General features: G+C 40.9%; 1 protein-coding gene across 4 annotated transcripts; it reads right to left on the reverse strand.

Annotated features, from left to right (window-relative positions):
• Positions 1-21927: 21927 nt before the first annotated feature.
• Positions 21928-157427, reverse strand: Tbl1xr1 (TBL1X receptor 1). Of its 4 annotated transcripts, none has more exons than XM_041659430.1 (16): positions 157144-157423; positions 84160-84226; positions 56082-56184; positions 47824-47969; positions 46277-46499; positions 45599-45731; positions 45073-45214; positions 44596-44659; positions 44412-44509; positions 43350-43410; positions 38482-38603; positions 38268-38342; positions 35995-36122; positions 35236-35401; positions 27197-27298; positions 21928-26537 (listed from the first exon to the last, which is right to left on the reverse strand). In XM_041659430.1, the coding sequence occupies exons 3-16, from the start codon at positions 56137-56139 to the stop codon at positions 26511-26513; spliced, it is 1545 nt and encodes a 514-aa protein (XP_041515364.1). In that variant the 5' UTR covers positions 56140-56184; positions 84160-84226; positions 157144-157423; the 3' UTR covers positions 21928-26510. The 4 variants fall into 4 exon arrangements, with proteins under 4 accessions (XP_041515364.1, XP_041515365.1, XP_041515366.1 ...); XM_041659431.1 differs by lacking the exon at positions 157144-157423 and adding an exon at positions 156663-156681; XM_041659432.1 differs by lacking the exon at positions 84160-84226 and having other exon boundaries at positions 157144-157424.
• Between the last annotated feature and the right edge of the window lie 130931 nt (positions 157428-288358).

Raw genomic sequence — 288358 nt, forward strand, 5'->3', positions numbered from 1 at the left:
AGGTACAGGCTGATGTTAAGGAGAAATTCATTACTATGGAAGAAGGAACAGCTGAATTGGATTGTAAGTTCCAGCAGTCCCTTTCTGTAGGAACTGAAACATTAACTGAGAGAATCAAAACTGCTGAATGTGACAATCAAATTTTGTCTAAAGCTTATGACAGATTGGCGGAAAGATTGTCAATACAAGAAGGCACGGTTTATGCCATATAAATTATGTCCAAAGATGACAAGTTATCTCTAATGGACAAATTTCATACTTTAGAATCCTCAATAAAAGCTTTGGAACATAATTCTGGACAGGAGATTCAGACATTGCAAAAAGCAATGATAAATAGAATTTAAAAGATTGAGGAATTTCTAAATTCTGATGAAGAAGAGCAAAGGGTAGAAAGGCAAATTTTAACTACATCTGTGGATAAATCCCTCAGGGACAATTTCCACAAAGTTCTACCTACAGCTCTACATGCCTTTCCAGTAATAACAACAGAAAAGGTGATTGGTTCCAGAAACCCTAGGGTCATCAAGGATGATACATGGGAGCCTGTCCATATGAATTATCACAAAGAAATTAAACAGGCTGTCATGACTTTTGGGATGCACGCCTCTTTTGTTAAAGAGATGCTAAAATCTTGGGCCACAACAAGCAGAGCAAGCCCTTCAGACTGGCTCCAGCTGACCTCTGCGGTCCTTGAGAGCGGACCGCAATTGAAATGGAAATGCTTATTCAGGCAAGAGGCTAGACTTTTAGAACAGCAGGAAAAGGCAAAGGGAAGTGACATTTCCCTAGATAAAATTCTAGGTGAAGGGCTCTTTTCTGACCCTCAGGAACAAGCTAATTTGGATGAAAACACACTCTCCATGTGTACTACAGCAGCCTTAAGGGCTTGGGACAGGGTACAAGACCCAGGACAGAGAATGGAATCATTTGTCAGAGTTAAACAGGGTCAGAGAGAACCCTTTACTGACTTTTTACAAAGACTAACTAGGGCTGTACAAATAGGGATATCTGACCCAGAAGCAAGACGTATAATGATTGAGTGTTTGGCTTATGAAAATGGAAATGTGGAATGCAAAAAGATCTTGGGGCCTTTAAAGTTCAGATCAGCGCCCTTGGAAGAATGGGTCTTGCATACACTGAATGTTGATGCATTTGACTGAAGCATGGGTAGAAGAAGCAATTTCCAATGGTAAAAGGAGACACCAGAATACCAAATGTTTTAATTGTGGCAAAATGGGTCATATTAAAAGGAATTGTAAACAATGGGTTTTCAGAAATAATAATAATGCATCTTCTAGAAATAACAGAAATAAAAGGACTCAGCCTTCAGGTTTATATAGAAGATGTGGAAAAGGCAGACATTGGACGAATGAATGCAGGTCTACAAGAGATAGACAAGGCAACCTGATACAGACGGGAAACATGAGAGGGGGGGCCTCACAGGTTCCCATGGCAAACATGGTTCAGTCATTTCCAGTTTATGCAGAGAACATGCCTCGTCAAGACAATTAGGATGCCACATGCCTACTGTTACAAGCAATAGTGATCAGAAAGATGAGTTACGTGTGTTTTGGCAAACTTCTATAAATGATCAAAGACCTAAGCTGAGAGTGTGTGTAAATGGCATTTTTATTACTGGCCTGCTGGACACAGGTGCTGATGTAAATATCATTACCCCAGAATCTTGGCATCCATATTGGCCTCTTCAGAATGTAAATGTTCAGCTCCTGGGAATTGGAACCCTATCTTGAGTAAGGCAGAGCACGAGATGGGTTGAATGTATAGGGCCAGAGGGACAAATAGGAAAACTAAGGCCATATGTAGCCAATATTACAATGAATTTATGGGGTCGTGACCTATTACAACAATGGAATACCCAAATTAACATTCCTGCTACTTCTAGAGCCTATATTTCTGAGAATAATATTAAAAGATATTACAAACGGAGAAAACCGGCCATTCAGGCTGTGCAAGAACAAGCAATTGATGTCCCTTCATAGATACCAACAGCCTTGCCTCTAAAATGGTTGACTAAGAAACCAATATGGACAAAGCAATGGCCTTTAGCTGAGGAAAAGTTACAGGCTTTAGAACAGCTGATACAAGAACAACTAGATGCTGGACATATAGAGGAATCTACCAGCCCTTGGAATTCTCCTGTATTTGTGGTTAAGAAAAAATCAAGTAAATGGAGAATGGTGACAGATCTCAAGGCCATCAACAAGGTTATTCAACCTATGGGCCCTCTGAAATCTGGAATTCCTTTGCCCTCTTTATTACCAAAAGGATGACCTCTCATAGTTATTGATTTAAAGGATTGTTTTTTTCACTATACCTTTGCAAAAAGAAGATAGAGAAAAATTTGCCTTCACAGTGCCTACTTATAACAATTCTCAACCTTCGAGGAGGTACCATTGGGCTGTCCTCCCCCAGGGTATGTTAAATAGCCCCTCCCTGTGCCAATATTTTGTGAACCAACCTTTACAAAAAATGCGCAAGAAATTTCCCAAATCTATAGTATACTATTACATGGACGACATTTTGTTATCCGATTCAAGCATGGATAGCTTGCACTTGATAATGGTATGTTAGTTATGTTAGGCCTTAGCCAAAGTTGGTTGACTCAACACTGCAAACAAGACTTTGGGTGATTGCCCAGGTAGTCAGTTGTCTCTGTCATTTGTTACACATTTTGGATATCTCTCATTTGTTAAGTAATATTTATTCCCTTCTCAGATCTTTGATGGAATTGAAGATTATTTAATTGTAGTTACTCTCTACATTATTTAGACTCCTTGAGATAGAATGTCTAGCAAAACTTTTGTTCTCAATATTGTTTGTTATATTTATCATTTGTTATTATTGTTTATAGTTATATTTGGTTTAGTTCTGTCTTATTTAGACAAAAGGGGGAGATGTAGGGTTAAGCCAGCCCCTTTAGGGGGCAGGTTTGCCTCGGGCGAATGCATACGTATAAATTGGGCGCGCGGGAGGCGGCTCGTCCCTTTTTCCTGCCTCCTGTGAAACGGCTGTATGGGAACCTCGGTTCTGTAAGTTTATTTAAACATTAAAGCTGTATATATTCTTTAATATCAGCCTTGCATTTATTTACGCTGATACATTATATTTATTCACAAAGAAATTTTCAACCAACTAGGAAGACTCTAGTGATTTTCAGTTACATAAAAAGCACCTGAAAAAAGTTTGTGGATATCAAACATTTTGGGAAAAGAATGAATGTTGATCCCTCTATAGTCAGATTTTTAAAAAAGGTCAGCTCAGACCTCTCCTATTCAACACTATATTAGAAGTCTTAAGTTAGAGCAGTAAGTGTATATATAATATAAAATGTTTGCATATATATGTAAACAGACCCTCTGCCATGTACAACACAATGCCACCATAAACAGGGACTCTGTATCATTAAATTGTTAGGGAAAGGCAAGCTGAAACCACCCTTTACACCTAACACACCATACACACACCATACACCCAACAACACCTTCTATGGAGAAAAGAAACTTTAGAAATTATAAATGCTGATGAAGATGTGGAGTGATAATGATTCTCCATTGAATTTGATGAGAATTACATTTTATAAAGTGGTACAGCTATTTTGCCAGTCAACTTTTGTTTCTTATATAGTTAGTCTTCTTTATACCACACCCACTCCTGTGCACTGACCTGTGATCTTCAAATTTCTGACACAAAAACTTGTGCATGAATGCTGATACAAGATTGGTTCAAAATTTCCAAATACAGGAAAAAAGCAAAATGTCCAATAGCAGACAAAGAAAGTCAAGCTGTGGATGAAATAAAGCACCAACTGACCGAGCATGGGTGGTGAGCCATAGCTTCTCTTTAAAAACTGGACGAGACAGTACATGTAAACAGCTCTACTCCCCATGCTCTCGTGTGTGTATAAAATGTTTCAGTTATGTGACACCTGGAAACTGAAAACTGTGTTGAAAACACATCATCAATAGAGGATTGAAAGAAGAGCAGAATTAACGCCAATGTCTGCACATAGGAATTTTCTCAATAGTTTGCATTTCTCTATGGTGTTTTGGTGGTTGATACATAAATGATTCTGTCAAGAGCCATAGAGTTGAGCAACCTTGGAGTGGTATTTATGACATGCATGCTTAGAAGTGATTCTATATTGATGTCTGGACACAGGCAGACTTATTGGAGACTCCAGTGCACATTCACAGACTAATGTACTGTGAATACTATGCTAACTTTGAAATTTTTCCAACGATGTTCTAGGAGATAATCATACACTATGTTTCTAAGAGTTTTAATTATCAGCCATCCTTCTGGTGACCTTCTCTTCCTATCAATGCCTCTCATTCATCACCCAATCATCTATTTTCCAGGCCCAGAGGTAGGATCCAGGGAACCAGAGAGAAGTAGAAGGTCTTTGTACTCTAGTGGCTTGGTGACAAGTATTTCTCATCTTAGGAATGAGGAACCATTCTATAAACAGCTAAGGAAGGAAACCGAAGGCACCTAATTCATAATAAAGACAGAGAAGTAAGCAATGAGCAGGTAGGTGACTAGTCATAGCCTAAAGTTTGACTTTATCTGACAACATATTGTTATATATTCAGCTACATGCACACACACGCGCACACACACACACACACACACACACACACACACCACACACACAGCACAGCACAAAAAGACATCAAAGCAGGACAGGGTTTTGCTAGGATGAAGGGGTCATCAGGAATGATCGGGAAGAGAGAATGATGGAGCAAATATGATCAGAATACATCCTATACCCATGTATGAAATTGACAAAATAAGGCAGAAGGGACTGGGCCGGGTTTTTTGTTTGCTTAAGATTATCTATGTGTATGTATTTGTTACTTGCTTATCTTTGTGTACATGTGGATCTTCTGGATTGCCCCAGTCCCTGGGGGATGGAGTTAACTCACCTAGCATGTGCCTGATTTAGACAAGAGGTTAGGAAGGGGAGGGGAGAATTTGCATGCAAATGAGGGGAAGGCAGAAGCAACTTTAGGAATAAAGGGAAAGGTAAACTATCCAGGAAGTTAGTGGTTTGCTAAGAATAGCTAAACTGAAAGTTACCAGCAGGCCACCCCCAGTCCCTGTCATGTAGCCTCCACCCCAGCTCAGCACACAACTCTCCCTATTGCTTTCTAAAGGGGCCCTCTTTGTGTTAGCCTGGTTTCTGATTTGCTCCAGAACCTCCTACTTCATATACTGGTGCCCTTGCTCCATCAGGCAGGCCACAGATGGTTCCCCCAGAGACAGAGGAGTCTTCACAGACAGCAGCAACAGCTCACAAGTATGAGCCACACCTGTGCCAGGTATATTCTAACTAGAAGCCCCCATTCCCTATATGTGGAATATTGTCATGTAAAATGTGACTGCTGAACTCTCCACACCCAGGGGCTGTGCTGGTCTGCATCACTACTGAGTCAAACACTTTCCCAAGTGTGGAGAGCACTACAGAAGAAAAAAATAAAAACCTTAAGTGGTGCAAAATAGTGCCATTAAAAACTGATAGTGACTCATTGTGGCTAGACCTGTGGCAAGAATCATGAAAAGGGACTCAATTACATGCTTCACTTTTATCATTATTTTTAGATAAAAGGAAATCAGACTGGGAACTGGACAGGATTTAGTATGGTCTGGGAAAGATTTGTAGGTGATCATTTACTTTAAAAAAATTACCAAATTTCAATGCCACAGGATCTTCTGGAGTCTAGATACTAAATATCAATCTATTGAGAGTAAAGGCTACACTGGCCTCACACATCATCATGGAACATGGGCTTCACTGGCCTCACACATCAATGTGGAAGATGAGCATGAGTCTTTAGTGAGCTCCTATAAGAATTCTGCAGATTTAACAATCTCAGCACACCTGGAGAACAGATGTGAGATAAGACTATTGCTCACTCTGCATCCATCCCACTGGTGTAGGCATAAGAAGGAATGAATACCACTTCTCACATTGGGACTCCTGGACTTACACAGATAAGTGAAGTCTAAGAGAAGAAAATGTGACCTGAATAGGATATATAGTATCAAGTTATATATCACATAAGTTATCTATAACATAAGACTCAGACAGACCACTGGGCAAGGAACAGAATTTGCCATCCCAAAATAAACATGAATTCCATGGGACAGATGCAAAAGTAGAGTTTAGGAATAAAGCCAATTTCCAAATAAGCAATGAACTCAGCATATTTGGACAAACTGTATATGAGCTGTCATTAAGAATACAGGGGACGACTTGATTCTCAGCACAAGGGGGTAAGACTCTCATATGCCAACCTAGCATCTTCCACCAACATGGCTTTCCTACATACTGAACACTGTTTTAAAATACATAGTCCTTACAATCAGATGCAGTAGTCACTCCCAGACAACAGAATAACGCAAGCAGAAACAGTATGTTGATCAGACAATCCAGTTCATCTGAGCTTATCTTTCATGACAACCCTTTGAAACAGTTTATCCACTGAATGCTCTCATTAGTTAGCTGTGACAAGATTCTTTTGGGGAACCTTTTCCTTTTTCCTTGTACCCCATCAGTGGTCTCAAGAATTGCCACTATTCTTTAGGTATTTAGGATAGGCATGGATAGGGACATCTCTATTTTGATTTGTGTCTTTAAAGTATTCCTATGTGCACAGTTTACATGGGAGATATTTTATCGTAACAGATTTATTAGGTTCTTGTTTGTCAGATACTAGGATATCATAGTCAAGTTGCTAGTTTCAAAGTAGCCTTCTGAGAGCTGAACTGAGTAGCAAAAGGCACAAAGGCAGCTGAGATGATCTGAAACATACAGTTTATTTCTTTGGAAATCAGGGATTATGAGGAACATGAGATTGATAGGCAAAGGATCCCAAAAACCCCCAAGTTCTTGCTCTCAGCAGTTAACTGCTCCATTCAGCTCACCTTTGTGAGAATTGGGATAAACACTTGATTCCTTTGCCATTTGTAGTTAAGAAAGCCAGGAGAACTGTTTAATAGAAATGCTGAAAAGTGTAAGTGTACTGTGGGTCAGTGTCTGTGGTGAGAAAGACTGCCTCCACCCATAGACCCAGTGTTTAAACATTTGCTGCCCGGATGGTCCAACTGTTTGGGAACAATTAGGAGGTGTGGCCTGGAAGTGTGTCACTGGAAGTGGACTTTGAGATGTTAAAAGTCTACATCATTCTGGTGTCCACACACATGGATCAGACACAAGTTCTCAGCTACTGTTCCAGTGCCCTGCCTGACTGCAGCCACGCTCCCCACCATGATCCATCACATGATTTCTTTTATAAGTTGCCTTCATTATGGCATCTTTTCACAGCAATAGAAAAGTAGCCAAGACAGCAACCCAAGACAGGCTCACGCCACTCTTCAGTCCAAGGACTCAGACCCTCAGTCTCTTTGGGATCATTTTCTTTTGCACAGAACCACAAATCAGGCTGCATTATTTGAATCTGCCACCAGTCGGCTCAGTTTTCATTAACAGAAATTTTAGGTAGGTAGTTTTAATTCTTTCCTCTTATATGACATGGCAAACTATCACCCCTGAAGTCTCACTTCAAAAGAACACAGTCTTTTTTTTGACTGGATCATGACTGCATTTTCAGTGCCAACAGGAAATGATGAAGAAAGGAAGACCACTTACTGGGGGAGGGGAAAATGAGTTCAAAATTCCTTTAAAAAGAATTTTCACAGAAAATAATCTTAAATGTTTGCTAGAACAGCATATGAACCAGGAGCCTGACTTCCAAAAGATCTGCAAAGGTGTCCAGAGTCGAGGCAAAGGCCAAAAATTTAGGACATGGAAATAGAATTATAAGACTGAGCCCAACTTGGACTATATAGTAAGATTCCATCCCCAAAAGGAAACATCATGGAACTTAGATTTTACACACATACACACACACACACACACACACACACACACACACACACACCATATACTTTCAACAAAATCTTAATTGTATTTTTAGCATTCAATGATGAAATGACTTAATAAAAGACCAGGTATTTGGACTGTCATCCTGGCCTCTCACTCTCCAGTGTCTGCATGGACTGGATGGAAATACCTGTCCCAGGGGTTCCTCTTCTACAAATTTATAAACAGTTCCCTTTGAAAATGAAGTACAGTAATTGACCTTCATGGACTCTCTGAAGTGACTCAAAGCCAACCTATGCACCAAATCAAACTGATAAATCTATTCTGAGTTTTGATCCTACTGCATGTGCTGGCTTTGTGGGAGCCTAGCCGGTTTGGATGCTCACCTTCCTAGACCTGGATGGAGGGGGGGAGGACCTTGGACTGCCCACAGGGCAGGGAACCCTGACTGCTCTTTGGACTGGAGAAGGAGGAGGAGGGGAGTGGGGTGTGGGGAGTGCAGGGGGGAGGGAGGCAGGGAGGAGGCAGAAATTTTTAATAAAAAAATTTTTAATAAAAAAAATCTATTCTAACCATGGGTTCTCTCTGTATGTGTACCAGTTTGTAAGTAAAGTTAATAAAGGAGGTTTCTAGGCGGTGGCTGAGTTTCTATGTGTAGAAACATGGCTAGAGAAAGTCAGAGGGGCAGGTTGTGGACCAGGGAGGTGACTCAGCATGTAAAACTGCAGGCTGCACATGGCAGCACCTACAAACAGTGGCTGTGTCTGTACTCCCAGCTCTCCTATGAGGAAATAGGAGACAGATATGATGAGAAAAGGCTGAAGCTCAGGGTCCAGCTAGCTTTGTGTGTGTAGGACAGTGACAGAAACAATGGAGACAACCCATCTCAAAACAAAAACAACAAAAAACCAAGGTGGAGGAAAATCAACTTGCCCTTTGACCTTCACACACATATTCAAGCACTTGTACTCATATATAAAATAAATGAACTTATTTTAAAATGCCTTCATGGTGTGCTGTACACAAACAAGTACTGTTCTCTAAGTACAGACAACAAGATTAATCTTCATGGTCAATCTATGAAACAACTAACTACCTCTAGCACGGTTTCATCGGGGAGGAAACATGTCCAACAGCCATGAAGGTCAAGCTGAGCAGATACTAAGTCATACTACATCTACAGGCTGGAGAAACAACACTAACATCCCCAAGCATGTAAGCATGCAGTGATGCTTTGAAGAACACATCTAACTGCTAACAACTCATTAGTGAGAAACTGATTACAACTTAGGTGCACATCAGTTGTTATACTTTTTGTTGATTTTCTTCACATATATGAGCTACAATCAACTCCATGTCAATGAGAACCTCACTCCCGTTACCTCCTGCACAAACACGTTCACAAAAGCACACTTACTGTTACACCATACTTTATTATGTCAGTGGTGAGCCAAGCACTTTCTTTTTTATAAGAATTCTAATGCACATTCCAGGAATACTCTATTCTTTATTGATTTTATGGAGTGATATATTTTTCTCCACTCCCCTCCCAATTTCTTTCCTCTCCTTTTTCCCTTTCCCATGGTCCACATGCTTCCAATTTACTCATGAGATCTTATTTTTTTCTACTTCTCATGTAGATTAGATGCATGTATGTCTCCCTTAGGATCCTCTTTGTTGTCTGTGTCCTCTGGGATTGTGAATTGTATGATGGTTTTTATTTGTTTTATGTCTAAAAGTCATTTATGAGTGAGTACATATGATATTTGCCTTTCTGGGTATGGGTTACCTCACTCAATATGTTTTCTAAATTCATCCATTTGCCCACAAATTTCAAGATATCATTATTATTTTCTGCTGTGTAGTACTCCATTGTGTATATGTACCATATTTTCCTTATCCATTCTTCAGTACAGGGGCATTTAGGTTGTTTCTAGCTTCCGGCTATGACAATGTTGCTATGAACATAGTTGAGCATATGTCCTTGTGGTATTGTAAGACTTTAAGACAATCCTGAAGCCATTTTTGACAATTCTGAATCCTCTCAGCCTCTGTGCCATAGTGCTTCCCCTCCTCCCCTGGGAACCAAGGAACTAACAGCCTCACATGCACATACTCAGTTCCTGAACAATTACCCATATACGTATGTTTTGATTCAGTCCCCTGGGAAATGGGGTCAAAATGACCTCTTACCTCATCTGATCTGACAACAGCTCTCCAGTCAATTTTTGGTAATAGCCCTTTCAAATAAGCCAATCAGAATAGTCAAAGAACAACCCCCCTTGCTTCTGTGGCCCCTTTAAAAGTAGATTATACCAGCTATTCGAGGTCTCTTGGCTTCCCGAATGCTGAGGGACCCTGTCATGAAAGAATTAATAAAATCCTCATGCTTTTGCATCGGCTGTGGTATATGAGATGGTCTCTGGGGGTGACTCCTCCTCAGTGTTTGGACACTAGAGTCCAACATTTGGTTCCCTGACCGAGAAACAAGTCGCTCCCAGACACACTCTAAACCCAGTTGGAGGTATAAAGAAACGAGCTCATTTATATATCTGTCTGTTTGTGTATTATGTTTCTGTTTCTGTGTAATTGTAGATCAGTAATTTGAGAATTGTACTTGTGCAGGGTCTGTATTGAAACGGGGCTAAGGGAGAAGGCAGACGTGTCCTGAGATCCCTTGCCCTAGCCCTGAAAGATGCTTCATGGGCATTTATGGGAGGGAGGGGTGACCAGGTCACCCTAATCTCCAGGGGAGATATGATCCTCCATCTGCATTTTTGGATCTACTGCGGCTTCTGATTTTGAGTCTATGTCTGTCTTTTTGTTCTTGTGTATTTTCAGTTCTACATCAGAATGGTGATGAGAGCACAAGCTTCTGGTTTTGAGTTTATATCTGTCTCTTTGTATTTTTGTTTTTGTATGTCAGTTTGTCTTTGTTAAAATCCACCTGCAGGAATTCAGAATCTGGCACCGGCCCTCTGGCCATCATCAGTTCCCCTGATTCTGAAAGCAGCCCCGCTGCTGGAAGAGGTGATGGCTGCCCATTCCCAAGCCTTTTGTCTTCTCTCTTTCCTGTACAGGAATGAAAGAAACCCAGAATCCAGGCACCTCTGGTTCTTCCTGATATCCAGCCGAGCATGGCATACTTCTCCCTCCTCCACCCCCGGAGGAAGCACTTCGTTCCAGAGGAGCCCTGCTGGTCGGGCCCTAGCCCTGAAAACTTCAGTACTCAGCATCTACGCTGGAACAGGGGAAGGATGAGAGTAACTTCCCAAACATTTCCCCTAGCCCTGTTCTGTGTACGAAACACCCCGTCTCAGCTTGGACTATGTCCCAGGAGCTGACAGCAGGCCAACCCAATCACCGAATGAGATAGAGGATGGGACACCTTTCCTTTGACTTGACCTGAATGGGACTTCAATACTCCAGCTGGTAGGGAGCAGCTCCGTCTTTATTGCCAATTGGTGTGTCTAAAAAAGGGGGGGGGGGCTGCAAAGCACCCCACTAATTTGCTAATTTGGCTAAGGTAAGAGCAATAGTACAAAGGTCTGATAGTCCTCCTACAGGATTTTTAGAAAGACTATTGGAGGGGTACAGGATGTAAACCCCTTTTGATCCCACAGCAGCAGATCGCCAAGCCAATGTAATGATGTCTTTTATAGGCCAGTCAGCATCAGACAACAAGTGACAGAGAATGGAGGGACTGCAGAGATGCTCCCTCCAAGACTTAGTAAAGGAAAAAAAATTAGACAGATAGGGAGGCAACAGAAGATGACAGCTGCAGAGACTGCACACATCAGACAGAGCAGCCCCTGAGTGGCCAAATGCGGACTTCAGTGAGGAGGAGTGGCCCTATAGGACTTTGGGCTCGAGACACTTCCCAAAGCAGCTGCTGAGCAGAAGCGGGTCGGAGAACGGCGCTGAGTACAGCCGGCTACTGAAGTGGCACTCTGCCCACCTGAGAGGCCTACGCAGCAACCACAGTGACAGTACTGAAATTCCCCCCCCCCCTTGCTTACGCTGTGCACCCAGGTGTCCGATTCTGGGGTGTACAGGGAAAAGGGGGAGGGATTCCCCCTTGCTATGTCTAAAGCATTTGACTGTGGACACAAGGACTGCTGATTATTCCTGAGTGTCCCATACTTTTATTACAAAAAGACCTGTTGGAGACTTTGACTTCCCCTACTGTTCTCTAGGGCTGTAAAGAATAGCAGGCTACTCTCTGCCTTCGCCATGTCCACCTTGCTGAGAAAGGCTTTGCAGCCACTACCAGCTGAATCCTCCTTCCTGCTGCCTTGGTCACAGCCCAAGCCTGGGAACTCTGCTTACAGCCGCCTGTCCTGGGAGGTAGCGACTGACTGAAGCGAGGAAGGGCTGGGAGATGCCGGAGCCCAATTCCAAACAGCCTTCCAGAGCTGCTTGCAAGTTTCACAGAGAACAACTGCCCCCAGCTCCCAGACCACAGCTATGGGAAGCTTGGGGTTCAGCAATGCAAAGGAGAGCCAGTTTTGGTGGCGCATGCTGGTAAGAAGGCAGGGCAGCAATGATGAATGACCTGAGCAGCTTACTTAAAGGGACATCGGCCGGATGGCAGAAAAGCTTTCTTTTACCAGGACTAAGAAGATCAAAGAAAAAAATCTTCTTGAGGTTTGGCCTGCCCAAGGTAATAGAGGTTAATGGTGAAACTGCCTTATTGCCCAGAAAAGTCAGGGCATAGGTAAGACTAGGGAAAATTACATTGTGCATACAGACCCCAGAGTTCAGGACAGGTAAAAAGAATAAATAAAGACCATTACCAAATTAGCCTTTAAAATCTGGCACTAGAGACTGGGTACAGCTCCTTCCCCTAGTCCTGTTCTGTGTGTGAAACACCCAGTCTCAGCTTGGACTAACCCCCTATAAGATCCAATATGGGGGACCCCCTCTTAGTTTCCTAAGGCCCCTCATGACCCATTTGCCCACAAACCCGATCTGCAGGCGCAGTTGAAGGTTCTCCAGATCTCTGAGCCCAGGCATAGAGACCCCTGGCCACCCTGACACCCGAAAATCTCACATTCGTTCCAAAATTGACACCTGGGGTATATCCGGAGGGACATGAGAAAAGCTACAGCACCCCACAGCAAGAACAGCAGCTGCCTGCTCATACCTGCAATCCACACCTCCTCAAGCCCTTGCTTTGATACCCCTGCCCTCACCCTTGATGCCTGTCAACTAGTAGCAGGGTTAGCCTCCTGGGATATCCAAGATACATATCCCCCACAGCTGCCCCTGGAGGCTGACAAAAGAATAGATATGGAGAAACTGGACAACCATGCCTTGTTTCTGACTTCAGTGGGATCACTTTGAGTTTCTCTCAATTTAGTTTGATGTTAGCTTGACGCACGTTGCCTTTATTATGTTCAGATATGTTCCTTGTAACCCTGTTCTGTCCAAGACCTTTATCATGAAGGGATGTTGTATTTTTTCGAAGGCTTTTTCAGCATCTAGTAAGATAATCATGTTTGTTTTCTTTTTTTTTTTTACAGTTTGTTTATATGGTAGAGTATATCGATAGATTTTTGTATGTTGAACCATCACTCCATCTCTGGTATGAAGCCAACTTGATCACAGTGGATGATTTTTCTGATGGGTTCTTGGATTTGGTTTGCCAATATTTTATTGAGTCTTTTTGCATCAATGTTCATGAGTGAGATAGGTTTGTAATTCTTTCTTAGTAATGTCTTTGTGTAGTCTGGATATCAGGGTAATTGTAGCTTTGTAAAACGATTTTGGCAATATTCCTTCTGTTTCTATTTTGTGGAACAATTTGAGGTGTATTGCTAATTAGTTCTTCTTTGAAAATCTTGTAGAATTCTGTGCTGAAACCAAGTGGATCTGGGCTCTATTTTTGGTTAGGAGACTTGATGACTGTTTCTACTTCTTTAGCAATTTTAGATCTATTTGTTTGTCTGGTCTTGATTCAATTTTGGCAAGTGATATTTATCCAGAAATTTGTCCATGTCTTTTAATTTTTCTAATTTTGTGGAGTACAGGTTTTTGAAGTATGACCTCTCTCTGATTCTCTGTATTTTCTTTGTGTCTGATGTTATGTCTCACTTTTCATTTCTGATTTTGTTAAAATGGATATTCTCTCTCTGCCTTTTGGTTAGTTTGGATAAAGCCTTGTATAATTTGTTGATTTTCTCATAGAAACAACTCTTTTATTGATTCTTTGAATTATTTGTATTTTGTTGATTTTAGTTCTCAATTTGATTATTTCCTGCCATCTAGTCTTCCTGAGTGAGTTTGCTTCTCTTTGTTCTAGAGTGTTCAGGTATTTTGTTAACTTACTAGTCTGGGATTTTCCCAGCTTCTTTATGTAGGCATTTAGTGCTATGAAATTACCTCTTCACACTGTTTAAATGTGCCCCATACATTTGGGTAAGTTGTGTAGTCATTTTCATTGAATTTTAGAGTCTTTAATTTTCTTTCTTTATATTTTCCATAATCCATTGAAAATTCAGGTAAGCATTGTTTAATTTCCATCTATTTGTGCATTTTCTGAAATTAGTGTTGCTGTTAAATTCTAATTATAAGCCATGGTGATTCGATAAGATACTTGGGGTTATCCCATTTTTTATTAATATTTATTGAGTTCTACATTTTTCTCTGCTCCCCTCCCTGTCTCTCCCCTTTCCCCTTCAACCCTCCCCCAAGGTCCCCATGCTCCCAATTTACCCAGGAGATCTTGTCTTTTCTACTTCCTACTTCCCATGTAGATTAGATCTATGTAAGTCTCTCTTAGTGTCCACATTGTTGTCTAAGTTCTCTGGTATTATGGTTTGTAAGCTGGCTTTCTTTGCTTTATGTTTAAAAACCACCTACATGAGTACATGTGATAATTGTCTTTCTGTGTCTGAGTTATCTCACTCAAAATAATGTTTTCTAGCTCTATCCATTTTCCTGCAAAATTCAAGATGTCATTATTATTTTCTACTGTGTAGTACTCCATTGTGCAAATGTACCACATTTTTCTTATCCATTCTTTGATCAAGGGGCATTTAGGTTGTTTTCAGGTTCTGGCTATGACAAACAAAGCTACTATGAACATAGTTGAGCACATGTCCTTGCAGCACGATTGAACATCCTTTGGATATACCCATAGGTGGTATTACTGGGTCTTGAAGAAGGTTGTCTCCTAATTTTCTGAGAAATCACCACATGACATCTAAAGGGGTTGTACCAGCTTGCATTCCCACCAGCAAGGCAGAAGTGTTTCCTTTTCCCCACAACCTCTCTGGCATAAATTGTCATCAGTGTTTTTGATTTTGGCCATTCTTACATTTGTAAGATGGAATCTCAGAGTTATGTTGATTTGCATTTCTCTGATGACTAAGGATGTTGAACATTTCCTTAAGTGCCTTTCAGCCATTTTAGATTCCTCTGTTGAGAGTCTTCTGTTTAGGTCTATACTCCATTTTTTATTGGATTATGTGATCTTTTGGTGACCAATTTCTTGGTTTTTTTTGTATATTTTGGAGATCAGACCTCTGTCTGATGTGGGGTAAGTAATAGAAAACACTATCCTGAGCGAGGTAACCCAGACCCAAAAAGATGAATATGAACCTTCATCTGGCATTGGATGGAGATAGAGACAAGAGACCCACATTGGAGCACCGGACTGAGCTCCCAAGGTCCAAATGAGAAGCAGAAGGAGGGAGAACATGAGCAAGGAAGTCAGGACCGCAAGGGGTGCACCCACCCACTGAGACGGCAGGGCTGATCTATTGGGAGCTCACCAAGGCCAGCTGGACTGGGACTGATGAAGCATGTGATCAAACTGGACTCACTGAACATGGCTGACAATGAGGGCTGATTGAGAAGCCAAGGACAATGGCACTGGGTTTTGATCCTACTGCATGTACTGGCTTTGTGGGTGCCTAGTCTATTTGGATGCTCACCTTCCTAGACCTGGATAGTGGGGGAGGACCTCGGACTTCCCACAGGGCAAGGAACCCTGACTGCTCTTTGGACTGGAGAGAGAGAAGGAGGGGGAGGAGGGAGAGGGAGGGAATAGGAAGAGGTGGAAATTTTTAATATAAAAAAAAAGACCTTAACTGAGGAAAAAAAAATCTTTTCCCATTTTGTAGGCTGACGTTTTGTCTTGTAGACCATGCCCTTTGCTTTACAGAAGCTTTTCAGTTTTAGAAGGTCCCATTTATTGTTTCTCTCAATGTCTGTACAGCTGGTGTTATATTTAGGAAGTGGTTCTCTGTGCCAATGCATTCAACTGTACTTCCCACTTTCTGTTCTAAAAGGTTCAGTGTGGCTGGCTTTATGTTGAGGTCTTTGATCCATTTGGATTTGAATTTTGTGCATGGTGATAGATATGGGTCCATTTTCATTCTTATACATGTTGATATCCAGATATGCCAGCACCACTTGTTAAATATGCTTTCTTTTTTCCATTTGATATTTTTGCTTTTTTATCAAAGATCAGGTTTTTAAAGATGTGTGGATTGATATCTGGGTCTTGTATTTGGTTCCATAGGTCCTCCTGTCTGTTCTTATGCCGATACCAGACTGTTTTCAGTACTGTAGTAGAGTTTTCAGTTCTGTAGTAGAGTTTGAAGTCAGGGACTGTGATGCCTCCAGAAGTTATTTTATTGCACAGGATTGTTTTGGCTATCCTGGGATTTTTGCTTTTCCAAATGGAGTACCATGGTTTCTATGTCTTTGAAGAATTTTGCTGGGATTTTGATGGGCATTGTGTTGAATCTGTAGATTGTTCTTGGTAAGATTGCCATTTTTACTATGTTCATTCTGCCTACCCTAGAGCATGAGAGATCTTTCCACTTTCTGGTGTCTTCTTCAATTTCTTTCTTCACTTATTTGGTCAGAGTTACTCAAAAGATATTTTATGCTATTTGTGGCTATTGTGAAGGGTGTTGATTCTCTGATTTCTTCCCCAGCCCTTTTATCATCTGTGTACTGGAGGGCTACTGATCTTTTTTGAGTTAATCTTGTATCCTGCTACATTGCTGAAAGTGTTTATTAGTTGTAGAAGTTCCTTGGTAGAATTTTTGGGATCAATTATGTAAACTATCATATCATTAGCAAACAAGTGAGTTTGACTTCTTTTTCAATTTGTATCCCCTTCATATCCCTTTGGTGTATTATTGCTCTAGCTAGGACCTCAAGAACTATATTGAATAGATATGGAGAGAGTGGACAACCTTGTCTTGTTTATGATTTCAGTGGAATCGCTGGGAGTTTCTCTCCATTTAGTTTGATGTTGGCTTGCTGCATATTGCCTTATGTTTAGGTACGTTCCTTGTATTCTTGCTCTAAGCCCTTTATCATGAAGGTATGTTGTATTTTGTCAAATGCTCTTTTGGCATCTAATGATATGATCATGTGGTTTTTATTTTTCAGCTTGTTTATATGGTGTATTACGTTGACAGATTTTTGTATGTTGACCCATCCCTGCATCGTACAAATGTGTCAACGAAATCCACCATTTTTTTTTTTTTTTTTGGTGAGGTTAGCTTTGTTGTCTAGTACACGTTCCATTTTTGAGAAGTTACCATGAGGTGCTGAGAAGGTATGTTCTTTTGTTTGGATAGGATGTTCTATAGATATCTGTTAAGTGGTTTGAGCAATATCATGTTAGTTCCCTTATTTCTCTGTTAATTTTCTATCTGACAGACCTGTCCAGTGGTAAGAATGAGGTGTTGAAATCTCCCACTATTAGTTTGTGGGGTTTAACATATGATTTAAGTTTTAGTAGTGTTTCTTTTACACATGAGGGTGCCCTTGTATTTGGGGCATAAATGTTGGGTATTGGGATTTCCTCTTGATGGATTTTTCCTGTGACTAATATGAAATATCCATGTCTCTATTGATTGAATTTAGTTTGAAGTCTATTTTGTTAAGAGATTAAGATAGCTACAGCAGCTTGTTTCTTAGGTCCATTTGCTTAAAAAATTCCCAACCCTCTACTCTGAGGCAATGTCTATCTTTGAGGTTGAAGTGAGTTTAGTGTATGCAGCAGAAGGATGGATTCTGTTTTCGTATCCAATCTGTTAGCCTGTGTCTTTTTATTGGTGAGTTGAGTCCATTTATATTCAGGGATAATATAACCAGTGATTGGTGGTTCCTGTCATTTTAGTTTTTGTTGATGATATTTTGTGTGTTTCTCCCTTCTTTGGGATTTGCTGTTGTGTGATCCTCTATTGTCTATGCTTTTATGGATGTAGCTAACCTTCTTGGGTTGGAATTTTTCTTCTGGTACTTTGTGCAAGACTGAGTTTGTGGCTAGGTATTGGTTAAATCGAGTTCTGTCACGGAATACCTTGTTTTGTTCATCTATTGTGACTCAAAGTTTTGCTGGGTATAGAAGTCTGGGCTGGCATCCGTGGTCTCTTAATGTCTGCATAACGTTTGACCAGGACCTTTTGGCTTTGTTTCCATTGAGAAGTTAGATGTAATTCTGATAGATCTGCCTTTATATGTTATTTAGCCCTTTTTCTTTGCACCTCATAATATTCATTCTGTACACTTAAATGTTTTGATTATTATGTGGTAAATGGACTCCTCCTTTTATCCAGTCTATTTGGTATTCTGTATCTTCATATGCATATTGTTCTTTATGTTGGAAAAGTTTTCTTCCAATTTTGTTGTATATATTTTCTGTGCTTTTGGAGTTGGACTTCTTCTATACCTATTATTCTTAAGTTTTGTCTTTTCATGCTGTCCCATATTTCCTGGATATTGTGTTAAGCTTTTGTTAATATTTTCATTGACCACTGAGTCTATTTCCTCTATTGTATCTTCAGAACTTGAGATTCTCTCTTCCATCTCTTATACTCTGCTGTTTATACTTGCATTTGTGGTTCCTGATCATTTTCTTATAATTTCCTTTTCCAGAATTCCGTTTTATTGTCTCTACTTTGGCTTTCGAGTCTTCAATCATTTCCTTCATCTGTTTGCTTTTTCTTGTTTTTTTTTTTTTTTAAAGTGATTCATTGATTCCTCCAATTTTTTGTCTTTTCCTTCATTTCTTTGAGGAATTTTTTTCATCTCCTCTTTAAGGGCCTCAAACATTCTCCTAAAGCTAATTAGGTAATTTTCTGTCTTCATCTATACTTGGGTGTTTAAGTCTTGCTGTTGTAGGGCCACTAGTTTTTGTTGGTGTCATGTTGCTTTGAGTGGTGTTGAGTATTTTCTTACCTTATCTACCCATCTTTTCCTCTGACTGGTGTTTTTTTGGGGCTTTGTCTCTGGTGATCAATCTTCCAGGTGCAAGTGGATCCAAGGGTCAGATGGTTGCTCCTCATGGTATAGTCAGGGCCATGGTCCCAATTAACATGAAGGTCACTCTGTTCCTGCAGGTCGCTCAGTGCTCCTGGGGGGTCTTTTGGGCCTGCTCCTGCAGAGGTCCTGTTTCAGGTTACTCCCTTAAAGTTGCTGCCAGGTGCCTGCCTGCTCCAGTGAAGATGGGAGGTCACTGATTTATGCCCAGTCCTGCAGAGGTCTCTAGCTCAGACTTGCTACTTCAGCAGTGGCTCCCATGTACCTGTTCCTTGGAGGTCATTGCCTTTGGTCTGTCCCATTGGAGGCCACTAGCTCAAGCCTGCTTCTATGGAGGTTGCTGCCCTGGGCCTGCTCTGGTGAAGGTCTCTGGCTTGGGTCTGCTCACTCAGCAGTCACTCCTTTGTACCTGCTCCTGCATTGGGCCTTCTCCGGCAAATGTTGCTGGCTCAGGCCTGCTGTTTTGGACCTGCTGGCCTGGATTTCTCCTGAACATTTTGCAACTAAGCAGGAAGGATTTCAGAATGTATGGGCCGAGCTTAATAACAGTGCATAGATGTAATCCCGATACTTGCTTCAAGGTCCAGGCCAGCTAAGGAGGCCAAGAGAGGTCCTATCTGGATGATGATGACAGGCTTCACCTCTTCCGTTCTTTGATCCAAAAAGCCCAGGTATACTATTTTCTTAGGTTAAAATTAATTACCTGTTACTATTCACTCTTCATGCATGTTACTCCACATTGAAATATTTCTGCCAACACAGTCAGAAATATCAAGACTAATACTACACAGTATTTTTCTTTCTTTGGGATGGAGGGGAATCTCATGTAGGCTAGGCTGGCCTCAAACTGGGCATGCGACCTTGAACCCGAACTTCTTGACCCCACCTCCCACATGCTAGGATGACAGATATGTAGGTACTTAGCTCATAGGCATGATCAGGTAAACTACATTGGCTCTGATAATCTTGGGGTTTCGCTGTATCATCCCCACTTATCATGCAGGGGCTTGTGCTTTCTTCCTCCCCCTGTAAGTCTCCTAAAATGACCAAGGTTGTATGTAAAATAGGTGATGCAAAAGTCAAGTTTCTGGCAATGCACAGGTGTTTTACTTTCCTGAATTATGTAGACTGTCAAGCTGGTGTCTCCAGGTCTGGGATCCCAGAGCAGTGCCACCCAAACTGTGCTTGTCCTGGCCAGCAGAGTGGCATCTTGTAGGGTAGTCCAATCTGACACTGTATCAGTATGTTATTTTAAAGTAAATAATTGTTTTCCAGTGCTAATTCCAACCCATTGGTCCTAGTTTTTAAAAGAATTTCCCTTCCCTCTGGCTCATATAAACCCAACAACCAAGAAACATTAGTAATTGTCAGCTGGACTTTACTAAACACTTTGTGTTTAATATATTTTAAATTATAAAGAAATTACAAGGAACTCCTAAAAAATTTAATACAAAAATATTACAAGTTAGGACAATTAAGCATTGGTAGATGACATTTAAAGAAGCATGCAGGAAAAGGTAGCATAGGATAAACATTTTCACTGTTAACAGAGCCTGCGTGCAGCAGAGAAAAGCACCACAAAACCAAGTGTCCATAATGGCTTTTCTTCTACTGTAGTTTTCAAGTGAATATATAGGAAAAAATAAAACCCAGTAAACTTTAACCTAGTCAGCTACATATTATAGTAGGTAAGAAACCTAATTCATGATAAAGTATGAGAACTAGGAAATAAAAAGCAACCCCCCCCCCCCTTGCAATGCTGGGCTCAATGAATTTCTGCTTAACTTCAGGCTCATACAGACTCTAATCCTTGGCAGCCCAATGCTTTCTGGAAAAGTATAAAAACAGAATGCTATTAACAACCTATGCCATGCAATATAAGTTAACTGCTTGAAAACTAAAGGTTGTTAGCTCTAGTAACTGCAGTGACAGCAAGACAAGGCTGTATCTGCCTGTTCCTATCGAGGAGCTAAAGAAAGGTGGAGGGCATGGAGAAGGCAACTTGACTAAAAAAATGAAGAACATGTCCGATGGTTCTATTCTGAAAAAGTCTCTGGTAACTACAAAAGTGTTGAGAGTAACGGAGGCTGGAAAGGGTGCCTTGAGACTTTCATCATAGATTATGTTTGCAGTAATATAAGCAATTAGCTAACCACTGCAGTGCGCTTTGTTTATGTGGAGGGAGGAGCTCCTGCCCTGAAAGCCTTCAGTGGCACATGTGGTGTGTCTTGTGTCACTGCATATGAAGCTAACAGTGAACCCGAGTCTTCATTCATGAGAGAAATCCTTTAAATAAAGTATCACATTTTCAAAATCACTTAGGAGTCATCATGATCTTTTAGTTATTACATGCTATTATTTAACAAATATAGAAAATAATCCCTCCATTTTAAAAAATCTTATCCCCTGCAAGAAGTAATAAAATAGCAAAAACTTTAATTTCATCTATGGGCTTCTTTAAAGTATACATCTTGGAAACAATGTTTATGAAAACAGTGATTCCCATGGCAGTTATACTCACTGGAGACAGTGAGAGCTAGGACTGAGAGGTTGTAATAGGGAAGACTCTTGGAGCAAAATCATTTACTCTACACTGATTAGTGGGAGATAAAAGCAATTGAAATGTAAACAGGAAATTGTAAACAAACACCATCCCTCTCTTTACTTGACTAAATAGTCTTTACAAACCACATGGGGATCAAAGGTTTTATATATGTACACAGCCAACATAATATCAAAATATATTTTATTCTGGACCTCTTTCAGATCTGATTCAAATTACAGTTGTCAAAGCAATACAACGCAAAGGAGAAAACTGCAACAACAACACACACACAAAAAATGTGCCTGGAAAGGGTCAAAGGGTCATTAGGGACAAATCACTGTGATGTGGAACCAAAATACATCGTAAGTGTCATTGACATGGTCCAGGAGAGACAGGCGTCTGCATCAGTCTTCCTTGCACAATCATCATGAAAACTGAACAATAAAGTTCTTTAACATATACAAAAACTGTCCCGAGCTGGTTTATACTTTTACAACAGCTTTACAGTTAACTGGGGAACTAAAGAAAGGATGCAGACATCACCACCCAGTGCTATGGTATGCTCACAGAATTAGACCCAATGGATTTGCCAAACCCAAATGAAAACATTATACATAACAATAATGTCCAAGTCAGGAGAGAAATCACTTCTGTATTTAAGGATGGCAGAGATACACAAAGAAGTCTGCCTGCTTGTAATGAGATGAAAAAGTACACCAGATATGACATGCACAGCATTTCCTCCAACTTACCCAGAAATTCCAAAGAAAACATGAAATAGCCTGCTAGGTTTTTTTTTTTTAAACAAACAAACAAACAAAAGCCTGGTTCTTCAGCCTGCTTCAACACTGTCACAGAAGGGCAGAAATAAAGAATGCTATGGACACCTCAAAACTCATATAGAAGACACAAAATTCGAAATAAGTGGATTAAAAAAATGTGAGCACTCCACTCCTTTTTTTTCCCTCTCTTCTACATTCAACTAGAATCATGTATTAAAAACTGATATTAAACATGACAGACACTTCAGAGCTATTACTAGAAGGAGGAGCTCAACATTCCCTCCTTGCTGGTATCAGAGAAAAGGAGGGAACCAAAATCAAACGAAAAATCACTCCCAGGGTCTCTGCAGGCTGGCTGCTAGCCCCCAAATGCTGGCTTTTGCTGGTGTGCCACAATGTTGGTCCACGCAGGCAGAATTTCTACAGCAACTATGCAAGTACCACTCTTAGCTCAAGGGAATGAAGCTTTGGGGAAATATGCAACGTGCTCACAAAAACATAAATGGTCTTTAAAAGAGCAAGACAGCACTGTCTGAGATGGTTTTCCTATGCATCTGGTAAAACCTGTCATGTCTGCTAGCAGAAGCCTGGTCATTTGCGACTCCTTTCAACACTACAATGCCCAATCCTCTGTGGGCCTCTGATCCTCATTCATATTTTACAGTACTCTTTTTAACAAAAATCATTCTACATTAACAGATAGCTCCTTAAAAATAGTACTCTCTCATTAAATCTGATTTGACAGAAAGAATCCTAAGGAAAAAAAGGAGTGCTTTATAAGTGAAAAGTACAAATCTTTGGCCTGTCTCTTGACATTTTTATGTCAAAAAGCAAAAAACCTTCATGTGATTCAATCTATTGATTACTTTTTGCACCATAATTTGTTTTTTTATACCACAAAAGGAGGCACTTTCAGTACTGCAAAAGGTGTTTAATCCTAAAAACATACTCACCTAGAGAATAATTCATGAAAACAGAATTTGCTACACTCTAAGACCTATTCCAGTTACCACTCCTAAAGTCATCTGAAAGTCAATACTACCTGATCATGGAAAAAGGAAATGGGGCAAATCTACATCTCCAGCATGGAGAGCAGAGATTCCTTCATGCCTTCTAAGGGTGGCAGCTGCTCCCTCTATTCGATGGTAATCAAAGAGTATTCATTTAAGTCTCCTTGCTCTCTTTTCCTTATGATTAAGTTCCTTACCGTAGAACAAAAAACAGTGATTTAAATGAACACCATAGAAAGAATACTGGACTCTGGGGATCTTCAGAAAAAGACAGGAGGGAAAGTAAGAACCCCAAGACAGAACTTCACATGCTGTGAAACATGGTCTCCCATGATCATCTGGAGAGACATGGTGCAGCATCTGTGGAGCAGCATTGTGGCACGCCAGCAGCCTACAGAGACAGCAGCAGCAAAGCACACGGTCCTATGCTCACCAAGTACCACCAGCCTAAAGATGGACATACCTTCAGACAAGTCTGTCCGGAAAGATCCAAGACCCAAGACTTGGAGACAGAAAGCTCTGCACTGATGCTCTGTTAGACATCCTGTCATAGTTAGGTGCTGAAGTAAAATAGCCAAAGAAGGAGGAAAAGAAACCAAACCAACAAACACCCAACAGGAAGCAAGACAACATCATAAAATTCAGCTCTCATTCTGGCAGCTGTATTGCAGGAATTTGTGACTGTCTTTGAATCAGCTGGGAAGAATGTCAATGACTGTATGCAAATGAATAAAATGTCATATCAAAATACAAAGCACTATCAGCAACCACCTCTGACTTCCGCTTAGATTCAGTGCAACTGAGAAATGCACCGCTGAAGGAAACACAGCGCAGGCATGCTCAAACGTTTGTATCTATTCCTGGGAGCACATTTAAAAATTATTGCACACATTTTTTTATTTTTATTATTTTTTTAAACAACAACAGAGGCCAACAGATGTGACCCTCTCAGTATAAGCAGAATCACAAGTGCCAGATACTCAGCATTGTAGATTTTCTACAGAGCCCCAGAGCAGTGAGCTCTACATATCTCAGTGGATCCAACCCTGGCACAAACCATAAATGACTGCCTCTCTGGGTGTAAATTTTAAAAATATTACTACAGTATCCTAGACCCCACTAAGAACAATGGGGAGATATAACAATGTATAGTAAAATTTAAGTGTATTCACCCTCTTTACCAAAAGCAAATGCCACCCTACCTTAGTGAAGACAAGACTTGCGTCAATCAATGCTGTTTTGCAAAGAACACATATACTGAGCATCGAGGCTGCAGGGCCGGGTTCGAGACGCTTACCAAAACACAGGGTGGGACTCAGCAGTCAAAGGCCTCAAAAGAACTAGTGACGCAAATAGTGTTATAAATTTTCTAAGCAATTTTTTAATAAAAAATTTAAAGATATAAATTTGACAACTGTTCTCTTCAGAAGCGACACACCTGGGATTCTCCTGTTAATAAGCACCTTCGCAAACATGGCCTCTAGTGAGTATTTGTAGGTATATTGTACTTTCAGCTGAGCATAAGAAGAGATCTGATTGGATGCCTATATCTTTAAAAAATACTTGATATGAACAGAGTAGAAGACATGATATAGTAGTGATTACTGGAAAACAGCAGCTTAGATCTACGTTGCTTGACAAAGTGCAGCCTTGAAGCCACAGATGCAGGCAGAGTGGCATGGCAGCCACAGTCCTCCCTGAACTCTCAGTCACCGCTACTCAGAAACCTGTAAGCAAGCCTTTAAAAGTTGTTCTTAAAACTAAGGTAGCAAACATTTTGCCAAGTGATGGCAGTGTTATATGCCATAATCTTGCTTTGTAAAAAAGAAAAATAACATGAGAGATTTTTAATACTGGAATCTGGTTACATTACATATTTAAGCTTCTATACAGAATGATGGACACTTTGAGAAGCTAATCCTTATCCAGAAATATTTTAAGAAATAAGTAAAACAGACAAATGGTTAAAAAAAGAAAAAAAAGGAAAAAAAGCCCCATCCTAGGTTGCTCGTTCTCATAATAGTGCACATTCTGACCATAATTTAGTTATGGCTGCAAAACATCAGAAGATTATTATTTTTTTTTTAAAAAAGTGTCTCTTCTTTATGGTATTTAAAAAAAAATTGTGCCCTTCTAGTCTTTAATTGGCAGAAATACGTCCCCAAGAAAAAACTATTTTACTTAAGCTATTATTTCTCTCTCACACACATACACACGCACACACATAAAACAAAAACAAAACCCCAAAAGAAAGATAACATAATACCTTTTGCTGATGTGTCTTAGAGAGTAACATGACAGGCGTCGTGTGGTTTCCTTTAATTCCAACTCCTTCACAATATGCATCAACTGAATATATGCTCTGGGAGCCATAAAATGTACCAAACATCTACCTTTCCAAAGAATGCAGTAAAATATTTTTAAGATTTTTTTTTGTTTTTTAAAAGGTAAGGAAAAATAAAAGCAAGAAAATGATTCACTCCCTTACTTCATGCATCCATAATCTAAACCAAAACAAACTTGAAAGGAAGAACGAACTACCGCCGCGAGTTTTTAAGTCCTTGTTCTCTGTACATAAAAACTGCACTACTGAAAGGAAAAGAATAGAATCCATGGTGTCAGCTGATTTAAGAGAGAAACAAGGCTGTTATTAATATCCAAAACTGGTACATGTGTGGTTTGCTCTTATAACGCATATTCCATCTCTTCTGCTTTTCATATCCAAACTTCTAAATGCTACTTAGGGGCACAGCAGGTTAGATCCCAGCACTTGGTGAGCAGAATTCACAAGCTGGGAAGAGACTCATCTTCAGGGTACAGCTGTGTTCATATATACTGCATGTATATATTTCTCTTAGATTTGGCTGTAGTGGACTGGCCATGGTTCAAGTGGGACTATAGCAGGATGTAGGTCAGGGATAGTCTTGTGGCTATGTACACATTCATAGTCGGTCCATGGCTTCCAACTAGTAACGCTATTTCCGAAGGTCTAAGACACAAACCTGTAAGAGATTACAACAGTCAGCCAGAAGTTTGCCTTACATTTCAAGCTTAACTTGTATATGGATCACAGTGTAATTTATAATGTTTCTAAGCTTAATATTCATAAAGTAAAAACAACAAATCACAGAAAAAGACTTAAGTGAAGGGCCCAAGATCACTAAGCTGAGCAATGAATCCCCACAAGCTACAGCAACTGAAGAAATGCTGTCATAATTTTTAGAAGTTAATCTTTATAGTTAGTAAAAAGGAGATGGGAGACATACAAAGTACTGATCCTAACTCTCAAATCTTAATAAAGGGCATCAACATTAAGAAAGCCATCTTATTGATAGCCCTGGAACTCTGTAGCTTGTTTTACAACAGCAGAGGCTGCACTACCGTTTTTTCAAAAAACAACCTACTAGGAGCATCCTAAAGGTCTCAGTGTCAAATATGTCCATGAAGAAATCAGTTTCAACTCCACAACCTTAACACTTCCTCTACTGACAAAGTCACCTTAAGTTTTACTTTATTCAAAGGTAATAGATACATCCAGCACATGTCCAGCACAGGGAGTGGTGGTGGGATGATGCCAATACCTTCATTAACATTTTTTATTTTGCTAAGACTGTGTATTCAACATGCCCTCTGCTCTCTAAGAATGTATGAGTATACTCACTGAACCATCTGATGCACTGGCTCCAACTTTGTCTCCTGCTGCATTCCAGCAAACTTCAAAAATCCCACCAGTTCCCCTGTAACTGTGAACTAGAGCACCTGTCTGAAAATACGAAAAACAGAACACTAAGAATCATCATAGAAATGAAAATAGGGAGGTGAGATTATAATGCGTGAGAGGGAATCATGAGACTCTACCCCCTACACACACACACACACACACACACACCCCGATGGTTGCTGAGGGAAGAAGACCCATTTTCTTTAGTGGTGTAGCTGTTGCCAGTGCTCCTACAAGTAACTCCATTTAGATTCACAGTCTTCTCCAATCCCCAAATGCCACTAGAGGAGGAAGATTAACTAGGCAAAAGACAGGGGCTCTGATAAAAATATTATATGATGTGCAGTATACATAATGGAACCTATTGTGTATAACTACCATATAATAATTTTAAAAAGGAAAAGAGGGAAAAGAGAAAAACAAAGAGTGGGGAGCAGGGGAAGAGAAACCCATTTAGGAGGCTAGTATCGTAGAATTATTATTGTAATTCATATAAACCTAGATAAAGTAATTTAAAAAGCAGTATATGGGCTCAAGATAAACTGTCAAGGAAAATAGAACTTGTGAATAGTTGGGGTCTGAGAATGAGTCAAAAATATAAAAATATATTATGATGCATTATTTTTAACAATCAAGAGGCAGGACTTCATTTCAAATAAAAATATAGACAGGTTCTGAAACTCCAGAAATGTGCTATGGTAATCCCTTCACAGATGTGGTCAGACTATCCTCAAGTGATTGATGGTGACCATTCCCCTCTAGGATCTTGAGCCTCTTTGAACAGCTACAGGTGGGACAGTCAATGCAGGGTATAAAGAGTGCCTGCTACTGAGAGACATATGCATTTTGTCAATAACAAAACAACATCGCAAAGGTCAAGTTTAAAAAAAAAAACAAGAGGCCGGGCGGTGGTGGCGCACGCCTTTAATCCCAGCACTTGGGAGGCAGAGGCAGGCGGATCTCTGTGAGTTCGAGACCAGCCTGGTCTACAAGAGCTAGTTCCAGGACAGGCTCCAAAACCACAGAGAAACCCTGTCTCGAAAAACCAAAAAAAAAAAAAAAAAAAAAAAAAAAAAATAAAGAAAAAAAAAAAAACAAGAAAGACACTGTGTTCATGCTGTTATGGCATGCTCTTTGAGTAGTGTGAGTGTGTCAGGGATAGTCCAAGGTAGGTAAAGGAAGAAAAGATGCACATATCCTTCTTGAAGGATGCTATAGAAGTTCCTTAAGTGTGTCCAGGAATGTTAACAATCCCATTCTCTTAGCTGAATTCTAAGAATAGCTATTTTATTCCTTTAATGAAAACAAAAGTTCAGTTGCTACTTAATACCTAAAATCAGACCAGAACTGTACTTTCCTGTGAAGCCGCAGTTCAGAGGGCAGAGGCTGTACAGTGCAGCTAAAAACTACCAAGGTCTGACAGAGCACGAGTGACTCCTGAGGGTTTTCTTCACAACAAAACCCTCACACACCTTGCCCACCACTATCCTGGCACACAGGCCTCAACACCTTGGTCTTGACTTCCTCTCCAAATTTAGCTCAACATCATATACAAACCACAAATGTTATGACTGAACTTTCAGAAATTTCTCTTTCCTAAAGTTTTCATAGTTCAAGACCAATGACAAATGAGTACAGCAGCCTTAAGTATCTGTGCTTACTGAGAAAACAAAGAGGACGGAGGCAGGATGGACACTGACTAAGTGTAAGAGCAGACCCTGCAGACCACAGACCTATGGCATATGGATAAATGCGGGGCTAAAAGAAATGGCCGCCCACCTGCCCAAGCTACCTATATTAAGAACATCTACCAATCTATCTTTAAGTTGAGGCAGGACGGTAATAAGTCCAAACACGACCAAAGGCAGATCTGTGATGGTGAGGATTAGTGGGTCACATTTATCTTATCTGTATGCTGGAACAAGACGCTCACGGGACAAACTATAACCAACAGCAGAGTCTGCACCCACCACCAGATGTCATCTGTCATTTCACACTCAGGTTTAAAAAGGTAAACAGTGAACTGCACAAAAGCAGACAGCTGGTCAGATAACCTTAAATAAGTTACATTTCACTGAAATTATTTTGGCACAATGGATTACAACTGGAAAAATCTTCCAAACATTAAGCAAACACCAAAAAGAAAACGTATTTAAAAAAACAGCATTCATACAAATGTAAAAATCACAAAGCACATCAGAGCAATCATAAAAATTTAGAAACCCTGTCTCGAAAAACCAAAAAAAAAAAAAATTTTTTTTTTACTGAAGAAATAAGCCAGAAAAATGGATATAACGCATTCATGTGTAATGAATTCAAAGTAATACATAGACTTAATGTAGTTAAACAAATTCAGAAATACATCTAATTTAGGAAATGCTGAAGACTAAAGTGCCAAGAACAGAGACACTGCCATAGAGAGTAGTTAGGCCTGCACTGTGGATTCAGCTATTTACAAGGACACAAAAGAGAATTGGGGGCTAGAGGTGCAGCTCACTGTAAAGGGTGCTCACCTGGGACCCTAGGGACCTAGCTCAGTCTTCTGGACTATGAGGCAAGGAGCAAGCAGCCAACCATGTTCATGGTTGACAGATTTGGTATACATAGTAAAAACAGGAAACAATGAATGAGTCCAAGACAACTGCCTATCCACATGAAAAGATGACTTTCTTTCTGGACCTCACACCATACAGACTACAACAGGGACCACTAACAAAATCAAGCTTAAACATTGTAGGGAAAAAAAAGAGACCCCAGTAACATACACACACACACACACACACACACACACACACACACACACACACATCTGAACACTCATTTGAAAGAGCGATACAGCAAGTTCTCCATGAAGTAGGGGGAAAGGAAGACTACCACAATGATACCCAGGATGGAAGAGACCCAGAACATACAAGGACCAAGTAGCCAACAATCAAAAAATGATGTAGGCGGGTCTGCATCTAAATGTTGTTTCATTGGTTAATTAATAAAGAAAACTGCTTGGCCTGATAGGTCAGAACATATGTAGGCAGGGAAGACAGAAAAGAATGCTGGGAGGAAGAAGGCAGTGAGACACAGGTGCTATAGCTCTCTTCTCCAAGATGGACACAGATTTAAGATCCTTCCTGGTAAGACACCACCTCGTGGTGCTACACTCATTAATAGAAATGGGTTAATCAATATGTGAGAGTTAACCCATAAGAGGCTAGAGTTAATGGGCCAGGCAGTGTTTAAAAGAATACAATTTGTGTGTTGTTATTTTGGTGTAAAGCTAGCCGTGCGGGAGCTGGGCAGGAGTGCAGCTCCTTGCACTCCTCACTACAAAAAAAGAACAGCAGAGCTGTATTGTTTCTACTCTAAACAGAACATGAAACTGAATGTTTAAATAAATATGATTACATTTACCAAATCACAAAAATGTTTAGTGAACTGAGAATTCAGGATACAGAAGATACGAAGTACAAAATGGTATGAATTCTTCATGAACCCAGAGTTTCCTTTCTGAGTATACAAAATCAAACATGCACACACATAGATATGCAAAAATACTTTAACATATTGCCCACATACGCATTAGAAAAAGTTTGATTCATTTGCATGTCAATAACAAAATGAACCAAACCACTGTTTTAGACCTCAATGAACTCCTATAATCATAAACCAAAAACTGTTAGTGCAAATCACAAGTTTTAAAAGATATGTAGTATATCATACGATTTATGTACAGTTTTACCACACAGAATATACATTTACTATGGTATTGGCTGACAACTCTTCATGACTGGTGCTGACAGGCATTAAATACTTTAGCTGTGTCAATAAAACAATTTGGTTGAAATCCTTTTGAGAACTAAAAGAAAGATATATACAACAAACACAGCAAAATATCCTTATAAAGTAAATCTGGAGATTTATGTTAATCATATTCATATTTATGTTCACTCCCAGGCATGCATCATTGTTCAGTTTTTAGAAGTTGAACTGTATTCACCAGTACTCTCTTAGGAACACAAAAGTAAAATTTGGAAATGGTGGTTTTAAACAGGTATTTCATAATAACAAAATTTGTTTGGTATATATTTATAAAGAAACATAAAAGAATCGAGATAAGACATTATATATGTGTGTGTGTATGCATAATGTATTTATGAATATATAGAGCTGACTTTGGAGTTGGCCACTGGCTCTGTCCTTCTCTAAATCCAAGCATGTTGTTAAAATAAAAATTCAGAGTTTCTGTCTTATGTCAGGAGCATGATGAGAAAGAAAAAGTAATTTAGAAAAAAATTTACTTTTCTTCCTACCTATTTTTGTCTCTATCGTACCTTTCATTGAATATATACATCTGTATAGGTCTATATAAATAATGTTTAAATTTTCCACAATGAAAAATAAATTTTCCTGCACAACAACTCCACCTGGTTGATAAGATGTCATGATGCTGATAATGCTTCTACAAGACCTGTTTTGAGTACCAGCTGCTCAAGATAGTTCCTTCCAACTTGGTTACCTGAAACGGTGCATTTTTTCTTTTTACAACGTTCTGGCCAGACCTCCAAATAGGAAGAGCAGAAAAACCCTACCAAATATTCAGAGACTATTTGCAATTATACCAGACAGTATCTTGAAACTTAACCATCATTTTACTTTCACAGGATCCCATAGAAAGAACATTGTCCCCATGACAGCTGGAAGTAATTCTAGAAGACAACGTCCCCTCTCCCAACAAACCTCTCCCAACAAAGTTTGTCCTCAGGGTCAGGGACATCATTTAGGTGTTGATTATAATTGGTATAGGGTTGGGGGTTGGGAAAAAAATTATGTCAGCTCAAGGATTTCTTTGGGAAAAAAAGGAGGAGATTATTGGGATAATAGATTAGTATGAGCTTACTCACACTAATAATAATAATAGTAGTAGTAAGTAATAGAGTGAATACTTGTGAGTTATTATTTATAGGCAATTACATTGGTATAGATTCTTGTATACTGATACAAAGTTAAATTACACTGAATACTGTATGCATGCATGCTTCTACCTCTGCTTAAAACATTTTTATATACTGATATATATTTATCATATTGCAATGTACATTTCTACCTCTGATCAAGGATACTTATACATTGTTTGCAGTCTGAGGTCATTGTCCTCACTTGTTGCATATTTGTTTATTGTATAATATCCTAATATGAAGTCTTAGTCTTTAAGTTATATAGGTATTAAGAATTATAGACCAAAAGTCATCTTTGTTTGTCATATTTAAATTAAACTAATCAGGTTCTTTAAATAGAGATTATACTCTGCATATATAGGTAATCTTCAACCACTTCAAAGAGCTGTAGGATATGGCATTTAAATAACTTAGGGCTCGGTTGAAGTGAGACAGGATAGGTCCTGGCAGCATTTCCTGCTTACTCAAGTAATATTATTTCCCTTCTCAGATCTTCGATGGGGTTGAAGACTAGATAATTGTAGTTACTTTCCTCTTATGACTTGGCCAAGTTATTTATTTATACAAGACTTAAACTATAGTTAGGATAGGATAATTATTGAATATATTTGTTCTTATTGTATATAATTTTGTATTAGGCTTAGAACGCTCTTATTTAAACAAAAGGGGGAGGTGCTGTAGGAAGTCTTACAGCCAGCAGTGGTTATCCTCCCACTGGGGCGTGGCCTCTTATGATGTATAAGCCAATGGAGAACATGCATCGACTCTCTTTCCAGTTGCTGGATTCAGTTTCTGTTCTCGGTTCAAGCAGAGGATTCTGATTTGTGAGTTTACCCCTAAATAAATAACCATCTATTTCTCAATTCTGAGCTAGTGTGGGATTTCTTTTAAGCGTCCTTCCACAACATTATCTAGTAAGATATTAAGATATGATACATTTTTCTTTGTTTTTTGATTTTATGGTTTGTTTGAGACAGGTTTTCTCTTTTTAAAAGCCCTGGCTGCCCTGGAACTAGCTCTTGTAGACCAGGCTGGCCTCAAACTCACAGAGATCCACCCACAACTGCCTCCCGAGTACTGGTATTAAAAGTGTATGCCACCACCATCTGGCAAGATAGAATATTTTTATTTTAAATCCAGGAACATGCTTCTAATCCCAGCACTTGGAAGGGGAGGCAAGATAAGTTCAAGACCAGGCTGACTACAAAGTGAGACCTCTCAAAAAACAAAAACCACCAATGATCCAGTTGAAAAAGGAAAGAGCATGATCTAAAAGAAACCTCCCCTACAGGGGAATTAACTCCAAGCACTGATAGAGGAGATTACTTGAAATAATTCTGTACAGCAAAACAAATATTCAGCAGAGTAGAGACAGAAAATTGAAACGGGAAAAAATTTGTGCCAACTATACTTCAGTTAGAAAAATATAGAAGAAAATATTTTAAAGTGAAACACTGAATAAGCGACTCATCCTGTCGGCGAACTGACACGGCCAACAAATGTTCCCTAAGTTTTCAACATCCTTGCATCAGAGAAAGGTACGTTGAAACCACTTTAAACTCCCAGCTTCCCTAGTCAGAAAGGCTGTCATGAAGCAGACAAGGGTCAAAGTGCTGGCAGGTGTGCAAACCAGTCCAGTACCTACAGAAACCAGAGCACAAAGACAGAACCACATGCAGGTGTAGCATAAGTACACACCTGTAGGAATTCCTCAACACACCAGAGACACATGCACAGCCATGTTTACTGCTGTACTATTCAAGATGAGCAAGAAATGAAACCAGCCTAGGTGTTTATCAACAGAGAAAAGGAATGCATATTTATGAATGAAATTTTATGTAGACTTAAAGAAAAAATAAAACCATGATATTTTACGGGAAAACAGTCAAAATGGCAATTATTGCTAAGCAAAATATGCCAGACTCAGAAAGATAAATATAACATGTTTCCTTTCAAGGGGATCCTAGATTTTAGTTTTTACTTATGTGGGTGGAGTACTCATTATCATCTAGTGACATCATAAACAGGGGATTATGAGAAGGGATCAAAGAGGTCTTAATGTGAATGGGAGGGGTCAGGTAATAAAACCCATGTGATGTGAAGATGGAATGGGAGGCTGTGGGGTGGGTGGAGGATCAGAGAAGGGACTGGGAAACAGTTCAACAAGGACAAAGTATATAGAAAGTGCCATAATAAAGTCCTTAGTTCCAATGCTAGTTTTCAAAGTAAAATTAAAAAGAATTTTTAAAAATGCTCAGAGAAGTCAGCCTACACCCTCAGGTGTGTACGGAGACACTCAGCCCTATTCCCCCACTGAAATGCCATGCTCTGTCTGGAAGTCGGACCTCTGCTGAGTATGACCCAGAAATCTCATGGTGCTTTGTGCAATGAGCAACTCAGTAAGGATGAAAGAAGCTGCTAAGAACAGTTACTTTAGGGCATGAGGGCAGAGATGGCCAGAGCTCCTCAGTGTAGACCTTCCTAAGCCACAGGATGTAGAACTTAATGAAAACTACTCAAATGTGATGGTTTGTAGTACGTAATTTGTGACGTTAACTATGGTGGAAATCTATCAAAAGAGTCGCCAATAATATATTAGTATGCCAGACACCAACAAAGACCTGGGAAACACAGAAGACACAGTGTATGGGGCACAAAAGCTCACTCACTGGCTTCTATTTGAAAGGAGGCTCTTTACAGTACCATCCCTGAAAAGGCAGCAGGGTGTTAAATCTGGTTCAGTCATGCAATCTTGTCTTTTAACCTCAACAAATGTCAACTACAACGCTTCTTATTTCATATCCACTATGTTGCTCAAAAATAAAATAACAAGAGATCTAATTCTAAATTCTGATTTGACAAAAAAAAATGCAGTCTTCAATCACTGTTGATTGAAGAAGTACACTGTTGATTTTAAAAAGGCTTTTAAAACTAAGCAGTAAATTGATGTCAAATGAGGAATAACCAAAATATAAGTAAGTAGGTAAATGCTTCTAACTCATAAGTGTGGTTGACAGTACTGGGACGTACCTGTGTGTTCCAGATGTGTACACATTTGTCAAAAGAACCACTTGCCAGATACCTGCCATCAGGGCTGAAAGCCACACTGTACACAGGCTCTTGGTGTTTTGTCAAAGTATGGATACAAATGCCTCGGTCTACGTCCCATAACCTAACTGTAGAATCAAAGGATGCACTGAAAGTGAAAGGGAAAATAATTTTATAAGTAACTAAATATTCTCTTAGCCTTGTCCCCAGCTTCCCACATTCTGCCCATCAGATTATACTGTTAAAATCCAAGTATTGTAGAAACTGGAAAACAAACAAGAAAAAGCTGAAGGCCCAGCTCCTGCCCAATCACTGTATTCCCAACAGTCCTAGTTATTGGTCCTTGGTTCTGAATATCAAATGACTGTATTTTGGGATTCATCTCTCTCTTGAATTAAAAAAAAAAAAGCTACCGACACAACAATTTTATTATTATCCTATGCCCCAATGATCTGTATGTCTCAATATAGAGCCCAAGTTGATTACTATGCTAGGCATATTGGCCTAAGTGTTGGATTACAAGGATAAGACAAGCCTACTTATGGGGTTTTATTTAAGAGATTTAAAAAAGAAAGAAAAATGGCATTAAGGCCTGAAATACTAATAATGCTAAAAATCCCACGTTTAAAGGTTTCCATTGAAATATATTCCTCTCAAGATATACTCCGTGTTTTCTGCCATATTTTCCCAAAATTTTTATTCTTGAGCGACTCAATAGGAAAAGTGAAACAGACACATTACCTTGCTAACATTAGATTGGCATTTGGATTATTTGTCCCTGGTCCTGTTGGACTCCATTTAATAGTATAAATTTCTTTATTATGTGCTTGCAAATCATGGACACAGTTATCTTGCTTCATACTCCAAATCTACCAAGAGAAAAAAATTGGTAATTTTTCCATATAACAGATACATTGAAAAGTATTACCTTTCCAGTACAAAATGAGTCATCAAGGGAATGATTACAAACAAACTTAAAAGTAGTTGAAATGTATTTAACATTACTCCATAAGTTGTATTAAATTCTTCACAAATACTCCTTATTGTAAAACTTTGAAGGCTGAATTAATTAACTGCAGTTTTTCTAAGATTGTTTTGAATAGCCATAAGATGCACAAATCTTAACATTTAAGAAAGTCCTCGGACGAGGGTTATAGTAACTCTGGTGGAGCACTTGTGTGAGTAGTTAAGTACTGTGTGAGGCCCTGGGTTCAGTCCCAAAACCACATACATACACACAACCAAAAACAACTGGAATTCACATTCTGGAAATGCAGTAAACAGCTAGAGAATACCACAGTGCTTTGTAGCTTAGATAAACAGTCATAGGGAAGCAATCAGATCTCACAGTTCTACAGTTCTCTTTGGTCTTTTCAACAGCACTGGCAAGGCTGACATACCCCTTACAACCCTATTTACATTTCCTATCTACTTTGGCCATTGTCTTGATCTAGATTCTGTTCTTGAGGTTTACCACCCTATCACCTACTCCTCCGTTACACACCACCCATTCTATTTCTGCTCTGGAATCCGCTGTGGCCCAAATGTTTTTGTAAGGTTAAGAAAAGATCCAATCTAGAACTTGAGGTATCTAATTACAGGCTTTTTAACTTGCAGCTCAATTCATGGCTTGAGCTTCTCTGGATATTGGCTTTCCTTCATAGTAGAAGTTCTAATGCATGAGCATGAGAAGAAAACTTGGAGACAGACAATTAAGCTATTGTGGTGGTATAGGCTCATACCCAGTGCTTGGTAAGATGTAAGACTCTCGAATTCAAGACCAGTATGGGCTACATACTGAGAGTCTGACTCAAAATAAAGATCAGCCCAGTGCTGCGATGCTTTCTTAGTACACCCAAGTCCTCCATTTGATCCTCAAGATGAAGGGAGGGAAAAAAACACTTAGCTTGTACACAGTAAAAGAAGTGATTTTCTCTGCATGACTATCCTATTTTTAATGGTTGTCACTATAGTCAATGATACTCTAAGGCTAAAAATAAAATGTTTCAGGAGATCTGTGTGGCATGAGGAGGCACCAACATTCACTCTGGAGATTAGCACTAAGCTAGTCTTTACCTCACAATTATGTTTTCACGACCTGCGGTACAAAAGGTATTAAGTTTCGCTTTTAGTCACATCACACTGTGTTCTCTGATGGTTAATGCTCTGTCTCAACTTGATTGGGTCATGGAGAAATCAGGTATTTGGCTAAGTATTATTTGCCCAGTTGGTGAGACTATTTGGGAAGGATTAGGAAGTGTGACCCTGTTGGATGATGTGTATCACTAGGGGTGGGCTATTTAATTTAAAAAATGCACACCATTCCCATTTAGTTCTGGGTGTAATGGTTGTTGATATAAGCCACTGCCATGCCTAACTGCCTGCTCCATGCTCCATGCCATAACAGTCAAGGACTCACCATCTGAAACTGTAAAGCCCAACAAACTCTTCTATAAGTTGCTTTCTTCATGGTGTCTTAGCACAGCAATAGAAAGTAACTAAGACATTGGCTTTCCTCCGTATCCAGTTTGAAGACAGCAGTGAATACAAAGTCCCAGCCGCCATGATATATAGTTTTCATAAGTCTCTGATAGATTAATGTATGTCCCTATTACCTTCTTACCAATGAGAACAGGAACAAACACAGCAGCATGGTGCACCTATACAGTCATTCTTTCAATAGAATTTACTATATTCAAGTATATAACTATTTCAGGGGGAAAATTAGCAATTAAAAAGCTTTGATTTAGGTTTTACATATCAAAATGACATTTTCAAAAGTCTTAAGCCAGATATGGTAGTATTCAGGAGGCAGACTCTTGAGTTTAAGATACGCTTAGTCTATATAACTGAGTTCCAGGACAACCAGAGCTACACAGTGAGACCTTGACTCAAAAAAAAAAAAAAAAAAAAAAAACGAAACAAACAAACAAAAAAAATCCAAAAACTCCTTAAAATGCCCAGCCACATATCATGAAACACCTTCACCCTAAAGTACCCACTACCTGAATTACCTTCAAGGTCATGTCATCTGAACACGAGGCCAGGAGATTGCCAGTTGGGTCCCATTTGATAGCGTTTACTTCATTCTAAAAACAGTAGTAAATATTTATATTTTCATTTTATAGAACAGGTTGTTATTTGATATTTAATATGCATACTCAAGAATGATTCTGAAATATTATTTGCTAAAAATAACCATTTTACACGAGGGAACAGACTTCTTACCGTGTGTCCCTGGAATGTTTTGACAGGTCTGTCTTGTCCCAATTTGCAGACATGAATGCACATATCTGTGCTACAAGACGCGAAGGTGTTGTTGCTCTGCCAGTCGACATCCAGTGCTGGGGCTGAAAAGGGGCAGAGGTTAGGCTTGCATTGTGCACATGACTGTCATGTAGGAGGAGAGCTCTGAATCATGGCTAGACATTAAGAGTTCTAGGCAGTAAATATTTTTTTACACTTTTTTATATATTTATTTTTTTTCATTTTTAATGTATACTGGTGTTTTGCCTGCATGCATGTTTGTGTGAAGATGTTGGATACCCTAGAAGCAGAGTTATAAATGATTGTGAACTGTCATATTTGGGAATTGAACACAGGTCTTCTGGAAGATCAGCCAATGCTCTTAACTGCTGTGCAATCTCTTAGTCCCTACTTCACATTTTTTATGATACAAAGAAAAAATTTAAAAAGATAAAGCTATCTAAGTATCAAAAATACCAGTAACTTTCAGGAATATGATCATGGTGCCCAATAATTCACACTGTGCACTGGAGCACTAAGTCTTGGCTTCTCATTTGTATAACAATAAGTCAAGCCTGTGCACGTGCAATGGACGGAAGCTTTGTTTCTACCACTATTGTTACCCTGGGGTAACACCCACTTCTAAATGTCACTTAGTATTTGGAGATGGTGCCAGGACCAAGAAGACGCTGCTTTTTGGAAGAATGCTATAGATTATATAGCTCAGAGAAACGATGCACCAGAGCCATTCCCACTGTTAACTGTTCTACCCAAGCAAGGACACAGCAGATAATTAGCAAATATGTTTTCTTTTAAAAAAATTCTTGCAAAATTCCCTTCTAAGAAAAATCAAGTGAATCTTAAAACTGTTAAATTTAAAATCACTAAGTTCCAAAATTGACTAGGATTTAGTATGCAGCCTAATTTCAGCTCAGAAACGATTACAGATTTCTTTTCTTTCCCCTATAGCAAGCAGCAATAGCTCTGTTATTAGTTTCACAGATCAAGGCAAGTGTAGCAGTAACTGGTTTAATTGTGAACACACAGGAACACTGTCTTCACACACTAGGCGGCTGTGCTGAAGGAGTTTTCACAGGGGAAATAACAGGACATTTAGACTTAGCCTCAGTTATGATACAATTCCTATGGTCTGCCAAACTAGAATAAAATACTTTCTGAACCTTGCTAGTCTGTCAACCCCACTTAGAGACAAGAAGAAACAGAAAGGTGAAGGATATTTCTCCATTTTCATTTCACAGAAATTTCCTAATCCCATCTCTTACTTCATTTTCACACTTGGCTAAATGTGACTTCCAGGGGCTGAAACCTGCACCATCCAGCGACTGTGGCCACCCTGGTCAGCAGCATGTGATTGCTGGCATGCCAGCAGTCCTGTTCTCTTCAGTCTGCCCTCAGGTTCACTCTCACAAGTTACCCTCCAGTTCCTGTGCTCCCTAGTGCTGCAAGTGTTTCACAGAGAAGAAGAGGGGGTCAGGAGCCCAAGGCTAGTAGGAGACACACTGCTGTTGCTCCTTGCTCAGCCTGGGTTTCTCATGGCCCCTGCCTGCTGTTACTGGGTAGCCTCTTCTCAGTGGTTCAGATTCCCACTGGACTGGTAGCACCTTCCACCACTGCTCTGCAGTCTCTTTCCTGCAGTTGCTCCTCTCTGGGTGACCTCACTGTTCCTAATGGTCTCTCTTTCCGATACTGCTACAATGACTTCCTTCTGCTGCAGTTCCTGTCTTGGATCCAAGTATAGACTATCTTCCTGCCAAAAGCTTGATTCAGCAAATACTTCAATATTAACTTGAAATATTATTCTGTAAAAAGCTATTTAAATTTACTTCTTTTATAAAAAATAATTCTAAGATTAAGAAGTAGGAAATAATGTAGGAAGAAGAGGCTGGAATTTTTAATGACTTTTAGAAAATAGATAATTATACAAAAAAAAGTACAAAGAAGGGTAAATATCTGACACGACCTATGAGAGCCTGAGTGGGCTTCAGACATGAGAGAAGGCCAACAAATATTAATCTGCACTAAGACAGACATACTTTGGTTCAGGGAAAAAAACAAACTGTATTGTAGCACGATTAATAAAAACCCAGAGATAGAAATTGGAGCTCAACCTGAAGGTCAAAAAAGCAAAACAGCCAGCCACTGGCTCTTCTACCTCAGTCTGAAATGGGGATGCTATTGTAGTAATATTTCATTTGTGTTTTAATAAATAAAGCTTGCCTGAAGTTCTGAGAATAAAATAGCCACACTGATCAGTTTTACAGATAAAGCAGTGGTGAACACCTTTAATCCCAGTAGTCACACTAGTTGCCATAGAAACTGGGCAGTAGTGGTGAACACCTTTAATCCCAGCACTAGAGAGGAATATAAGACGGGAGGAGACAGCTCTCACACATAATCATTCTGAGATTCCTGGAGGCAGAATGGCCATTTTGGACTGAGGGGCTGGTTGCTTTGATTTTTTTGACCTTTAGGTTAAACTCCAATTTCTGTCTCTGGGTTTTTATTAATCATGCTACACTAATAACTAAGAAATTCAGCTAGGAATGTTAAATTGAGTGCTGTGATGCAAGTGCCTGCATGTGCCTAGCTCTGAAACCCCCCAGACCCAGACTACCCGGAGACACTAGGGAATAGGCATTCCTAAAATGGGCCAAGAAAGAGTAAGTTCCTAATCCAAAACAAACCCATGGGAAAGTCTATTATTATGGCCATATTTTATAGAATGTAGAGGAAGCTAAGAAAAGTTAAGTAATTTTCCTGGAATACTTTTATTCTACAGTTTTACAAGTTTTTTTTTTTTTTTTTTTTGGTTTTTCGAGACAGGGTTTCTCTGTGGTTTTGGAGCCTGTCCTGGAACTAGCTCTGTAGACCAGGCTGGTCTCGAACTCACAGAGATCCACCTGCCTCTCCCTCCCAAGTGCTGGGATTAAAGGAGTGCGCCACCACCGCCCGGCCAGTTTTACAAGTTTTAAAGTTAAAACGAAACATTCTCTCTTCAATTTTAATTAATTTTTGTTAATCCAAATGATTGCAAAATTTTTGTAAAGAATAAACCTATGGAAAAAAAGGCACATTTATTTTTTACTAGTATTTTTAAAATTCGTTCTTTGACAACTCACTGGCATTTTTATTGGCCTTACTAAGATATAATTCACTTATTTTGAATATATCAGGCAATGGTGCTCAGAGTTTTTCAATATTTTTAAAATTTATGACCAAATGTGATTGCTGAAGAATGACATCACAGAGGCAGGAGAAAAGCCTGATGCTAATGAATATACCTATATCTTCAGTGTAATGATTTCCATAGTGTTTACATTTGTAAAAATTGCAAGGCAAATACTTCCAGTTCATTATATGTCAGCTATTTCTCACCAGAACTTTGTTAACGTATAAACTTTATATTTTGAAAACCTTCAGTTCCTCCATCATCCCTCTTCATCCCGGCCCTTCTCAGGTTCCTGCTCCCTTATGTTTTGATTCCTGTCTAAAGGGCATTATATAGCCCAGGATCTCATTACTCCCATGTGCACATGCATACACGAGGCAGAAACAAATGGACAGAGGCTTAATTCTACCCCTTAAGTTAGCTTAGGTTGGGAGTCTGAGAGGATATACTGGGGAACACCTCAAATGGGTAGAATTCATTACACTGTGGCTAAGCATGCACACTCCCCGACCCCAACTTTGTATCACTCCCAGGAAGTACGAGAAAATGAGACTCCCCAGAGAAGAGGGGAAGGACTAGAACCCAGGTGAAACAGAAGCAGAATAGGTAAACAGGGGGTGTTGTATAAACATATATTTGTGTGGTAAGCTGATGGAATGTTTGGTGCTTAACACCATGTCTGCAAACCACTCTACTCAGATCATACTGAAGTCATTTTGCTTCCAGTTGGTTTGTTTGGTCACAGCTGCAATTTTAGCTCTTTGTAAGAGCAGCCACCTGCTCAGCTTCCAGTGTAGAACCTCAGAGCACAAATCTCCAAGCAGCAACTGTTATCAGGTAATGGTGAACTCCTGCTCTGACTGGCCTCATGCAATCTTGCTGAAGTCAACACTACTCAGCTACTGAAATCAAGAAATTCACTAAGAATCGAAACAAATAGGTACACACCTATAACCCAGAACTCTGGAGGCCGAAGAAAGAAGAGTATTTGAAGCCAGCCTGGAATATACAGCAAAATTCTGTTCCTCCCTCACTTCTCAAATAACAAACTAGTCAGTGAGAACAGGCACAGGGGTTCCAAGATGAAGGAACTGATGGCAGTGAGCTGCCTGCTCAGACTGCACCATGCAGGAAGAAGCCTGCAAAAGTCACTGAGAAAGCCTATGTTTCAGTGCACAAACACAGAACATGTGCCCTAGACAGAGCTGAATTTATCGCCACATAAGCCGTTTTTCCTATCCTCACAATAAACAACTATCAAGAACCCTCATTTACGGGCAGTGGTGGCACATGCCTTTAATCTGAGCACTCAGGAGGCAGAGAGAGGCAGGCGGATCTCTGGGAGCTTGAGGCTACCCTGGTCTACAGAGCTAGTTTCAGAGCAGGCTCCAAAGCTACAGAGAAACCCTGCCTAGAAAAATCAATCAATAATCAATAAGTAAATAGACATAAAAAGAACCCTCATTTATATACAGTGAAAATGAGGCTCATAAGGTGAAGTGACTGAGAGCTGATCAAGTGAGGAATGTACACTCTCAACTCTACAGCACTCGGGACTCCTGAGGACTGGTACCAAGAGTGCTGGCTGACACGCAGTCCTGAATGGATTCCATTGAGGCCAACACTTCAGCTTCCTTCCCCGTGTACTGTCAAGATTTACCTGAATGGAAAGGGAACTGCTGCTTGGCTTCACCAGTGTGTGCATCCCAAATAATGGTAGTCTGAGAATAAAGGGGGAAAAAAAAACCTTAGTTTCTCTGATGTTAAAGAGTGCAAATGCAAGAACAGATACCCAGCTCTATTAAAGCAGAAGGTAACTTTAGAGTGAACTTCACTTCAATATTTTTATTCCTCACAGCACACGGCGATCTGCACCCAGGTCAGGGGAAATGATCATGATGCGGTTTAACTTTCTGTGATTTTTCATCAACTTACTGCCAATAACAATTATTGTTTATCAACAAACTATCTGATACTATGCTAGGCTGCTTAATAGATTTACAGCTTTGAACTTATTACAAACTTATTAGGTTACAGTGAAACGACCTAGTTCGAAATACTGCAACATTTCTCCTTCTTCAAAGCTCACATGTACAAAAAAGAAAAAAATGGCTGCTTACATTTTTGATACCACTTAAGGAAGGTCCTGAAGCTGCCAGTGAGAGAGACAAGTACTGGCTCTTCTTCTCCCTCCCCTAATTCCTTTGTTAAAATCACTCACTAGAACTGAGTCTCAGGCAGTTTATGTCCCCACCCACAACACCATCCAATTGATAATAACTGAATCAAAAAAAAATCTTAAACCTTGGCTTATTGAGGGAAGTGTGGTAGAGAGGGACTGAAAAAGAGAGAAGCCAGTGCCAACCAGTCTCTGTCACTTCCTGGAGCCAGGGAGGAAGTGTTTCAATAAGCACAGGAGGACACAGATGGTCCACTGAGTCTCCCCAAATCTATGGTCACCACTGAGATAAACTGGAAAAGTACAAAGAGCTTAATGATGACATTTCATTAGGTTCAAATCCCAGCAAAAATGAAGAGTGATCATTATCAACAAACGATATCGTGAATAGATTTAAGAAAACAAGCAGATGAGAAATTATTTCTATTACTGCCATAAATTCATACTGGAAAAAACAGAAGTCTATTTAAGTGATCATCAAGAAAGAAAGAAAAATTACTTTCAAATAGTGTCCTTACAGAGCTTAGCTAAATGTTCATTTACCTTATCTACACCAGCACTTAGGATGAAATTTCCTTTCTTATTCCATTTTAATGCAAATATAGGGCCTTTATGCTGCCCCAAGGTGCTGGCAAGATTACCTAAAGTTTAAAAAAAAAAAAAAAACCTTTAAAATTACTTCAAACTTTGTAACTTAGAACATCAATACATTTAGAAAAATACGTACCATCTTTAGTCCATATTCTGGCAAATCCATCGTATGACCCAGTTGCTAGAAGTGTACCTTCACTCTGTCATAGGATACATGTTGTTCATTACACAATTAAGGCCAATTAATTACTACGAACATGTCCCAGGCACACTAGACCCTTATTTATGTGTAAGTGCCAACATAGGCCAGCAAAACACCCTTCCCTGATGAAGCCAGTGTTCATCTGGTAGTAACTGCTGTGGAGCAGGACTGACAAGATCCCACTACAGAACACTTCACAGACCGTGAATGAGAATGGTGGCGGGTAGTAGACTAGAAGGACAGCAAAATGATACCGCAAAAATGCTTTTTTAAGAAGTAACAAGTAAAATCTTCCAAAATATCTTTAATTGTGATTAGGACTTTGGGAACACGGAGACAAGTTGACCATATACTATCAAATCATCAGATGCCGTCATTCACAGGCTATTTAGGCAAGCAGAGAGCACTCACATTCCAATCTAGAGAAGTGACATCCTTGTTGCTAGGAACATCCTGTCCTCCTTCCCGGATGCAATGTCGAAGGACCAGCTGTGTGGGACCACTCGTGCTGTTTTCACTGAGATTCCATATTCTTGCTGTGGAGTCTCCAGACCTTCAAAGTCCAAAAATATGTTTAAGGTCTCATGATAATCTCATGCATTCCAGAATTCAAGCCACACATTTATCATCTGAATAAGAAGCAGACTACCAGGCATAAGCATTTCTAATATTTTATTTTATTCTATCAAGTAATCCTATCAAGTAATCCTAAACTTACTTCACAAAGAAATACTACTTTCTAAGGCAACATGACCATAAGCAAGCAACAAGTGTCTGGAAAGTGCAGTCCATTCAGTAACATAGCCTTAAATGGTAGTGTAGAGCTGGGTATGGTGAAGCAGGCCTATTAATCCCAGGACTCGAGGGTCAACAGTTCAAAGCTATTCTAAAACCAAACAAAACACCCAACATCTAGAAGCTCTTTTGAAAAACTTACCCTGATGCCAGGAGATCACTAACAGGGTTCCAGGCACAGATGAAAACTTCAGATTCATGGCCCCGTAGCACAACTGCTTTATTGGGAGGGATTTCAACATCCCCATCTACCTCCATCATATCAGTATGATTATCTGCATCATGAGAAGCAAAGTCTGTCAGAGGGAATCACATTTCTGCGAAGTATGAGTGTGCTAGTTTTAACCAAGGCAGTGTCTATGTACACAGAAGTGGATATGGAGGTGGCCAGGGCGAAGGAGTGAAAGGGGAGCGAGCCTTGGCAAGGCTGAAATGATAATGTGGCTGAATTAAAGTCTATCACAATACTATTCTGAGTTTCTGCCAGCAGGGGTTGCTGATATCGTTCATATAACATGAGAGTCATCTTTACTCCTCAATGTCAGAATCTTACTGTATGTTTAACAGAGAATATTACAGACTTTATTTAGAATAAGATGCAGATTCAAAATTCATTTAAGAGTAAAAGGGGTTCAGAAACATCTAAAAAGGAAATTACAGTGAATTTAGCCTTTTGAATCCTCAGGTATAAAATCTGAGCTGTTTTGTGTGACGTAAGTTGGGGATAGAAGTAAACACCAGATATCACTTCAGCTCTAAGGATGGGACATTCTTGTATGGCACAGTATTTTCTGAGAGTGTCTAAACATTCTTAGCTCACTTGTGATGGTGTGTGCTCCATTCTCCTCCCCATTTGCTGTATTCTCTCCATTTTTTGCAGATCCTTGTTGGTTAGTGGCTGCGGCAGCAGCTGCAGCAGCGGCTGCATGTTGTTGTGCAAGTTTGTCTCTATAGGCTTGTTGTCTTGTTTGGACAACATCGGGCATGACAGCATCGATCAGGGACAGAGACTCTATAGGTCGACCATCAAATAAGGTGCCATCCTGAGGGTGGAAAACCAAGAAAGAAAAATAAGATGTAGCTTTGAGAGTGACATGCACTCCACTAACAGGGCTTCATTCTGAGGAAAACCTGGTAATTTTCTCAACTTAAACAGCAAGGGAAGGAAGAAGAATGATACTGCCAAGAGGCAGACACAAACAGCCATCTACTCTTCATTCAGGTCCTGCTAAACTTCACACAAAGATAACTGTAATACAAGAAGCCATTCGTAAAAGCTTAACCAAATGATGAAATGCAAATACATAAAATTCAGGTAAAGAAGGCTGCTAGTAAAAAACATCAACCAGTAAGACTAGGTCATACAACCGAGCAACATCTCCATCAGTACTCTGAATTCACGCCATGGCATAAGTAAGTGCACCTATACTGAACCGAGACAGATCTTTTTCTTGCTCGTTTTCTTTAAACATTACAGGGTAACAATCACATCACATGATCTAGATGTGTGTGATATACAAACTTGCCATTTGGTATGTCTATAGCACCTGCGGCAAAGTGGGAGGTACTATCCTTGAGGGTACCAACAGGCACTGGGGTTGTTAACAGCTAAACTCCTTCCACTTACTTTGGGGTTTAGGGTGGTGGGGGAAGGACGTTTTCAGCTCTCAAGTAAAAAATAAGGGGAATTCTTTAACATGTTCTAAGTCCTGAACGTTAAACTTTCTAGCTAGAGCAAAATTCTGTAGACTTCCAGGGAAGAACAGGCAGTGTGTCCTTTGAAGACTGTAAGATCCCTGTCACAGAACCTCATGTTCCCAGCATCCAAACACAGTCCAAAGTGAATGAGTTTGGCTGTGTCATACAAAGCTGATTTACAGAATCAGGAAGCAGATAAGATTATCTTAGGCACCAGTAGCATGCCAACACCTGAAAGAAACACACTACTTACACATGACCTCAGACATACAGTTATGAGCATCAAGAGTTGGCATCAATTACAAGTAATTGGCTTCCATGAGGGTATATAAAACTAAAAACGTTTTTTCAACTAGCTGACACCAATTTGTTCCCAGTACTATACAGTAAAATTCCTTATGTGTTAAAAATTATTTCTTCGTGCTTAAAGCACTCGTGTGCACGCTTGCGCACACACACAGCTCCCATCACTGCCCCCCTTCACAAAAGGAATAATCTAGAGACCTTGGCCACTGGGTAGAAGCCCACAAATACAGCTGCAGCAACATAATGGGTACATTGAGAGTACCTCAATCTGTCTGAAGCCATTAACATCAAGGTTAGATACTGAATAAACAAACACATTTAAGAATCAGAATCAGTGTATGAAATGAAACTCATCTGTCTTACCTCATTTATGCTAACTTCTGCCTCTACATACTGTAGGCCTTTCTGGATGATAGAGATCAATGCGGCAGGTGGGACAAGGGCACCATTTATATTGGACTGACTTATATGGCTCTCTATACCAAAGGTAAATGCGGAATGAGAAAATCCTAAAAGCAAAAGAAAAGATGTGAGAATTTGCTTTTCTAGTAACTTCATATTAAATTACAAATGTAACAAACTCTGTAAACTTTCATAATCACATATCATCACTTGAAACTAAATGGACAGCCAAAGTAAAATATATGATTTTAAACAAAACTCAATGTACTGTTAAGTTAATGAAATCTACTGGCTTACATGGCTTTAGTTTTTCTAAACAAAAGGAATACAGCTTTCCTCAAGAAAATGCAACACATGCAAACACCGAAAACCCTTGATAAACAACACACCTCAACTGCCTTTATAAGACAAACTGAAATCAAGATATATGTAGCAGGTCTTCTGTGGTTATATTTGAAATTTTAGAGACAAACTGTCAAAAACCGTCAATGTTTTGTGGCTTTTAAAAAAGACTTAGCTAATAAAAATATAAGCTATAAAACAATAAAAACAAAGCGAAATTATAAGAGACTTGGGCTGAAGATGTGGTTCAGTTAGCAATGCTCGCACAGTATGCTTCACATCAAGTCCTGGGCTCCAACCAACTGTGCAGTGGTGCACACTTGAACTGCCAGCAGGCACAAGACAGAGGCAGGGAGATCAGAGTTCAAGGTCATCTTTGGCTACATAATGAGCTAGAGACAAACCTGGGCTATATGGGACAGTTTCCAAAAGAAATAAAAAGTCAAACACTTAAATTTTTATTTTATTTTAAAACACCATTATTTTTATATATCTACTGACTGTTTTAAAAAAAATACTAATTTACCATTTAGTAACAACTCATCAAAACCAGTGCTTTTAAGAAAAGAGCTACGAAATGAAAATTCAGTCTAAGTCTCCTTTAACAATTAGTCCCAGCACCCAGGAAACATAGACAGAGGTACATTACAGAACATATTCCAGGATACCCAGGGGCTCGCTGCACTAAAAGGCCATTCAAAACATTAAATAATTTAAAAAAATACTTAAAACATGAAACTGACACAGCCAATATCTTTATATTAGTCTCATATTTTGGTGAAAATCTAGTACAGTGAGCAAAGTGAAATTCCAGTAATGCAGAGTGGTTGTTCTCTGTGAAATCCCATTGCAGCTTACCAAGTCTTAATGCTGTGCACTTCCTAACAGCAAAGCTCTCACTCCTGCCAGGCATTCCTATCCTATGGTCCACACTGGGGGAGGGGCATGGTTTTAACCTCATCTGAGGTCATGAAGATGGCTGAGGCAAACGTGGCTGTGAGATAAGGGAGGAAGACACTTTTCTCAAGTATGCTTCAAGAATCCCAAGTTCCTAAATCAGGTAAGTAGGTTCCAGATCACTAGCAGAAGAGGGCAAGACTAAGTCCAGGAGGTATTAGGAGAGATGCCTGGAGATGAGGCAATGAAGTTGGAGACTGGAGATTTCTGTGTATATAACATGGCAGTCCCCAAATAAGTTCTTCAACAAACCAAAAATGGGGTGGGGACAGCCACCTGGGAAGACTTTGAAATAGAAGATGCCATTATGGAAAGTACATTAGATCTTTATTACATTATATTATGAACTCAGGCTGGGAAACAGTCACAGGACACAGTAAAGAATCAAATCCATTCTGCATCCTAATTCTTTTGAAAAGTCAAAATATGTCATCAAGATTACACTTGAGAGAGTCCTCATCACTGCTCAGCTGTTCCTCGGGGGCTGAGTAAAGGGACAGCACATTATGAAACACCAGGGCACCTTACTAGTTTTACTGCCAGAACTGCAAGGTGGTTATATGCATTTGAGATCATAAACTGAGTAAAACTTGTTTTCTCTACATCCTCGTTGAATACAACATTACTGAGAACTACCAGATTCTAGGCCCTATCCAACTTCCTTCCAGTAGCAGACACAACTGTGGTTTTTTTTATAGGTTGTATCATTTTTATATTATAAGTAAGAAGATCAAGACAGTATACATAAAAACTCAATGGTAAAGTTAAATTTACAGCTGACTTCCTATCCTGGATTGCAGATTTTAGTACACAATATTTAAGTGGAGTATGAATAGCATTTGTTTCTCCAGTTCTGGAGAAAGGCTCATGGACATCTCCAGCCACCGCAAATGTGCTCCAAATGATCTCAAGAAGGGGACAACTCAGAGCAAGTATTGGGTGGCTCTCTTCTCCACCCTGCTACTCCCAGGGAAGGCCCATGGGTGCACATCTGATTAGACATTCATTGGAATGGCGTCTCTAGTTCTACTCATTTCCTAGCACCACGAGGTCAGTACACTAAAAACTCCCACTTCTCCTTCAGCTTTTCATGTTCAACCATCAAATCAAACTATCCTTCCTGTACATTCTTGAGACTCTTTCTGCACCTGTCCTAGGACCTCACCCTCTTCTTGGGCTGCCCCTGCCCTAAACCTGCTCTTCTCTCCTTCCTCCAACTAGCTAAATAATCATCTTCAAACTGTCAGCATCACTTCATAACCCCTCTTAGTAATCTCCTTGGCCATCACAATAAAGACTTGCATAGCACAGACAACTATTTCTCCGCAGCTCCATCTCCCCTATGCCACTGAGAAGCCCCACTCACAGTGCACACATTAAGTCTACAAAACAACATCCAACATCCCCACCATGCTCCATTACCCCTGATGGTCTTCTTCTCCTTTATCTATTAGTTTCTCCTGCGCTTTACAAATTATACAAACCAAACCGCCTACACAGACTACTCCATGTAGACACTGAGAAAAGTTTAAACACAGTAATCCTTTAAATCTGGGAACTAGTAAGTTACCTATTTAATCAACTGTTAAATCAGAATGCTACTCCACCATTTTGGCATATGTAAAAATCTGTCATTCCAGAAAAGCCATAGTCTTTGTTAAAAGACAACTAAAGCTTGAACCAGGTTTATGCTCCCCTTAAATTCCTACTCATTTGATGAAAATGTTCTTTTTCAGGGACAACCTTAGATTTATGCAGGAGCAAATGAATTTGCTTAAATCTGCAAACTGGTGAAATCTGGCTTATTAAAATCAGCAGCCTTTCTTTTTACAGGCAAAAGTGAGTCTGACAGAAGCAGCACCCCATGATGTATGCTAAGGTAACAAAAAGTAGGAGGCAGAGGAGCTTCTCAAGAGGGCTGAGGTAGAAACCAAGAAGTCAAATGTCAAAGTTTGTCATAGGAACAAACAGTGGCAGGGTGTGTATGTGTGTACCTCAATTACATAGGCAATCATACAGCTACTGTTTTTCTACACTGCTTGGCTAAGCAAGTGCCTTCTAGGGACAAGTTGGGCTTTAAGAGGGGACTGAGCTCTCCAGAGCCTGGCAACTCTACTTTGCAAGTATAAAAGATGAGTTTTTGAAAAAAGGGAAAAAATGGTTCTTGAATATATTTATGGTATAGTGCACATGGATAAGCAAGCAAACTACCTTTTCCCCTTTTAAGGCAAAGCTTAAATGAACACAGCAGTGTCCTAGGAGGGAGGTGAAGCTGATTCTGACTACTCAAGGTCCTATTTAAACTCTATGCCAGTACTGCTCAGAAATTGTATCCTGTTCATATTACCCATACCCCTTTAGCTGTGCCTTCTAGACCCACCTTTTGGAAAGGACAGTGTCGCGGTTTCAACAGAGAATGTTCAACTCTGCATAGCTACAGAGATCACTCACGCACAAGATGGGCAGTTTTGTGCCCTAAATTTTGCTTTTAAAAATTAAGTTCAGGGCTGAGAAGCTTGATGCTAGAACGTTTTTACAGAAGGGCCTAGCTTGTGTAAGACCACGCCCTTAAATAGACAAAACAAGCCCACTAACTAGTTTAGAGTTTATAAGACTATATTAGAGTCTCTGAACTATTTAGCCAGGACCACAACATTGAATCTGGGAGTCATTCATGCCTCAGCCCGACACCTTGCTTTTCATAATGCTCACTCTTGTAAAGACTCTTGGATGTCTGTATACATGACGTTGGCCATGTGTGGTTTTTTTCCCTTCAAAAGATACACATGTGTACATGTGTGTGCATGTTGAGAGAGGGGGAGAGGGAGAGAAAGAAAAAGAGGGGGGAGGGAAGGAGAGAGGAGGGAGGAGGGAGGGAAGAAGGGAGGGAGAGAATTTTTAAAGTATGTCCTTATGACCATCACACAAATATTTTCCAAAGAACTATGCAAAGACATAAAGCCACAAATGATACATGCTTCTTTATACTTGTGTCACACTGTGTCAAAAGTAACAATAAAACACAAAGAAGAAGAAAAATGGTAAGATTAAGAATGAGCAAGTACTCTGGCAACTTTTCCATATAAAATGGTCATTTCACTTATAAAATAAGAAAAACTGATTTGAAAGTATAAAAGTCCTTTAATTAGGTTAACGCTAATTTTTATTTTATTATACGCTTTATTATAAAGAAACACAAATGCTAACCTACACTTCTGTAGCTAGTCATCTTCTCATTAAAAAAAAAAAGACAAAAAAAAAAAAAAACACGGGGAAAACTGAGGCTGGACACAGCCTGGGTTTCCTGTCCTATTCTCAAACACAGAGGTGAATTATTGATTGCCAGTTTAACCTGAGAAGTGAGGTTTGATTGGGGTAATGAAGGTTCATATCTAGTCACCTGTACATGAGTCAAAGGAAACTGCACTGTCGCTTGGTTTCTGACATTTGGTTAACAGAAAACTACCCGAGAAGAGAAATGAGTGACTTGTGACTAGGGTACACTCAATGCTAAACACCTTCTCCCTGTACTGTGCTTGAGTTAACACAGGGTTTGGAGAGCTGATCTTGTAACTGAAACACAGGCCCAGGACTTCAAGTCTGAAATGGCCACATGTGCTACTGACTGCGGATTCTGGGACATCTGCATTCCTGTAATGAGACTGTCTCTTGGGGATGAGATCCACACTTAAACAAATTCACTTATGGTATACAGCACCTGTTTCAGAAAATCTAGAGGTATTCTTTGTAATATTATAGCTGGTGTGGCCTGTATTTTAACTGAGACCTATTAACATGAGGTCAGATGAGGAATTTTCTACTTGCCCTAAAATAGTTATTACTTGATAGTGGATTTTGAAGCACTCTGGATTTCAGATTTTTGGATTACAGGGGCCCACTTTCTATATCACTTGGATAAGCACTGTATCACAAAGTGCTATGGCCCATACCTAGGAGGTGACAAAAGTGAGAGGTGAAGTACAAGAGTGGTGGCACAGAGACTCTCAGTTCTATGACTTTCCAACATCATAACCTAGTGACTTAATAGCTTTAGTAGTAGTAAGTGCATTTTGATTTTTGCAGTTTCTACTTAGTCAATCCTAAGATTCATCCATTTCACGCTTTTAAGTGCTAAGTTCACTATGTTGCAGAGCTCCTGAATATGTCAAATCTGTGGAGTTCTCCAATCAGACATGCAAAGAGAACAAAATGAAATTTTATCTTGCCCCTCCCCCCAATCCATGACAGTATTTCTCTGCGTAGCCCTGGCTGTCCTAGAACTCACTCTGAAGACCAGGTTGGCTTCAAACTCCTGAGTGCTGGGTTTAACGGTGTGTGCTATCACTACCCAGCTGAAATTTTATCTTCTTAGACAAAGTAGATAGAAGAACAAATACCAGAAAGGTCACAAGAAATTACCAGGGAAAATATTTAACATTCCCACCCAACAAATAAAACTGAATGTAGGTGGAGTGGTAGGAAATATCCAAACCAGGTTAGCTTTAGTCAACATTGTGCCTGGCTTAAACGCCATGACTTGTCATGGACCACTGGGTGGCTAATGCATAGGGCGGTCAGGGAAGTCAACAGGGTAAACAAATCCACACCCGAGGCAAACACTAACTAGAGGAGGAACACTGATTCAAGTCAACCCTTACTTAAATGTAACAAATACTTCACATTTTTAAAGTTATCTCAAAAGGAAGAAGAAATTACTTCCTAATAGGTATATGCTGTACTGGTTTAGCATCCTAAAAACGCTGAATGGTGGGGACCCCAGCAACTTTCTTATCACAAACTTAACTGAGACAAAATTGAGAAGTATGAAGTAAAAATACTTAATAAAAGTCCAATGATAAAAAACACTTTTGTCTTCATCTTGACAAGTCAGGGACAGCCAATTTGAAACGGCAGGCCCAACTGAATATTTAAAGCTATCACAATGCCATTTCTTTCAACAAGCAACCCACCTCTGAATTTAGTCATCTGGAAGCAAATCATGTTTTCTAGTGTTAATAGTATAAAACATTTTAAGACTAAAAATAGCTTCATTTCTTCTAGATATGAATGTCACAGTCTAGTTAACATTAAAAACGGTATTCGGGGGAACAGATGTTACAAGTTCTTACTGAAAAATGTCACTACTTGTTGTGGGACAATGGTCTGTACCGTCACTTGTATTTTAATAAAACGCTGATTGGCCTGTAGCCAGGCAGGAAGTATAGGTGGGGCAACGAGAACAGGAGAATTCTGGAAAGAGGAAAGAGTCTGCAGTCGTCACCTAGATGCAGGGTCGCAGATGCCTCGCTGATGAAGGTACCACGCCATGTGGCTAATGCAGACAAGAATAATGAGGTAATTTAAGATGTAAGAATTAATTAATAAGAAGCCTGAGCTACTAAGCCAACCAGTTTATAATTAATGTAGACATCTGGGTATTTCTTTGGGACTGAACGGCTGCGGGACCAGGCGGGACAGAAACCCCTGTCAATAACTTCTAAGCCAATTATTTATCAAAACAGAAGCATAGCTTCCTAAGGCTTTTCTTGCCTGAGAGCCAGAACGAGACACTTTAGTCCAGTCATTTCACACACGAGTTCTCTAAGATTATCTGTCATGGTCTCCTTTCTCTCCATCTCCTGGGCTTACTTACTTCATAGGGGATACAATAAGGAGTAAGAAGGCTTTTTGTTGTGTGTATTATTAGATATTTCAAGAGAAAAAGTTATGACTCAAACAACATATCATATTGTTTAAATATTTGACTGACTGCTATGAGCACCCCTAAAGTCAATGGTGCAATACAACTGAATGACCACAATCATATAATGCTAGATGGCAGAACCAAGGTTGAACTCTCTAGACAAAAGTTAAGTGCCCAGTTTTACAGTCAATGAAGTTTGTTGTGGCTGGGATTCTAGGTTCCAATGGTTTGACCTAAACAGTTGCCTTTCCAATACACCAAATGAGACTTTTATAACAAATCCCCATTCATCAGTCCCTCACACTGTTTTCTGTCTGCTTATCCAAAGGTTTCAAAACTTTGGCTTGACAGACAGTCATATTCAAGAGTAGAAACCCTTCCCATGGCATAGTGTTATATAACTAGCAAACATTTTTCACAGCCTTCGCTTCAAACAGTCATGAGGGCCAATATTTTGTCACTTGATTCATCATCTTAAACAGTCTCTGGAAATCTCCTTCTCAGTTTAAACAAATCCCAAGCTTCTTAATAGGTTATTCTCTATGGGGTGGTTACTCTGAGCTCTTTCCCTCCCTGCTCTTTTTCATCAGACATCATATTCTCAGCTACTCAGAAAGGAAGAGTGGTAATTTCTTTACCTACTCCAGCAACATTTTCACTCATAGTTTTGATTCTACCTTATGATTAGATATCTTTATGTAGAGAACTTGGATCATTTCAACATTAATTATAAACCACATTCAATGATCTATATTAATAACTATACCAATACATCAATCAGAATTCAGGTCAAAATATATTTAATAAATTGAGATTAATACTTAAGAAAATATTCTAAAAATATTAATTTAGCTTAAGATTCTAACAATAAGTAGGAAAATTAACTGTGCATATGCAATATATATTACCAAGCAGATGGTATCTGAGTTTTTCTAAACATATGCCATGCCACTTCATAACACCTTAGTTATTAAAAATGATCTCTGAACATCAAAAAGCAAACTGCTAGTTATATTTGCCTGAGATGATCCCAACATATTTGAAAGAGTCAGAGAGTTAAACCATGCAGCAAACACAGCTTTAAACGGGAAGTCCAGACATCAAGAAGCAAACAAAGCTCAACAATTTGGACTGGTACAAATTTCAAATGCATAAAAAAAGTTATTTTGAGAATAGTAAAAGAATTTGAGGCCTATTACTTTACAGAAGTACTCACCTGACTCTTGCAAGTACCTATATACCAAGAAGTTGACCTCATCACTGCTTATACTCATCTTTATTCCCACTTAAACCATGAGGTCACAACACAGGATATAACCCTAAAAATAAAACAAAGTTAATTATTTTCTCAGTAAAGTTTTATTAAAACAAAATGTAAACATTTAATTTTATTAAACGATGTTAAACAAGGTTCTTCATTGCCTTGCAATATTAACATAGTTATTTCCACTGACAGTAAAAGGATTTACACAATCAAAGCGTAACTAGTGTTATTTCTATAAGATAACATCCTGTCAAGAAAAAAAAGATTCACAAAGGCCTACAACATTACATGTAATATAAAATTTACTCTTTTTAAGTCTCCTTAACTAGAAAAAAAAAAGAAAAGAAAGAAAGATTTAAGATTCAAGATAATCAGGCACTGAACACAGGCACAGTTTTATAGCAGTCAGCAAGGAGGCGCTTGGCTGTTTCCTCTGACTCTGTCATGTCTACACATCTAGCAGACTTGCTCTCTACACCCCAGAACCTCTTAACATGATACTCGAGTCTTAAGATCTGGGTATGTGTAAAAGCAGGAAACTGGAACACAGTTCTTCTTAGAATACCACATTCTCTTACTAGGTAGGGTTGAGTAGGGCAAGAAGGACACTATGACATGACTTAAGTATATATAATCATAAATCTATTCTCACAATTTAAGAAGTGGTCAGAAAACTTCTCATAAGAGCCAATCAATAAGCAGTTGAGGTTCTGTCAGCCATACAGTCTGTCACAACTACTTGGTGTTACCATGCGGTGCAAAAACAGTAAATACAAATGAACAAAGCTGTGTTCCAATAAAACTTTATTTGTGGATACTGAAGCTTATATTTTACAATAACTGTGTTAAATTATATTAGTCTTCTTCCCCACCCCCAAGAACACTTTTAAAAGTGAAAGCAAAACAAAAAGAACAAAACAAAACCTCTCTTTGAGAGAGGTGGTTGGATAGATTTGACCCATTGTGTACTAATCTGATTCAAAAATCTATACTGGCACTTACACAGAATAAAGACACATCAAACACGTGGGCTTGTGCTAACTGTCCTGTTACATTGTGGCTCTTGTGTATACATGGCCCTTGCCTATCACACTGGGTAGATGTGGATGCGGGAAGGGACCTTCTTACAGATATGTTCCAGAATCAACTGCACCATGACCATCCTGATTCATAGAGAGAAGTGCCAATGTTCTCCTTGGTTGAGGAGAACTAAATTTCCACTTCCTTGTGGTACTGTGTGTGGATTAGATGTGCTAACAAAAGCAATACTGAAAAGGCTGAGGCACTCACGTAGAAGTGAACTTGCTGAAGGCTACCTGAACTACAAGCAAGCCTCGGAGCTCTGACAAACACAACAAGGTTATGGCCACACCCTACAACTTTCCTGGTTTGTGGGAGAAAAATCACTTTTTTTTTTTTTTTTTGCGATCACTCATTGCAACTTGGATAACACTAAGTGCACACAAATTAAGCAGCGTGCCTAAGGAAGTAAAGGATGTGAAATACGGGTGCTTCACAGGAGCCATGGATGGCACAGTGTGGAAGATCTAGTTCTTGAATTCCACTCTTGAGTACAGCTAATTACCTTTGTGACCATGGCATACATACTTCTTCCCATTAGTTTGGAATAGTAAGAAAAATGAAAGGGGGGGGGGATTTCCATTTACAGAGGACTTGCTAGACAATAGGTAAAGAACCTGGTTAAATACACATTGATTTTCCTTTTCAGTATTATCTTCCTCACTTCAATGTGGCAAGATTCACATATAAGAGAACTATTCCTATGGACAAGGCAATGTACTCAAAACACTTAAATACTATTTTCTTTTTTTTTTTTTTTTTTTTTTTTTTGGTTTTTTGAGACAGGGTTTCTCTGTAGCTTTGGTGCCTGTCCTGGAACTAGCTCTTGTAGACCAGGCTGGCCTCGAACTCACAGAGATCCGCCTGCCTCTGCCTCCCGAGTGCTAGGATTAAAGGTGTGCGCCACCACCGCCCGGCTTTAAATACTAATTTCTGATGACTACTAGAAGTGCAAGACACAGTGAGACCAGTGGGAGAAGCTTAGCACTAGGTCTCTCTGCTAAATCCAAGTCTTTACCCATGTCACCAACCTATACGAACAGTGGAAGCTGTCACAGTTTACACACAACACTATCTTAACAAATGGCATCATATCCTCAAAGGCAACCAGAACATGTCATACACAGGCAATAAAATCCCTCCTGAACAAGACCTCAGAAATACACAACAGCATCTTCTACTAGCACAATCCTGACTGGGGAGTGAACTCTCAAAGGCATCATTCATCTGTGGCCATGTTGCTCACTAGGGCCACATAAAGTGCTCTGTCAAGCTGACTTTGTGAAACCAAGATATGCTGTGATAACAGCACCTCTTTAACATGGTGGAGTCATTATACCTTTCAACTCCAAACACCAAATAGTGTAACTAGGAACAATAGTCTGTGTACAAGCACACAGGAAGTGATCCACCTTGGATGTAACTCTAATGGAGACATGGTCTTTTAAGGTCTCTAAGTTCACATAAAGATATGTGGGTCTTACTTGGCTGGTTCCCTTCTAAGAGACACACTAGGGATACATGGGCAAAGAAGAGCCTCAGAAGATACTGACTATAATGGTGCCTTGGCCTTAGATTACCCAGAATCCCGAGAAAAGGTTTCTTTTGGCGATTCAGTTAGTGGTATTAGCTCCAGCTAATGTAAAATTACTATTTGGTTTTGTTGTCTAGGGGGGAAGGCTTAGTTGTGGTACCCTCACTGGTAACCATCTCATGAGCTCAAGTGAACTTGTATGTCAAGTCATTGGCACTACAGGGATGCGCCACCACATGTGGCTTTACACTGCAAAGTCTGAAACTTTGCGCAATCATTCTTTGATACCTATAGATTTAATATAGGAATAAACAGAGCTTACATCTGCCCTTCAGAACGAGACTCCATCTTTGAACATACCATGTCCTTTAGGATCACTCAAGAGGAACAGATAAACTCAGTACATTAGCACCTAGTATCTCCTGCCAACCAATACCCAACTCCCCCCTCAATAAAACAACAATGAACACTGGAACAGCACTGAAAGTCCTCTACTCTCAATTTCCCACTTCATTAAAAATAATGAAAACCTCACCAATAGTTAAAGTAATGCCAATTTGTGGACATAAAGTACTTGGAAGGAAGGAAAGCTTTAAGACAATTTGTACATCTTCTAAAACATACTTTCAAAGACAAGTAATTTCTAGTGTTTTAAGACTAAATAATATCCTGCTTATGAAAGCCCATTTGTAAACTGTAAATCAAATAAAACATGAAGATCTTAATGGGATTAGACAATCTCAGAAAAAAAAAAAGCCCTGAATGAAATGTATGCTTCGGTTGTTTGATAACTAATCAAAAATAAATTTAAACCCCAGTCTAACAAAATCAAATCAATTCTTTTTCCGCCTTTTTTTTTTTTGACACAGAGTCTATGTGGCCCTGGATGGCCTGAAACTAACTCACTCAGAGATTCTCCTGCCTCTGCCTCCCAAATCCTGGGATTAAAGGTGTGACCCATCATGCTTGGCCAAATCAGTTAACTTCTTAAAGCATCACTAGCTAATAGTACATTTCCCTTTTCATGTGTATCAACACTGACTTGTGCCGGCAGTCTACCTAATCAAAACAACTCCCCAAGTTGGGAAGACAGCTCAGTAGTCAAAAGTACTTGCCACAGAAGCAGGAGGAGCACAGCCCAGATCCCCAGAGCCCATGTGAAAAGCTGGATACTGTAGCGTGAGTTCCTAAGCCAGCATTCACAGTGTGAGATGTAAAGCAGAGACAGGAGCATCTCAGGCGCTGGCAGCAAACAGCAACATCGGTGGGGAGGATTCATCTTCCACATGCACACTATGGCACACTGTGCCTAATACACACAAGAGCATGTAAGAGCCATCTGGGGTATTTTAAGAAAAGAAGAAACCTGACCCCTAAATTAAGGATAAATGCTATTTAAACTGTATTTTCAATTGTAAAACTCCTCCTATGAAATACACAGTAAAATGAAAAAAAAAATCATTAAAAGAAAAGTCACTGGATCTACATCTCGTATTTTTCACAAGGCATATTTAATACTTTAAATATAATGCCCCAGTACAGATAAAGTACACTTGGCAAGATGTTCACTTAAACAAAAGGGTACTTTCTTTTTGTATTTATACTTAAATTTGTGGGTTTTTTTTTTAAACAAGATAGTCACCACTGTTTGATACTAGAGAACACTACACTGAACTCCCAAATTAGCCATTTCAAAGGGTTTTAGGAATGTATCTAGAAAAACTTACAACCAGAATTTACAAGCCAACTGCATCAATTAACAATAACTATTCTCCTATTGAGAAGGCCTGTGGTAAACTACTTCAAAGTTCAGATGTCGTAACTTCCAAAACATAAAGAAAGACTCTTTACAGAAGTATCTAAAATCTCTTTGAAACAAAGAATATACAGGAACACATTAACTAGGTGCTGAATAGCAGAGTAAACTCTAGTTCAGACACATACATGGGGAGCACTGAAGGGTGAGATCCAGTAGACAGTGAGCAGGTCACAAAATACAACTACAGGATTCAAAGTAAACAAACCACTTTTTTGCTGAGAAAGAATGCGAGAAACTCCAGTAGGGGAAGCAAACTAGGATTAGCATAGAAAGCTCATGGGCACAGAAAAATAGTACAACCACCACAAATGAAACCAATCCAATATATTGCTGCAGCTTCAGTCCTGTAAGAAAGACTGAACACAGGCCACACTCTCTAAAGACTGATCAATCAGCAGAAGAGCTGAGCACTGTGTTCTTAACTCACAAACTTCAGGAAGAGTAGAGAAAACCATGCTTTGGCCAAACCAAGATTATGATGATGTTTTTGAATCCATTTCCAGAATAAGGAGGTTAGCAAGCAAAACTAAGACTAATGAACCTTCAGTAAGTTGAGAAAAGTGTTCACACACTGTTGTCCTTAGAATCTGTGGAAGAGAAAGAGTGAAGATCTGTGCCTACCTGGTTAGCAAACAGTGGTAGATGGGGACTAAGTGTCCAGTGAAGTGCAAAGAGAAGACTAGTATAAAGAAGGAACCAGCATCAGCCCTAACAGACAATGGGAGCCTGTTCAGGTCAAATGAAGAGTGCTTCAGCTACATTTGGTGTTTAGTAAGAGATATACAGATCTTGGAAAGTGGGGAAAAGCAATAAAGGTGACCACACTTCCTCCAAGGTTTTCTGCTCTGAAAACAAGCAGGCAAACACACAAAACAAAAATCTACTCCATAATCCCCAGAAGTCATTTACTGTAGAATCCTGTCAGGGATGTTATACAATCTCTACCTGCAACGAGAGGCAAGTATCCTGTTGGAAGATGTGCCCTCCCCACTTCACAGCAAATGTTTCAATGTTACAGCTATTCGAGGTACTGACAGCGTCAAGTAAGGCATAATAAATACACAGAGTATACATGGCAAAATGGGATCAACTTCTAAAATTCAGTGCAGTATTGAATCTTAGGATGAGGTCTACAGAATTTTACAGCACCCCGAGGGCAAACTTCCTTTCAGACAATGCTACCTTTTCTCACAGAGTTCACATCTGCACAGACATTCCCTCGCAATGATGACCTTCCCATCTCACAGGTAGAAACACATGTTATGAATTTTCTATCATTATGCATGACAACAAAACCAAACAAAAAGATCTCCCTGGAGAATTAATTGCATTCATATTTTACCAATAGTGTGATCTATACCAAGTTCATGTAAGCCTCTGCTTCCGGGGCTGACCTGGCCGCACCCTTATTAGTTAGTTCACACTTAAAAACACAGAAGAATGGCTTTACAATGGGCATCTCACAGGTGTCTTTACAGATGAATAAGGTAAACTCATGCTTTCAAGAAAATACTAAATTTATTTTTTATTTAAATAGAAAAATGGAAAATGGCGTAAGAAGGTCAAAGCCTTTCTTTTTTGTTTAAACAGAAAAGGGGGAAATGGTGTTGGAGGGTCTTCTTTTTATCTGTTGCTTTCATTGGTTGAATAAAGAAAACTGCCTTGGACTTTTGATAGGGCAGCCTTAGATGGGTGGGGTAGACAGAACAGAATGCTGGAAAGAAGGGAAATGTGACAGACACCATGATTCTCTTGCCAGAGACTCTTGCCGGTAAGCCACAATCGTGTGGAGATACACAGATTTAATAGAAATGGGTTAATCAAGATGTAAGAGTTAGCCAAGAAGAAGCTAGATATAATGGGCCAGGCCGTAATCCAATACATTTTCCATGTGGTTATTTCGGGATAAAGCTAACTGGGCAGCGGGACGCAGCCCCTCCTCATTAGTACAGAGTGGCACTCCACGTAAACCTGAGAGGGCTTACAAAGGAATTCTAGACACAGTAAAAACATAGTTTAACACAGCTATTTGCTGTTTGCTAGCGTTTTTTCCAGACTCAGCAGCTGTACCAAAAAAAAAAAAAAAAAAAAAAAGCCACGCCATTTTAAAGCGAGGATTCCGGGGCCCTGGCGCCGGTGCAAACTCCGGCTATGGAGCATTTCTGGGCCCACTTGGGGTTGGGAACAAAGTAGCTGAGATCATGCCCATGGCTCTGCTCTTCCTGCCTGGGTAGGCGGTGGGATCAGGTCTACTAGAAAGTGGCAGTTTTGAAATACCAGTTTCTGGGCTGTGCCACCATCGTGACCTCTGGCTCCTGCGGGAGACAGAGCTTTTGAATGGGGTTTGTGATTAAAGTGATATGGCTTGCTTGATGGCAATGTGGACTGCTGTGTGCCTGGAACTGTGCACGGCTCAGGGGCACCAAATGGCTCTGAGGCAGGAGCGGCTCCACCATGCTTAACTGTGCTGATCTCTGGCAGGAACTATCATAATTATCATAATAACAGCGCAGTTAAGGTTTAGACTGGGCAGTAAACAGGCAGTACCCTATTATCTCTACACGAAGCAACTTAAGTTTTTAAGAAGTGCTTAGCATTTTAAGAAGTGCTCCTGGATAGTAAATTACAGATTCACAATAGGCCAGGCTGCGCAGTGCTCTGCATGGCACATTTGGCTGTAACTCAGATAAAAAGAGTTTATGTGCTGCATGCTCAGTCTCAGAGTTAAAGTGCTGAGTGCGGCTCCTACCTGGTGGCCCCAGAGCTAGCAGAAATGGTACGTCCACCATTTCGAAATTGGAGAGAGGTTGAGTCAACATCCAGAGCAGCTGCAAACTAGCTGCTTAGCATTTTAAAAGCTCTTCAAGACAGCAGAGAATTGAAGACAATGCAATAGGACAGATTCAGGCATAAAAGACCTCTAAATGGGTCATAGTGTTAGAGAGACACACGTAGGCTTGGGAGAGAGAAGAAAAAGAATATAGAGAATAAAGTTAATGCTTAAAAAAAGGGTAAAGTCTTTAAAGAGAGAGAATATAGATAACTAATGGGTTAAAAGAAATAAAGGAAAATAAGTCATGTAAAAATGGACAATTCACAGAGAGCCTGGATTCTGTGCATTATTGTGTTTTGTTTGAATTTTTTGACTGCGAAGGAGCTGAATACAGAGAGACATTTCATTGTGTGCTCTGCTAAGCTGATCCAACATGTATATTATAAAGCTATCTTGACTTCAGAATTTGGTCTAAGGATATGATGCTTTGGAAAGAGGTTCTTTTGTTTTCACAGAGGATGAGACCCTATGGATTGCTTCTACCCCAATATGGTATTATAGACCACACCCTCCTAAAAGGTTGCCATAAACACCCTTTAAAAATTACTTTGCTCAACTGTTGACTCAGAGAAACCTAGCAAACAGGATGCACCATGAAAGACCTGATTAACAGCACCCCCATTCAGCACGAAACAGTTTGGAGAGAAATAACTGTGCCCATATTTCCAAATATTGTTTATAAATGTTCTTTTACATTTAAAGGGGGATATGATATAGATATGAATAATTTGCATTGATATGGATTTTGCTTTAGTGATATAAATTTAAGGTCAATCTTGTTATATGTGTATATATATATGTATATATATACATATATATATTTACATATATATATGAAATATATATATATACACATATATATATATTTCTGATCTTGATTAAGGTATTCTGATTTTGTAGTTCATTTTAAAAATGTAATGTATAATTAGGAAATATAGGTTGTTAATGGATAATCATCAATAATAATCAAGCTTGTAGTCATGTTAGTTAGATTTTCTAGATATGTAGAGATATATTTCAGTTAGATAGGCATTCTTCATATCTTTCAAAGACTACAGAATACGGCCTTTAAAATGTTTTAAAAACTTAGGGCTTTTCATGACAATGAGACACATCTGTTCCTAGCAGCACCAATCTACTTGAAGAGGAAGATAGGCATCGAAGAGGCTACGCATGGAGTTGGTTAGCCATTTGGGCAAGAAACTGCTCTTGCCTGGACTGTTGCATTAATTGGACACAAAGAAAGCACAGAGAGAGGACTGCTGAACTTGACTAAAGGTGAGATGGTCTTTCGGGGTTCCTGACCAAGAGTCTGCGAGACATTCTGCAGGATACAGAAGAAAGTGACTGAACTATCTTTGAAATTACCTGTTTCATGGAAAAGTCTGCTGGATACTATGGGCCTGTAGGCCAAAGATGGATGCCCCAACGGTATAGAAAAACTCTGGGTGACTGTCCAGGCAGCGAGATGTCTCTGTCATTTCTAGAGTTTTGGAAGTTGCTTACTTCTTGTTTACTTAGGTAATATTATATCCTTCTGGAGTCTTTGATGGAGTTAAAGAATAGATAGCTATTGTTATAAAAGATTAAATAGATCTAAATATTGTAACTGTAATTCTTGCTTAATAACTGTTTTGTTATATGTAATTTTACTATGTTAAAGTGAAAGCCTTTCTTGTTTGTTAAAAAAACAGAAAAGGGGGAAATGGTGTAGGAGGTCTTTCTTTCTACGTGTTGCTTTCATTGTTTGAATAAAGAAAACCACCTTGGCCTTTTTGATAGGGCAGGCCTTAGGTGGGTGGAGAAGACAGAACAGAATGCTAGGAGAAAGAAGGCAGGCAGAGATAGCCGTCATGGAGCCAGCCGCCAGGTCAGACATGCTGAATCTTTCCCAGTAAGTCATGACCTCGTGGTGACATACAGATTATTAGAAATGAGTTGAATCAAGATGTGAGAGTTAGCCAATGAGAGGCTAGACATAATGGGCCAGGCAGTGTTTAAATTAATATAATTTGTGTGTTGTTATTTCGGGGTATAAGCTAGCCGGGCGGCGGGACACAGCCTGTCGCTCCTCCATACTACATGCTGGCAAAGATTAAACTTAAGCTTAAAATTAAAAGTTTTGAAATTTTGTTAACACTGTCCTAAGTTCGCTAATACCCCAACGCCTAATCTTAGTGAAGACCGTAGTAAATTAATGGCTCTGATATTTTGATACCATATCACAGGCTTGTGAAAGGTTTTCCCAACTTAATCAAATGACCAGTATAAAATTTACAAAATTATGAGAAATAGAGGTATGTTAAAAAGTTTGAGAAAGAGCCAGGTGTGGTGGTATACATGATCAATCCAGCACTGAAAAGCAGAGGCAGTGGATCTGTGAATATGAGGCTATCCTGGTCTAGACCGCTCTAGGGAGGCCAAGGCTGCATAGTGAGACCCTGTCTTGGGGTGGAGAGTGTGGAGGCTTGAGAAAAGCTGATATATTTTAACATGAAAGGGGGCAGAACACAGCCATTCAGAGCACTCTTCCAGAGAACCCAGCCTTAGACAGCGGAGGAGCTCCAGAGGATCAGATATGCTGGCCTCTTCAGGAACTACTCCCTCTCAACATACACGAATAATTAAAAATAACAAAAAAATCAGAACATATACATTTCCCTGATATAATTTCAGAGCCAGTGTCACAGTGAACCCTGACAAAGAACTGTTCATCTGCTGAGACTGAATTTAGTAATAAAGAAGAAGATCAAGTTGATTCTAAAAATAAATTCTGGTTTCAATTTGGAAACTTTCCAGCTCTCTGCACAGCCAGGGCTCCCCATGTTTCAACTGCAGCAGTAATTCTTCACACCCAAATCCAGAGCAGATGTGAATGCGCAGCTGTGCATCAAGCCAGAGATTAAAGGATTTGCAAAAACATAAAACAATTGCCGATCTAAATACTTTTCTTGGAAAACACTTTTATTTCACAAAACACATGATTTGTGTTACTATGTTACACATGGAGTTTTATTAAAATGAGAATTATATTTTTACACTTTTAGCATCTGATATAGTAAATACCAATACAACATATAACCCACATCAAATAAAAAATAAAAATCAGGAGTCCTCTGAGGTTACTAAATTAAGGCTATAACAGAACTGTGGACGCCTGAGGACTGCTGGTATAAAACTCCACTCCTTCCTAGCAATAGCAGTTATCATCTCTTTGTCAAAGTCAGTTTTCTGGGGAGAAGGGAAACTACCTCACTATCTCACATTAAGTCACAAGAATTATTCAGATTTTAACCTGACCTAAATCTTTCATTTATGCTCATGTGAGAATACGCATTAGCTATCCCCCCAAATGTATTTAATAAAACAGATACTAACTTAAAAACCATAAATCAGTAAGCAAAAGATCTTGTTTTAATTAAATATATGGCATTTAATCAGAAGTAAAAATAATTTTTTCTGAGGCCACACCTCTCTCTGTGTATGGAGCCCCCTACAGATATAACAATTGTTACATTGAAAATACTGAAAATGAGTGTTTAAAGTCATTATGCATTCCACAAATTTTACTGAGTTCCACATTATATACTTGTCATTGTCCTATACTAATACAGAGACTCATTACCATTAAAAATAAATCGGGAGGTGAGAGAGACGGCTCAGCAATCAAAAGCACTTGTTACTCTTATAGGGAATCAGGATTCAATTTCAAGTAACCATTTGGCAACTTACAAACATCTATAATGGCAGTCCAAGGAGATCTGGCAACCTCCTCAGGGATCAGACAAGCACATGGTGCACTACAAGCACTCATGCAAAACACTCATACATGTAAAATAAAAATAAATAAATCTGAGGTCAGTTGTCCTGGCACACGCCTTGAATCCCAGCAATCAGCTAGCAGAGAGAGGCCAACTCTATGAGTTCAAGAGCAGCTTGGTCTACATAGTGAGTTCCAGGACAGCCAGGGCTATGTAGAGACCCTGTCGCCAAATAAATAGATTAGGTACACAGACAGACAGACAGACAGACAATTAAAAAAAATAGTAACAGAGAAAACAACGATGAAAATATGAACAAATCACAATGACATGTTCATGATAATGCCACTATTATCCTATGTGCTATCTAAAAAGAATCAGTCAAAGGAAGGGCATACATTAGAAAACAGAAGAGATAGACCTTGGAACCACATTCTAGACTGCATTGCCCATTCTGTGACAGCTCCTACTCTGACAGTGGGCTGGGTGGGGAAGCACAGCTTCTCTGCTGCAGGGGTTCAGTTACCCAGACCCATTAGGAACCTCTTTCTCAACTTAAAGTTGAACTCTCTCTCATATGCTTTTCTTCCCAAAGGGATGATAGTCAAGGCTAAAGTACTGTAGCCTTGCATGCGCGCGCGCGCACACACACACACACACACACATTTTATCCATACACATGCAGGTGGAAGGAGGGAAGCAGAACAAGACCTGGGCACTGCAGATTCACATGTACCACACACACCTGATAGTGGCACAGAAATAAACGGAAAGGTACCAGCTGAGCAACAATTTTTAAATTCTTTTCAGCCAGTTTCACAAATTACTGGTGATACAACCTCTATATGTATCATTATATACTATTAAAAACATCGACAGAGGTCAAGATAACAGAGGCATAGGTGTCTAACAAGGTCTAAAACAGAGAGTAGCTCTTAAAACTTAAGTTAACCCATTTATATTAATCTAATTTCTGCCACATGGCTCGTTACCTCTCTTCCGTACAATATACACAACTTCAACTCTGGCTGGCAAATTCCCCATGCCTCAGATCACTCCCTGAGTTCCTATGCCTGCCCAGAAGTCCTGCCTATCCTATTCTGCTTAATTACTGGCTACTCAGCTCTTTATTAAGCAAATCAGAAGGAGCCTTAATTGTGTGAGGTAAAGGACTGACATATCTTCACACAGTGTGATTAAACGTCCTCCAACATTATTTACCTTAAAAATTGCTCAGTCTCTATTTCACTGGAAACATGTCTCAGAACTAGGAAAGTAAAAAGTTAATAGACACAGAGGTGATGGAATTAATGGGGAACAAATCTCATTAATTGAAAACCGTATTTTAATAGCAATATTTTATAATAATGGTAGTTTTTGAACTTTGCCAAATTTTTTCATCTTTATAGAAAATAGTAATATTTGCTCTTTCATTCTCAGTCTCACACAAATATATGTGTGTATGTGCATGTATTATGTATGTATGTATATGCTTATATGTGTGTATGTGCATGCATTATGTATGTATGTATGTTTATATGTGTATGTGCATGCATTATGTATGCATGTATATGCTTATATGTATGTGCATGCATTATGTATGTATGTATATGCTTATATATGTGTATGTGATTGCATTATGTATGTATGTATATGTTTATATGTGTATGTGATTGCATTATGTATGTATGTATATGCTTATATATGTGTATTGCATGCATTATGTATGTATATGCTTATATGTGTGTATTGCATGCATTATGTATGTACGTATATGCTTATATGTGTGTATGTGCATGCATTATGTATGTATGTATGTGCTTATATATGTGTATGTGCATGCTTTATGTATGTATGTATATGCTTATATATATGTGTATGTGCATGCATTATGTATGTATGTATGTATGTATGTATGTATATGTTTCTACCATGGTAGCTTTCCTAAGAGTGAGACTAAGACTGGACATCACAGCAATGTTATTTTTGTAGCACTGTGCCTATCAGTCACAGCTGTATAAAGGAACCACACAAATCCAAACTAGTTATTTGCATTAATGCACTTGAACTTCTATCTAAAATGCAGACTGTGTGTAACACACGGACATGGACATGTTCATGTATGTGTACACATGTATGTGGGCATGCAAGCAGCAGTCAAAGGTTAAAGGCTGGAGTCTTCTTTAATTGTTTTCCAGCTTTTTAAGGTATAGTTTCTCACTAGGCCTGAAAGCTCAACAATTTAGCTGGAATGGTTGGCCAGTGAGACCCAGGATCTTGCCAGTCTCACCTCATACTGAGTCACAGATGTGTACCTGTGATCAGCTTTAGGAGCCTTCGGGAACTCAAGCCCATGCCCTCACGCTGGTACAGCAGACACTCTACTGACTCTCTGCTGGCTCTCTAAAATGTAGCCTATATTTAAGTAAAGTCTTGTTATCTCTACTTTGATAATAATTTCAGCATAAAATTCTTAAACTATTTAAAAGTGGTAATTTGTCAAGTGAGACACTAAGCAGAAAATGAAAAGCACTTTAAAAAGCTGCTCGTGCTTTCTAACCTCGGTGGAACCTAAGCACGTGGTTGCCCATCCACTCCAAACGTGTGTTTCAGACAAGGCTTTAGACTTTCTACTGTCACTCTGAAGTACAGCAAGTGGCACCCCCACCTGCCAAGGAGTCTACAATTGCTAGTTGACTGAAAGAGTAAATGACAGCACAGCATGCACACACTTGATTTCTGTCTCATATAGTAGTCTAGTTTATAAGGAAAGCAAGGTAAAGATTAAAAACGTCAACACAGCACTGCGCAGAGCAACAGCTGAGTTCATGGGCATCATACACAGTCTGGACACGAGAGCAAAGACATCTCATTATCATGGTAGGTAAGACAATCCAAGATTTCAAATAACCCAAAGCTTACAAAATTTTCATTTCTACAATCTTCCACTTAATATTCTCAGACTGTAAGTGACCAACTTCAGTTACTTCTCGATAAAACAAAGCCAGATAAAAGGGAATAACTAAACACTTAGGCAAGTATATTCTGTCTTCTCTGTTCTACTGCTATTTACAGTTCTGTATTTTTCTATATCCCAAGTAGTTCAGAGCTAAGAGCATGACAGAAGAATGTTACCAATGAATCATCTGAGCTATTAGTAAATTGATCCCAATTGTGATGTCTGAATAAAACCATCACTAACAAAGGAATCTGACTTATACACCTCCCGCTACCAGATTTCAGTTTTTATAACATTCTATAAAAATTTCACATAAGCAAAAAAAAAAAAATTCACAAAGTTACTGATTAGACTAACATTTCCTTGTATTTATTACCAAAAACATGATAGCCATGTGCAAGCCTACACTCAAAATGAAGCTTTAAGGTGAATTCTGTGGCTCAACTGACAGGTATTCACGGTGTTCATGTTCTCATGGTTGTCCAGAAACTGCAGGTGCCTGCACTTACGAGAGGTTTTCTGCGAAGGAGCACTATTCACTTTCCCTAATGGAAACCTTCTACAACTATCAAACATACTGTGATTCCACAAATGACATACCTTTATATTTTCTATCCTTAGTATTTTGACTTAGTTACTCTCAATTTTAAAAGTCAAGACACAGGGACTGCTGGCACACATCCACAGCTCCAATACCTACAAGGCTGAGGAAGGAGGATTACTACAAATCTTGAGCCCAGCCTAGGCTAGAGATGAGTTCCACCTCAGTCTAGCCTGAACGACATAGCAAAACTCCACCTCAAAGTTATTTCTTGCTCAGGTCAAAGATAAAAAATAGAGGCCAAACTAAATCAGTAAATACTGTCAATAGAAACTGGAAAATATGAGAAAATTCCTAGACCTGATAGTTGCAGATATGGTTCCTGTAACTTTGTATAAACCTACAAAAATTCACCCAAAGATGTGCACATGAACACTAAACAACAATCAAGACAGAGAGGGCCTTTTAGAATCCTGAGGACCAATGTAACTGGAGGTTTCTCTCCAGAACGCCATTTCTGAAATAACCACTCTGAGGCTTAATATTAATTACAAATTGTCTGGCCTATTAGCTCAGGCTTACTATTAACTAGCCCTTATAAACTTAACCCATTTGTATTATTCTATATTTGACCACGAGGCTCGTGGCTTGTTATCTCATATCTTGCTTTCCACGTGGCTGCTGACATCTCCTCCAACTCTGCCTTCTTTATTCTGTATCTTTGCTTGGATTTCTTGCTTGGCTCTATTCTGCATGTTATTGGTCAAATCAGCTTCTTTATTAACCAAAAGGTAACATTATTGGTCAAATCAGCTTCTTTATTAACCAAAAGGTAATAAAACACATGCACAGCATACAGAGATACATCCCACATCAGACCAACATAGCCAGGAGGCTCCAAAGACTGGTGGACACACTCACTGACAGCAGCTAGGACTGGTCCTAGATTCTAAGCTTAAGCATCTTTATCACCTATTGTAATTTTTGAAATTAAAAACAAAATTTAAATTAATACTGTCCAGAGATGATGGGACTCCAATAACAGATGCTAAGGCTGAGAAGAGGCCATGAGGATTTTGTCAGAGAACTAGGCAGAAAGGAGTCAGTCTCAAAGGCATGAATAGCAGAGAGCAAATGGAAATTTCCAGACTGAAAAAAGAAAAAAAAATCATAGACAATATAATGTGCAGAAAAAGAACAACAAGAATAACAAATTTTTCTAGTAAGAAATTACAACAGAGTAAGAAAAATGTATTAAAGAACATTTAAAAAGTAAAAAAAGTAAGTTACATTAAAAAAGTAAGAAAACAGTTTTAAAAGAGACGTTTTCTAAAATAACATTCTTTTAACTCTTGGTAACAGTGGGTCAGATTCAGAGACCTCTTTGTGTATACTGTCACCTCTGGCTTGCCCTCCCCCGATCCCGCAGCTCCACTCCATGATCACCAGGAACTCTGCAAACTTTGTGACTAACCTCCAAAAATTTTTCTGGGAGAGAACGAGGGAGCCCCACCCTCCTTCCCAGAGGCAGTTAATAGCTGCTAAGAGATGGAGCTCGGGGAAGGAGGCATTTTATTTGTAGACACCGGTAAAGTTATCCATGCTTCTGTAAAAAAGTTCCTGACCCATGGACCTATAAAAATCCTAATTAAACATATGTGGCACTACCTCACTGGAGGGGGAGGGGAGGGAAGGAGGGAGCATGAAAATACAGGGGATCAGAGGAAAGATGAGAGGTCTGGGAGAAGGTAATGGAAATCAAAATACATTACAGAGATGAAAATGCCTTACTGAAACCTATGTATAATTAATAATGTATAATTATTACCTAATGTATAATTAATGCAATTAAAATGAAGACTGAAGACAATTTAATAAGCAGTAAACACCACGTCTGCTCTGTCCCTCTCTTCAGGCCAGCACTAGAGCAGGCTCTTTGGTGCTCTTTATGGTTTCACGGTTGGAAGGGAGTTGCTAGACCATGTTTATGTGGCTCTCTCTGCCTGAGAAGACTTGGAACACCACCACTCCAAAAAATAGATAAGACAGGATGAAACCACTTGCATAAGTTCAATGTTTTCTTAAAGCCACATGAAAAATTTTAAGAGCAGAATCTGTTCTAACATCACGTCCTTGGCGTCATTATTGTTACACAGAAGACCATCACCCCACTCGTATTCTCCTTAGCCACACTTCTTTTACAAATCACAGCCATCAACGACTGAAAACAGCTAGTGGGAGTTTTAAATTGTTTTCATTATATTATAGCTATGGTTGTTCTGGTTTCATTATTACTGTCATTAGTCAAGATCCTGTTGAGCATAATTCATAAATTAAATTTTATTATGGGTGTGTACATGCAGAAAAACTTAATATACACAGGGCATGTGCAACCCATGCTCAGAAGTCCATGAAAGAACACACCCCATTTCCAGGTTTTTAAGTTACTTAACATTTTTAAAGTAAATAATTTCCTTTAAAAAACAAAAATAAGGTTATCTGCCACTTTACTGAACCGCATAATCCCTAACAACAAATGTGTTCTTATAACGGCTGTTAAGTGTAGTCTCAACCCTCCTGAAGGAAACTTCTTTGTAACAAATGGAGATCATGACAGAAAATCACAACCAATCAAAATGAAGAACTGTAGAAGTCCATTCCCTGGCACCTCAGGAGCACAGCTGGACCTAAGGCTCAAGGACTACCGAGGAAGACAGAGCCAGAGGAATGAACACGGTTTGCGGACACAGAGTTTACTTAGTAATGTCAGCATTTACACCCATGAAGTCTCGCCAGCATGACTGCCTGAACATGAGCTGAAAAAGGACAATAGAAATGGGCAGGCCAATGTGGTCAGGGGCAAGTATAGGAGGCCTCAGGCACACACACACACACCCTAAGGAATGCTCAGTAGAAGAAACAGTCCATGAGAAAGCATACCAACTGGTTATCTAATACCAAATGGCCAGCACTGAAAACATACATACAGTAATAAATAAAAAGACCAAGCAGGTTGTATTTATGCATTTAGGAAAACACACATGTGAGCACACGTGTGCGCACGCACACACACACACACACACATTTTTGCAACAACAAATAATAATAAAAGAGGCCATGAATGTGAAAGACAGCAAAGAGTATATGTTATGGCTTGAAGGGAGGAAAGGAAGGGAAGAAATAATGTAATTATAAACTCTAAATAAAAAAATAATTAAAAATAAAATAAATAAGGTTGTCAACACAGTGTGCATTTTTTCTCTCCAGCATACACAGTGACTATCCATTATCAAGTGTGCAACTGCTGCAGACCCCACAGCCCAATCCGAGCAGGCCTACAGTGGAAGAGGGCGTCAACAAGCTTCAGTGAGCTTCTGCCTAACTCTATGATGGTAGCAGTAACATTGGTATATGTACTGTCACACGACTGAACACGAATAAAACAAAAACCTAGTTTTGAAATAACCTCTATCCCTAAGAAGTGACTAGAGCTCAGCTTTTTCAATAGTTGATAAATACCACGTGTATTGCTGTAAAACAGATGTGCAAACAAGTACTAGCTGAATCCATCACCCAGGAGGAAGAGGTCAGGTAGGATGACACAGTGAGACTCTGTCTTAAACATCATCAACAATAAAAAAAAAAAAAAACAGAAAAAAAACCCACGCATATTTCTTTCTAGAACACTTGGGAAGGCAGAGGCAGAAGGATCAGGAATCTAAGGCTACATAGTGAGCTTGAGAGTAAAGTTGGATAACATGAAACCCTGTCTCCAAAAACTTAAAACTAAAGCATGACTTCAACTAACCAAAAATCAAACTGACCAGCTGAATTAATTAAAGTCAACCTTCTTTTCTCTAAGAAACATGCCACATAGCTAAAGACACTCACAGACTGAGAGCTAATGAATGGGAACAATCGATCAAAAGAACAAACCTGAAAACCGGCTGCAGAGCTCTTCCCACAACTGAAAAAGTTGGTTTGTCCAAAATTAGCCAGAGAGAAGGAAGGCTACTCATGCTTAATAAAGGGAACATTTCCTCAAGATGTAGCTCTAAATGCACATCCACCAAACATTATGGCTCCTAATCTCATCATAAAAACACCACCGAACAGAAAAGGTCAGACAGGTCCTGATATAAGATGGGGGATTTCATTTCCCAAATTCATCTTAGATGGGAGAAATCAAACTGAAAACCAGCAAAGAAAACAAGTAGCTAAACTATAGTACAAAGTGGGCCCAACTACCACTTACAGCATAGCGCATCCAACAGAAACAAAACACACATTCTCCTCGCCAGCCAAGGAAAACTTGTAAAAGTGACCACATTCCAGATCACAAAAAGAATTACCAAATGCAAAAGAATCAAAATAACCTCTCTTATCCACCAGATCAACATACAATAAAATTAGAAATCAACTGAAAGTTGAAGCTACTACAGGAATACATAGCACCTGAAAAATATGCTCTTAGATGACCAATGAAAACCTCAGAAAAGAAAAAAGTTCCTAGAACATCATAATCTGAGATATCTGGTGTACAGATACGGCAGTTCTAAGAGGAAAGCGTATAGCTCTGAGTGCATACATTAAAAACATACAAACAAAAACCCCAAAAGATCACAAATAATCTAATAATGCACCCCAATATCCTGGAAAAACAAGAGTAATCCAAATGCAAAAGCAGCAGATGGTAAAAGTTTAAGGAAGGAATTAGTAAAACTGAGACTAAAAAACCAATCAGTCTAAGTCAGAATATCAAACCAATAATAAACAAACCTACCTGGCTAGGAGAAGACTCAAATTAATAAAATTAGTGTGAAAGGGGAGGTTGCTACAGACTTCCAGTTTAATTAAGTCAGTCATTAGGAATTATAAATAAAAATTGATACCCTAAAAAAAATCTACACAGAATCAATATATTCCTAGGCCATGCATGACCTACCAGAATTCAGAAGATAAAAACAGTTTGATAATGCCATTGAAGTAGTAATTTAAGTTTCTCAACAAAGAATAGTCCACATTCAGATGGATTAACTGGCAAATTCTACCAGGATTTAACTTTTTTATACTTATTTTCTTAGGGGAAGAAGAGGTTGTCACATCTCACATATGAAAGTCAGACACTTGGAGTACTTTTCTCCTTCCTACCATGTAGGCTCCTCAAACTCATTCTACTACAATATTACATTAATATCCACACTGGATAAGGACACAAAGAGAGCAAGCTAAAGACAATTTAACTGATGAACACACATGTAAAAACTCATGAGTCTCTTACAAATCAAATTGAAGAATATATTAAGATCACACCCATGACCAAATTGATTTTATCACAGAGATGCAAGGTTGATTCAACCTACAGAACTGTAAGTGTAACTCAGCACGTAAGGAGATTTAAGGACAGTGCCCTTCATAATAAAAAGCCCAGAAGCGGAAGGAACATACCTCAGCAAAACAAAGGTTAGATGCGACAAACCTATGGTCAACTAACTATGGAGAAAAGGCTGTTTCCTCTAAAATTTGGACTGAGACACAGGACCCTATTCTCTCGATTCTTATTCGCCATGGTGCTGGAGTCTTACCTAGAGAACTAAGGCAAGAAAAAGAAACAAAGAGACACAGACACAAACTACTTGAGATTTTACCTAGACTGTTTTTTTAGGATGATCAAGTCCTGGTGGACAGTACCTGGACACATCATCCAACTTTTCTGAGCAGCTGGGCAATTCAGCACAAAGCATGGTGGTGTGGTGACAGGGGCAGGGGTCTTCTTTGCCACAGCTCTGTCAGGAAATGCTGAGCAGAACTGGCCTGCCTTCCTCACAGTCTACCTGCACATCAACAAAGGATGGCTGATACGTCTCCCTCCCTAATGCTACTCTTCAAAAGATACCCAGAGTTTTCTTTCTTTGGTAGCCTATCTACCTGCCCAACAGAACTTTCTGGATATATTTGAAAACAAAAGGCTTTGATTAAAGGCTATAATTCTATTCCTATATTTAAGCCTAATAGAACCACCTTCATGGTTCTGCTTATAGGCATCTTAACAAGAAGCACAGTGACAGTCTCATTTGATTAAAAGATGCATTCCAAAACGTCCACTGTGTACACACACACACACACACACACACACACACACACACACACGTATACCTATGTAAAAGTTTACTTACTTATGTATATGGGTGGTCTGAATGCCAAAAGTGTGCCCAGAATCCAAGGAGGCCAGAAGAGGTTTGAGATCTGCTGGGACTGCTATGAGTCACCTTGTGGATACTGGGAACTGAACCCAGGTCCTCTGGAAGAGTAGCAAGGGCTCTTAATTGCTTAACTACCTACCTCTCTCGCCCCTATAGCTACATTTTTAAAACTAGACAGATAATATGTATACTTTATGTTGTCTGTTTTCTTTTCTAAGCACTTATAGGAAAAGATAAAGGCAAGACTATAACATACCATGCTTAATTAAAAAAAAAGAATCAAAATTTTAAATTCTATATACTAGAAGCAAAGCAAATGTACCCTACCAAATGCCAAGTCAGGGCATGGCACTCACACAAGGATTTCCCGAATAATTTAACAAAGTGTGGGTGTCACATCTGTCATCCAGGACTTAGAACCCAGGAAGATCCTCATCAGTGTCAGGTCAAGGCCACCAACAAAAGCCTCCGAATAAGATAATCACCCCCTCACATACAAACAATTTTAAAACATAACACTAAACATAATGGTAAACCAGTGGGGCATAGGGAAGAGAAAAATAAACAAAGCACTCAACTGTTTCCAGATCACAGAGGAGCACTGTGCATACGAAGGACCAGGAGAGCCAGTGTGGCACACTGTAACCTCAGCATTTAGAAGCCTAAGAAAGGAAAACTGAATTGAAGGTCAGCCTGGGCTACATACATATATACAGAGACTGTATCAAAGAACCCAATTCTATTTTTAATATTTAATTACATCATTTTATTATATAACTATTTTATTATTCACTATTAAATAAAATTAAAATGATGAATAAAATATGGTTGTCAACAATTATGTTATATAGTTATATTTATTAATAAGTAACAAATATGGCAATTATATAGTGAACATTAGCTATAATTAATATGATAACTAATATATAACATTGGTGACTTTTTCCCTTATGGTGTGTTTATTTTTAAATATCTTGTAATTTATTAATATATTATATGTATAAGTACAAAAAAATCAGGTTTATCTAAACAGATTTTTCCATCATGAAAATACCAGCAATGGATTTGTATTTTAGAAATAAAATGCTAAATTTGTACCAGAAATACCATATCTTGCTTCCCATAGCCAGAATCAGCCTGCATCATGAGACAAATACTGTGGTCTGAGTGGACTTTTGTCCTTCAAACAATCAGGATTTCCTAGAAACCGTGGTGACTTGAGAAGCAGGAACAGAGCATGGACTCAATCCATGCCTACTACAGTCATTTTCAAAGACTGGACAGTCAACTTGAAAAGGCGCCTTTCTCCAAGAAAATCTCACATCAATAACCTACTACAGTCACTTTCAAAGACTGGACAGTCAACTTGAAAAGGTGCCTTTCTCCAAGAAAATCTCACATCAATAAGAATAAAACCACAAAGCAATAAATATGTCAAATGTTCAAATCCACAAGCTCACAATAACACTTAAACAAATCCTACCTTCTAGGAACATGGAAAGCAAGTCAGTATTTGAAAACCAGTGAGGAAAAGAAAGAATCCAAGCCTATTTGCTTCTTTCCTGTATAAGCCTAGGACACTGAGTGTTTGCTTTAAGGAAACACTATGAGCTGGAACATAATGCTTGTGCACACCAATGGAATAACGAATTTTGAGTCTAGACCATGGTCACCAATGATTAGCCTCAACTATTGGATGCTTCTTTGGGGATGTACTAATAAAGTTTATAGATAATTCTGCTTCCCTAACCTTCCAGATAATAAGAGCTGGCAGCAAAATTAGATTACTATCCATAAACCTAGCTGTTGATTTATATAAAATATAAGGAAAAAAATTTCCCTAAAGAGATACAATTAAAAAACCACAGGGTCAGGGAAACTTTACAGACAGATAGGAAATGATAATTAAGTAAACTGTACACTTGTAGTAAACTAGGCATCTTTTTGCTCTTCTATGAAAACATACTTAAGAGAAGCTGAAGGAATTCAAATGCTATTAAAAATTGTAACATCTCACATCTATTAGATAACTAACACCTGGAGCACAGTATGAAATTCTCAAAAAAGTAAAACTAAAATACCTGATCCAAAGGCCTGTTCTAAAATTCCAAAAAGAACTTAAAAGTCTGAAATCAGGATCTCATAAAACTCTAGCAAGGAAAGAACCAAAGGAGAAGCAATCCAACTGTCCATAAAGCAAAGCAAATAAGCAGAGAAAGAAAATAGATTATGTGCATAAAATGGTGTGCAAATTGGCCGCTGAATTGGTAATGCATGCCTTTAATACCAGCACTCAGGAGGCAGCGGAAGGTTGGTGGATCTCAGTGAGTTCAAGGACAGCCTGGTTTGCACAGTTTGCACCCCTACACACACACACACACACACACACACACACACACACACACGGAGGGAGGCAGACAGACAAGGAAATAGTGTCATCAGCTACAATTTGGAGACCAGAAAAGGACAATCAGAAAGAGACAAGTATTGCCAGGATGCTGCTTCCAAAAGGACCCTAAAGTATTCAAATCCAGAGAAAAGAGAAATAAAAGAGCTATAGGTTTGATGAACTGTTAGGAACAATCAGTCATTGCTGATACTTGCATCAACAATAGTGAAGACAGCAACTGTTTTGTGGTTTCAAGTATAAATAGAAAGTATAGTTATATTACTTCTCACACCAAAAGACAATAATTAGGGGGCAGGGCACAGCAGGGAACAATTGGTCAGAGGGAAAATCTCATAGGCCATGGCTATGAGAGGGAACTATGAGCTTTCTAACTCATGTTTGAAACTCTTTTTTAAAAGTGAAAATAAGCATATAACCTGATAGCCAATGAGTCCTAATAATTTGATGAGAATTCCACAAAGAAAATAAAACAACATGCACAGGAAAACACTGTTGGCCCTGGTCCATTTTAAGAAGCTAGGCAACTTAAACTCAATGTATGCACAAGGAAGGCAGCAAAGGGATCTATCTACCAATCCCCACAAGGCTTCTAGCAATCAGCAGTGCATAAGTGGTGGAAGATAGGAATTAACAGTCTCTTCCTTACATGGTTTGCACACATCTTTTATACAACGAACCTTTCCTACAGCTTGTGCTATGCAGCCACAAAGTTTAAGTGAGTTCCTCCAGCCAGTAGAAGGCCTTAGCCCTCCTTTTTGGGTATTAAGTAAAAAATAAAAATAAAAAAAATAAAAAAACAAGCAAAAAATTACTTGTACACATGCATCCTGATGGCGAAATGACAAATGGTCAGGAAAGACTGTGGATCACTGGACAGAGGTGTAGATGTCAGATTATACAGGCTATATTCCTACATTGTATGGCAGTCAAAATCCTGGGCAACCTGGCGCAGTGGTCGCCTAGCCTTTTGATAGTGAGACAAACTGATGCCATCCAAAGCAAGTGGTCAGGATATGCTAATGTCGTTCTGCTCCTTCTACTGTAATTTAGGAGGTCACCTGGGGAAGAGGTGTTTTTCAGTCTACATGACAAAATGGGCATAGATAGGAAGATGTGACCAAAGTCATCCCCCTTTCACCTAGGAAACAGAATGCTAATGAACTTCCCCTTCAGTTTACATTTTGATATAAAAGCTGTTTGGAGAATAAACATTGGTGGTTTTTCAGAATATGAATTCAGGATTTCATGACGGCTCCCTGAAAACTCCTTCCCAATACAGTCACGTGAGTTGTGTTTTCATTTCCACACCTCCACTCTGGTACCAGAAATGGTGCTTGTCGGGGCTGTTCCCCTACAAGGAGAGAGGGATGAAGGGAGGCTCCATAGAACAGGACAATCAAGCTTAACTATTATTCAGAGCAGTGCTGAAAATTCAGTGAAAGTTTATGTTGTGGTTTGAAAGAGATTGGCACTATTAGGAGGTATGGCCTTGTTGGAGGAAGTGTGTCACTGTGGGGGTGGGCTTTGAGGTCTCCTTTGCTCAAGCTTCCTTTAATTGACTTCCTATTGCCTGCAAGATATAGGACTTTCAGCTATTCCTCCAGCACCACATCTGCCTGCATGCCACCATGCTCCCCACCATGACGATAATGTACTGAACCTCTGAAACTGTAAGATCTCTCAACTAAATATTTTTCTTAAAAGAGCTGCTGCAGTCATGGTATCTCTTCATAGCAATAAAATGCTAACTAAGACAAAAGTTGGACAGGGGTATTGCTGTGATAGGCCTGACATTGTTCTCCTTTGGAGTAATATGGACTTTGGTTCTTTGGATTAGGAAAGCAACTGTGATTTGATGAATTGTAGGGGACTCTTTAAAGAGGTTTCAGAGAAGAGTTTTAGTATGTGGCCGAGAGATCATTCTTGTGATGCTTTGGTGAGGAAAGTGGCTGCCTTCGTCCTTGTCCAAAGAGTCTGCCTGAGGCTACAGAGAAGAGTTCTGATTAATTCTGTTGGTAGAAGTAAAGACTATGTCGTGTGGCTTTTAGGGTAACTCTAATGAAGATTTATAATGAAAAGGAGCAAGTTGAGCAGGGCAAATTACAAAATGTAAACTTTAAGGAGAAAATGAGCATCAGGAAGTGGAACAGAGTTAAATCCTGCCTTCAACAATATAAATAGATTAAGAAGTGGAATAAAGAGAGTGGTAACTTCATGGCAAGATCCCACCCAGCTAAATTTCCAACTTGTGAAAATGAATTAAAGAAAACTTTAGAGCTGGTGTGTGGTGGTGCATGTCTTTAATTCCAGCACTGTAAGGCAGAGGCTGGGGATCTGGGTCTGGTGCTAGCCTGAGCTGCAGAGCAAGGTTCAGGACAGCCAAGACTGAAAGGTGTTGAAGGTGTCCATGTTCCAGTCCCAGTAAGCAGCAGAACTTGGCAGCTTTGGCCACATGGTTTTGGAGTCAGGAATAAAGCTGCTGAGGCCAGGCATGTGTTAGGGGAGTTCCTGACTGGAGGTCACTGCATGCAGCTATGAAGTTGAAGCCTGGATTGTCTTGGAGAACCCAAGAGGTTAGATATGCTAGAGTTTGTGGGATACCTGCTGAGGGGAGCTGCTAACAGGAAGTGGAACCAGTCCAGAGAAAGAAGTGAGTTACAGTCAACATAGCTGAACAGAGCCGGCGATCTGAAGAGCATTTTGACATGAAACATGGAGGTGTGGAGTTTGAAATTTGCCCAGCACTTTCCAATTTTGCTTTGGTTCAGTATTTCCTCAATATGTTCCTTCCCTATGCTTTCAAATGTGCTATTAAATGTTGGAAGCATGTGATCTGCTTTTTGACTTTGATTTTTTTACAGGAGGATTACAGTTAAGAGATCACCATGTGTCTGAGAAGAGACTTTGTTCTTTGAAACAAGTTTGAAACTGTTTTAGACTATGCACATTCTTGTTCTTGGACTGAATGCATTTTTTGCATTATGATAGTGCTTATAAGACTTTGGGGGTAGGGAGAAAAACCTAACTAAGACAGTTTATTTCTCGAATTTTGTATTTACTATAAAAATAACTATTTATCATGGTTGATGTAGGTAAAAAAAAAAAAACCAGCAAGTCATAATGTGAGTAGGATAAACTACTGTGCTCCATGACATGGTCAGCATAATAACTACAGCGTTTGAGGAAACCACATTCTGAACCATCTCTAAACACATGACACACTTGATGCACGTACATGGCTTCAGAGCCCTGAGAGACTCCATGTCCTCTGTAACCCTGGATCTCTAGCACTAAGGTACACAAACAACTAACCGCAAGTTTATAGTTTGCAATGACATAAAAAATAATCATTTTGGAGGTTTTCAGCAAAATTAGCAAACGTTTGAAATGATCCAATTTAACATAGCCTATGAACTGTTTCAAGCATAAAAGCAGTGATATGGTATGCATGTTGGCGCAGGGGAGGAGGGCCTTTTTAAGTTAAGATGCCAAAAACCAGAAAACTAGTCTTGAATGAGAACTTCAAATAAAACAAACAGGTCTCTTCAAAGCAAAAGCTAGCACTCCAGAGAGCAGAGGGGACAGAGGGAGGGCAGGAAGGAAAGGGTCAGATTCTTCCAAATCTAGAAGGATGATGAAGTAACCTGGAAGGTAAGGGCACTTGCCATACTTCAGGATACCACACAGAAAACTGGTTCTCTGGTCACTGTGTAGAGGAAAATGTTTAGAAGGTGCTAGTAACTGACGGTAAATGACGGCTGGTGGGGGTCAGGGGGCACCTTTCTCTTCAGAAATGGAGCTCCTGGTAAGCTGTCCCTGTTCCAACAAATAACCCTACACCCATTCACCAAGATTAACCATGATTAAACCCATGCTTAATATGGTACCACACGTCTTCAATCCCAGAACTCAGGAGGCAGAAGTAGAGACAGGCCGAGCATTAATTAAGTCTAAGGTATCGATTATCGAATTTTTATCTACCATCAAATTTTCACAAGTCACCAAACTCTGCTAAAAGTCAGAGAGCCCTGGTACAGGTACATTCACAGTGTAGTTGTGTCGTCATTATTACATGACAGCCGAGATTTATAATCCAAAATGAAAGACTTCTAAACTTTTCTAAAGAGGTAAAAATGTTTCTCCCTAAAGTTATCAACTAAATAAACATGTAAAATCTTATATATTTAACTGCATACTTAGTAATATCAGGATAAGCAAAATGACCTAAAACTCACCAAAATGATGGACACAAATAAAAGAACTGTTACCAGCAATATCAAACTTTTAGCCCCCCCCCCCCCAAAAAAGCTAGTCACAAAATGTAGGTAATTTCATAAAAGATCATATTCATGTCACCTTTTCATACTGATGTGGTGGTACATCATAATAAATGATGAGAATGTTCCTCAAGAGCTCATACATTTAGTTGCTGAAACAGTTGAGAAGGACTAGAAGGTGTGGCCCTGTTGTATCACTGGGAGTGGACTATGAGGTTTCAAAAGCCCACATCATAACCAGTTAGCTCTCTCTGCCTTGCGGTTATTGATTCAACATATAAGCTCTTGGCCACTGTCCCATGCTTGCCTGCCTGTTGCTGTGCTCCCTGCCTTGATAGTCATGAACTCTAAACCTGTGAAACTATAAGACCCCATAAATGCCTTCTTTTTGATAATTTGTCTTGGTCATAGTATCTCAAGACAGCAATAAAAAGGTAACACACTTGATAACCATCAAAATTATAGAAAAATTATAATCTTCAAAGTAGGGGTACCTTTTGCTAAAATGCTAAACTCTTCTGAGATTCTTGAGAAATTTTTATTTCTCAAAAGTCTCTTCAAAACAGCTACAAATCTCTGACCTGGGAGAGAAGGAAAGGGGGAAGCATCTTACCATTGGCAGTGCATTGATGTGGGAATGTACAACTGGATATCTGACCACCAAACACAAGTTGCTGAGGCTAAGAAAAAGGAAAACAAATTCAATTTAAGATTCCCCACAGCAAATTTTGCATGTTCAAAATCCTCACTTACAGGCTTTTGCATCCCAGCAGTGAGACTCTCCCCAGGGTAGCTGTGTCACAAATCCGAGCTGCCTACGTTCCTGGGAGGCTAGTGCAGTTAGCATCCATGGAAGGTCGTGCATAACCCTATTCAGCTCAATCCCAGAGTGTACAACTGAATTAGGGTGCTACGGTGTGTTCATCAATCATGACCCTGAGCCATGAAAATCATGTGAATTTGCATTCTATATATTTTCATTCATGGAAAACATATTTAACTGGTTATCACAATGTGGCAGGCATTAATCTCAGACTTCACACAAAAGGGCTCTACCTCTCTACTTTTCTCAATGAGTGAAGCACAGGACATCATACCGACAGAACTTCTGCAACATGCAAGTTATGTTTCATATGCCACATCTAAGAAGTGACACTCAGAAAGGACATGGATCAGTGCAAAGTGGATTAGCAGGCTGATGCCACCAGGAGGAGGGGTAGCTACAGTGGCATGCTTACATTCCTATAGCAGAAATTCTAATTTAAGCATGTCAATAATTAAGATCACCAATATCCTGAATAACCATAAAATTCAAGTCCCTTTAGAATTGTTCCTCTGGTTTTACTTCTCACTGAGCACCTAGGTATCCTGGCACATGACCACACTTAGTAGAGACCCAGAAATTCAAGTTAACATTAGACATCACATATGTATAGAAGGTCATGTCAACATACATCACTCCACTGGCCTCCAGTTCTTTAAGTAATGCTATGAAAACAAACCTAGGATTTTTCTCTCATTTTTTTAATTATTATTTTTAAAAACAATCTTATTTTACGTACCAATCCCAGTTCCCCTTACTACCCTTCCTCACACTCCCCCACCTCCTCTCCACTCCTCTCTCCATCTATTCCTCAGAGAGAGCAAGGTCTCCCATAAGGTGACAACAAAGTCTGTCACATCACTTGAGGCAGGACCAAGGCACTGCCCACTATATCTAGACTGAGCAAATAGTCAGTTCATGCACTAGGGATAAATACTAGTTCCACTGCTATGGCCCCACAAACTACCCAAGCTGCACAACTGTCACCCACATTCAGAGGGCCGCTTTTGGTCTTACACAGGTTCCCCAGCTATCAGGCCAGAGTCAGTGAGCTCCCATCTACTCATCAGTTGTTTCTGTGTGTTGATAATATCACTCCTCCCTCTCTATGACTGGACTCCAGTTTAGTCCAGTGTTTTAGTGAGAGATACCGGTTTCGGGTATGAGGAGCTAGGACACATTGTGAAACACTCTATAAACAGAACTACTGAATCCCAACAAAACCTAGATACCATCAAACTCTTAGGGTTTCTCAAAATGGACATCATTTTCTTTATAGTAAGTATAAAAATTTTTAAAGGATCTTTAAAAAAATTTTTTTTTATGTATGTGACCATCTATGTGTGCGTGCTATGTATTTGTGTAAGTGCCTGCAGGGACCAGAAGAGGGCACTGGATTCCCTGGAGCTAAAGTTCCAGGCAGTGTGGGTGATGGGAAGGGAAAGGCTCTTAGCTGCTGAGCTAAGTCACTTGCCCAGCTTTTATTAATTCTGAGCTATCTATTAGCACATTTTCCCCCAACCCTTTACTCTGAGGCAATGTCTGTCTTTGAGGTTGAGGTTTCTTTTTTTTTTTTTAACTATTGATTTTTATTGAGCTCTACATTTTTCTCTGCTCCCCTCCCTGTCTCTCCCCTCCCCTTCAACCCTCCCCCCAAATCCCCATGTTCCCAATTTATTCAGGAGATCTTGTCTTTTTATACTTCCCATGTAGATTAGATCCATGTATGTCTCTCTTAGAGTCCTTATTGTTGTCTAGGTTCTCTGGGATTGTAGTTTGTAGGCTGGTTTTCTTTGCTTTATGTTTAAAGACCACCTATGAGTAAGTACATGTGATAATTGTCTTTCTGTGTCTGGTTACCTCACTCAAAATGATGTTTTCTAGCTCCGTCCATTTGCCTGCAAAATTCAAGCTGTTATTTTTTTCTGCTGTGTAGTACTCCATTGTGTAAATGTACCACATTTTCCTTATCCATTCTTCAGTTGAGGGGCATTTAGGTTGTTTCCAGGTTCTGGCTATGACAAACACAGCTGCTATGAACATAGTTGAGCACATGTCTTTGTGGCACGGTTGAGCATCTTTTGGATATATACACAAAAGTAGTATTGCTGGGTCTTGAGGAAGTTTGTTTCCTAATTTTCTGAGAAATTGTCACACTGACATCGAAAAAGGCTGCACCAGAATGTACTCCAACTAGCAATGCAGAAGTGTTCCCTTTTCCCCACCTCTCCAGTATAAGTTGTCACAGTGTTTTTGATCTTGGCCATTCTTACAGGTGTAACGGAATCTCAGAGTTGTTTTGATTTTCATTTCTCCAGTGACTAAGGATGTTGAACATGTCCCTAAGTGTCTTTCAGCCATTTTAGAGTCCTCTGTTGAGAGTTTTCTGTTTAGGTCTGTACTTGATTTTTTTTATTGGATTATTTGCTCGTCTGATGACCAATCTCTTGAGTTCTTTGCTATAGGAGGGTCTTCTGTCTATGTGTTACTTTCACTGGTTAAATAAAGAAGTTGCCTTGGCCTTTTGATAGGTCAGCCCTTAGATGGGTGGAGTAGACAGAACAGAATGCTGGGAGAAAGAAAGCAGAGTCAGGCAGAGGCCATGAAGCTCCGGCCTGAGATGGACATAGGTTAGAATCTTCCTGGTAAGCCACAACCTCGTGGTGATACACAGATTACTAAATATGGGTTAATCAAGATGTGAGAGTTAGCCAAAAGAAGCTAGAACTAATGGGCCTGGCAGTGTTTAAAAGAATACAGTTTCTGTGTTATTATTTCCTGGGCTAAGCTAGCTGTGCTCAGGGAGCTGGGCGGGATGAAAAGCAGGCCTGCTTGCCTCACCACTACATTTTGCACATTTTGGAGAACAGACCTCTGTCTGTTGTGGAATTGGTGAAGATCTTTTCCCATTCTGTAGGTTGCCATTATGTCTTGTTGACTGTGTCCTTTGCTTTACAGAAACTTTTCAGTTTCAGGAGGTCCCATTTATTAATAGTTTCTCTCAGTGCCTGTAGCACAATGTTCTTATCAGGGGGGAAAAAACAGCTTTGCTTTGCCATACATGCTTTCTATTTATTTATATACAATTAATATATAACATTTTACTAAATTATGTATATTTCAAAATACACAGAAGTAAAAGAGATAAGGTAAGCTGCAAACAAATTTTCTGTTGCTTTAACATTGTGACCTTTTTATATGCCTTTTTAAACAATGGCCTTTTTTGTCATCATTAAGAAATATTTAAGTCAGGCATTGGTGAGTACATGCCTAGAATCTTAGCACTCAGGAAGCAGATGTAGGCGGAATCTCTGTGAGTTTGTGGCCAGCGTGGTCTTCAGAATGAGTTCTAGGACAGCCAGAGTTATGTGATGTGACCCTGTTTCAATTTAAAAAACAAAACAACTTAAGGTAAAGCTTTCTCTAAGACTAAGAGTAGTACCAAAAGGAATGAGTCTGTATCAAGCCTTCCTTGAATATCTTTAATTTCAAACAACTAAACTGATTAGATCTAGCAAGTGGGTGTTCACCTTAGTTTCTATCAGTTTTCTACCACCCTGCCCTGTTCTTGTTTTAATAAGCAATTTCTTTGTAAAAATGTTCTTGTAAAAGTGAGCTAAAAAGTAGATACTATAATCCAAACAAATGAAGTCACAGTAATCCTGAAATCCATGGGGATTCTGGAAAATGGAATGATGAATAGGAGAGTCATGTATTCTCCCCCCTCACACACACCCCAGTCAGTACAGTCGTCTATATTATAGAAGACTCTTCCAGTAGACCAGAGCCCTTCATCAAGTATCAGAAACAAATGTCTTGTCACCTAAAATGAGCATCAATAAACTACAACAATTTCCACCCACAGACACCTCATAATTCATGTACCTAGCCACACATATGAACCTGGGGAAATACTGAATCAGCTCATCCCAGTTAGTTTCCATTGCAGGGCTCTTTTCCTTTCTTCAAGTCAGGGTAAATTTTCCTCACTATCCCCCATAGACGTATTTAATAGAAGTTCTACTAATTATCTCTCCTCAATACCCTTTACTTTTGTATTTAACTTGCCCTCATACTATAGCTCTTTCAGGTATATCACTTAAATGGTTAAGTAAATATCTGGTTCTACAGCATCAAGGATGAGTGAGTACACAGTAGGGTGAGCGACATGGCTATGAGTAGACAATCTGAAATAAACGCAGGAATTTTAGAAACACGCGGAGGCCCACACTACTTTCCAGTTCAACTGTTTTCTGAGAAGTCAATACATTTACCTGTAGCTTTCTAGTTGCTATGCAGCACATTTGAAAAGCACATTACAGGAAAGGAAAATCTAACTTTTTAAGACACAGACACATACAAACTTGCAGGAAAATTACAAACACTGTTGGTGTACTTAAATCAAAGGACAATGAAATTAAACCAAGACAAATCAAGTTGTAAAGAAACTGTGTCCTGTGTCCTGTGTCCTGTACACCTGCCTTTTCATTTCTGTCTGTTTTCTGAAGAACGGTTTTACTCTGCAGCACAGGACGGCCTCTAATGGCCAGGTCTGTGCACTATGGCCTGTTTTACAACTGTGATTCTGATGTCAGCTTCTCCTCCTGCTTAGCCATCAGTCCTCGCAGTCTGTAACCGACAGGACACTGACATTCTAGTACTGGAATGTCCTCTGCAAAGATTCAGCCCACATCAGGCTGGGGGAGGGGGAGCTCTCTGAGCACATCTTTCCACCGCTGTCCATCTAGCAGGCACCACATAGCGTCCCAGCAGTTCCTGCAGACCAGGGCCTATTTGCTCAGCTTGCTGTTCCTCTAAAAAACGAAGACTAGCACCTGGAAAATTTGTAGTTCTTGGAACCAAATGTTCAGATAGTACCTAATGGGTGCCCCTGAATAAGAGAACTGAAACAGACTGACCACAGGAAGAGGAGAGGAAGTAGCTGGCTGCTATTCTGTTGAAAAGAGCCTTTTCACACCACTTCCAGGAGGTGGCAGGGATAGACTGACCTGCCACTAACAAAAAACTAAAGTGTACCTCATGAATATTATCACAAAGCTAACTTTTGTGGACTGCTAAATTTAAGTTCATTCAGTCTCCAAACAAAATATTTTGCTTTTTAAACAATTGACAACATTTTGCCTAAACTGAATAGAGCATCAATCTTAGAAAAGGCCCTTTAACACATAATTATGCTTTTTACATGTTAAAAAAAAATCTGCAAAATGACTGGTTTCTGACAAAAATTCACTGGACATCATGGACCCCTTTGAAAAGCAGTGGAAAATATTGCTTCTTCCCCAGGAAAAGTGCAAACACAACAAACATTTACTTTAAAGTGAGTAACACAACCTAAAGTCCAGTCTCCTGTGACAACTGCAAGAAAATGTATCTGTGTACTTAAAGAAACAAAGAACAATGAATTTCCATTTTGTGTGGATAATTTGGAAGTAACATTTACAATCGAGGAAAAATAAAATCTCATCAGAGCTGACTATATTAATTAAGATTTCTATTAAATGGGTGTAGCTAGCATACACAGCTGGGGTTCAATTCCAAACCATAAAAGAAAAGGGGAAGATTTTATTAAATGAATTCACAGAGGAAGGTGTCACAGATATCCCAGTGAAGTCCTTAGTGTATGATTTGCAGAATGATAAATGGACTAACTCCAAACTGGGTGACTTTTAAATGCAGCTATGTATGTAAATCACAGTTTCAATTGGCCTCTCTTCATTTCTTGATTTTACAAAAAGAAAAAAAAAATGATCCTTTTCCTTCCTCAGCATGACAACCCTACAGTGTGCAGAAGAAAGTCTTTGAAACACTGTACTCTGCGCCTAAATCAATAGTCATGCACCTGTGCTTGCCAGACACCAGAGGATGAGGTGGGGTAGCTCCCCCTGCAGGGAGTCTTGATGAAGCAGCCTGGGCTTAGCTGCAGTAAGGAGGATCTCCAGGAGCACCTGCTTGCCTTCCCCTTCTCATTGTTTTTCAATTTACTTGGGAAAACTGAAGTCAAAGAGTTGTATATCATGACCTTAAATTTTCTAAAACTAGACAATCTCCAGACCATATATCCACATTAAGACACCTAACTCCCCAGTTACTACTTTCTCACGCGTGCATAATGCAGTTGAACCTTATGTTAAACATAAAAATAAACCACTTAAGTTCGCTTAAACTACAGCAAAGTTCCTAAATTAAAGTGTAGTCTACTCTGAGTCAAATTTGCTATAAACCACATCCTAGCTTTTGGAAGGTAGAGAAGCAGGAGGAGTCCAAGGCTGGCCTGAGTTACATGAGACCCTGTCAGAAACAAACAAAATTAACAAGGCCAAACTCTTTTCATGTTTAGGTTTTGTAAGTTTTAGGTTTCAGCCAGGAATGCTAGCACATACCCATTACCCCAACATTTAGTTTAAGGCCATCCTCAGCTACATAACGGAGTTTGAGACCAGCCTGAACTACTCAGATCACATCTAAAAAAAAAAAAAAAAAACAGAAAAAGTTCACTAACTGTCAATAATGGAGAATTTCAACAAACTTTTAGCTGTTACTAAAAAAAGGTCATGAAAATTCATGAAAAAATGTCCATTACTTTTTAAAATGTGTGAGCACATCATTACTGTTCAGTACAACAAATTGTTCCTCTCCTCTCAAATTAGAGATACAGTTCACAATGCCTAAGAAATTCTACAGATCTGATACAGTTTTCTTGGTGACACAAAGTTAGTATGGACTGTGCCTTACAAACAGACAGTAGTTTATGGGATGAAGAGCCAGAAGGGAAAGCTACAGAAACTGCAAAGGTACCTAAAGGTTGACAGGAACAAAGATAACTCTGATGCCTAAAATCCTACTGGTACACTGGCTTGGGAAGCAGAAGAGCTGACAACTTCCCTAGGTCCTACTAGATCACACTCTTTGCAATTGTTGGATAGCTGAATCATGCATAGCATTCATCATGACTCTAAAAAGATAGATAGACTACAATAGCACAACACAGGTGAGCAACTTAGAGGAGAAAAGACAGGAGCGCATCCACGGATGCTCTGCGACTGATAGTTACTATGGAAACACCTCTCCAGAGAGTAAAGCTATACCACCCTGGGTCCTCCCTAGGTAATGTCTCTAGGGTAGCAGTTCTCAGCCTGTGAGTTGCGACTCCTTTGGGAGCTGAATATCACAGGAGCTAAAATAGTTATGACTTAGCAACAAAACAATTTTATGGTTGGTGTCACCAGGACATGAGGAACTGCATCAAAGCACTGCAGCTTGAGGAATGTTAAAAACCACTGCTCCAGAGTAAGACATGCACATCACTTGAGCTTCAAACTGCAGGAGTGGTGAACTACTGGCTGGAGCAGTTTCTTGTTATTCTAATTATTATACTGCTGGAGGTGGAGCAGAGGGATAGTCTTTAAGTATTACAGTGCTGAGAACCTTGGGCTGGTGTTAACTCCAGCTGCACACTGAAAAATCACACCAGGAATGTTAATGTTCACAAAATGGGTTATTTCTGTTTCAAGCACTCTAATTTCTTTCTCTGAAATATCTGTTGAAATGTTCCATTTCCTACACATTATAAAGCTGCAATTCCTAAGAGAGACATTATAACATAAAGACCTATCTTGCTAGCACTATATTATGGAGAATATCACAGATGTTATCAAATGCTAATAAGAAACACAAATCAGAGCATTTTCTCAAATTGTTCAAAATACATTCAATTTTAAATTTTATTATTGTGTATATGTGTATGTTCAAGGGCACATGCCCTTGTACGTATGTAGAGGTAATTTTAAAAAATAACTCTTAGGTGTAGGTTCTCTCTCTTGCAGTGTGAGCTCCCAGGACTCAACTTAGTTCGTCAGGAATCCCATTTACTACCTGAGTCATTTACATAGTACTTAAAGAGTTCCAATTATTTTCCCAAGACATGTGATACCAGAAAATGTTCATTCCAAAAAACAAACGTGCAACTGCATAAGCCCTAATACAGTTTAGACAGTAAAGTTTTTAAACAGCTACAGATTTTGCAGCAATTACAGACAGACAATTATACCTGTCATCGCTATTTTAAAAATATTTCACTGGCAAAATTAAAACTGTAAGCAAGCCCCCTCGATTAAATGTTTTCTTTTATAAGGGTTGCCGCAGTAGTGAAATCTCTTCCCAGCAACAGAAACCCTAACTAAGACAGGCACCCTGGTTCTTCTTCCACTCTGGCTCTAGAACGCCAGCATCTGATGCTGCAGCTAGGTTCCATGTACTGACTCACCTACAGACATCACACAGAGAGCCACTGAAAGCTTCCCAAAAGGAAAGCATGCACAAGAGGGGCTCACAGAAGCCACATCTCCTCCATTCTGCCACACTGCCCAGAATGTTTTTTAATTAACAAGAAATGTTAGGTGGAGGACGAAAATGACTCATCTAGTGAAGGAACCTGCTGCCAAGGCTGACAATCTCAATTTGGTCCCTAGACCCACTGCAAATGGAAGGAGAACTGGCTCCTGCGAGTTGCCCCCTCAACACACACAGACACCTAAAAATTCAACAACAAAAAAACTCTATAAATAGCACAGAAAAATTATTTCAATGAGAAAATGGAAGAAAATTTAGCATAGTCTTTTTAGCTCAATACTATTTGTTTTATGCATTTAAGGACTAATGCAAAAAGACTGTTGTTCTTCCAAGGGTGACAAAAGGAGTACTCTAAACTGCGGGGTTTTTTTTTTTCCATTTAAATTCCAGGCAATTATTACAATATCTCTGCATCAGGTAAAGAACCAAGGTCACTGAAGCTGAGCGAAGTTCCCAGATCAAGATTACACAGTTGGTAGGCAGCAGGAGGTTTGATCTTCCACTCCAACCCACCCTCCCCTAGATCTGTCTTAGGGTTCTTTTCACAGGCTTGGTTCCCCAAAAGATTTAAAGTATCACTTTACTGAGGGAAGAAGAGGTGTGTTCTTATTGTCCCCAAGTGGAGTTGAAGAAGAAGAAGCCATGGGACTGACTCACATACAAGCACCACATTCAGCCTTTCACCATCCAACCTGCCCAGCCTTCCGAATGGTTCTGAGCTTCTATTTTATACAGCACTTCATTCTGAAATACTGCTGCCTTAATTTAAATATCATTGCCTTAATTTTGTTTAAAAACAAAAACAAAAGAACTGACAACATAGAAATCAGGGACTTCATATCAAAGTTTGGTTTAATTTGCACAATCTGAATTTCTAAAGAAATTAGAATTTTAAAACACATAATCCTTTCAAGTTTACCAGTAAGATTTGAAAAGCACTATTCATATTCAACTATGTGGCTACTTACTGCCTAGTATACCATCCAATTTAATGTCTACCAATATATTTGAAAGGTGCCTTGAATTATAACTGTCTTTGCTGTTACTATACAGACTTCTGTTACCACATTGGAACATGGTATTTGGGGTAATGTCCATCTTTGTTCTGGGGGGTCACATTCTGTTGTAATATGAGTGGTGGGGCTGCGTCCCCAGCACCCCGGCTGTCTGGCTAGCTTATACCCCGAAATAACAACACACAAATTGTATTTATTTAAACACTGCTTGGCCCATTATATCTATCCTCTTCTCGGCTAACTCTTGCACCTGGACTAGCCCATTTCTAATAATCTGTGTAGCATCAGTCTTACCGGGAAAGATTCTAGCCTACGTCCATCCTGGGTCGGAGCTTCATCGCGTGTGCCTGCCCGGGAGCGGGGAACATGGCGTCTCTCTGAGTTCACTTCCTCTTCTTCCCAGCATTCTGTTCTGTTTACTCCTCCCACCTATGTTTTAACCTATCAGGGCCAAGCAGTTTCTTTATTGCTTAACCAATGAAATCAACAGATTGATATATGACACTCCCATATCACACATTAACTCATATTTGTCCCCTAGAGTAGTCAATTCCCAACCAACACAACCACACTAAGGATCAAAAACTGAAGACTGCTTCTCAACTTGCTTCAAAGTGTCATTACTTGTAGCAAATGGGCTATCTTTCCCCTCAGTTATTTCCCACAGCATCTCACACTCACCCCAGACTCACCCCAGCTGTAAAGAGAGCTTTCCTTCCCCTGCCTCCGACAGCTAAGCAAGCCCCAGTCACCTTGCTACTACTTCAGGTGCTTCTTGTGTCTCCATCTGAACATGTTGCCATCCCTTGTCTCCTCCACTCAAGGTGTAACCTGACAGATGCTACTTCAGAACCTGAGAGAACATACTCTCCTGAATCCTCCCATGAAGGAAGGGTTAGCAGTTTACACAGTGTCATCTCCTCGGAGGGAGGGAGGGAGGGAGGGAGGGAGGGAGGGAGGGAGGGAGGGAGGGAATGGTGATAACTTTTTAACTCACAAGAAACATCAGAAGATTAAGATAAACGCTACAAATGCAAACAGTATCTGAAACTTAGAAAGCTACAATTGTGTTTTTGTTGTAAAGGTAAGGAATGATGAGATACTATATCACCTGAACTTACACTATCATAACAGGCCTCCATATCTTAAAAGCACCATATTGTACAAGGTTCATGCTACAAACATACATATAACCATTATTCTTCAAAGGCATTTCCCCTGTTTTGCTCTTGTGGTTCTAGTAATTGTTACTTCAGGTCAGAGTAGAAGATTGTTAAGCCACTGCAGAGCTCAAAGGAGTAACAACCACAGCCTCAGGACACTGCAGGCAAGGCCCCGCTGCTCCCCTGGAGCTCTGTTAATTTATTTTTAGAGCCAGGCTCTCTAACCAACTGAGTTTCACTGCTGCTCATTTTTGTTTTTTTAAAAGTTGGGGGAGGGTACTAAATATGAGGTCAGAGGACGACTTACAGCAGTTTGGGCGTTCTACTGTGTGGGTTCTAGGGACCCGTCTGAGCCATTGTGCCAGGGCATCTTGAGGGCATGAGCAATCTGTGCAGGTCCCCAAGATCAGAGAGCTGAACTCCCTGTCAGTCATTATAAGCTGCTCAATTTGGGTGCCAAGAGCAGCAAGTATTCTTAAAGACTGAGCCATCTCTCCAGCCCCTCTGTTCCCCATAGTTAAAGTGAATGGCCAGAAAGGTCACTTCAGGAAATCAGGCAGCTGGGGGAGGAGGGGGTGTCTTCCTTCGCCATGAACTACTGGTCCCAAAGTCCCAGAAAGACAGACTAGAGAGACAGACATTCTTGCTAGACAAAATGATGCAGCTCAGGGGCTTACTGTCTGTCAGATTCCCTGGTGGCCATCGTGACACGCAGTCCACACGAAGACATAACATCCCTGGCCCACTTCCTGCTCCTCTTCTGTGTATGTCTGGGTAGCTCAACTTTTTCTATCTTTGTGTCAATGCCAGGCTGTTTCACCTGTAAAGCTCTTAAGATACCAAGTTAAAAACAAGTGCCCCTTACAATGATAATAAACCAGCATTCCTTTTCAGACTCTTCTAGTCACTTTTTAAACTTTAGTTTCAACTTGTTTGTGCGCACATAGACATGGATGGGGTGGGGGTTTGCTCCTTCCACCCTGGGCTGTGGTACAGAACTCAAGTCATTAGGCTCACATAAGAAGCCTGAGTACTTGTTGAACCACATCACTAGACAAGTCAGTCATTTCCCACTAATTACTAGGAAATCAACAGAAAAATCTGTTTTTCTCTCACAAGGCAGAACGAACTTCAAAGCTCTCTATGATAAAACAGGCTTGCAGTCCGCTCCACCTGGTCTGTGTAAATGTAAAGACTGGTGTATTACCTACTTTCAGAGATGTGCTTAACACATGGACACCATGTCCTCATTCTAGACTCTGAATGTGATGAAAAATTGGTTGAACCTCCCTTTCTAGAACCACTAAAATGATGGTAACACACCAACCCCACACACTAATGTGAATGTATATGTTATTAAAAACAAAAGAGGACTTCGTTCATAAACACAGGTATAAGCATTCTGAAAATCTCAATATAAAAAGAAAGATGGGTCACTCCCATGGCCCCAAAATTAAATCTTACAGCTTAAAGTTAGCCAAACAACACATGGAGACTTCTTTTAAAAAATAAACAATGAGCCTTTTAAGAAATGGTTATTGGGCTGGGCAGTGGTGGCGCACGCCTTTAATCCCAGGACTCAGGAGGCAGAGGCAGGCGATCTCTGTGAGTTCAAGACCAGCATGGTCTACAAGAACTAGTTCCTAGACAGGCTGAGCAATCACCAGAAGTCTCATTTGCAATGGTGAAACAACCAACCTTAGCTAAGGCTAGTGTAACAGACCATTTTCATATTTTTCAAAACTATCCTACCTTGTCTTGGCAAGATTTGACAGTCTTTTCCCTTGTGTCCTGTTTATCCATTCCAGATAATATGTACTTTGTCAGTGGTTGAGGCATGGGCAGTTCCTTGCCCAAAGGCCAATTGTGCCAAGAAGAAAAACTCCGAGTGGAGTGGTTTTGGTGCTCAACATTCTCTGGGAAATAGATCAGTGCTGCCAGGAGCAACCATATCTCATATCAACAGAACCCTAAGTTATTTAACTGTCATGTTCTACAGACCCTTGAAGTGGTTGATGATCACCTATCTAGACAGAATACAATCTCTATGAATCTAAAGAACCTAGCTAATCTGACAGTATATATAACAAACATGAACAACTATTGACCTATAGTATTGAATACCTCTATAATACCTGTATAACTTAAAGACGAATATTTCATATCAGAATATTAAATAATATGTAAACAAATGTGCAGCAAATGAGGACATGAGAACAATGACCTCAAAATGTAAACAATGTAGAAGTATCTTGAACAAAGGTAAGAATATATAATGCAATATGAAAATATATCTTAAAGGTTGTATCAATATACAAAATGTCCTAAACAAAGGTAGAAACATGCATGTATATAATCTGACAGAATAACTTTGCATAGGTGTACAAATATTGTAAACAGAAACAAAAAATAGGCTCGCAGAATTAGAAAGGTTGAGAAACACTGCTCTAGAGAACTTTGACGAACACATTTACAAATGCATGGGTAGGATAAATGGTTAGCAAAGGGAGTGCAGTGACCCAGCAGCTTCAAGTCCTATAGAAGTGATACTGGTACCCTATATTTGTTTCTTAATCACTATAGGACAGATTATTCAGACTACTCTGAACTGCCAAGGGTACTTGCTGTGCTATGCTGTGCCATTGGTTTAAATATGGTTAGGCAACAACACAGGCTACCCACTGTGCAGCTCATTTAATACTCATCTCCAAGGCCGCTTCCCATTGCTCCAGAACCAATATCATACTTAGGTATCTGAGTCTTTGGGTACTAAAAACCAACCACAGGGCACAGAAACAACATGAGCAAAGACTTTAGCATCTGGACTGCATCTAAAATTCAGCCTGAGTCATTTTCTTCAAAGGTCATTTACTAGTGCTGCCATTATCATTACCTCTTCCTTTCACAAGCTTTAGGATCTGTTATAACAAATATCTCAAATAAGAGAACAAGGATGCAGCTTCTCAAACAGAAAGCCCCTTGGAACTCCTAAGTCAACAGTTTACAAACCATCTCCCCACAACAGTATACACATGATCAATATAGGGCCAGAGACATCTCGTCAACCTTTATGAAATGCCTAACGGGCTAGTTCCCATTTCACCAACCCTAAGTTCCATGCATCATCATCATCATCATCATCATAATAATAATAATATCCCTGTGCATAGCACAGAACAGACAGCCTCAATGTGTTGTTACCTGTTGCAGAACAGAATGTTTGTTTAACTATGTAAAGACGTGTAGCTATTTTACGTTGCTTGTCTAAGGCACCTGAATGGTCTAATATAAAGCTGAACAATAGGCAGGGCTGGCAGGCAGAGAGAAAACTGGAGCCAATCACAAAGCAAGCAAAAAAGCAGGATGGACAGGATGTAAATGAAGTAAGGAAGCCTCTGGGCAGAGATTTCAAAGTGGGGTTAAGTTACTCTAACTTCAAAAAAAAAAAAAAAACCATCTAACTAGAAACAAGCCTAAGCTAAGGCCGAGCATTCATAATTAAATCTCCACATCAGGATCTGGGGTCTGGCAGTCCCTAAGAAAGCCTAATACATTGGGTGTCCAATATTGGGCATGTATTTCTACATAGAGCCTGAGAAAACTGGAGGAGGGAGGGAGGGAGGGAGGGAGGAAAAACCAACAAGGCTTCCTAGTATCTTGATGCTCATTTCATAGAGTACTGCCACAAAGTAAGCATTTGAGCATCCGGCATGTTAAATAGAAAAAACAAGCTAAGAAAAAACGCCTGCCACAATGCAGGCACTAACTCCTAGACCCAGGGCATAGGGCAGTTACTATAGCTCCAGGTTGGCAGTTCTTGGCCAGCCCCACAGTGTATGTATAAAGCTCAGCTCTCAGAAACCAGAGGAGGACAGAGCCAGCAGCCAGTGCAAAGCCCTACAGAGAGTTCAAAGTTTGGCTCACTCAGTCAGAGGACGCAACAGGTGCATAGTAAAAAAGGTTGACTGGAAACGAAGGGTGGGGGTTGGAGGTGGACCGCCGACACCACACCAACCTCTAAACGGGTTATTTTCAAAAGTATGTAGGTGCATAAGAAAATGGGTATACAGAATCATAGAAAAATAGTTTAAAAATAATAAAATCTTCAAAGAAAGAGAAAGGTATTAAAAAGGGAAAAGCCATGTAAAAACAGGAAATACACACGGAGTCTGTACCCTCTAAGTTGCTGTGATGACTGAAGTTTTTGAATGCTTATGAGTGAATGTCAGCTGCTAAGAGATAATGGATTATAAATTCAAAAGGTGCTGAATTAAAGCCTATATACTTTAGTGATACCTTAACTTTAAAATGGAATTCAGAAAATGTATCGTATTAGGGGAGAGGTTATGCTTTCGCTTCCACAAGAAACAAAAGGTTGTGGAATCCTTCATGGTTAACAGAGATGAGGTCTGATCAGGAGAGAACCCTTGAAAATCCTGGCTGTAGACATAAAGAAATAAACAAAGAAAAATTACAAGACAATTTACATACACACTGATACCTCTGAACGGGAAGAGTTCTGAGACTGGACAACAAATACTACAACTGTTTTCCCGAGATTTGATCATTATCTCAATTTTCTCAGAATCCTCTAAAGATACTTTCATCTCCAAACAACAGGAAGCAGTCTAGAGAACACTATGTCTGCATTCTCAAGAGGTTGGGTGAATGGTTTCTGATCATTTGTTGGGTTATGGATGTTTGTCAGCCTTTAGCGGGGGATAAAGAAATATAGGATAAAAAGAAAACTATTGACATCAAGTATTTTGTATTGATAGAATTTTTGAAAAGTTACTTGTTATATGTGTGTTTCTAATCTTGTTTGTGGTGCTGTGTTTATGCAGCTCATTTAAAATTATAATGTATAGGGGCTGTTCTAACACCCACCCCCACCAATCAGACGCTGTAAGTCCTACTCCATCCCCAAACCCATCCATTTCCCATGAATGACCTCAAAGGAACTCTGATGCACAGACTTCAACTGCACAGAGCAGACCAAGAGATGGGTGATCAGCCACCCAGCTGAACACCCAAGTCTCTAGGCCCTGGGTACCCAGGCAAAACCACAGGTCCCTACCCTACCAGCCTCAGCTGCACTAGCCAGCTAGCAGGCAACCCTCCTGCAGGAAGGCTACTCCAACAAACCCCCTATCAATCAGTCCCACTCTACCCTCACACTCACCCATCCCTGGAGATTTCAGTGGCTCCAGGAGACACAGACAACAACTGCAACAAATGGCCCAAAAGAGGATCCCTGAGACAAAGACACCGGCTTTAAGAATTGAACCAAGAGGCAGACACTGCCGGCACCAATTGCAAGAAGAGATGGGTATGTGCCAATGCAAGAATTTATTCCACAACATAAAAAGTAACACGGTTAACACAAGAACCCAGTGGTCAAACAACAGGAAGACCTAATCATCCTAACCCAGAAGCAGCAGAAAAAAAGAAAAACAACCTTAAATATAACTTTATGAAGAATGATAGAGACCCTTAAAGGGAAATGAAAAAAATCCCTTTAAAAAAAGAGAAGACAAACAAAAAATTGGAAGAAATCAATAAATCTCTTAAAGAAAACCAAGAAAAAACAATCGAACAGGTAAAACAAAGTTCAAACAGTATAAGACTTGAAAACTGAAATAGAGGCAATAAAGAAAACACAAAACTAAGAAATTCTGGAAATGGAAAATCTAGGTAAACAAAGAGGAACTATAGATGGAATCATAACCAACAAAATACAAGAGATGGAAAACAGAATCTCAGTCATTGAGGATACAATAGAAGAAATAGATTTATAGGTCAAAGAAAATATTAAATCCAACAAATTCTTAGCACAAAATCTCCAAAAATCTGCGACACCATGAAAACACCAAACCTAGGAATAATAGGGGATAAAAGAACTAGCTCAAAAGCACATAAAACATATTCAACAAAATTATAGAAGAAAACTTTCCCAACCCAAAGGATATGCCTATGAAGGTATACGAAACCTACAGAACACCAAATAGACTGAACAACAACAAAAAATTCCCTCGCCATAATAAAAACACTAAACATACAGAATATATAAAGAATATTAAGAGCTGCAAAGGAAAAACGTCAAGTAACATATAAAGACAAACCTATCAGAGTTACACCCAACTTCTTAATGGAAACCCTGAAAGCCAGAAGATCCTAGACAGATGTGCTACAGACACTACGAGACCACGGAACCAAGCCCAGACTACTATATCCAGCAAAGCTTTCAATCACCATCAATGGAGAAAACAAGATATTCCATAGCAAAATCAGATTTAAACAATACCTATCTACAAACCTAGTCTTACAGGAAGTACTAGAAGAAAAAACTACAGCCAAAGGAAGTTAGCTGCACCCACGAAAACACAGGCAACAGATAACCTTATACCAACAAACCCTAAGAAGGGAAACACACAAACATTACCACCGAAAAATAACAGAAATTAACAATCACTGGTCATTAATATCTCTTAATATCAATGGACTCCATTCAACTATAAGAATATATAGGCACACTTTCTATTACTTATATCCATATATGCGTTCATAAGAAGTATGTAGGGTCACATGTGCTGAGTTCAAATCACTTGTGGGAGTTAGTTCTTCCTTCTAACATGTGTGTCTCAGTTGTCAGGCCAGGGGTTCAGAGGCTTTCCCCCACTAAGCCATGTTGCCAGGCACAGAAATTATATGTATGTATGTATGTATGTATGTATAATCACATACATAATACGTGAGCTTATTAACTAAATACCTATCACATAAAATGACAATGCACGACAATAACTTGTGTGCTTGCATTTCTTCCATACCTAAGCAGAGTTGTGACCTCATTTGAGCATGGTAGCTATCAAAAAGAGTAACTTGAAATCTCTAATGTAAACCTGTACCATTACGAAAAAGACAAGGTGGACGACAGTCTTTAACATGAGCACTCCAACCTTGGAGAACAGATTCTTCTGTTTTCCCAAAGAATTTTTGGTTTGTTCTTTTGTTTGTTTAGTTGCTTTTGGTTTTGGTTTTTCAGGACAGGGTTTCTCTGTGTACTTTTGGAGCCTGTCCTGGAACTAGCTCTTGTAGACCAGGCTTGCCTTGAACTCACAGAGATCTGCCTGCCTCTGCCTCTCTAGTGCTGGGGTTAAAGGTGTGCCACCACTGCCTGGCTACCAGCAGAGAGTTTCTAAAGTGGTCTTTTATTGGCTTGCTCCAAACAAGCATTGCTTACCTTCGGAATTAGGAATGCATGCTGAATATTACAATCATGTTTTCAAAAACAACTTTTGTTGGTGATACAGTCTAGTGCTCTTGATAGGGTTCGCTTCCTCTGCTAGTTAAAGGACTAAAAGACAAGAAAAATCTGAAGCTCAACAGGCACCAGCAGAGATGTCTCTAGCACCACAGACAGAAGCTGCAGTTGAGTTTCTTCCCTTCCAATTATTCTCCAGAACTCAGTCCAAAATTTAAATTCATGCATCCTTCAAATACTGGCTCCATTAAGAAGTGTACTTACTACTTTAGCAAGATACACACATTAATGAGGGAAATGATCTGTATTATCTGGTAATTAACATAAACTACATGGCCCAGAAAATCAAGTAGCACCTTTCATCCATGGCTCTGAATCTGGCACTCTTTAGCACCTGAAAAACAAAACTCTCCCAACTGGTGTGTGAGAACTGCAGGGAAAGCAGGGCTGTTGTAATCAAATGTCTTAATTTGGGTTTTTACTGCTGTAAAGAAACAACTACTATGACCACAGCAACTTGTAAAAACATCTAATTGGGGCTGGCTTACAGCTCAGATATTGAGTACACTGTTGTCATTGTGGGAAGCAAGGTAACAGGCAGACTGCTGGAGAAGGAGCTGAGAGCTCTCCATCCAGATGGGCAGGTAGCAAGAAGAGAGAGACACTGGGCCTGGCTAGAGCATCTGAAATCTTAAAGCCCATTCCCAGTGATACACTTCCTCCAACAAGGCAACACCTACTACTTCAACGATGCTACACCTCCAAATAGTGCCGCTACCTATAAGACTAAGGGGGCCATTTTCATTCAAACCACCACATCCATCGATCTTTATATCTGATGCATCTTTTGATTTTATAAGTGGTTTACAGTGTTTGTACTGAAACTGCAAAATCCATAAAAACAGGAGCTAACAAAGAGGCATCCATATTCAGAGACCTAAAATCACAAGTCCCAGAGATATGGAGCTTGAAGGTAAGAAAATGAAGAAAAATCCTCAGCCCCCATGCTAAAAGATGCAGAAATGGAGGATAATCCAATTTTTCAATTGATGTGAAGTTAAAATCATGGAGTGTTTAGAAAGCTAGCATGCTAATAAGAAAACATACTAAAAGTCTGCCTGTACTTAGATCAGCATACCAAAATGCACCACAGCCAGAGTTGCTCAGTGCTATGAACATGTTCATTAAGGGTACAGCCAGGTACAGCCAACAGGGCTACAAAGACTAAAATATACACTTGTGATGGTGTAAGATTAAAATAAACACTAAGCCTATCTCAAGACATCTAGGAATACAGATAAAAATTTCACTACTGGCTGAAATAACAGGAGGTGATTCTCCTGAGCTAAGAAGATTCAAAGTCAGCAAAGAAGCATTCAAACACCCAAATGTCATGACAGTGGCCTTCCAACCCTAGTCAAGTTCAGTCATGTACTTGCCTTAACTCTGGTATACCTGAACAAAATCTCTGATTTAAAATACTGATAACTATCAGTGTGCCCATACTGAAGCCACGGGTTGAAATCCAACATCTCTCAAGTAGGTTTTCAGGTATGAATAAACAGTTATTTGATCAATGGCTCCCAGCATCAAGGGTTTAATGAGGAAGCTGCAAAGGGCAAGCCATTCTTTTCAACAGTGGTCACAGCTGAAAACCCAAGAGCAGATCACCCATCACAAGTACGCAGAAAGGCTTAGTCAATTGTTAATCTCCCCAGTCTCATTACTGAGGTCAAGCAATTAACACCAACAACTAAACCTTCCAAAGCCAATAGCATTTTAAAATAAAAACAGCTTATTCCTCTTGGAAGGTGGGTATTCTTTAACACAAATTCAATTAACAAGACTGCAAAACATTGTGAGAGGGAAGCCACAGAGCAGAAGCATATGCAACACCTACTATGTATGGCTTAGTCTGTAAATGGCGGCACTGGGGGAGCGAAGTTCTGACTAACTCCAGCTACAATCCAGAGGAAAAATATCTAAAGAGCACAATCTATAAATGGGTCTTTGAGGTGGTTTGAATGACAACGGCCCCCTTAGGCTCATAGGGAGTGGCACTATTTGGAGGTGTAGCATCGTTGAAGTAGGAAGTGTGTCACTGGGAATGGGCTTTTAGGTTTCAGATGCTCAATCCAGGCAGTTGTCTCATTCTCTCCTCCTGCTGCCTTCTGATCAAAATGCAGAACTCTCGGCTCCTTCTCCAGCACCATGTCTGTCTGCTTGCTACCATGTTTCCGGAACTGTAAACCTGCCACAATTATTTTTTTTCCCTTTATGTAAGAGCTGCCATGGTCCTGGTGTCTCTTGACAACAATAGACATCTTTCAAAACACAATCTTTCAAAAACAAAACAAAGGAAAATCTTAATTAGTATAACTTAACAAATTAAATGTTAATTTATTTAACATTTATCACGAAAAATAACATTTTACTTTTTTATGCCCTTGGACAGAAGCTAAGACCTCCAACATGCTGGGCCACTGATATAATTCTGTCTATCTCTCACTTTCATTCTGAGACAGGGCCCCACGAAGTTACCGAGGATGGCCTCGGGAACTCTGTGTAGTTCAGGATGCACTTGAACTTGTGATTCTCCTACATCAGTCTATAAGCAGCATGAATTACAGGCTGCAACATGAGGTCTGACTATTTTTTTACCTTCTTAATCACAAGTACATTATTGTTTTAATTGAAGTCTTTAAAAGTGCACAGGTTCTCCACTGCACATACCCACAACAATGCAAAATAAAAGTTTTCTGTTTAAGAAATTCCAGACTTTGCTCAAAATGAGAATCTAGAATAATCTATGACAAAGGAAAATACCTAAAACTCAACAAAAATAAAAAAAAAAAGATTTTAACCAATCAAAGACTGCTACACAAAGCTTTTCCTGTGCGGCTCAACAGCAGAATGAGGGCCAAACTGTGGAAAGCCTTGAGTTCAATCTCCAGCAAAGCCAAAACCAAACAAGAACAAAGGAGGAGGAAAGAGACTATTCAAAACCTATCACTTCGAGTTAATGTGTGTGTGTGTGCACGTGCGCACACACATTCATAATCCACACACACATGATCCCAAGCTTATTTTGAAAAATACAGTACCCTGAAGTTGAAGCCTTACTACTAAAATTCAGATTTTCTAACTACTAAGCCTGAAAGCTGGGCATCTGCACTCAGCCCACTCAACCAGTATCATCAAAAGAACAATAGGGCTGCAGAGATGGCTCAGGATGGAAAGTACTTGCCATGCAAGCATCATCAGAACCTGTGCTTATTTGGATTTCATAGAAACCCTGTTTTTTTTTTTTTTTAAAAAAAAGTGGGTTTTGGTGGTGCATGCCTACAGTCCCAGAAAAGGTAGAAGGTAGATCCCAGGGACTGCTGGCCAGCAAGGTCCCCATGGTCCTTTGTAGTAGCTGGGAAACAAGATTACTCTGCTCAGGGAGGAGGAACAGGCTCTGACATGAACCTTCAAGATGACACACAACAAAGCTAATCAAACGCTGTGTCCTCCCACAGTTCAGTCACTTGAAGCAAAATGTCTCACTTTCCTTGCTCTCATTTCACTATGTGGCACAGTTTATGAGAGGAGGAGCCTTGCGGGGGAAAGCTCAACAAATGTGGGTGTCACCTAGAAGGGAAATGGAAACCCTAACATAAAGCCTAGAGAGTAAGCCAGCGAGCAATCCAGGGCTCAGTCTACGGGCTAGTACACAATCCTCTAGCTGACTGCAAGTTACTAGACAGCTATAATCAGCTATCTCTTCTCTGGGAATCACCTATTAACTTCTAATTGGAGGCTCAGGAGCTACTCAAACAAGCTTACCTCTCCTGAAACTCCAGGAAAGCCTGTCTTTCTTTCAGTCTCTCAGCCCTAAATGTAAATATGTTAGCCTCGGTTTTGAAGTTTCAATATAACAACTACAGAAACCTACTTTCTGAAAGAATAAAACTTCAGACCCCAATGTGTTTCAGTCTGTTTCCTTTTCAACTAACTGCTACGAAGCAACAGGTCCTTATTTACAGCAGGTTTTCCTCAAAGTTTACTGCGGGCAATGAGATGAAGGAAAGCTCAAGATCCTTTAAGTGTGGTTAAGTTATGTAAGGTACCAGAAAAATTGTGAAAACGAGCTAGAGGCAGTGAGAAGGTGCTAGCTGGTGCCTGTACCCCAGTCCTGGGGAATCTGAGGTATGAATAAGCAGCACTTCAAGCCAGCCTGAGCTGAAAATCAAGATATGGTCTCAAAGGACAACTATGTCCATGAGAGCCTGTGGTAAACAACACTGTGGCACAAGCCAACTTCATATGCATAAAGAATCTTGCATAAAAAACATCACAATCTGAGCTGGAGGTAAAAAAAAATGAATAAACAACAAACAAACAAATAAAGATCAGCAGGGCATGTCTTTATGACCTGGAATGAGTAAGCGTTTTCTTAAATAGGGTTAAACCCAACAACAAATGGGAAAAAACTGGCATCCCAAGTTCTCAACTCTCTAGTTTAATAAGCATGAGAAGGCAACCCAGGAAGAAGACAGCAGTGAATCCCTCCATAGGGATTTTGTGTCTATAATATATGAAGAAGTTCTACAACTTATTAAGAAAGAAGCAACTTTAAAACACAAGCAGGTTCTCCACAGTGCACACAGAGGATCAGCACGCACAGAAAGGAATGCTCAGTGCCACTTACCAGAGACTCTATGACCCCAAATGCCCAGCAGCAGAAACACTGAAGAACATGAAGGAGTATGGGCGATCGAAACCCAGCTCCATGCAGCTGGTGGCTGTGGATCCCAGCACGCCAGTAGTGGACCCCATGCTGGCAGCTCATCCTTACAATATTGACTGTGTAACAGACAGATGTCATGCTTTTGCAAAAATGAAAATACGCACCAAGATATGTGTCCTGTACATACACAATATCTATTACTACAAGAACTTATTTTAAATTCTAGGTGAGGTCATGAATGAATGATATTACCCATCTTTACTCCCAGTATTCGGGAGACAGAGGCCAAGAGGATGTCTGTGAGTCAGTCTGGTATACACATAGAATAATAGACCAGACAATAAGACCAAGGCTACACAGTGAGACTGTATCTCAAAAATAAATAAAATTTAAAAAAAATAAATAAATTCTAAGTGTGAAGGAAAAAGTATACATCATGTGCGAGAGAGAAATGCTGGCAATTTTGTCTTCATGATAATTAAAATAGCTTCTTAAAGTAATCCAATTCTTAGACTTTCAAGTTTAAAAGTGAAGAACTTATCCTTCAGGGTGGTGAGACAGCTCAGCAGGTGCTCACATCTAGACTGATGACCTGGTTCTGACCCCTGGAGCCCATATGGTAGAAAAGGAGAACCCACTTCCTTGAGTTAACCCTCATTGGAGCAATGCTGCAGCATTCATGTGTACATAACATATAATATACACACAGAGTATACAAACAATATACACATATACAGTATACACACACATACATACAGTATACAGACACATATACACACCAAAAATAGTTTTAAATTTTTTAATGATCTTTTTCAAAATTATTCTTCAGAGTGACAAGATTTTATACTTGCATAATGAGCTTGAAAAGAATGATTTTAACAAGAGTATGAAGCAGCTGACAGTTATACTGGCCTGATGAAACTGGTAAACCAGAAAGCATATTTTAAAAGACTATCTGGGCTGGGAATGCCTGCTCCTCTAAAGAGGCCGAAGACCTGCTGAAGCACAGCTGGTTCCTACCAACAGCATTTCCAACACATTACCAGGACCACCCTCAGGGCTGCCCACTAACACATGAGAAATTGCTGCTTTATTCACAGTAATGTCCTGATCCCAGGAAGGTGCAAGATCAGCTCTTTGCAGTATTTTTGTGTTAGCAGAAAGCTCTTTATTTCTTTAAACGTCTCTTCTAAGAAACATGTCAACCTTTTGTAATACAATAGAAATTTAATCAAAAACAGAGGCAATTATTTGTTTCTAACACCAGAGGCTTATACTGTTTTTCTCAATGCTGTCTTCTTCACCTGACTTGTTACTATTGACACACCCAAGAGATGCCTTGGATCCGTCCTCCATGATTCCCACAGCTAGAAATAACGCTGCTACTCCTATGAGCTTCACAAAACTTCCCACCTTTAAGCACTTTAAGATCTTGAGAACAATCTCCTTTATACGCTTTGGAATTCCACCTCACCTACTGAACGGAATCTATGCAAACCAGTACTTTAAGAACCTCACGACACTAAAAACTAGGCATAGCATACAATTACAGTAATGTATCCTTGATTGCATCCCAGAAGGACAGCAACAAAAAAATGATGACAGTACTTGGCTGAGAAATAAACTAAATAAAACCCTTTTCATATGACTGCACTTAACACTGTATTATAATAACACCAGAATGGGTGGTTCAAAAATCTCAATTTAATGCACACAACAATTTTTTTCAGTGGGACAATTAACCTACAGTTCTCTTAAAAACATGAATTTGTGTAAAATAGCAGGGCATTTGCTTTTAAGGTTAATGTGTCATTGACAAGACGTGATGCAATAAATGTCTCTGGGAGGAGCTTGTTAACTTTAATCTGATCACTCAGGAACTAAAGATAGGTAGGTAGATCTATGTAAAATTAAGAATTAAGACCTGTATGTCCGTCTCTGTCTCTGTCTCTCTGTCTCTGTCTCTCTCTCTCTCTCTCTCTCTCACACACACACACACACACACACACACCCCTATCATTTAATTAAAACAAATAAACACCTTGAGAACAAGGCATTACAGCACATGTCTTTAATGCCAGCAATGAGAAGAGTCAGGAGATCAAGGCCAGACTGAGCTACACAGTGATCTCTTAGGCCAGTCAGGATACAGCCCTGTCTCAAAACAGACAACACCTCTTTGTTGTTGCCTGTGTCTCAACAAGCTGCTGCTTGAGTAGTACAGAGGATCAATTTGAATGACCAGATCCCACAAATTCCCTTCAGAACAAGAATCATTCTTTCATGGTATAGCCAATATCACAGCAAGCACAAAAGGTTCAGGAGCCCTAAATGTTTAAAAATTATCCCATTTGCAGTATCATGCATTACAACACTCCATGACATCTCTGGATAATGGCTTAATATCTTACCTGCCTGTCTGCCCACTGTAGACTATGACAGAACATAAGCAAAGGGTCTATTATTTACAGTTTTTAAAATACTTTTACATTTTTATTATTGTATATATGTCTATTATTTATAGTTTTTTTTGTTTTTTGTTTTTTTTGTTTGTTTTTTCGAGACAGGGTTTCTCTGTGGTTTTTTTGTTTTGTTTTGTTTTTTTGTTTTTTTTGTAGTTTTTAAGACTTTTTTTTACATTTTTAGTGTGTGTGTACGTGTGTGTATGTCAGCATGGAGGTCAGAGGACAACCAGAGTTAGTTCTCTCCTTCCACTATGGAGCTTCCAGGGATCAAACTCAGAACATCAGACTTAGCTAGCAAGCACCTTTCCCTGCTCAGTCATCCCTCCAGACCTTCTTACCTTTTTAATGCTCCAATTCCAACAATGAAGAAATGGCTGTGCAAAACTCAGTTTAAACTGACTCCTTAAAAATCAACTGAAGGAGCTCAAAAGGTATGATTTAGTGATATTTCAGGTAGTAGTATAAGGCTGCAAAAATGATCAAGATTAAAAATCTAGCCAATCATTCTTTTCTTTTCTTTGGTTTTTCGAGACAGGGTTTCTCTGTAGCTTTGGAGCCTGACCTGGAACTCCCTCTTGTAGCCCAGGCTGGCCTTGAACTCACAGAGATCCACAGGCCTCCCAGGTCGGTCTTAAGTGCTGGGATTAAAAGCGTGAGCCCCCACCACCCGGCGCAAGCCAATCATTCTTAATTAGTGGCAACTATTCATGACATCTATAAAAAAAACAAAACACCGAAAGTTGTTACAAATATGAAAATAAAAATTGTGAAATTAACATTCATTTAGTAATACTTAAAATGGGCAATTGTAAATTAGTCTGTAATTCAATTGGTTTTTTTTATAAATTCAATCAAGTACTTTGAAAAGCATGAGTCCATGATGCAGATTTATTATCTAGTTCTTTCTGCATCATGCGCCATCATGTTCCAGCCTTGTGCTTTAACATAAAAAGTTCCAGGCCAACCAAAGGTACGTAGTGAGATCCTATCTTTTTTTTTTTTTTCATTTTAAAAGGGGAGAGGCTGGGTGACTAAACGAAGAAAATCATTACAACTCATACCTTATTTACATAAAGCGAGTGCCATAAGAAAAAACAATCCTATTTTCCACAAATGCAGAAAATAAAGCATTTTCAGAACATAAAAATAGTAAAAGTTAAAATATAATGGTATTTATTCTTCCTGGTAAAAGGAAGCAAATTAAGATTTCACTAAGGTATAACTCAGGTGGCAATGCTTACCTGGTGTGTACTGAATTTGGTCTTAAGGATCACATAGACACAGCTTGCCAATAACCCCAACTCAGGATGTGGGGGTGGGAGAACCAAAAATTCACTGCCTTTCTTGGCTGTCTAAGGTATTCCAGACAAGCAAGTCCAAGCCAGCAACCACATTTTAAAAAGGAGAGGGGGAGGAACAGATTTCACTAAGAACTTTTGATGTAATTTCATGATTCTTGGGTGTATAGCTGAGCAGAATTAAACACAGGTAAGTATTTGAGCGTCGGGGTCTTTGAAAGTAAGAAACAAAGCAAAAGATGTGAGCCAGACGCCAGAGTCGTGACTGGATCATCAGTTACATGGGTCTTTTCAACTGTATGACACCTGTCTTTGTGTGTGGCCCAAGCTTCATCTTCCAGATTGGTAAATATCAGGGTCACATATATGCACCACTTGCACGTGGAGGCCAATGACGGCACCTCCAGGGAGAAAGCATTTCAAAGTCACACTGAAAAGCACATATATTTTTATTTGGACTAAAATTTCACCAAGTTTATCCTCCAAAATGTGCTCGCACTCACTAAAATACCTTATTCCCAATATTATTCATGGCAACATTATCAAAATGAACAAAGTAACTTATACAATAATAATGGGCCTGGTAAAAAAATAAAATAAAAATACATCTTTCAGTTATACGGATGGGCCTGATCCTAAAACACTTAACAGTGTTAACAGCGAAAGGCTGATGGGAAAAAGTGTCCATGATAAAATAATTTTTAAGAGTACAAGTCATAAAAGAGGATATAAAGATAATTGTCTTTCTAGCTTTAGCCCTGGCACAATTTTTTGTTTCTGTTGTGGACAAGAACAAAAAAATATCTCTGATAGTAAAAATGTGAAATCCAATGTAAAGTTCCACAGTTTCAAAACCGCTGTTCTAACTGCAGAAACTCATTCAGATAGACAGACTCTGGCTAATCTCTTACTGCATGTTTTGCTTTGTTTTGTTTTTCAAGTTCCTTACAATGAAGTTTTAACTGAAAAAAAAAATAATAAGCTGAAGGAGCGCTCTACATTCTTGTATATGGTAGCACCACCTCCGAAAGGCCTCAAGAACAGCACTGCTTGCGCAGGTAGAAAACCGAAGTCCCTGAAAACTGGTATGGAAGCCTCATTTACTGCATATATTTTTTATATTTTTATTTTGCACTAGAAAAAGTCAAATGTTCTAAAAGACTAAGCTTAATACTCATGACCTACTAGAGAAGCAAGAGCAAAGATGCCTAAAGAGATGGTCAGAGCCTCAACTTATCAGAAGGGTGTCTAGAAACCCTCTGAAGCAAAGGCTTCAGAAAACATGCGGAGAACACTTCAGCTCATGAAGGGCACCCATGACAAGGAATCTTAAGACTACTTGATATGAATCCCATAAAGACATGGCAGAGGGGGAAAAGCATGGGTATATAAGCAAGCAAAGAACAGACATGCACAGTGTTTTGTTCATCTAGAATTAGCAAGTATAAAGGGAAGACTGTATTTCCATAACTGCTGACACCCTCTCTTTTAAAAGGTACAAGAGTGCAAAAACAATTTACATGGGAAGCCAAGATCTGCCTTTGCCAATATTCACTACCCACGGCCTTAAGCACAGTACTTCCCGCACACAGTAGTTCACAGGCACAACATTTCCCAGCCTCACACAGCATTTATGTAAAGCAAGGATATTACTATCAGTCCTGGTGCTGGGGTTGGATGTGGAGCACAAACATCAGCAGGCACAGTCCACTTGTTTAGTGTGGGAAAGGGGCACTCAATAAGTAGCTGCTACTTTTAATCTGGTACCCAACCTGATGATAAATACTAAAACAGAATTTTTTTGGTGGTATTTTGGTTTCATTTCCCGGGTTTTGTTTTGTTTTGGCTTTGTTTTGTTTGTTTGTTTTTTTAAATGGGGATTGGTGGGCTCTAACTTACTATATGCAACATAGGTTGTTTTCAACCTGGCATTCAGCCTCCTTGGTGCTAAGAGGACAGGAAGGCACAAAACACATTCTTTCCACAGCAGCCACTTTGAAGAGTACTTTGCATTTATAACTGCTCCTCCAAGACACCTAGCAGCACACATGAATGAAGCCACATTTGTCTAAACACAAAAGACCCTGAAGGGAGAATCAAATCAAATAAAGACTAAGCCACCATGAGAAGACAGATCTTCACCACCACCAGCAAGACACTCCTCACTGGTGCTGCACCTGACTGTGTGGAGTGTCAGATACTGAGGTAGCATAACTAAAACCTACAGCCCGAAATGATGAAGATACTTTCAGTTCTTTTGAATAGCTGCCATCTGATTTTAAGATATTTGGATACAATTCCTGGTATCTTCCAATACAGGCAAGATTGCTTGTCTACTAGGATGCATAGTCTAGTAGAATAGGAAATAACATATACAGAAAAGTATTCAAGGATTTAACTCCACAAAGACAGCACTGATAATCCAAGAACAGAAGAGCTTCCAAGCAGAAGCCAGTGGGCTCTGAGTGATTTGCAGGCCAGTGCTGTTTACTATGAACATACTAGATTTTGGTAAGACACAAACACACACACATAGAGGCAGGGGCTATCTGCCACTGGGCTTGATTACATAGCTCCATGGACATGAAAGGCCCTACTGAACTACACTGTGAGCTCTCTGAGGCTGAAGGTCCCTGTGAACTCAGCAGTGGTTCAAGCCAGAAACAGGTGGCTGCTGAGAGACAAGGTATGCCATACTTCAACCAAACCACACAGTATCACAGCATCCTTTCTCATCAATTCCCCTTGGTTGAAGGGCTGTCATTTAGGCAATGACATGGTTTTAGCAGCTACTCTGCCTAACTTTCTTTAATGAAACAGAAAAATCAAAACAAAACTGGAAGAACTTAATTGTAACTTAAAGTAATAATAAAATACAATCTAATACTTTTTAGTAAAAATCCAGAGCCACTGGGAATAGAGAATGTAACCAAAAATGAGGAGGAAGCATGAGCTTAGGGCCAAATCCAAGCAGTGATAACCGGAGTACAACAGTCTAGGCAGATGACCACAGCAAAGACACAGGCTCCAAGATGAGAAAACAAAGATGTCACAAGAGTGGCACACAAGGGACAAATGCAGGGAATTAAACAAGCCAGATAGGTTAAGTGTATCATAGACATGTATAAGGATTTCAACTAAGACCATATATTTATTTCAGCTCCTGTTGCCTCTACGTTCACACTTGTTCCCTCCTTCCAGCAATTAGAACCTACAGTCAGTGTCTGAGGGAATAAGTCACATAATCTCAGTTTAAAATAGCATGAATCCAAAATTGTTGCATCTACATTCCTTTGCTTGCTACCATTCATGCACAGTGAAATACAGGATACATCATATCTCGACTCTAGTTTCACAGCTTCCAAAGCTCTCTTCTCCTTCCACACCCTATATGAGGGCAGCAGAAACACCCACATTCCATGTGATCTCGGCAAACACGCCCCAATAGATAATGGGTGGGATGAGATAGCTCTCTGGAGTGCAAAATTTAAATAATAATGTAGTACTCGAGATCTGTGTTTTCCAGACCTCTGATTTTACACTGAAGGAACTATATATATATAGCTTCTACTGCAGTCTTGGAATTAGATAATACTGTCCCTCACTCTTCTGACAAAAACATAAAACTGACTGTCAAGATAAATAACTAAAGATGATCCCTGAGACCAGCCAGGACGCAAGCAGCCACTGACCTACAATCTGGTCTCTCTCCCTTAGGTTTTCTTTAACTCAATGAACTACTGTGTCCTTCCTCTTTCTTCAATTAACTAGACTTTGTTGTTTGCCAACCAAAAAACTGAGAATCTAAAACACTAAAAGTGATAGAAGCCAGGGGAAGTCACAGCACAGTACAGCACAAAGCACAGAGCATGAGAGCATGCTTGCCTACTGGAGACAAAGAACAAAGCTGCAGTGGGAAAAGGGTAGGCTTGAAGTGCTAACACTGCTGCTGAGAACACAGAATTCAGACTCTAAGAAGATTGTGCTCTAAAGCACATGATAATTATCCATGAAGCCACGATGGGAATACATCAGCACACATCTCCCAATTGTGATGGCACTCCCTTTTTCCTCAGCTACCCATGGACCTGTGAGCGGGAGGCAACTGGAGAGAAACCACACCTTCAATTCCCACCCTGACTTCCTTCTATTTCTGCTGTGGAAAATGCTCTTGTATACTGTAAAGATTTGTCATGTGTATTGGTTTAATAAAATGCTGATTGGCCAGTAGCTGAGCAGGAAGTACAAGCAGGGCGACCATACTAAGAGAATTCTGGGAAGAGGAAAGGCAGAGATGCAGTCATCATCCAGAAGCAGAGGAAGCAAGATGAAAATGCCTTACTGAGAAAAGGTACCAAGCCACGTGGCTAAACATAGATAAGAATTATGGGTTAATTTATCTAAGAACTAATTTAGTAACAATCCTGAGTAATAGGCCAAACAGTTTATAATTAATATAAGCCTTTGTGTGTTTATTTGGGACTGAAAGGCTGTGGGACTGAGCGGGACAGAAACTTTCATCTACATATCTCTAATACAGGAACACCCTTCTCACCCTGCACAAAGGTTTATTATCTGTATACTTCTATAGGAAAAAGGTTACATCCCAAAAGAAAAAGACATTTAAATGGCAGTATCTACTAGCTGGAGTATAATAAAATAAATAATAACAGACAAGCTTTAATTATTAAATACATCATTCCTAATACTATGTTGTGTGTATGTGTGTGTAAATATATTATTTTCAATTAATGGTGCAAAGAGAGACAAGAAAACGACTTGAGCCCTTTAATCTAGAACCTAACATTCTCTTGTCTCCAATTTATTCCTACCTTCCCATTACTCCAAGGCTCATTCTGTTTTTCAAACTGTATCACTCAACCAATTTGCAGACATCATGAAATAAACTTAAAGTCTTCCTGTACAGCTCAGGCTGGTCTAGACCTTACAATCTTCCTGCATCCGCTTCTCAAATCCTAGGACTATAGGCTTGAAGCACTATACCCAGTCAAGTCAGATTCTTTTTTCAACAAAATAGAAAGTATGACTGTATCACATAAAGGCAGTTCAGCAGCCTCTGCCCACCAACTCCAAGCTTTCTGTACCTAAAATAGTTCTTTGTTGTCCATTACTCCAGTAAAGTCAGTCCCTAAGCTGAATCCCTAAATTGCGCAGGTCACAGCATACAAAGCAAGCCACACATTTATCACACAGCTACAATGGAAGGACAAAACTGAGATCTGAAGTGAGCTATCAGGAATGATTAGAATCATTCCCAAGCCCAGCAGAGTAAAGTGCATGGCTCTGCCTCCAATCCCAGCACTTGGGAGACATACCAAGACTTAATTCAAAAAACAAGATTCTGTAATCCAATGTACCCAGAAGTTAAGGCAGGAAGACCCTAAGTTTAAGGTTAGCTGGGCTGAGTGATCACTGTGTGACAAAATACAGAGTACCAAAAGAGGCTGGAAATATAGCAGTTTCTCTCCTAGCATGGTGTAAGCCCTGTATGATCCCAGTACACTAGTAGAGGAGCAGCAATAAAATTATCTATTATTCTATTACTAGACTAAAATAAAAATTATTCTATTTTATCATAGTGAAATCTGAAAGCAGAAAACAAGTCTCTTGATTCCACAGAGACAGGTGAACACTATCTGAGACTGGACTCCTCCAGCCTAGAGTTCGCCCTTGTGCATTCCAAGTTAAGTTCCCACTGAGCCACTCAAGTACCATTATCTTCCAGCAAAGACTTGAAACTAGTTGGAGAGTGTTGCTTTTCTAAGTGAAATTTGACATGCAGATATTTTCAGACTTTCAAAAACTTAAACATTAGTCATTTGAAAAAAACTTAAAAAAAGCAGAACAAAACTACGAACAAAAGGAAGAAACAGCAGGCAAAAAACAAGACACTCCTGGGTAAGATGGCAGAGCAGACCAAGGCAAGTAACTTAAGACAGACAGAAAAACGAGCTTTGAAAATTCATCAAAACACCAGGCGGTTGTAGCACATGCCTTTAATCCCAGCACTCGGGAGGCAGAGACAGATGGAACTCTGTAAATTCAAGACCAGCCTGGTCTAACAGAGTGAGTTCCAGGACAGGCTCCAAAACTACAGCAATATCCTGTCTTGGGGGGGGGGGGGGGGTGACAAGAAGAAAACAATTCACCAAGGCAGTGACAGAACAGATGAAGAGCCAAACACATCTCCCATGGGGGTTCCTGGTACAGGAAGGAAGAGAGAAGTCTCCAATAGGAGGGCTGATGCCTCAAGCATAGGCTAATGAGGGAGAAGACCCCAAATAAAACTGCAAAAAACATATTGAAAACAGATGCAAAAATCTCAATGCAGAAACAAGAAAAGCAAGGCAACCTGACTTCTCCGAAAGAATATAAATCAACTTACATATGCAAACAGGAAAGCCTCCAAAAGCTTAGTAGTGAAAATGAAAAAATAACCTCAAAAGGACAAAAATAAACATAAACCCAATCAAAACCTGGAAAGAACAGTCACCCATAAACATGCAGAGGTCAGCAGAATAGGGGACAAAATGAGTACTATGAATAAGAAAGTCAGGAAGGAACATGGAAAATTCTGCAAGAAAAATGACATTTTTGAGGGGAAATTTTAGAAACATGAACTATATTAACAAGGTATGCATCAAGTATTGAAGTACAAGATACAGACAATACTATACCCAAAAGTCAAAAAAGAAACAAGTGAATACAACAAGAAGTTCCAAGTACTATGATACAATCAAGAGACCAAACATTCACAATACAGGAGCTGAAATTCAAAATAAAGGGACAGAAAACCTATTCAATGAAATTATACCAGAAAATATATCCAGATTTGTGGAAACAATTTTTAAAAATTAAATTAAAGCTCAAAAGCCAAATCATGCTGGTAATCTCATACAGGAGAATTCAAGCCATAATTAGAAGAAATAAAAAAGACCACAACACATTAAAAAGGGAACAATTTATCAATAACATGAAGCACTTTTAAATAATAAACACAAATAAAGAAAAAAGGTTACACAGATCCTGATACTAAAGAATTAGATGATATTAATAATTGCTTCCATCTTTAAACAGATCATCTGTTGCTGGATAAAGCTATTGTAACTTGTAAAGATTTGTCACTTGTATTGGTTTAATAAAATGTTGATTGTTCAATAGCCAGGCAGAAAGTATAGGTGGATAAAGAGACAAGGAGAATTCTGGGAAGAGGAAAGACTCAGTCTGCAGTCACCACAAACAGAGGAAGCAAGATGAGAGTGCCTCACTGAGTAAGGTACCAAGCCACGTGGCTAAACATAGACAAGAATTATGGGTTAATTTAAGTTGTAAGGGCTAGTTAGTAATAAGCTTGAGCTAATAGGCCAACCAGTTTATAATTAATATAAGCCTTTGTATGTTTTGTTGGGACTGAATAACTGAGGGACTGGGCAAGACAGAAACTTTCATCTACAATCATCTAAGCTAAAAATCAATACAGACAGTGAACAGGAGACAGCTCAGCAGCTACAGCACTTAAGCATGGGCATGAGTCTGGATACTAAGAATTTACCCATGTAAAGTGTGATGATAGCACAATGGAAGATAACAAGCTCCAGGATCAGTGTGTTTGCACATTGGCAAGAGCCACCAGTTTGTCCTCTGACCTACACATGGACACTGTAGCATATGCACACACCTATGTGCCAAAAAACAACGTTTTTTTTCTTAAATTGGAAAGATAACAAATTAAAAACTGAGTGATTACCTCCAGGTCTCAGTAAAACAAGAACAAACCAGATTTAAAAAGCAATAAGTAGAAGAAAATAATAAAGACCAAAGTAGAAAATTTTTAAATTAAGACCAAAATAACAATACTTATAAAGCATGCTATCAAAAAGTTGGTTATTTTTGAAAAAAACAAAACTAAAAAGCCTCTATCCCAAAACACCAAACAAGGAGGTAGAGGACACCAGCTAGTAAAAACAGTCAGAAAATGCTAGGGACACTTGGTGAACTATGGAAGCTTAAGAGACCACTTTAAAAACTTTTATTTCAAAAATCGGGGAAATTTGCAAGAATTAGAAAATTCTAACCAAATATGAAATATCAAAAAATAAAGATATAAACTATTTAAGCTGATGTGTGACAAATGAGAATGCAGTACCAATCAATCTGCAATGGCTATACTTGGTTGTCAACTTGACTATAAGGGCACAGGGCATACCTGCGAGTGATTTTTTGGGGCTGGGGGAGGGCTTGGCTTAGAGTGGGGAGGATCCACATCTAGACCACTGAGGTGGTAAAGACACACCTATTTAAGGACATGAAAAAAGGGCAGCTTTTGCTTCTTGCCTGCATCAAGTCCATTCCTCCAGTGGCACCTACTTTGAGAGTCCAGCTTATACTGAAGATAGAGTGAGACATGCGGCATCATGTACTGAAAAAGTACTGGATTCTTAAACTTTTCAATTCACACCCAGCCCCTGCTGGATTAGCTAGACTGCAGCCTGTAAATTATTCTAATAAATACCCTTTCTTCAGGTTCTCTGGCTTCTTCTCATAACCCTTGCTGCATCCAATTCAATCTTCCTCCTCATGTTTAACACCCCCACTTTTATCATAAGGATGATGGCCCTAAGGGAACTGCACGTATGTATCATGGTCTCAGAATTATATAGTCTGATTCAAAAGACAAAAAAAAAAAAAGGAAAAAAAAAAACAAGGGGTGAGAGTCTTACATTAGGGATTTTTTAAATCTACCTCAATGCTACAATATAGAACACAGACAGACTAGAATTTCAAGTGCAAAAAAAGAGTAAGTCACTGTGTTTCAGGGGCAACTAATGGTTCTTGTTCCTCAGATTTTCCATGCCCATCAAGCAATACAACAGTAAATGGAAACAGTAATAGTTTAACACCTGGACTTGATATAGTGAATTCCATTAATGCAATAGAAATAACATCATAATGGGTTTTTGTTAATGCAATGCCCATTAACATTAAAAATATTCTTATAAGAAAAATAAATAAATAAATACCCTTTCTCTATATAAAGAGATTTAAGTTGTTACTCTAGAGAACATAAACTAATACACTCTCGAGTATGGAAAAGCCCCCAAATAATGAAATTTAAAATCAGTATTTCTCAGACTGTTACAAACAGGAGAGATAAATACTACTGAACTTACTCTAAAACAAAACCAGATGACAAGACAAAAAAGAAAATTATAAACCTATTTCTCTGATGAACACAGATTATAAAATCCTCAATTACCTACCTGAAAATCAAATTTAAGAACACAAAGAATATACACAACAATTAATTATATTTCTTTTGTGGACACAAGGTTGGCTCAACATATATAAGTCAAAAGATGTATTACAAACACATAAACAGACTTAAGGACGAAGCCATATGGCCCTCTCAATGTACAAATATGTATGACAAAATTCAAAATCCCTTCCTGATAAAAGCTCCCAAGAAAGCAACAAAGAAAAAACAGCACACAACAGAGCCAAGGCTAAACATGGCAAACATATTAGCCAACACCAGACATGGGGAGGGAGCGGGGAGACATTTCTTCAAAGTCTGCAACAGGACAAGGGTGTCACTTTCATCATTTTTATTAAGATAGTACTTTAAGTCTTACCTAAAACAGTAAGAGAAAGAAATAACAGTTCTAAATAGAAAAATTATCCATATTTGCAGATTAAACCTCCTATACTGAAAAGACTCAACCAGAAATCTCTTAGGCCTGATCCTTTCAGCAATACTGCAGGATGCAAATACAGCAGCTTTCCTATAAATCAGTTAACAAACTTTCCAAAAAGGAAATCAAGAGAAAAATCCTGTCTATGATAGTTTAAAATCAAATAAAATATCAAGGCATAAACTTAAGCAAGAAGGTGGAAGGCCTCTAAAATGTAAACTCTAAGATCTGAAGGCCTTCCATGCTCACAGACTGGCCTAACTAGTACTGTAGAGAGATACTATACCAAAATAGGGACTCCAGATCCAACGCCAGTCCCATCAAAACTGTAATGACTTTTCACAGAACTCAAGAAAAAAACATATGAAAATACAAAATATTCCAAAGAACCAAAGCAACCTCAACACAAATAACGCTATTGGAAAACCAGGAATGATGCACTGGTATCCAGCACTTGGGTCGATGAGGCAGAAGCATCACCAATTAGTTTGAGAGCAGCCTGGGCTACATAGTAAACATCAGGTCAAACTGATTAAAAAGTAAAACCACCCCTGTCAAAACAATCAACCAGGGGCTGGAGAGATAATTTACCAGGTAAGAGTACTGGCTGCTCTTCCAGAGGACTTGGTTCATTTCCCAGCACAGACATGACACCTCACAACCATAACTCCAGTTCCAGTTAAACCTATGTGCTCTTCTGCCCCCATGGGCACTGCACACATAGTACACAGACATAAATGTAGACAAAACACCCATACACATAAAGAAATTTTAAAAGAAAGAAGAAACCAACCAACAGTAGCCAAAAAAGTATAATACCTAACCTCAAATTATTCTATAGTACCATAGAAACATGGTCCCAGAACAAAAACAGGTAAGTACAATGTACTAAAAAACAGAACCAAAAATATACCCCATACCTACCACCACCAAATTTATTACAAGAGTTTAAAAAATACATGGAAAAATCCTCCTAAAATAATGGTACTGAGAAATTTACATGCAGAAATAATTAGATCCCTATCTCTCACCTTGCAAAAAAATAAAAAACAGCTCATAGTGGATCACAGAATTTAATATAAGATCTGAAGCACTGAAATGTTGAAGCGTAGGGAAAATACTTCCAAACAGGAGGAAGGGATGACTTTCTGGAAATGACCTCAACAGCACAAGGAAAAAAACTTAAAATCTGTCCAGTGGGAAAACATGAAATTAAAAAGCTTCTGCACAGCAAAGGGACTAAGAGACAAGGCAAAGGACGGGGTAGGTGGGAAATCACTGCCAACTATACATTACACACAGCCTTCCAATTAATACTCAAAAGACATTCTCAGAACAGTGGAACCAGAGAGATGATGGTTCAGCAGTTCTTCCTGAGGACCCAGGTTTAGTACCCAACCCACCTGGCAACTCTCAAGGGATCCATCATCCTCTCTGGTCCCCAGAAGCACTTCATGCACACAGTGTAGACAAACACGCAAGCGGAACCCAAACACATAAAATAATAATAATGATATATACAATATTTTAAAGACATACATATTTGAAAATAAAATGTTTCACAACCTTAGACATTGGAGAAAGAATACAATAATGCTAAGACGACTAACACAGAGAGAACAGGAACAAAAGCATGCTGACACGTGGGGGAGGGTACCCCTCCAATGCTGGCAGAAAAATAAGCAAGTATAGCCACTATGGAAATCAGTGTTCAGGTTTCTCAAAATACTAAAAAAACTGAACTGTTACCTGACCTAGAGATAACGTTTCTGGGCATACAGTGGAAAGGAAGACTTATAGAGAGAGATTATACAGTAGACTTACATATCACAGAGTTGTTTACCCAAGAGATAGAACTAGCCTAGATGCCTCAAAAACTGATTAACACATAAAGAAAATGTGATTTGCGTACACAATGGAATTTTATTCAGTCTCAGAAAACAGAAATCCTAACATTTACAGGAAAACAGATGGATTCCACAATAGTTTTAAACAATTTAACTCAGACTCAGGAAGTCTTGATCCTAGAATTTAATCTTTTTACACACATATGAAGGGGGGATTTGCTACAAAGGGGTCCATCAAAGACAAAAAGATATCTTGAGGAGGAGGAAGGTTCATGAGTGCAAGTCCCAAAAGAAGAAAGAGGCCAGCTGAAAGGGCAGGAAGAGACCAGGAAGAACAAAGTATGTGTGAGATACACAACGGAACTACTGCTCTGTGTACTAACTTTAAAACCCAAATGACAGACACGTCAGCAACAAAGTTGTTGCCTGACCCCTACACATGGGCCATGATGCATGCATACATATAAAATTAAAGAATAAGTATAATAAAATGTAATAAAGATTTAAACTAAATAAAAAATGATGGTGTCTTAACAGGGTTATCACTGCTATGAAGAAACACCACGATAAGGCAACTCAGGGAAAAAAGGGTGTCCTTTTTGGCTTACATTTCCACATCACTGTTCATCTTTGAAGGAAGTCAGGACAGGAAGGATTCAGGCAGGAGTATGGAGGCAGGAGCTGACACAGAGGCCATGGAGGGTGCTATTTGCTCATTATGGCCGGCTAAGTCTGCTTCCTCATAGAACCCAGGACCACCAGGCCAGAGGTGGCCTTACCTACAATGGACTGGCCCTCCCCCATTAATCACTAATTAAGAAAATTCCTACAGTTCTATCTGCAGCCCACTGTTAAAGACACATTTTCTCAGTTGAACTTCCTTCCTCTCTGACACTTGTTGGTCAGGCTGCCATAAAACTAGCCAATAGAGAGGGAGAAATGACTTTGAGATCTACAAAGGTAAAATAATAACTATTAGGACTGTAGTTTAAGAAATGTTCTAGTAAGACAGAATATGATACCGGATGAATCCATTTGCCTATGCAGTGGAAAGAGGCATGAAGGAAATGGTAGCTGTAACTAATACACTAAGACAGGGTAACCCACTCCTAAGCATCATTTCAGGGTGGGTAGTATACTCAACGGCTATGCCATAGAGACTAGCTTAACAATCGAAAGCAGTAAGGAGGAAGAATTTTCTATTAATCCAAAGAAGAGACTGAAACTCACTGAATAAGACTACTCCACATACATCATACATCAACCAGACCTCATACATAATCAAAACACTGAAACAGAATCTAAGGAAAACACACGGACCATGCCACCTCTACTCAAGAGAAAGCTGAAATGACTATAGAAATATCAGATAAGTCAGACTGTCAAAGCACAGAATATGAGCAAGGTAAAAAAAGGTAATAATGAAGGGTCAATACAACACGGAAACAAAATACTACACATTCACAAACCTAGTCACACTACTTCAAAATAAATAAAGCAAATACAAAGTTTCACAAAGAAAGAGAATCTGTGTTCCCAATGGCTGTGCAACTTGAGTATATGATTCATGGTAGTTACTAAAGGGGGACAGAAAAATCAAGACAGGCTAAGTGAAAGATTTGAATATTATCAAACAAATCAGCCTAACAGACATGAGAAAAGTGAAATTAAGTAGGCAACAGCAGCTGACAGAGCTCAGGAAACTAAAATAATCAGAAACTGAATAAAGAACCCCTAAAAGTCATTTATAACCCCAGGGACACAGGGACAGAGGTGTATGGTAAGACCCTGTCTCAAAGTGGGGGTGGGGATCAGTTGGTAGAGTGCTTGCTTGGCAGCTACAAAACCGTTCCATCCCCAGCATTTTGTAAACTAGGAGTAGTACATTCCTGTAATCTCAATACTGTAAAAGTAGAAGCAAAAAAATCAGACTATCTGTTACACAATAAATTCAAGGCCAGCCTTGGCTACATGTCTTTAAAAAAAAAAAACAAGATGATGTCATTCGCCTATAGCAAGAAATACTCATATTTAGAAAAGTCTCAAACACTGAACTCAGTCCTTCCTTTCAAAACATTAAAGCAAATTATACTGATAGTGAACACCTGGGACACAAAAGAATGCATTTCAAATTTTATAGAATTAATTAAGAATGCCCAGGACATGAGGGCATAGTGGGTAAAAGAAAAGTAACTACCACATTGGCCTCAAGATTGAGTTCAATTTCCAGAACCCAGTAAAGGGGAGATGCAGTGGTGAGAGTCTACGAGCCCAGCGTTCCTATGATAACAAGAATGGCAGGACAGGACAGGTGCCCCGAGTATGCAGTCCACAATACAGAAGACATGGAGTCCATACATGTACTGTGGCATGCATGTACCCACAATCACATGCATCAAGAGAGACAAAATGAACATTTACAAACTAGAAAAAGAAAATGTCCAGTTGATTAGAATGGTCCAAGCTGGGAAAGAAGGGAAGAAAATATTTGTAAATAATACAATCCATCAATCAGAGGCAACTCCTCCTCATCTCCAAGCAGAACCTGTCACAAAGGCAAACAGCGACCTGATAAGCAGGATGGGAATTCTCAGACCTTCCCGCCTTAAATTCTGTGACATTAACCTAAGCTACCTGTCAAGGCACCCACTGTTTATCATCTTCTTTAAAATAGAGAAACATTTTAGCTTCTAAACAACCCATCCATACACAAAGTCAGCCCAAGTGTCTCATACACCATGCATATGAGAGCTTGCTATTATAACTGTTTTAAAGAGCCATGGCTCCAGACGTGACCAGGTCTTCAAAACCTATTCTCATTACTAGCCAGAGTAAACTGCTGTTCTCAATGAGGAACTGGAATGAATATAACTGGTCTCCTTTTCCATAGAAAATGGAAGTTTAGAGCCGGCAGCGGATATCCATGTCTGTGGTCTCAGCATCTTAAGGTGGTGGGTCTGAGGCGAGCCTCAGTGTCATAGAGAGATGCTCCCTCACAAAGGCTTCAAATGACTAGCTGGCTCATGACAGCAGGTGCGATCACTTTGCAATGTTCTACAATTGCTTAACTAATACAAGGGACAGCTACTCAAAGTCTCACCACCCTTGAAGGCAGGCACCGGCAAACTGTGACCATGGGCCACATCCAAGTTGTTTTTCTATGTTCTCTGAGCTGAGAATGATTTTACATTTTTAAGTGGCAAGGGAACAAATGAATATGAAAATAGTATGTGATGTGGGAGTGTCATATATCAATCTGTTGATTTCATTGGCTAAGTAATAAACAAACTGCTTGGGCTTATAGCTTCGAACATAGGTGGGTGGAGTAAACAGAACAGAATGCTGGGAGGAAGAGGAAGTGAGCTCAGATACGCCATCCTCTCCTCTCCTGGGCAGACACACGCGATGAAGCTCTGACCCAGGATGGACGTAGGCTAGAATCTTCCCGGTAAGCGCACCTTGGGGTGCTACACACAGATGATTAGAAATGGGCTAAATTAATACGTGAGAATTAGCCTAGAAGAGAATGGGCCAAGCAGTGTTTAAATGAATACAGTTTGTGTGTTGTTATTTCGGGGCATAAGCTAGCCATGCAGGCGGCCGGGGTGCTGGAACGCAGCCCCGCCGCTCCTATTTCAACAAGTATGAACTTCAATTTTAGTGTCTATCATGAATAGAATTCTTGGAGCAGAGCCACATCTGTTCATTTAAAGACTTTTTATGGATGTTTCCCAATATATCAGTGACTTAAGTAACTATCACAAATATCTGCTACGTGACTGGCCCTTACTTAACCCAATGTGCTGCCTCTGGTCTGTAATTACTCTAGGAAAATAAATTCTGAAGCAGTCATCTATGGAACTATAGTCACCCAGGGTATTTTTTGAGAACACGACATGTAAACCAGGCTATGCGATTCAGTGACTAAAGTAAGGCACAATTGCTTTTCTCATCTGTTCAACAGCAAAAGCAGACAGAGCAAACTAGAAGTGTTAAGTGTCTAGTTCGCGCATAGTATTAAAATTAAGTCACTAGGATTTTTAGGTTTTCTTTCATTTAATTAAAATGTACTTACATCATTTCTCCCTCTCTCCTACCTTCCCATGTCTGTCCCACGCTATTCATGGCCTCCTCTTTTTTAACCACTGTTGATCATATACATACAATATTACTTTGCTCTCTCCTGCTGTGATAAACACCATAACCAAAAGGATGTAGGAAAGGAAAACATTCTTACAGTTGTGGTTCATCATGAAAGGAAGTCAGGGCAGAAATATGGATGCAGGAACTGATACAGAAACTTGCTAACTTGCTCCCCATGGTTTATTCTACTTGCTTTCTTATACAAGCCAAGACCACTAGCCCAAGATTGGCACTGACCATAATGGGTTGGGCCCTCCCACGTCAATCATTAATAACAAAATGCTCCAGACTTGCCTACATGCCAATATGATGAGAGATACTTTTTCAATTGAGATTCCTTCTTCCCAGATGATCCTAGCATGTGTCAAACTGACAAAAACAAAACAAACAAACAACAACAACAAAAAAAAAAACTAGCCAGCACATATAAATGACTAAACACACAAAAACAACTCAGTGAGTCTGTGCAGTGCTTGTAGGGATCAGAATAGGCCCTGAGTGAAGCTCTGAGTGAATGTGCGTTGCCAGCATACACCGGCCATGTCAAGGACATAGCCTCTGACCCATAATGGCACGTGAAGACTTCATATGGCCTATGTAGATGTTGATAGCATGTACAGAAAATGTGCACCATAGCGCTCTCTCCCCACAGCCTGTAGACTGCTCCCTCACAGAGACTGCTTCTACCTAGATTGGCTAAAATTGTCTACTTGTTCCAACTCTCTACCACAAATCTTTCCTCCCTATTGATCTGTGATTACCCGCTCCTGTTCAACTGTATGCAATAACTCACCCCCCTCTACATGCAGGCAACACCTGCCTCATCTAGCATGGCTCCAGAATCATGGCTGGACCTAAGTGGGGCAGCAAAGGAATGAAAAAGACAAACAGAAGGATACAAGGACAAAAAGCTGGGATCAGGAGGCCATGCTCTCTGCTTAAGAAAGTGAAGCACCTAAGATGCTCACTGCATTAACAGGGAGGAGGGTGGACATTTTCTGGAGCTATAGACAACTCTGGCTGAGCACCATACTCTACAGAACAGTAGACAGTCACTGACAATCCTGAAAACATACAAACCTGGGCGGCACTCTCAACTTCCCAGTCCAGCTCCTGCTGTAATAACACTTTGACACAAAGCAGTTTAGGCAAAGAAATGGTACATTGGGATTATACTTCCAGGTCATATTAAATTATTACTGAAGGACGTCAGGGAAGGAAATCAAAACAGAAACCATGAAGAAATGCTGCTTGTTGGCTCACTCACATATTCATGCTTAGCTTTCTTATATAATCCATGACAACATGCCTAGGGCAGGTAGGCTAACTAGGATGCATCCTGAAAGTAGTTCTGTGCAAGGAAGAATTCTTCTATAAACAAATAAATACAAAACAAGAATAGGCACAACCATCTAAATGACTAATACCTCTAAGGGACGTCTTCCCACCTCCAAACTGAAACTATAGAAAAGACAATGTTCTCTGAAGTCACTAGAATTCAAGAGGGGGGTTTCATTAGTGAAGTACACCCAAAGAAAAGTGAAGAATCCAAACATCACAAGTTAGAGGCAAGCATGGGCTATGAGTCCCTGTCTTTAAAAACAAAACAAACCACACAAACAAAAATATCCTCAGTGAGGCACTGGCTCACGGTTGTAAGTCCATGTCAAAGGCCACTGTGCACCCTGGGGAACCATAAATTCCAGATCATACTGAGTCGCAGGATGAGGCAAAACACCAAAGAGATTCTGCTCTCAAATTCGAATCAATGCATTTGGTTTTTGGTTTTTCAGACAGATTTTTCATTCTGTAGCCCAGGCTGGCCTTGAAGCAATCTTCCTGCATCAGCAAAGAAAACAGCCTATTTCCCAACCTAAGTAAGCAAACAAGCCCCTTGAAATTACAGAAATGGTAATACGCACTTCAGTGAAATTGCAGTACATTTTATAAAGAGCCCTCAACTTAAAATAAGAGCACATCTAACACTCATTTACAATGGCTGCATGATTTTTAAAAAATGCTAAGAAAACGTTAAGTATTGTAATATATCATGGCTAAGTCTGGTTACAGTAAGTAGCTGCTACTTGACAACACCAGGGCAAAACTCCATCCCACTCACAGCAGCACCATCTCCATTTTCTACTTTCTCATAAAGTATAAACAGCATTCCTTGTCAAGAGTAGAGACACAAGTCCCGAGCAATGAGGAGAATGAAGAATGATGCCAACAAATCCTCAGCGCCATCACTAAGCATGAGAGCCACAAGCTCCAGAAAGGTTGGGCTCATTGCTCTACCAGCCATAAAGTGCTGCTCCCAAGCAAGCACAGAGGAACAGCAAGACAGTGTCTACTTAGGTTTGGGAAACAATCTAGTTGGACCCCATGTTTCAAGACAGTAATCATGCACCTGCTAGTTCCAGAAACGTCAGTATATTTACCTGTTTAAAAGTTGCGAAAGCTTGACCAATAGTTTGAGTTCACAATATATTAATGTTTCAGCCTCACAGATCAAACATAACTTGAAACATGGAAGATTTGCATGTGACACTGCATGCGATACTTAACGTGAAAGAGGGAGAAAAGGAAAGGCAGGAGAAATGAGAGTGAATGCTTCCTCTTGATGACCTCTAGCCACAAGGCAGCTGGAAACTGGCTTTGCTGCTTTGGGCCCTGCTAAGTACTATTCCAAGACTTTGGAGAGGACTCAAGTCCAGAACCACCTCCTCTAGGTCCCTTCCTCTTTCCCCTTCCATTTCCAACTTCAGGACGTGTCCCAGCACTCAAGGTTTCAGGGATGCATTTCCATACATCTCCTTTTTCATCAAGCTCTCATTAGACATCTCTAAAGACCTAAGAGATTTTCTAGAATACAAATAAAGTATATCGTGAGCACTAACCAAGTCAACACAAGATTTACATACATACACCAGCAATATTTCCTCACATTTCTATCAACACCAAGGGTTTTTCTTTCCTTTGGAATTTTAGGACAGGGTCTTCTATTTCCACTGCTCAGTAACTGATCTTGCCTTCACCTACTACATGCTAAGATTATAGACATATGACACCATGCCAGCTGGCTAACTCCATTTCTCAATTAATAAAATGCACGGAGAAGATTCTTAACTCAACAGTAGCCAAGGAAAACCCCACAAAGGAAAATCTGGTAAAGAAAAACACCAGCATCATCTCCCAGAGCAGCACGGAGCAGGGCTGTGGATATTTAGAAGGCAGTAAACAATTTAGCTACATGTATGAATGGAGTTTATTTGTAGTTTGGCCTTCTCTATATGACATGCAAAGTACAGTAATTAACAAGATATTCTGATTTTTTTAAGTTTAGGACAATACACTGTAAGGAAATTAATCTGGGGGAAAATGCCTTATTTTGATTTCATAACATTCTTTAACTGAAGAAATTTATAATTATTGTTGAGTGACCAGTGTCAGAATGTGCAAACAACAGTCAGACGTGACCTGAACCAACAGTGGGCCTTTCAAAGTCACAGACACAGACATTGAAGGGAAGAATTCAGGGACTACAGGATCTGAAACATTTGCCAAGATTCCCAAGTCTAGAATGGAAAAACACAGCCCCACACAGACTAGCTCTTCAACTGCAGAGTCACCTTAAGAGGCTTGCATCCGCGGGATTTTCTCTCTCCAGATCCATTTAAGAAGCATTCCGAACTAGCATGCTACACTTCATGAAGCAAAGTAGACAAAGACCCTGGTAGTTCCAAAGTGGATACTTCTATCATTCATTCATGTTTTCTCTCTCACATATATACAAGAGTAGCACGCAATACAAAATGCTAAATTAAGCCTGGCACAGTGGCACATACTTGTGTCCCCAGTAGTTGGCAGCTAGTTGAGGCTAGTCTGAGCTACTTGGAGATACCTAGCCTTAAAGATAATAAAACAGCAAAATAAATAAATAAATAAGAAAAACAGAATAAGCTAAATTTAAGGTATTAAGATCCTATTTAAACGATATAAAAATGGTGTTAAACCAATATAGCAACTTTCTTCTTGTTTTATAAAGCTTCTTAAAATAACCAACTGTCTGACTCAGCACTAGGTTCAATATAATCATCTCAAACTAGGGGATTTTCAAATGGATGCTGCACAACTCAGAAAAGGCAAGACAGAATCCCTAACTGCGACCAAAGTTTCTGTTTTAAGCTAATGTGATTTTGGACAAACAAGCTTTAAAGAGACTATCACATATCATAATGAGCTAACTTAATTTCTGTGATCAAAAAATTTAAAAAAAAAACTTTAAATTATGCAAGTTCCATCCTCAATTAAGAATCTGAACACCATGGCCAATGAGACGGCCATGAGATCTTTATCCACCCGTGATAAAAAGATCTCAGACTTCCACAAATACAGTGGGATGCAGATCCCTTAATGAGTACGTAAGTACACACACTAAAAATATAATCCCTTATAACAACGAACCCTGGGCACTGGAGATGTGGCTCAATAGTTAAGCGCACAGGCTGCTTTTCCGGGGGACCTGGGTTCGATTCTCAGCACCCATGTAGCAACTCACAACCATGTGTAACTCATCTCAGAGGATGGGACATCCCTCTTCTGGCCTCTGAGGGTACCAGACAAACACTTGGTGCACTGACACAGATGCAGACAAAACATCCATTCATATTAAAAAAATAACAGTGACCACACATTCATCACAGCAATGGAGCAGATCAATACCTAAATGTGAAACAGAGAACTATTTAAATTTCTCAGAGTGATGTGACAGGACACATAAAGGAGACAGCTGACAAGCTGGATTTCATCAAATTTACATTTTCTGTTCTGTAAAAAAACAATGTCTGCAGAATGAGAAGAGGCCAAAAAACACAGAGAAATGTTTGCAAAACATATCTGATAAAAGATTGTTAACCATCTATATAAAAAAACATATTTTTTTCCTGGTAGCTGTGGTTCCAAAAACAGGGTCTTGCATATAGCAAGAACTACTAAAACTCATCAGTAAGAAAATAGCTGGGTCTGGGAAAATGGCTCAGTCATCAAGGTGCTTGTGGTACCAAGCATAAGGGCTTAATCTTGGACTACCAATACCCAGTGTACAAGCTAGGTACAGTGACACGAGCTTGTAACCTCTACTGGAGTAAGACTGCTGCTCAGCCAGGCTCGCTTCAGCGGTGAGTTCCAGGTTCAGTGAGATGCTCTGCCTCAAAAAGTGAGGAAGGTATGTGACATCTGCTCTCTACACTGACATGAATACACATGTGCACACACAAAATAAATAAATGTAAAAGAAAGTACAAAAATGAAAATTAAAAAGTCACATGTACTAACCAGGAAAATAAAAATTAAAATGCAGGACAGCCAAAATCGAGACACAGACACTATCAAACATGGGAGGATCCTGTGGACAAGACACTCCTGCTGCTGCTAGGAACACAACAGAGACTATGGAAGGCCACTTGGTTGCTGCTTATAAAACAATACAGCCTTAACACACATCCCAACAATTGTGCTACTTGGTGTCTGAGTAACTCACATGCACAGACCCACATGTGGATGTTTCTGCCAGTTGTATTCATAACTAGCCAAATTTAGAGCTAACCAAGATATCTACAAGATCAACAGGAAGCCAGATTCAGGCAGACAATCCTGTGCTCTTCACTAGAAAGCAGTAAGAGAAGATAGGAGGGAAATCTGAAATTACTCTAATAAATGACTGTGAAGAGGCCACATACTGTATGAATCATCATATCTGTATTCATAGCCTGAAAAAGGCCAAACAATGAAAACTTGACAAAGATCATGGATTGGGTTGGGGCGATCGGGAGAGGGTAGGGGATACTTTGCACAATATTGTATGTAGAGTGAGCAGCAGCTTGATATGGAATCTGGGTGATACTGGCCAGTCTAAACTACAAATATTCTGGTAAAGAATTCAATCATTGGAGACAAAAACCAAACAGGGACTCCTCTGTTCCTTCCTTTCAACTTTAATGTGAACCTAAAACAGACCTAAATAAGCAAATTCTTTAAAAAAAAAAAAATTGTTACAGAGCAAAATCTCATAATTACTACCCTTGAGTTTCAGGAAGAAATTAACAACTTCCAGTGCTTTTCTAAATCTGATAAGAAATAGAAATATATAAATATGATGGCAGTCTGGCATGTTATAAACCAAATGTCTCACAGGTAAATAAGTCAGCAATCATTTGTCAGTCTGTCTTTGTCTTTTTTTTCAGGTCTCATATATAGTGGGCAGTTGTTCTGTCTGAGTATGGTATTCCCCCATCCCACTCATTAATCCTCTTTTTTAAATTAAAATTTTAAAATTAGATGCATTCATAATATCAAGCAAACAGCTGGAATACTTTTGTTATTTTTTTTTTTTTTTGCAGAATGGTATTCAGTTAGAGGGCAATTCTTACACAGCAGGTGCATCAGAGACAACTAAGACCTAAAATCTAATCCGTGTGTAACTAGTTTGCTCTATGCATCAGCAAAAAAAAAGTCTTAATTTCCATGAGAATCACAGCCCAATCTTGTGTCATGCCAGGTTACTGACTATAGACAAGGTTATCTAAGACACACTTAGTAGTGTGCTAACTACACCAAAACAAGACATCATATTGGTTTAAAAACCAACTTTGCCACCTTTCATTTCAATGTTTCTCCCTTTTTGAGGCATGAGTGGTACAAAGGGGTGGTAAATACTTTACAGCCAAGACAGAAACTGTGCTAGAGCCTATTTCCTCTTCGTCCTCCTCCTCTTCCTCCTCATCTCTCACCACGAATTCCTTACATCTGCAGAGCATTCTCCTCCAACTTACTTGCCCTTTAGACAACACTCAAAAAATAACTAGGAGACATCTGGGCCCTGGGGTCCTTCTCATCCACCTTCCCCTTCAGGAAGCAAGATGGGGGTTTTCAGTTCTCTTTCCTTACAAGCCTTGTCCACATACACCACAGCTTCCAGTTCTCCTCTGTGGCAGGTATGGTCGGTCCTCGCCCTCGGGCATTCTCTTGACTCTGAGAGTCACATGGCACCCAGTGCCGCGGCTCCTGTTCCAGGGGTTTGCAGAGAACACATATGTGGGGGAGGGAAGCAGGGAAGAAGTAGGATAGAGAGGAGAGAGGAAAAAATTTAGCTGTATTTTAATTAAATTAAAAAGAACACATGGCAGCCCTTTTGGTTCTGATAAGGATCTCTCTCCTTTGTTTTCCCTCAATGAGGCACAGAGCCCATGAATCCCTTTCTATAAGATATAAACATAACTATTCACATGACTCACAAAATTATAAGAATATGCTTCAAATAAAAATTAAAAGAAATTAAATAATTTTCTAAATGTTCCAAAACACAGCTCAGTAAATGATCAGTTTCCCTAACTCCTGGCATCCCTGCACACAGGCACCCACCATGCCCCTTAATACAGTATCAATGCACTTTTTAAGAGGATCTAAACGTATAAAATAAAATCCCAACTACTTGAGAATGTATCTATTAAATCTAAAACTTCTATTATTTTATTTAGAATTTAAATATTCATGCAATAGTAATGTTTCGTTACTTTGGTGCCTGCAGTAGACAAGAGCTGAGTAACGTTCAGCAATGTCGCATCCGGCACTGTGGCTGCTTGGCCCACCCTGACAAGCAAGCCACTCAAAGCAAGCAATAGGCTTTTCTATTCTATTTCCAATCTACAGAATTTATCATTTATTATTTGAGGATTCCTTAATTCCTAAAATCTGACTACGTGTTTATATATACATTATATGCATCCTTTCAAAACGAAAACCCCATTTCAGTTGATTAGGAGTTACTACATTTTGTTAGTTTCTTGGATAAAACTGTTTATTAATACTAAATAGAGATTTCACCACTTCATATGCTCATATCAGTAAGGACCAAAACTGTGAATACTAGCCTCTTTAAAGATTTTAAATTTAAAATCTATACCTTACATAACTTTTAGAAGAAAAATTATAATGACTTTGTATTCACACACCAAAAAAAAAAATCCAGATCTTTTACAATTACTTGTATTTTGCAAAAATATGAATTATATTTAGATTCCGAATAAAACAAACCATTAAATCATGTTTCAGTTACTGTAACGGGCAATGGAGAAGAAAAGATTAGGAGTAAAACTAGGGGATAGAAAGATGGCTCGGAGGGTAAAGCGCCACACAAATGAAGAAGGAATACAGGTCTCTGGAGCGCTCAGAAGGCAGTGAGAGGGGTTCCCAGAGCCAGGTAGCTAACTAGAATAGCTCATCAGCGAGAGTTCCTGCCTCAGTGAATAAACACACATGACTGAAGACACCCAATGTCTGCCTTGGACCATCACACACACGTGTGTGTGTGTGTGTGTGTGTGTGTGTGTGTGTGTGTGTGTACTCCATTCAGAGGAAACAAAAAATTAAAAATTCTTTTTAAAAAATGTTAAATAGCCCTAAGTTTCACAAGCTGTCAGTATTGGCTTAAAATATTAGTTTCATTTAACTTTGTTTCCTGCATTAGGTACTTGGAGAAACAGCTGAACTAGTGGCTGTGGAATAGGAAACACAAGAGGAGCCTGGGGTGCTGCTGTATCAGAAACAAAGTGCTGTATGAAAGCCAAAGCTACATAAGCCACAGCGGCAGCAGGTGGCACACATCTTTAATCCCAGCACTCAGGAGGAGAGGTAGGTGCATCTCTGTGAGTTTCAGGACAGCCTGGTCTATATCTAAGCTCCAGGACAGACGAGATCTACACAGTGAAGAGACCCTCCCTATCCCCCCAAAAAAACAGGAGCCCTAAGAACAGGCTAACACTAGGACAACTCTGGGGAATAAGCGCAACAATAGTATTAAATTACAGCCCAAAGAACAAAGTAATCTACACAGGACCACAGGCATGACTGAGTGGGTGACATACTAAAACATACATAAATAAATAAAAACAATCTCTTATAAAGGAAACAACATCCAACTATTGCATTAAGGAATGAAGGGCAAACCACCATGAGCACTGCCCCAAAAGGACCTGCTGACAGGTGCTGGAGCTATGGAGAGCAAAGGCCATCATCTGTATCTCCCCCAAGACATTTATGTTCTTTCTTTAAGTTGGAGGCTGACTGAAGGCTCTCCCATGAGCTAAGCCACCATAGTGGAACACACACAAAAATCCTTTCCTAGTGACAACACCTGAACATGGGGCCAGAATCAAGTGATCAGCCTTAGCATCATCAAGACATCCAAAGAGACCTCACACTCTCAATGAGACAAAATGCGACAGGCACATTTGAGACCTCCCCCAAGTACCCACAGCCTCCATCCAATCAAAGAAAATGCAGAAAATGAATACTTTTCACAACTGTCAAGACGGTGAAAACAAAGAGGGAGAAATCCCACAAGAGGAGGAGTCTAAGGAGACAGAAGATACAGCACAGGATCCTGGAGCATCAGGCAGACACCAGGGGGTGAAACAGGAAATGCAAGTAACAGCTAAGGAAGGGGGATTAAATGTACCAGAAAAGTCACCCTACCTCTACAACTGTTCTTTTTTGTTGTTGTTTGTTAGGAATTTTTTGTTTTTAGTTTTTATTGAGCTATACATTTTTCTCTGCTCCCCTCTCCTTCTACCCTCTTCTATCCCTTCTACCATGCTCCCAATATACTCAGGAGATCTTGTCTTTTTCTACTTCCCATGTAGATTAGATTCATATATGTCTCTCTTAGGGTCCTCTTTGTTGTCTAGGTTCTCTGGAATTGTGATTTGTAGACTGGTTTTTCTTTGTTTTGTATCTAAAAGTCACTTATGAGTGAGTACATATTATATTTGTCTTTCTGGGTCTGGGTTACCTTGCTCAATATGATGTTTTCTAGATCCATCCATTTACCTGCAAATTTCAAGATGTCGTTATTTTCTTCCATTGAGTAGTACCCCATTGTGAAAATGTACCACATTCTCCTTATCCAGTCTTAGGTCCAGGGGCATTTGGGTTATTTCTAGGTCCCGGCTATGACAAACAATGCTGTGCTACAACTGTTCTTACTCCAAACCTAAAACTCTCACAAAATAAAATAAATTCACAATACCACACTTGCAGGACAAAGGTGCATAATTATAATAAAGTATAAAAGATTATCTGGGGAAAAAAAATAAGATCCTTAGGAAAGGGCTACATCTGTAGCGCTGAGACAGAACATCTGCCTCATGGGCACACTCCAAAGAGAAAAACAAACTTTTAAACTAGGTATGGTAGCAGCCTGTAATCCTAGCACTTGGGAGGTGAAGGTAGAAAGACCACTAAAGTCATCCTCAAAGGCATCCTCAGCTACACATCAATCAAGTTCAAGGCCATCATGAAACACACCATCTTAAAAAAAAAATAAAAAAAAATTCTTTTAAAATGACTAACCTAGACTTCAGTAACAATAAGCAGTCTAGAATCATTTCCTAGCTCTCTAAGGCTAATCTCAAATTAATGCTGTTTACGGACCCTTAGTTAAGGCATTTGAATGCAAGGAGTTCTCACTGTCCAGCACTCTCAATCTTTCTTTTCCTGCTCCCCAAAAATGGAAGCGCAATGCAATCCAGAAAGCACAGTCAACAATGAGTTCTTTCTCCACCATTTTCTGAATTCCCCATTGCTTATAATTGTTTACAATTTCATAAATGTATATACTATATTCCAACTACTCTAACCCTTAGCTACCTGTCCCCACTAGCTTCTTCCCTACAGTGCCTTTCCCACATTCTTGTCTTGTTTTATTTTGTGACCCACTGAGTTTAATGAGGGGCTTGGATGCAGAAGTACCCGATGGAGGCTAGTAGGTTCCCAATGCATTCTACACACATGGGAACACAGGTTACATGACAGTCAGGATGTGTCCTCATTCACACCTACCACACACTGTACCAAATCAACTTCCTTACTCTGCACAATCAGTGTCCCTTCCCTACCTCATACTACACACAAAGCTGAAACCACGTGCCTCCTGCTCCTTCCTCCTTCCCCTCACAAACTTGTGCTAGACATAAACCAAACCATGTGCCAGAAAAGACCAAGCTGGCACATTTATGCCAATGCCCTCTTTTCCTCCTCATTACTCCTCACACATCACTCATACTTGGTGACTACAGAATACTTTAGCACGTGCAGACCACCAATTTAAAGGCCAGTTCCTGAAACTTTCAGTATTTAAAAGATTACACACCTACAATAAAGTGATTTTTTTAAAAAAAATTACAATTACAGAAAATTTTCTCAAATTATATAATATATTCTAAACATTATACACAGAGCAAGGTAAAACCTTAATGCTAAAAAACTGGTTAGGGGGAGGTGATTAAAAAAAAAACTGGTTTGATTTTCAAAACCATTCTGCCAACATGCATTAGAGGAAAAAAAATCATTCTCAACCATTAATTTGTCTGGTTAGTATGTCTTTTAGTAGTCTCTACAGTTTAAGAGGATATGACTAATGTCTCTAAACTCCTCATGATATGAACTAGTACAAGTTTCTTTTCAGCTAGCTATGTATTTTTTTTTGGCTAATTCTAACTAATGTGTCCAAGAAATACATTAATACTGCACATCATCCATGTAATCATCAACATGCTTAGTCATATATGTAATGAAAGGGCTGAGCATAATGAGATGGAGAGACAGCTCACAGTCCAGGGTGTTAAAAATGAAGCAAATGGGATTGGAAAGAGGCGGCTAGATGCGGTGGCCCCCCGAAAGTTTCTAGCAGGAAGGTGAAGGTGGGAAAGAGATCACCTCAAGTCTGAGGTTAGCCTGGGCTACAGAGTGAGGTACAGGTCACTATGGACGACAAAGTGAAACCCCAACTGAAAAATACAAAAGAACAACCAACCAGCAAGTGGTGGAGCACACCTTTAAATCCTACCCTCGGGAAGCAGAGGCAGGCAGATCTCTGAGTTTGAGGCCACTCTTGTCTACACAGTGAGTTCCAGGACAGCCAAAGCTGCACAGGAAAACCCTGTCTCTAAAAAGTAACAAAAAAGGGAAAGAAAATCTAAGTCTGGTGCTCAGCACCCATGTCAGGTGGCTGAACTCCTCCAGAAGAGGCTCCAAGGCCTTTTGTCTCCAAATGAACACAGGCACTCACATGGGCAAACCCACACACAAAAATAAATACATACACACACATAGTACAAAATAGAATAAATCAGATTTACTTACTCAGAAATTACAATGTCACCACCATTTGTAAAAAGAGCTCACTGCCCACCCCTAGGTGCCTTCATTAGCACTATATCCTTATGGTGGAGCTCATTCCGAGGCATTCCGAGGCTGAAGAAAACTACAACTACTATCAAAAATTTTTCAAAAACTTATCCAAAAAATTACAACTAGTCCCTTGGCTTGCATTTTAGAAACAGGTTCATTTGAAAACGCTGGTGGCAGAGGTCAAGAGTCACGTGCCATTTGCAGGGATTTTGCAGTAAAATAAAAAGTCATATTCAAATAAGTACTGCCACGCTTCCCAGTGTGCGAAGGGCCAGGAAGCACAGAAGGAGGAAAAGCAGCGAGACTGCTTTAGTTCAGACATTCTTGGTGCTCAGACAGGCCTGGTTTGACATGTGACGCCCAGCTGGTCCAGTGTTCCTCCCACAGGGGAGTGATGTAGCAAGACTTCTGGATTCCACATCCCAATGAGGCTTCTTTTTGAATCAAACCAAAAGCTTGTTTTGGGCCTCTACAGCACAACTCTTCTGAGTTCTTTCTGACTCAGAGCTAGCCGTCACCACAGCACAGGTAAACGTAGCTAAGAGTAAAGGACAAAATCTCCTCAGCTCACGTCACTCTAACTGGTGCTATCTAGCCTACCCTTCCTATTACTGAGGAAAATGAAACGTACCTTATTAAATTCTAATATCTTGGCACAAATATTTTGGTATCAGTTCATCAACTATCCCTACTAAACGAAACACTTACAGGTCCTGTTCCAGGTACTGGGAAGAGTCACAAGGAACACAGAACCCATCTCTATTCTCAGGAGGTTTAAATTATGCAGAAAGGGGGCGGAGAAACCAACGGAGGAAGAATTCTGAGGTAAAATGGTCATACAGAAATGAGTGATATACTGCACGTACTGGCTTTGTGGGAGCCTAGGCAGTTTGGATGCTCACCTTACGAGACCTGGATAGAGGTGGGCAGTCCTTGGGCTTCCCACAGGTCAGGGAACCCTGATTGCTCTTCGAGCAGATGAGGGAGGGGGACTTGATCGGGGGAGGGGGAGGGAAATGGGAAGCGGTTGCGGGGACGAGGCAGAAATCCTTAATAAATAAATAAATTTAAATAAAAAAAAGAAAGAAATCTTCTATTGACAAAAGAAATAAATGCCCAAAGTGGGATGAGCTGCAAAAAAAAAAAAAGAAAAAAAAAATGAGTGATATAAAATGGTCATACAGAGATGAGTGATGATATAAAATGGTCATACAGAGATGAATGATGATATAAAATGGTCATACAGAAATGAGTGATGATATAAAATGGTCATACAGAGATGAGGCACTCATGCACATGTCATCTCATGGCACAGCATGGATGGAGAACAAAGAGGTCACGATGAGGAGAAAGCAAGCCTGTCCTTGGGTATGAACTGCAGGGCTGGCCAAGCAGTACCAGAAGGGAAGGCACTGTGAAGTAAGATATACTCAGGGAGAGGAAGGTGTACTCACTAAATAATAACTGTCCCCACTTTGGTTTAATTTATTAACATTGTGTTTTTTGTTTCGAGCCATAGTTTAATGTGGCCCAGGCTGACTTGAATTTGCTCTGTAGCCAAGACTAGCCTCCTGCTTCTACCTCCAAAGCATTAGGATTACAGGTGTGGACCACCACTTTCAGCCTTTTTGTTTGTTGGCTCGCTTTTGGGAACTAAATTTCACTACATAGCCGCAGCTACCCAGGACTCACTATGTAGAGCAGGCTATCCAGGCTAGCTACTAGTTGCTTTCCTGCTGCTGCCTGCCTTGGTGAGATTACAGATGCAGTCCTTTGAGGAAACAGAAAGGGAAGGTGACTGACCTCACTGGACAACTCCAAGGTGCCAGTAAATAGACATAAAGGTGGTTTCTGCTATAAATTACAAAAACAATACAGATTAGTGGAAAACTTCAATTTATGCAAAGTCCAAGGCTGAAGACAACAGAGGTTTTATAAGGGAAAAACAGGACATCCAAAATCCATACAAACTTTATAACAAAATATTACCAAAATCAGCAATCCAAATTAAAACGTTAATAAAAATTATAGTGGCTAATTTCTCATAAGAAAAATATTCAACTTCAGGTAGAAAAACAAATACCTAAAAGAATTAAAGAATATCTGCTGCTAAATAAGACTTGAGCACAAAACAACCCCAGGGCCACCAATGCAGTAAGACAGCCTGGAGCCTGTGGGGTGATCTCAGCACCGGGAGGACTACAGTGTGGGACTTCCTCTCAAAAAAGAAATGGGGGCGGGGGTGGACACTGAAAAGATGACCAGCCAAACTCCTCCAAAAGGAAAAACTCAGAAACCTCCAAGTTCAGGAGTAGGGAGGACGCAGGCGGCAGAGCAACAGGTCTCTGGCGTGACTCCCCTGTTCCCACACCCTAGACCACTCTTTCGAGCTTGTCCTCCATTGCCCACTCTACTCAAACCCATGAGAAATATGAAGTATTTTCCAAATAAAGAAAAGGAAATCAGTAAATTAAATTTTTCCCAACTGTTCTTTATTGCAAACTCACTCAGCAGCTTTCTTCACGCTACCCAAAGCACAGTCATTAAGTTATACCATGGACACGCGCACTTTTGTTACACTATTCATTTGTGTATATATGTGGAATCACATACGCATGTGGGCACAAAAGTGCCACAGTGCACACCTGCAGGTCAGAGGACAATGCTGTGGAGTCATTTCTCTCACTGAACCCAGGTTTTGGTGGAAAGCACTAAGTCACGTCACTGGCCCACATCATGTTTGTCCAAAGATAATAAACTATTGTCCCAGGATGGAGGAGAGCACTTTTCAACTTGTAGAGATGATTTATTGCCTCTTTGTCAGACCAGTGGAGTCATCCAGGAAAAACACACAAGAAAGTCAAAGGAGGCATCAAAGAGGACAGCCAGCTCTGCACAGGAGCTGATGGAATGGAGACAAAGACACAGACTGAGAAGCAATGAGCTCAAAAGCACATCTTTAAATAAACAAGCAGAGTCTAGCTACTAAGGCTCAAATTCCCCACCTGAGGTGGACAGGAGACGACAGACAGAAGGGCCTGCAGGACCAACCCCTCCTGATTGCCACACCAAACCACAGTGGAGCAAGAGACAGCACGGATTTCTCACTGCAATACCCATGATGATTTAAAATTTACTGGTGAGCTTTTCAATTCTTTGCAAATATCAATTACATATTATTTATGGTAATCACTTTAGTTCATCTGTAAACTAGAAGCCCTGTCTTCTCAAATGCAAATGCAGATCCAATGCTGAAATGAACAACAAGCTCCCTTCTGACAACAGAATTCCTGGAGGCTTAATTCTTATCCCGCCCCCTACTTTCCAGTATCCAAGGTTACGAGATTACCTGTCAATAGATAAGGATGTGGCCAGGTCACCACCTGGGAGTTACTTCTGTTTCTCCCAATGCTGACCCCCTCTGAGGCTAGTTGTTCATGATCATGAAGTGAATATGAAGCACTACCATCAGTGAACATCCAACAACAGACATGAATATATGGAGCACTACCATCAGTGAACATCCAACAACAGACATGAATATATGGAGCACTACCATCAGTGAACATCCAACAGCAGACGCAGGGAGAATGCAGCTCCTTATCTGACACAGGAAACAACTGACCAGTCAGCAGGAGACGGAAATATCTGTGCAATGCACAGCCTCGAACCCTGCATGCATGCCACAGTGAAAGCATGGGCCACAAGAGTATGTATGGTGGACCAAGAGCTCACATAAAGATGCAGAAAGCAATGCTATAGCACCATCAAGTAAGGATGTAAATGGAGAAGGGAACTAAAGGAACCAGATTACAAAGAACAGGAGAGTCAGGAACCAGTACAGAAGATCAGAACATGAAAACTAGTTGTAACTGGTAATCTTGGGTCCAGGTCTTCGTTTCTTTTACCCTAGTTTGGGACTATTCCTTGCTCTCACAGTTTACCTTAAGTTGTTAAACTGTTAAGCCAAAAGAGAAGATTCTACAGGCGGCCCAACCTGCAGAGCAGTTCTAAGTTGTTCATTCCTGCTGCCCAGAACCGAAATAATCACACAGAAACTGTATTAATTAACTGTATTAATTAAATAACTGTTTGTCCTATTAGCTCTAGCTTCTTATTGGCTAACTCTTATATTAATTTAACCCATTTCTATTAATCTGCATATTGTCACATGGCTGTGGCTTACCAGCTAAAGTTTTGGCGACTGTCTCTGGCAGGGCTATATATGTTCTCTCTGACTCTGCCCTTTTTTCTCCCAGCATTCAGTTTAGTTTTCCCTGCCTACCTCTATTCTTTTGTCCTATCAGGCCAAGTTCTTTATTAATTAACCAATTGTATTCACAGCATACAAAAGGTAATCCCACATCACCTCTCCTTTTCTGTTTAAATAAAAAAGGAAGGTTTTAACTTTAACATAGTAAAATTACATATAACAAGACAGGTATTAAGCAAGAATTACAATTATGGTATTTATATCTACTTTATCTTTTATCATATCTAAGGAAAACTACAACCATAACTGTCTATTCTGGAGGATATACTATTACCTAAGTAAACAATAAGTTCATTTCCAAAATTCTAGAATTGACAGACTTCTCACTGCCTGGACAGTCACCCAAAGTTCTTTGGTCCCATTGGGGCATCTATAAAAGTATCTCGCAGACGTTTCCATAAAGCAGAAAATTTGAAAGACAGTTTTGCCTCTACTGGTAGTTTGTCAGTCATTTTTTGCATGTCCTACAGAATGTCTAGCAGACTCTTTCATGAAGCAGGAACCCCAAAGGATCATCTCACCTTTAGGCAAGTTTAGCAGTCATTACTCTACAGGTCCTGCATGTTCAGTTCATCAAGCAGTCCCAAATGGCTAACCAACTCCATAAGGAGCCTCTTCAATGCCCACCTTCCTCTTGAAGTAGTTGGTGCTGCCAGGAGCAGACATGTCTCTGTTATGAAAAGTCCTAACTTCTTAAAACATTTAAATGCCATATTCTGTAGTCTTTGAAAGGTTTGAAAAATACCTATCTGAAATACATCTCTGTACATCTAGAAAATCTAACATGACTACAAGCTTGACTATTATAGATGATTATTTATTAACCTGTATTTTTAATTATACATTACATTTTTAAATGAGCTGCACAAACCCAATACCTTAATCAAGAGCAGAAATATACATATAACAAAATTGACCTTAACTTTATATCAATAACCAAGATCCACACCAATACAAATCTCTATAGCATATCCCCTTTTAAATGTAACAGAACATCTATAGACAATATTTACGAATATGGGCATAGTTCCCACATTAGAGAAGGACATCCAAGCAGAGCCTAATGACCTTATACTCTGAACACCATGCATCCAAGGAGCAAGGAACTAATAACTTAGCTAGATCAATCTCTTTACTGTGCCTATATGACTTTCAAAGAGACAAGGTTCTGCAGGGACCGGGAAACCTTCAAATTACTTGGAAAAACCTCCCTAATTCAATCCGAGCAGAGTCTGCAGTTTGTCTGTTCTTCAGCAGAGGCTGCAGATAAAACATGGGTAAAATAAGTGTCCTCAGGAAGGCATCACCTAGCTAAAAGTAAACAACCACACCAACGACACGTCTACAGATATTTGTTCTAGAAACAAGTGACTACTCACAGATGCCAAAATAGGACCTTCAGAGAAAGCCAGGCATAGTGGCTCACCTATGACGCCAGCACTCAGGAGGTTGAGGCAGGAAGATCAGGAGCTCAGGGCTAGCCTATGCTGCATAAAAAAGTCAAGATGATTTGTCTATGTTCTATCATGCATAATGTCAACTTTCTTCCCATTCTGATTATAAACTCATAAATAAAAATTTATAATTCCATATCACTTTAAATCCAAGTTCCCAAGTTTGGTGAATTAATAATAAAATAATTATTAAATACTATAATCAATAGGTTTTAAAGAATGGTCACAGGACATTGGAGAAATGAAGCTGGTATGATGGGAAGGCTTTCTCCCTGCTTGCTCACTTTCATGGTGCTGCAAGTTGCTAATGAAGGCTGGAGAAGAAAAGCCATCAGTCTTGTGAACTCTGTGAGCTATAGGAATAACTAGACTGGTTAAGATAGGCCATGGGTCCAACAGTGACATTTTATGTTATGGGGGTAGTAAATAGCTTTTTTCCTCCTATTTTCTTTTTCTCCCCCCCCCCCCTATTTTTTTTAAATTGGATTCAAGGCCAGTTCCACAGAAAGAAACTTTTGCCTGCCACTCTAAGTTTGGCCAAGAACTCATGACTTCAGAGTTTAAACCTCAGGGGTGATATGGCCACTGTTATGTTGCTAAATGGACAGACTATCAAACCACCTCTAGATACACATATCAGTGCAGCTCCCAATCCTCAGACAAGCTGCTCTGCAGTCGATGAGTTGTGTGCAGCGCTCAACCATACAGTTCCCAAGTTCAGGGAACATCAAGGAAGAGTGGGGAGGGAAAGACTAAGAACCAATGGTGCAGGAGGATTAAGCTAAACATAACAGGACTGATACCCTCAGACTCTCAGCAGCCCTGGTTGCTTGTGGAAGGGCAGCCATTATCATCACCAGTTGGCATTCCAGCATTCCAGTGTAGGAGGGAGAGAGGCTCATTAGGCCCCACCCCCACCTAAGATGATAATGACAGTTGATGGCTTCTGGGAGAGAAAAAAAGTTCTATTTATGGGTAAGTTAACCATTTTCCAGTGGATGACACCACAATAATGTGTATACAGGAAGCAGAAATTGGACTGGGTGTATACAGGAAGCTGAAATTGGACTGGGTAGGGTTAGAAAAGAGAGAGAGAATATGAAGTTAAGAGGGGCATAAAGGGGCTAGATCCAAAAGGAGGTGGAGAAATGGGGGAAAATGCAATCAAAGCACAATATAAAATCTTATGATGAAATAAACTTCAAAGCGGGGAAAGGGGAAATAAAAGGTTTGTGTATGCACAGGCGAGCTCAATACTGGGCAGGCATCTTCCTTGGTTGCTCACCATCCACCCCATTTTCAAAGACAGAGTAGGGTCTTCTTTCTCACTAAACAAGGACCTGAGGGACAAGCCCAGACTGGCTTGACCAGTAGGCTCCAGGGATCCTGCTTGGGTTTCAAGTGCACGTCACTATACCCAGCTGTTTACATAAATGCGAGCAATCCAAACTCAAACCACTCATTTTTGCATGGCAAACGTTTTCCTGACTACATCACCTTCCAAGTCCGTTTAAACAAGACATAATAGTGTACACCTGTAATCCCAGCACCTGAGACTCAAGCAGGAGGATCAGGAGTCTGAGGTCATAGCCTGGGCTACAGAGTAAGACCCTGTCTCAGACAAACAATTTTTTAAAGACAAACAAGGGCTGGCAAGATAGTAGGTGAGGATGCTTGCCAGGTACCTAACTCCATCCATGAAAATCATGTAAAACTAAGGAACCAACTCCACAAAGTTATCTTCTGACTGTAAAATGTGTTCTCTTTGTGCGTAACATGTACATGTACATGCACATGCACGCACACACACACCAGAGAGAGACAGAGAAAGGAGGAAAATGTTTTCTTAAAAGAAACAGGAAGAAAAAGAAAATGACTGCAGCACCTGTCCAGCCCCTTCGTGCTAACTCCTTTCCAGTACTTCTGCATACACAGACGGGGTTGTTATCAATTACACCTGTTTTTATGAAGTTACCATGTACCCTGGAAATGACCAGAGAAAGCAGTGCAACTTACCTCCTAAGATTAGCAACCTTCTTAAAACATCAGCGTTACCAAACTCATTATAAAGCAACATATTTGGGGCACCACAACCTATAATCCAGAACTTGGGAAGGACTATCAAGTGTTCAAGGTCAGCTTTCGCCACAGGACAATATACAGGCCAACATGAGATCCTAGCTTTAAAAAAGTAAAATAAATCAACAAAAAAGGCCTACATCTTTGAAACACAACAAAACTCTGCATTAGCCAATCTTATTCGAAAGTGAGCGATAAACAAAAATGAACAATCCCCAAATGCCTTCCTTCTACCAAAGGTCAGCAGGCTGGAGAGATGGTTTGCTGGGGCCCAGAGTTCAACTTTCTGCATCGACATTAGGTGGCTCACAACAACACGTGACTACAGCGCCACCATTCCCTGACCTCAAGAGGACACTCAGTACACAAACACATAATTTTTTAAAAAAAAAAAAAATGTACTTCCTGAAGGCCAGGAGGCAGTCACTAGAGTAACTGAGGAACCCTCTTTGCCAAGCCCCATACTAACCACTTTACCTTCCTGAAGGCCAGGAGGCAGTCACTAGAGTAACTGAGGAATCCTCTTTGCCAAGCCCCATACTAACCACTTTACCTTCCTGAAGGCCAGGAGGCAGTCACTAGAGTAACTGAGGAACCCTCTTTGCCAAGCCCCATACTAACCACTTTACCTTCCTGAAGGCCAGGAGGCAGTCACTAGAGTAACTGAGGAACCCTCTTTGCCAAGCCCCATACTAACCACTTTACCACGCATCCTCATTTCAGTCCTCAGAACTAACAGACGAACAAAGAATTACCCTCTATTTCCACTTCCAGAGTGGAAACCAACTATAATAGTCACATGATCTCACAAAACCATCCACAGATAAATACGAGTGACAGGAATCAAGTCAGGACTGCCTGGAGCCAGTTCTTCAAACAGTAGCATGCTCAAGAAAAAGCCTGCTGCCAGTTCAGACAGACCCTAGCCAGGCTCCAGTTACTGTAGGCGACGGCACTGACTCAGGAAGGCTGACATCTCTTCACTGCATCAGACTTCAGCAGGAAAACAAGGCATTCAGCTTGCCCAGCTGAAGCTGAAAATGAGGTACACAAATAACTGGAAGGCAAGAGCCTGCATCAGTAATCTAAACTGCCACAGAAAAGTACAAGAGCCACAATTGTAAGTGATCAACTGCAACCAGAACCAGAAAAGAATTTGATGTTTCCACTGAGTCAATACAATTCCCATGTCACAGTACCATCCATGCAGAATCCACACAGCAATATAAATGCTACCAAATCAGAGGCTATCATCATCAACTCCCAGCCCAGGAGAACCTGCCTTCACCTGATTCCCAAACCCCTGACAAAATGTACCTTTGAAATAAGATTGCTTACGTGTTTCTGAACAACTAGAACTTTTGACTTTTTTTTTCTTTCTTTCTTTCTTTCTTTTTTTTTTTTTGTTGTTGTTGTTGTTTGTTTTTCAAGACAGGGTTTATCTGTCTAGCTTTGGAGCCTGTCCTGGAACTCGCTCTGTAAACCAGGCTGGCCTGGAACTCACAGAGACTGGCCTGCCTCTGCCTCCCGAGTGCTGGGATTAGAAGTGTGCGCCACCATTTCCAGATGAACTTTTTATTTCAAATTATCAACTTTAAACAGGACTCAAAAATCATAGTTTCATCAATGGCCTGATGACCTAGCTAAAATAAATACCAAAATGTGGTATGGTAGTAGAGGCCTTTAATCTCAGCATCTATGAAGCAGAGACAATTCCATTTCTGTGCATTCAAGGCCAGCCTAGTCAACAAATTCCAGGCTAGCAAGAGCTGTATATAGCAAGACTGACTCAAAAGCAAGAAAACAAAACAAAACAAAACCCAACAACAAAAAAAACCAACGTTTGATCATATGACAATTTTGTTACCGAATCTGAAGGTAAATATAAAGTGCTATCAGAAATAATGGATCTAGATCTTTCAGAAGGGAGAAAATAGCAGATCCATCTCCTCAAAAGGAAGCCTGTTTTGAGGTAAGGACTCACCGTACACTCTAGGAATGCCCTGAACTGGTAATCCTTCTGCCTAAGCCTCCTGAATTTGGGAACTGCAGGCATGAGGTGTCATGCCTACCTATTCCCTCCTCTAATTATCCAAATTAAAAGATTAAAACTTTTTTCTTCTTTTTAATTTCTGAAACAAAGTCTCACTGGCTTTGTAGAACTTAAGAGATCCACATGCCTCTGCCTCTCTCACCGGAATTAAAGGTGTGCCACCACACCCAGCACGTACAGTACCAGGCCTCAAGGTCTGAATTCTATCCCCAGGACCCAAGTGGAAGGAGAACTGATTGTCCCAAGTTGTCCTCTGACCTCCACACAATGTGCAGCATGGTATGTGTTCCACCCCCAGTAACTACATATATATTAGACAAAGTATAATTTTACAAAAGTCTGAGCTGGGCATGGTGATACATGCCTAAAATCCCTGTACTTAGGAAGGCAGAAGAACCCAACACTTCAAGATCATCCTCAGCTATATAACAAGACTGGCTGGGCTGACATAAGACTTTGTCTCAAAAAGTAAAAAATAAAATAAGTAACAGACTCGGAGCTGGCCAATGGCTGTCTGATGCCTAGAATCCACACTGTAGAAGGACCACACTGACAAGCTGTCTGTCCTCCGACCTCCAATCCCGCCCACACTCACCAGGATCACACAAAAGAAACAGAATAAACACTTAGTATTTTAACTGACTTCACATTTCAACACAGAAGTAATAAACTGAATTGAATGAGTGAGAAAAATCTTAGGTAGTAGTAGATCATTACCTTGATATAAATTTACTGAAGCTAAATGTTTTTCCCTCTATAACCACAGGTTTTTGGTTTTGTTTTTTCGATTTTCTTTGGGGGGTCGGGGGAGAGAATCATCTGTTGAGTTCAATCCCAGCACGGAGGAAACATAAAAAGGCTAGCAAGATACCTCATAGGCAAATAGGCACCTGCCACCAAGCCTGAATGCCTGAATACAACACCCAGAAGCACCAGGGCGGAAGGAGACAACTGACTCCACTGACTCCCAGGAAGTTGAACTCCACAGGGAAGCAATAACTGTGGGAGTGCACTCATCATAAATGTAAAAAACAATAATGGTTCTAATTAAAAATCAAAATAAACTTGTTGGCTTAGCACTGGATCCATGTTAAATTGCTGCCACTGTTCAAGCAAACACACAGTAATAACAAAAGCACAAACCTCTGTAAACCTTCCCCGTCACTGATCACCTCTTCCTAACACTCTACTTTCTAGACCACAAAGGAAAAATAAAACCACTAACACCCTTGACCCAGAGCTAATGTAGCAAGCGTGAGGCCCTGGGGTCCATCCCAGCGCTGCACAGATGGAGCATCTGGAGCCCTGGGGTCCATCCCAGCGCTGCACAGATGGAGCTGGAGTCCTGGGGTCCATCCCAGCCCTGCACAGATGGAGCAGCTGGAGCCCTGGGGTCCATCGCAGCACTGCACAGATGGAGCATCTGGTGTCCTGGGGTCTATCCCAGCACTGCACAGATGGAGCAGCTGGAGCCCTGGGGTACATCCCAGCGCTGCACAGATGGAGCAGCTGGAGCCCTGGGGTCCATCCCAGCACTGCACAGATGGAGCATCTGGTGTCCTGGGGTCCATCCCAGCGCTGCACAGATGGAGCATCTGGTGCCCTGGGGTCCATCCGAGCACTGCACAGATGGATCTGGTGTCCTGGGGTCCATCCCAGCGCTGCACAGATGGAGCATCTGGAGCCCTGGGGTCCATCCCAGTGCTGCACAGATGGAGCAGCTGGTGCCCTGGGGTCTATCCCAGCACTGCACAGATGGAGCATCTGAGTCCTGGGGTCCATCCCAGCACTGCACAGATGGATCTGGTGCCCTGGGGTCCATCCCAGCGCTGCACAGATGGATCTGGTGCCCTGGGGTCCATCCCAGGGCTGCACAGATGGATCTGGTGCCTCCTGTAATTCCTGCACTCAAGATCATCCTCAACTAGACATCCAGATGGAGGTCATCCTGGGACTGCAGGGAACTCTGAGTCAAAAAAAAAAAAAAAAGTCGAGCTTCTTTACTTAAAATACAGAGAAAGAGCCAGGCGTGGTGTCACATTATTTGGGAAACAGACAGGAGAATCAGAGTTCAAAGTCAGTCTGGGTCACATGAGCCCCTGGGGCATATGTGGGAGGAGGGCAAGTCTGAACACCTAGAGCACAATTTCACATAATTACTGGAGTCAGACCTGGTGGGTGAATCTGCAACCCAAGTAGCTAGGGCGAGGCTTGGAGGGTCAGGAGTTGAAGGTCAAACTGCACCAGAGACTTACCAAGTCTCTAAACCACAGGAGAAAATAAAAGACATACTCTATTAGGATGCTGAAACGATCATCTCTGATCATTTCACCAAGTTCTCCCTGGTTTTTAAATTCTGCCTCCTTTAGGAAACCCCAGAAGGCAAAGGCTTCACAGTGGAGGAAGAAGACTAGACACCACACCTCAACTGGCTGGTGCCCATTCCGCCAATCCTCCTCCTGTACTCAAGCTTGGTCCCTGCATTTTTTTCCTTACCTGAGCATATGGGCTCCAGGCAGGCCTTGTGTTCACTCTGTGCTACAGTCTCTAAGCAGCAGTCAATTCATTTTGTTCAACTCAAAAATCATGCTGGAAAGCACACATCTTTGAACTCTAAACTAAACATTTTGAAAGGACATAACATCAAATTAGTTGCCTTAAGAGTCAATTACCCTGGTGGGTTGGCATAAAAACCTTCGGAGGGAGATGGCTAAGAGGATGTTCTTCTGGTAGGTTAAACCCACTCACACTGAATACACAGACCTACACTGAATGCTAATGTGTTAATGGCTCAAATCAAGCTCCAGTGTTCATCAAAATGTTATAACCACAGAAAGGCCAAAATAACAATTTTATTTAGGTATACTACTGAGGAAAGCCTGAGTTAAAAGACCAGGAGAAAACTATTAGGTTCAGTGGAGTGTGGGAATGGCATTCAGGAAGCAGAGACAGAATTGCTGCAAGCTCCTGGCCTCACTAGGCTGCATGACTAGTGCGACCCTTTCCAAAAACAAACAAAACCAGAAGGTGACAGCACACCCCAGTAATCCCAGCACTCACAGGCAATCGGCTGTCTGTGAGTTCAAGGCCAGCCTGGTCCACTGAGCAGCCAGGGATACACAGAGAAACCCTGCCTAGAGAGACCAAAAAAAAAAAAAAAAAATAGCCAGAAGGAACCATCTAGAAAGCAAAGTCCTTGGCACTGTTAAGGAACCCACAACTGGACTAGCATACTGTGAGCAGCAACACTGTAGAAGTGGAAAAAGTCTAAGACCAGCCTTAGTTACACTCAGGTCAAAGGAAGTCTGGAAGTCTGGACTACCTGAGATCCTGTCTCAACACACACCAATTCCAAAATCTTAAGCATCATACCTGGCAAACACACAACACGGCTTGAACATCCCTGGTCAGAAAACCCACAATCTGAAGTGCTGCAAAAATCCAAAACTTCAACCAGACCTCAGATAACAAAGACATCGACCAGCAAAAGTGTTAACACTAAATATGAAATCACTTTAGGCTATGATACAAGGTGCGCATGAAACAAACCTGACCTTCAGATTCAGACTATGATCCTAGTAGCCCCAAGATCCCACGGTAAAATCTGAAGGAAAAATCCACAACACCTCTGTGTCCCAGGCATTTCAGATAAGAAACAGTCAATGTGCACACCTGGATGAAGTGGCGACGGTAACACAATTCTAAACTGGAGTCTAGTATTCCAGTTCAAAGGACAAACCTACCCACTTTCACTAAGAATGGACCAAGTTTTTCTCCCTGGCCCACTCCAGCAACATTAAAATTACAGCAACATCTCCATGTCTGTAATACTATTAGAAGCCCAAGTCAGAAAGCAGACTCTAGCCCATCAATGAACAGACAGGATGGGCACGGCTCATTTTAACACGGGCGCTCTATAAACAACCCATTCTCCATGATTCTCCAAAGAAGACAGATCTTCCCCCTCAGAGGCAGAGCACCTCACAAAGGCACAACAGGGCCTATCCCCACAAACAAAGCAAAAGAGGGGAAGGGGATTGCCACAGGCATTAAATGCAGTGGACCCAGAGAAGAACATGTCAGGACTGCAAAAGAGACTTCTTGAAGTGTGGGGCTGAAACTACAGAGAAAAAGCCAAAGGGAAGGGACGGCACACGCAGAACTACAGCACTAACAGACACAGCAGCTCCAGGATCTGGGGGCCAGCGAGGGGCCAGCGAGGGGCCAGCTGGAAGAGAGGGCATGGAAAGTGGAACACGTGAAAAAGAGTCCTAAATGTCCGGCTGAATGAAGCCCATGAACTCAGTCTAGTTGGCAAGAGGCAACCATTTTGGATTTTTGTTTTTGGGGGGGGGGGAGACTAAGTGATGAAAGCCAGTAGAAATGACACTGTCGATAGTTACATTAGGTAAGAGAAATCTGTTCAGAAAACCAGGAACGTTAATTAATGCAAAACTCCCAGATTCATGGACTTCCTGTGAACTTGCTGCCAGAAGACAGGAGCCTCAGAGACACACATACTGTCCCCAAGCCCCTGCCCCTGCCCCTGCCCCTCACTACCTGAGCCTCTGTTCCTCAGTTAAATTTAGGGTACCAGCTGCTCAAATTGTCAAAAGGACTTGTCAAAGCACCAGTCTTGTCCTGACAGACAGACACGTGACCCACAGCACTAACGCTGCTGAGAGAGGTAAAAAGAAGAACGTATGGGAGGGAGACCTGAGCGAGTGTCCTAAGGAAGACTCACGACAGCTGAGACAGGGAGTGCGGACTCACACACGGTTAGGGCTTGAGGACAGACCACAAGTTCTGTCAGACATCAAAACTTAAAAACTTGAAAATGTTTCCAGTGAAACGCAGATTTGAAGCCTAAGACCAGAAACTAAGACATGGGAAAGCCCACACCAAACAAGTCCTCGTGAGCAAGCCTCGAGCACAACGTTGAGAATAAATAAATTATGCTAAGTTTATTTCAGGAATTCTGCCCACAGATTCAGGAAACAGACCTGCCGAGGGCTTTACATGCTATTATGCCCCATAACAGTAACACACACAAAAAACCTACCTCATGACAAAAGGCCTGGCTTGACATTCAGGCGATGTTTGGCAAGTCAAACACTGCTCTCAACACCACACATACAACAACTGCACTGCCTCAACTATGATACAATGGGGAATCTTAACTAACAGCACTAGTCTACCCTGAGGAAGGAGAACCAAAGACCTTACTCAAAGCACTGCACGACATCACATGTAGGACCTTCTACACGTTTTCAGAAATGCACACTCCTGAGCACAGCTGGCCACACTCTTTTTTGCTTTCCATTCCTAACTTTCTGTTTCTGTCACAGTATTTGGAAAGGCTATCTTTACTAGTAGGAAAAACAGCAAGTGACAGGACACTCCATCTCAGCAGACAGCTAGAGGGCTCTGCACGTTGGCAGAGCTCCTGGACCATCCATCCATCCACCACAACAGCACCTAGAACATCCATCCATCCATCCACCACAACAGCACCTGACAGAGATACCTCAGACTACAGTCCCAATTAGAAACACAAGCACTGTCAGGAAATCGGAAATCCAGGCTTGGCAAAGCCACAGGGAAATGTGTCATCTAGAAAGAGCACGGAGGAAGGGTCAGAAAGACTAGGTGGAGCACTTCTTCAAGGTCTACAAGAATTATCTTTTTTTTTTTTTTTTTTTTTTTTGATTTTCGAGACAGGGTTTCTCCATAGCTTTTGGTTCCTGTCCCGGAACTAGCTCTTGTAGACCAGGCTGGCCTCAAACTCACAAGAGATCCGCCTGCCTCTGCCTCCCGAGAGCTGGGATTAAAGGAGTGTGCCACCACCGCCCGGCAAGAATTATCTTCTGAGCACTTCTCCACCTCATCACCCACAGAGAAAGCCAACACTACAGACTGACCACAAGCTGCACCTCACACCTCCTGGAGGCTCAGGGCCCCTTTCCTCTGGCTCTCAGGCGAAGGGCAATTACTGTACTGTTATGACACCAGAGGCAGTAAGCAGTGAAACCCCTGAACATCGGCTCACTACAGTTTTGCTGGCCGTCTGGCGGGCAAAGTGAATGGTTCCCAGCTACACAGGCACAGGGGAAGGAAGAGCTGAGGACAAAGTATAAACGCCTGCTGCTCACTGCCTTCACCTTCCAACTTTAGGAATGTACACTGTAAATGTTATTTCTGAAAAGGAGGAAATTTTTACTTTACCAGAAAAAAAAAAAAACAGTCCTAACCAGTGGCAGTGTTTCTGCCATCATGTCTCCCCTGAGTTCCAATTTCTCTGTTCGTTTTTCTATAAGTAACAAATCTTACAAATGTTTCAACTAACTCCATGGAAAGGGCTCAGTGCCTCTCCACACTATGGGTAGACTCATGTGTCCACTCCGAGCACACTGAGTTAGACTTCACCACATGTGAACTGCACACTCACTCAACAGGCCGAAGGCCCCAAAGGTCCACTTGACACACCCGTTTTTATCAGAAGCCCCACATTTATAAAGCAGTGGTTACCCTTCCTGCTCACTGACTTGAATGCTTCCCAGTGCACAACAAGTATTTATTTCTTGTTTTCTTGGCAGACAGGTATTAAAATAACCAATCTTATAAAACCTTCATTAGATTGATTCCAAGTACCAAACGGGTCTTGGGCACATGTAAAAAGTTTAAGTGTTTAACGGTTCTTCAACAAAAGTCAAGACAAAATTTAATCTCAAGGCTGTATGTAGCTCAGTGGTAGAGCACTTGCCTAGCTTGAGTAAGCCCTAGCATCAATTCCCAATACTGTGCAAGAAACACATCCAAATTGAGAAACTACTCAGTTTAGCACCAGCGTCTCCTATGTAAACAACAAGTACAGGTTAGGCATGTGCTTCAAACATAGGGCGAAGGTCCAAGAATTCTGAAGTAACTAACAAGTCAATTAAGTGGCTTAACTTTTGACACACACTGTTTCCTTCCCCCACAGCTTAGTGTTTGTCCTAAATACTAGAGATGTGCCTCTACATAAATGACAGCAAAGAGGGAAAGGGATTTGATTGTTTAAGGTTGTGATTACAGACTTCATGCCTTGCAGGCCACCAAAACTAAGAGAAAATCCCAACGCAGCAGAAAAGCCTCAACTTAGAAGCTAACTGCACACAGGGCCTGCCTACCTCCTTTTAGGCACGTTTTTTTTTTTTGTCTGGCCACCCCTCCCCCATAGGTAAATGCCAACTGTTTCTAGAACTCTTAATGATAATTTGGGAAGCTTGCCATTAACTCCCACGACACAATCCAACTGATACACAATGTTTCTTTGCAGACAAAGATGCCCTACTTCCCCAGACTATAAACTTATTAAGGTGGTGAGACCGCACAGTTCCAGGAAGTGAGGATTACTGAAGTACTCCAATAAGCATGGTTCTTATTTAACAAAAATGAACATGAATTACATAGGGAAACCCCAAACTCACTACCTCCAATGGGCCACCAAGATGCTTACTGCAAGTCATTTTAGTTAAATCAGTAATGATAGGGCCTTGTACTATCCCAAGAGACTTGGGGAGAGGAGGAAAAAGACATTACTTTACATTGGTGGGGCATTTAGTCTCAAGATTCAAACTAAAACTAACACATCATTTCACCCACCATATTTTATTAACATGTTTAGACCAGCCAAAGGTTCCTATATGGGAAACAAGAAAGTCAACAGTAAACTTGCCTAATTAACTGTAAATGACATAGGTAGGAAAATCCTTCACCCTGGGTCCTGTGGAGTGCAAGGTCTTAAGAAAACTCCAGACTGAGGAAATGTCATGTTTAGCGACGTTCCAACACTTCTGTGTGATCACCAAATTATTTTCAATGTTTGGTAACCCAACAAAAAGAGCGTTTCTTAAAATAAAAGGTACTCAACTCACGTTACACGGAATAGACCATTTTCACAACTTAAATTTAATCCAAATTGAGAACTTCCAAAATTACCTAACACTCTTAATACATGCATGGCTCGCCTCGAGTTGCCTTTCAACATGGAATATTACACTTAAATGAAAGTCAGCCCCTGTTCCAAGAAAAAAAAAGACATCGGTTGCAAAGAGGAAGTCACCCAGCAAACACTCACAACCTGGCCTCTACACTGTCAGAAGATAATGTGACTTGTGTGCCACCCCGAAACTTACCAGGAAGCTGACAATAAGTTTGCCAACTGTATACACTTCTGACCCAACTTTACCGAGGCTGTGGCCAGGGCCTCCTTCTGGGGAGGCCACAGACACAAGGTGCCCACACGCGCGTCCCGAGCGAGCGAGGCCGGGCCGCGCCCCTCCCCCGCCCGCGCCCCAACAGCCGCCCGCAGACCCGCCGCCACCCGGGGTCTCCGCGCGGCGCGGCCCGGAGGGGAGCGCGACCGGGTGACTGCAGCCCGCGCGCCCGAGCGCGGACGGGCGCCCATCCCGAGCCCAGCCCGCTCCCCCGCTACGCGAGCCTCGGGCGGCTGCGGCCCCGCACCCAGCCTGCGCCCCCACGCCCGCTCGCCGAGGCCGAGCGCCTCCCGCAGCCGGCCACCCCGACCCGGGAGGGGGGGCAGCACGTGAGCGCGGCCGCCCCTCCCCCGCGCCCAGGCCAAGTTCGCAGCGCCCGCCGCCCCGGGCCCGCGCTCACCTGCTTGGAGACGCTGTCCCCTCCCGGACGTGCGGCGCTCCCCTCCTGGCCGCCGTCGGCACCCCGAGGCGCCCTGGGGTGCGGGCGCTGACAGCCGGGCGGCGGGTCGGGCGGGGGAGGGGCGCGGGGGCAGGGCGCAGCACCGAGGCAGGAGGGGAGCTGTTACTAAGGGAGAGAGCCAAGCGCGCGAGCGGCCAACGGCTCCGGCTCGGCACCGGGGAGCGCGGGGACCAGCCAGGCACAAATGAGCTCCGGGCCCGCGGCGGCGGCCGCGCAGCAAAACAAACCCGAGCGGCCTGCGCCGGGCGCGCGGGGAGGGCGGAGGGAGCGAGGAGGGGGAGGGGGCGGGGAGGGGGAGGGGAGGAGGTCCCGCGGAGGGGGAGGGGACGGGCACCGGGAGGGGGAGGGGAGGAAGTGTGGAGACCCCCGGGAGGGGGCAGGGAGCCTGGAGGAGGCTGGGAGGGGGAGGAGAGCCTGAGGAGGCAGGGAGGGGGAGGGGAGCCTGGAGGAGGGGTGGGGAAAGAGAACGTGGAGGGGGAAGGGAGCCTGGAGGAGGAGAGGCGTGGGGGCAGGGAGCCGGAGCCTCGGAGGGGGAGGGGAACCACGTGGGGGGAGGGAAGGGGAGGAGCGCGGGGTGGAGGAGGGGAGCTCCGGAGGGGCGGGCCCCAGTGGAGGCAGCGCGGCGATGGGGGTGGCGAGCGGCTCTAGTCTCCGCTTCCTCACTCGCTCAGCGCTCCAACCACCCTCCCTCCCTCGCCGGCGGCGCTGGGGGCTGGGCTCGCAGCGCATTCTTTCCAGAGCCCGCAGCCCGGGCTGTCCCGCGGCCTGGGTGGCGCTCGGGTCCGCTCGCCCCGGGCAGCTTTGCGAGCCGCGGCCGCCCAATCCCCGGAGGCAGCGGGCAGGTTCGGGAGCGCGGCGCGGGCTCCGGACGGACCTCGCGTGCTAAGCGCCGCACACTCCGCTGCGTGTAAATCGCCTGCTCCGAAGCGTACCTAGAAAGGGGCTTCAGCTGCCGAGCGAGTTACAGAATGGGATCCGAGCACCGCGCATGAGGGAGGCGCGCACACGGCGAGAGGGGTTTGGTGCTAAGGCAAAGCTGTTATTGAAGTATGTGTGCCCAAATGTGCGACTTATCGTCTTCTGGGTCTGTTGGGAAGGTTTGAGAGATCAGTTCACATTGCGCGAAAATAAACTCATAGACTGAATGAATGTTCACTAAGTATGCACCGTGGTGTGGCATCCGCGGGAGTTGATCTCCTACTTTGTGCATGCATGTGGCACGTGAAGGCGGTTTCTTAAGTACAGTTCGGCTGACCAACAATGTCGCAATGTGATTTGGAGTGAGGTGCAGAGGGCTTGTGTTTTGTTTTTTTAAGAGAAACATTTTTAAACACTGCGTTAACTTTCCTGAGCTTCTCAGAAACCTGGATCGTAAGAAGCAGCCTTCCTTTTCATTCTAACATACGACTTGAAACTTTATCTTTACAAATAATATTTTGTTACCTTCTTAGGTGAAAGTTTCTGGTTTCAAGTTGTCAAATTATTTAGATACATGCGTGTGTGTCCTGTCAAGCACTGGTCTTCCTTTAGTGCCACAAACAAATTTTTAAACAAAGTATCTTTTGAAGTAACTTTCACCTACCTAATAAACTCAGTGACTAGACTAGTTTGTTTTTCTTTTTCAGTCAAGGTCAATGTATCTATCTTCCCTATGGGCCCCCTCCTTGCCTGCAGCAGTCTGTTACGACGGAGATTGCTGGAAGAGAGGGGAAAGGACCCCAAAAAGAAAGTGTGTGGAGTTGGAAATGCCCTACCTACCAGAAAATTCAAAGCCTGTGCCTGGCTGTCCTTGAAGTTGTAGTCCTGGTGAAAGGGAGATTGTTAAACAACGTCACCTGATGGCGATGTTGATAACAGCTTCCAAAACACTGAGGAGTTTTCAGAGGGAGCTGGCTTTGCCTTTCAGTGGCCTGCCAAAGCTCAGGCCTGGCTCAGTCCCTCAGCTGACCAGAGGATGTAGTCTCTTTCCTTTGGCAAAGTTGTTTAAGAACTGTCCAGTGGTCGGTCTCTCTCTCTCTCTCTCTCTCTCTCTTTCTCTCTCTCTCTCTCTCTCTCTCTCTCTCTCTCTGGTGTTTCGAGACAGGGTTTCTCTGTAGCTTTGGAGCCTGTACTAGAACTAGCTCTTGTAGACCAGGCTGGCCTCGAACTCACAAAGATCCACCTGCCTCTGCCTCCTGAGTGCTGGAATTAAAGGCATGCGCCACCACCACCCGGCCCATAAACCTCTCTTAAGTAAAGTAACCAAGGTTCTTTGTCTGAACCACTCAGTGAACCTCTAAACTATGTTCGGTAGTGGAGTGGGGTAGGCAAGCTGAGATTCCTGCCCTTGACCTAGACAATAGCTACAAGAAAATGAAAGCACACTTTGAGTGGATAAAGAAGTCCTTCAGTCCTTCCACTCAGCTCCAAGCAGGTGATTCTTAATGCTCCTGTGAAAGATCTCTTCTAAAGACAGTCCTCCTTTCCCCCAGTTCTTAGCTCTCTGCCAAGCTGCATCCTGCAGTGATTGCCTGTGCACTGGCAGTTGAGAGTGGTGAGAATCCATGAATTTGTTAGGCAAAATATCTTAGGATGGAAATTGCTTTATTTAAGTGCCATGACAGAAAAGTGCTTTTCAAGCTTGTTTTGGGGAGGGGATTTTTTTTCTGTTTTGTTTGTTGGTGGAAGTTTGGGGGGGGGGTTGTTTTTATGGTTTGCTTGGTTTTTGTGGTTGCTTCTGAGAAGGATTTTCCTCTGTACCTCAGCCTGGTCTCAAATGCTTGGCAATCTTCCTGCCTACCCTCCTAAAGCCAAGAGGATACCTTACCATTATTAAACATTACCTGGGCCTTTGATATTGCTCAGCAGCTTGATATTTCACCTGATGACCTACGTTCACTTCAGTTCCTATGTTCCAATGACAAAATGGGAGGCCGCTCAGCAGAACTGAGACCCTTGAGGGTTCACACCTTAATCCCCACACTTGAGATGCAGAGGCAGGTAGATGTCTGGGTTTGAGGCCAACCTGGTCTACATGGTAAGCTGTAAGCCAGCCAGTGCTACACAGTGAGACCCTAACACCAAAATAAGAAAGGTAAGAACTTAGTCCAGAGGTTGTGGTCCTCTCGCTGTGGCATGTTTGCACCTGCACTCACACACACAGTCAACAGCATCCTTACATCATTTTAGATGCTCTACTTTTCCCTAAATGTGGGAAATACATGAGCTTGAGTCTACCTGCTAAAGAGAGTTGGCTATTCTGGTTTCTAGATACAGGAGCCCATCTGAAAGCTCAGTGTGGCTTTAGCATTCTTTATTTTTTTATTGATTTAATATTTTGATCCCTGTGTGTGGTGCATGACAAAACTTTTCCTTGGGAGAAGAAACATGCTCATCTACTCACCCCAGATAGGGAACCCACGACAGAACAAAGTACTGATACCACCAAAGTCCAACTTGGTGAGCCAGTTGGGGTTGCTTACAGAAGCAGAAATGACTCAAAGACAGCTGTATCACCAAAACCCACTCCGACATGGGTGACAGCTCAGAAAACTGGGCACCTAGAGCACATTGCAAGCCTGAAAGCAACATATAGGGTGCAGAGTGCCCTTTCCAGGTGCCTCAGTTGCCCTGACCTCTTCCAGGCAGCTCTGCAGTGTCTCTCTTTCTTCCAGACAACTGGTCTCAGGTGAACTTCACAGCCTTTCTCCTCCCAGTGTCTTCTTTGTAGCCCACCTTCTCTTCTCTGGGAGGGCCTCTCAGCTCTTGTTGTTTACTCTAGCAGGGGAAGCCCAGTGAATCTGGTCAGTTTCAGGAAATTCTTGAAACTAGTTTTGTATTGTTCACCTGCCTGCTTAGGGGCTTTGTGTTGGGCCTATTGGAATGTTTTAATCTCAAGGAAACTGTTACACAGCAGTGTGTATGTGTGACAGCAGTGTGTGTGTGCCTGTGTATGTGTGTGTTTAAGCTACCAATCCAACCAAGCGTGGGTCCTCTGCAAGAGCAGCAAGCCCTGTTACCCTGAGCTTTTTCTCCAGCATCAGCATCTTAAAGACTTAGATAAATGGGCACTGTGTGACGATAGAATGAACCTCGCCCTTTAGCCATTCCAACATTCCTAGCACTCAAAGTCAAAGGCTGCACTGAAGTTCAAGCAGTAATCAGACCTGGGCAACTTGATAAGAATTGTTACTAATTTTCAATGATTGACTGCCTACTTCCCAGGAACCATCTCCAGCACTGCCTAAACCAGACCTGGTCTTGCACACTTGTAACCCAAGATCTGAGGAGGTGGATAGAGGGTGATCAGAAGTAATCATTATTATCATTTATAAACAGGTGATGGGGGACCCACGAGTGGAGTCCCTCAGCAGGTTCCCTTGCGGGTGGAAGACCATGGCAGGTCAGAGACAGACAGACAGATACATCTTGCAGAAAGAGTGTTTGGGTATAGAGTTTATTTAGTGGGTTGTAGAGGGGGAAGGGAAGAGGAGAAAGGGGTGGGGGAGAAGGGAGAGTGGCAGAAGCTGCCTCTCCAGAAGGGCAGAGGGAGAATGTGCTTGCCTCAGTGGAAGTGGGGAGGTTTGGGTGGCAGGGCTTGTCTCTTAAAGAGACAGGGTACCAAGGTGACAGACCAGGCCAGCAGATTATAACAGTCCTATCTTTTTCTTATAATAAAAAGGTGGGAAGCTAGGCACAGCAGGTTGAGGGAATTGGGACAGCAGTTTTTTTGTGTTTTTTTTTTTTTTGCTTCCTGCTTATTTGTGGGTGTTGTCTGGGGGAGGGTCCTGAGAAATCTGGGTGCTGGTCACATCCTGGGGTAGCTGGTCACTTTACTCCTGTCCAGGGTTTGTGGTGTGGAACTATCCAGTGTCTCTTGGACCTGGCAAGTTGTTGGCAGAGCAGAGGACAAAGTTAAGTTTAGGAAGAAAAATTTTAGGGCCAGGGAATTGTATCTGACCTGTTTAAGGTGAATCGTTCAATTTGGCCCCCTGGAGCTCACAAGAATTTTTGAGTTTGAAAACATAAGTTTTAGACATATATGTTGTATAAATGGCAACATATTTATGTCATAATGACTGTGACAGATATTTTTGCACAATGAAAAGTATTTTTAAGACTATGAAAGGGAGCATGAGAGATAAATTCGATAACTTGTATCTGTCCTCATACCTTTATAACTTGAAAGCACACACCTTAATAATTTGCATTTATATATCTTAAAACACCTTTTATTTAGAACATATTAAGAAGTTATATTGAAATTTGTTTGGTGAGTTTGTCCTTTTAACTGATAAAACCTCTCAGCTATCAAACTGCATCTTTGAGAAGGATAAAATTTTACGTGAGTTATTGATTAAAAAATGGCAGAGAACTTACTTGGTTGGTCACCTAGAGCCACTCCTCAGGGTCCTCCATGATCATTGAGGGCAGGGGCATCAGGACGACAAGTCTACCTTGACCTAAGGAGCTAGGCTCCAGTGATTCTGTCCACTGTCTGGAGATCTTCAGTTTAGATGAAAGGCAGTTTCACCCAGTGGTTAGTGCTTTCACTTGATGAAGCGAATTGTGGATGGGCATTGTTCTGTGCCCACCTGTCTTCTGTCTTCTTTGGAGGAAATAGAGTGCTGCTGCTAGGAGCCAACCTGTCTCTCTGTTATGAAAAGTCTTTTAATAATTAAAAATATAAATTCCCCAGATCTCTGAGCAGTTGAAGGCTGTTTATCGCGTATAGATAAGTTATAACTACAGTATAGAATCTGCCTGGAGAGCTGGGTCCAAGCTTGACTGTTTTTGACTTAGCAGGTGAGATTTATACTTGTAAAAGACAAAAAAGGAAAAAAATGCTTGCAATAGAAGCTTAACAGTAGAATTGACAATAGTGGAGCACGGCTTAATATATTAAAGCAGGATTGGATTACATATACAGCACTTTTGTAAGAGGCTTAAAAGTACCAATTTAACATATGAGACCGATTGCTTTCTTAGTCTGGAATGAGATATAATGAATTTACAACACTTAACAGTAAGTATACATGTATTTACACATAGTTGAATTTAAGTTCCACATAAAATTAAATCAAAAATGAGCAAGAGGAAGCTGGTTAGTGGTTGGGACCTCACGTGGAGAGCCTACTGCCAGTGCTCTTTGCCTGGGGTGGAACCTCTGGCTCCTCCCTTTGTTAAGGTCAGAGAAAATGGCGGCAGCCATGGTTGTCCACGTGGTGTGACAATTTAAATTTAGCCATCAGCTGATGGAAGTTAGAAATGTCAGCCTGTTTCCCACAGATGAGGCAGAAAAATAAACAACATGCTGAAGCCCTTGTCCATTCAGCCACAAGATAACAGGGGCTAAGAAAGGGCAGTCCCACAAGGGGCAGCAGGTCTGCCTGGCGGATGGGAGACAGACAGATACATCATGCTGAGAGTTTGGGCATAGAGTTTATTTAGTGGATTATGGAGTGGAAAGGGAAGGGGGGGAGGGAGAGAGGCAGAAGTTGCCTCTCCAGAAGAAGGAGAGGGAGAGAGAGACTGCTTGTCTCAGTGGAAGGGTGGAGGTTGGGAGTGGGCAGGGCTTGTCTCTTAAGGGGACAGTGTACCCAGGTGACAGACCAGGCCATCAGATTATAACAATCATTCCCTGCTATGTAAGGAATTCTAGAACAGTATGGACTAGTCTCAAAAAAATAAGAAACTATATAAATGAATAAGTTAAAAAACAAGTTTTAGGTAGATATGGTGGCACATGTCCTTAACCCCAGCACTTGGGATGCAGACCCAGAAGGATCTCTGAATCTGAGGCCAACTTTGTTTACATAGTGAGTTCCAGGACATCCAGAGCTGCTTAGAGAGACCCTGTCTCAAAAAATAACTTTTAGATCCTGGGAGTTTGTTCATTCAGTAAAAGCAATTATTACAAAGCTGGAAAAAAGCAATCACTGTTCACACACACACACACACCTCTGGCTAAACAAATCCTGACTCATCTTACTTTACCCAAGGGGTGTTATCTAGCAAAATTTTAAACCACTATGATGCTTTAAAATGTTTATGTAGCCCATAAATTTAAAGTACTCAAAACAAACTTAATAGTATGTGGAAGATGTTTGGTGCCCCAAGTAGTCAGCTATACCTCGTGTCTTTCATTCTCGGCACTCAGTAGAAGCTCATGTTTGCTGAGCTTCCATGAGCATTCTTCTGGTGCACTGGGATGGGTTCCTTCTGTCTTGTGCAGTTCTGTGGTTCTTGGGCTCCCAGGCTGTGCTGTCAGGACTGCTGAGCAGTTTGGCAAGAGTCTGGATCTCAGCACGTCTGTACAAAGTGAACTCCTGTGACCTTTCTCCATCGGCATGACCTTGTCACAGGCTGCTTGACCTGTGCTCAGATTCTGTAAGTGTTGGTCCCAATATAGTCCCTCAGACTCACAGGTTACATGACAAAAAGCCTGATACTGCATCTCTTTTGTTCACTTTCCTGGCCAATCTGAGATAGGCGCCTCTTCCAAGGGAGGGACACCCCTCTTTCTTTGCTTTTCCCATGCTAGAGTCCTTAAGGCAGCTGTGTGTCAGTCAGCCATTGCTGTCTTTGTTTAACCCAGCGGCACCGTGCTTATACTTTGGGGGTAAATAAATCTCCTTTGTACTGAGAATCTGGTGTTGTATGCTGATTCCAAGTTCCTTTCAATAAGCTCAATGGGCTTTACTTGAGAGTTTTCATTTCAATAAAAATAATAAAATTATATTGAAGGAGATATTTAAAAAAAATAAATGACAAACAAGCTAACACCCAGGAGACTGAGGCAGGAGAATTGGCATAATTTCAATAGCCAGGCTATTTAGCCAAGATCCTATATCAAAAAAGGCCCTCCAAAAAAAGGGGGGAAAAAGGGCCCTCTTTAATCCTAGCACTTGGGAGGCAGAGGCAAGCAGATTTCTGAGGCCAGCCTGGTCTACAGAATGAGTGCCAGGCCAGCCAGGGCTATAGAGAAGCCCTGTCTCAAAAAACCAAAAAAAGAAAAGGGGTCAGGGAAGATGACTTAGCAGTCCTGTGACTCACAATCACCTATAACTTCAGGTCCAGGGTTCTTAATGCTCTGTTTGGCCTCCACAACTGAACATATCCACATGCAGACACATACATACATGAATAATTTTTTATTTCTTTTTGTTTTTATTTCTTTTTGTGCAAGTTTCCCTGTAGCTTTGGAAGCTGTCCTGGAGTTCTCTCTGTAGACCAGGCTGGCCTCAAACTCACAGAGACATCCGCCTGTCTCTGCTTCCAAGTGCTGTAATTAAAGGCGTGAGCCACCACCATCTGGCAACATATAATTTTTAAAATAATAATCTTGAAAAAAATTACACCTACTATTCATATCTCTCAGAATCTGGAAATAGCAGGTAGGATCCTGTGTGTGATTCGGTCAGAACAGAAAGCCAACCACACACACAACACATTGTCTCACCAATCACCTTTAATTGACAGCCTTGTACTGCCCTGGCAGCATGAAAAGCTTCATATTGTGTTGACAATTTTGCTATCATTCAACAAACATTTATTTATGCTTAGTGAAGAAGGCATTCAGAAGCTGTTTACAGTGAACCAAACAGCACCTACACTTTCTGGAGTTTACATCTCAGTCTCGTACTAAGTAGGGGTTAAGAATATAAAGAAACTTTCAAAAAATATATTCAAGTTGCATAATTGAGGCTTTGTAGGCTCAGTTGGGAGAGGCTTTCCTAGCATGCATGAAGCCAGGGCTTCTTCAGCACTACATAAAGAGGATAAGGGAGGATAAGATGTCCAAAGCCCTCCTAACTTCACACAAAATTTATGGTCATCCTGTGCTAAGTGAGACTAAAAATAAATAAAAGAATAAACTAAGTTGCATTATGGTTTAACTTTTATCATAAAGACAGTATAAAATGGCTTGGGTAGGTTTGTCCTCTTTTGCTGCTCCTGTTCAAGTGGAGCGTTTGAATAAGCTGTCAAAGAACTAGCTTGCAAGCATGAAGCCCTGCGTTTGACTCTCACCCACCCACACAAATGCTGGGCATGAGCCAAAGAGATGACTCGTCAAGTAAAAGTGCTTTTTCTACAAGCCTGATGATTTCGGTCCAGAACCCATGTAAAGGCAGGAAGAAAGATGTCCTCCTGTGCACATGTACTCCCACGCTTATTACGTACATATGCACACCCATACACTCATGTACCAAAGGGTCAGACTGTTGTGTAGTACAGCAGCTCCTGCTGTCCTAGGCAAGTCCAGTCACTGGTGGTTACACTCCTCACTTGATAACCACACTCAAAAGTTAAATCTTAACAAAGCTAAGCAAAATAAGGTGGGGCGTGAGCATGGTGCATTGTTTCAGATAGAGAGAGAACCCATTGTTCTGAGTTATACTGACACCTGAACAGAACGTTAATGGCAAAGAAGTGAGTATCCACCATCAGGAAAGGAGCATCCAGGTAGATGAAAACAGGTACATGAAAACAGAGGTAAAAGGAGCATCAGGTACATGAAAACAGAGGTAAAAGCACACCTGCTGTATCCTGGGAATGAAAACAGTTGTCAGCTAGCTGGTTGGCAGGAAGCAGAGAAAGGTGAAAGGCCTTTCCCTTCTCAGACATGGAAAGACATAGGAAAGCCTTGGTCCATACACAGAGGACCAACTGGGAGAGGGTGCTGCTGGCTGAGGACTCAGAGATACTAAACAAGATGGTGTTAGAAAAATTAGATAATGTACAGACAGGATATTACTCTGTTGCCAGGATAGCCCATAATTCAGTGCTTGGCAGCTGGCCTTGAGCGCCCGCGCTCTTCCCACGTCAGCACAGAGCACTACTAGGACAGCTCTAAGTCCCAGTGCCTGACTCAGCTACCTACTTGCCAAGAGAAAAAATGGAATAGTTTTTGGTATGTTGTTGAAAAGGAGAATGCAAAGATGATTGCAGAAGAGGGAAGTTGCCATTTGCAGAGGTGGGGGAGGGGCAGTTTTTAAAGTGCTTGTTTTTGTACTTTGATGAATATGGCACGTCCTCAGGAAAGTGTGTGCCAGGCAGACAGATGTGCACATCTGGTGCTCATAGGAGGCGGGAAGGGGAGACACGACTTTATGGCTCACTAAGAACTTTGCCCTTCTGGATTCAGTCTCAGGGATCACATAGAAAAGCAAGAGGACAAAAGTTGTGCTACCTTTGCTCAGGTGCTGCTGTGTGCTCACACATGTGCGAGTGATAGGTGTAAACAAAGAAGTCCTCAGTTATCCTGTCCTCTGCTCCTGCTGCTTTTTTTGTCTTGTTTTGCCTTTGTTTTTCTCAGACAGGATTATATGTAGCCCAGGTTGATCTCGGACCCACTATATAGCTGAGGATTACCTTGTACTGATCCTTCCAGCTCCACCTGCAGAGTACTGTAGTGTGGACATACACCACCAAGCCTGGCTTAAATGTTTTATTTATTCACTTATTTATTTATTTTTGGGACAGTCAGGCAAGCCTTGAACTCACAAAAACAGATAAACCTGCCTCTGTCCCACAAGTGCTGGGATTAAATGTGTATGCCACCATGCCCAGATAAATGTTTCCTTTATTAGGAGTATCCTGATAGGGCTTTAAGTTGCCCACCCCAAAATCTCCCCATCTAGGAACTGCTGGAGCACGTGAAAGTGCCAGCCCTGTGCATCCATAACTGCAGGATCCCACATGACTGAGGGCCCCGTATTGACAGGGTAACAGAAGCCAGAGACCTTGAACTAGCCCAACTACTCACTGCAATGAACAATCACAAGTAAAGTTGTTTGGGCTGGGCTGATTTAGCATGATACTGCGGGATGCACTGCAAACTCCATTGTCACTACAATAAATGGCAATGTTGTGGACATGCCACTCACAAAACTCACTGCGGTTGATAGAAAAACAGGTCGCTGTCTAGAGGGATTGACGACATTTTTGTTGCTGTTCTTGTTTCACTTTCTTTTCTTTTCTCGTTTTTATTTTTTACTAACTTTTTGTGGGGGCAGTTACAACGGTAGAGGGTGGATATGGAAGGGCTGGGAAATTAGCAGAATTGGGGTACATGGTGTGAAATACCCAAAGATTCAATAAAAAAAAATGTTATTTTAAAAAAAAAGTCTCCTGCTAAATTTATGTAATCCCAGGTCAGCGTGCAGTGACTTTGTACATGTATGTATACTGGCTGTAGTGTCAGTTGCTCTCATTCATAAAGCATGGTGCAAGCACTTTCAAGACATTGTGTGTACTGTTTCTAATTTTCTCAACAACTGAAAAGGCATTGTCTTCCTTAGACAGGATGGCATGAAAGTCAAACACGTTCCTCACAGTGTGTGGGCTAGGAGGCCTGGGATCGAGGTATCAGCCTGGTCAAGTTCTGGCGACCTTTCTCCCTGTCCCCTCACAGCAGAGAAAGGAAGCAAGGTCTGTGTCTCCTCATAGGGCGCTGGGCCCACAGTGGATTCTCAGTCTAATGCATGGCATAATGAAATCAAATAATGGATCGCAGGCCTTGCTGCAGGCAAGCCGAGAACATGGACTTAAGGCTTCTGAAGGCACAATCTGCATTTCCATGAAAGGAGACAGTGCAGGTCCAGACTAGAAAGGGCAAGGACTGCTAAAAATTACTCTGATGTTTGGGCTCTGGGTGTTGCTCAATTTGTAGAGTGACTGCCTAACATTCAGGAAGCCCTGGGTTCCACAGAGCAGAGGCACACATCTAAAATCCCAGAATAAAGAGGTGGAGGTGAAGCAGGAGATCAAACGATCAAGGTTATCCTTGGCTACATACAGTGAACTTTGAGGCCAACGTGGGCCTCAAAATAAAAAAAAAAAAAAAAAATGGGCTGGAGAGATGGCTCAGTGGATAAGAGCACTGACTGCTCTTCCAGAGGGCCCAGGTTTAATTCCCAGCACCCACATGGCAGCTCATAACTGCCTATAACTGCAGTTTCAGAGGATCTGACCTTCAACAGACATATATACAGCCAAAACCCCATGGTATACTAAATAAATAATCTTTAAAAAAAAAAAAAACTTTTTTTTTTTTTTTTTTTTTTGTACAGAGAGGAGAAAAGAGCCAAGTGGGCAGAGCTCCTTAATGAAGAGGAACCCATTATAATAGAATTCATGTCACAGGGTTCCTTCATGAGCATCTAAAACTTCACTGAATACAGATAGGGCTTAATCAGGTGTGTGTCCTCTGCTTGCAGTGTTCATAGTGTTAGAGTGTGTACTGGCTAGGGAAAGAAAGTGAGCCTACCCTCTCCTGGCCTCCTTCTCTTCTGCCACCATAAAAGAAAATAAAAAGAAAGAAAGAAAAAAAAACCTGGTTACAGAATATGCCATTCTATAGTAATCTTATTAGTTATGCATATAAAACCCTGACTATTCTTTTAGCCTTCAGAATTTGAGTTATCAAGCTTCATGTGGTCACACTCACCTGTAATCCCATGACTCTGGCAGCTGAGGCAGGAGGATTGCCACAAATTCAAGGCCTGCTTAAGCTACTATTGAGACCTGGGTCAAAATGGCGAGAAAAATAAAAGTCTAACTTTAAAAAACCCACCTGTTCCCTTTTAAAAGCATCTTGTAGTTTGGTTAATGAAATTCCCATGTATTAAACTGCATGTATATGTTTAAGAAGCCCAATTTCCTTTTAAAAGCTGTTTAAATTGCATCCAGGAGGTGGTTCACACACTTTTAGTCCCAGCACTTGGGGAAGCAGAGACAGGTGTATCTCCAAGTTCGAGGCCAACCTGGTCTACAGAGTGAGGCCAGGACAGCCACGGCTACAGAAAGAAACACTGTCTTGAAACAAACAAACGAAAAGCTTAAGTTGCTGGGAAAGTAAAATCAAAATCAGTTGTCTAATGTTCATAAATATGACTGTTTATAAAATATGTGTCCTAAGTTCTCTTGAACATTACAGAAATGTTTATAGACTTAATAAAACTCATATTGAGCTGTGTAGAAGCTTGAGACCAGCCTGAGCTACAGAAGATTCTGCCTTAAAACAAATGAAAGCAAAGAAAGTATAAAAAAGAAGGAGGAGGAGGAGCCAGGCAGTGGTGGCGCATGTCTTTAAACCGTTAATCCCAGCACTCGGGAGGCAGAGGCAGGAGGAGCTCTGTGAGTTTGAGGTCAGCCTGGTCTACAAGAGCTAGTTCCAGGACAGGCTCCAAAAGCTAAAGAGAAACGCTATCTTGAAAAACCAATAAATAAATCTCATATCTTCTAAATCAACTATAGTTCTAATTTACATGTTTTACATTGGCTTTCTAAGAGAATTTGCTACTCTTTTAAAGAAAAAAACATTGTGTTCTTTTATTGTACGGGATGTGCACAAATGCCACAGTGCACATTTGGTAAGCGCGTCTACCATGTGGGTCCCAGGAATCCAACTCAAGTCATCAGGTCTGGCAGCATGCCCCCTTAGCTTATGAGCCATCTCCATGTCCCTGTTAGTTATTTTAAAATGTTAGATTATCTTGAAATCTAACCAAACACGGTCTGATCCACAGGAGGATCAGAGTTCAATTACAGGCCAGCCTACACTACTTGAGATACTGTTACAAGAACGAAAAAAAAAAAAGAAAGAAAGAAAGAAAGAAAGGAAGAAAAAGAAAGAGAGAGAGAAAGGAAAAAAAGAAAAAAATCTCACAAAGTTAAAATACCAAATACAAATATGAACAAGTACTTCCAAATAAATATAAATACCAATACTGTGGTCATCTGAATAGGAACGATCACCATAGACTCTTATGTTTGAATGCCAGGCCCATAAGAAGTGACTTTATTAGGAAGTGTGTCAAGGTAGAGGCTGACGTTGACGTCTATGCTCAAACCATCCAGGTGTGGCACATTTTGTGCTGCTTGCATGCTGCTGTCTCTTTGACCATGACAATAATGGACTAAACCTCTGAACTGTAAGCCAGCCCCAGTTAAATGTTTTCCTTTATAAGAGTTGTGGTCATGGTGTTTCTTCACAGCAATAAAAACTCAACCTAAGACAAGTACTATAGTTTCAATTTGTGTATTAGTTTCTTCACCTTTGTGTTGTTCTGAGTCTAAAAGAAACGTTTTTTCCTTAAAATAGACAATTCTTTTAGTTCAAGAGATGGATCAGTTGTTGAGAGCATTTGCCTATCTTCCAAAGGTCTACAGTTGAGTTCCCAGCACCCACATTGAACAGTTCACAAGAGTCTGTATCTTTAGTTCCAGGGAACCGGATGCCCTCTGTGACCTCCCTGGGTAATTCACACATGTTACACACTCGCATAAGTAAATAACACAGAGAGATTTTTGTAAATAAAAGTAATAAAGAGTTCTGACTCGAGTAAGCTAAAATACTATCTTGGTTTAGATTGTTACTTCAAATTACATAAACTGGGTAGCTTCTAGACAACAGAAATTGTCCTCTATTCTGGAAGCTTGAAATGCCAAGATATTGGTTCTGACAGATCTGGTGTCGAGTGAAAAGCCCACATCTAAACTCATCTAACACCTTCTTGATGTCTTCTTCAAGGGTGCAGAGGACAAACTAGCTCACGACTCTTTAAGAAGGCTAGCACACCCCTTAGTGAGGTCTAGCAGAAGCAGCTCCTCATCTTATGCCACCTTTGGCATTGGATGCCAATATATGAATTTGGGATGGGGGAGCACAAATATTCAGATGACAGGAAATGCCTTTCCTGTTCATGGAGTGGCTGACTGTGCGGGCATATGCTGGCTGGAGACAGACACAGGACAGAATTTCTCAGTCTAGTTAAAAGATGCTGGACCTTGCTTGACCCCAAACAGTGGAAATTCCTGCCCTTTCAAAAGACGATCTGGAAGCAATTCCTGTCGGTAGTTCTGATGGCACTGCTTCTTCCCAGTGGTTCGGCTTCAGACTCTACCTATGAGACTCATGATATAATCTTGGACATGTCATGGGTTCATGCAAGTGGCTAGTCCCACTATTGACACACAGTCCCAGACACGCCAGTCTTACAGGCACTAGAATCGAAGCCCACTGTACTTTCTGAGAAGAATGCCCAGTTTTTTTGGTGATTTAACAGTATTTTACAAGCACAGTCGAAGCCCACTGTACTTTCTGAGAAGAATGCCCAGTTTTTTTGGTGATTTAACAGTATTTTACAAGCACAGTCGAAGCCCACTGTACTTTCTGAGAAGAATGCCCAGTTTTTTTTTGGTGATTTAACAGTATTTTACAAGCACAGTCATTCCTTATGTTGGTGTTTCTCCAACTGTGTTGCACTCACTATGGCATTTAATCCATGTTTCTGACAGTAAAGGATTAAGTCAGTCAAAGGCAAATGAAAGGTAAAGTGCTGGTCCCACATTCTATAAGCCTAGTGTGGGCATGTGTGTAATCCCAGGTCTCTACCAGCTTAAGTGAAGACAGGAGAACCAGAAGTTCTCATGCTTATGACATAGTGAGTTTGAGGCTAAGCTGGGCTACATGAGACCCTGTCTCAGAAAAATAAAGAAGTTCTGAACTACCACATTGAACTTGTCTTCTAGAAATGTGTGCTGTTCATTAGCATGGTGAAAAGGCTGAGAAAACCTTATGTAAATGCCAGAGCTAAGAATTTATAAAAATTAACTTTCTTTTTATTTATTTTTTTGTGTCTTAATATCATGCATCTTTGATCCCACCCATTTTTCCCATCCAGCACTAACTCTTGTTTGGCAAGCAGAAGGTTTGGCATTTTTATGCCATGCACAGCTGCACACATGAGCAACTGGGCAAGAATCCTGTTTCATGCTACATTTTGTTTGGGAACTACTGCCCACAACAATCCTGCAGAGCCAGGAACCTCAGCAGGATTGAGCTGTAGGGGAAGTGGATTTAAACTCTTCCATGCTCAGGACCCCCAAATGGAATATGTCCACATCTTTGAGAAGCTTTCCCTAGCACGAAGGTGCTAATCACCCTAACTCTGCTGCATCTCATGTGAAGAGTTCAGCTTCATAGTAAGGAGCCAGAGTGGTAAAGACCAAACAGGGTTTTGGTTTTTTTTTTTTTTTTTTTTTTTTAGTAGGATAGCTGTCCAATCATCTGCCTAAGACTATCTTCCAAAGCCCTGAATGTGAACTGCTAGGAGCGAAATCTTTTTCAGCATTTTACATATTTTGTTTTTGAGACAGTGTGTTCTGTGGTTACAAACATGTATCACCATACCCACTTTTGTGAAATGCTAGGGATTGAACCCAAGACCTTGATCCTGCTAAGCAAGTCCTCTAGCTATACCCTAACCCCAGTGAAATGTATTATCAAACATCACAAAGGCATAATTTTGAGGTCTGGGGAGCAGGAAGAGGGGAAATAATTTATTTTTATTTTTTTAATTTTAAAAAATTCTCCAAAATATATTTATATAACAATGGTACACTTTATAATTATAACATACAATGCTAAAAACAAATGCACTTCTCAGTGTTTTCAAATTTCTGACAAAACTCCAGAGAACTCCATACCCTACTATAGAGATAGTGTTTCTCCATTTTATTGTGTCTTATTCACTGTAGCAAGGAAATGGACCCAATCTGGTTGTCAAATACAGATGATGGCTATACAGTGATGGATGTTTTGGTAGTCTGAATAAGAATGGCCCCCATAGGCTCATACATATGGTTGCTTCCAGTTGATGGAGTATTTTAAGAAGGATCAGGAAATATGGGCTTGTTAGAGGAGTATGTCACTGTTGGGGGTTTTGGAGTTTCAAAAGTCATGCTCTCTCTACCTGAGGGGAAGGATATAAGTTTTTAGCTACTGCTCAAGCACCATGCCTGTTTTCCAGACTGCAGGCATACTCCCTGCTGTGATGACATTCTGAAACTGAAAGCAAACACCCTTTAAATGATTTCTTTTCTATGGAACCTTTGTCATGGTGTCACTTTAGAGCAATAATATGGGAACTAAGACAAAAATGGAATATCATTCAGCTCTACAAAATGAAATCACAAATTTACAGAAAAATGGATGAACTTAGAGTGGATAATATTAATAAAGGTATTCTGGCTAGTTTTTGTCAGCTTGACACAAGTCAGGGTCATCTGGGAAGAAAGAATTTCAGTTGAGAAAATGCCTCCGTCAGATTGGGCATTTTTTTGAACTGGTGTGGGAGGGCCCAGTCTACAGGAGATTGATAAACTAGCCTGCATCCATCTTAGGCTTAAAAATCACCTTACAGTAAAGACAGACTAGGTTGATTTCTGTTTATGATTAAATTTCTATTTTTCAAGGATTGGGCTGTACCTCACCTATAACCTTAATTACAAATTGTTCTGTACTGACTTTCCCAGGAAGCAGCCACCATATCTTTGTTTCAAAGCCATCTTGTTATGACCAGCTCGCAATCCTATCTTTGTTTCAGGAGGTTGTTATGACTAACTTGTTATGACCACCTCGCAATCCTATCTTTGTTTCAGGAGGTTGTTATGACTAACTTGTTATGCTTATGTTCTGCTTCTGTAACCCCACTTATTTTGTCCACAAAATCCCCCCACCCCATTTTTGAAACCCCTACCACTGAGCTATAGAACCTTGTCTTCCCCACATCCAATGCTGACAACTCAAACCCTGCCTTAGGAGGAGGCATTCTGTACACTTTCTTTAATTAATTGCTTGCTTTAACTAATTTGGTCACGATGATTTGGATTTTGATCAAAATCTTTCAGATTAACAGGGTGAAATTATTCCTGGATAGGTGGGTCTGAGTTATATAAGAAAGCAAACTGAGCAAGCAAAGTGGTGCACGTCAGAGAGCAACACTCCTCTAGTGCTGTGGGACAATGGTCTTTTATCCTGTCACTTGTATTATTTTAATAAAACGCTGACTGGCCAGGCAGGAAGTAGAGGCGGGGCAATGAGAACAGGAGAATTCTGGAAAGAGGAAAGAGTCAGTCTGCAGTGTCACCCAGATGCAGAGAAAGCAAGATGAGAATGCCTCACTGATAAAGGTACCAAGCCACATGGCTAACACAAACAGGAATTATGGACTAATTTAAGATTTCAGAAAGAGTTAATAAGAAGCCTGAGTTACTAGGCCAACCAGTTTGTAATTAATGTAGACCTCTGAGTATTTCTTTGGGGCTGAACAGTTGCAAGACTGGGCAGGACAGAATCCTCAGTCAACACTCTATAGCCTCTGCATCAGTTTCTGCCTCCAGGTTCCTACCTTGAGTTCCTCCCCTAACTTCCCTGAATGATGAGTAAGTTGAAATAAATTCTTTTTTCTTCCACTTGCTTTTGTCCATGGTATTTTATAACAGCAGAAGAAACCTTAAAGTACAAGGCATCTTGTCTCAGAGGGGAAATCCTTGCATTTCCTCTCTCTCATGCAGATCCTCGTGTACATGTGTGTCAGTGAACAAATGTGTGTGGGTATGGCACAGCATTTAGAAAAAACAACAAAGTAATAAAAGATATTATGCATACTGAGGAGTTCTCGTGCCTGGAGTACTTTTGTATGGTTTTTGTGCTCTCAAGGTATAACACACTCTCAATGCAAAGTACGGCAGTGTTCACAATGTGATTCCATGAGGGGCATTACTGTACCAAGACCTGAGGTTTACATTGTCTTTCAATGAATATTCCTGTAGGCTACAATGCATTGTAAATATTGCTGAACTTAATGTATTTTAATCTCTAAGCAAGAACTCTTGCTATTCAAATTATAGAGAATGGAGGCTGTTAAAATGTGTTTAATATCAAAATTTTGAAAACGGAAAATACCAGAAAGTACTGATTTGAATATTAAAAAAGTTTACTTTAAACAAACAAAACACATTTTTACATCAGAATTGTCAGGCAGACATATTTTCCAAATAATTGTAAGAGCTTTGCATGTATTTAACTTAATCAAACATGCCAGAGCCCTTATCAGGTTTTGGTATGTGGGTAAGGATAGAAGAGATTTTGTCTCATTTTGTTTTATTTTTTTTTCAATTCATTACCTTTTTTATTTAAATGTTTTTCATACAATGTATTTTGCTCATCTTTTCCCCTTCCCCAACACCAAGGAAACAGTGTCTTCCAGACTTACCAGGACTGATGAACTCAGAGTCTGAGACAGCACACAAGCAAGACCTGCACAGGTTCAATCCAGACAAAGTCCCAGCAAGGTGAAAGGGAAGTGGCCACAAGATTCTACCCCTATCCAGGGTAGTATTTGCAGTTGATACACTGCTAGCAAAGGAAAAACAGCTTTCTCCATGGAGTCTCACTGAGTGTATCAACTACACTGCAGGGCAAGCCCCGTGCCCTGGAGTAGTTGGCCAACACAAAATAAAATAGTTCCAAAATAACTTATTTATGTTCATACCTGGGCGGGGGGTTGGGGGATGTATTTTTTGCTTTATTTGTTTTCTGTTTATTTGATTTTCACTTTTGTATTTTTGTGAATTTTTTCTCTTTTATTCTTTTTTAAGCTGAGAAGAGGAACATAAAGTTGGGTGAGGAGGGAAGGCACCGAGAGTCTGGAAGGAGTTGGGGGAAAGAACCATGATCAATATATTCTGTATGAAAAAATATAAATAAAAATTTAACTTAAAAAGTAATATAAAATAAAATGAGCAAAAGGAAGGAAAAATAAAATAAATTAGGGTTGCTTACAAAAATTTGGGGGAGGGTTTATTTATTTACCTGGGCATGGGAAACTTTTTACCAACCACACCACTAGGGGAAATGCCTCTTCCCCTGCCCTGCTGGTACAACCATGGACTGCCCTTACGTCCTCAGGCATTCAGGTGGTTAGGTCTCATCTGGAGAACCCTTTGTTTATAAATACCACCTTCTCGCAGATGCTAAAGCCAATTAGACAGTGAAATGAATTATGGAATGAGGTTAGTATTCACACTCGCTGGAGGGCTGTAAAAGCAGGATTGACTCTTACCTGTCTGGAGTATGTGGGATACTCCTGACAGACAAGAGGATAGGCTGGTTGATCATCCATGGCTAAAATTTATGAACCTCCTGGGGATTCATAATTCTGTTATGGATCTCATAGATATAAAGAAATCCTTTGAAAAACACCCACCATGAATATGCGGAAGGATATATGGGAGAGGTTGGAGAAAGAAAAGGGAAGATGAAATGATGTAATTATATTATAATCTCAAATGATGATAAAAAAAAGTGGTTCCCTACTCTTTCAGGACATATGAGTAATGTTTTATTGTAAATTTTCTGTGTTTGAGCCGGGCGGTGGTGGCGCACGCCTTTAATCCCAGCACTCGGGAGGCAGAGGCAGGCAGATCTCTGTGAGTTCGAGACCAGCCTGGTCTACAAGAGCTAGTTCCAGGACAGGCTCCTAAGCCACAGAGAAACCCTGTCTTGAAAAAAAAAAAAAAAAAAAAAAAAAACAAAAAAAAAATTCTGTGTTTGGAAACTGAGAAATGCAATATTTCTGCCCCTTGCTTTGGGAAAAAGTTCTATATATCCCAGAAGGGCCTTGACTTTGCTATGTAGGAAAGGATGACTTTGAACTTTGAAACCTCCTGACTCTATTTCCCAGTGTTGGGAGATTACAAATTTGTGCCACTACAGCTAGTTTATGCAGTGTTAAGAGATGCCAGCGCTTCAAAACATGCTCTCTACTAGCTGAGCTGCCTCTCCAGCCCATCAACAATCACATTTTTTAGCTCATATTTCACAGGAGTTTGTGAATAATTTATAAGATGCATGGACACTGGAAAACTTAAAGTGGGGCAGAAAATATACAGTGGCCTCAGTTCTACCATACAAACAACAAGAAGCTACTGGGTTTGGTCTCAAATGATTCTACACTTGGGATACTTTGGAATTCTGGTATAGGTGTAATTAGGGCAGGGAGGCAAAAGGCTGTGAGGAAGTGGGAAGAAAGCAAATGATAGAACATTTTCTTTGTCAGAGCCATAGCAGTATAATAACCAGGAGTCTGTCCGAGGTGGTCTTTCCATTATTGTCCAGTGATTTCTCCACTTAATTGTCATGAGGTTCTGTTCCTAGAGACTTGCCTACTCCCTGCAGGCCTGCTGCCTGAGAATGTGTATGTCACAGTCATACTAAGATGCTGGGCCTCCTCTGTCCTGTACAGCCCTCATGACCAGTGTTCCGTCACTCACATCTGCACTGTCCAGAGTGAGCAGCATGATGTTGCACATTCATAAGACTTTCAAAAATGGGTCAGGAGATGGCTCAACAACCATGACTACCTGAGATGCTTAGTTTATGTCTGTCAAGTTTAGTTTATTGGAAATTTGTCCAGTAAAAACCAACCTCAGACTCCCTGGAACCCATTGTAAAAGAAGAGAACTAACTTGGAATGTCTCTACAGAGTTATTTTTTAAATTGTTTTTATTGAGCTATATTTTTCCCCGTTCCTCTCCCTTCCTCTCCCCTCCCTTTCTAACCTCTTCATGGCCCGCATGCTCCCAATTTACTCAGGAGATCTTGTCTTTTTCTACTTCCCATGTAGATTAGATCCATGTATGTCTCTCTCAGAGACCTCTTTGTTGTCCAGGTTCTCTGCGATTGTGACTTGTAGGCTGGTTTTTCTTTATGTATAAAAGCCACTTATGAGTGACTACATGTTTGTCTTTCTGGGTCTGGGTTACTTCATTGAATATGATGTTTTCTAGATCCATCCATTTGTCCGCCAATGATGTCATTACTTTTTTCTGCTGTGTAGTACTCCATTATGTAAATGTACCATATTTTCCTTATCCATTCTTTGGTTGACAGTCATTTAGGTTGTTTTCAGGTTCTGTCTATAACCGATAATGCTGTTGTGAACATAGTAGAGCACATGTCCTTTTGATATGATTGAGCTTCCTTTGGGTATGTACCCAAAAGTGGTTTTGCTGGGTCTTGAGGTTGGTTGTTTCCTGCTTTTCTGAGAAATCACCATACTGCTATCCAAAGCAGCTATACCAGTTTGCACACCTACCAGCAATGGAGAAGTGTTGCCTCTACCCCACATCCTCTCCAGCACAAGCTATCATCATTGAAAGTTTTGCTGGGTATAGTAGTCTGGACTGGCATCCATGGTCTCTTAATGTTTGCATAATGCTTGACCAGGACTCTCTGGCTTTCATTGTTTCCATTGAGAAGTCAGGAGTAATTCTGATAGGTCTGCCTTTATATGTTACTTGAACTTTTTCATTTGTAGCTCTTAATATTCTTTCTTTATTCTGTATGTTTAGTCTTTTGATTATTATGTGGCGAGTGAACTTTTTTTCAATCCATCTACTTGGTGTTCTTTAAGTTTTTTGTATATTCATATGCATATCTTTTGTTAGGTTGGAAAAGTTTTCTTCTATGATTTTGTTGAATATATTTTCTGTGTTTTTGAGTTGGACTTCTTTTTCTATCCCTATTATTCTTAGGTTTGGCCTTTTCATGGTGTCTCATATTTCTTGGATATTTTGTATTAAGCTTTTGTTAGATTTAATGTTTTCTTTGACCAATGAGTCTTGTTTCCTCTATTGTATCTCCAGCACTTGAGAGTCTTTCTTGCATCTCTTGCATTTTGCTGTTTATGCTTGCATTTGTGGTTCCTCTTGGTTTTCTCATAATTTCTATTTTCAGAATTCCCTCATTTTGTGTTTTCTTTATTGTCTCTATTTTGGTTTTTAAGTCTTGAATCATTTCTTTTATCTGTTTGATTACTTTTTCTTGGTTTTCTTTAAGGAATTTGTTGTTTTCTTCCAATTTTTTTTTTGTTTGTCTTTTCCTCCATTTCTTTGAGGGAATTTTTCATTTCCTCTTTAAGGGTCTCAAACATTCTCCTAATGTTATTTTTTTTAGGTTATCGTCTTTTGCTTCATCTATAGTGGAGTATTCAGGTCTTGCTATTGTACAGCCACAAGTTTTGTTGGTGTCGTGTTTTTGCTTTTTTTTTTTTTTTGTGGTGTTGAGTGTGTGCTTATCTTGTTTAGCCATCTTTTTCTCTGGTTGGTGTAGTTGGGTCTATGTCTCTTCTGATCAATCCTCCAGGTGCCAGTGGATCCAAGGTTCAGATGGTTGCCTCCTGTGGTGTCTGGGTCACAATTCTTGTCATCCCGGAGGTCCCTCAGTGTTCCCGGAGGTCGCTTGGCACTCCTGGGGTTTACTCAGCAATCCCAGAAGTTGTTTGGGCCTGCTCTCACAGAGATCCCTGGCTCAGCCCGTTTTTGCTGAGGTCCCTGGTTTTGGCCCAGTCCCACAGAAGCGGTTGCTCCCCTGTACCTGCTCCTGCAGAGGTCACTTTCAAGGGCCTCCCCTGGCAGAGGCCGTTGGCTCAGACCTGTTTCCTCAAAGATTGCTGACGTGGGCCTACTCTGGCAGAAGTTGCTGGCTCATGTCTTCTCCACTGGAGGTCACGAGCTTGGACCTGCTCCCGCAGAGGTCTCTGACTCACACCAGGCCCCATAGAGGTCTCTGGCTCAGACCTGCCCCTTCAGTGGCTGCTCCCTTGTCTTCTACAGGCTTAAATGTATGCATACAAATACATGTCAAAACAATCAGTAATGCAACTGATCGAAACTTCCATCTTTTTTGCCAGACATTTAAATCTGTTATGTAATTGGTTAAATATTCCTATTTAAACTCTTTTTAAAGATTTTATTTATTTATTTTCAATTGTGTAAATAAATGTGTGTCTGTATATAGGTGTGAGAATATGAATACAGTGCCATGGAATTCCGGAGCTATAGTTACAGACAGTTGTTAACTGCCCAATCTTGGGGCTGGGAATTTAACTTGGGTCCCTTGCAAGAACAGCAAATGCTTATAATTACCGAGCCATTTTCACAGCCAGAAAATAAAATTCTTAGGTTATTATTTAATCTGTTCAGCATTCTAAACTTTCAAACACCTTGCACACCCAGATTTTCAATACATGAGAATTTATCTATGTTTTAAATTGTTATTTTTAAAAGCTTTCATACACGTATATATGTTGAACATACTCCTTTATCTCATCCCTTCCCAGTCTCTTAGACCCCTTTGTCTTCTAGACAGCTTTGCTTCTCTACTTTAATGTCATATATGAATCCAGGATTTTATAAATCTATACAAAATTTGAGAACTACAAATGATAGGAAACATGATGTTTATCTATCTGTGATAGGCCTAATTTGCTTTATTTGTTCATGTCCAGCTGAGACTATTTTTATTCAAAACATAACTTTGTTCTTTATGGCTGAGACAATTCCATTGTGTAATATATATATATATATATATATATATATATGTATGTATGCATATGTGTGTGCATATGTGTATATATATCAAATGTAATGCATATATATTACATTTCTCTGATATGTATATCCTTTCTTTAAATAAACAACCTCTCTTAGAATGATAAGTTATAATTTTACACACATCATTCACTTAACATCTGTTTTTTAAATGAAAGTTTCTATCAGGCTAAGGGGAATTTAAGTATAGGAGAATAGATAATAGCAAGACTCTATTTTCATCGACTCTCCTGCCAGGAGATCATCCCAAAGCCAGAGATGAGCTAATTTTCTTCCTTTGTAGTCATTAAAAAGACTTATTTTTTGATGGGGGAGAGTCTTCTGTTTTGTGTTAATTTCATTGGTTAAATAAAGAGACTGCCTTGGCCCTTTAATAGGACATAAAATTAGGTAGGTGGAGTAAACAGAACAGAATGCTGGGAGAAAGAAGCTGAGTCAAGGAGTCGCCATGGTTCTCCCACTCCAGACAGATGCAGGTTAAGATCTTTCCTGGTAAGCGCACCTCATGGTGCTACATAGATTATTAGAAATGGGTTAAGAGGCTAAAACTAATGGGCCAGGCAGTGTTTAAAAGAATACAGTTTCTGTGTAATTATTTTGGGTAAAGCTAGCCGTGCGGGCGGCCGGGTGGCAGGAAGCGGCCCACCGCTCCTATTATTTCAACAATTTTTTGTAAATCTATCCTTTCCAACTTTGACCCTAATGTTGACCTCAGCCTTGACTTCTTTTTTCCCTTCTGACCTCCAATTTCCAATGTCAGCCTTCTCTCAATTCTTACATTATAGCATCCTTGACTAGGCTTCTGTAAATGCAACCATTCTGACCTCACTCAATGTTGCAGACAGATTCTGCAGCTCCTGTGGTTTTGTGCGGCCACATTTTTGCAATACTTTTTAGTAGCAGGAGTGTTAATGCTGTATGCATGGGTAGAACAAGGAGACATGAGGCAGTCAGACACAGAAGCAGATATTTATTGTGAAGTGAGACAAAGTGTAAAGAAAATTTTCTATGAAAGTTAGGGAGTAGGAGAAGATGAAGGAAGTCATGAAAGGCTCTACGGATGTGTCTCAGGGTAGAGTGCCTGCCTAGCAAAACAAAACCACATGTTTCAGACTCAACACTGCATAAACCAGGTAACAACACTTAATAATCCTTGAACTCTGGAGTGGAAAGGAAGCAGGAGGATCAGAGAAGTTCAAGATCAAAGAAAGAAAGAGGAAAGCAGGGCAGTCTACCACCCCCTGTCCTCTGACTTTCTCATTTAGATTGTCATTTCATTCTTGTTTACCTCTCCCCTCTGAAAGGCACGCATTCTAGTTCTTACTGGTGTTACTGACTTCTAATCTCCAGAAAGGCCCTATAGAGAGTTGCATGATGAGTGTGTATGTCCTGAAGGGCCAGTGCACGGGGAATATAGGAGATCAGAAGATGGACCTCAAAAACACAGCTTCCCTGGAGGTGGAGTAGAAGATGGAATTCATTATTTAAACAAACAAACAGACAACAAACTTTTTATCGGTTTTGCTTTGATTTTGTTGGCGTCACAGGTTTATCACCACACCTGATTTATTATACAGTTTTAGAAATTAGGTCCAGGGCTTTGGACATGCAGAGCAACAGAGCTGCATCCCTGCAAGATACTAGAATTTTGCTAGATTAGTTTTCTTTTTCTTTTTTTTTTTTTTTTCAAGACACAGTTTTCCTGTGTATTCTGGCTATCTTGGAACTTGCTCTGTATGCCAGGCTTACCTGGAACTCAGAGATTCTCCTGCCTCTATCTCCTGAGGGCTGAAATGAAAGGTGACCTGACAGTAAGATCAAAATGCTTCTAGTCCAGAGAGCACATTTCCCATAAAGGCCTTTAGTCAAGTTTTCTTCTGACTGGTACTATAATCAGTAGGTTCATAATGTCACTGGGGAATTGTTAAAGTTCTCTTCTAACAGGCTTCCCTACTTGCAGTTTCTATCTTTCTGTTTTGTCTCCACATAGTCTGGAAGTCCTAAAGGACTGCTTTAAATGATGTAGCCTTTCTATTAAAGAGCCATAATGGACTTCAAGTAAATACCTGTTTCATCTATTTTGTCTTTAGGCCTTGCTTCCTCTCCCTTTGCTTTTCCCATTCTTCAGCCAGTAATCTACCTTCTCTGTACATATTTAATGCTTCTATTCTAGTCCAACAGGGAGACTTGCGTGGACTGGGTAATGCACAAGGGAGACTGTAGGTCTTTGTAATTCTTCTTCACCCTGCATCTCCCCGTCCCACAGCTGGGAACCTTGGAGCATCTTTACCCATCCTCTTTTGCCAGGAGGATTTTAGATTCACCTCAGCTCTTCCAAGAAAATGGATTGGTGAGAGATATGGAAGGTGTAGTGGTCTGAATGAGACCCCATAGGCCAGTACATTTGAATACTTGATCCTCAGTTGGTGGAATTGTTTGGGAAGAATTAGGAGGAGGTGTGCCACTGGGGTGGGTTTTGAGGTTTCAAAGGCTGGCACTGCCATTCCCAGGTAGTTCATTTTTCTTTGCCTCCTGCTTATGAATCAGTTAGTTGTGAGCTCTCAGCACCATGACTACCACCTGCTGCCACACTCCCCACAGTGGTCATGGACTCACACTGGGGAATTGTAAGCCCCAATAAACTGCTTCTTCTATAAGTTGCCTTGGCCATAGAGTCTCTTTAAGCACTAGAAAAGTAACTAAGACAGAAGTAACTAAGTAACAAAAGTAACTAAGTCACCATCTGGGCCTTTTCCTGTCAGTGGTTATGGGCAGCCCATGAAGTAGACAGGATTTCCATGGGCTTCTGGAATCTCTGAGGCTTTTTTGTAGGAATGTGCCAGGTACCTTCCCACTCAACCTGAAGAGACAGAACAAACATCATATAAGAAATGATCTCGTTGGTGTTTTTGATTTTAGCCATTCTGACAGGTGTAAGATGATATCTCAAAGTTGTTTTGATTTGCATTTTCCTGATTGCTAAGGAGGTTGAACTGACCTTAAGTGTCTTTTGGCCATTTGAACTTCTTCTGTTGAGAATTCTCTGTTCAGTTCAGTGCCCCATTTTTTTAATTGGGTTAATTAGCATTTTAAAGTCTAGTTTCTTGAGTTCCCTATATATTTTGGAGATCAGACCTTTGTCTGTTGCGGGGTTGGTGAAGATCTTCTCCCAGTCAGTAGGTTGCCTTTTTGTCTTAGTGACAGTGTCCTTTGCTTTACAGAAGCTTCTCTAAAACCGGACTCTCTGAACATGGCAAACAATGAGGGCTGATGAGAAGCCAAGGACAATGGCACGGGGTTTTGATCCTACTTCATGTTCTGGCTTTGTGGGAGCCTAGCCAGTTTGGATGTTCACCTTCCTAGACATGGACGGAGGCGGGAGGACCTTGGACTTTCCACAGGGCAGGGAACCCTGACTGTTCTTTGGACTGGAGAGGGAGGGGGAGAGGAGTGGGGGAGAGGGGGAGAAGGGTGTGAGGAGGGGGAGGGAAATGGGAGGCTGGGAGGAGGCGGAAACTTTTTTTTCCTTTTCTCAATAAAAATAAAAATAATTAAAAAAAAAAAAAGAAATGATCTCTTAGGAATATATTTGCCTTAACTTTCTCTGTCATCATGACCACCACCACCAATACCATGCGGGGGTTAAAAACAAAGACCTCCTGCATGCCATGCAAGCATACTATCACTGAGCTTATCCTTATATTACTTAATGGGAATTGGAAAGAATTCACCACAAGAATTTGGAGGAAACCAAGGTGTTTTTCTGTTTGTTTGTTTTTTGGGTTTTTTTTTTGTTTTGTTTTTGTTTTTGTTTTTCGAGACAGGGTTTCTCTGTAGCTTTTGGAGCCTGTCCTAGAACTAGCTCTTGTAGACCAGACTGGCCTACGAACTCACAGAGATCCACCTGCCTCTGCCTCCCGAGTGCTGGGATTAAAGGCGTGCGCCACCACCTCCCTCCCTGAAACCAAGGTGTTTAAAACAGCATGGAGGTTAACAATCTGGCTTGATAGAGCAGAACTGTGATCCTCACATTTAGGAGGCAGAGGCTAGAAGGTCTCTGCAAGTTCATGACCAGATTGGACTACAGAGTAAGACTCAGATCACAGTGAGACTTTGTTAAAGCAGGAGGATGAGGAGGATTAAACAAAGGGAAAGTTCACTGGCAGCGTTTCCTGTCTCGAAAGCTGAGGATCCCAGCACACAGTTCCTCCCTTGGCAATCCTTGTCCTGGTGCCATTTTACTACAGTGCTATATTCGCATCTTCTTTACCTCAATCCAAGGACATGCAGTTGATTCTAAAGGAGGAAGAGTGCAAAATAGCACATGTAGCCAGGCAGCGTGGTGCATGCCTGTAATCCAGCACCTAAGAGGCAGAGGCAGGCAGATCTCTCTGAGTTCAAGACCAGTGTGGTCTACAAAGCAAGTTCCAGAAGAGGAGGAGTGTTACACAGAGAAATCCTGTCTTGAAAAACCAACGAAAAAGACAAAACAAAACCCACCATGTGCTTGAGTTCACTTGTGAACAGTCCTGGCTGCAGAGACAAACAACAGGATGTTATCAATGCCACAACATAGAAAATACTTTCTAATCAATAAATTTTCCTGTTCTACTCTCCAAGTTGTTCAAAATCAAGCTACATTTTTAAATATTATAGCTACACACACACACCACTTTTGAGAGAAGGGCTTCTGTATGCAAGGCTGACCTCAAAACCCCTTAGTTAGCTAAAGATGACTTTGAACTTCAGATATTCTAACCTCCAACTTTTATGTGCTCAGATTACAAGCATAACCACTTTAAGGTTTAATTTTTAATGATACAAGAAATCTGACTTAAGGCATTTTTCCATGGCCTGCAAATGTCTAGTGTATGAAATGATGTAAAACACACGAACATTGTATATTGACCTTTTACATGAATATCGCATGTGTACATATACTCAGACCCTTAAATCATATGACTCTACACATATTTCAATGGAGCAGTGTTTAAAGAATGTGCTAGAGTTGTGGTAAACCCTGAACTTTATATTTAAACCCTGTTATGCAATATCTCAGAACGAGTCAGTAACAGAACTCATAACATGATCTTTCCATTTCAGTTCTTGCTCCTAGAAGAAATAAACACCTTTGACTGAGTAACACTCTAGGCATCTTGGGAAAGGTAGCAATCTACTGCATGTACACACAGCTTTCCTGCTGGACAGAGAACCTTATCTGCTGCAGAGGTTCAGTAGGTTTTCTTCTGTAAATATAAACTACTTCTGTATACCACAATAGTTAAAGTATTTATAAACACATCAGGGAGAAGAGGTCAGTGGTAAAGGCTCACTCTTGTCTCCTAGAAAAAAAACTGCTACACATTTTTATTTTTATAACCTCTTCCAATACACTCCCCTAAATGACTGATCAAAACTCTAAATCCTTGATTCTCAATCTTCCTAATGCTGCAACTTGTTAATGTAAATATTTTTGGAGATAGATGTCTTCCAAAGGTCACAACCCACAGGCTGAGAACCGCTGCCCTACAGGAAAGAGGAACTAACATTTACCGTGAAACTCTCCATTATTCTTAGGAAGGGTCTCCACATATGCATAGACCATAAATAAACACACAATTAATTAGAAAATACACACTATCTGTATTTTTAGATTTAAAGACCACATACCTGAAATAGTCCACTAAAAAAGTGCACTGAGAACACACGTAGTAATTTGAATGTAATTGAACCCCACAATCTCATAGGGAGTGGCCTCATGGTAAAATATAAAATAATGGAAATGGATGAATTCTAGATGTAAGAGCTAGCTAGCAATATGCTTAAGCTATTGGCCAAACAGTATTGAAATAATACTGGATTCCTTCCTTCGTTCCTTCGTTCCTTCCTTCCTTCTTTTTAATGTGGATTCTGGGAACTGAACTGAGTTAAGTCATTGTGCTTGCAGGGAAACCCTTTACTAACAAAGTTCTCTCTCCAAGTCCAATGTCCATATTTTGATGTGAAGAATTCACACACACACACACACACACACACACACACACACACACACACACAGAGAGAGAGAGAGAGAGAGAGACAGAGAGAGACAGAGAGAGAGACAGAGAGAGAGACAGAGAGAGACAGAGAGAGAGAGACAGAGAGAGAGAGAGACAGAGACAGAGAAAGACAGAGAGAGACAGAGAGAGACAGAGAGGAGAGAAGCATATATAAAGGAACCATAGAAGTGTAAGGGGCATAGGGAGTGGGGTTAAAAGATATGGAGGGGGAAACGGTTATACTCTTTGTACAAAATATACATGTAAAACATTCAAAAATATAATTTTTATTTCTTATTTAAATTGCCTATTGCTCAATTAATTAAACTGTTGATTTGTTTTTTTGTGTTTTAATTAATTTTTTGTTTGTATTTTTTGTGTTTTGAAACAGGGCTTCTCTGTAGCTTTGGAGCCTGCCCTGGAACTAGCTCTTATAGACCAGGCTGGCCTCAAACTCACAGAGATCTTCCTGCATCTGCCTCCTGAGTGCTGGGGTTAAAGGTGTGTGCACCAGCGCCTAGCCTTTTGTGTTTTAATTTTAAGAGAGGGTCTCATTGTGTAACCATAGTTGAACTGACCCAGTCGGTGTCCTGAAACTTGAGAGCCTCCTGCTTCAAGTCCTAAGTGCTAGCATTACAGGCATGTATTAAAATTGCGTTTTGTTGTTTCTCAAGCCTGGTTGGGAAAGTTCCATGTGAGGAATGGCAAGCAGGCAGTTCAGATTATAATCAGCATCCAGTCTCTTGCAGTTTCTGATGTCTATGGTTTTTTGTCAGATATTCTCCCAGGTGCTACAAAAATACACACACAGCTGACAGGCCCAAGTCTCTATCTCTATGGGAAACATGATAATATAAAATATTTATGGAAATGGGGCTCTTCCTGCAAGAATGAAACAGAAGAGACTGATTCACAGTGATATAGTCAGCCAAAGGAAAATAATTTAGCAAATAGAGCTAGCGCACACCTTCTGTTTTCAGAGGATCTGATCAGTGGGGCACGAGAGGAGGCTCAGGAAGCAGATGGACTGTTTTCATTTTTTTTTTTTTAAAAAAAGGAGAAAATACTTATAACTTCTTTTGTTTCTCAGTATTTACATCTTCTTTGTCTTGAAATGCATAGTGATTCAGAGTCAAGATCTAGAGTCAGTTTTATTTTTAAAGTAAATAGTAAGGAACCTTGGATACATGGATGCTATAAGGACAAAAGAGCACATAAAACATCAAAACCTAAAATTATTATCTTAAGCCAGTGGTTCTTAACCTTCCTACTGTTGTGACCCTTCATGTTGTGATGACCCCTAACCATAAAGTTACCTGGTTTATACTTCATAACTGTAATTTTGTTACTGTTATGAGTCATAATCTAAATATCTCTGTTTACTCATGGTCTCAGGTTACCCCTGTGAAAGGGTTATTCAGCTTCCTAAGCGGTCAGGACTATAGGTTGAGAAATGCTGTCTTAAGCAGGAGAAAGATCTACTTATAAATTTATCAAGACCTGTAAGAGCCAGGCAGGTTGCCACTTGCCTTCTTTGGAGAGTGCCCTTTTTGGGTGCCTCAGTTGGCTTAAACCTCTTCCAGGTAGCAGGTCTGGTCCCTGTCTTCTTTGCAGCGCAGCTTATCTGAATCTTCTTGGCAGCTCTGCTCTTTTTGAGAGTCTACTTTGCAGCTTGGCTCTGCTTACTCTGGAAAGGAGGGGCCGAGTAAATCTGGTCATTTACAGGGACTTCCTGAAACTATTTGAGTTGTTTCCCTGCCATCCTGACACCGAGTCTTCCAGTCTAGAAATGCCCTCACAGATATACCCAGAGGTGTGTCTCCAAGGTGACCCTAAATCATGTCAAGTTGACAATCTATAGTAACCATCACAGCTGGAACTGGAGAAAGGAGGAAAACCTGAAGATTCAGGCCAAGCATGTCTCTCTAGAAACCGGGTGTTTCAGAAGGCATGTTAAGGGAGGTGGCAGTTTGGAAGAAGATATGAAGGAAGACAGATAGAGCTGGCATGCAGAAAGCCAGATGTGAACAGGGCAGCAGAAATGGCAGAGACTCCCCAGATGGCTCATAAATCACAGAAAGAATTTTGGTGTTCATCACAAGAGCAATGGAATGTAATAAAGGATTTGAAGAGGACCAGACACAGTCCCGTATTCATTTTAGTAAGATCACTAAGACAGACCAATTCCATGGGTATAGAGTGAAAATACAAACAATCAGGAGACTACTGCCAAGGTTCCTATGTTTATTTATTTGCCCAGTTAGTTTTTGAGATGGGGCCTTCTGTATCCCAGATTTGCCTTCCTTGAACTTTCTATGTAGCCAAGGATGACCTTGAACTGGATCCTGACCTTCTGTCTGTACCTCCTGCAGGTGTGCATCATCACGCATGGCCACTTCCACGACAAACGCCACCAGCTGTGTGAAAGGTTCTTTTTGTTAATTGATGTGGGAGTGTCATATATCAATCTGTTGATTTCATTGGTTAAGCAATAAAGAAACTGCTTGGCCCTCATAGGTTAAAACATAGGTGGGAGGAGTAAACAGAACGGAAGGCTGGGAGAAAGAAGCTGAGTCAAGGAGTCGCCATGATTCTCTCACTCCAGGCAGACGCAGGTTAAGATCATTCCTGGTAAGCCAGCTTGTGGGCTACACAGATTATAAGAAATGGGCTAGTCCAGGTGCGAGAGTTAGCCTAGAAGAGGCTAGATAGAAATGGACCAAGCAGTATTTAAATGAATACAGTTTGTGTGTAATTATTTCGGGCATAAGATAGCAGTGCAGGCGGCCGGGTGCTGGGGACGCAGTCCCGCCGCTCCTACTACAACAGTTAATATCTCTGGGAACCCGATATGCACTTTGACCTTTCGACATTGAGTTGAATTTTGCCATCTCGGCATGGCTATTCCATCTCTCCTACAGGCAGGAACTTGTTTAGATTCCAAATATAACCCATAAGAAGCATTTGCACTTAAATTTCCTTTGCCTGTTATAATGTAAGATTGAAGTCATGAGGGAGTGGGTCTAATAGAGGGCATCCAGATAACTAGATAATAAAAAATTGAACATAATAAATATTTATGGGACCCATGAGAGAAAGGGAAAAATATGAGGAACCGTAAGTGAAGACTTCTCTGAAGTACTTCCTATGGGGCAGGGAAAGTAATTTTCAGGAAGGAGTCTGTACTTTAGCGATCAAATCAATCTTTTTGCTTGTTTGGTTTTGTTTTTCTATTTGCCCCTGGCTGCTCTGGAATTTTGTAGACCATATTGAGTCTTGAACTCAGAGATCTGCCTGTCTCTGCCTTCCAAGTGCTGGAATTAAAGGCATGTGTCACCACCTGGAAGCAATGGACTCTTTCAACCTGTTTCTCTGTCTCTGTCATTCTCATATTTCAGTAATAGTTCAAGAATTGGAAGTGTAGTTCAGTGGTAGAGCACTTGTTTAGCATATGCAAAACCCAGGGTTCAAATCTAAGCACCACAAAATAAATAACTGGCCCAAGAACAGCGCAATGTAAGACTGTTGTGGGGTTGTCCTTAGTATCCCTGCTCTGTTGCTGTTGCTGACAATATGTGAGGTACTGGCCTTAGTTGGGGTTTATGAAGGTTCCCAGCTGATAGAAGAGGACACGGAAGTGAAGGCCAAAAGTGTTCCCTTTAAAAGCAGAGCCAAAGTATCACTTACCAAAATTAAATCAAGACCAGATAAGCAAATTAAATAGACCTATAATTGCTATAAAAAAATAGAGTCATCAAAAGTCTCCCAACCAAAAAAAAAAAAAAAAATCCCAGGACCAGATGGTTTCAGTACAGAATTTTATACAAGATTTTTATACAAGAACCAATACCCACATTACTAAGAAAGAGAATTACAGACCAATCTCACTCATGAACATTGATGCAAAAATACTCAATAAAATACAGGCAAACCGAATCCAAGAACACATCAGAAAAATCATACTCAATGATCATGTAGATTTCATCTCAGAGATGCAGGGATTGTTCAACATATGAAAAATATGTCAATGTAATCCATTGTATAAACCATATAAATAAACTGAAAAAAAAAAAAGAAAGCTCGTGACTTCTCATTAGACGCTGAAAAAGCCTTCAACAAAATACAACATCCCTCAATGATAAAGGTCTTGGAGAGAGCAGGGTTAAAAGGAACATACCCAAATATAATTAAGGCATTATACAGCAAGTCAACAGCCATCATCAAACTAAATGGAGAGAAACTCAAAGTGATCCCACTGAAATCAGAAATCCCACTCTCTCCATAGATATTCAATATAGTACTTGATGTTCTAGCTAGAGCAATAAGAGTTGTCTTATTGGAGATCAAGGGGATACAAATCAGGAAAGAAGAAGGCAAAATCTCACTATTTGCTGATGATATGGATAGTTTACAGAAGTGAACTAAATAATTCTCTCCAGGAATTTCTACAACTCATAAGAACTTTCAGTAATGTAGCAGAATACAAGATTAACTCAAAAAATCAGTAGGCCCCTTGTACACAGATGAAACAGGCTGAGAAAGAAATCAGAGGAACATCACCTTCACAATAGCCAAAAATAACATAAAATATTTTGTATAAACTCTAATTAAACAAGTGGAAGACCTGTATGATTAGAACTTTAAATCTTACCAGAACGAAATTGAAGAAGACACTAGATTTGGAAAGATTTCCCTTGCTCTTGGGTAGGTAAAATTAACATAGTAAAAATGGCAATCTTAACAAAAGCAATCTACAGATTCAATGCAATGCCCATCAAAACCCCAGCAAAATTCTTCACAGACCTGGAAAGAACAATTCTCAACTTCATATAGAAAATCAGAAGACCCAGGATTGTCAAAACAATCCTGTACAATAAAGGATCTTTTGGAGACATCACAATTCCTGACTTCAAACTCTACTACAGAGCTACAGTACTGAAAACAGCCTGGTTTGGGCATAATAACAGACAGGAAAACCAGTTGAAATGAATCAAAGACCCGGATATCAATCCACACACCTACAAATACCTATTTTTTGACAAAAAAGCAAAAAATATAAAATGGAAAAAAGAAATTATATTCAACAAATCATGCTGGCATTACTGGATATCAACATCTAGAAGAGTGAAAATAGATCCATATTTATTGCCATGCAGAAACCTCAAGTCCAATTGGATCAAAGACCTCAACATAAAATCAACCATACTGAACCTCATAGAACTGAACGTGGGACATACACTTGAATGCATTGGCACAGGAAACTACTTCTTAAATATAACCCCAGTAGCACAGACACTGAGAGAAACAGTTAATAAATGGAACCCCCTGAAACTGAGAAGCTTCTGTAAAGCAAGGGACATGGTCAACAAGGCAAAATAGCAGCCTACAGAATGGAAAAAGATCTTCACCAAACCTACATGAGACAGAAAGCTGATCTCCAAAATATACGAGGAACTCAAGAAATTGGACATCAAAGGTCATAAAAAAATGGGGTATAGAGCTAAACAGAGAACTCTCAACAGAGGAATCTAAAATGGTTGAAAGATACTTCAGGAAATGTTCAACAACCTTAGCTATCCAAGTAATGCGAATCAAAAATATCTTACACTTGTAAGAATGGCCAAAATCAAAAACACTGATGACAGCTTGTGCTGGAGAGGATGTGGGGTAAAGGCAACACTTCTCCATTGCTGGTAGGTGTGAAAATTGGTATAGCTGTTTTGGATAGCAGTATGATGATTTCTTAGAAAAGCAGGAAACAACCAACCTCAAGACCCAACAAAACCACTTTTGGGTACATACCCAAAGGATGCTCAATCATATCACAAAGCCATGTTCTCCACTATGTTCACAACAGCTTTGTCATAGGCAGAACCTGGAAACAACCTAAATGACCCTCAACCAAAGAATGAATAAGGAAAATATGGTACATTTACACAATGGAGTACTACACAGCAGAAAAAAATAATGCCATCATTGGTGAGCAAATGGATGGATCTAGAAGACATCATATTCAATGAGGTAACCCAGACCCAGAAAGACAAATATAATATGTCCTCATTCATAAGTGGCTTTTATACATAAAGCAAAAAAAAAAAGAAAACAACCAAAACCAAAACAAACCAAAACAAACTATAATTCACAATCACAGAGAACCCGGACAACAAAGAGGACTCTAAGAGAGATATACATGGATCTTATCTACAAGGGAAGTAGAAAAAGACAAGATCTCCTGAGTAAATTGGGAGCATGGGGATCATGGCAGAGGGTAGAGTGGGATGGGAGGAGAAAGGAGGGGAGTGAAGAAAAATATATAGCTCAATAAAAGCAATTAAAGAGAAGGATGTATTTTCTTAATGTCATTATTTCTTAGTGTTGTAAAAGTGTTCTGTTTTTCTTCCCATTAAAACAAATTTTAATTTGTTTAATTTGGTTCAAATTAAGGTTTAATTTGGTTCAAATCTATAGACTGCAGATGATTCCTCCCCCAGTATACTAAAGTCATTTGTTAATTCTTTTTAAAAATAATATTTTTAATATTTTAGTCACATTCATCCACTTTGTGTATGTGTGCATGCACATATTTATACTTGCATTTGTGAATGAAGGTTACTCCTGTGCCACAACATCCATATAGAGGTTAGGGGTCAACTTGACAGAACAACTAACTCTCTCCTTCCACACGTGAGTCCACGGGTTGAATCCAGGTTGTCAGACATAGTGACAGGTGTTTTACTCACTGAACAAGCTCAACAAATCCTGCTAATTATTTTCTAAAATCAATGCACCCTGTGTAAACCTATAATCCAGTTAGTTATCATTCCTTTGCAGACTTTTTCATGCCTGTACATTTTTGACATTTTATTTCTTCTTTTCCTGAGATTATTGAACTTCACCAACTTTGTTGGTTTAAAAGTTCCATTTCCATTCGTCTTGCTCTGCCCGTATCCAGCCACAGTTGGACCATGAAGATTCCTGAAGTTTGGGCCTTCAACTTCATATTTTTGCTCTTAAATACAGTTCCCCATTTAGGGTAAAAGGTCCGGGCCCATTTCTGGGTTTGAAAACATACCAAAAATCCATCAATCTCTGAGCTCCAAAACCTACCAATTTCTGACCTCCAAATTTCACCAGTCCCTATGTTTGAACTCCCACAAATCCCTGGACTTGACTGGAAATCCCACCTGTTCCACCCTGGAACCCTGGAAAGCCCTACCCTCAGGAAACCCTGTATAAACCTTCCACCTGCTCCATCCTCTGCTGCTTCTTTCCAACAGAGGCAGCGATCCTCCTGTGTATCTCCCAATGAATCTCTTATGTGAAGTTTGTTGTTTTGTGTGATTTTGTGTTATTCTTTGGTTCCCAACTGCAGGGATCTTTTTCCTTTTAGAGCTGTTACACCACCATTAGGGAAACTTTTCCCTCAGACCTATGATACTCATCCCATTCTCTTGCTTCTTCTTTCTAGAATTCATTTAAATGACTATTGGAAATGTTCCTTGTTTTGTTTTTGTCTCTGTATGTGTATACAAGGTGTGGTAGATATGCATGTACACATGTTTGCATGTGTATCAGTATATGTGTGAGTAAGTGGATGAGTATTTGAGTGTGTAACCCATCAGTACCTGTGGTCTGTGATCACTCTTTACCATGTATATTGAGACTGTCTGGTTGGTCGAGCTTCCCTCACAGATTCCCTGTCTCCCTCCCACTGGGGTTATAGATGAACCGCCTCACTTCCCTGGCATTATGTGGTGCTAGGGATTCAAATACTAGTCCTAATGCTATCATGGCTTTTTGTCAAGAGCTTTACCTCCTGGAACTAGCTCTTGTAGAATAGGCTAGGCTTTATTTCACAGTGCCTGCTTACCTCTGCCTCACGAGTGCTGGGATTAATGGTGTGCACCACCACTGCCTGCTAGAACTTTTTAATTGCTGGAAATATCTATTTTATAATGTTTGATACTGGTGTGTGTGTGTGTGTGTGTGTGTGTGTGTGTACTGGCTATGTGTTCAAATGGATGCCTGTGTGTTGTGTAGGAAGGGAAGGCCTACCAGGCTAAAAGGAGCCGACATGGAGTCTACCTGGAGCTGTCAAAGGTCCTGCCTGTGCCTAGCCAATAAGACATAACCAAGTAGTGTTTCCCGAGTGCCTAGCAACAGGCACTGTCAGAGGTCCTGCCTGTGCCTAGCAATAAGGTGTGACCAAGTAGTGTTTCCCGAGTGCCTACCAACAGGCACTGTCAGAGGTACTGGTCGTGCCTAGCCAAAGAGAGAAGAGCATGAGATGTCAGCTATCAGTTGTCACCCAGCCTGGGCACTGGGAGGGTATGTAAGTTTTCCCTTGCTGTTAAATAAATGAGTGTGATGTAAAACTTCTACCTGACTCCTGGCATCTGTGGTCGTTGACATCACACCTTTGCACCCCCTCTCTCGAGGAAGAACTTAGGACCCAACAATATCTGGCCCCTGGAACACAGACTTCTAACAGGTTTTGAGCTCTCCTGGTCAGAGTACTTTTTGTGTGTGTGGCTGTAACTTTTGTGTTTTGCCTGGCACAGGTTCTAGCCAACTTCTCCTCACTTTTGGTGCCTCACAGGACCCCCAAATGGTGTAGTTTTGGTGAAAGGCCCCTCGTTTCCTTTGGTGGGTAATCGTTGACACCCCTATCCTTTCCTTCCTTTGGAAGGCCCCTTGGTCCCTGCATAGGGTAAGCCTTGGTACCACCAACCTTTCATCTGTGTTGTCTCTCATTGGTGTAGAAGGTCCTTCTGTCTATGTGTTGCTTTTATTGATTACTAAAGGAACTGTTTGGGCCTATAGCAGAGCTATAGGGGAACAGAGCTAGGTGGGGAAAACTAAACGGAATGCTGGGAAGAAGAGGCAGAGAGAGATGCCATGGATCTGCCATTGGAGTCAGACATGCTGAAATTTTGCTGGTAGGCCATGACCTTGTGGTGATATACAGATAAATAGAAATGGGTTAAATTAAAATCTAAGAGTTAGCCGATAAGAAGCTAGAGCTAATGGGCTAAGCAATGATTTAATTAATACAGTTTCTGTGTGATTATTTTGGTTCTGGGCAGGCGAGATGAATGAGGGCTTCTCCTGCAAACTGGTGTTCCCTGCAACATGTTTGTCTGCCCCTTCAGTTAGGAAGGCACTTCTTTTGTTGTTGTTGTTTCAGTTCACCTGCATCTCCATATAAGGGCTGACACCCAAGGAGGTGGAACCACGTCTCTGCTTCCAAACTCCATCCCTCTTCTGGAGACACAGTGTGAATATGCGGCTGTGGCCTAAAGAACCACAGAAGTTCCCCACTAATCGCTAGACATAAGGGTCCAATAGCATTCCTTACCCCTGTTGACTGCTGACTGCCAGCTGGCCCTCTCAGAAGGTGCTGACAGGCGGGGTGGAGTGAACTGTCATTTGTGGGATGCCATGTTCGCTTCAGCAGGGAGAAATGAGCTGCATGAAGGCACTGAAGATGAGGGCCCGGAGGCCGATGCTGACCAGGCCCGAGGTGTGTGAGCTGTGACTCCTGTGAGCTTCCTGCTTGACTGAGGTCTCAGGATGCTGTCAGAGCACTGGGACTTCAGTGGGTGGTACCTATCACATATTAGATCTCACTACCTAAACACCTATATCTCTTTAATTATCAGAAAAGTTGTACTCCCATTTCAATTAAAAATCAAAGCTGGCTTTGGAGTTGGAGTGTGGCTCTCTCCTTCTCTAAATACAAGCACATTGTTAGAAGAAAATTTCAGAGTTTCTGTCTCATATCAGAAGAGCCACTGGTGTGGGACAGAAGAAAACCAAAAATCTAAGAATTATTGCTGTCAAAACTCTGTTATTTCCCCAAAATTCTATTTCTCCCCTTACTTATTTTTTTTTCAATCTTTAGTACCTTTTTTGGCTAAGTAACTTAAGTATATTTTGACAATATGATAGGAAAAATAAATAGATTGATAGAAAGATAGCTATATGGATGATAGATAAAGATAGATAAATAGATGATTGATAGATAATAGAAGATAGATAGATAAATAGATGATAGATAGGTAGATAGATAAATATAGATAGATGATATAAAATTAGATGTATTAATAAATAGATGCATAGATAGATAGATGATAATAGATATGACATATATCCAGTAGAATAATATTACATTTTAACATATTTGTCTTAGACTAAATTATTTTTAAGTGTATGTATGTCTGTGTGTCTGCATGTAAAGTTCTGCCTATTCCTCTCAAGAATTCAATGACTTTCTGAACTTTTGGAAGATTTCCCATACCACTGGCATACACTACAGTCCACAGGGAAAGGGACTTTGGAGAGGACCAACAGAGCTCTTAAGGAGCTGTTGGCCATGACTGTCTCACCAGAAGCTGCCCTTAACAGAGGTTCTTTTCCATATGAACTTCCTCAGTTTTGATGACAAAGGGCTCAGCCCAGTTTACAAACACTGGGCATTCCTGCCAAGGAATTCACCCCTGCTCCTGGTGAGATGGAGAGATCATATCTCTCTCCAATGGCTGCCGCCTTTCCCCCTACTGACCCAGGGGAGAGGTTATGCTTGTGTTTTTCCTCAGACTGCCACAGCAATATGGGTATCAGTAAGGGATGCATGTCCAGTCATGGATCAGCCTGCTTCCACCAAGGAGGAAATAACCAAGGATGGGTAATGAATATACTCCCCTTTCTTGCTTTCATTGCTACCCCACAACAAACTGATTTATTAAGGGCAGAGGTTATGGCCTTTGACTGCTTATTTTTTAAAAAAAAAAGAAGTTTGGCATAATATAAAAAAGGTACTGAATCCCTCCTGGATGCTCACATATGCATTAATTGGTGGGGTGGTTTTGTTAACCCTTGTTCTCCTTAAATGTCTCATGCAACAAATCCTACATGAGTAGACAGCAACTAAGGCAACTCTTCAGGTATTAATGGCTCTCAGGAATCCTTCTCACAGTCTTCCACAAAACGTTATGAATGTCTGCTTATGTAATTTAAAAGGCTACTACCTAGTACCCCCCCCACCCTGGCAACACTCCAGGAATGAATGCTCTTTGAAGGCTCATAGTTAAAAATGGGTAGCAGCTTGTTTGGCAGGCCAACCTAAGACAGGCACAGTCTATGTGCTGAGCCCTCCCGAGGCCGAATCAACAAGGCCTGAGCAAAGAACTCTGGCTTCTGCTGAGTGCCCTATGTAACAATTTAAAAAGGGTGGATATGTAGGAAGCTAAGATTACCAGGCTAAAAGGAGCCAACCTGAAGTCTGCCTGGAGCTGTCAAAGGTCCTATCTATGCCTAGCAATAAGGTGTGACCAAGCAGTGTTTCCCGAGTGCCTAGCAACAGGCACTGTCAGAGGTCATGATCATGCATAGCCAAAGAGAGAAGAGCATGAGATTATTACCCAGCAATTGTCACCCAGCCTGGGCGCTGGAAGGGTATATAAATTTTCCCTTGCTGTTAAATAAATGAGTGTGATGTAAAACTTCTACCGGACTCCTGGCATGTGTGGTCATTGACATCGCGCCTTTGCACCCCTCCCCCAAGGTAGGATTCAGCTATACCAGTGCATATTCATGCAGAGTCCACAGGCAAGCCTGGTTATCAATTTTCAGGCACAATCTACCCTTTAAGGGGGTGGATAAGGTGTCTCTCGCTGACCTGAAGTTCACTAAGCAGGCAAGGAGGCCTGACTGGTATTCAAGCCACAGGGATCCATGTGTTTCTACTTACCCTGTGTTGGGATTGCAAACTCATGCAGGCCTGTCTTTTTTTGTTTGGGTTCTGAGAGTTGAACTCTGTTACCACTAACTGATCTATCTCTACAGCTCCTGCTGGCTCCTTTTAAGCCAAGAAATGTTATGTGTTCCTCTAGCTCATGAATTTGAATTTTGGTTTTGGTCCTTACTTATTCTGTCTGGTGAATTTCAGAAACACAAACATTGATTTGTGAGTTTTACTTTCTTAAATTACTTGATTAAAAGAATGAAGTTTGTTCTCTGATGACTTCAAAAGTGGATACAATACATTTGATTACTTACACCATTCTTACTTATTACCCTCCCATCAGGTATAATATGCATGTAATACAAGAGTCATATTTACGGGATTGAACATGTCACTCAAAATTCCTCTGTTCAGTGTGAGAATATGGCAGATGATAGACTTTCAAGTGAGGACTTCCTTGGAAGGAAGAGCTCCTTATAACCCCTGAGCCCTGTCAGTTATTGTAAAAGTTTCTTTTTAATTTAGGGTTTTAAAGATTTACTTTTGTTATGTGTCTGTGTGACTGTATAGCCTTATATGCACATGAGTGCAGGGCCTTCAGAAGCCATAAAAGGGTGTTGTGATTATAGATGGTTGTGCACTGTCCAACATCGGTGCTAGGAACCAAACTCAGATCCTCTGAAAGAGTTTCCTTAGCTTCATAACCAATTCCTCCAGTTCATTGAGTTATTTCAAGTGTCAGTTACTATAAGAGAGAGACAGGACCCTGCATGACCTCTGGCTTCTCTCTCCTTCTGCAGACTTTCTTCTTTGTTTTTTTTCTTTTGTTAACGTGTGCATGTGGTCTAGGCTGGCCTAAGACTCACTATATAGTCAAGGATAACCTTGAATTTCTGCTTCTCCTGCCTCTACCTTTCGAGGGCTGCTTTGAATGGTTCATGTGATGCTGGAGATTTACCCCACTGCTTAGGTTTGCTAAGTAAACAATCTACAAGCCACATCCCTGGAGCCTGCACAGTGCCATTTGGACTCTCAGCATCAAAACTGTGAGTTAAATAACATAAACCTCATGTTTAAAAGAAAGTTTCCTGCCTCCAGTACTTTTCTTTGTTGCCTTGCTTTTGAAACATGGTCTCATTTAGCCCAGGGTAGTTTTACATTCATTATGTATCTGAGTTCTGATCCTCCTGCCTGCACTGCCCAAGTGCTGACTTTTCAAGTATGTTCCACCAAACCTGTCCACCAGTGTTGGGGGGGGGGGAGTCCCCTTGTTCATCCTGGCCACCTGGCTAGCCTATCCCCAAAATAACCACACAGAAACTATATTAATTAAATCACTGCTTGGCCCATTAGCTCTAACTTCTTACTCGCTAATTCTTACATCCTAGTTTAATCTGTTTCTATTAATCTGTGTATTGCCACATGGCAGTGGCTTACCAGGTAAAATTCCCAGCATCTGTCTCTGGTGGATCATGACATTTCTCTGACTCTGCCTTTCTTTCTCCCAGCATTCAGTTCCATCTTCCCCGCCTACTAAGCTCTGCCCAAGGCAGTTTCTTTATTCATTAATGGTAATTACAGCACATAGAGGGGACTCCTACATCACACCAACCTACTTTTAATCCATCTGCTTGATGTATTGGAATATTTTCCTAATGTTATTATTGATAAAACAGTTTTTATGGAAAGAATGCCAAATTTCTCATTTTCAATTTAATACCAGTATTCATATTTTATTACATATCATTGGCAGAGGCCGCTCATTCATTTTCTGGCTGCTCAGACTCCCAAAATATTCACACATAAATCTGTATTAATTGCAATACTGTTTGGCCAATACCTTAAGCCTATTTTTGGCTAACTCTTATATATTAAATTAAACCATTTCTGTTAATCTGTGTATCACCACATGGCTGTGACTTACTGGCAACTTTCTAGTGTGTCTGTCTCCTGTGGCCAGCTGCATGGCTTCCCTTGACTCTGCCTATGTAGTAGGAGGCTGCTTGTTTGTTTCCCAATGGCCCAGCAGCTCAGACCCAAAATAATCACACAGAAACTGTATTAACTAAATCACTGCTTGGTCCATTAGATCTAGCTTCTTATTGCCTAACTTTTACATCTTAATTTAACCCATTTCTATTAATCTGTGTATTGCCACATAGCTGTAGCTAACCGGGTAAAGTTCCATCTAGCGTCTGTCTCTGGTGGGGCTACATGGCTTCTCCTACCTCTGCCTCCTTTCTTCCAGCATTCAGTTTAGTTTTCCCTGCCTAGTTTCACTTTATGCTATCACAGGCTTAAGACAGTTTCTTTATTAACCAATGGTATTCACAGCACACAGAGAGCAATCCCACATCACCTCCTCTTTTTGTTTAAATAAGGAAGGTTTTAAATTTAACATAGAAACATTACATACAACAAAACAGATATCAAGCAAGAATTACAGTTACAATATTCATATCTACTTTATCTTTTATCATATCTAAGAATAATTATAACTATAACTATACATCTTCAACTCCATCAAAGACTCTAGAATGATATAATATTACCTAAGTAAACAGAAAGTACATTGTAAGCAACTTCTAAAACTCTAGAATTGAGAGAGACATCTTGCTACCTGGACAGTCACCCAAAGTTCTGTATCATTGTAGCATCCATCTACAGCCTACAGGCCCCATAGTATCTGGTAGACTTTTCCATGAAGCAGGAAATTTTAAAGACAGTTCTGCTTATATTGGCAGTTTGTCAGTCACTTTATTTTGTGTCCTGCAGACTCTTTCATGAAGCAGGAACCCCAAAGGACCATATCACCTTTAGGCAAGTTTAGTAGTCATTTCTCTGTGGGTCCTGAATGTCCAGTTCACACAACATAGCATCAAGCAGTCCAGGCTAGAGCAGTTTCTTACCCAAATGCCTAAAAATGCCATGAAGAGCCTCTTCAATGCCCATTGTCCTCTTGAAATAGATTGGTGCTGCCAGGAGCAGATGTGTCTCATTGTCATGAAAAGTCCTAACTTCTTAAAACTTTTTAAATTTCATATTCTGTAGTCTTTGAAAGGTTTGAAGAATTTCCTTCTGAAATACATCTCAATACATCTAGAAAATCTAACTAACATGACAACAAGCTTGACTATTATAGATGATTAACCTATATTTCTTAATTACATATTACATTTTTAAATGAGCTGGACAAATACAATACCTTAATCAAGAGCAGAAATCTCTATCTATCTATCTATCTATCTATCTATCTATCTATCTATCTATCTACAGTATAACAAAATTGACATTAAACTTGTATCAATAGATCAAGATTCATACCAATTTAAATCTCTATAGCATATCCCTCTTTAAATGTAAGGAAACACTTATAAACAATATTTGGAGAATTTGGGCGTAGTTCTCTCCAAACTGCTTAATGTTGTTTACTGTGAGGGGTAACTTTTGTGGGTATTCACAGCAACCTTTCAGCTGGTATTTGTCCATTAAAGTATATTAGTCTAGAAAGATTCCACAGGTTCTTATCCTCTGTGGAAAAAAAAGAAGAACCTCTTTTCCAAAGCAACATATATCCTTAGACCTAAATTTTGAGGACAAAATGTATATATATATATATATATATATATATATATATATATATGTTACTTAGCTCCTTCACAGTCAAAAAAATTCAAAGAAAACACAATAATATACACAATTCAGATTTTCTTTGAATTTTCCATCTTTATGTGGCTTATTTTTCTTTACTCCTTTTAATCTATGACTGTCTGTACTGTCTCTTTAAAGACTGTTTTATTTTTTATGAACTATTTACTTCCTCCTATATCTCTCTATACTTTTTCTTTCCCCCCCCAAGCCTACATACATTTATCTAACACTGTGACCCATTTAGAGGTCTTTTCCACCTGAATTTGTCTTTATTATGTGTCTGTAATTATTTTCTGTCCAGAAGTACTTCTTAAAATGCTAAACACTTCTTAAGAACCTAAGCTTTGGCATTGCTAGGGGAAATATGGTGGTATCTGCTTGCTCTGTCCAGTCTGATATGGAGGAAGTCCATTTACTGCCTCTGAGAGCCATGCACATTGCCCCATTTTCAGGTATACAGAGTGTCAATGTTGTCATTAAGCAGGTTGTAGCACTCTGCTTACAAACCCCATTTAAATGCTCCATAGCCAAACCTCCTCAGAGTTTGTACTTGCAGCATGGCCCAGGAAGCCATTTTAAAATCACATGGCTTTTTTTCTGCTACCAATGCATCAGGAACTCCTCTCTTAAAGGAGCCACGATGATAAAGCATGCTAAACTCTGTTTTTTTTTTTTCTACAATTCCTTCCTTAACTCTCTCAGGTTTTAAGTGGATTTTAGTTGGCTGCGTTGTTGCCAATTTCTAGCAAGAGGCTGCTTCTTTGTTTCCCAACTGCCCAGCAGCTCAGACCCAAAATAACCACACAGAAACTGTATTAACTAAATCACTGCTTGGCCCGTTAGATCTAGCTTCTTATTGCCTAACTTTTACATCTTAATTTAACCCATTTCTATTAATCTGTGTATTGCCACATGGCTGTGGCTTACCAGGTAAACTTCCATCCAGTGTCTGTCTTTGGCAAGGCTACATGGCTTCTCTCTGCCTCTTCCTCTTTTCTTCCAGTATTTAGTTTAGTTATCCCTGCCTAGCTCTACTCTACCCTATCACAGGCCTGAGACAGTTTCTTTATTAGCCAATGGTATTCACAGCATACAGAGGGGAATCCCACATTATGCCTACACTCTCTATATATCTCTTTCAGCCTGGCTGATAAGCTGTTGGCCGAAAGCAGCTTCTTTATTAAGCAATGGCAATAAGACATATTCATAGACTACATCACCTCCCACATCAATGTATCATTCTTTTGAGACAGATCCTTACCTGCCCCAGGCTGGCCTAGAACTGGGCATGAAGTTGGAAGAGGGTGACCCTAGTTCTCAGGCACCCACATTCTGAGTATGGGGATTGTAGTCATGCTTTGACATGATTGTCATATTCAATGCTGAGGGTCACTCCTGGGGCTTAGAGCATGCTAGGCAAGCCCTCTATAGAGTGACATTCTCAACCTCTACATCACTAAATTTTAGTTCCTTTTTCTTGTCTTTTTGTGAACTGAGGAGCTTGTTTTGAGTTTTCCACTTATCCAGGTTTGACTTTTGTCTTTTATTTTAATTTTTACAAGATTTCCTCTAAAGTGCACCCATACATCTTTAATGTTTAGCTCTAAATCACATTATCATCCTCCTTAATCTGTAATGATTTTGTAATATGTGAACATGGCTGTATTATTTCCAGAATTCTCTTCTCTTTGTTTTTTTGCTGTGGTGGACTGTAAGAAATACTTGGAGTAAGATTTTGAAGGCAGAAACTAACCCTTAAGTAGTGGCAAAAATTTGCTCTTTTGGAGCTTAGGAGGCCTCTGCCAGAGTTCAAGGTCATTCTTGTATATATGGCAAGTTCCAGGACAGCAAGCCTGCTTGAAACCATATCTCCTCCATACCCCTAAGGTGATGAAGCTAAGCAGCAGGCACATTGCTATATTTTATTTCATGAAGTAATGTGAAGACAGCAGGAGAAGTGGTAGCTTGTATGTGCTGTCCTTATCTTTTGGCTGCCTTTCTGATCTGGGCACAGTCAACAGTGTGCCCAGATCCACTCCCACTCCCCATCTGGCTGCTCTGACTCTTGCTTCCCTATGTGTTTAACTCTATAAGAGGGATGCCAGCTTTCTTATGGAATACCCTTCTTTAATTTTAGAGGCACGAGAAGATGAAGCAATGTCTGGTTCATCCAGATTAAATGCCTATTTGCTGTTACATTGTGGTATTTCTGGTACTTTTTTCTCTAACTGCCTTCAAAATAAGTTATACATTCCATTTGGAGACCTCAAAACAGAAACCTTACCAGGCTTATTAGCTATCCACCATATTAGCAAATTAATTCCCTACAATAATTTTAGAGTTAGAAATCTAACAGCTGGTTAACAAATTATGCCAAATTATGCCTACAGACACTTACATATATTAAAACTGGGAGTGGTGGCTCAAGTCTGTTATAATGGCCCTTAGGAGCTAGAGGTCAGAAGACAGGACACTCAAGGTCATGCTGCCCTACATAGCAAGTTTGAGGCTAGCTTGTGCTACATGAGACCATTGTGTCTATACGGCACCATTACCACTGCCACCAACAGTAACAGAAGAAGAAGAAGAAGAAGAAGAAGAAGAAGAAGAAGAAGAAGAAGAAGAAGAGGAGGAGGAGGAAGAGGAGGAGGAGGAAGAGGAGGAGGAGGAGGAAGAGGAGGAGGAGGAGGAAGAGGAGGAGGAGGAGGAGGAGGAGGAGGAGGAAGAGGAGGAGGAGGAAGAGGAGGAGGAGGAGGAAGAGGAGGAGGAGGAGGAGGAGGAGAAGAAGAAGAAGAAGAAGAAGAAGAAGAAGAAGAAGAAGAAAGATAGATAGATAGATAGAAAAATGGATACTGAAAAAATAATCCCTCTTATTTTTTTATGGGTCAGAAAATATCCAGTTGCTTCACTGAGCATTTACACTGCAGCTTACTGTGAGGTGCTGTCTAGATGTTATCTGTAGTCTCTGGAGGAAAGGCTAAGGGGGCATCTTACTCATATAGTTGGGAGGATGGAATCTGTCAATGGGAGAGAGGTTGACCTCTTCCCCAGAGGGCTCACTCTACACAATCAGCTGAATAGCTTCATACCCACGTGTAGTACACCTATATATACTCACAGGCAAAACACTTATGTACATAAAATTTAAAATAAACAAAAGTCCATTATCAGGTTAGTTCTCTCTTTCTACCAGGTGAGTCCTGTGCATGGAACTTATGTCACTGGGCTTGACTGCAAGTACATTTTCCTACTGAGATATTGTGCTGTTCCATTCTTAATTTTTTTATAATTAATCATACAGTTCAGAATCATTTGTCAGTTTTGGAGGTCAATAAGCCTGCTGGTATTTGATGGGAATTTCAATTGGGAGGGGATTAAATTATCACAATATCAGATATTGCTAAATGAGATAAAAAAAACACATTGTGTCTTATTGTATCTTCATTTACCTTCAGAAGTGTTTCATAGTTTTGCTCTGAGGTTCCCAATCTTCTGAGATTTTTAGTGAATTTATCATCTAGAATGTTTTGTACTCTGGCTCTGGGAGTGTGTGGTTCTTTACAGTGGAAACTTCTGTCTTTGCTACACTCACATTTCCTTCAGGTCCATGGCAGTACTTATAATGGCTGCCAGGTAGCAGGCACTTTCTCATTTATAACGACCTCTCTTTTTATTCAATAGTTTTTTACTTCTTGCATGTTTTGACATTGTTCATGTAAACCACATATGGTGGCTCACATCTTGAATCCCCCAGCACGTGGGGGATTACAAATGGAGGACTGTGGCAAGCTTGAGACCAACCTTATCTACGTCGAAAGTGCAGGTGAGTCGCGGCTACATAGTAAGACTGTCACAAATACATATATATTTTATATTGTGATTATGTTTCTAAATACATTTCTGAAATCTATTTTCTTTCATTTTGTTTGCTTTAAACAGTGTTGTGGTTCTTTTTATGAGTGGCTATGTACATAACTGTATATTAGCATGCTCTGTTTGATGCTTACTCCTGTATTTTGCTTTTTGATTTTTTGAGACACATAGCTCAGGTTAATTAAATTTACTATATAGTCAAGGATGACCTTCAGTTTCTTACTCTCCTTCCTATACCCACAAGTGCTGGGACTATGGGCATGGGCCCATGCCTGGCCTTTTTGCTTTTACATTTTTTCCTATGTCATATCTAAACAGGACTTAATGGCTAGACGTGCTTCACAAGGCTGTAATTGCAATGCATGGAAAGGTGAGGCAAGAGGATTCCTTCAGTGAAAGGCGAGCCTGGTCTGCCTCAGAAGTTTAATTCCTAAGCAGTCTGAGTTACAAAGTGAAACTTTGTCTCAAACAAAATGAAATAATTTTAATACATTTAAAATAGCCTTATTTTAGTAACATTTTTATTTTTAGTTTGTTTTTTATTATCTTTTACCTTTTTATCAGGTTTCTTCAGGACTGTTAGCATTTGGAATCTCATTCTTTAAATTTATTTTTAACAACATGCATGTGAGTGCAGGTGCCCATGGAAACCAGAGGCATTGGATTTCCTAGAGCTGGACTTGCAGATGGTTGTGAGACAACTGATGTGGGTATTGGCAATCAAACATAGGTCCTCCCCAAGAGAAGCAGCACTTGGTAATAGCGAAGTCATCTTTCTAGGCCCATGAGAAGTTTTTTTTTTTTTTTTTTTTTTTTTTTGCATTTGCTATATATGTGTGCACTTTTGTGCATGCTTGTGTGCTCATTTGCTGGTTTGTAGAGGCCAGAGGCTGCCATTGGGTGTCTTCCTTGATGGCTTGCCACTTATTAAAGCAAGGTCTCCTGTTGAACCAGCACTCACCCATTCAGCTGGTCTTTCTAGATTTCCTGTCTGTCCTACCAAATGCCAGGATTGCAGGCAGGTGCTGACTTTTATGTGAGTTATGACTTGAACTCAGCTGAGGTGTCTGCCCAGTCTCTATGGTGAGACTTTTAGCCTGAAAAGTTCCTGCAGGCAGAAGGCTAGTTAATATGGAAGTAGCCTTACTTGCTTCTCTTTTCTGGGAGATTGCAATCTTCCTGCATCTTTGTGAAGCAGGTCTTTATCTGACCCCTCATGTGTTTGTTTTTGGTGTTAAATTTCCCCATGACCAGAAGTGGAAGTGTCTATTAACCATGTGGCTCTCAGGTGCCTCTGGTAATAAAAGCGCTTGCCACACTGAATGCAACCATCATGAATTGGGAGACCTTCATCTGAACTCCTGGCTTCAAAGTGTAAGGCAGGCAGTACAGCAGATGTTTAACCAACAACCAGTTTCCAGCTTTCAGCTCCAACACTGAGGAAAATCAATTGCATTTAATACTTTAAAAGACATTCCTGACAACACTTTAAAAGTAGTTCTTATTTCTTTTTTTGGTCTTATTATTTTAAACAGTCTTGAGGCTTCATAAAGATGGTTGTATTGTTTGGGAGACAAAGTTTCCAGGGGATAAAAAAACACCTTGATAAAAAAAAAAAAAAAAAAAAAAAAAAAAACACCTTGAGTGGTAGAACAGCTGCTACACACAGGGAGCTGATGAGACCAAAGGGAGGGAGGCTTGGCCTCCTGCTCACTGAGGTGTCTTCTGTTGAGTGTGCTTGGTGCACCTTCAGACTTTTTAATCACTTTGTTCTGAGACTTTGATGATGTTTTTAACTTTCTCCAGATGTATGCTCACTCATCACACACACACACACACACACACACACACACACACACACACACACACAGAGAGAGAGAGAGAGAGAGAGAGAGAGAGAGAGAGAGAGAGAGAGAGAGAGCGCTTTCCTGAATGCTTGCATTCCTAGGTAGCAATTGCCCATGGCTGTTTTTCCAGGTGAACTGAACTGGCCCTCTACCAGCCCTAAGCTTCTGGGAGCTCACCCCAGAGCAGTAGAGCACAACACACTACACTTTAGATGCAGAAGGTATATAGTGACAATGACTTCCCCTTCAGTGGGAATTTCCTACTTTAAACTGAATCTGCTTATCTAATACGTCCAAACTGAAGTGATCATCTGTTTTCTAAGGTAAGTGGGTTTTGTTTTTGTGTGTCGGCTAATTCCCTTTAGTTTTCTATCACTCTATTTCTTAAATTTTTAGTCAGGTGATAGTGTGAAGGGTTTAAAAAATATATGTATTAAATAAATATAAATATATACCACAATTTCCTTTAAATATAGGTGAGAAAACAGATCAGCAAGTAAAAGAGTTAGAAGTGTAAGTCTGACAGTGGAATTCAATTCCTGGAGCCCAAGTAAAACAACAAAAACAAAACTCTGGGCATGTGACCTGCATGTGGAATTCCAGCTGTCCACTGAGGGATAAGTGGTGGTAGAGCTCCCTGTTCTCCTCCCTGGTATCACTGTCTTCTCTCATGGTGGTGCTTCCTGCTCTTTTGCATGCTTAACTACCTCCAGAAAAGACACTCCACACCCAACTACTATGGAAGCATGTTCGGGTCTCAACTGCAATGTCACTTCTACAAAGGTCTCCGCAGACTCCCAAGGTCCCATGGCACATAGCACTTTCTTCAACACACCTAACACCATCTGTAGTTGTATTTCCTGCTATTATAATCAATTAGTTTATTTCCTTTCTGAGAATATTAGGTTCATCTTTGCACCCCAAGATCAAATATGTTTCGCTCATTGTTTCTTAGCTGAGCAGAGTATACATGAGAAAAGTAATGTTGCTCGAACATAGATATAAGAATGACAAAAAAAGATTGGGGTTGGGATTCTTCTTGTACTATATGACAAATGTTTACATTTATAGCCTAGAACACAGGAGTTTGTACATACACAGCTATAGATCTCTCTTCTAGAATATTTATACCTGTCAGAGATATCATTTTTAATAGATGCCAAATTATTGATTTTTCTACTTATATATTTTTCCTGGTAATATTTTATTTAACACACTTCAACTTACCTGCATTTCAATAAATCACTGTTTACAAAAACATTATAATGAGCTACTATGTTTCCATTTCTCAGCCTCATTAACAACTTAGAACATCAGGGTGAGTAATATTCTTTAGGCAGCAAACATATGGCTACATTAAGAGGACCAATATTGATATAACAGATTCTATAAATATGTTAATGTTTATTTGCTTATATATATACATAATAGAATAAGTTACCCTATGTTATAGATACATTTATAGTGCACAGGGTCTATTTAGGTTGTTAAATGTATATGCATGCATACACACACATACACATATATCTATATATAGTTTTCAAAAAGCTTACACAAAGCAAACTATTAACAGAAAATAATTTGAGAAGTCCTGTTCACAGACGGTGACCACAAAACTCCCCTTACTTCAAATGCTGTCAGAGGGGATGTCCCATCTGCCTAACCTTTACCGCTGAGAAAGAAGAGCTCTGAGGGCTGACTGGGCTCCAGCTTCAGGAGTCTTGTGCTGGGGAATATCACTTTCAGGTGTGTTACTTCTGTTTCTGCTGCCTTTGGTTAACTGTGAAGCTGTGATTCTTTGCCTGTCTAAAATAACTAAAGGTCCTAATAAAGAGTTGAATGGTTAATAGTGAGGCAGGAACAAGAATAGTCAGGGCTAGCAGGCAGAGAGTATAAACAGAAGGAGAACGAGGAAAGAGGAACAAGGGAGAAAAAGGAGAGTAGAATATCAGGGGCCAGCCACAGAGTAATAAGAAAAGTAAGATATACAGAGTAAGAAAGATAAAAGCCTAGAGAAAAAAGGTAGTCCAGATAAATTAAGAAAAGCTGGCAAGAAACAAGCCAAGACTGGGCATTCACAATTAAGAATAAGCCTCTGCGGGTGATTTATTTGGGAGCTGGGTGGTGTCCCCCTCACCAAGAGTGCAAAGATCTTAACATCATACAATAGTCTTGGTCCTGTTTCTTCCTGTTGCCCAGAGTTGATATGCAGGGAAGTAATGCTCATGATCTTAACATCATACGACAGTCTTGGTCCTGTTTCTTCCTATTGCCCAGAGTTGGTATGCAATGCAGTAATGCCCAGTTCCTTGCATATCTGGGTCACATCCTAGGAAGCAAACATGACTGCATATGGAGAGGACTCAACTATGCCAGTCCTTACCTTTATTTCACCAGTTACTTGGTAGATGGGTTCTTTGCCAGAAAGATTGGTAACATGGACAAAGGTATCATTGAAGGAAGCAAAGACTACATTCTCTCTTTCCTCTCCCTGAGGTCCATGGACTTATTTTCTTTTCTTTCTCCTTTCAAGGGGTCATTTCTGAACATCATCTCCAGACTCCTCCACCACAAAGAGTATATATCACTTTTTTGAGACCCGGTTTCATATATAAGGCTTACTTTCAATTACTGATCCCTCTGTCTTCGCCTTCCAAGTGTTGGGATTACAAACCAGTCTTAGATTATTATATAATTTTATCATCCCAAAATCCCATGGAATTGGGCTAGAGTTCTTAATTAAAAACAAACGAAGTCACACCACTGGGTCACCAGGCCTCCAGCTGAGTAGAGCCCTGGCTTACCCTTCAATCATTTAGTAGCAACCTTTTCACTTGTAAAGGTATTTTTTTTTGTAAAATATTTGTTAAACTATGCAAAGATGTGTTGTATTTGTTTAATTTTATAAAGATGTGTTGCTGTTTTATGTTGTCTACCTGAGGCACCTGATTGGTTTAATAGAGCACACTGAGAATGGCCAATAGTAAGGGAGGAGGTATAGGCAGGACTTCTGGGTGGGGAGAATAAGTAAGAGGAAGATTTCGGCTTGGGGAAGAAAGGAAAAAGATGCTAGTGGCCAGTTAGACAGACAGACATGGAGGAAGCAGGGAAGCAGGACATACAAAATGAAAGAACTAAAAAAACCCAGAGGCAAAATGTAAATGAATAGAAACAGGTTAAATTAAGTTAAAAGAACTAGCGGAACAAGCCTAACCTAAGGCCAAACCTGTATAATCAATAACAAATCTCTGTGTCTTTATTTCGGAGCTGGTTGACAGTTCGAAGAGAAATCCAGCTACAAGTATTATAGTTCAAAAGATAAACATAGCTGTCCTTACACAGGCTCAGAATTCAAGAAACATATATAGCCAGAGATGACCTTAAACTCCTAATTATTCTTTCTCCACCTCCTGAAAGCTAGAATTATAGGTGTGTACAACCACTCTTAGTTTATGCTGTGCTGGGGATTGAACCCAAGGCTTTGGGTGGCTAGGCAAATATTACCAATTGAGTTCAATACATCCCCAGCCCAACTTGCTCTATATTTAAGAGTTATAAAGTTACTATCTTAAGATTCCACCTAAAGAAAACAATACAAAGAAATAATCAAAAGCAAGATGAGTCTTTAAAATACTTTGAAAAAGCACAAAAGACTTATTGTTAGTGTATACATGCATCCATTTCCTAAACTTAATAGGGAATAAGAATACAGGCTGGTGGCTCAGTTATTCCCTTCCCAAGAACCAATGTAATAAAGCAGGAGAAGCAGCATGATTTGTATTCTTAGTGCTGGAGAAAATAGATAGGAGGTGCCCCTGGGGTCCCTGGCTGGCCAACCATAATCTAAGCAGTGAGCCCCAGATCCCAGGAAGAGACTCTATTTTAGAAAGGGTGAGGATGCAAAATGGCTCAGTGGGTAAAGGTGCTTGTCACAGGACTGAGAACCTGAGTTTGATTCCTGGAACCCACATTGTCCCAGTTGGTTTTGTGTCAACTTGACACAAGCTAGAGTCATTTATTTGGAAGAGGAAATCTCAATCAAGAAAACATCCCAACTACATTAGCATATGGGCAAAACTGTGGTGCCTTTTCTTGATTGATGATTGATGGGAAGGCCCAGCTCACTGTGGGTGGTGCCATCCCTGGAGTGGTTCTGAGAGCTATAAGAAAGCAGGTTGAGCAACCCATGGGTAGAAAGTCAGTTATCGGCACTCTTCCATAGACTCTCTGCTTCAATTCCCACCTCTAGTTTCCTGCTCTGCTTGAGTTCCTGCCCTGACTTCCAGCAGTAATGGAGTGTATCCAAACAGTTGTAAACTGAAATAAACCCTTTCCGAGCTGTTGGGTCTTCATGTTCTATCACAGCAATAGAAACTTCAACTAAGGTACACATGGTGGAAAGAGAAAAATCAAATCCCACAAATTGTCTTCTAGTATCTAAGCACATTCTGTAGCATGTATGCTCCCATCCACTAAATAAATAATAAAATTAAATCTCAAATTAAAAAAATGTAATAGCACATGAGGAATAGCCCCAAAGCTTGTCTGCTGGCTCTCCCACACGCCTGCACACACATCTACCTGCACATTCACATATGTGCTGCTGTATTCCTCCCTTAAATAAGATCTACTTTCATAATGAGGTGATTTCACCTTCTCACCAAGCAAGTAGATTCAAAACAGTTTCCAGGTCTCCAGTGGAGAGTAACGCACACTTTCATATTTTAGGAGCTGATTCTGTACTAGAAATGCTTGTGTGTGGGAGCTTTAGTCTATAAACCATGTTCAGGAGGAACATGACAGTCAAGCAAGAGGGAGAAGGCTCAGGAGCATCAAGAGAAACACACAGAAGGAACCAATGGCAGAAGAAGGCTGTAAAGTCTTTGAATCAATGGCTTCATTACCAAAATAATGGGGCAAAAGGAAAAAGAAACAACCAACACCCCCCAAGCTCACACTCTCTAAGTGTTGGAGAAGGCAGCTCTATGTATAAGCTACGAAGTGTCAGGATTTGGTGACTTTGGAACCTTAGATCTACCCCAGCTCTCCTATTCCCATCCTCCTCATGTTTTGTCTTTCTGATAGAAATCTGTAACCTGGAAATCTCAGCAGGTGCCCTCTCTACCCTGATCCACATTTATAATAGTAATACCACAGTACCTTGATGCTGTGGAACAATGGTTTTGTACCCTGTCACTTGTATTTTAAATAAACACTGATTGCCCCTTTGGTTTGAACGCTGGTAGAGGTAAAAGGTCTCTCTAGTGGTTGGCCACTCTGCTACTCTGATTCTTCAACTTTCCCTCCTGATAACTGACTTCAGCTTATTCTTAGTAAGAAGAATAAGAAGCCAGGTGGTAGTGATGCACATCTTTAGTACCAGCACTCGGGAATCAGAAGTTCGAGGCCAACCTGGTCTACAAGAGCTAGTTCCAGGAGAGGCTCTGAAAGCTAGAGAGAGCTGGGCGGTGGTGGTGCAGGCCTTTAATCCCAAGAGGGGGGGAGGAGAAGGAGGGGAGAAGAGGAGGAGGGGAGAATTTTTTTATAGATGTGAGTCACCATACCTGCCTCACTTTTCCTTCTCTTATTTTAATTACCAATTTAAAAAATATTTTCATTACATTTTAGTTATTTATTGTATATAAAGGGCTCTATCAGGCCTGAGCATGGCAAACATAGTGCTGATTGGTTTTGCCTTTTGCCCTTCTCCCCCCCCCCCCCCATCCCTTCTACCTCGCTAAAAACCGTTCCTAAAGCTAACAAGGCCAACAAGGTCCATTCCCTTATTTGGCTACTTCCTCCTTCCCCTTCTCTATCTCTGGTTTTCATTTCTTATTCCCCACCCTGTGTACCTCTGGGAAAATAAATCTCCTTTGTGCTGAGAAGTTGGTCTTGGGGTGTTTGTGCTTACTCTGATTCTTTCAATGTGTGTGTGTGCGTGAGCACACGCATGCGAGGGAATGAAATGTAAAAGTCAACCTGAGGGAGTTGGCTCTTTTCCCTCCATCATCCAGGTCCTGGGACTTGAACTCAGGTTATCAGTTTCATCAGCAAGCTCTTTTACCTCCTGACCCATCTCATTAGACAGGCTTGTTATTATTATTATTATTATTTATTTTGTTGATTTGTGTATTTGTCAGCTTTCCATTACTGTTCCAAAATATCTGAGAAAATCAGCAAGAAAGAAATATTTTGTCTCATGGTTTCAGCATTTCAGTCCCTGGTCAATTGTCTCCTTTGTTTCAGAGATCAAGAAGAGATAAACCAGGACACTCACCAGGGTCCTGCTTCCTCAACTATACCCGCCTCCTTGTTATCTCCCTGAGCTCACTACCTCACAGAAGTTTGAGGAAATAAGATACAGAATAGGTCAAAGTGCTCAGGAGCCTGTGAACACCCAAAGCCCCACCTCTGAATTCCACTGAGTGTGAACCACCCCTTAACTGTAAGTCTTTGGAGAAAATTCACAGACTTTAGTCAGGATGGCAAGACAAATCATTGAAGGCTGAAGAACTTTAGTTCTCCTGTAAAGAACAGGGGAAGAGGCCATTGCCAAACTTGGCTGTTGCCTGGAACTCAAGACAGATCAGAATGGCCTCACCAGACAGATCAAGAAAGGCTGCTTGGGTCTGGGAAAGCCAGAGGGACTTGGGAGTTTGAGCATGAGTCACCAGACTTCTTAGTATCCCATCTAATCATTGACTAGGAGAGTCTTAGAAAAATTAGGAGGTGTTCAAACTCAGGGTTGTTGTAACTCAACAACCCATAAGATAAGAATATGTCATAATTTCAGTCTCTGTAGCCATACAACACAAGGCATTCTTTTTAGAGGGCAGGTGGTTCTCTAAGCCAATCCTGTTTGGATTAGTCAGAGTTCTGTTTTTTTGAGGATTTGGAAAAAGATTTCAAAGGAATTGGCTCTTGCCTTTATAGGGGCTGCCAGTCTGAATCTATCTGTAGGAAAGACAGTAGGATGGAGACTCAGGAGAGAGCCCTGTTTGACTCTGAAGATAGCTGTTTTTTTTTTTTCTCTTAGGTTTTTCAACTGTTTGTGTGAAGTCCACCTTTGTTAGCGACTCAAAGTCGATCAGCGTAATATCACTTTAAAAAAATGTCTCTAGGAGGGCAAAGGGCGAAGTTTAATTGGTAGAATTCTTGTCTATGAAACCCTGGATTCTACCCATAAATCCATAAATCTGGCCTGGTGATGCACAACTTTAACCACAGTGCTCTGGAGTGGGAGGCAAGGGATCAGGAGTTCAAAAGTCATTTTATTCTACATAGGGAGTTGGAAGTCAGCCGGATTCAGGAACGTCTGTCTCCTAGAACAGACAATACCCTGGGTCACGGAGGTACTTCAGCTGGCAAATAGCTTGTTCCAAAAGTTCACAGCCTTGATTTGATCCTCAGAACCCAGGCAACGAAATCTGGTTGCGGGCACTGGAAAGATGGTTCAGTGGTTAGGATTTGAGGCCCTGAGCTCCGCTCCCACACTCACAAGATGGTTCACAGTCATCCATAACATTTTCAGATACCAGACATGCATGATATGTACATACATACAGACAGACAAAACACTAATGCACAATAAATAAATAAATAAATAAATAAACAAAAAAAGCAAAACCTTTAAAAAAATCTGATTGTGCTGGTGCACATTTATAATCTTAGTTGTGGAAAGATGGAGATAGCAGATCCTTGGAGTTCATGGGAGGCGCTCCTACCTGACTAGATAAATACTAGATAAATACTCTCTCAGCACCCCCTGAAACAAACAAACAAACAAACAAAAAAGTAAAAATGGTTTCCAGAGCCGGAAGAAGGCTGCCCAAGGCTGTCTTCTGGTTTCCACGTGTATATATGTGCACCCTTCCCCATGCATACATCCATACAAATATAGAAAGAAAGAAATAAACAAGTGAATAATAAATAACTTCATAACTACACCCTGGCCCCCATTGGACCAAATATGTACGTACGATTGATCTAGGTAAGCTGGCATATAAAATTAACTATCATACTGTCTTTGTTTCTGTAATAGCATCCAGGCTAGTCTGGATTTTTTTCTCTCACACAATTTCCTCCTTTTAATAATTAGGAACTTGCTCTTCCTTGCATGTGGCCACAGCTCGCTAGAGCAGCCCTTCCTACCGCTGCAATGGCTTGACTCCCACAGTAGCTTTAATCTGACCCCATCAGAGAAACAGTTCTTGAGGGCTATATTGCTGTCATTATCATACTGGTCAAGGTTCCTATCTGCAAATACTATAGTTCACCCGGACTAGTTTTAGTTGAAATGGGCTTAATAAAGGTTATCATGTGGCTCATGGGACCATAAGGGAATTGAGACAAATGCTGTTGCCATTAAGTCACACTGAAGAAAGAGCCTCAGGAGGAAGTTGTCCTGTGGCTGCCAGCATTCAGAGTTAAGGAGGAAGCGCCTAAACCCCAAATCCATGCATGGAGGTCTGAGGGTTTATTATTTCTGGGGGGGAATTGGAAGATTTGTTCATCTCTTTTCACTCTAGTCTGAGGAAAACGTGATGAGCAATCTTCACTGTCAACTCAATGCCAGGTCCAAAAGCAACCGAGGACAAATCTCACTCAGTACCAGTGGCTCCTGCTTCCCCTTCCCGAATTTCTTTTTCCTATAGAAAACTGGCTATTTTGGCCTTGGAGCAGTCATAGACAAATTTAGTATCGACAGCTCACCCAACTCTGCTAAGTGTCCAGGGCCTTGGCCTTGGGTTTGTAATGCTTCTTCTTAGGGATATTAAAAGAAATGGTCCAAAGCCAAACCCATTTCTGTGTAAACCTTTGTGCTGCTCTTGGCTCCCGGTGCTCTCTCTTGCCCCTCTCTCTTCTCTCCTTCCAACCTCTGCCCCAACGCCCACCCCAGTTCTGTTTACTCTCGTTGCCCAGTTTCAGTCTGGACTCTTACAGACGCCTCTGAATGTTCTCTCACAGCTACAATAAAACCTTATCCTCAGCCACACCTAGGAGTGGCCAGGCCCTCGCTGGTCCTATAGACTGTTTAAGAGTGCCTCTGGGTGTGTCTGTGAGGGATCCAGAGAGAGGAAAATCCACCCTGAATATGGTCACTTTCCAGGCGGAATGAAAGAAGAGAAGGAAATGAGCTGAACTGACTCGGCTTCCCAGCCTGCCACACAGGAGCTGTTCTGGCCAGCTCTTCCTTCTCCCTGCAGGATAGACTGAACTTTGTGAAAACATGAACCCAAAGACATCTTTCCTCCCACAAGCTACAGCAACAATAAAATTAACTAATAGAAGTGTTGTCATTCTGACATGTAGAATACCTGGTTTCAGGATGGTAGTGACCATGTAGTGCTAGCAATGACATTGCTGGATAATTTTTAAGAATAAGGGCATTTCTTTCCTATGCAGAACTGTGACCTAAACGTATCCATTACAACTGTCTTTTTAACCTGATTATGCCCAGATCACGGAATTCCCCCAAAACCAACTAGGAGACTAAGTCCTGTATATAAAAGCAAAGACCTTTATTTAAGCTTAAACTTGGACTCTTATTTGTCCAACACAGCAGTTGAGGGCAGAGAGTCCCAAGCCCAGGCGGGGTTAGATTTTATCATAGTAGACGTGGGGTGAAGGGATTTCTAGGTTTCAGGACCCTTATTGGTTGACATTTCTCTAGGGAGGTCTGGTGATCTTATTTTATCTTATCTAATGAATGGAATGTCAGGTACTTCCTCCCTGGGTGGAGTCAGCTTTGGATTTTCCTGGAACCTGGTGCTGCCTGCTGTGGCAGCTGTGCAACCTGAGCCCCGTGTGAGACCAGGTTGTCCTGGGCCCCACTTGGCCCTGGGCCCCCAACACCATTGTGAGAATTGAACCCAGGGACTTGAGTGTTCAAGGCTGAACCATATCCCCAGACCCTTTACCTACTTTTCAGATAGGTCAGGTATGTCAGACCACAGACTTTTTGTTGTTTGTTTTTGAGACAGGATCTCACTGTACAGACCTTGCTTTCCTAGAACTCACGTGGTAGACCAGGCTGGCCTTGAACTCACAGAGACCCACCTGCCTCTGCTTCCCAAGTGCTGGGATTAAAGGCCCTAGATCATTAACTGTGTTTTCAAATGACAGAATGCTCTAGAATCAACATTCTAGAAGCATTCTGATGGGCTTGACATTGTGGCGTGCCTGACATTAGAGAGAGCTGGGAAGAAAGCCTGACCCTGAGAGCATCTGGCTTGTGTCATGCCCTGACTTCAACCTTGTGAGGTCTTGAGCACATGTGTTCCCCGTAAGTACTTTCAGAGATGATAATTGGGTGTTTATTGTTTCAGCCACTGAAGTTGATGGTAATTTCTTATACACAATAGAATCTGATTACAGACCTGATTGGAATTCATCAATGAGATACTTGTTAGTGGCGTAAAGATGCCTCTTCAAATCTCTTTATTTTTTTGAAATAGAAAATTAAGATCTTTAAAATGTGTTTATTTTTATTTTATGTATGTGAATGCAGTTTATATGCATGTATGTATGTATGTATGTATGTATAACATGTGTGCCAGGTGACCATCAAGGCTAGAAGAAGAAATTGGATCCCCATGAATTGGAATTGCAGATAGTTGTGACCTTTCATGGGGGTACTCAGAACTGAATTCAGGTCCTTTGCAAGAGTAGCAAGTGCTCTTAGCTACTTAGACATCACTCCTGTTCCTAGAGACATTTTTTTTTTAAAATGTGGGGACAAGAGCAGAATTAATTCAGTAATATACCCATAAGCCCACTGAATGTTTTCATTCTTTAAGTGTGGGATTCTTGTGCTCTGATCAGTGATTGAAAGATATAACCAAAGGCCAGATTTTAGAGTCAGTGGAGGGCCTGTCTCTAGTTCCTGCTAACTGCTACAGAGCTGGGATGCTGAGGATACACTTTCAATAGTAGCTGTTATCCAATATATGTAACCTTTTTGTGTTAATGGAAATTGAGCTCTGGGTCTTGGGATGCCAGGCAAATGCTTTAATATTGATCTATATCCTCACTCCTTCTTTTCCTTTGTAAAATTTGAGACTGGGTCCTAAGTTTCCCAGACTGCCTTAAACTCACTGTGTAACAAAGGCAGGGCTTGAGTTTGTCATCCTGTTTCAGTTTTCTGAGTAGTTAAGATCAGAGGCTTGGGCCGTCAGACTTGGCGAGAAGTCTCATTCTTATTGGAATTTTTTATAGTTATTTTTTGTCTTATTTTGAGTTTTCTTCTTTTCCCTGCTTTTAAAAGCTTATATTGACTATGTACAGTTGTGTATTTCTTTTTTTTAAGAAGAGATGAATTTTAATTCAAAAGCACAGAAAATATATTTAACAAAATCATAGGAGAAAACTTTTCCAACCTAAAGATATAACTATGAAGATACAAGAATTTTTTTTCAAATTTTTTTTATTGAAAAAAATTTCTGCCTCCTCCCAGCCTCCCATTTCCCTCCCCCTCTCCCACTTCTCTCCACCTCCCTCTCCAGTCCAAAGAGCAGTTTCTTGCCAACCCTAAGATGGCTCCCTTAATTAAGATATATACTTCCCTGCTCCCATATCCACCCTTTCTTTATCCCAAACATCCCATTCCCCCAAGTTCCCACCATCCTCCCCTTCTCACTTTTCTCTCCCCATCTCCCCTTACCCCCATCCCACCCCACCCCCAAGATCCCAATTTTTGCCTAGCAATCTTGTCTCCATCTAAAATCCAGGAGGATAACTACATGTTTTTCTTTGGGTTCACCTTCTTATTTAGCTTTTCTAGGCTCACAAATTATAGGCTCAATGTCCTTTATTTATGGCTAGAAACCAATTATGAGTGAGTACATCCCATGTTCATCTTTTTGGGACTGGGTTACCTCACTCATGATAGTGTTTTCTATTTCCATCTATTTGCATGCAAAATTCAAGATGTCATTGTTTTTTACCGCTGAGTAGTACTCTAATATGTATATATTCCACACTTTCTTCATCCATTCTTCCATTGAAGGGCATCTAGGTTGTTTCCAGGTTCTGGCTATTACAAATAATGCTGCTATGAACATAGTTGAACAAATGCTTTTGTCATATGATAGGGCATCTCTTGGGTATAGTCCCAAGAGTGGTATTGCTGGATCCTGGGGTAGGTTGATCCCGAATTTCCTGAGAAACCACATTTATACATATAGATTACTGTTGCTGTAGCTTTGGTTCAAGAAGCTTCTTTTCGCAACGGGCTGTAGTTAACATAGACATTCATAATTAGTCAAAGTGATGAGAACAAGAGACTCTTGAATATGCAGCCGTAAACAGAACATTAATATCAATCTTTCACAGCTCAGAACTGAAGGCGTAAGTCACAAACAATGCCACACCAGTTTGGAATTATGATTAATAATAGGGTTGTATTTATTTAAAGGGGAAAAAACTTACAGATCACCATCCCAGACAACAGCCCTCTGCGCAACCAGGAAGGGAGTCTAGTCGCCTGCGGAGCAGGAAGTGAAGAGAGAGAGGAGAGGGAAGTGGCTGCTTTTTTAAAGGGAGAGAGACCACGCCCCAATGGGCTGGTATGTCAGCGGCTATAGGCTGGAGGAGCGGGAGGACCTCCTGCAACACAGAACTTTGCAGACAAGAGGACAGAAAGAGTGTAAGAACTAGAAGAAGGACTGGTGGTGTGGGATGCTTTTTATGTGCAAATTAATTTTAATGGAGTAAGTGGAGAATGGTCTTTTAAGATAACTGAATCATATTTTTGCATGATTGATCTGATTCACCAACAGCTCATCTGATTTCACATGCTGTTTGGAAACACCTAGTGGCTGGATGACAGAATGTTTAACCATGCCTTGTAGACCTATCCCAGCTTTGAAGCTTCAATATGTTGAAAACCTTTCTATCTTCTGCTGCTGTTTATCTGATCATGTAGAAACTAGAAATTTTGAAATCAGAAAAAGAGATGTTAAGTTCTTTACATGGAACTGGCTTTAGAGCCCCATTCTTTGTGTTCACTCAGTGGAGCCCACCCTAACAGAACCCTTCTGATGTCACTTCTCCCGTGAAGGAAAGGAGAAGAAAAAGGGAATAGGATCTGTTAGCTGAGTTCTCTCTCTTTAAGCTGGTTTTCCAGAAGGCTCACTCAGTGACATCATTTACATCTGGTAGATCAGAGCATGTGACTATTTTTATCTGCCTGGGAGCTTCCTTGGGAATCCAGCAACGTCTTTGCTTTTTGATAAATATTTTATTTATTTTTCATGTGTGCGGATGGGGAAGCATGCCCCAGTGCATGTGTGGACCTCAGTGGAGTTGATTTTCTACTACCACCTCCCGGTGGGTTACCATGATGGAACCCTTGTTAGGCTTGTGTGGCCAGTGCCCTCACCCATAGAGCCATTTCACGGACCTGTTAACCCCTTTACCAAACGGAATGAAAATGAGAACAGAAGAAGTTATAGATCTTTACCTCACAGAGCACTGGAAAAAGTATTATTTAAAGGAGAGCTATGCGAACTCTCCAAGTTTGCACTGGAGAGGGGGAGGGTTTCAAAGTATCAGTGCTATAGAGCGTGACAGCACAGTGCAATCGGATGTCTTGACAGTGAACAGTTAAATTTCAGTAGAAGAGTTCTCTCTCTCTCTCTCTCTCTCTCTCTCTCTCTCTGTCTTCTCCCCTCCCCCAATGCACAAAGTCTGGGGGAATCTTTTGTGGAATCATTAACAAAAACACAAAACCAAGGAGTTTGAAAGGTAGGAATTTAAATTCTAATTTTTCAGAATTTAAGTAATATAGAACTGTAGTTCTCATTGACAATTATGAAACAATAAACAACCCACTGGTGGAGGTCCTGGGAAATACACATGAAGAGGTGAGCAACACGACGACCTTCAACTCTTCCTAGCCAGCAACCCCACTTCCGCTAGCTAGGCACAGTCTGATTTAAGTACAGACTCAGCTTAGTGGGTTAACTTACCTACTGAAGAAGTGACTTAAAATAGTTCCAGGTGAAAATGTGAGTACTCACACTTCCTCAACGGTTGCTACTCAGCATGCTAACAAAAACCAGGTGTCATTTTTCATCCTTCCAAAATAAACTTATTTACTAACAAACACGTAGAATGTATTTGTGCTGTGTTTTCTCTTGTCTGTAAAATGAAAAAAATAATGATAATCTCCCTCATGGAGTTGTAATAATAGGAAGGATTAGCATATGAAAAATTCATCTGTAGAAACACTGTTAAGTGTTTGCTGCAGCTATCTAAGCACATGAGAAAATAAGGTTAATCCCCTTGTCCTTTGGATGGACCAGTATGAGGTTGCCTAAAGGTGATTTTCTCCACCTGGTGATGGTGAGAAAACCAGGGTTTAAAGTAGAGTTTTACCTCCTGCTGTCTTTACTGGGTTGGCAATAAACACATTATTTTCCCCACCCTCTCCTATGGGCCTCAACCGGATGAAGGGAAAAGCTACATTTAGAGTGTTAGCAATTAGCACTTGGTGTGGGACCCTCTGTTTCTTCTTTTCACTTCTAAAGTCTTCTTGCTCTTCTTGGTCCACAGTTTTCTGTTTTAAATTTCAAGACTGAAAATGAACTGACAAATTATTAAAAAGAAAATTACCTTTCCTTCCCAAAGTGCTCCTGGACCAAGCTGATACGTCTATGAATTTGGCAGGCCTGGGAACTACACTTTCCTTAATAGAGGAATCACGACTAGCTGTTCTGAACGGGGGTCTACCTCAGGATTGGAACAAAATGCAGGATCTCAAAGTGGGATCTCTTTGTTGAAGAATAACATTAAGAACAAAGACATCTGAGCCTCAACTCTATTTCTCAGTGACTGAATCTCCTGCACGGAGCTGGATATCCATTGAGGATGGTGACATTATTGTATTTGACAGTGACTCACAAAAGCTTCTGTAACAAACAGTATCCAAAGAACATTGTCTTAACAGAAAATTGGTGCCCTTTCTTCTCTTGCAGAAGTCTGCAGCTTTTTCCTATACATTTCACTGTCAGCAGAGAGGAAGTGTCCCGCACTTCATGTTTTTGAATGAAAGGCTGAGAAAAATGATGCATGTCTCTTTCTCACATCCCATGGGCTGGAACTCAGTTGACTGTGCATTCTCTTCCTGCTGTCACAGGGATCTTCACCTTGATAGCTATCTGGCCAGTTGAAGTTCTATTCCCATGCTGGAGAATGGATGTTGAAATGTAACTAGCAAGATGCCTTGCCAGTTCTGTTCAACTTATGGTATTTGGAAAAGAACAAAGACTCATAACTCAGAAGAAAAAGCACAGGGCCCACTGTAATCTTAGTTTTATGGTGTTGCTAACATGCTAAGTGAGCAAATCACATGCTGGTTGCAGTGGGTATAAAGGCACAAATATTTTACATCCCTGCGGACATGCATGCTCTTCCCTTAGGGTTGGGAATGTTCCCAACCCAGATTGCTTGAGGAAAAAGCATCTTTCTAAGGATTGTGTATATGTTTGCATGTGTATGTTATTTAAAAGTCATGATGGGAGTTGGAATGTGGCTTGGTAAAGCTATTAAAGTGCTTGTCTAATATGTCTGGGTTTGATCCCTGGAACAAAATAAAGTGGGCAAGGCAGTGCATGTCTATAATCCTAGCACTCCAGCAGGTGGAGGCAGGAGGATCAGAAATTCAGCCTTGGCTACACAGTCAGTTTGAGGCCAGCCTGGATTAGTGAAATTCTATCTCAAATATAAGTAAGCAAATACTCAAGTATTTAAACAAATAAATAGTTGAAAAGAACACAGAAACCCAAAGGATAGCAAAAGTAAGCTCTTTCAATTCTTTCCCTAGTCATTTTACATTCTGGACCACTCATAAAGTTTTGTCTCTGTTGAATTATCTCTGAGACCATTGTGCTCTGCAGGACCTTTTCACACTCATCCTTGCTTCTTTTTTGAGTACAATGCATCTGCTTTAATTGGCTTTGCTCACTGGGCTTCTTCCATGTTAGCTAGACTATTCATCTCCTTTTTTATAATTTGAAAAGCATTGCATCAAATGATCTTGAAGTCTACAGCTCTAGGATTCTAGGTGTGTCCACAGCAGCCTTAATCCAGAATGGAACACACAGACCACACTCAGATCCTTGCATTTCTACTATGGACTGACCACTGCTGGGATAGTCGTTTGGTTTTCTTGTCATGGGCTGATGTTCAGGCAGAGAAGAAATGATTGTGGAATCTCTGTGAATACAGCAAGGATAAAAAGAAGCAAAAATGAACCCTGAGGATTATTCATTAACTCTTTTGATATCACTTAGCCACAGTCAAGCATAAACTTTGCTCAGTGACCTGGCATAAGACTGACTGTGTGTACAAAATCAGGGTAGTAACCTGGAGAGAGCATGTCATGTTATGAGTTCAGTAATGTCACTTGCCACATGTTTGGATGTTGTACACAGCAACATTTTCAGAAACAAGAATCTGTACAAATGAGCAGAACCTTTTTCTTCCTCCTCAGTGTTCAGTTTGTGCATGTGTCAAGTCCCAGGTTTGAGTCCAGCTCTGTGCTGTGTGCACTTTGGACGCAGCAGCTATCTTATCTTACACAGGGGTAACAATATCCATGGAAGGGTTAGACCAGATAACTGTGGTGAAAGCATTCTGTAACTAGCACAAAGTCCTCCGAATGTAAAAGTGCATTTGCCATAATGAATAATGACAACATGTTCAAGCAAACAGACCAGAACAAATGCAACTATACAGATGCGTTTGCATATAATCAGACAGTACGTTTATTCCCATATCCATTTATTCACTCATCCACTCCTTACCTCCCACCTTTAGAGCATTAGTTCCTGGGGTACGGAGGAAGTACATGAAAAGACACTGGCTAGATTAAACTAGATCAAGGGAGCTGGCAGGAAGTAAAGATGCTTGCTACTGAGTCTGGTGACCTGGATTTGATTCCTTGGGTCCTCATGGCAGGAGATAACAGACTTCCACAAATCCTCAGACCTACCCACATACCATGACCCATGTATTCACACACACACACACACACACACACACACACACACACACACGTGCAAGTAGGGTGGGGGCTTTGGATATTTGATTTGAGTGAGTGCTCTGATGCTAGGATCTGGTTTCTCTGTGGGCAAATGCAGAACAGGAAGATGACGCCTTCTTCAGTGGAGAGACTCATGGTCACACAGGGGAGGATGGGGTTTAACTATGACCCCGTCACTGTCAGGGCATCCAGAGCTGCTACCCTACTTGGGAAACAGAAACTGATTAAATGCGGATTTCTTCTCCCAGGTTTACCTTCTAGAATGTTCACTGATTTGTTTTCTGTTTGACAGCTCTAAAAGCATCTTTTGCTAAGGCTTCATATCTCCCAAATGTTCTGAATAAATTCCAAAGCACCCAGGATTGAGCCCATCCAAAATCAGATGCGTAGACTAGTACAGTGGTGGTCCTGGGAGCCTGTCCAATATAACACAGGAGGGAGAATGACGTCCCTCCCTCCTTACCTCCCTCCCTCTCGCCCTTCTTTCCTCCCTTTCTTCCTTGCTTCACTTCCTTTCTTTTGTTTCTTTCTGGACAGAGTCTCATATAGCCCAGGCTGATCTTCAACTTCTGATTCTCCCTGCTTCTGTCTCCCTAGTGTTAAGATTACACTCATGTGCCACCATGTCCAGTTCGCCCACTGCTGGGGGAATCTGAACATATAAGCTAAGAAGGCATTCTACTAACTGATTTACGTTCTCAGCCCCTTCCCCAGATGACAAAATAAAATAAAACTGTTGTGTCACCCCTGAACACTGTCTTTTAAAATTATAGTAGAAACGTGTAGTAGGAGGCCTCTTGTTATTTCCCAGCCACCCAGACTTCTGAAATAACCACCCCAAAACTGTATTAATTAAATTACTGCTTGGTCTATTAGCTCTAACTTCTTACTGGTTAGCTCTTCCATCTTAATTTAACCCCTTTCTATTAATGTGTGTATTGCCATGAGGTTGTTGCTTACCGTGTAATGTTCTGGCGTCTGTCTTTGGCTGGGCTACAAGGCTATTCTCTACCTCCGCCTTCTTTCTCCCAGCTTTCAGTTTAGTTTTCCCCACCTCCCTAAGCTCTGCCCTGCTCTGCTACAGTCTCAAAGCAGGTTCTTTATTAACCAATGGTATTCGTAGCATCCAGATGGGAATCCCACATCAGAAATGGAAAGTGACTTAGCGTGGCTATGTGCAAATCGGATGAGATGATACACAAAGTACTTTCTCAGGCAGCCATGTGGTCTGTTTTCCCGGGGCAGTCTTATCTGGGCCACCACGCCTTTTGGGTCAGCCATTTCATATCATGTGTGATAGGCAATGGTTTCCCACTTAGATTAAGTGTTCAAGGCTTAATCTAACCTGCTTTTAAGGAACACAAAATAAAATCAGTGTAAATTTGCTCATAAGTGTTCAAGGCTTAATCTAACCTGCTTTTAAGGAACACAAAATAAAATCAGTGTAAATTTGCTCATACTTTGAATGACAGGGTAGAGATTACAATTTTTCATCAGTCAAGTCTTGTCCTTTGATCTCTCTCACTTGTCTCAGAAAACAGTGACAAGGAACAGAAATTTCTTCCTATTGAGTATCTCTACCCAGCCTTTTCCTCTTCTGGGAGCTCTTAGGTCAGAGGAGAAAGAGCTGCAGGGATTTTGTAATCCAGAGAGACATGGCAAGGATAAAGTTCAGGGTTCCTGCTTGTAGAAGCTTGTGCCAGAGGCCTTCTCTCTGAGCCTCAGGAAGTCCCTGCTTGGCCTGCTCTGGACTTCTCTGTGACTGTGATTTGTTTCAAGAACTCTTGTTCGACAAGTCACCTAGTGTGTCTTTTCTTTCTTTTTATGGTAGAAAATCTTTCAAACTTATGTGACATTCACGTGTATACCTTACAGTCTGATACAAAGAGACCTCTCTAGGGACAGTTTTGTCCCTCTCCATGGTGTTGCAGGAGGCAACTCGGCTTCCCTCTTGACAAAATTTGGCCAAGGTCTAGGTCCTGTGCCTTGACCACTCTAGGCTTTGTAACCTGCACTTATTCATTGTCTAGTTGATAACTCTTTTTCTCATGATAGTTTTTCTCCCTTTTTGGATTTCTTGAGACAGGATCTCTTGTTGTCCAGAATGACCTAGAGCTTGTTCTTTAGCAAAGAATGACCTTGAACGATTTTTTGGTGTCCACCCCCCAGGGTATTGGAGCTGTAAGCATGCAACACCACAATCGGGCTGGGTGTCTGGCCCAAGACTCTATGCAGGCACTCTCCTTGCTGAGTTACAACTTTTAAAAAACTACTTTCTTTAAAATTCTGTATTTTTGTTTGTTTTGTTTTTTTTTTCAAGACAGGGTTTCTATGTAGCATTGGGGCCTGTCCTAAACTAGCTCTTGTAGATCAGTCTGGTCTCGAACTTACAGAGATCTGCCTGTCTCTCCTCCCAAGTGCTGAGATTTAAGGCATGCATTGTAGTGCAATGCCTCCTCTACGTGCTACATGCTATGTATGGTATGGTTTGCAAGTTGTGCAAGGGCCTGGAGATTGAAACACACACACATACAAACACATGTTACAAGGAGAGAGGCCACTTGTTTGTCCCGGCCGCCCAGCTACCTTACACGCGAAATAACCACATAGAAACTACATCCATTAAAACATTGTTTAGCCCATTAGCTCTAGTTTCTTATTGGCTAATTTTTACATCTTAATTTAACCCATTTCTATTAATCTGTGTATCTCCACGTGACTGTGGCTTACCAGCAAGATTTTAACCAGCGTTCGTCTCAGGCAGAAGATCCATGGCGTCTCTTACTTTGCCCTTCTTTCTCCCAGCATTCAGTTCTGTTTTCTCTGCCTCTTTAAGTTCCTGTCAACTAGGCCAAGGCAGTTTCTTTATTCATTAACCAATGAAAGCAACACATGAACAAAAGAACCTCCTTACACCACACACACACACACACACACACACACACACACAGTTAACGCCAAGAATGTCCCCTTTATTGTGATCCAGGGCCGTTTATATAGGGTCTCCTTGACTAATGGTCATACCCTCTCAGCTGCAAACCCACCAGAAACCACTCCCCTGCCATGAGAAACTCCTGAGGGTCTTGTGCTCAGAGCAGTTGCAAAACAAGTTGTTTGCTCAGAGCAGCTGCAAGCACAGGAAAACAAGTTGTTTACTCCATCAGGAAGGAGGGTTCCAGGAAATTTAGGGTTTGGGGGTCCACAGTCCCCAACAGTGCACCACCAACACCTGGCTTAAAATTCTGTAAGTAGAGTCACAGATGTACAGTCACTTACAGGGTTTTCCAAAATTTTGAACCTTTTTACGGCATTCATTTCTCACAAATGAATACTATGATAAATTAGTGATTTCACACTAAATTTCATAATCCCAAGACTGAGGTTATCCTGAAAACACCTCTAACACAATAACAATGATAATCAGAAGGTGGTTAAGTCTCAAAGTTTAAAAAGTATTTTTCCAGGCAGAGTTAGGAGTCAGGAGTTAAGGGCTATCCTTTACTATATAGTAAAATCTAGGTCAGTTTAGGCTTGTAAGCTTCTGTCTCAAAAAAATCCAAAAACAACGGAATACTATTTTTTTCCCCTTGAGATAGGTTTCTCTGTGTAGTCCTGGATATCCCGGGACTTGTGGTGTTAAACTCAGAGAACTACCAGTCTTGGCCTCCCTGATACTGGGATTAAATTCATGTGCCGCCGCCACCACCAGGCCAAAGGAACTGTCTTATAAATTACTAATTTGTTCTTCACAATGCTGTCATGTAACAGGTAGTGAACCAAGGTGCTCAGAGGACAAAAAATGTAGTTGCAGACTCTAATCCAGGAATTGAAGTCATAGGGCTTGTTCAACTCGCTTTTCTCTGTGAGTCACAGGATCTGGCTAAGACTTGGAGGCCATGACTATATAGGAATGGACACGGAGGGTGGGTGATAAGGTCACTTAGCTGTCCATGTGATTTTGAGACTTTTAGTTCATTTAGTATCCCCAAGCTCTTCCTTTTTGGGAGAACATACTTGCACAGTGCTAGAGATGTCAGATAAGGTCTCTGCTCAGGTATGCCAAAGGCCTGATTTCCGGAGTTGGAGGCTGACATTTGCCCCAGCAACCATTCTGAACTGTTGTTTTTGGAAATTCAAAGTTGGTCTACAAATAGCACCTTAGTTCTTATGTTGCAAAAATGAACTCAAAAAATATTTTTAGGGAAAGAATCCACTGAGCAGAACCAACCAGAAGATGTTGAAAGCTAGTTATGTAACCTTTACCCTTCATCATTTGGAACAGAAAGGGATTAAAGCTGGAGAGGCTGAGCCTAGATGCAAAATGGAGTCTGAGATCTCAGAGCATTGTCACTGTGCTGTTAAGGCTCCTTATGGTGGAGGGGGAAGGGAGAAACACTTCAGGACAGTCTCTTGAGACCTTGATATAGGTCCCTGAAGTTGGAGGACAGCTAATTAAGAAGTTCAGAACTTAGCACTCAGACATAAGCTGCTTACATGCAGTGCAGAACTGTGCTCCAGTAAGCGGCTGCCTGGGTTGCCTATAGCAGAGAGGCATGCTTCCAGCCCAGTCTATCCTAGGAGGGGAAGAAAAGCTGGTTCTGTTGGGTTTGACCTCTGACTAGCTAAAATATTAAAAAAGGCTTCTGGAGAAAAAGGCTGGAAGTCAACTTTTATAAAGGTCTTTATCATCTGTTTGAACATACTAATTTACAAACTTCCTCAGAATGGTAGACGGAACTCCACAGAAGTGAGGGGTCTTGCAGGAACCCAATTGTAGACCTCAAGAGAGAAAGGGTAAATCAGTCACAGCAGGGTCATTGATACCTGTTGGTAAGAATTTTCCTGTCTTATTGGGCAGTGGTTGTGGACACCTTTAATCTCAGAACTCAGGAGGCAGAGGTAGACATATCTCTGTGAGTTCAAGAACAACCTGGTCTACAGAGCAAGTTCCAGGAAAGCCAAGGTTACACCGAGAAACCCTGCCTAGAAAAACCAAACCAACCAACCAAACAAACAAAAGAATGTTCCTGTCTCTTTTCTCTTCTTTCTGGAGGTGTCTTTACTTCACAAACTGAGTGGGGAAAGGCAGAAGTGGAAAGCAAAGAACTAGATTAGCCTGGACAGATGGCCCAGCAGGTGAAGTTCTCACAAGGACCCAAGTGGTTCATGCCTATAATCCCATGATAAGGGTGGGGTGGGGCAGAGATTAGTGGATTCTTGGGGCTCACTTGTCAGTCTAGGCAAAATGTCAGGCTTCAGGTTCAGTGACAGACTATCTCAAAAACAAACAAACAAACAAACCAGAAACCCAACAAAGTGGAGAGTCAAACGAAGAAGGCATATTAATGTCCAACTGTGGCCTCTGTGGCCTCAATGCGTCTACACATACAGGTGCACATGGCGGGGATGGGGCTACTCTAGAAACTAGATGTGCTGGCTCATGACTGTAATGCCAGCATTCCAGACTAAGATAGGAGGATTGTCAAGAGTTGCAGGCCATTCTGGGTTCCATAGTGAGTACCAGCTTAGCCTGTGCTTCCTAGCTAGATGCGGTCAGACCAAAGCCCTTTCTCCTTGGGGTCATGCTGACAGCACTTTAGAGGGAATTTTGAGTTTTCTTAAACCAGGGTTTATCAGATTAACACGATGGCAGAGCTGCTTGGAGGCACAATGCCAGCACAGAGCTTGTCTTTCTCTTTAGGCGGGAAGGGGGAACCTCAGTCTCAAAGAACAGGCACAGAATGAAAGAAGTGGTTTAGGGTCTGTTTTGTGGGTCTTATGTCTATGCATAATTTTTTTTTGTCCCTAATGAGTTGATTTGAAAAGGTGTTCCTTAACTGCTAGAGCACAAAGTCATCACAGTTCTGTGGTATCAGTGTTCTCTTCAGACACCAGTATCCAGGCCAGTTATTAGAATGGTGGGCAAAAAAAAAAAAAAAAAAAAAAAAAAAACAAAAAAACAGAAAAATGGATGTTCTTTTCCTTACATTACTTCTGTGTCTGCAGCCACTTAGACCTTAAGGCATGAAATTTAAAGAAACAAAACTCTTTCCTCTTTCAATAAAGCTATGGCAATCTTGGACCCAGCAATCCCCAGCTGATAATGCTCACATTTAAATTATGAGCAGAGAAGAGGAAATAAAGAAAGCTGGTGGAGGAGGTGGCAAAAGAGAGGTTAAGGAACAGAAAATGAAAGAGGAAGTGGGGGAAAGGTTACTGTGGGCACAGAACAGCCTTCATGATCAGCAGGGAAGAATTCAGAGTGATGGCCTCTGCATTGGCAGTTCTTACAGACAGGAGGACCAAATACCCATCTCTGTGGCTTACTGCCCAGCACGGTACCAGGCTCACATGTAGCTCGAGTGTGACTTGGGTGGGACATCTTCTTACTGTAGGATTCCTTTTCTATCAAGGCATTATTCTCTCTCTCTCTCTCTTTCTCTTTCTCTCTCTCTCTCTCTCTCTCTCTCTCTCTCTCTCCCTCTCACTGGTATATATAGGTGTGTGTTTGTAAGCCAAAACTTGTGGGCCTCTTTCTCATTTTTCACCTTATTTTTGAGACTGTCTTTCACTAAATCTGGATTCACCAATCAGCCTAGACTAGCTGGCCAGCAATCCCCAGTGATCTTCCTGTCTGAAATCTCCAGCACTGGGGTTACAGTTGCATTGCCACTGAGCACTGTAGGTGCTGGGGTTCAAACTCAAGTTCCTTTGCTTGTCCTGCAAACATTACCCACCAAGCCACCTCTCTATCCCCCAACAGTCTCTTTGTTGTGTGTGTGTGTTCTGAGACAGGGTATAATGAATTGTTAAAAGCTTGAAACAATCAGGCTGGAAACGTACCTTGGTCAAGTGTTTGTCTAGTAGGCATGCCACACTTGCTTCAGTTCCAGCCTTGTAGAAAGTGGTGTAGTGTGCCTGCAATTCCAATACTTGTAAGGCAGAAGCAGGAAGAGCATGAGTTTAAGGTTATGCTTGGCTGCAAAGTCTAGTTTGAGACCAACCTGTGCTTCATGAGACTCAGTCTTGGAATATTTTCTTTAAGTAAGGCAATGATAACACGTGGCAAACCTGTTAGTCTTTACGGAGACATTTTTATTTTCAGTTAAAGACACTAGGTAAATCATATCTATGAACTCTATTTTATAAACAACAAAGAAGTTCTATACTAATAATACTATTTAATTCTCTGCACACAATCTGAACATTGAAGAGTCATATTACATGATTTCTGGATTTGCCTCCCTCCTCCTCCCTTCTTTTCTCAGGTGTCAGAAACCCACTATTAACCAACCTATGTAAAAATGGCATTTATTGGTCAGATATTCCGAACCGAATGCTTTGTTTTGTTTCGTAGACTTCCAGGAAGCACTGGCTAGTGAGAGAGATCCAGGAAGAACTGAGATGCCACTGGATCGCAAATGCTGACAACAGAGAATGGGAGAGACGGTTGCTTACACTCTTATCTACCTCCTCCTCCTGTGCTGGCTGAGTCCCTCATGGTTTGGACTAAGTAGTGGAAGACATGCTTACCAGAAACGCTTGAGTGTACATGATAGTGCTTAGCCTACTGAAAGCATATTTCAGTTCAGTCTTTCTGCCAACACTGTGAACCATCAAGAAGAGGTATGGCAAAGTTTAATTCAATCCAGAGATAGTCTGTGGCTATCTCCATAGGAGCCATGGGTCAGGGCCCTTACATGTGGATGGGCAGCCTGCTCCTGTAGTAAAGGTGGGAGCTGGGAGAATAAGGAGAGAAAGAATAAACTGGAAATGTGTTAGGCAGATACTTTTGCTGATGTGGACTTCACATACTGCCTCAGAATCTACCTGGTCTGTGCCTACTGTATCAGTCTGTCAGAAGAGCCCCTAAGCCCACATGAATGACTTTGTACCCATCCGTATCAAGACAAGGATCACTTTTAGTGGAAACCCCAAGTCTTTGTCTTCAAGGTGGCCAAATTTTCTCCAGCTCATCCTAACAAAACATACACCTTGGTATGTTCAGACCTGAGGTACAGATGCATGGCAGACATGTCCTCCTCACCACCCATGTTAAATGAGACTGCTGAGTGAAGAATTATGAGGAAATAACTCATGACCAGAGAAAGGCATCAGCCGAGACTGTTTCCTTATATAACAATGGATAATGAGATAAAGGCTTAGGATTTGGGTTAGATTTTCCAACTGCCTAAGCTTTTACCTCACAACCATCCTCCATGGAGGAAAGGGGAATGGAGAAAATGTGGGGAAGAAAAGCCCCAGTTTTAGGAACGGGAAAGAGTCATTGCCTCTAGGCAAGTATGTAGGGCAGAGAAGACCTCAATGATAGCATACTATATTCATTAGGGGCCTGGTGACTTGTGATGTTTGAATTTTCTCATTTCTCATTACTTTCCATACTATTATTCAAAGGCATATTTCAACTATGTTATGGGAACTTTGCCTGTACCCGTCTCCTCAAGCCGTCTGCTTTCACAGAAAGCCAAAATTCGTTTCTGGTGTAATGAATCTAGACTAACAACAAGATGTGTAAGAGAAAGAGAAAATCCCCCCTTTGTGGCTAATGGGGTTAGAGACTTGGCTGGGCTATGGTGCTAGATATTCAATCAAACATTATTTTAGATGTTTCTGTAACAGCATCTTTGGGTGAGAGTAACATAGAAACTAGTGGATTTGGAATACAACAAGATTACTTTCTATGGTGTAATGACCATCTAGTCAGTCGAAGGTGTTGATGAAGACTGATGCTGACAATGCCTCCATAATTGCATGCAATAATTCCTTAGAATATATTTTTCCAACTCCGTCTCTAGAAGGCTCTGTTGACTAATATGGAAACTCTTTCTACACTCAACCATAATGTAGAGTTTCAGAACTCCATCAAGAGTTCTGAAATCATAGAGATCATTGCTATGCAGAGTTGTATGCACAAAAAAATACAACAACAAACATCAAATGCCCAAATATCAATAGCTATTTTTTATTCAATTGCCCATACCCTTTAAAACAAGGTTTCAAGTCATCTAGGTTGCCTTTGAAGTTTCTATATATCTTAGGATGACCTTGAACTTCATATCTTCTTGCTTCTACCTCCCAAGTGCTGGAATGGCAGATATGTGCCACTACACCACATTTGTGCAGTACTGGGGATTGAGCCTGGGTCTTTGTGAGCATTAGACAAGCGCTTTACCAATGGAGATACATCTCTCTGCCCTCACCACCAGCTTTTGACACAGAATTTTTGGCAGGGCACCTTATGGCTTGGTACAGAGTGTGTCAGTCCCTTCCATCAGCGTCTTCTTAAAATGACAGAAAAAATAAACCCAGCGGAGGTGGAGACAGTCAACCTGGCACCCACAGATCTATTTTCCGCCTGTAACATCAATTCCTAGGCAGAGACTATTTGCCTCTGTGCTAACACAGGACCAGTCTTCCTCCCTAGAGAATATCCCGAGCCTCTGATGACTCTGAGGTGAACTCTGCAACCATACAGACTGAACTTGGCCCTATTGCAGAACCTGGTGTTTTCTCAGTTGCCAATCTTTGCAAAGCTGCTTGCTGTTCACTCTCCTACAGCAGGTAAGCCTAAGGCATTTAAAGAAATAATCCTCTTTGAATAACTGTGTGTCCTACAAGTCCCTCCCTTGGGGGAGGATGAGGAGTGTGCTCAGTTCTGAGATCTGGCCAGATAACTTTGTGCAGTCTGATGAGGCCAGTCGTCAGTACCTTCAAGGACCCAAGTTCAGCAGCGGTTGAGTGGGCTTTTATACTGGTCGTTCATTTGCCAGAGAAAGCTGGACACTATCTTGCTCACCTGGTTCTGGGAAATCAAACAACCTCATTGCTCTTTACAGCTTGGTAAAGGATATACTCCAGTGTGAAGGCTGGAGTTAGGTTTAAAGATTAAATTACTGTGCTTAAGAGATATATAAAACAAAAATGCCTCTAGCCTATAAGCCCCACTTGCTCAAGGGCCAATAGCTTCCTGAAATGCTGGGGTTATTGTTCATGTAAGATAACAAGCCATGTGTTTACATGCTTATGAACGAGGCTGGTTGCCCCAACTGCACAGGATGTGATTGATTATAGGTACAGTGTAAGGAACGTATGTCAGAATGTATGCTTGCCCCGAATGGGACAGAAGCAGAAAGTATGTGGCCCCATATGTAGCTTTATAAGCACTGGGCTAACATGATTTGCTGTCATTCTCTGGGAATCCAGGATATGGACCTGGCCAGTGTTACCTTATTTTGTACATGTGACACCTTATCTCAATAAACTTAAACCAAACACCAACAACAACAAAAACCAGTTTAGATGCTTAAAATTGGGAAAAGCAGACTTTGGAGAGATTTCTAGAATATTCTCCAATTTGATTTCATTTCATTCCAACTAATAAAAACTATTTTATGTTGGCAGCTTAAGGAGGTTGAATTTAGTTTTTTTTTTTTTTTTTTTTTTTTGCTTTAAGATTGCTGGGTTTTGATATTCTTCCTGGGGGACTTTACTCACAGTGGGCAGTGGCACCTTGCTTAGCTCATGGTCAGCCTGTCACAAAGGTGAACAATCAACATTCCTCAGCATGGTTGCTTAGCTTAGCTGGTTTGTTCAGTAGGTGATGGATATTAAGTGATATTTTCATCTTGTGATGGACTTACCAGGATTGTGATTGCATTGTTATTGAGTAATGTCTGTAATTGTTTTAAAAAATGCAATTAACTATGGATTCCTAAAGACTTAATCTGTGCCAACTTTTATATATATATATATATATCCTATTTAAATGTTAATATGTGTCACATTCAGTGATCTTATTCCTTGAGAATCAGCAAAAAGCAGAGGTCTCTCTCTGTTTTTCTCTCTCTCATGTGTGGTGTGTGTGTATGTGTTTTACATACATGTGAAAGCGTGGGTATATGCACTGTTACACTTGTAGAGGCCAGAGCAGAGTGTTCAGTGTCTTCCACTATTGGTTTCAGTTGCTTTGAGAAAGTGTCTCTCACTGAACCAGAAGTTTGCCATTTACATGACATCTGCTGATCAATGAACTCGCAGAATCTGCCTGCCTCTGCCCCGCAAAGGTGAGGTTATAGCCAGGAGGAGCCATACCCAGGTTTCACTAGGATTCTGGGGGTTTGAACTCAGGTTTTCATGCATGCACAGCCCCTCAGAAGGACCTGCTGTCACTGTCCACATGCGGGAACTCTGCCTTCTGGATGACAGTGTCTGTGTCATTTACCCTGGTTCACTGTGGAGGTAAAATCATGGAAAGTGGCAGTGGGTGAAGGGTCCCCTTTTCTTCCTTGCAAAGATTCTGCAGTTCTGTGAGGAAATTGAGAGTTTGGGGAATAGAATGACTGAATTTTGTGTCATCTTTGGTAAGTATTGTGTCAAATTTTAAATGGCATGAAGCTAGCTAGGGAAGAGATTGCTATATTTAGAATTTGAAATGTATTTTAACCAAACAAGAAAAGAGCATGTGTTACATTTCCCCCGCGGCTGGTATCTTTCAGACGAACTTCTAGTGTATTCTAAGATGGAGACTGCTTGAGGAAACTCACAATGGTGTAACTAAAGAAGACCACAAAGGAAAAAAAGAAAACTGCTACTTCCATTTAAAATCTGCCTAGCTATTTTGTTTTGTTTCACATTTATTTATTTATCATATGTGTATGGGTTCCTTTGTCTGCAACACCTGAGCAAAGATAGAGGACATTTTACAGAAGTCACTGTGTCCCTCCACCATTACCACCTGGATTGGTATAGATGGGTCCAGCTAGCAGGTAGCATTGTTCTCCAATGAACCATCTTGTCAGCCCTCCTCTGATGTTTTAAAAAGCAGCTCAAACTCTTAGTCAAGTAAAAATGTGAAAATAAGTTTGATTTATTATTTATTTAGAATGGCATCACAAGAAGTTGCTGAAGTTAAAGCTAAATGGACTTCTGTCTTTCCAAGCAGACATTTAAGTAGACTGAGTGTATAAAAAAATGGCATCATGTCGCATTAACAGAGTACTTGCCTAACATTCACCAAGCTCTGGGTCTGATCTTCAACACTGCAGAGAAGGCACGAGGTGGTGCACATAATCCTAGCCTCTGAAGGTAGAGGCAGGAAGATCAAAAGTTCAAGACCATTGTTAGGGCTTTATCAAACCCTATCTCAAAAGGGGGGGAAAATAACAACATAACAACAACAATAACAAAACCATTGAATTTAAAGAAGAAAAATCGGATGAAATGCAAGTAAAGGAAATAAACTTCAAAAACTTTTTATCTCTTGATTCATGGATATTCTAATTACACTGACTTGATCATTAGCAACTATATATGTCAAAATATCTGACCACCCATATATATGTACAGATACCATGAAAAGCTACAGCAATTTCTCCATTAATAGCACTTTCTTTTCATTTTTTAAATTTTTTTAATGATTATTTATTTTTGTTTTTTTTTCAATGTCTATTGGGTGTTTTGCTTGCATATACATCTGTATGAGGGTGTCAGATCCCCTGGAACTGGAGTTACAGACAGTTGTGAGCTGCCGTGTGGGTGCTGGGAGTTAAACCCAGGTCCTTTGTAAGAGAAACCAGTGCTCTAACAAGTGAGCCATCTCTCCAGCCCCCAGAAGCACTTTCTACAGCAGTTTCTCCAAGGTTATATAAGAGACTGTGACAAATGTCTTAGCGGTATCCCCTTAGGACAGAATGAGGACACTGGCAAGTTCCCTTATCCTCTCTCATTTGTCCTGAGTTACGTTCTTGCTTTAGCTTCAACTTGCTGTGACCAATGTCTGGGATCAGGTTTATTTTGAATCATGCTTTTGGAGGCTGTCCCATGTGATCAGGCTGCCACAATGCTTTAGGCTTTTGGGGCAGTCACCTCAAGAACCAGAAGCAAAAGCAGAAGGAGGAAGGTGTTGGAGTTCCAGACTCTTTTACCAGGGATGACGACATGACCAGGAGACCTCCACTGAGGTTCCGCTTTTAAATGTGCCACCCTTTCCAGTAGAACTAAGAAGAGGACCCAGCCTTAGCAAATAGAACTCTGGGGCCATTTAAGATCCAAACTAGTGCTCCCTTCCCCGATGCTTTCTCTTCTTCTGAATCAGGGTTTCATGTACCCAGATTTGTCTTAAGCTCTCGAGGCTGACCTTGGCCATTTTATTCACCTGCCTTTCCTCCCAGTGTTGGAATCTCAGGTGAGTACTACTGTTCTTGGTTTAGGAAACACTGGATATTGATCTAACTTATCTAGAATTCCACCAGCTGAGCTATGGCATTATTCTGTTCAAATTGCCCTTATTTGTGTGTTTACTTCCTATAATTGTATTTTTTGCCATGTTAGTGTCATCTCCTTGTGCTCACAGGCCTCCTGATGGCCTCTGTGCACAGCTTCTTCCATCCTTGATGGAGGAAGGTCATTGGTTAAAAAAATAAAGAAACTGCTTGGCTGGCCCTCATAGGTTAGAACATAGGTGAGTGGAGTAAGCAGAACAGAATGCTGGGAGGAAGAGGAAGTGAGCTCAGACTCGACAGCTCTGCTCTCTGGAGCAGAGAGACGACATGCCCCGCTCCCGGGCAGACACACGCAATGAAGCTCCTACCCAGGATGGACGTAGGCTAGAATTTTTCCGGTAAGCGCACCTTGGGGTGCAACACAGATGATTAGAAATGGGCTAAATTAATATGTGAGAATTAGCCTAGAAGAGGCTAGATAGAAATGGGCCAAGCAGTGTTTAAAAGAATACAATTTCCGTGTAATTATTTCGGGCATAAGCTAGCCAGGCGGCTGGGGTGCTGGGGATGCAGCCCCGCCGCTCTTATCACTACACATCCTAACTCGCTTTCTCTCTTGTTTGCTTAGGAATCACTGCCTGTTTTCCCCAGAGGATGACATTGCCACTGTTAACTGGTTCCTTTATTTTAGAAAGATCCATGGTTCTCACCATACTAGAATGATGCTCCCGAGTCACGGTTTCTTTTCATTAAAATGTTGTGGATGCTTCTTCAGGGTTCAGCCACTGTATGCTAGTTGCTTATGGAGACCTATGAGGTCAGTTTGATTATTTTTCTTTACCTTTTTACCTTTTTAAGGATTTTAGATGTATGAATCAGGATTCTCCAGGGAAGTGGAACCAATAGTGTGTGTGTGTGTGTGTGTGTGTGTGTGTGTGTGTGTGTGTGTGTATGTGTGTGATGTACTCGTATGAATGTGTAATTTGTATGGCTGCAAGAACTGACTCCTACAAGTTGTCTTCTGACCTCTATGCAACAGCAACATAAATAAATAAAATGTTTTTTTTTAAGGTTTAAAAACCACACTATTTGAAAAAAGAGAATATGCACAAGCAAATTCATGCTACGGTATTCTAGTTTCTTTTCTTGAACAACTGAGCTCAGGTTGTCAGGCTTGGCATCAAGTGTCTTTACCCTCTGAGCCATTTTGTTGGCCCTGTTTTGCTCCTTTAAAAAGTTAGCTCAGTTGGCGTGTGTGATTCTGGAGTGGGAGTTTCCACCATCTGCACATGGTAAAGTGCAGACCCTCAAGAGCCAAGATGTTGCCGTACCGCCTGGGTCTGAAGCACCAAGAGCCAGAGACCGATGATGATGGCCTTGTGACAAGGCAGCCAGGCTTGAGAACTGTCTTAGTTACTTGTTTTGGCAGTGCTGGGCATTGAACCCAGGATCGTGTGTTGTTAGGCAAGTAGTCTACCAACTGAATTACATCCCCCTGCTTTGATTCACTTTTCTGAGAGAAGCCAGCTAGCTAAGGGAGGAAAGCTTATTCTGGCTCTTAGGCACGGAAAGAAGGTGGTGTCAGTGGCAGGATGGCTGGGCTTCTCCTATATGGTGGACCATGAAACAGAGAACAAGATCTGGACAGCAGCTGGACTCTAACCTTCAACTGTTAACTGTTTCTGCAGTCAAGCCTCAGCTCTTATAAGTTCCCACAGCCTCCCAACAACACCATCAGTTGGGGAAGAAGCACACAAACACGAGCCTGTGGAGACATTTCAGAGTCAAACTGTGATACGGCTCAGTGAGAAGAGGTACTCCGTTTGTCAGTTTGTCTTTGAGGCCTGCAAAAGAACAAAGCTCAAGGCCCTATAACACCCTTGGTCTCAGCTCTTTTCTCTTTCCTCTCCTTTGCGCCTTCCTTGACCCAGGGTTTCATGTAACCTCTGTTTTACAGGCAGAGAGGATGTTCCACTGCTCCCGGCTGTTGTGCAGTTGGTTGTAGCCAGCACCGTGGTAGGTTATGGAGATTCAGGTCAGGGTTGTGTGCGCTAGACAAGCACTCCGTCAACTGAGCCACGTCTCCAATCCACGGCGAAATTTGTCCTCTGGACTCCACACACACACACACACACACACACACACACACACACACACACACACTGCTGTGTGTCCTGCCTCCTCCCAGTACTTTTGAATAAGTACGTACTTGTTCAAAAATGCAGTTTCCGTTCCTGTAGTGCCAACTCTTCTTTCCTCGTCGGTCCAGAGACTGGTTCTGTGCTGGTGGAGATGGAGACTAACCCGCCTTCCTCTCTCATGCCACATCAAGTTCACACGTGCACTGATTTATGTTGTACTAAACAAGCTCAAATAATTTTCTTCTGGGCTTCAAGTTGATTGTTCTCTTAAATCTCTTCTTTCCTCCCTCCATTTTTCTTTCTATCCTCTCTTCTTCGCTCTTTCTCTCTCTTCCCTGCCCCCCTTCGTTATTTTTTCCTCTCTAAAACCTCTACCCCTGTCTTCTCTCTGCACACTTCCTTCTTCTTCCCTCTTCTCTCCTTTTCAGTCCGTCTTGCTCCTCTCCCCCCCTTCACAGAGCAGACATCAAGTGCTCTTAACTTTATGTAATTTCTGAACAAGCCGGATTCTCAGAATTTTTTTCTACTTTTTATTTCCCGAAGCATCTATGGCTTCAGGGTCTTGAGCTTACTGTTAAAGTTGAATGAAGCCAGCTTGCTTTTGTTGGGATTTTCTTTCTTTCCCGATGGCCAGCTTTTTAAATAGAATGTTAGCATTCATTCTCTCCTTGTACCTTTGTGTTGGGTGAAGCAATGCCTAAGCACACTCTTAAATCGATGTTCTGTTCAATTGTTATATGCTTGAGGAAATTCTTTATTTCCTCTCCTTTCATGTTTTCAGAAGTTGTGAGCCAGCCATCAGTGACAAGAGAGGAAACTAAAGGAATGTACTCATGTGAGCCTCTTTTTCAGTCAAGAAGTGCCATCTTGTTACATTACAAGTAGACTGTGTTTTATAAGAGAAAGAAGCCTGGGCTCCAGGGGGTCCTGTAACCTCCAGGCCGAGGGTTCACTATCTACTCCTGCAAATGGGAAGGCCATGAACTCCCTTGATCTTCATTTTCTGAAGCTGTGGGGTGGGATGGAAGCATCTGCCGAGAGTACCTGCCTCTTTCATCTGTTCAAGGCTCAAATGAGAGAAAGGGAAAGGGTTGATCTGGGTGTGGTGGTACTAGCCTGTGATCTCAGCACCGGGAGGCTGAGGCAAGAAGAGGGGCAAGTTCATAGCCCAGCCTGGGCTACAAAGTGAGACCCTTTGTCTCTATGATTCAAAATATCAAATCAAATGAATGAATGAACTAATTGCAGGAATCTGTACTTAGCACAATGACAAGGAGAGATAGTGCCCACATTGGCGGATGTCCTTAGGTCATTTCTGTTGGAATTGCCAGGGTTAAACATTTAGACAATCAAGGAGACGCTCTGGGCTGTCCACACTGGGACACTCCTCTGGCAGCTTTCACACTGAGGGGTGGTTAACAGCCTTTGTGACTTAATTTTTTTTATCATTGTTTCTTAATTTTAAAGAGATGGGTACTGTTGCTTTTACCTGGATAAAGGTTTTCAAAACATAGGTATAAAAACTATGTTCTTGAAAGAGAGTTACCGAAGTCTGACCAGGGGCTAAGCAACAACAGCCTTGTTTATTGTACAGTTCAGCCTGGAGCATTCAGACAAGATGGGTTCATTATAGTTTTATTCTGAAAAGTAAAATTTTATTTCTTCATTCTACAGCCATTACTAAACTTTTACATTTTTTTTCTTTTCAAGTGTACATATTTCCAATAGCAATCATTACACTAGGCGGAATTTCAGTTTCATAGATGGTGGAAGGTAAAGATCATTTTGTACCCCTCATCACTCATGCTCCCAACTTGTCCCTAGCCTGAGTAGAACCAATGTTTAGTTAAAGAGTTTTAAGACAATCATTATACTGTTCTTCTCCTTCCCCCCTCTCTTTCCCTCCCTCCCTACTTCTCTTCTTTCTTTCCTTCCTTCTTTCTTGTTTTTTTCTCATCTCATGTAGCCCAGGGTGAGCTTGAACTCTTCATGTAACCAAGTTGACCGACTCTACTCTCTCTACTTCCCAAGTTCCATGATTATGTGCATGTGCCACAATGCTGAAGATCAAACCCAGGGCTCCATGCCTTCTAAGCAAGCACTTATCAACAGAGTTACGTCCCTAGTGCTAGTATGTGTGTGTGTGTGATGTATGGGTGTATGTGTTTGTGTCAATGCACCTGTGCGTGTGAGTAAAAGGCCAGAATAAGATATCTGGTTCCTGCTTTATCAGTCTCTACTTTGTTCCCTGAAATGGTCTCCTATTGAAGTTGGCACTCACTGGTGGCCAGAAAGCTCCAGGAAACCTCTTGTCTCTATCTCCAACAGCATTTATCAGCTATTTATTTATGTGGATTATGGGATACAAATGCAGATCTTCAGGCTTATATAGCAAGTTTCCTTACCCACTGAACCATCTCTCTAACCTTGTGTTTATAATTTTTAACTATAGCTCAGTGAGATATTAATTCTTTTGTATTTACTTAGTTTACTTCAATCACAGTTCTAAGATATGATGCTTGTTAGGGAACTGTGGATCTCAATCATCATGTTTGTAAATATCAGCTTGAGGTGGAGTATTGTCACAGTCTGAGACTGTGAACACACTCAGATAGTAGAGGAAATAGAAGACCAAATGTGGGCAGGCTCGGCTCGGCACCTGTGTTAGTGAATGGTCCTTTCAACTCACTGTCAATAACTTACATTTCTAAGCTACTCCTGGGAGCCATACTCTGAAATTTGTAGCCAAACTGTGTTTGTTTTTAGAATTTGTGTTATTTGGAGATAAATGCATCCTACTCCTCAGAAATATGTTTGGTATAGGCCTGATTTCTTTAATCTTTATCCACACGATCATTTCAAATTGGAGGCAGAGACTGAAAATGGAGCCTTAAACTGTAACATAAAATTTATTCCATTGTTTTCTCCACTGTTAGGATGAAAGGAAACCAGGGGAAAGAAGTCTCCTTAGAAGAGTTACAAAGAGGGTTGCCTTTTTGTCTTAGAGACAGTGTCCTTTGCTTTACAGAAGCTTCTCAGCCTCAGGAGGTCCCATTTATTCAATGATGCCCTTAGTGTCTGTGCTGCTGGGGTTATACGTAGGAAGTGGTCTCCTGTGCCCATGTGCTGTAGAGTACTTCCCACTTTCTCTTCTATCAGGTTCAGTGTGTTCGAACTGATATTGAGGTCTTTAATCCATTTGGACTTGAGTTTTGTGCATGGTGATAGATATGGATCTATTTTCATTCTTCTACAGATTGACATCCAGTTTTGCCAGCATAATTTGTTGAAGATGCTCTCTTTTTTCCATTGTATACTTTTAGCTCCTTTGATCCTACTTTTGATCCTACTGCACATACTGGCTTTGGGGGAGCCTAGGCAGTTTGGATGCTCACCTTAGGAGACCTGGATAGAGGTGGGCGGTCCTTGGGCTTCCCACAGGTCAGGGAACCCTGATTGCTCTTCGAGCAGATGAGGGAGGGGGACTTGATCGGGGGAGGGGAGGGAAATGGGAAGCGGTTGCGGGGAGGAGGCAGAAATCCTTAATAAATAAATAAATTAAAAAAAAAAGAAAAAAAAAGAAGAGTTACAAAGATCCTTTAGTTGATTTGGCTGGATGAGGGATGCAGGGTTTTTGTTCCTGCTCACTGAGAAAGGGTGTTTATTTCATACTGAGCATCACTTTCTAGGTCATCTTCATGTGTCAGGAACACAAAAGTAGCCAGTGCATATTAAGGAAGACCAACTAAACATTCCATGTTTGCCTTTACCTTATGGTAAAGAAAGAAAGAAAGAAAACAGATTTGTGGTTAGGTTTGTTTAGATGTACATATTGTTCTCCAACATTTCCTCCTACTCCTCTACAGGGCCTTGTATAACTTACAGCCACCCGACATTTACACAGGGTCTGGGTATCCAAACTCTGGTTTGATGTAGGATTTCCATCTGTGTGCTGTGATTACCATTGGTTAATAAAGGAACTGCTTTGGGCCTATAACAGAGCTTAGGGGAACAGAGCTAGGCTGGGAAAACTAAATAGATTGCTAGGAGAAAAGAAGGAAGAGTGAGAGAGAAGCCATGTAGCCTGCTGGAAACAGATGCCAGAATTTTAGCTGATAAGCCACAGCCATGTGGCAATATACAGATCAATAAAAATGGGTTAAATTAATATGTATGAGTTAGCCAGTAAGAAGCTAGAGCTAATGGGCCAAGCAGTGATTTAATTAATATAGTTTCTGTGTGATTATTTTGATTCTGGGTGGTTGGGATAAACAAGCAGTTTCCCCATGCAACAGATTAGTGCCCACATGGCCAACTAAAATCTACTTAAAACCTGAGAGGGCTTGCAAAGGAATTCTAGACACTAGAAAACAATGTTTAGCTGCATTTTTTCCCTGAATGGGCTTTGCTCTCTGGCAGCACATGTTGCTGCTCCTTTAAGAGAGGTTTTCCTGATTCAGTGGTAGCAAAACAAAAAAAAAAGCCACACCGTTTTAAAATGCCAGCTTTCTGGGTTGTACTGCCAGCACAACCTCTGGCTCTTTCAGGAGACTGAGCATTTGAATGGGGTTTGTGAGTAACATGCTATGGCTTATTTGGTGGCAACATGGACCGGCTGTATGCCTAAAGATGGGGCACTGTGCATGGCTCTCAGAGGCAGCAAAAAGCTTGGCCATGTTGAACTGGATGGGGCAAACAGCAACTACTGTATTTCCCCTAGCAATGGTGCAGCCTAAGTTTTTAAGAAGCTCTCCTGAACAGTAAACAATTACAGATTCACAATAGGACAGATTCAGACATAAAAGACCTCTAAATGGGTCACAGTATTAGATAAATGTACATAGGCTTGGGAGAGAGAAGAAAAAGAGTATAGAGAGTTATAAAAGGAAGTAAATGGTTTATAAAAATTAAAACAAAGTCTTTAAAGAGATAGAGTACAGAAAAAGTAACAGAGTGAAAATAAATAAGCCACATAAAGATGGAGAATTCACAGAGAGTCTGAATTATGTATACTATTTTGTTTTCTTTTAATTTTTTAACTGTGAGTTACAGTTAACTGTTAGTACAGAGAGACATTTCATTATATGGGCTGCTAAGCTAAACCAACATGTATATTACAAAGGTATCTTGATTTCAGAATTTGGGTCTAAGGATATGTTGCTTTGGAAAAGAGTTTCTTCTTTAGTTTCCACAGAGGATGAGAACCTGTGGACTTCTTCCAGACTTCTGGGATTAGATGAACCAAGAGCCACTGAAAGGTCACCTTGAACACCCCTCAAAAAATTACTTTACCCAATAAACAGCAGGAAGCAGTTTGGAGAGTACTATGCTCAAATTCCCAAATATTGTTTATAAATGTTTGTTTACATTTAAAGGGGGAATATGGTATAGAGATTTTCATTGGTATGTATCTTGGTTTATTGATACAAACTTAATGTCAATTTTGTTATATGTATATTTCTGCTCTTGATTAAGGTATTGTGTTTGTGTGGCTCATTTAAAAATGTAATGTATAATTAAGAAATGCAGGTAATAGGTAATTATAATAGTCAAGCTTGTAGTCATGTTAGTTAGATTTTCTAGATGTACAGAGATATATTTCAGAGGTATTCTTCAAACCTTTCAAAGACTACAGAATATGGCATTTAAAATGTTTAAGAAATTAGGACTTTTTATGACATGAGACACATGTGCTCCGGGCAGCACCAATTACTTCAAGAGGAAGATGGGCATTGAAGAGGCGCCTTATGGAGCTGGTTAGCCATTTGGGTAAGAAACTGCTCTTGCCTTGGACTGCTTGATGAACTGGACATGCAAGACCTGCAGAGAAATGAGTGCTGAACTTGCCTAAAGGTGAGATGATCCTTTAAGTTTCACTCGTTATGAAAGAGTCTGTTAGACATTCTGCAGGACACAGAAGAAAGTGACTGACAAACTGCCAATAGAGGCAAAACAGTCTTTTACATTTCCTGCTTCAAGGAAAAGCCTGCTGGATACTATGTGCCTGTAGGCTGAAGATGGATACCCCAATGTTACAAAAGAACTTTGGGTGACTGTCCCAGTAGCAAGAAGTGTCTGTCAATTCTAGAGTTTTGAAAGTTGCTTACAATGAACTTATTGTTTACTTAGGTAATATTATATCCTTCTGAAGTCTTTGGAGGAGTTGATGAGTATATATTAATAATATAGTTTTTCTTAGTTATGATAAAAGATAAAGTAGATATAAATATTTTAACTGTAATTCTTGCTTGATACCTGTTTTGTTATATGCAATTTTACTATACTGAAGATAAAGCCTTCCTTTTCAGTTAAACAGGAGATGTGGGATTTCCCTCTGTATGCTGTGATTACCATTGGCTAATAAAGGAACTCCTTTGGGCCTATAACAGAGCTATAGAGGAACAGAGCTAGACAGGGAAAACTAAACAAAATGCTGGGAGAAAGCTTGCAGAGTCAGAGAGAAGCCATGTAGCCCTGCTGGAGACAGAACTTTAGCCAGTAAGCCACAGCCATGTGGTGATACACAAACTAACAGAAATGGATTAAATTAATATGTAAGAGTTAGCCAATAAGAAGCTAGGGCTAATGGGTCAGTAATGATTTAATTAGTACAGTTAATATGTGATTATTTCAGTGCTAAGCTGCCAGGAACCAACAAGTGGCCTCCTTCTAAACTGGTTCTTCTAACAGCCCTGGTTGTCCTGGAACTCCCTCTGTGACCAGGCTGGCCTTAAACTCGCAGAATTCTGCCCACCTCTGCCTGCTGAATGCTGGGATTAAAGGCATGCACCAACACTGTCTGGCCAGTTGACTCTTTTGTTTCTCGCTATTGATTTGTGCAAGCTTCTCTGACTCATGAACATGAATAATTCCTTTATCCATCATTTCTTCCTTCCTCCCAGCACATCCTGTAGATCCCGTGTGGAGGTGTGATGCATCTTCTTCTACATTTGTGCATCTGTCACTGCTAATCTTTCCAAGATTATTTCAGTTTCTGATTTTGTTACTAGAGACACTATTGGATTTTGCAAATTGATTTTACAACCTGAAATCTTCTCAAACTCATTTATAATTGCTTGCACTGTTTGTGCAGTTTCTGTTCTATTTTCTACATAGACCTCTTAATAAAGAAAGATGCTGATTAACCTTACTTGTTAGATGCCTTTGTTTTCTATCTGGCTTTAGGTAACTTTCTCACATGCTTGAGGGAGTAAGTTTTTCAGCTGAGCTACAGGGCTGCCCTCTGAAGACCTTTAAAGTCACAGCACTTTGCTTTCTGCTCCTTTGCCCTAGGTGCCCCAAATCTTATTAAAAAATAGTTTAAAAGTTATTCTGTGTGTGGACTTTTGGAGAGGGGGTCATTATATGCATGCCACAGTGAGCATGTGGAGGCCAGAGGACGGCTTGTGGGTGTGAGCTCTCCTTTCACCAAGTGAGTTCCAACAAACAGATTTGGGTCATCAGCCTTGGCAGAATTGCCTGTACCAGCTGAGCAGTTTCCCCAGCCATTTATTGGATATTTTTCTCCAGGAGATAGGGTATGTTCAGCTATTATTACTTTATCTTGTCTAAAGTTAGAACTCTGTTCAGGGTATTTAAAATATTATTCTTGAGAGTAACTTATAATATAATAGGCACATAAATCTGAAGGATTTCTCCCAGGCTCCTCAGGACTTGATGATTAATTAAGCTTGGGCCATAGGAGGAGAAATATTACCCCTGTGACCTGTGGCTCCAGAAAGGGAGTGTCACACAGGTGTCCTCAGAGCAGAGGGAGCCTGGGAAGTTATTCTTCCCTTTGCACTTGGCTTCCAGGTCCTCCAGGTCTTGCTAAGAGGCTTTACTGTCCTTGTCGCTGTTACAAAGCACCTGACAAGAAATGGTTTGTGGGAGTAAAGCTGATCTTGGCTCTCAGTTTGAGGATACAGCACATCATGGTGGACAGCTTAGATACAGGAGTGTAGGTAGCTGACCACATGGTGTCTTTAGTCAGGACTCAGAGAGCAGTGAATGTCAGTCTTCAGCTTCTTCCTCTTGTTCTCCTTTTATTAAGTCTCTCAGGGCCCTAACGTATTAAATGGAGCTGCTTACATTCAGGGTGGGTTTTCCTTCCTTAGGAAATAATGCCACACACATATCCTAAAGTATGTCTCCTAGGTGATTCTATATCCAGGCAAGTCGACATTGAAAATTGTCCTGGTTAGCTTTTATTGCCTTCTTAATACAGTCTACATTCATGACAGGAAACCCTCAACTGGGAACTACCCAAGTCTGTCTGGTTTATCTTAATTGATGTAGGAGGTCCCAGCTTGCTATGGGGAGCACCATTTTGTGGTCCTGAGCTGTATGAGAAAATTAATTAAGTGTGAGCCTGAAAGAGAGTGAGCCAGAGAGCCCAAGGAACAGGCCAACAAGCAGCATTCCTTCATGGTTTCTGCTTTCTAGTCCTTGCTTAATTTCCTGCCCTGGCTTCCCTCAAGGATGGGTAATAACTTGTAAGAGTAAGCTAAATAAACCCTTTCCTCCCCTGAGTTTCTTTTGTCTAGAGTGTTTTATCACAGTAACAGAATGACCGCAGAAAAACAATTAGCCATGACAAGAGGTAGGTAGAAACAGATCTGTGCATGCAAGTGGGCATGGTTGGAATGATAACTTCTGGAAAATCCTCCTAGAAAGGACTGTGCAAGACAGAAATGCCTGTTCGCCTCTTTTTTAAAGAACATCACACATGAGTAACTCCATAATAGAGAAGATCATTCCATAAACAAGTATCTTTTATGCTCATTTGTGTGTTTGTGTACAAGCATGCAATTTGAAGGCCAGAAGACAACCTTGAACGTTGTCCTTAGGAACAACATCTACTGTCTTTGAAATAAGTCTCTCATTAGCCTGAAACTTACCAATACAGCTAGACTGAAATGAGCCACAAGAATCCTCCTGTCTCCACCTCCTCAATACTGGGATTACAAACAATTCCTACTAAACCTGGCATTTTTACAGGCATTCTGTGGATTCAATTCAGTTCTCTGTGTTGCAAGGAAAGCACTTTCCTGATGGGACCACTTTTCCAAGCCCTGTGAGAATCTACTGATGTTACTACTGGAACTCGTTACTACAGAACTACAGAGTCACTCTGCGTGACCATTTATTTCCTCTAATAAACCATATTGACATAAAACAAAAATCCAAAGACTTTAATCCTAAAGACTACTGCCTTATAATATCCACAATAATCATGCTGTAGTCTTGTATCCCTAACGCTGTCTTAGAATTCATTTATAATAAAAATAAAGGGGGTAATGCTTTGTGCCTCTCCAAGTTCCTAAATTACATTTTCACCCCAATTATAATTTACCTTAACCATTTTAAAAGAGCACTAAAAAAGTGGCAGTTTGTAAAATTCTTTGATACCTCATATAGCTCTTGAACTCAATGGAATTAAATGAATAAATGATACTTTTATTAATATGAGTCTTCTGGTATTAGTCAAAACTTAGTTCAAGTTGAAACTCTTTGTACAATAAATTCGTACTTTCATTATTATGTATTTCTCCAGTCAGTGGTTTGGAACTTGTGTCAAGAAGATGAGAAAGCATAGGAAATAACTTACTCATTTAAAATAACGTTCAACCATTTATGTAGTGACTAGAGCTACTTCATTTAGACTTCATGAAGAGCTCAGATGAGTACACTGTACTATTGAAAGACAAAGGCGGCAGGGGCTAGGGAATGGCTCAGGTGGTAGAGCACTTGTTAGCATGAAGGAGGCTCAAGGTTCCACTCCCGTGTCATCCCAGCACTGGTAAGGTGGAGAAAGGAGAGTCAGAAGTTCAAAGTCATCTTTGGCTACGTACTGAGTTTTAGGCCAGCCTGGACTACTTGAAAAACCTGTCTCACTGCAAAAACAAACAAATGAAAAACCAAAAAAAAAAAAAAAAAAAAGTCAATGACTGAGGAACATAATTTATGGCCGCCAGGCTACACTGACCCAGCTGGCTCGCCTGATCTACCTGATCTACACGATCGTAGCTGGTTCACATAGTTTACCCTGATCACATGGCATCTTTAAGACTGTTTTGTTTTTTTTCAGATATGTAGAAAGGCATAGAACGCTAACTAATATCCCTTACAATGAAGTCTAATTGACTTTTATCAGGCCAGCCTTCCCCTGAAGTCACAGTGCATGCCTGCAAAGGGGGCTTTAATTTTTGAATGAAGGTGGGAGCTTGCAGCTTTATTTCAAGAATTTCTTAGTTTTAAAGGTTAATCGTGAAACTAACTTTTCTTAGCTAATGTCCTTTGGTCAATAAGCTGACATCTATCATGTCATTTAGTAATTAGGCTAGAAATAAATCAGATTCTTCCCGAGGGGAAGCTTCAGGTCTTTTGTCTTTTTTCCTCTTGTTTTGTTTTCATTTTTCATCCAATAGATCCCAGAGAGTGAACCTTGGAAATTTCATCCAGATGCTGACTCTGGGGTTTCACCGGTTAAAACCTTATAACCAGGCATCGAATATACATGTTACTCACAGTTCATCAAATGGGAGCATTACAGTCTTTCATGCTACTATCTCTTCAGACTAGACAGCATAAGAGAAATGATACAGTCCTTAGCAAAGACGGGAAGGTATCGCCAACAGTTCTTTTACATAGGGTAGAAAAAAAACTTAGGTTAGTAACTTGCAGAGTACAGGGTCATCATTTAGAAGTCTGGGTTTGGGTGTGGAGACAATGGGAAAATATGAAATAATTAATAGAACATGAATCTATGTAGTGGATAATGGCTAAAGAGGCATAGAAGAAACTTTAAAAAGTATGTAGATATAAGCACTGGATTGCTATTTAAAAAGTACAACATGGATTGGGGAGATGGCTCAGTGTGTAGTGTGCTTACCTTGTAAGCATGAAGACCTAAGTTGATACCTAACACCCATGTGAAACCTGGGTGTGCAGATATGCACATGTAATCCCAGTTCTAAAGAGGTTGGAACAGGAGGACTCCAGTCTGATCTCAGTCTGTCTAAATTGGTAAGCTCCAGTTTTAGTGAGACTCTGTCTCAGAAAAAAGGTGGAAACCGATAGAGGAAGATACTGGACTGTTACCACTGACTCCACATGTAGACATGCTTATGTAAGCGTGTACGTGTGTTTGTGTGTGTGTGCACGTGCGTGCATGTGCCCAGAGCATATTAAACAAGACCACATTATGCAACTTATTTTTTGCTCATTATAAAATACTGTTATACATTTTAAGGATTATAGGATAAGTAGATGAATCAACAAATGGAAATGAGATTGCAGAGAAGGTACAAGTTACTTCCTAGACTCTTCAGCTCTCAAAATAGATCAGTAAAGCAGTGTGCTAAAGCCTAGTCTTGTTTTACAGAGAAGGAAAGCAAAGCTTTAAGAAGCACACACAGGAACCTGCCTGAGCTCTCACTGTTGGTCAGTAACAGCTTCAGCTCCAACCTTGGTTGATATTTTTAGTACTTTTAGGGCAGGCTCATGTCTGCAGAATTGAGATACTGATTTATATTTTCTGCTTTTTTCATATGTGCTAATTTTTCCTTTCATAAGTCCCAGTCCCACACTGTGCTTAGGAAGGTGGCAGAAGCAGACAGACGGGAGAAGACCTACTGAGCCTGGGAAAAGAATGGTGGTCTCCAACCTCTCTTCCAAGTCATGGAGACCTATCCTGCTTTGCTTACAACCTCCAGGAAACTGGGAAGTGAGTGGCTGCAGTGTTCTTAGGGAGGGTGGATATTAGACTCTGGAGATTGCTGCTTCAGCAGAGAAACGTGTCTGAGCCAAGGCTGGCAGTAATAAGCAGATCTATCTAAACTCCCAGTTCGAACGTCAGGCTGGTATGGAGAAATCGTCGTGAATACAAGAGGATCCAGTCTGAGGGGTATGTTCTGGGTAAGTTCACGGAGGGTGTACAACACTGTGAGGTCCAAGGGCTAAGGACTTAAATTGAAATCTATTTTGCCTTTTGGATGAAATGAAATATTGTGACATTTTTTATAAATCCCTGTTGATAGTGTAAAAGTCACACCTTCAACCTTTGTGTTTGTTTGAGCCATAGAAGGGAAGTGCAGGGCAGCTGTAATGTTGGGAATATGAACTTAAGGCCTTCCCTCAAGTCAGAAGACGTGCACAGAGCAGAACAGCCTTTTGTGTTCTTACTACTACTATCAAGTCAGCATGGTTTTAGGTCACCGTGGGATGTGCTGGACTGCTGAATAGCTTAGCTGTTGGGAAGAGTGCCAGGGGCCCAAGGTCAGGGTTCTCATTTCCATACAGTCAGATGCACTTAGTCAGAGCTCTTCAGCTCCAGACCCACAGAGAGAATCTGTAACCCACACAAACTCAGTCAGTGGAGCGAGATGAGAGGCTGGGAATGAGTCAGGGCATAGCCTGACTGCTGGGCAGAAAATCAGAGTGGCCGTGCTTGATATCCCGAGTATGAAGTGCTTACAGAGAAAGCACATGCCAGGCACAGCAGCCAACATCAAACCAGTTAACTCCCGGCAGTCTGATAGCCTCTGCTGTTCGTTAGTCAAGTAACTCATCTATAGTGAAGATATCACCTACAATTTCATCATATTATAGCATCATTTATTAAACAAATCAGAGGTTTATTTGGCTTGTTTTGAAGTGCCCAGAGTTAGAACCAGGGGCTGAGTCAGTGCTTTGTCACTGAGATAATCATTCTGTCCCCCAATAATATAAATTTTTAAGAAGCATGTTAGAAAATCTGGAAAGATAGGGCTGGAGAGTTGGCTACTGGTTAGAAATCCAGTACTGTCTTCCTGAGAACATGAGTTCCGTTTCTAGCATGGGACTTCAAATCCCCAGGACCCACATAAAAGAAAAACCAAAAAAAAAAAAAAAAAAAAAGTCAGGTGTGGTGGTGTGTATATGTAACCTTTGTGCTGGGCAGGGGTGGGACGTTTAAGGGGGAAGTGGGTGAAGAGGCAGCCCCGGAGCTCACTGGTTATCCACTCTAGTCAACTGGTGATGTAGCAGGGATTCCAACTGGGCTTAATAGTAAAAGCCCAGAGTCAGATATTAAGAGGTAAAAGCTGAAAGATCAGAGAAGCAGAGCAGACAGTCTCTTGTTCTCACCTTGATGAAACCCTCAGACCGAATGGGGTATGTTGTCTCTACACGTCCTCAGACTGAATGCTCTATAGGAAGCCGCAGCCTGAATCCTGAGCTCCTGTCTCCTCCTGCCTTATATTCCTCTCTACACCCAGTCATATCACTTCCTGTCTCCACCTCCCTAGTGCTGGGATTAAAGTGTGTGCCACCACTGCTTTGCCTCTGTGGCTAACTAGTGGCTAGCTCCGCACTCTGACCTCCAGGCAAGCTTTATTTGTTAAAGCACAAATAAAATATCACCACATCCAGACTAGTCAAACGGTAAGCAACAGGTTCAAAGGGAGAAAGAGAGAGAGAGAGAGAGAGAGAGAGCCTGTATCAAAATATAAGGTGGAGAGCAGTAGAAGAGGACACGCAATGTAGATCTCTAGTTTACACACACCCACACGCATGCACAATACGTACACAGACATACACACCACACACACACAAACACATACATACACCACACACCCATGACACACCCACACCACATGCATATATACATATATACACACATATACACACACATACCACATACATACAGGCATACCCCCCCACACACACACACAAGGGGAGGATTGTGGAGGGTGATTCGAATCAAATAAACTGGTCTGGTAGAAGGATGTAGGCTACATATAGAACCACGGAGACGGCATGTATCTTCTTACCTGGTCATATTGTTCCAAGGACAGTTTCTCTGCCTAACTGGGTTACTATGGTTTCCTCCCTCACTTCCTAGGCTGGACAAACAGTGGCCATGTCCTGGGAATATCTTATCTCCAGCACAGCCTGTGCCTAGCTATCAGAAGGGAGTCATTTGCTCTGCCTAGATTTGTTGAAGGAAGTTACATGAAGGAAGTTCAAGATGAGTCTTAGGCAAAGGCCTGGCTCATGGTAATTACCTCACACAGGGAATAATTTGGCCTATGGCATGTTTGGGGGCACAAATATATTTTTTTCCTTGAAAACATCCCCCTTCGATATTACTGAATACTGTCACAATTTTGAATTCCTCACAGCAATTTCATTTTTAATTAGCTTTTAAAAGCCCTTGCTTCATGCATATCTACACAAAATGGTCCAGAGGTAAGACTCTTTCCCTCAAAAGATTATGTTCCTGACATTTCTTTGAACAATGATTTCATTACATGCTTGAAACACGAAAAGAGGCTATGACAAAAACAAGACAATCACGTAACATTTCACCCAAGGCTTTTATCGTGAGTGGAAGAAATAAAGGGGTTATTGTTGTTAGGATTGTCAGTCGTTCCAGGTAGAATGAACCAGTTTTCAAATGATAAAAAAATTAAGTAGTTTTCTCTCATGACTGATTATCAGACCCAACCAATTTCATATCTTGGAGATTAGTCAGTCTTCTGCTTTGAGGAGAATTTAATAAGAGAAGTAGACTCTCTTTACTGAACATTTATTGTGGAAGTAAAAAAATTTAGATAAGGATTTGGGGAGAGTATTTTGGGGTCGTCTTCTTACTTGCAGACGCTGAGAAGATTGCACAGGTAACTGGTTTCATTGACTGTTGGAGGTCATTTTTTGCTAGGTGGGACACAAAGTGACTCTGGGTAGTATAAATTCTCTGATGTAAATCACAACTTTGAAGGATAGGCCAGTTCTTGGCAAAGCATTGCAGGAGGAGCAGAGGAAAAACTGTGGCTCCCACTGATTTTGGAGAGGATGGTCATGGCTCCTGTTTGATGTTTTCCTCTTCCCTTCTTCGCTTCAGCACATTCCACTTGTAGCTGTGATCTGGAAGGCTAATATTTGTGAATCAGAATAAAACTTCCCTTCTGTGTCTTTAATACTATTGCAAATATTTTAAAAAGCACCAGTTAAGTTTTCCAAAGCAATGTTAAGATGATTTGATCACTCCAAGAGCATAGTCATGAAATCTGCAGTAAATTCTCAATTGCGTACGTCCCAATGGAGAAGACTCACAGATCCTTTAGTGCACACGTGACAGAGTATTTTCACTCGGAACCATGTCCTCATGCTTTGTAAATGTACCTGCTACAAAATAGTTTACATCTGATCTTCGGATACATTGTATAGGTTTAGTGTGTGTGTGTGTGTGTGTGTGTGTGTGTGTGTGTGTGTCTCTGTGTGTGCAAGTGTGAGTATGTATCGAAAGTGTCTGTGTGTATGTGTAAAGTATATGTAACATAGGAGAGCAGGGTATCACATATTATATGTGCAGGTCCATATGCCTGTGAGCATATGGAAGACAAAAGTATTCTGCTCTCACTGTCCACTTGATTGCTTTGAGACAGGCTCTGTCACTGAACCTGGAGCTAAGCGAGTTGCCAGCAAGCCCCAGAAGCCTCTGCCTCTCACAGGACTGGTGTTATAGGTCTGTGTGGACAAGCTGGGCTTCCCCATGCAGCTGGAGATTCCACGTCAGTCCTCGTCCTTGCACAGCATGTACTTTACCTGCTGCGTTGCCTTCCCAGTGTACAGTCTTTAAACAAAATCATGTGAATATTTGCTTTCGTAATCATGGCTTTTAAAAATGAAAATTGCTGAGTGGTGGTGGCACATGCCTTTAATTCCAGCACTCAGGAGGCAGAGGCAGGTGGATCTCTGTGAGTTTGAGGCCAACCTGATCTACAAGAGCTAGTTCCAGGATAGGCTCCAAACCTACAGAGAAACCCTGCCTTGAAAAACCAAATAAATAAAATAAAAATGAAAATTGCAATTAATTAAACTTCTTTTTATAGATGCTGATTGCAAGAGGGGAAAATAAATAAAACCATGTGTCAATGAGAAGTGGTCCAAACATGTTTTCTTCCTTGTCTACGCTCTGTAAACTAAAGTCAATGTGAAGCTACATTTATTTCAGTGGTTTGGAGATGAGAGAGCTCTTCTAAATCATCCATATGGCCAGGTCACTGGGAAGAGAGCAGCCAGGACAACGCTGAGACAAATGTCCTTTTGGGGAAGGCTAATGACAATTTTTCTTTCTTTCTTTCTTTCTTTCTTTCTTTCTTTCTTTCTTTGTAGGGATAAGTCCCGCCCCTTAGGGGCGTGTTCGCCTCGGGCTAATGTCTGCCTATAAATTTGGCGAGCGAGCTCCCAGCTGTGTCGCTTCTGATTTCCTGGTCTCCACAGAACGGTGGTTCTGTAAGTCTATTTCTACATTAAAGCTATAGATATATATATTTTTACAATCTGTCTGCATTTGTTTACGCCGTTACATTTTGGCATCCAACGTGGGCTATTTTGCCCCTGACTCAAGCGGGTAGCCCGCTAGCTAACACAGCACCCTCCTGGGTGCTGTTTTTTAGTTCGTGACTCTGGCCCCAGTGCCGAGTCCGAGACATACTCGGCCACACAGGCCCATTCTGCCTGCCTTGGCTAAGTTTGCAGCGGAACCCCACTGCCTGAATTAGCAGAAGCTCAGGTACCTGCGGTTTTGCAACAAAAGCTGCCACAGCGGCAGATTTGGTCTGATACAAAGTGACTTGGCCGGGCAGTGGTGGCGCAAGCCTTTGATACCAGCACTTGGGAGGCAAAGGCAGGCGGATCTCTGTGAGTTTGAGGCCGGCCAGGCGGTGGTAGCGCACGCCTTTAATCCCAGCACTTGGGAGGCAGAGGCAGGCGGATCTCTGTGAGTTCGAGGCCAGCCTGGTCTACAAGAGCTAGTTCTAGGACAGGCTCCAAAAACACAGAGACCACCACTGGCAGGAACTGATCATTGCAGGTAAAAAATTTTTCTTTTATAAATAAAATGTCTGAACACATTAGTATTCAAGAATTTAACAGTTTTTTTAATTGTACCATGTGGGAGATTTTACAAGAGGTGTCTATCACCCCACATCTATGGATCCTTCTGGGATTTGTAGTTTTCATTGGCACCAAATGGTTTGATAATAGAAATATGATAAAGTCGTTACGAGATGAATCCAGGATTCTTTTTTTTTTTTTTTTTTTTGTTTGTTTGTTTTTTGTTTTTCGAGACAGGGTTTCTCTGTGGTTTTGGAGCCTGTCCTGGAACTAGCTCTTGTAGACCAGGCTGGTCTCGAACTCACAGAGATCCGCCTGACTCTGCCTCCCGAGTGCTGGGATTAAAGGCGTGCACCACCACTGCCCGGCTGAATCCAGGATTCTTAAGGCAGAGATTGAACGCTTAAAAACAATTGAGAATGACAACAATCTTCTCAAGAATCAGTTTGAAATTCTCCAGGCTGATAACAATCTTCTCAAGAATCAGTTTGAAGTTTTCCAGGCTGATGTTAAGGAGAAATTCATTACTATGGAAGAGGGAACAGCTGATTTGGACCATAAGATTCAGTCCCTTTCTGTAGGAAATGAAACATTAACTGAGAGAATCAAAACTGCTGAATGTGACAATCAGATTTTGTCTAAAGCTTATGACAGATTGGAGGAAAGATTGTCATACAAGAAGGCACGGTTTATGCCATAAAAATTATGTCCAAAGATGAGATGTTATCTCTAACGGACAAACTTCATACTTTAGAATCCTCAATGAAGGTTTTGGAACATAATTCTGGACAAGAGATTCAGACATTGCAGAAGGCAATGGTGAATAGAATTGAAAAGATTGAGGAATTTCTAAATTCTGATGAAGAAGAGCAAAGGGTAGAAAGGCAAATTTTAACTACATCTGTGGGTAAATCTCTCCGGGACAATTTCCACAAAGCTCTACCTACAGCTCTACATGCCTTTCCAGTAATAACAACAGAGACGGTGATTGGTTCCAGAAACCCTACGGTCATCAAGGAGGATACATGGGAGCCTGTCCATATGAATGACCTCAAGGAAATAAAACAGGCTGTCATGACTTTTGGGATGCAAGCCTCTTTTGTTAAAGAGATGCTAAGATCTTGGGCCACGACAATCAGCGCAACCCCCTCGGACTGGCTCCAGCTGAGCTCTGCGGTACTTGAGAGTGGACCGCAATTGAAATGGAAATGCTTATTCAAGCAAGAGGCTAGACTCTTAGAACAGCAGGAAAAAGCGAAGGGAATTGACATTTCCCTAGATCAAATTCGAGGTGAAGGGCTCTTTTCCGACCCTCAGGAACAAGCTAATTTGGATGAAAACACACTCTCCATGTGTACTACAGCAGCCTTAAGGGCTTGGGACAGGGTACAAGACCCAGGACAGAGAATGGAATCATTTGTCAGAGTTAAACAGGGTCAGAGAGAAACCTTTAGTGACTTTTTACAAAGATTAACTAAGGCTGTACAAATAGGGATATCTGACCCAGAAGCAAGACGTATAATGATTGAGTGTTTGGCTTATGAAAATGCAAATGTGGAATGCAAAAGGATTTTGGGTCCTTTAAAGCTCAGATCAGCGCCCTTGGAAGAATGGGTCTTGCATACACTCAATGTTGATACATTTGATTATGGCACTGAAGCATGGGTAGAAGAAGCAATTTCCAATGGTAAAAGGAGACACCAGAATACCAAATGTTTTAATTGTGGCAAAATGGGTCATATGAAAAGGAATTGTAGACAACGGATTTTCAGAAATAATAATAATAATGCATCTTTCAGAAATAATAATAATAATAATAATAATAATGCATCTTCTAGAAATTACAGAAATAGGAGGACTCAGCCTTCAGGTTTATGTAGAAGATGTGGAAAGGGCAGACATTGGACAAATGAATGCAGGTCTACAAGAGATAGACAAGGCAACCTGATTCAGTCGGGAAACATGAGGGGGGGGGCTCACAGGCCCCCATGGCAAACATGGTTCAGTCATTTCCAGTTTCTGCAGAGAACATGCCTCGTCAGGACAATTAGGAAGCCCCATGCCTACTGTTACAAGCAATAATGATCAGAAAGATGAGTTACGTGTGTTTTGGCAAACTTCTATAAATGATCAAAGACCTAAACTGAGAGTGTGTGTAAATGGCATTTTTAATACTGGCCTCTTGGACACAGGTGCTGATGTAAGTATCATTACCCCAGAATCTTGGCATCCATATTGGCCTCTTCAGAATGTAAATGTTCAGCTCCTGGGAATTGGAACCCTATCTCGAGTAAGGCAGAGCATGAGATGGGTTGAATGTATAGGGCTAGAGGGACAAATAGGAAAATTAAGGCCATATGTACCCAATATCACAATGAATTTATGGGGTCGTGACCTATTACAACAATAGAATACCGAAATTAACATTCCTGCTACTTCTAGAGCCTATATTTCTGAGAATAATATTAAAAGATATTACAAACGGAGAAAATCGGCCATTCGGGCTGTGCAAGAACAAGCAATTGATGTCCCTTCATAGATACCAACAGCCTTGCCTCTAAAATGGCTGACTGAGAAACCAATATGGACAAAGCAATGGCCTTTAGCTGAGGAAAAGTTACAGGCTTTAGAACAGCTGGTACAAGAACAATTAGATGTTGGACATATAGAAGAATCTACCAGCCCTTGGAATTCTCCTGTATTTGTGGTTAAGAAAAAATCAGGTAAATGGAGAATGGTGACAGATCTCAGGGCCATCAACAAGGTTATTCAACCTATGGGCCCTCTGCAATCTGGAATTCCTTTGCCCTCTTTATTACCAAAAGGATGGCCTCTCATAGTTATTGATTTAAAGGATTGTTTTTTCACTATACCTTTGCAAAAAGAAGATAGAGAAAAATTTGACTTCACAGTGCCTACTTATAACAATTCTCAACCTTCGAGGAGGTACCACTGGACCGTCCTCCCCCAGGGTATGTTAAATAGCCCCTCCCTGTGCCAATATTTTGTGAACCAACCATTGCAAATAATACGCAAGAAATTTCCCAAATCTATAGTATGCCATTACATGGACGACATTTTGTTATCCGATTCAAACATGGATACCTTGAACAGACTGTTTGAAGAAATAAAGATACTTTTACCTAAATGGGGATTGCAAACTGCTCCTGAAAAGATTCAGAAGGGAGATTCTGTTAATTATTTAGGTTATAGAATAGGTTTGCAAAAAATTAAGACATGAAAAGCACAAATTAGGAGAGATCGCCTATGGACTCTTAATGACTTCCAAAGACTGTTAGGAGACATTTCCAGTATACGACCAGCTATTGGAATAACACCTGATCTAATAATTCATTTGAACAAAACCTTGGATGGGTGATAAAGATTTAAACAGTCCCAGAGAATTAACAGCTGAAGCAGAAAAGGAACTGACAATGATTGAGGAAAAATTACAACAGGCACATGTGGACAGGGTGAATCCAGAGCTCGATTGTATTCTCGTCGTACTACCATCAAAAATTTCTCCTACAGGAATTTTAATGCAGAGAGATGATATTATTTTGGAATGGATCTTTTTTACCACATAAACCAAGTAAGAAACTGAAAACTTATGTGAAAAAAGTCTCTGAGTTAATTATAAAAGGTAAGCTGAGACTTCGTCAACTAGCAGGCATAGACCCAGCAGAAATTATAGTGCCTTTCACTGCTGATGAACTAAAGAAATTATGGGAAGATAATGAACCATGGCAAAGAGTTTGTGCTAATTTTTTGGGAGACATTAATAACAACTATCCAAAAAGCAAGAGTCTTAACTTCATAAAGAGAACCTCTTGGATTCTTCCTCGAATCGTCCGTGATGCTCCAATAACTGGAGCCCGTACATTCTATACTGATGCCAATAAATCAGGGAAGGCAGGTTACAAATCAGAAGACTTGGGTAAGGTGGAACAAAGTCCGTATAATTCTGTCCAGAAGGCGGAATTATATGCCATTCTTATGGTGCTAAGGGATTTTAAAGAACCTATTAATATAGTCACTGATTCACAATACGCAGAAAGAGTTATTTTACATATTGAAACTGCTGAATTTATACCTGATGATACAGAACTAGCCTCATTGTTTCTCCAGGTTCAAGATTTGATCAGGAACAGGCTTTGCCCTATGTACATAACACACATCTGATCCCATACGGGTCTGTCAGGTCCTCTAGCACAAGGTAATGCAGAAATTGATCAATTATTGATTGGCAGTGTGCTACAAGCCTCTGAATTTCATAAAAAACATCATGTTAACAGGAAAGGTTTGAAGAAAGAATTTTCAATTACATGGCAACAAGCTAAGGAGATTGTAAAGAAATGCCCTACTTGCTCTTTCTATAACCAAACGCCACTGCCTGCAGGGGCTAATCCAAAGGGCACCCAAAGGAATGAAATCTGGCAGATGGATGTGTTCCACTTTTCAGAATTTGGCAAATTAAAATATGTTCACCACACCATTGACACTTATTCAGGCTTTCAGTGGGCAACTGCTTTAAGTTCAGAAACAGCTGATTCAGTAATCACTCATTTATTAGAAGTCATGGCTATCATGGGTATACCTACACAAATAAAGACAGATAATGGTCCTGCTTATGTCTCTAGGAAAATGAAGCGGTTTTTTGATTATTACAATATCAAGCATGTTACAGGTATACCATACAATCCTACAGGTCAAGCAGTCATAGGAAGATCAAATCGAACTATAAAGGATATGTTGAACAAACAGAAAGGGGTGGAAAACACCCCCAGAAATAGGTTACATAATGCTTTGTTAACCTTGAATTTTCTCAACGCTAATGAGAAGGGAACAATGGCTGCAGAAAGACATTGGATAATGGAAATGTCTACTGAACTAAATCAACCAGTTTATTTCAAGGATGTGCTGACCTCACAATGGAAGCCAGGAGATGTGCTACGTTGGGGAAGGGGTTTTGCTCTTATCTCCACAGGTGAGGAAAAATTATGGATACCATCAAAATTAATAAAGGTTCGGTTTGAAGAAGAGAAGCCACTTGGAAAAGTTAAATAACAATTCTTTCATAAGGATGGCGAACATACTGATGGTAAGAAATACAGATAGGTTGGAGGCAGGGTTCTTTTCTTATCTCCACAGGAAAATACTCATCTTCAAAGAAATTGAGGGACCCTGAATATTTAATTACTGATGGATGGACACATTTTGTAAGTATTAATATATATATATATATATGTCTTATTAAACATTTCTTTATAAATATATAGAGCTGGTTTTGTAGTTGGACTCTGGCTCAGTCCCTCTCCAACTCCAAGCCTGTTAATAAGAGAAAAACCCTGAGTTTCTGGAGTTTCTGTCTCATGTCAAGAGCCATGATATGGGACAGAAAGAAATATGAGTTTAGAAAACATCTTTGCTTTTCTCCATATCTTTCATACTTTTCATTGAATATATCTATTATGCCTTTCATTGAATATATATATGTATGTCTATATGATTAATGTTTATGTTTTTAACAATGAACAATGAGTTTTTCCTGAAGTGACATTTGAAGTTTCCAGTAAGAAGATGGGGCCCCACAACCACAACTCTACCTGGTTGATATGACGTCATGATACTGATAGCTCTACTACAAGACCTGTTTTGGATACCAGCTGCACAAGACGATACCAACTTGGTTAGCTGAAATGGTGCACATCTTGTACAATATTCTGGCCAGACCTCCACAAAATACTCAGAGGCTATTTGCAATTTTAAAAGATATTGATCTTGAAATTTAACCATCATTTTATTTTCACAGGATCCCCCAGAAAGAACGTCGCCCCATGATAGCTGGAAGTAATTCTAGAGGACGACGTTCCCTCTCCCAGTAAAGTTTACCCCTGGGTTTAGGGACATCATTTAGGGGTTGGGAGGTTGGGGGAGGAATTTTATAAGCTCATGGATCATTTTGGAAAAAAAAAAAGAGGGAATGATGGGATAATAGATTTATAATTGTGAGTTACTGCTTTTAGACAAATATATTGGTATCGATTCTTGTATATTGATACAAAGTTACATTATGTTGACTATTGTATGCATGCATGTTTCTATGTCTGTTTAAAACATTTTTATGTATTGACATATACTGTATTGATATATATATATTGTATATATTTACCATATTGCAGTGTACATTTCTACCTCTGATTAAGATACTTATATAATGTTTGTGTATTGATATATATTTACCATATTGCAATGTATATTTGTACAGTGTTTATATTTGGAGGTCATTATCCTCATTTGTTACACAGTTGTTTATTGTCTTAGTCTTTAAGGTAGATAGATATTGAGAATTATATAGATTAATAGTCATCTAAGTTTGTCATTTATAATTAGACTAATCAGGTTCCCTAGATATATAGAGATTATACTCAGTATAGATAGATAATCTTCGACCTCTTCAAAGAGCTGTAGAAAATGGCCTTTAATCTAACTCAGAGTTCTGTGGTAGTGAGACACAATTGCTCCTGGCAACACTGCTCTATTCCTGAGGGAATGTTGAGCACCAAAGACACTCCACCTGGAGCCTTTCTTTTTGGCAGAACTGGCCTTTGGGCAAAGAAATGCCCATACCTCAACCACTGACAGAGATACAGAGCATGCATCAATGGATAAAACAGGACTGTCATATCCTGCCAAGACAGGGTAAGATAGTTTTGAAAAGTTCCTTGCCTTTAATAATGGTATGTCAGTTATGTTAGGCCTTAGCCAAAATTGGTTGACTCAACATTGCAAATGAGACTTTGGGTGATTGCCCAGGTAGTCAGTTGTCTCTGTCAATTGTTGCACATTTTGGATATATCTCGTTTGTTGAGTAGTGTTTATTCCCTTCTCAGATCTTTGACGGAGTTGAAGATTATACAATTGTAGTTACTCTCTACATTATTTGGACTCCTTGAGATAGAATGTTTAGCAAAGATTTTGTTCTCAATATTGTTTGTTATATTTATTATTTGTTGTTATTGTATATAGTTGTATTTGGTTTGGTTCTGTCTTATTTAGACAAAAAGGGGAGATGTAGGGATAAGTCCCACCCCTTGGGGGGCGTGTTCGCCTCGGGCTAATGTCTGCCTATAAATTTGGCGAGCGAGCTCCCAGCTGTCGCTTCTGCTTTCCTGGTCTCCGTGGGAACGGTGGTTCTGTAAGTCTATTTCTACATTAAAGCTATAGATATATATATTTTTACAATCTGTCTGCATTTGTTTATGCCGTTACCTTTCTTTCTTTCTTTCTTTCTTTCTTTCTTTCTTTCTTTCTTTCTTTCTTTTTTGAGGCACAGTTTGTCTGTGTAGCTGGAACTTGCTCTGTAGGCCAGGCTGGTCTTGAACTCATAGAGATCTACCTGCCTCTCCCTACTGAGTCCTGGGATTAGAGGCATGCACCACCACTGGCCAGTGACAATGTTATTTACAAAAACATACATACACTTATACACACACACAGATGGAGCACAGAATTCAGTGACCTCATCTTTAATGTCTACTCTTTTGGGTTAGGTCTTACCTCCCCACCCCCCCCCCCCATATCTGGATAAGATGTTGCAGGATGCCCCTCCCAGATTCTACCTCTTTCAATTGCTTTTTCTCTGGGAAGTTCTACTCTCCCTAGAGGTTGAGACTGTGGTCATCTTATTTCTTACCTCATTCTCGGAGGCTAGCAGGTGCCTGGTTTGTAATTATCTTTTATTAGTTGGTAACCTCAGTGAAACAGATCATTATCGACACCAAACAGAATGAAGGAGGTGGCGTTCCTACCCTAGGACAGCGTCCTGCTCTCCCGCTCTGTTCTCTCAGCCTCCCGTGTTTAACATGTCCTGGCCAATGCATTTCCCTGTCTGTTAACCAAGGACCAGAGTAGGTGATTTCAGTTGCCAAGATGCTGGTTTTCACAGACCACACACATGTGGCATTTGGGAAGCATCAATTTTGAGGAAGTGACACTTTGATTTAGACTAAAAAAATAAACCCTTAAATGTTCAGTCCCAACACCAATCACCCTCAGAGGTAGCTGAGCACAGTGGGCCCTTCCATGACCTCCAGATACTGACACAGGTGTACATTGGAAGACAGATCAGGCCAGTCTTCTCTACCCTCAAAATCCATGACCCACCCTGAAAGGTGAGGCAAAAAGGATGAACCTGCCCAAGTGTGGCCTGAGCTGACTAAGAATGCTCTCCCAACCCCTGACAGATCCATCTCACTTGTCAGTTTCTTTGAAAAGCCAGAAACACGTTCCCTTGTGTTGAGGCAGGTTGTGAAGAGCGCCGTTGTCAGTGTATGGTAGCTACCTTTTGTTGACATCACTGGGATTTGATGGCACTGAGCTAAGATATGCCAAAGACAGGTCAGCAGTTGGGGAGGGCAGCTTAGTGACTGTTCTAGAGGGAAGTCTGGTAAGAATTCCTCTGGCAAGGAAAGAACTTGGACATGGGGCTTCTGGATGTACTGAGGAGAGCAGGAGGTTGCTGTCTGGAATATTCTCCTTTAGATGTCAGTTCCTCCTCCATATGGGGCTTCTTGTCCTGCCCTCTTCAGAACTTAATGAAAGCTTGCAATTAAATTTCTGTTTGCAGGTTGTTTATCCAACTCTCATTACACAAAGACCATGCATTTTCTTACCTCATTTGTACAAAGTTTGAGAAGGAATAAACATGCATTTCTTGTTTTTAATAATCTGTAACTCTTAATTTTTTTAAGTGATGTACATATTTCTTGAATGAGTAAATAACTGAAAAATTGAATTACTCTGAGCTCCCTGCAGACATCTCTGCAGGGGATGAGCTGGCAGGGCCTTGTTGTTGGAAAGAAAGGCAAGAGCAGAACCATCAAGTCAGGATGGGCTGGGATAAGACAGTAGGCCTCAGAGTAGCGGGCCAAAGTGCTTTGTAACTTCTGTTTCCTGGAGCAGCAGGTTTAGGACTGCATAGAGCTGTTAAGGAAACAGATGGCATGGGTGGGCCTTGGGTCTGCGCTTTCTGTGGGTAACACTAGGCTGACTCAGTGTGTTGCAATACGTCTAGCTCGCTTCATTCCCTTTATTGCTCAGACAGCCATCATATCTCTTTTTTTGGAGTTAGCATTTAAACATTTTTTCCCCTTATATGTTGCATTTTGTTCTTTGCTCACTCACAAATCCATTTAGAGCCAAGGTACTTGGAGTCAGATTGAATGCAGTTCTTTTTTTTTTTTTAATTTTTAGTTCTTTTTCTAAATTCTTTGGTCCAGCACTGATTATGACATCTGAGGTAGGAATACCAGCCATAATCTTATCAGTTGCTTGACAACCTGAGTTTGATTCTCCGGCCCCACATGATAGAAGAGAACTCCTGCAAGTTGTGCTGGGACCTCTATTCTTCTGTACATGCACAAAGTAAGGACTTTCAGTTCATGCACTGGCCCAGCAGCACAACTGGAAAGCAAGGCTACAACCTCTTCTTCCATTGTTTCTTAGACCTCTTTTTTTTAAATAAAATTATTGATTGTTAAAATATTTAATGCATTTTAAAATAAAATATAATTATATTACAAGTTCTTGAAGGACTTCTATCTCCACGTAGGAAGCAGTAACGTGGCTCAATAGGGTTCTTTTGCTATTCCCCTGCAGACCAGAGAGAATCAGACCCCTGCAGCCAAAGCAGCAGGATGTTCAAGGATGCAGCGGCTCTGCTGCAGTGACCGTCCATCCCTGAAGTGTGGCTGAGGCATGTTCCTGGTACGCACTGTCTCTCATTTACCAGCAGGTCAGTTCCAGCCACCTCCTCTCTCCAATAAACCATGCTGCTTCAGGCTAACCCTTCGCCATAAAACTGGCAGTTCTAATAATAGCCACTACAAATCCTGCCTGCCAGGCCTTCATTTTAACCTCTAAGCTGTTTGTACCAAGGACAAGTGTTTCCAGGAAAATAAGAAGATACCACACTGGTCACTGTGACACAACTATTCCTCTTGTCAGAACTTCCAGGCAAAGCACTGGGAGTCAGGGGTCAGTTCTACCCTTTGGTCACTACACATGTAGTTTCAACTCTGCACTAATTTTTTAACCAACCTGAGCCACAGAAGGGAGTGCAAGGCAAAAAGGAGAAACAACGTAACCAAGGTTACAGTGTTCCTAATGAAGACAGTTTGTCCGTTTGTCTTTTGTGTTTCTCAGTAAGCATCACAAGTGGAAAGCTGTCTGCATGAGTGAAGTCTGTAATTAAGTGACAGGAATTGATGATGGCAACTCTTCTGAGAACCCTGAGTCAAAGCGCTCCTTGCTACTCAGGTGGGCTCACAGGGACTGACCCTGTCCCCAAAGCCTCTGAAATAGGTTAGCTGAGAAGTCAGTTTTTTCACAGCCTGTTGTGAGGCTGAGGGTGAGAATCCTGGGGAATGCTGTGTAAACAGTATGCATATCCACATCTGAGGAATACAGTGTTATCCCTGGACACGGATCTATTTATTGTTCTTGATTTCATGCGCACATAATTCAAATTCTCCAGTAACTCAGGCCCTCATTTCCAGCTGTGTGGTACATAGAGTCTAAACATTTTCGCTGAAATCTTGCCTCCTAATCTTTGGCCTCAGAGTCTATCTAAGCTCAGGCACTCAGATTAACTGTTCCCTGCCGGGACAGCTGTGACTCTGGAATTTGATCTCTGTTTTAAGCAGGCCAATATTTCGGTGTTTTATCAGGAACACAAGTCTAACAGGAACTGTAAGAAAGATGGGCTTTGGTTTAACAAATGAGATCTTGTAAACAGGACTCAGGAAACTGTGGTTTTAACTTTCTCTGTTTTGAAATGCTGTTTGCTTTGTTGTGTGAATTGTATGTGGACTAACTATGCACATAAAGATTTCTTAGCTAGTACCCATGAAACAGTTTAGTACTCCTGTTTGGCATTGCTTCGGACTTTTCATCAACAAAGAAAAGTAAGGAGACATAACCTTGTGCTGTTGGGGGTGGGGCGAGTCTTCTTTTAGCTCTAGCATCGCAGTGTTTAGTCTTTCCTAGTTAAATGTATGACAATGAATTCACTAGTAAAAAGATGAAGAGAGAGGTCAGGCAGGTCAGCAGCTTATCATGGACAAACTCATCCATGGATCCCTTTATATCAGAGATATTAGAGCTTTGCTTAAGCAATAGAAAATGCAGGTCCAGAAGTGAGGGGGATGGCTCTGTCAGGCCAGAGCACCTGAGTTTGGCCCCCAGAACCCATATAAAAGCATATACCGGAGAGGAAAGACAGGATGATGTCAACAAAGGAGCACACATGGAGCGTGAGCAAGATGGCGAGGCAACTTCTCCTACATTGGGTGTGTCAGAACTAGACAAGGCTAGCAAACACACACGGCCAAGGTGACCTCCGACTTCTATTTCTAATGCAGGTGGTGACTGTCTCAGTCCAGTAGTGCAAGCTTGATTGCACAATATGACTCAATTGGCTCCTGGACACAAAAGGAAAGGGGGACGCTGAAAGAATATAGACCTTTGCCTGGAAATAAACCGTGTCTCACAGTAAGACTCATCAGCTGCATCAGAGAGTTTGACACTCACTGGAGACCCTGTGTCAAAGCATAACATGGGTGGTGACTGAGGAAACATACGAGCACGGCAAACACATGCTACATACAACAAAAAGTAAAAAACACAGCTGGAGGCCGGTAGATCACACGTAAGAGCTGTCACGATTCCAGACTCTCCCTTTACTGGAGTAGTTACCAGTCAAATTTTCCTCAGTGCTTGCCCAGAGGCTACCAAGTGCTGGGTATGTGCTTTTCCCATGGTCTGCAGTGAAAATAAAACGAGAAGAGAAAGAAGGCAGTATGAGGTGTGAAGTGGAACATGGCAGTTGGGAAATTCCCAGGCCTTTACCCTAAAAAGAAAAACCAAACCAAACAAAAACTAAAATGATCTTGTAAAGGAAGTGCAAAAGGAATTTAACGGCGTTCACTATGAGTTAAGAAAAACGGCTAGTATTTCTTCACGTACATGGAGCACATGGAGCTTCCGTCATAGTGCTTGAAGCCCAGGGAGGAGGCTGCTCTCTGTCAGTCAGCACCTGTTCGTCTAGTCATGGATGTCTGTGTCCTTCCTGCCTCAGCGCCCAGTTGCTAGGCAGAATTGAGCAGGGTTTTTGTTTGTTTGTTTTGTTTTGTCTCTGGAGCATCCGTACATTTTTCAAACAAAATAAGACCAGTTACTCAATGTAAAAAAATAAAAACAAAAACAAAAAAGTCTTTCCTTCCAGGAATAACAAAATTTCCCAAGAGAATTAAAACATTTTCTAGTTTTTTTCTTTTTCTAAGCACATTTAATTTGGAAGCAGGAACTAAGAAACAGTAGACTATGGTGGCCTGGCTGTAACTTGCCTCAGATGATGACTTGTGTGGCTAATGAAAGTCAGGATGGGGAAAAGGAGAAGGACAACTGGAGGCCATGGGGAACTCTCTGTTGCCTCAGGTTTCACAATGTACACAGGAAACCTTTGAGGATGCCTTTCCGTTAACCTGGCAGTTTAGCTAATCTCCTGTTTCACCATAAAATATATTTTTAGTTCTAGTTTATGAATTATAAGCACAGCCTCTATGTGGCAGGCTCAGTGCCACCCTGGCAGGGGTTGGAAGGTCATGTTGACTTAGTTAATTAGGGTCCCAGCCAGGCTGACACAGCTTCTCAGTTCCTCACTGGTACTGTACACAGCCCACTCCCAACTCCAGCCTGCTCTGGAAAACCCGCTGCAGTGTTCTTACAGATTCCTGAAGGCAAGAGGTGCACTAACTGTCCATGTACCCCAGGCGAATTCCAACTATACAAATTCCCAACTTTATGTAGTGAGAATGACCTGCTTTTCAACGTGGAGAGACCAGCAGCTTCCTTTGATTACAGACCCTCCCGAGCACCTTCAGTGCTCCCCTGGCTGCTTTGGGTCACCTTCTAGCTTTTCACTAGACACAATTCTTTATTCCTAAAACCTCTGGAGAAGGCCTGAGGCTATAGCTCAGATGGTAGAGTGCTTGCTTGTCTAGTATGAAGGTTGCTCCAGGTTTGATCTCCAGCACTGTATAAATGTGGTGTGGTACAAATTCCTATAATCCTAGGCTTTAGATGGTAGAGAAAGGAGGATCAGAAGCTCATGTTTATCCTTGGCTATATTTTAATTCCAAGGCTAGCCTGAGGTACAGAATAGCTTATAACATACTAGTTTTAGTTATATCTGCGACACTCAGCATTTTCACCTCTAAGATATTGTGACAGAGTCATCAGGAATACCATGGATCTGAGAGGGGCAGATGTTCACACAGCTTCCTGGGCAGAGGGCAGTGAGACAGCCGGTGAGTCTTCATCACATCTATCTCTGTAATAACCCCTGTAACTGAGGGGGAATTCAGTGTCTACCTCCAAACCCCACATCTTATCTGATTACCAGCTAATCCTGCAGGCACGTGGGATTAGTATGTTTTCTCCTCTTAAACCACAATGGTCTTAGAGTTCCCTCTTTAAAAATGTAAAAACTATAAAAGAAAGAATAGAAACAGCATAAAAGGAACATCGTTTCTGATAGGAAAATAGTGAAAACAAGGATATAATTATTAATCCTCAAGTTAATAAGTACTATAAACACCCTGCTTGTGTCTGGAGCACTGTGACGCTGAGACTTCTAGTGGCGTAAGTCACGTGGGAGATCCTTCAAGAGTCTAGACTGTAAAAGAGTTTCAAAAAAGAAAATCCATCTCAAGAGAAGCTTGGTTCTTAGACTAAGACCCGAGAGAAAGTTCTCCTCTGGTGCTATTATTTTCGACTGTCCACACGACAGGTTCTAGAGACACCTAAAAGTCAAAACCTCTGGCCATGTCTCTGAAGGGTTTCTAGATTAGGTTGTCTGAGAAGAAAAGACCCAACCTGTGGAATGTGAGTGGTACCATAAACACCAGCATCCGTGCTTCCTGACTGAGGATGAATGTGATCAGCTTCCTCAAGCTCCCATCACTGATGCTTTCCTTGTCCCAATGGACTGAGCCCTTGGACTGTACAGAATAAACCTCCCCTTCTGTAAGCTGCCTTTGTTGGCATTTGAGGACAGCAGCAAGAAAAGTGATGTGCTTTGCCTCGGTAGATGTTGAGATGGAGTGATGGGTCATAGAGCTTTGCCTCATTAAGTGTCTTAGCACTCCACTGAAGCTTGCACTGTCTAAAAATAGCAGGAGATCTTCAGAACCTCAACCATTCTAAAAAAATAATTATTGGGTATCAGATAAATAAGGAATTCAATTAAAAGCCCAATGAAGATATTGGTCCCTGAAGTAAGGCTGTCATCAATTCCTAGGTTTTAGGTACTCTGTTCCAATTGAGGTCACAGATAGTTGACAGGTATGTGCCTGGCCTGTCAAAACACCCTCTTCTTAGCTCAGGATCCCAGGAATCTTTGAGATGGTCCCTCTTATAATCTGGCACTCCATGGTCTGTGCAGAGCAGTGTGCAAGTGATCTACAGTTAGCCATGACACAAATGATGAACAATCTTGACTTCCTTGAGTTTCAGAACTAGTTTGAGCAGCTTACATTGTGTTAAGCAACATTATCTGACTTTTCCAACTGTTCACCAATGGCTGCTTAGACTTCTCCCTCCTGCACTGAGAGACTTGCACAGCTTCCAGCAGGCTGCTAGTGCGGCAATCATACTCCCTGGGCCTTGACTCTGCCATCGTGTGCCCTGGGTCCATTTCTTCTCTTGCTATCACATTATATGATGTAGAATTTCCCTCCACACAAACTCTCTGATCTCATCTACAGCCACAGAGATTGAAAATAGATAATTAACCCACACCAGAACCTCAGAGATTTTTCCACAGACCAGCTTACCTGGCAGTCCTGCAGGACACCTCGAGGACTCTGGTCAGGGCTGTTCCAGATTAGATGGGCTGCTTAAGAGTTCTGCAATGTTCTTGTTCTTTCTGCAACCCGGTTTCCATACGTGTAAATTCAGTTTCTTTTTCTCCAGATTTCCCTTCAAACTTCACATTCTACCTTCACCATGAATTCAGCCTAACTTTTGACAATATTTTTTATTCAGGAGTTAAGATAGAGAAGTACTACAGAGAAAACTCCTGTGGTCTTTCACAATTTGAACCCAGGAAATTTGTACTGGGAGACCTGGCACATATATCTTGGCTGTTTTCCCCCCATTCTCTCATTTATCTGCCCATCCATCCATCCATCCATCCATCCTTCATCCATCCATCCATCTATCTGTGAGACATTCATCATCCACCCACCCATGATCCACCCACAATCCACCACTCATCCACCCATCTATCCCTCTACAACTGATCTGCCATCTCTCTCCCATTCATCCATCCATCATCCATCCATCCATCTATCCATCTATCCATCCCTCTCTCTCCCATCCATCCATCCATCCATCCATCATCCATGCACTTATGCATCCATTCATTCACCATCTTTTTACCCATCCTTCCACCGATCCTCCTGTTTTCACACTGAAATCCCAAGCACTAACAAAACCTTTCCTGAGAATGTCTATGAGAATCTGACTCAGTGCGTATGAATCTAGTGCCTGATTTCGAACTCCTACTAGTTCATTGAGTCTCTAGTGAAAAGTTCCTGCACCCCAATAAGCCTCTCTGCTGACATAATAATCCAAATCAGACCAAATCAAACTGAATTAGAAAAAGCCCAGGTTTAATGGATATAAACACTCCCAGATGACGTTTCAGTCCCCTGGAGAGGAGAAGGAAGACGGGAAAACCATGTGTTTGATCTGTGGTGCAGTTTAAATACCCTGTGGGTGTGGCCTTAAGTATCTTTGGAAAGGGGTCATTGTTAAGTTTTTCCAGACTGCCAAACCTCTCTGCTGACGCAATAATTCCTATCAAACCAAATCAGCCCAAATTAGAAGAAGCCCAGGTTAATGGATGCCAGAGCTCCTGGGTAACCCCACAGAAAAACACGGACAGGGAAAAGGGGAGACCATGTGTTCGTTCTCTGTGGGGCAGTTCCAACCAAACATTCCAGACTTTTTGGATAAAGGGGTGTAGGCTCAAGTCTGGCTACTTTTTTTGGGCATGGGGCGATGTTGAAGAGGGGAGAGATGTGAGTTGGTGGGCTCACACTCAGAGAGATGTGTGGCTGGAGTGGCATCTGGACCGGACAGGAGTGGCCTGTAAAATATGCTTGAAAATGAGTGGGGTTAAAATAGGCTCTAGAGACTGTTAGTTTTTACCAGACCTGATTTTTTATAAAGCAGCAGAACTTTTCCCAGGAACCTGCAGGTATTTGTAAGACAACTGAAACTACAACATTTTGGAAGACAATTAAAGGAAATTGGGAACTCTGGATCTCTGAAGATACACCCGAAACCTGTTAGTCCTGGACGATGAAGCCTGTGAAAGAGGCACACTTGCCTATATTTTTAGCAGAAAACTTAACAAGTGAAGTATGCACTACCAGTACCTTAAGTCATCAAATACCATTAGACAGATCCAAGAGCGATAAATGAGCAGAAACGAGACATCTTTTTTTTTTTTTTTTTTTTTTTAAGCTATGAAGGCAATCCCAATTCTCTCCATAGTCTTTGGAGAACACCAGCCTTAGAAGCAGTGCTTGCCATTAGCTGTTGAGTCCAAGAGGCCTGAAGATTTTCCTGCCGGGAGAGGATTTAGTCTGCTTGTCTTGGCAGGATGAGACGATTGATCCCCCAGTGTAACATCAAGGAAGCTGATGAGGTGGAAGGCAGCTTTTTCTGTGTGGGTGGCTTTGCCATAACCAAAGCCAAGCCTCCAGGTGAAAGGTCTTTTACAACCATGCATCTTTTTGGAGGAGCTATAGGATGCTGCAGGAGCTGGTATGTCTCTGTATTGGAAGGATGGTCTTTTGTTAAATGCCATACTCTCAGATCTGTAAAGACACTTGAGAATTGGGTACCATTACCTGTTAGTTATATTTAAATTAGACATATAAGTTAAATTTAGACATGTATTTTACCCAATTAGTTACAGCTTACCAATGCTAGTAAATGTAAGAATATTAAGAGGAATATTTTAGTAAGTTAAAGAATTTTGGAGGTGGAATGTCTCCTTGATAGGTCTTACACACATGGGTACTCTTACCAAAGATGGTGGTGAGGTCAAAATGGTTACTATACTACCCACATGTTTTCCAGAGCTGTTGTTATCTGAAGTTATAAGTTTTACACATCTTAAAACACACACACATACACACAGAGAAATAAGACACACATACTGTGGAAACAAACACACATATACAGATAGACATAAAAGCATAGTGTAGCCACATTATTTTAACAGACAGTCAAATAAAACTCTTTTGGGAACCAGTGTCAGCTGACCAACTTAAATATCCTGGTGTAGGCAACTGGCAGAAGTTAGGGAAGCACACAGAAGCCAGGGAAGCCCACAGATTGGCAGACACTGCAAGAGGGAACAAGAAACTTAAGGACAAAACACCTCTACAGTTTTACAGTGGAAGAACAGGGGAATAAACTATCTATTGTAAAAAGTCCCAGTGTGAGACAAACAGCAAAGAGCTAGAGAAACAAGGAGAGGAATGGGAGCAGGATCCAGCATCCAGAAACCATGGGCGTGTGGGGCCTTATTTGTCTTTTTTATTAGGTGTTAGATAGCCCCAATTTAAAAGGATTTTTATTTTATTTTTTTTTTATTTTTTTTGGTTTTTTTCGAGACAGGGTTTCTCTGTAGCTTTGGAGCCTGTCCTGGAACTAGCTCTTGTAGACCAGGCTGGTCTCGAACTCACAGAGATCCACCTGCCTCTGCCTCCCGAGTGCTGGGATTAAAGGCGTGCGCCACCACCGCCCGGCTAAAAGGATTTTTAGTAAAAGGCAGCCCAAGGGCATTTGAGGATCTGGCTTCGAATACAAGTGTCCATTTTTACAGCCCCCCCCCCAAAAAAAAGCATGGAGAGGGAAAAGGGGAGTTACATGTTCATTTTCTGGGGAGGGGGGGCAGTTTAAATAGCCTGTGGGCATGGTTGGCCCTCCCTGGGGAGGGGTCACCATTTGCTGGGCTTTCTCAGAGGTGGAGTTTGGACTGAGGCAACTCCCAGGCGAGGGAGCTTTAAAGTGGAACTTTCCACCCAACATTCCCTAATAGATGCCAAAGTGCTGGGGTGAAGCCCCCAACCAAATATTCCAGACTCTCTGGATAAAGGGGTGCCAGGGAGCTGAGGTGATGCTTCCAACCAAACAGTCATTGTTTGCTGGGCTTCCTTGTTGGTTGAGTCTGGATTGAGGCAGCTCCAGGGGAGAGTGCTTGGGCTGCAGCCCCCCAACCTGAACATTCCAGACTCTTCAGGTATATGGATGCCAGGGGCAATCTGGGGACTTTTATGGTGATAGAACACCCACATTCACTGGCATTTGCATTTCATAGACCTGATTTGGGGGGTATGTGGAACTCCAATACAAAAAGAAAAAATTCAACGTTATGTAGACATCAGGGTGGACCTTCCACTTCCTGAGCTTCCACCCAAACATCTAGAGTATCACTCTTTTGGTGTGGGGCTAATGAGCTAACTCCATGGATAGAAGCATTTATCACGAAAGTCTGATGATCTGAATATCATCTTGGAGATCCATGGTGGAAGGAGAGAACAGATTCTAGAAAATGGTGTTCTGACTTCTTCACATGCACCATGTCATGGGTACAACCTCTCTCATATATACATGATACTTACACATATGCATGCATAATGCATATACATACACACAATAACTTTTTTTTTTTTTTTTAAGAAAAAGAATCTCTATTTGACTTTGCCTAAGAGGTAGAACTGATTGATGCAGGAATAGTTACCCTATGGACTGAGGCAATAGAGAACAGTTTCAGTGAACTGCTGATATCCTTAAAAGTGCAAGATGTTGACACAAAAAAGAATGTAAATTTTAGAAATAATGGGGTACTTTATAAAATTGCATTCGAATATTTTTCTTAATTTTCTGAGAATTTTACACAGTGCTCTTTATCATATTCCTGTCTCTTCCTTCCAGCTCCTCCTAGATCAACCTCCATTTCTCTACCCACCCAACTTCGTGTTCTCTCTCTTTCCCTACACACACACACACACACACACACACACACACACACTACCCCATCAAGTAAGTTATATATATATATATATATTTTTTTTTTTTCTTAAAGAAAACGAGACTTTACCCAGGAAAGTGGAAGGGTGGAATTGTTTCCTGTTTGAGGCTGGTTGAACAGAGAAATGTGTGTGCTGTTTGAGAGTCTGATTCATAATGGCAGGGGGCCTAGAACATCCTGCCTGGCCTTAGGGTGTAGGAAACTCCAAGAGCCATCACACCAGCTCTGTGGGAAGCCCAGCAGTGTGTTCTCAGTCAGTGTGAATCCCGAAGCCTCACAGCGAGTTTTCAGTAAAAGTAGTTTTATTCTTTTTAGAGACTAGAAAGTTAACCAACAGCCTAAAGCTATGTCATTGACATTTCCCCAATTAGTGTGGTATGAACCGGCATGCTTGTGTCTGAGCTCCCTTCAGTGTGGTGTGGGGAGAAGAAGAGGCTTGCTTGGTGTGCCGAGGAAGAAAGAGAATGGCAAGGCTGCCATTCAAAAGCTGTTCCTGTGCTCTAGGTTTTTGAGCTGCTGCTCTCTGATGTCCTTCCGGCCTGCTATTGGCGGTGACTGATTTTTTTTTTTTTTTTGAGGTCTTTGTCAGTTCTTCAGTCTGGTGCTCTGCCTGGTGACCTAGTCTTTCCTGTTCGCATGCTGATCATACTTGGAAATTATGAGTCATTGAAATGCAGCCATGAACACTGGGGGTGGGGAGATTAGTAGGGAAAGTGCAGCCAGGACTTCCTGTCTCAACTCAGCGTCATATCTAGGGGCAATCTGGGGACTTCTATGGTGATAGAATACCCACATTCATGGGCATTTGCATTTCATAGACCTGATTTGGGGGGGTATGTGGAGCTCCAATACAAAAAGAAACAATTCAACCTTTTGTAGACCTCAGGGTGGACCTTCCACTTCTTGTTAGCTGGTGAGATTTCACTGTTCACATTTGCCTGCCCCTTCCAATGCCCAGCAGCTGCAGCCCTGTTGAGAAAATAGCTGGGTATGCTCGGTAGCATTACTGATCTAATAGGAATTAGAAGGCTTACATTCAGAGAGTGCAGGTAATTGACACCAACAGCATTTTTCTTGTAATTCATGAACTATGATCGATTCATTCTCCAGCTAGGATTCCAAGAATGACCACAGCACAAGCAGTTATCGGATTACCTTGCAGAAGGTTTAAACAAGTCCTGCTCTGCTATCCATGCTAGTGTTGGCAGGAAGTTGCTTAGTGATTGGTGTGCAGAATGCTGACCTAAAGGAGTTCAGCCTTAGAACACTTCTTCATAAGTGACAATTGTGAAGTCAACATAAAGAGGGTTTGTTACTGACAACAAGGACATCACAGGTGCAGCATTTACTGATGATTTTGGGGGTATATTTAAAGTGTGTGTGTGTATGTGTATCTGTGAGTGTGTGTATGAGGTTGTCTGTGAGTGTGTGTATGTGTGTCTGTGAGTATGAGTGAGTGTGTGTGTGTGTGTATGTGTGTCTGTGAGTATGTGTGAGTGTGAGTGTATGAGCATGTGAGTGTGTGTGTATGTGTATCTGTGAGTGTGTGTATGAGGTTGTCTGTGAGTGTGTGTATGTGTGTCTGTGAGTATGTGTGAGTATGAGTGTGTGTGTGTATGCGTGTCTGTGAGTGTGTGTGAGTGTGAGTGTGTGAGCATGTGAGTGTGTGTGTGTATGCGAGTGAAGGTCAGAGGTACAGACTCAGTGTCTTGAGCCAGGTGTGCCACCTTTAATCCAAATACTCAGGAGACAGAAGCAGACAGATCTCTGAGTTTCAGGCCAGCCTGGTTTGCACAACGACCTCCAGGACAGCCAGGGTACAAGGAAAGGAAGAAACAGAAGGGCTGCGCTGCTTGTCTTCTCTAATCATTCCTACACCTTCCAGGACAGAACCCAAGTAAGGGTGGTGAGGCCATGAAGAAAAAATAAATAGACACAATAATATCCACTTGGGTAGCCTTAGCTCTCTGATGAGATGAGAAACCTCATCATTTGTTGAAAAGTTGAACAGAGAGGTGGGATTATTGCACACAGTTGAGCAAAGAGGCAGGTTTATCCAATCTTAGTAGGAACCATTGCTGTAGGAGAATAATCTTCAAGTCATAAATATGTGGGATAGGAAAGCTATGGTGGGCATTTTCTGCACACCTTGTCAACATCCACACATTGACAAGAGGAACACTTCTAGACTGGCTGGCTAGTGAGCCCTAAGGTCCCTCTTGTCTCTGCCTTCCCAGTGCTGAAGTTACAAATCAAGATTTTGGCTGGATTTAACATGGGTTCTAGGGATCTGAATTCAGGTTTGCATGCTTGCTAGGAACTTACACTGTAGGTAGATAAGTATCCTCTGAAATCCCCTAAGCCACTGCAGACATTTCCTTGGGTGGGATGTGAATCATGATGCATCGCCACACTTCATGCCAACGTTGCACTCCAATTAACAATGCTGAACACAAGATGCTTGATAACTGAGGATCAGATGTGTTATTAGATCCATGGATTCCACTCTCAAAATCCGAGGGAAGGATGGGAAAGAAGAGGTTGCCAGTACAGTGTTGAGATAAATCATGATTATGTTTGCCTGTTTATTTATGACAGACAATTCTGGGACTGAGCAATTTCTCCAACTTCCTATTCCTTCACTTGACTTTAACTCAACCATTTGAAATAATGCAGAGGCCTTACCTTGCTGTCCTGCTGATTGACACCCCTGGGCTTTTGTCTAGTTCTCTCTGCCTTAGAGGACCCACCTTGTTCTTCCTTGGGAACAAGAGCTCTAATTCTTCAAGTCTTCTGGAATGGGGTGGCGTCTCTGATACAGTACTTCCATACTTGGAAGGCAGGCAGGCAGGCAGACTCATCTTGGAGCAGGCTATGTGATTTTAGGGTCAGCCCACCTCTAAAGTCTAGAGAAGTGTTCTCCAAACTCCACACACTGAAATACAACATTACAAGCATTACAACAGATAAAGAATAGCATAAGACCAAACAGGAAGAAATAGCTGAGGGCACTGTGCCTATGAAGGGTTAGCATTGTTTAAGCAGCTATTTTGTGATGTGGGCATGGACTTTGGTACGTCCATTCCAAGTCACAATGTGACATGTATTCCTAGCTGTGGGTTTCAGTCCCAAATGTGAAAATGTCTGGCCTCCAGCCTAATTCCAGCCCTCTGAATAACTTTACTCTTTTCTGTTTTGACTTCCTGGAGGAGGAATTTTGTTGTTTGTTTCTAACATGTTTTGATGCCTGTAGGCCTCATAAAGTTCTATTGATTTCCCTTTACTAAGTTGTGAGTTGTGTGTGTGTGGGGGGGGGGGGGGATGAGGAAGAGTATGGCTTACTTGGCAGTGTATGTGCCTAGCACACAATTCCTTGGGTTCCAACCTTAGCACTACCCTAAGAACTGGGCATGGTGGAACATGTCTGTCAACCCATTACTTAGAAACTGGAGGCAGGAGGACCAGGAGGCCAAGGCCATCCTTGGCTATGTACTAAGTTCAATGCCAGAATAGGCTTTGTGTGTGTCACTATGTGTATGTAGAGGCAAAGACAAGAGAATCGCCTAGAAGCTCATAGTCCAGTTAACCAGCTCAACAGAAACATCAAGAGATACAGTGATATTTTATCTATGTTTTAATAAATAAAACTTTCCTAAAGACCAGAAGGGCAAAGTTAAGGCCACTATGTCAGGCAGTGATGACACACACCTTTAATCCCAGGCTTGAGAGACAGAGTCAGGTGGATCTCTGTGAGTTCAAGGCCACCCCTGAGCTACACAAGAACAATGCTTAAACAAATCCAGGTGGTGGTGACTCAAACTTTAATAACTAGGGAGTCATGCCTTTGATCCCAGCATTAGAGAGAATATAAAATGGGAGAAGAGAGCCACTTTTACCACTGATCCCACAGAAACTTATTTATGAACCAGCTGTTTTCAATTTCAGCCTTTGCTCCCCACTTGGGCTTGTAGCATGGTGGCTTGGCAACAGGGCAGATCACACCTGTAGGTCTCTCTTCCATACAACATTCAACCGCTGCCATTTTGACTGAGGCCAGGTGACTTTACCACCATCTTAACTGAGGTCAGGTAACTTAACTGCCATCTTAAGTGAGAGCTAGGTCAGGTGACCAAGTTCTGCCATCTTTACTGAGGTATTCCCTCCCTGGTTCTCTGGTGTTGACTCTGTTATGTGTTTTGTGCAGTGGAATGCCTTTGGTAGGACCCACAAAGAGCATCCACTTTGCCCAATTCCTGTTTACTCTTTGTGTGTGTGTATGTGTGTGAATAATATAACTTAAATACACCTATGTTTATTGTTAAATGTTATAATTGTCTGTTCATTGTATCTCATTGCAGACTATAGTGTGCATAAATGTAACTTAAATACCCCTATGTTTACTGTTAAATGTTATAATTGTCTGTCCATTATATCTCATTCCAGATTACAAAGCAATTAAGTTTCATGCTTTAAATTGGTATATACTTTTAAGTCTCTTACAAAAAATACTATATATGTAATCTAACCTGATTTAACATTTATTAAGCTGTTTTCTACTATTGTCAGTTGTTGTTCAGTTTTTTCTTCTTTCTGTCTTTTTGTGAGTGTAAATATCACCTGTTAAGTTGAGAGCTAGTACAGTCAAGCTTGAACCCGCCCTCCAGGCAGATTCAATGCTGTAGTTATACCTGATAAACAACCCTCAACTGTTCAGAGATCTGGGGAATATGACATTTAAATATTTAATTATTAAAAACTTTTCATAACAAAAAGAGACATGTTGGCTCCTAGCAGCAGCACTCTATTTCCTCCAAAGAAAATGGAAGGCAAATGGGCACAGAACAACATTCATCTAAAATTTGCTTTAACTGCCAAGCTCTGACCACTGGAAAAAACTGCCTTTCATCCAAACTGAAGATCTCCAGACATGGACAGAATCATTGGAATTGACAGCCTAGCTGCTCAGGTCAAGGTAGGCTTGTCTTCCTACAGATTTCTTGGCCCACAGAATCTTCTGGAGCCTGGCAGGCCCTGCACTGAAGAGCAAAAGAAAAATATGACCCTCAGCGACAATGGAGGACCCTGAGGAGTAGCACTAGATGCCAACCAAGTAAATTCTCTGTCATTGTTTAATCAATAACTTAAGTAAAATTTTATTCTTCTCAAAGATCTCTGATGCAGTTTGACAGCTAAGAGGTTATGTCAGTTTAAAAGGACAACGTCACCAAACAAATTTTAGCAAAATACAAATACAAGTTATTAAGATGTGAGGACAAATATAAGTTAATCAAATTTCTCTCTCATGCTGCCATCTATAGTCTTAAAAATACGTTTCATTGTGCAAAAACATCTGTTACAGTCATTTTGACACAAATTTGCTATTGTTTATACAATGCATATGTCTAAAACTTCTGTTTTCATAAACCCAAAGAATTCTTGAGAGTTCCAGGGAGCTGAATTGAAGGATTCACCTTAAACAGGTCAGATACACCTCTTTCAATTCTCTGGTCCTAAATATATTTTTCCTAAACTTAACTTTGTCCTCTGTTATGCCAATACCTTAAACTGGTGTAAGAGACACCAGATATTTCCAGACCACAAATATTGGACAGGACCAGCTACCACAGGATGTGACCAGCACCCATCGTTCTCAGGTTCCCCCCACCAAGTCAACACCCACAAATAAGCAGGTTTTGAGAATCTGCCACCCCAATTCCTTTAACCTGTTGTGCTTAACCTCCTGCCTTTTTTATTATAAAAAAGGAGATGGGAATGTAATGATCTGTCCTGTTCCTTTAAGAGACAAGCTCTGCTCGCTTTCTCCCTCCCTTCCCCCCTCCACTGCAGAGGTAGGCACATCTTCCTTCCACTTTCATCCTGAGTCCTCTCTTTTCTGTCTCTGTCTCAAAGAGGTAGCTGCTGTCTTGGCTCCTCTCCCTTTCTCTGTTTCTCTTTCTCTCTTTCTTTCTGCCTCTCTCTGCTCTTCCCCCTTCTCTCCTTTCCCTTTCCTTCCATAGACCACTAAATAAATACCCACTTTCTCTGTATGGCATGTCTATCCATCTCAGTCTCTCACCCACCATGCAGCTCCCTGCCTAGGACCCGCTGGCCCTCATGGCCTGCAGGCCACTTGGGGACTCCCTGCCTGGGACTGGCTGACTTTGTGGCCCACTGTGGTCTTGGGACCTGCTGCCCACTGCCACCACTTGGGGAACAGCACAATTTTATTTAAACCATTACAGTAGGGACCAGTTTTTGAAAGTTGTCTTCTCACCTCCAAATACACATCATGGTAATACATAACTCCTTCCCCTGCCAAACACATACATGTGCACACACTCCTCCTCCACACTGAATAAAAAAGAATATTTTGATATACATAGAGACTAGACCTTGTGTTACTATGCAGTTGAGAGAAAAAAACAACAACAAGGCAATGGAGTTTAAAACAGAGCTCCAGAGAGGTGAGAGGTGCAACTCAGGATGTAATGCATGTGAAGGGAGGCAAGGTATCCTGGAAATGGGCCAAAAGGTGTGTTTTGAGCTTCTTTGCTCACAAATAATGGATAATATTGAAGATGATGACTAAGATAATTTGCTTGAATCTAGGTATCTTTTCACTAAGCAAGTGTTAAGGCATCATGTCACACACCTTAAATAGAGAGAGCCCCATGGTGAGCATCTGTTCTAAACAGCAACTGAAATTAGTAGCCAGCTCCCCAGGGGATGGTGAGTGACAGACAAGCCTTTCCCTGTATTCTCCCAGGGAGATTGCCTGTCCCATCACTGTGTTTGATCTGACCATGTATCTATTGCTGAGGTCTAGCTATTCATACTGGAGACACTTCTCCTGCTCAGCATCTCCTCTAGCTCCTCAATCTGACCCTGTTTACTTAGAAATCTCACTTAGGGTCTACAGTGACCCCAGTAAAATGAGTAGTTGTTGATACCCTGTTTCATACTATTTTTCAGCTCACTTCACATCCACACAGGACCCTACATACAGCAGACGCTCAGCAAGTGCTGTCAACTGGCTGGGGGTGTTTTCTTAAACTCCTGTGAAACTCAGCTACTGGGGATGCTGAGAGAGCAGCAGGCCTGTGTTCTCTTCCTCTAATCTCCCCCTTCAGAAATTGGGATTTCTTAAAGGAAATTTGAGGGAGCTTCAGGCTGACACTGCTTAGTTCTGTCAAGAGTTAATTATGTGTGTAGTCTGAGGGGACTTCCCTGTGTGGCTTATAAGAGGAATAACAAGGGGGCATTAGAGACACAGCTGGGTAATGGAAAGACACTCTGAGCTAACTTTAAAGACATGTGGCTCTTTCATTTGCTTTAGGGGGAGTTTTTTTTTTATCCCACACATTTTAGTTTTGCTTATTAAAAAGGAGAAAAATCTTTTGGCTGATTATCTTATTGCATTATCAGGCTGAAGGGAAAAAAGCAAATTCATAATATTACCTGGACTGTAGTTCTCAGGAGGTATAGATCTTGACATTATGCTAATCTTCATGTGACTGATGTGACTCAAAGACGAGGTGAGAGTGTTTCACAGCAGCATAGTTTTGCAAATATTGACTAATATTAAAATGTTTTATATATCAGCATCTACTAATTATATATAATAATGGGTTTATGTGCATGATGTATTTTGATCATATTCACATATGAATGAAGATTCATGTTACCCTCTTTTTTTTTAAAATGTTGTTTTTATTGCATTTTCTTATTTGTGTGTGTGTAGAGGGAGGGCAAGTGTCACAGCACACATGTGGATATTTGTGTGTGTGTGTGTGTAGAGGGAGGTCTTGTGCCACAGCACACATGGGGAATTCAAAGACTAGCTTATAGGAGGGATTAGTTCTCTACCATCTGGATTCTGGGTATTGAGCTCAGGTTGTCATGGCTGATGGCAAGTGTTTTTACCTTCTGGACCATTTCTCTGGCCCAGCTACCCTCTGTTGTTACTCCTAATAAAACTTAATCCCTTCCTCTTCCTCTTCAATGCCTCCCCATCTGTTTTCATGTCTTTTTTTTTCTTTAATGACTGTAGGGTTGTTTATAGGAACCTGGACTGTTTACCTTCAGATACCACCCAAAAAAAGTTCTCTCCTCCTCCACAAACTGTTAACCCCATAGCCCATTTCCTTCCAGATATTGATAGGCCCAATTTTGCACAGGTGATCACAACTTGTGTGAGTTCCAGACTGCAATAGCCTATGGTGCCCAGAAGTCAGCATCCCACAGCACCCCCATGCCTTATCCTCTGGCTCTGCCAGTCTGCCTTCTCCATCTTCTCTGTGTTCTCTGCAGCTTGGATGGGAAGATATAAATACCACATTCAGGCTGAACACTCGTTATTATCAATATTATGAGTTTCTGTAGTTACTGCTAACCACTGCAAAAAGAAGCTGACAACAGCATTGTTCTACGAGCATAAATCTAATTATTTAGTGCATGATTTGACAGTCACATTGTATCAGTTTATCTGAGCAACAGCATTGGCTTCCCCACTAGAACCTATGTCCCTCCTAGCTGGCTTTTGACCAGGCTTGTAGTATAAGATGTGAACTCTCAAATCTAATCAGAAAGAGGTTGGTTACTCCCCTGATAGACTTGCCACTATTGGAAGATTGGGCTCATCTTGCCTTTTTGTCCACAGTTGAGTACTACTACTGATGACGATTCTGCTCCAGCAGCCTCTGTACCATCTTCTGTCACCATGAAAACTACCCAGCAGGGACAAAGCTTCTAGCTTAGTTCCTGGTTTATTTCTCTATGTCCTATGGCTGAAGGGTATACTGTCTTCAACAATAGGTTCTTACTATCTAGCTCTGGTGGCCAAGGAAATGGGGAATTTTTTAAATTTTACATGAGGAATGGCTATAAACAGAGGGATGAGTAGTAAAAAGGTCATTGTCTAGCTTGTAGAGTCACCTAAAAGACAACTTTCTCAGCTTCAGCATTTATCCAGGTTGTCCTGTCATTGTTCAATAGTGAATCTGTCATATTTCCGAAGCTCCTTTTCTGGGGTCAAGAATAGTTCAGTTGGTAGAGAATTCCCTGACAAGTGCAAAGACCTTTGCACTTTGATTGTCATAGTGGATATAAAATCCCTGGTGAATCCTCACAGTGGACATAAAATTCCCTTGCAGCACTGAGGAGGTGGAGAGGAGAATCCTCAAAACTCAGTGGACAGCCAGTTGAGATGATCTGCTGAGCCCAAGATTAATGAGAATCTTCCTCAAAGGAAGTGAATAGCATTCCTAAAGACAGCACTTGAGATTGTCCTCCAGCGTCTGTGTGCACAGGTACACCCTCTCACACATTAACATGTATACACACATGCAAAGAGTGATATTTAGAGGAAAAAGTGAAAATTTAGGCGTGGTGGAGCATGCCTGCAATGACAATGTTCAGGAAGAAAGAGTCAGGAAGACAGAAATTCAAAGCCATGCTGAGTTACACAGAGTGTTCTGGCAAGCCTGGGCTATATAATATGCCACCTGAAAAACAAACACAACAAAATGCATTCATACAAACCAAAATCTAAGCCAAGGTAACAAAAACAGAACCCTGTTTTACATTCACACCTCATTGTTAAGAGCATGAGTGCACAGGTGTGTGTACAGGTGTGTGCACAGGTGCATGTGTGACCATGTAGAGGTCAGTGAACAAGTGCAGATGTGCTCCTCATGATCTAGACAGGGAATCTTACTTGCCCAGAGCACACCTGAGTTGGGCAGGCTAGCTGGCCCTTGTGCTCCAGAAATTCATTGGTCTCTACCTTCCCAGTGTCTGGCTTAAAAACACATACAACCATGCCTTGCTTTCTGTCTGCATTCTGGGGACTAGAGTCAGGTCTTCATGCTCACACAGGAAGCACCATCTCCACAGTCCCTATGCCCCTTTTCTTAATTGATATTGTCTTAGCTTCATTACGTGCTTCCTTCATCACTGGCACCAGATAACTTCTGGATGCTTCCTCAAAATCAAATCAAACAATGAACATTTGCCACCATTTAAGCTCTTTTAGAAAAGCAGGAGCTATAGGCCCTGAAGGCAATTTAACCATTAGAGCCACAGTGGAGTTTTGAGAGGTGCAAGAGTGTAGTATCCTGGGGTAGCTATTTTATTTGGTTAAAATACTCATTTTGGTTTGCAAGAGTTTGTATGTTTTTGAAATCCAGTTTCTTAATATGTCATTCCTACGTCATATTAAGTCACTTTGAATTGAGTCTTGAAATGATCTTAGTAAATGAAGTCTTTGGGTGACTTTTTTTTTTTTTAATTTTGGGGAAACTTATATCCTATCAAACTGAAAAAGGTGCAGCAGAGAAAACACTCTTTAGAAATCCTGGTTGGTGAGACTATTAGAACTAATAGACAAATTCCCATACTTGCTGTGACTCAACACTATTAGGATTCCATTTCTGGAGTTGGGAATAGTTCAACAAGCAAATGCTTGCTCTTCAAATACAAACACTTAACTTCATCCCAAGAGCCATGGAAGAAAGCTGGAATGGTTGTTTGCATCCCAGTACTGGTTAGGCAGAGTCGGAAGCTCCACTACTTGGTGAATTACAGGCCTGTGGCAGGCATGCAGACACAGACTCATAGGCATGCGTGCGCGTGTGTACACACACACACACACACACGCACACACACACACAAACACACACACGCACACAAATGGTGTAGGAGGTTATTCTGTTCATGTGTTGCTTTCATTGGTTAATGAATAAAGAAACTTCTTTGGGCCTGATAGGGCAGAACTTAGGTAGGTGGAGAAAACAGAACTAAATGCTGGGAGGAAGGACAGAGTGAGAGACACCATGGATCCTCTGCCTGAGACGGACACTGGTTAGAATCTCCTGTAAGCCACTGGCACATGAAGATACACAGATTTAATGGAAATGGGTTAAACTAATATGTAGGAGTTAGCCAATAAGAAGTTAAAGCTAATGGCCAAGCAGTGTTTTAATTAACACTGTTTCTGTGTGGTTATTTTGGATGTAAGCTAGTGGGGTGGCCAGGACAAACAAGGGGCCCCCACTCCTTGTAACACATACACACACACACACACACACACACACACAGAGAGAGAGAGAGAGAGAGAGAGAGAGAGAGAGAGAGAGAGATTCTACTTCCTGTCTATGCCTGGTAATCTGTTGTTGGAGCATTGGTGAATTTACTGAACTCAGTCTGGCAAGTATTAGACTATCGGGCACTCGGAAGTGTCATATTCCTTGGAGAACAAAACATACATTTGTAGAAAAAGTCTCTCTGGA

This window comes from Microtus oregoni, unplaced genomic scaffold, assembly GCF_018167655.1.
Source record: "Microtus oregoni isolate MIOR12 unplaced genomic scaffold, Mior012 000010F_ref0000083, whole genome shotgun sequence".
Taxonomy (NCBI): domain Eukaryota; kingdom Metazoa; phylum Chordata; class Mammalia; order Rodentia; family Cricetidae; genus Microtus; species Microtus oregoni.

Excerpts from the sequence above, each read along its gene's own strand:
- Tbl1xr1 (XM_041659432.1), bottom strand. The coding sequence starts at position 56,139 with ATGAGTATAAGCAGTGATGAGGTCAACTTCTTGGTATATAGGTACTTG. Across the intron at positions 45,215-45,598 it reads AGTGATCTCCTGGCATCAGG|GTCTGGAGACTCCACAGCAA; the intron begins GTAAGTTTTTCA and ends TGGACTTTGAAG. Across the intron at positions 44,660-45,072 it reads TCACTTCTCTAGATTGGAAT|AGTGAAGGTACACTTCTAGC; the intron begins GTGAGTGCTCTC and ends ATCCTATGACAG.